Below are 288,358 nucleotides of genomic sequence, written 5' to 3'. Positions count from 1 at the left end.
TCTTGTAGATGTAAGTGAGTCCGATTTCGCTTGTGTCACTTACTTTCGCATTATAGATCACGGTCAGACACGATGCACTTAAGTAGCTTCAAAGGACAACATGGAAAGGCGATACTACTGTTACTGTTACATTAATGATGATATCAAAGCTTCAGAGCGCTTCATCTCAAATCTAGTTATGTTCACCGATGTGGGATATTAAGAAGTGCGGTCGAAGCATCAAATTAGCATTTGTGATAACACCAGTTTTGACGTGGTAGTTGTGCAATGCCAACTTCGGCGAGCCGAAAGTTCACGATGTTGCCGAAGATGACGTCATGTTAGGCAAGCAGCGAATAAATTTTTTGGCAGGCTTGTCGTCACCATCAGCTGGTAGTTTTATTTAAAACTTTTTCGTGACTAATACAAGCAAACACATACTAAGTACCGGACCTGTTCCATACGACATTGGGCTTTTACTAGTGAGAAAAGTCAAATACGAAAAGAGCTATGCGCACGCCTCTGGCTGCGATGTTTGTAACATAGCGAATTTGAATGGGTCGTTTAACGGGTGCTCGATGGAAATGCTACTTCTGTTTATCTGTGGCTCTAGTTTGGCTTGTCGTTCTGGGCGAATGGACGTGTCGTTCGTTTTCGGATTTTGCTAACTGCACTCTCGGGCTTGCGGGTGAGTAATACAACATTGAAACAACACAAGGTCTCAACAGGCCGCCGTCCACCCTGGTGCTGTTGGATGGGTTTACAGCCCCGCCCCGATCAGCCGATAGTCAAATGTGCATTGGGGACATATTTCCTCGTTTTTAATTAAAGAGCCTTGTCCGTCAGGCTTGGCACGCAGACAGGCTTCATTGAGGAGGATCCCAGTGCACCGATAGGAACAGAAACGATTTGTTTTACTGCAGTATCTAACCACCTCCGCTCCGGTTGATGATGCGGCCGAGGGAGCTGTCGCAGACTCTCCGCAGCACGTGTTGTTGGTTGAGGTTAGGGTTGCCATTTGTATTTGGTCTTTTAAATGTTCATTACAGAGTGGGAATTTGACTTTTCTAGGTAGAATCATTCAAGAAACTGAATGATTTGTGTGCTGTCGTCATGAAATTTCAGAACCGTTCTGAACCGTTCAAGCTTTTCATGATTTTTCTTATATGTTTTTCAACGATTGATCAGGTTTATATACCGTTTGTCTCAAATTCCGAACAGTTAGTTAGCTCGTAAATTAAAAACGATTGCATTGCAGCACGCATGCACGAGACTTGGCACGTGAATTTGCCATTTGATATTTGCTGAAAGTAGCAAAAACTGGGATATAAGTTCCTTTTACGAAACTTGGGCTGTACCATTTTGAATGAGTATTTTCTTTGTTGCTGAAGATTGGGCTGAGCTATCCTTACCGCGGTCACTACCCATACTAGGAAAGATTTGGTTTTTTTGGATCTCAGCACGAAAAATCCCGAGAACGAAAAACCAGGTCGGTTGCTTCTAAAAGTCACCACAGGTGAAAAGAACAGAGTACACTTCAACGCATATTGGTGATTATTAAAATTAAATGTCAACATATTCATAATATCACCCTCATTCAGCCTCAGACTTGAGACTGGAGAAGGACAGCCGATTATCTTGGCAGTCCGTAGTGTTAATTCTTAGCCAATTGGAATAAACCTCTACAGGTACTGTGTGGCCATTTAGGCTGATCGGGCAAATATTTATTTATATTAATGATTAACTTCTTACTAGCGGCCAGCAGCTGCCCGCTATCATAATGACTGCCTTTGCAGCTTGATCACAGACAAAATCTACGTGGGCGTTGAAGTTCATACGATCATCGACCATCACTTCTAGATGCTTTAGTGTATGGAGAAATCGCATGTCCTCCGACCACAGTTATCAGAAATCGCATAATCCTTTTTAGTATTACATTCATTGTACTAACAAAATTCTGGAAATATTTGGTAACCCTATTTATGGTGCCAGTTTGTGTGGGCCTTCACACTTGGTTCCTGATAGGCTACGATACCGTGTGATTGAACTCGACATAACCCTGGGGAGAGATTATAAATGTGATGTGTCACACGTAGTATTTTCCAATCTGGTTTACAGGTTGGATGATTTGATACCGACAGGCTCGACAAACAACGATATTTCAATTACGGTTATCCGAATTGGTGTGTAAAGTTTCTATCGAAGAAGTAGTCTATCATCCGTTCTCAGCGCAATTGGCAATTAATTTCGGTTTGACCCATGTTACACTGTGTTGTGTGGCAACCCCTTGTAGGGTATGAAAAAAGATCAATGTTTATCTGAGCAAAATATTGAATTAACAACAACTTTCTTTTTTGAGTATTTCTAATGGAAATACCTAAGGAAATTCCTGTCGCCGGTAATTTCAATTTCTCCCCTTCATATTTTTTCGGACGGGTAACCATTTGTATTGTTTCCATTCAAATGGAATTACCTACGTTTATGCCGCCGCAGGTAACTACTATTCCGCCTTTTCATCTCACTTCTAGTAACATGTCTCCTTCTGATTTTGAAAAGTTGAATCATGGTTGATGCAATGTTCAAAACCACTACTTTGGCTGAAGCAGTCTAAAAGGTGTAAAACTTACTAATAAAATTGTTATTAGATTACGTTTCTCTAATGAGTCCACACATTTTTTTAACATTTTTAATTGGAATGCTCGTTCTATAAACGATAAAAAGGATAAGGTGTTTAATTATCTAGCAGCTTATAACATACATATAGCAGTTATTACTGAAACTGATTTAATACCTGAATCCAATCTCAAAATTAATACCTTTTTTTCTTGTGTATACCAATTATTGTGATGATCCACTAGATCGCAACTCTATCGCGATCATCATTCATAGGCTTAGCAAACATCACCTGTTTTCGTCATTTTACACCACAGTTTTTGAAACTTTATGTGTATCTGTTGAAACAGCTTGGTAAATATGCTTTCATAGCTGCATATTTGCCTTTTCAATGCATTGGGCAGCAAGTTCATTTGCTTCGAACTGATTTGTGGAAATTGATTCGTGTTTGGAGAGAATTTCGCGATGGATAAACATAAAGATATACCTCTTTTCAGCAACGGTAATCGCAGCTTTAAGTTGAAATTTATTTTTGATTGTAATAATTTTTGTTTTGAATTCTTAGATTATTAACAATAGTTTTTACATTATGGTGTACCTCGCTGTCTATCTCCTTCTAATCAGAATTATCAATTTCGCCCGGCAACCTTATTTCTGTTAGACCAGATAAAATTTGGTGTAGTTCATTGTTATTATTTCAACTAGTTTACCTCTCGTTACGCTATGTAATCCAAATAATTCACAACTTATTTTAGTTGTACGCTACTTTCTGGACACCTGGCTTTTCACCTACTTTTACCTTTAAGTTTTTTGGTTTTATTTATTTTTCCAGCTGTTGACAATGTCTCGTTGATATTGCAAAGGGCGAAACCGGGACGCACCTAGTCTGTGAGGATTCTTGAATATCTTCCTTCCCGTGTAGTTTCGGTTCGCTTGAAGTTTCATGTTCTGGAGCCTCGATAGTACCTCGAACATCTAGGATTGCTAGCTTGGTCGCTGGCCTGCTGAGTATTCCCCTCGACGTCTTCACTACAGCTCTATAGACGACCGTCCTTCCCTTTCACAACTTCCATGAATCGTCCTCGCAACCAACCATTGCGAGTCGCTTCCTCAACTTCCACAAATCACCAGATACTGGGCTTATTTCCAGCTGTCGCTTAATGTTGATTGATTTCCTGGAAACATAGGGTAGAAAATGGGTCGGTGAAAGTGCTTCCTAGTCCGCACTATCCAGGGGAATGTAGGTTAGCGGTCTTGAGTTGACAATTGATTCAGTCTCAACAATTATGGTTTCGTGAACCTCGTCACTTGGATGTCTTGGATGATCTGCGATTGCGGCCATCGCAACCTTCACCGAACGGACCACGCGCTCCTTCTATGTGTGGCGACAAGCGTGGGTTAAACAGCCATTTCGATTGTGCATTCGTGAAGCTCTGACAACAGTTCTTGGAGATCATCTGGAGTCGCTCTTTCAACAGATTGTTCAACAAAATTGATTCAATTGTCTGAGCAAAACATTATTGGTGAACCTCTTCGAGCCACAAAGCGTCGTATGGCCATGACACATGACTGTGTTGACAAACAATGTACAATAGGGCGGTCCAGAATTCAAAAATTGTTGAGAATTAAAATCTTTCTCTTCATCCTTACCATAAAAATAGTGTTCTATGAAATTTTCAGTTTATTCGGTGGTGATTTAAAGGTAACCTAACGACAAAGTAGGTTTATACGGAACTTACTATGGAGAAATTTAAAAAAATGTTCGAAACTCGTTAGTACAGTAATGTAAGTACGAACTTATCATCCCATAGTGAAAACTCGTTATTCAAACATTAATGAAGGATGTACACTATCCCAGTGCGCGTAAGTAAATGGTCATACAAATCCGGTTAGACGAAATTCAGGAGGTGCTGCTATGATGGGGACCTGTTGTACTTGGAGAAGCGGCTGAGGTCAATCAGCGGTGCTGGTAAAGTCCGATGGCGTAGGAATACGTTTCGCAAATCTTTCGACATCTCAAACATATGATTGGTCTGCTTCAGTCAACTGTCATTGGATCCCTTAGAAACGTTAGTCCTGCGTACCACCAGTCTTTGGGGTCGAAACTGGGTCCGTCTCTCCATTTGGTAGGTTAGTCGGCTACATTTATATTGTAAGGAACTTTGCGCCATTCGATAATAGTAGTTATGCTTAAAAATTTTCCTACTCTAAAGCCGACAAGTTGATGGTACCGTCGAGTTTCGGATCCGAGCTAAGCAAGTACGGTCGTCGAATCTGAAGAAAGGTTTCAAGCGACGCTAGGTATTATCAGCGCTAGAATATGGGCACCAACCACACGAAAAAAAATTTGTTCTTGAAATCATGAATATCCCATATTCATGGTCCAATTTTGTACGAAAAAGAGTACCATGAATATGGGTATTCATGATTTCATGAATAATTTTCGTGGTTTCAGGAACACATTTTTACCCGTGTAGAGCTGCTGGTAACTCTAGCCGTGGTATTGCGAGCTTTTTTGTCGCTATCAACGTGCAGAAATCAAGTAATATAATTTAAAATATTATTGAAGAAGAATAATCTCATGTTTTAGGTGTTGTCGATGGTTGCTTGTATTAAACAAGCATTTTCTTCAGTGAAATCAACATGAACTTACGCTATTTACACGCCGGTGCAAAAGCTTTAGTGGTTTATACATATCCCTGTGATTACACATCTGATTTAATTTATCCATGGCTAATTTCAAAGGCAATGAGTTAATGTTGTTTCGTGATTTATTGATCCAATCACTATTTGTTTTTTGTTTATTAAATTTCCACTGTAATTTATGATGTTTTCTCAAATTTGTACTAAAAACATAGATAATTTTCTCAACATTTAATTGACCAAAATTTTCAGTACTTAAATTTAGAAGAAACACAATGAGCTCAAAATGATACATTATCAGTCTGTTTTCTCAAATTTGTACTAATAAAACATATATAATTTTCTCAACATTTAATTGACCAAAATTTTCAGTACTTCAATTAAGTAGAATCACAATGAGCTCAAAATGATACATTATCAGTCTGAATGTACAACTTCGCAACTTTTTAAACATACATGGAACAAGCTTTACAAATTCAATATAGAAATCATGTTGCTTCAGTAAGATAGTAGTCCATACATCACCGACATCCATTAGGATTGATGTTGCTGCCGGCTGATATTTATGTACAGTGATTAACGCTCATCATCGAGGCAGATGTACCTACTCGATGCTTGACCAGGACGTCTGAAGAACGACAGAACTGAGGGACTATGGGCGATTTACGATTCACTTGCTTATTTGTATGTTCACTAGGGCGGTTCAAATATCAAAAATTCAACCTTTTATTTAATATTTATCTGTATGATAAAAATGGAGAGATTATTCGGTGATGATTTGTAGGTGGCCCAAAGACTTGTAGACTTTTATGCAAGCTGCTATGGAGAACGTACTAATGTGAGTCTAAATTTATCCTCTGTAATAAAAAAAAGTTATTCTTCAATTCGTAAAAAAGGAAAATTTCTGAAGTGAGCAATCTAATCTGGTGGATATGAGAGAAGCTGTCCGTGTTTTAATTTTAGCTTCATGTGGGAGTACCGTTTTGAGTCATGTTTCGAACACTTAAGGCCAACAGCGATTTCAAATGTATCTGAAAGTCATAAATTAGCTGATATTGGTGGAAATTTAAATTTCTTCGCAAATGTCAACTGTTAGCTTTTGGGTGTGTCGATAAAAATGTTTATTTAAACTTGTTTAGTATTGTTTTTACTTTAAAATATGAAACAACATTTCGATTCAAACTCCGAACAACACAAATAAACTGTGTTCATATCAAAAATTTCGCAATTGAGTTTATCTAAGCTGTAAAACTAGCGAACTAGAGAGTCATGACAACTCCCAAGATGTAAAATAGGTTTAAACGCATTAAAATGGAATTGCAACTACCATTTCCTGGCAATTTGGTGACATATTTCAGTGAATCATTTCAACCAAATCGTCATACAAAAAACCGTGTGTTCGGAATATGACTCTGTTCGGAAATTGAGACAAAACTTTATAGCATAGTAAACTTCTGCAAGTTCCCAAACAAAATTGTTTTAAAATTGATTGCTATTGGGCGGAATGCTTTATAAAAGCTATAATGATAAGGTTTTCATATAAACCACCAACGCTTTTGAATCCCGTCACATCTACCCCAAAAAAAAAACTCACAAATCTCTTTTTTTTTTCACAAAACTCTTTTTATTTCATCAGAATCTTATAAAAGAGATGGAATTTCGGAACCTTTTTTTATTTTGAACTACCCTAATTTTCACAAATAAGGAAGCATTTGAGAGACGATCCGATAGAAACCAATATTGCCTTCAACTTGATTTGGTTCAGATTGTGTTGTGTGGTGATATCCGATTAGGAACAGATTAGTGGGCCGATGAATTACGATAGAGTGAAAACATGATGTACGATGTCCATTGCAATCAGCATTAATGGTATAATATATTACTGGAATAATCTGAACTAGTTACTATAGAGTTTGCCTGCAATTTGAATTTAAAATTATATTTTTACTAAACTATTTTGTGAAAAGTCCCATAATGTTGATATGTGAAAACCAGGCACCTTCGCCATGATTTTTTTTTCATAGTCGTGGACGTTACCAGGGGCCTTCCTTAGCCGAGTGATTAGAGTCCGCGGCTACAAAGCAAAGCCATGCTGAAGGTGTCTGGGTTCGATTCCCGGTCGGTCCAGGATATTTTTTGTAAAGGAAATTTCCTTGACTTACCTGGACATAGAGTATCATCGTACCTGCCCACGATATACGAATGTGAAAATGGTAACTTTGGTAAAAAAGCTCTCAATTAATAACTATGGCAGTGTTCATTAGAACACTAAGCTGAGAAGCAGGCTTTGTCCCAGTGTGAACGGAAACGAAGGCAGGAAGGATGTTACCACAAGCCTAAGATGGCCAACAGAAAAAAATACATTGTAATATTGCATTTATTTTAATACGGCATTACATTGTTGTCGCTGCAGATCATTTGCGTCTTGAATATTGCGTTAAATGACATGCAATGTGTTGTAATAATTTGTATAAAACGATGTAATTGGTCAAAAACAACGTTTCATATATTTTTATTACAATGATGTCTGTAAAATTTTATGCAATTATCAAGACGTGAAGGATGTGCAGCGAAAACGACGTGATATTACAATTTATTGCTGTGCCTCAACACGGCACAAGTAATGCACCAAAGTGTAAATCTTCTTAGAGCATCAACTGTTTTCATTTCAACTGTCTCAGATCTCACTGACTGTCAGATGTGTTGAACAATTACCTCTCCCTGCTGCGGTCGTCTTCTGTACCTCCTCCCCACCGATAGAACAACAAGACGGGTAACTACTAACGGATGCCATAATTTTCAGCAAGTATTTGCATAGAGATTTAGATCATAAGACACAGTAACAGTAGCTTTTACACTTCAGGCTAGAACAGATTATACGCCAGGGAAGTGACATGCAGAGAGAAAGTGAGAAAACAAATGTAGCTTTCCTGCTAAGTCCATCAATCTCAAGATTTGCATCTTCGCTTTATTTATCCGAAGAATTACACAAGTTTTCTCTATCCCAGTTAGTCACTGTATGGTTTAACGTTTGCTATCAGAAGAACACACATACTTCATGGAAATGAAGCTGCTCGGTGATGTGGGCGACGTAAGAAAGGAAACATGCAATCGTTATCTACGGTCATAAACAAACCGACACCAGCTTGGGACAAGTGCGTGTCCGGATATGATGCTAATGACATGCATGAAATACTTCACATCTAATATACCAGAAATTGTCAAAAATGCTTAAAAACTAACAAAATAACAAAAATAACGGCTTCTGCTACTTTAAGTCCCTATCAATAGGATATTTTGGGTTCTGTGTCTCTTTTATGATTCTGTACATTTTTCTGCAACATAATCAATAGAGAATTTCTAATGCTAAACAATTGTCAATGAAATCTTTTTCTCCACGGCTGCTAGGACTTCAAAATGTAAAAGGATCAAATTTAAAAACTTCCTCGTAAATTAAATATCTTTTAGATCACCGGTGGCATAGTAAACGGCTGGGCTTGGCGTACCATTGATACCTCGCATACTTGCAGGAATACAATAGACCCCGTTGTGTGGTCTTTAGCCTCCTTGCCAGACTCCTATCCCTACCTCCTCGCGGTACCGGCCAGCGTACGAGCAACCTTAGGGAAGATCGGATAACCAACCCCGGTGGGAACTCGTAACAGTCGAGCCAAATCACCACGCCACCTCGAATACCTCCGTTTTTGCATCCTGCCATCTTCGTCGTCCTGGTCCTGTTTACGGCGGTTTAGAAGAAATCTCCTAGCCTGCATTTTCATGCAAGTAGGGGTTCCTGGGGTAATATGCACCACTTAAGGAAAATGTGCCGAAATGAACACTAAACAACATGTATGTAGTGTTTTAATACACGAATCTAGTTGGTTTGGGTTCACCCTATATGGTGTTGAGCGAATTTTCATCATAATTACATTGCATTGTTGGAAAATTTAACTTTTTTCAGATACTAATTTTGCATGAATTGAGATTGATGCAAGGTACGATGCAACGCTTTTTGAGGCAGAACGCACCACAACATTGAGGCAAGACGCACCTAAACAAAGGGGCATGATGCACCACAACAATGAGGCAAGATGCACCATCGTGATTCAAACGTAATTTTATTTATCGTAAAAATACGAGATTTGGATGATTTTCGTCTACAAGATGATTCAATTGTGCATAAATACGTTAGTAAAGACTTCAAATAACCTAACTTTTATGATTGTAGTTTATTTTGGAATGGATCATTCTTCCCCGACCAATTCAGTGCATGTTGCAACAACCGTGCGCTTATCAGAAAATGTGGTGGAAAACAGAAATCGTTATGTTATTTCGCTAAATCATGTCATCAACAACTTACCCAGTCTCTAATAATCTGTTTTATGGTGGAAGGTTGTAAAAACTCTCAATTAATCGCCTCAAAACAACAATTGAAATGATCGGGAAAGTTACATCAGAATCGTGCTTTTCGAATTTATTGTTCTATCTTCAAAATGTATGAAATTCTCAGGGTGTCAACAATTTGCAACGTTTCATCAATCCGCGTAATGTTTTTCTCTCAAAACTCGTTTATTTCAGAGAAATTGACAAAGCGCGTTTTGCGTCCCGGTCCATCGTCTGAGCTGGGAGACGGGGTCTTCCGAACCTCCACCTCCGGCAAGTACGATTTACATCCGATATTTCCTGAGCCTGAAAGTATTTCCAATTCCAATGCATCAAATTTGTTACTGCCACCAGAAGCAACTTCTCGAAATAGTACATCAGCACCAGCTTTGTCCGATATCCTGTTGTACTATCAAAACATTGGCAGCGGGATTAATATTTCCCTCGCTGAATACCAAGCGGCCATGAGTGATGGTTGCTATGACGTTTACGCCGTTACCAAAACCTGGCTCAACGGTAATACTTTGACATGTCAACAGTTTGAGGCCTCATATTCCGTTTATCGACAAGACCGATCATCTTTAAGCAGTAACAAAGTACCGGGGGTGGTGTTCTGCTAGCTGTCCGCTCTAATTTTAAATCGCGTTCGCTTAGTCCTCCGAACAATACTTTGGTGGAGCAATTATGGGTCGCCATTTCCACTGTCGATGGAACATTATTCATCTGTGTTGTCTATATCCCTCCAGACCGGGTTAACGATGCAGCACTAATTGACAACAGGTTGAGTCGCTTAGCTGGTTAATTTCTCAATTTAGAGCTAGGGACAAAGTGATCATCCTGGGCGACAATAACATGGGCTCAATCTCTTGGCGGCGTCATTCTCTTGGTTTCCACTACCCGATTGCCTCAAGATCTTTGATTAGCCAGACGTCTCATGATCTGTTTGATGCATACAGCACTGCTGGACTCAACCAAGCGATTGGGATTGAAAATGAACACAATCGGATGCTCGATTTGTGTTTTGTTAGCGACCAGTTACACAGCGTAACAAAAATGACATGTTTGCGTGTCTCAGGAACCAAATTATGTGTCTCTAGTAGATTTCGGGCTGCTGAATCTGAGGCCGTTCTCAGAAATGTTCCAGCACGTCACAATTTTTAGCTACAGGTCGCCAAAGTTGTACAAAACACTGCTTTTATTAATGTTTACATGAAATTTAATGTACAATTTATCATACTTTTTTGTAATCTAATTCACCAAACATGCAAAATAGAACTTGAACTTTCATTTCAGACATAATTTGATTGAAATTGCGCGATTAAATTTCGATTAAACCGATTTTTTCAACATGCTTGCAGTCTCCATACAAAATTCTTCGTTTCTTCTATATGGCAAAATACAACAATTCTCTAAACCATCAAAAAATAACTTTTCCGTATCGAAAATAATACAAACTTTGATGACAAGTATTGTTATACACATAAAGTTTAAATGCAGTGGCAAATTAAGCCAATATATTACTTTACAAGCTGGGAAACTTGCATGCAAGTTGGCTGAAATAGTCATTTTTTGCATTTCAACAGTCAATATCTCAAAAACTGGACGTGCTATGATATTTCTGAAAACGGCAATGGATTCAGCAACCCTTAATTAAGTGAATAGCGGTATTTTGGTGCTGGAGACAAAAACGTGTTCCGCAGTGTTATTGGAGAGCTGCACGATTATACAAGCTTCATCGCCTCTCGTCAAACTCTGCAGACATCATCCCCCCATTCTGATGAACTTCCAAATATATCCGATTTGTCACTTCCACAACACTGCCGAAAGCATCTCTAACGATTTCAACAAGGCTAATTTCGACGGTATGAATGCGTTTCTTGCGCACGTTGATTGGGTCGAGATTCTTCGGGACTACGATGCCAACCTCGCAGCGTCGACAGTGTCTGGTATTTTACTGTACGCTATCGACCAGTTCGTTCCCGTAAAATCCAGTTTTGGCGGTACGTCAATGGTCATCGGAAAGAATCTGGATTACTTTCAACAATGAACGACGGTTCATCGGTCACCGATTCCATTGGCTGAATTGCCAACATGTTTCGTTCACAATTTAGTCGTGTTTCATCATCGAACATCGGTTCACATGATGTTGCCCTTACTATCAGGAACGTTCTACGTCTTCCAGGTTCGGCTGTGCATACCCACACATACCTACACCTACATCGCAAACGATGATATGGTTATTGCAGTAAGGAGATTAAATCGTCTACGAGGTATGGACCGGATGGTATACCATCACTTGTTATAAAACGGTGTGTTAACACGCTTGCAACCATTAACTGCAGTATTCAATCTTTCCTTGTCAACCGGTGTCTTCCCAAACTGCTGGAAACATTCATACGTATTCCCAGTTTTCAAAAAGGCTGCAAAAGTTCGGTTCCAAATTACCGAGTTATTGCCGCTTTGAGCTTAATATCTAAGCTATTTGAGGTGATTGTGCTATGTCAGTTAGTTCAGAGCTATGCCCACTACATATCAGAAGGCCAGCACAGGTTCATTCCCAAACGTTCGACGACTACCAATCTGACATGTTTCATTTATTTCGTGACTCGCCAAATTGAAAGTGGCCAACAAGTTGACGCCATTTATACGGACCTTTCCGCGGTATTTGATAAAATGAATCACCAAATCGCCTTAGCTAATTTCGACAAACTTGTCATGAATAATACTTTACTCACTTGGCTTCGATCTTATCTAACTGGTCGAAGCATGGCGGTAAAAATTGCTGATCATGTTTCGTTGCCCTTTCCTGCTTGGTCCGGCGTTCCACAAGGCAGTCACTTTACTACACGATAAAGCAATCACAAGATACTGTATTCCTGCAACGACAGCTCGAAACATTTGCTGAATAGTGCCGCTTAAATTGAACGTTGCTGAATACTTCAAAATGTACGGTCATTTCTTTGGGGCGCAAACGATCTATGATCCAGTTTGCCTACGCCTTGGCAGGTGAACAACTGCAAAGCGAATCGACTATCAAGGATTTGGGAATTAGGATAGATTCCAAGCTGACTTTCAAGGACCATGTTTCATACATTGTGTCGAAGGTTTCTGCACAGCTAGGTGTTGTGTTTCGATTCACCAAAAAAATCAAGGATATCTACTGTCTGAAATCATTATATTGCTCAATAGTACACCCTTCTTCGGTTGTCTGGTCACCGTATTATCAAAACAAAATTCAGCGCATCGAAGCTGTTCAACGAATGTTCATACGTTTCGCTCTACGTCATCTCAGATGGAGGGACCCATTGAACCTGCCTAGTTCTAGAAGCCGCTGTCAATTGATCAATCTCGACTCTCTCGAAGCAAGGCGCAACGTCGCCAAGGCCTGTATTATTTTACCATTTTACCTGTTGACTAATAATAAATAAAGAAATAAAGAACTCTGGTCGTTTGCTGACAGGGAAGGGGTGGGGATAGGAGTGGGGGATTTTGCTTCTGCAAACTGCAGAGGGGGAGCGGCTCACAACAGCGTCTGTTATGTGCACTATGGCACTCTGTAAATCTAGGGGGTTGGTGTCAGGCCCTGCAAGTCAGCCGTAAAAAAGCATCAGCACATGAGCATCAACAAGAGAATACGGACCAGAGCAATCGGCAAAGACCACAGCGACGAAAATGGACTAGCGATTGGAAACTCGGTACGTGGAATTGCAAATTTCTCAACCTCATCGGAAGCACACGCGTACTCTCCAATGTCCTGAAGATCCGCGGGTTCGGCATCGTAGCGCTATTGGAGGTGTGCTGGACGGTGGTAGGTCATTTGGCATAAAGTCGTTTGGCATAAAGCCGTTTGGTATAAGGTCGTTTGGCATAAAGTCGTTTGGCATAATGGTCGTTTGGCATAATGGCCGTTTGGCATAAAAGTCGTTTGGTATAAGGTCATTTGGCATAAAGTCGTTTGGCATAATGGTCGTTTGGCATAATGGCCGTTTGGCATAAAAGTCGTTTGGCATTATGAGTCTGAAACCAAGAATTTCTTAATTTTTCGTTTTTACGTTTCTATTCAATCTTTCTTAAGACGTCAGGCTTGTTTTGGAGTCAATTGATACAAAATGACACTTAATTCAACAATCATTCGCTCTTGATATATTTATTAAGTATTTTTTTGTTTCCAACTGACAAAAGGGCGGCAATCGACAACATTAATTTGCTCAAATTATCAGCGAAAAGAGAAATCGATTACTGCAGTTCCTTCGATGGGTTGTGCTACTTTTCCCCGAATGTCGGTTCCCCGAAATTCGTTTCTCCAAACGCCAGTTCCTCGAATGCCAGTTCCCCGAATATCCCGTTTCCCCGACAAGCCCACATCCCCGAAAAGTTTTTAGCACTCATAATTGTCGTAACTTTATACATTTCAGGGTGGTGAACGAACTGATCATCTAATATGCACCCTTCTTTATTTAATTGGCGGTTCTTTCGAGTTTTACCGTCCTCAGCATTTTTGCCAACATGTGTATAGCCGAGAATGACAGAACACTTCCTTCTTTTGACTATTTATCGTTCTTTCTCGTCACCACTTTTCGAGGTAACCAGTCATTCGGGAAAACGTATTCGGGGAAAAATAGCACAATCACTTCGATGATTCGGAACGCACTTTTTATATCTTTTCGTTTTATTATGCCGCAATAATTTTTCTTCTATTGTTTTAATTATAAATTTTGCCTTCTTTAAAAATAGGCTGTTCTTCATGTATATACTGTCTTAAACTTTATTATTTATTAAAGCCAAATGTTAACCATTTATATATTTTGCTGTTTTATCAATTCTTGCCAGATGTGTTGTTAGAATGATAATTACTTTAGAACCTGTCAATATTCAACATATACTTTTTTGGGGCAAACTCGTGATCTCCTTCCGAGATATGCTGGAAAAAATATTATTTTAATCACAACTTTTCCCTTCTCTCGAAAATAGACGATGTTTTTGATGTACACTTCCAAAATTATAATTTATATTGAACCGTTGAAAAGTTTTGCCACAAATATTTTCTTTTAAAGCTGTGTTGTTCGTTTGAGCTATGCTGTGAAAAGATTTTTTGGATTAGAGCCTTAAACATTTCAAACGAAAAATAATCTGCTCTCGTATATAGGCTATTTTTGCATTAGGTCGCATTGATAGACCTTTGGATTAGAGCTTGTGATATTTTGCAAAATAAATTCCATTCTTTTATCAAGTAATTTCCATCGAGTGTTACGTCCAAACTGGGACAGAGCTTGATCTGCAGCGAAATATTCTATGAGCGTTACCTTGATGGATAACTGCGAACTTTTTTTTGCCAATTTACTGTTTTCAAATATGTATATCGCAACAAGCTCAAAGATACTCTATGTTCTAAGATGTAGAGATCCGTCACGAGGTTTATTTAGTAATGCTCTCTAATGTCAAAACATTTTATGAAATTCTTAGCTTGGAAAATCTCTGAACGAACACCACGCTTGTTTCGAACCTACCAAATTCGGTGGTGTTGATCTCAATAAAAGCTTAAAAAATGTCGATATTTATTTTAAGTCAATCATTATGCCAAACGGCCATTATGCCAAATGACCATTGTGCCAAACGGCCATTATGCCAAACGACCATTATGCCAAACGACTTTATGCCAAACGGCTTTATGCCAAACGACCTTATGCCAAACGACTTTATGCCAAACGGGGTACAATCGTGCTGGACAGGTTCGTTGGTGCGAACGTTTAGAGGTAACCATACCATCTACCAGAGCTGCGGCAACACACGTGAGCTAGGAACAGCTTTTATAGTAATGGGTGATATGCAGAGGCGCGTGATTGGGTGGATGCCGATCAACGAAATAATGTGCAAGTTGAGGATGAAAGGCCGGTTCTTCAACTTTAGCATCATAAACGTGAATAGCCCTCACTCCGGAAGCACTGATGATGAGTAGGACGTATTTTACGAACAGCTCGAACGAGAGTACGACAGCTGCCCAAGCCACGACGTCAAGATCATCAAGGGAGATTTGAACGCTCAGGTTGGCCAGAAGGAGGAATTCAAACCGATGATGGGAAAGTTCAGCGCCCACCAGCTGACGAACGAGAACGGCTTACGACTGATAGATTTTACTGCCTCCAAGAATATGGCCATTTGTAGCACCTATTTGCAGTATAGCCTCCCATATCGCAGACAGAATCGCAAATCGACCACGTTTTGATCGATGAACGGCACTACTCCGACATTACCGACGTCGCAACCTATCGTGGAGTCAACATTGACTCCGACAACTACCTGGTGATGGTGAAACAGCGCCCAAAACTATCCGTCATCATCGATGTACGGTACAGATGTTTGCCTCGGTACAATCTAGCGGGACTGAAACAACCGGATGTAGCTTGTGTATACGCGCAGTATCTTGAGACAGCGTTGCCAGATGAGGACGAGCTCGATAGGGCCCTTTTTGAGGACTGCTGGAGGACAGTCAAAGCAGCCATTAACGACGTTGCCGAAAGCGTTGTCGGATATGTGGAACGGAGATTAAGAAACGATTGGTTCGACGAGGAGTGCCCGGAGGTTTTGGAGGAGAATAATGCAGCGCGGGCTGCAATGCTGCAGCATGGTACGCGGCAAAACGTGGAATGATGAAGACTGAAGCGGATACAGCAAATTCGCCGGATCGGAACAAAAAGCGCCGCCTGGAAGAGGTGGAATGCCAAGAGATGGAGTTGCTATACCATTCTCAAGAAACGCGGAAGTTCTATTAGAAACACCACATATCCCGCAAAGGCTTTGTGCCGTGAGCTAAAATGTACCGGTATAAGGAGCATCTTAACGGATGGACGCCAGTTGATCAAAAGGTGGAAGCAGCACTACAATGAACATCTGAATGGCGCAGAGAACACAGGCACAGAAGGTCAGGACAACGAAACCAATGGCTCCGTCAGCACAGCGGACAGTGGAAATCAATTAGCTCCCACGATGGGGGAAGTTAAGGATGCAATTCAACAGCTCAAAAACAACAAGGCCGCTAGCAAAGATGATATCGGAGCCTTACTAATCACAATGGGTCCGGACAGGTTAGCAGCTTGTCTGCATCGGCTGATAATCAGAATCTGGGGAACGGAACAGCTACCGGAGGAGTGGAAGCAAGGCTAGCAACAAAAACGCGACAAACTGGAGTGTGAATATTATCGTGCAATCAATCATTATCCTAAATGCCGCCTACGAAGTGCTATCCCAGATTCTCTTCTATCGTCTGTCACCAATAGCAAACGAGTTAGTGGGAAGTTAACAAGCCGGTTTCATCGACGGCCGTCCGACAACGGACCAGATCTTTTCTGTGCGGCAAATCCTCCAGAAATGTCGTATTTACCGTTTAGACATATGGAAGATCATGGACGAGAACATTTTTCCCGGTAAGCTCACAAGATTGATTAGAAAAACGATGGGCGGTGTGCAAAATTGCGTGAAGATCTCGGGTGAACACACCAGTTCGCTCGAGTCTCAGCAGGGACTACGGCAGGGCTATGGACTTTCGTGCCTGTTGTTCAATATTGCGCTTGAAGATGTCATGTGGAGAGTCGGACTTAACAGTCGAGGCACAATTTTCACGAGATCCGGACCATTTGTTTGCTTCACGTACGACATGGATATTATTGGGAGAAAATTTGAAACGGTGGCACATTTGTTCACCCGCCTGAAACGCGAAGCAACAAAAGTCGGGCTAATGGTGAATGCGTTGAAAACAAAGTACATGATGGTTGGTGGAACTGAGCGCGACAGGGCCCGCCTAGGAAGCAGTAGTGTCACGATAGACGGTGATACCTTCGAGGTGGGAGACGAGTTCGTCTACCTCGGATCCTTGCTGACGGCTGACAACAATGTTAGTCGGGAAATACGAAGACGCATCATCAGTGGAAGTCGTGCCTATTATGGGCTCCAGAAGCTGCGATCGAGAAAGATTCATCCCAGCACCAAATGCACCATGTACAAAACACTCATGACCTCTAAGGGCATGAGACGTGGACGATGCTCGAAGAGGACTTGCAAGCTCTTAAGGTTTTCCAACGCCGCGTGCTATGGACGATATTTGGAGGCGTGCAGGAGAACGTCGAACCCAGTAACCTGAAGGTGGCTAAAGCTGAAAGGATACTCCGGGCAGGGCACGTTGCAAGAATGTCGGACAACAGGCTTGTAAAGATGGAGGTGCCACGAATCCGGTCGAAAGCGTGGGGTGCAGCGAGCTAGGTGCATTGACTAACTGCACCAGTACCTGCAGAGTCGCAGTCGAGGATGGAGAGAAGCGGCTATGAACCGAGTGAATTTGTTAATTAAGTTAACAGGACCCTAAAACTCTGTCCCAATTTTAGTGCCAAACGCTTAAGTTTAGGCTAGAAACAAATGTCTACTAAATTTTTAAATATACTTTTATTGGTTTAAGCTTGAGCTTGATTGGCCGCCCGTGATTGCTACTCCAGTATCGCCAGATCAGCTGCACTTATACAAGGAACCAACCAGATGACTGCTTGGGACTAACAGGCACTCTCAGTGTATAAGTGCTGGTGATCTTCCACTTTTACGCAACAATGGCGCCTGCCACGTCAGAATGCAGAACAATGAGGGAAAGGGCAAGGAATTGATGATGCATTAAACTGGCTTCCGCAATAGACCAGATATATCACTGCATCCACGCCAGTTTATGCGGTAAGGTAGAGGGGTGGTAAATTTATGGCAGAGAGGCTTGCTGTTTGGTTAGCAAACTGCCTATGTATCAGGCGTAAGGAAAGGCGTGCTCTAATGATGGACGAATGGAAGCGTAGGGAAACGGTTTGTTTTGTCCGTCTTGGGTTCTAGCAAATTTTATGAACTTTGATAGTTCAACTGTGATATATTAAAAGTGGAAGATATAAACAAGTGAAAGATACAACTACAAAGTACGAGGAAAGGGACGGGCCTGGGATTGAACCCATGATCTTCTGCTTATGAAGCAGAAACGGTAGCCATTGGACCATTTACTCCGTCTTAAATATTTTTTGTTGGTTCGTGTGCAACAAACAATTTTACGGTTTTTGAGATTTTGTCACACCCCTTGGTTTAAACTCAAATTTTAAGTATATTTAGTTTTCCGTATCCCTTCCAAAATGTCAGATAGGAACAACCCCAGTGTTAAAACTAAAACCTCTGTGGTATTTTTGTCGACAAAGTGAACGTCAAACATGATCATAAGGTTTGAAGTTCATATTTAAAAATAATTTTTAAAATAAAGTTTATGTTTAAGTTTATGTTATAGCCGTTATTTGAGCTTGGAAAATTACTAAAGTTGTTGCAAGAACATGCTCTTTCGTATTAAGAGCCAGTTCGCAAGAGCCGCAACCCCTTCATGTATCGATGTTCTCCGATCAGGCTGAAATTTTCAGGGATTGTTCTTCTATATAAATGAAAATGTTTTGCAAAATTTTAGATTTTTATATTAGGGGGAAGTGGGACAAAATGACCCCCAATGATTTCATGCCACTAAACATGCAAAATCACAAAAACTGATATAACTATAGTAAAAGTGCACGGATTGTGTTGAAATTTGGCATGATTACTCTACGTTATATAAACTTTTAGATTGGCATGGTATTTGGATTTTAAAAGTACTTCAAATCGAAAAAATGAGTTTTTCGTAAAAATGTTAGTGATTTTCAAATCGATTTTTTTCTTACCAACCGAACTAGGTCAAAAATCTAAATATGACGTTTTGTAGGGCAACTCATGGGCTTACATTTGAGGTGTAATCCAGATATGCCGTTCCAAAAATTTTCGAAAAAATATTTTTTTTCGGGGTAGTGTTTTAACTTGAGCCATTTTGTGAGTACCGCAACCCCCTTGCCTAGAGAAGTTGTATTGATGTTCTTCGATCGAGCTGAAATTTACAGGAGTTGTTTTCCTACATAAAAGAAGTTATTTCGCAAAATTTCAGATTTTTATATTTGGGGGAAGTGGTACAAATTAACCACTAATGATTTAATATGAAAACAAATATACAAAATGAATTAAACTGCTATAGCTATAGTAAAAATGCACGAATTTGTATGAAATCTGGCATGTTTACTTTGCGTTACATGAACTTTAAAATAAATATGATACTTGGATTAAAAAAAAAACATCGAAAAAAACCTGTTATTTTAATGATTTTTTTTAATAAATCGACTTATATTTTGTCAACCGAACTAGGTCAAAAAACTAAATATGTAAAGTTTTGTAGGGTAACTCAAGGGTTCATTGGCGGTGTACCGTGGTGAATCAAAATCCGGACGGTACCAATATCCGGACATTCTGATAATATTTACCAAAAAAATGCTAAATTGAAGGTTAATATGTTTATTTTAATTCTTTACTTGTTATAAACATGATTACTTATTTTACGCACATTTATAATTCAGTAAACATCGATAAACAATTAATAAAAATGGAAAAGTTACTCCAGACGTGGTGTATTCTCCGTGGTGAACTTGTATTAGTGATAGTGCCAACGAATACACCCACAACGTTTATACAACTATATTTCTTGTAGCTTTCTATATAGTGATTGTAACATAATAATATACAAAGTTATAGTTTAAAAGTTTAGTGACACCACTTTGAAAAAATATGATGTAAATACAGTTCAAAATAGTAAAAAGAAGCTGTCCGGAATGGATTTTTTTTTTTTAATTTCTTTATTAGTATCATTCCAAACATTACATTCATTTCTTATATCTAGGTGTTCTGTGTTATTTGACAACACTATCATCCTAATTTGGTAAAACAAATTTAAGATTTTATTAACATTTTGTTAACAACATATTACATTTCATTTGCAGTAGCAGTTCAGTTTACAGGTGAGTTGATTTCACCTGCTTATAAGAGAAAAAAAACGTTTTTAATATACTTAACCTAACTTAACCTAAACATATAACGCATTAATCGTGGCAATAGAAGATTGTAACGATTTTTGCCTGAAATTATTAATGATTGTATTTGACATTTGTTCCAATGTTTCAACATTGGATATTCTATGTAACTCATTGGTACTATACCAGGGAGGAAGCCTCAGAATCATTTTCAAAATTTTATTTTGAATTCTCTGCAGAGCTTTCTTCCTGGTATTACAACAACTAGTCAATATTGGTACAGCATACAACATGGCTGGCCTGAAAATTTGTTTGAATATCAAAAGCTTGTTCTTAAGACAAAGTTTTGATTTTCTATTAATTAGGGGATAGAGACATTTTACGTATTTGTTACATTTGGCTTGAATGCCCTCAATGTGATTTTTGAAAGTTAAATTCTTATCTAGCATGAGCCCTAGATACTTAACTTCATCTGACCAATTTATTGGAACCCCTCTCATCGTGACAACATGTCTACTTGAAGGTTTCAAATAAAGAGCTTTTGGTTTATGTGGGAATATTATTAGTTGAGTTTTGGAAGCATTAGGAGAAATCTTCCATTTTTGTAAGTATGAAGAAAAAATATCCAAACTTTTTTGCAATCGACTACAGATGACATGCAGGCTTCGTCCTTTGGCGGAGAGGCCTGTGTCATCCGCAAACAAAGATTTTTGACATCCCTGAGGTAGCTCAGGTAAGTCAGATGTGAAAATATTGTATAATATTGGTCCCAAAATGCTGCCTTGAGGAACACCAGCTCTTACAGGAAGTCTTTCAGATCTGGAGTTCTGATAATTAACCTGAAGTGTACGATTTGATAGATAACTTTGAATTATTCTAACAATGTATCTTGGAAAATTAAAGTTTTTTAATTTTACAATCAAACCTTCATGCCAAACACTGTCGAATGCTTTTTCTATGTCTAGAAGAGCAAGACCAGTAGAATAGCCTTCAGATTTGTTGGAACGGATCAAATTTGTTACACGTAAAAGTTGATGAGTGGTCGAATGTCCATGGCGGAATCCGAACTGTTCATTGGCAAAAATTGAATTTTCGTTGATGTGGGCCATCATTCTGTTCAAAATAACCTTTTTAAAAAGTTTACTGATGGAGGAAAGCAAACTGACTGGACGATAGCTAGAAGCTTCTGCAGGATTTTTGTCTGGTTTTAAAATTGGAATAACCTTAGCATTTTTCCATTTGTCAGGAAAATATGCTAATTGAAAACATTTGTTAAATATATCAACTAAAAATGATAAGCTACTCTCTGGAAGTTTTTTGATGAGGATGTAGAAAATTCCATCATCGCTTGGAGCTTTCATGTTTTTGAATTTTTTAATAATAGTTCTCACTTCTTCCAAATCAGTCTCCCAGGCATTTTCGAAAACGTGCTCTTGATTGAGAATATTTTCGAACTCCTGAGTAACTTCATTTTCAATTGGACTAGTAAGTCCTAAATTAAAATTGTGCGCACTTTCAAACTGCGTAGCAAGTTTTTGAGCTTTTTCGCAATTAGTTAGTAATAATTTGTTTTCCTCTTTCAATGCCGGTATTGGCTTCTGAGGTTTTTTCAAGATTTTCGATAATTTCCAAAAGGGCTTAGAGCCAGGGTCCAATTGAGAAATTTTATTTTCAAAATTTTTGTTTCTTAATTGAACAAAACGTTTCTTGATTTCTTTCTGCAAATCCTGCCATATAATTTTCATAGCAGGATCGCGAGTGCGTTGAAATTGCCTTCTCCTCACGTTTTTAAGACGGATCAAGAGTTTAAGATCATCGTCTATAATCACGGATTCAAATTTTACTTCACATTTTGGAATTGCAATGCTCCGGGCTTCAACAATGGAATTTGTTAAAGTTTCAAGAGCATTGTCAATATCAAGTTTAGTTTCTAAAGAAATGTTAACATCAAGATTAGAGTCAACATACGTTTTATATATATTCCAGTCGGCTCGTAAATAATTGAAAGTGGAGCTGATAGGATTGAGAATCGCTTCATGCGATATTTGAAATGTAACAGGGACATGATCAGAATCAAAATCAGCATGAGTAATCAGTTGGCTACAAAGATGACTAGAGTCGGTTAAGACCAAATCAATCGTAGATGGATTTCTAGAAGAGGAAAAACATGTGGGGCTATCAGGGTATTGAATTGAGAAATATCCTGAAGAGCACTCATCAAATAAAATTCTGCCGTTGGAATTACTTTGAGAATTATTCCATGACCGATGTTTGGCATTAAAGTCACCAATGGCAAAAAATTTTGACTTATTGCGAGTCAATTTACGCAAGTCAGTTTGGAGCAAATTAACTTGCTGCCCAGAGCATTGAAAAGGCAAATAGGCAGCTATGAAAGTATATTTACCAAACTGTGTTTCAACAGAAACACCTAAAGTTTCAAAAACTTTAGTTTCAAATGATGAAAACAGTTGATGTTTTATACGCCTGTGAATGATGATTGCAACTCCCCCACATGCCCCATCAAGTCGATCATTACGATAAACAAAAAAGTTAGGATCTCTTTTGAGTTTAGATCCAGGTTTTAAATACGTTTCGGTAATAACTGCTATATGCACGTTATTAACCGTAAGAAAATTAAACAGCTCGTCCTCTTTACCATTCAGAGAACGAGCATTCAAATTTAAAATATTTAAATTATTATTTGGATCCATTAGAAAAACGTAATCCAATAACAATTTGATTTGTAAATTTTACACCTACTTGGACTGCTTCAGTCATAGTGGTGGCTTTGAACATTGCATCAATCATTAGATTCAATTGTTCAGTTAGAAAATTAAAATCAGAGGCAGACATGTCATGTGATTTCCCATTGGAATTTCCGGTAGACGAAGAAGCGGAGTTACCTGTGGCGGTAGGGTTTTTTCCATTTGATTTGAAACAAGTAGAATGGGTACCCATGGATCGAACAGGGGAGAAGTTCGAATTTCCCGCTACGATATCGGCATAGGATTTACCGTGGGTAGATACATTCGAAATAGAAAGATTCGAACGGCTACCCGACGGATTAAAATTTGTTTGTGAATGAGCATGATTATGATCTTCCTGATGGGTATGATTCCTAATCAAGCGATCGTTAACTGAAAAATGAGCATTGTTCGATACTCTACCAGGCAAATTCCGGAAACGACCGTTATCGTAACGGATATTATCTTTCATCTGCCTGGCACGAGCCTCAATGACCTTTTTGCGTGAAGGACAATTCCAAAAATTGGACTTATGGTTAGCCCCGCAATTACAACATATGAATTTGGTGGTATCTTCCTTCACTGGACAGACGTCTTTGGCGTGAGAAGAACCTCCGCAAATCATGCATTTAGCATCCAGGCGACAATTTTTTGTACCATGACCCCACTTTTGGCACCGACGGCACTGAGTGGGGTTCTGGTAATTTCCTCCAGGTTTCTGGAAATGTTCCCATGTCACACGGACATCAAACAAAAGTTTTGCTTTTTCTAAAGCTTTAATATTATTTAGTTCTTTTTTGTTAAAGTGAACTAAATTATATTCTTGAGAAAGCCCTTTCCGAACAATGCCAGATTGGGTTCTCTTTTTCATAATGATAACTTGGACTGGGGAAAATCCAAGCAAATCATTTATTCCATTTTTGATCTCTTCAGGTGACTTATAGTCACTTGAGAGACCTTTCAAGACAACTTTGAACAAACGTTCAGTTTTGTCGTCATAAGTAAAAAATTTGTGCTTCTTCTCTTCAAGATGTCTGAGAAGAAGCTCACGATCTTTAAGAGTTTCCGGCAAAACGCGACAGTCTCCTTTCTTTGCGATTTGGAAGGAAACCTTGATTCCCCTAATGGAGTTCAAGATCTCCTGCCTAAATCCCCCAAATTCGGAACAACTGACCACGATAGGCGGCACTCTTTGATTCCTCACTTGAATCAAAGAGCCTGGGCTAGAGGCTGCTTCGATTTGGTGTTCGGAAAATTTGTCTAGAGCATCGAACTGATTGCTCATTTCGATACAATTATTCATTTCACCCTTGGAAGAAAGTTCGCATTCCGGGGAAGCGTCCTTTCTTCCATTCTTGCCACGTGTAGTGACAGTTTTAAAACCCACTTTTTTGGAAGGAAGTAGTGAATTCAGAGATTCACCCTTCCTTTTGTTTGTTGTTGATACCATGTTTAATTAATAAACGAAAGAAGACGTGACCTTCGAAAGGTTTTTTCCCAAGACGGTGTCCAAGAAGGATTACCACCGCTAGCTTTCGCCAACGGGTCCAACGAAAAATCGAAGGCACGGGTCCAAACAAGGATCGTAAAGGGATCAATAGTAGAAAAATAGTACTGAAAAGTACTGTTTTAGTAGCACTGAAAAGTACCGTTTTTAATTTTAGCACTGAAAAGTACTGTTTATGTAGCACTGAAAAGTACTGTTTTATTGCTTTAGGTAGTTTTTAAGAAAACTTCCAAGAGCAGAGAGAATTCGTGTACGCACAGCACGAAGGTACGATGCGCACTGTCCGGAATGGATTTGATCATTATCAACACATGAGTAATATGTAATAAGAACAATACTGTGCGTCGTTCAATGCGGATTCATTGAACCAATCAGTGTTGATTGCAGTTTAAACCACAAACATGTATGCCCAAACAACTAAATCACAAACATTGCTTACCTTTGTATTTTTAAACGAATACAGAACACATGCATTCTACATGTTATTAAAGTTGATTTTGAAAAGCTTTGCATGGTTCAATTTTACAATTTTATGTTGAAACAAAGTTGATCGGATTTTGATTTGAAAGTGTTCGGATTTATAGCTATTATTTGCTGCATTTTTCGTTGTAGTGTTTGAACTTAAACAGGTGACCAAGTTACAATAAGCACAATTTAAAGCTTGTCAACTTTCTCATAATAATCTATAGTTTTTCAATATGTTTTCATTACTATTCAAAATGGAACTCATTTGGCAGAACTACACTTTTCATAAGTTAAAATTGAATCAATTAGCCCGTATATATTAGTGTCGGAAAATACACAAAATCATAAGAATTACTGAAACGTTTTTTTTGTAAAAATACCTAATTTTCGTGAGAAAATGCAATTTTACTCTTTCGTGAAATTTGTAAACATCAAGGCCAGTAAAAGTCAAAATTCTATTCAAGATATAAACTGTACAATGTCTCATAACAGCCATATGTGCAGTCAGTCTAAACTAAGCTCAACTCAATTATTTACAAAATGATCTCTAGCAAACATACCATCATATAAAGTACACACATATGTGGCCCTCCCAATCAAACCCGTCATATTAAATCATTAGTGGTTATTTTGTACCACTTCCCCCTAATATAAAAATCTGATTTTTGCGAAATAACTTCTTTCATATAGGAAAACAACTCCTGTAAATTTCAGCTCGATCGAAGAACATCAATACAACCTTTCTATGCAAGGGGATTGCGGTACTCGCAAAAATAGCTCAAGTTAAAACACTACCCCGAAAAATTTTTTTTTTTCGAAAATTTTTGAAACGGCATATCTGGATTACACCTCAAATGAAAGCCCATGAGTTGCCCTACAAAACGTCATATTTAGATTTTTGACCTAGTTCGGTTGGTAAGAAAAAAATCGATTTGAAAATCACTAAAATTTTTACGAAAAACTCATTTTTTTCGACTTGAAGTACTTTTAAAATCCAAATACCATGCCAATCTAAAAGTTTATGCAACGTAGAGTAATCATGCCAAATTTCAACACAATCCGTGCACTTTTACTATAGTTATATCAGTTTTTGTGATTTTGCATGTTTAGTGACATGAAATCATTGGGGGTCATTTTGTCCCACTTCTCCCTAATATAAAAATCTAAAATTTTGCAAAACATCTTCATTTATATAGAAAAACAATCCCTGAAAATTTCAGCCTGATCGGAGAACATCAATGCAACTTCCCTTGGAAAGGGGGTTGCGGTTCTCGCGAACTGGCTCTTAACAAATTAAAGCAAGACCCAATTGTTGTAAAATCAAATCAACAATAAATGTCTGAAAGCTGGAATTATACATGTATTTTTCAAGAATATTTATCATAAATTCTTCTGAAATTACGTTATGAGCTACATTTTTATTTTATCTTTTATGAAGCAAGCTAGACATTGTATATGATGCAAAGCTGAGAAGAATATAAAGAAGAAATATTTAAAAAAAAGATTATTAGTAATCAGAAGCATGAAAAAGGAGAAGAAGAAATAGCAAACTAGTTTTTAACTTTCAAGGTCTATCAAGTATTTAATGAAAAGCTCAAACGAACAATAGTCATTTCTGATCAGCATCAGTTCAATATGTCGTTTCGCATTCACATACACCATACCACGCAATTAGAATCGTTAAAAGGAAAATAATAAAAACGAACCATTCGGACCATTCAATCCTTGGCAATGAAAATAGCAACCAGTTGATATGGATAAGTCCATCACATCGCTGCCATTGACCAGCTCTAGCGGACTAGGGATATGGGCACATGAACGGAACAGACATAGATCGAATAATCCCGGCGCGCGATGAACCCGTGAAATGGTGATGTTCGATGATAACGCGTCGTTGGGTCGGTTTATGAATAGATTATGGAGATGTATAAGTGGGAAAATAATTTCCCGGCAGCTTTTTGCGGCCACTGTCGCACGCTACGTGCTTGAGGGTCACATTCGCTACTCGTATATGTATAGGTGGGCTGGGAAAGAGTGTGTGATTGGCGATTGTTTAGGGTGTTCAGGGTAAAACCGACACCCTTTAAATTTTATTTGAGCAGATTTTCATGTAGTTTTGCCACACCCTTCTTCTTCTTATTGCCATTACGTCCTCACTGGAAAAGAGCCATCTCCTCAGCTTAGTGTTCTTATGAATACTTTCACAGTTATTAACTGAGAGCTTTCTTTGCCAAAAAATGCCATTTTTGCATTCGTTTGACGTGTGACAGGTTCGATGATACTATATGCCCAGGGAAGTCAAGGAAATTTTTATTACGAAAAGATCCTGGACCGATTGGGAATCGAACCCAGACTTTGCTTGGTAGCCGCAGACTCTTACCACTCGGCCACACAGGAAGGCCACACATTGTCTCTGAAATTACGGGTGTCCAATAAAAATATGAGATTTTTTTCAGTCATACAGTTAAAAATATATTTTTCAATGGATTCAGTATTTTGATAAGAAACATAATGTTGATTTTTCAAAAATAAAATCGTCGATGAATATTTTAAAAGGATCCCTGATCAGAATGATTAAATGCCTTTTTAATGTTAATCACCATTTAATCTTAATATATTATCGAGCGATCTCAAGCATTGATTATAATCAATATGAGATTCTGGTTGATTTAATAAACGAAAGTTCACACATTTTATCAATTAGCTTGGGTTGTCGGTTTTACCCTCATTTCCCCCATCTGTGTGTGCGGTCGAGTGCCAAATCAAGCCATTTCATGGGAAGTGTTATAATTTATCATGGCCGGATTGACCGGACCGGGTCATATGAAAGGAGCCTAAGAATGATTTTTCGTGTGTGTGATTTATGGGGTACTTTGGGGTGCGATTTGATGCGGAAAAACACAATAGAATTTGCGGGAAGAATATGTCCCTCAAACGATGGCGATGAAAGCTTTGAGTCGTTTTGATATGACATATTTCGTGATAGATTGGGAACGTAAGTCGCTACGGTTGTAAATGTGAAGATAAATTATCTAATGATTTTTACAGGGAAAAGTACTCTTAAAAGCATTTCATGCTTAATGTTGTAGTAAGTAGTAAAACTTCTAGGATTCACATACGATTACTTTCTGGTACCGTAATCCGGGGTATCATTGATCAGCGGGGTAACATTGATCGGAGTGACTCATCATGTAAAAAGCTCGTATCATTATCTATTGATGGAACATTTCCAAATCATGAATGGTGTTTCTCTTTCCCATATTCATAAGCTAATGAAAGAAAAGATTTTTGCAAAAATTGCGTTTGCCTTATGCGTAAATTTGTCAACTTTTCGAAACAATGATTTCAATGGTTATACAATGGTTACCATATCATGGATGACACTATCGAAGATTCATGTCTCACTTAGGTTCTGAAAACGATATGTACAAGAAAAATGCAGTTCACACTGAAAATGACATCGCCAAAAACAATTCCGTTGTCAAAACTTTCACAAGTATGCTCAATTAGGCAAAATTACGAATTACTGTTAAAAATGTAGAATTCCCTTAGGCAATTGCATATATCAAGGCATTTAACGTAGTTTAGGTGTTTTTAATTTTAAAATAACTCAAAAAGTAAATGACTTGTAAGCGTTTGGCCTTCATATTCGGCTTCAGGGGCCATAATTTAAGTATGTAACGACATTTTCAATATTACCGAACGTTGTTTACATAGGTGATCAATGTTAGCCCATATCAGCTAAATCAAAAAGTCGCTCAAAATATTTTTTAAACATGCTTACATCTTTCAAAAAACTAAATGCAGTATATAGTCACGAGCTATGGTTGGTAGTACTCGTTTTAAAAATATAAAAGTGGTAACATTTGCATTTTCAAACGAAATATTTAAGAAATATTAAAAAAAAAAATGATCAATATTACCCCGGATTACAGTATCACATCCATCCTACAGTGTAAAAACGTAGCAAACCACCGAAGATTTTTTTTTATCTTGTGAATGCAACGCGCACACTTTGAGTAAATAACTGAATCTAATGTAAAATCGTTTGAAGATACGAATGAAAATGGTTCTGATGGCAGCGCGTATAGTTATCATGCCCATTATATTTAATTCGGGTGGAGTAAGGATTTCTCGAGTTATTCGCAGATAAACTTATTATGAACTATTGGAGTAACCTCTGCTTAGCGATAACAGTCAAAGAATGTGACTGAAGGATTCGAAGCTATTGGCATTTATCGGTTCAAATGCTCATTCCATCCAAATTCCCCATTTTATCAAGTTATAGAGCCCCAACCGACTGAATCACAAATCGTCACGCTTCTTGAATATAATCGGCGTCAGAACATGGATTCGGACCGATACCTTGCGATTGTCTCAATATGTAGCGACCTTAAGGTGAAACAGTATGGAATTAACTTCTAAGATTGCACTGAAACTTCAAAGGCACAAATCTCGCGAAGAAAGCATCCAACAACAGTGATTTTTTTATGTTGGCTTTGTAGGCAGACTCCTTATCCAAATTTTGCCCGAAAGAATCTCCTCGATAACTGAATCCACACAAACATAACCAAATGATTCCGCCAAACAACTGAACTCCCAGAATTCGACCTAACCCTATTTATCATCATTGGCACAGATATTACCCCTAGTCAAGCCCATTCCAATTTTATAAGTCGGATCATTCAACATACAACGAAACTAACCAGGACCAACGAGACTTGAAACGGATTTTGAACTTTCTAAATCATCACTAGCTAACACGCGATTTCCATTAACACAAGGACTTTTCATTAACCGTATATTTGAACAATTTGATAACCTAGGTTCCCATGTCGGTTACGCCGACGGTCTTACTTCTATTATCCCCTTAAAACTTCGGGCCCTAACTTGTTGCGGTTTTCTAATTGAGCTGCTGTGTGTCCGTGCTAATACGCTTGCATGCAAGGTTTGGTGGAACCTACTCACGGTTTGTAGCTTACTACGTAGACAATGACTTCGACTGATTGCCGATGGTCGTTCGAGTGTTTTTGAAGCTTTCCTGACGTTCAGTTTGCTTAATAGGTTCACAGGTACTTATCGGACTCGTGATCCAACTTCCGAAGCTTGGTGGACGGAAATGTGCTTGGAGTGCGCTGATGCGTGGTGCGGAGCAAGCTTCTCGGTCTGAGTTTTGTGCGGTGTACGTGAGGTTTTTTCTTTTTGGGGCGAGAAAGCTGTACCTTATGTTTGGATTTGAACTCTATGACTAGAGTTTACACGCACAATTTCTCACCTCACAACTAGCTATCTTAAACAAAGTAATTACAACACCACGTAAGCTACACTACTTCGTGATCCTTCTTCTACCACAATTTGGGACAAGTGCGCCAAATACTTTCCGTTGTGAACAATACCGGTACCGACGCCCGCCACGGTACAATCTGGAACGACTCAAGCTACCCTAAGTCGCAACTGATTACCCGTAAAGCCTTGATGCGTTGATGAATGAAGGAATGCTCACCAAAGCCCCTAATAAGGACTTCTAGAGATTATAGAGCAGCCTAACAACTCAGCAGAAGGTGCCATTGGGTTTGTGAAGGGAAATCGACTGAACGGTTGGTTCGACGAGAAGTGTCAGACGAATTTGGAGGAGAAAAATGCAGCGCGGGCGAAGATGCTGCTGCAAGATAACGCGTAAGCTCTACAAGAAACTCAATGCATCCCGCAAAGGCTATGTGCCACGGAGCAGATTATATATGGTGGGATAAGAATGGAGGTATCTTGACGGTGAACGTGTGGTAATTGAGAGATGAAAGCAGCCCTACGATGAATACCTGGATGACTTGATCGGTACGGCGGATGAGGGAGACGTGCCAACACCTACAGTAAGTGATGATACCATCGACCGCGAAAAGTGATTCAATATTACGCTAGAAGGTGTTATGAAACGGGCGGGTTTCAACATGCCAAGCACGCTCTTCAATAAATCCAGCCTGTTCGTCTGTTTCGCTGACGACGTGAACATAGCCGTTAGAACGTGCCAGGAGGTTGCTGAGCAGTATACCAGGCTGAAACGTGGATTGAAGGCAAATACTTCGAAGACTAAATACCTGCTGGCTGAAGGAACCGAGCGTGATAGATCTTGCATTGGCAGACATGTTATGATCGACCGAGATGAGGTGGTGGATGAATTAATTTTCCTCGGATCTTTGGTAACGTCGAATATCAACTGCAGTAGAGAAAATCGATGGCATATCATTGTCGGAAGTCATGCTTACTACGAGCTCCACAAGACCTTGCGGTCTGATAAACTTCACCTCCGTACTAAGCGTACCATGTACAAGATGCTAATAAAATCGGTAGTTCTCAACGGACATGAAACATGGACAACACGAAAGAAGTTTTTCAACGACGTTTGCTTAGAACGATCTTTGGCGGAGTGCTTGAGAACGGCGTATGGTGGAGAAGTATGGTGAACCCAGTATCCAGGAACTCGCCAAAGCTGAAAGGGTACGATGAACAGGGCGCGTTGTGAGAATGCCGGATAACAATACCGAAAAAATTCGTTCATCTCGGTACAAGGTCGGTACAAGACGAAGGGGGACGCAACGAGCTAGATGTTTTGACCAAGTGGAGCATGATCTTGGAAGTGGCGCTTCAAATTGTCATAGTGAGTAATTTCATGAAGATTCATACATATTTACAACAATTATTGAAGTTGGAACGAGAAAGACGTGAGAGAATTTTGCACAATTTCGTTGAAAACCCAACATAATCAGGTGAAATAATTGCGAAATTTGTTCTAACTCAAACATCAAACTCCATACCGACAATTTTACTATGCAGACTAGAGTGATGCAAATTTTTAAATTTTGGCTCCCCTATGCTTAAACGATTTTTATTATGGTTAATAACATCCTCACAAAGTTTAGAGTGATTCGGATGAAACTTGACTGTGCACACGTCATTTGAAGTTTATGTAGAGATTACTATGGAAAGCGCCAACCTTTTGTGTTCAGCCCTCTATCTCTTCGTAATATTATTTTATGGAAAGTGAATAAACACTTCTCATGTGACATCCTTCCAGCTACAACTTTGCCGAAGACCACATTTTTATTGGACGTCAGGATAAATTGTTATTCATCATCATAAAGTGGGCTTGCATGTAGCATGCTTCACCAACTGTTCGGCAGGCAACAGTGGTGCTCCTGGCGAGAAGAATAGATCAAAGTAATCCAGGCTAATATGTTCTACAACAAAAAGTAGTGTTGCTCTGAAAGTAGTTGAATGATCATCTCAGTATGATTTGGACTTTGTTATCAATAATAACAAATTATCCTTCCCTTCCATCAAAATGTGGTCTTCGGCAATGTTGTTGTTGGGAAGATTTGACATGAGAAGAGTTTTTTTTTTCACATTTTCATAGATAATTATGACAAGCAGTTGGAGGACTGAACACAAAAGGTTTGTCTTTTGCATAACAATTTCCATATAAACTTCAAATGGCGTGTGCACAACCAAATTTATTCTAAATCACTTCAAATTTTGGGAGAATGATGTTCATACGAATTGACAGCGTTTAAGCATAGGGGAGCAAAAACTTCGAAATTTGCATCAGCCTAATGCAGACCCTAAGGTTGTACCGATTAAGTTCTAAGTTTTTACTGATAAATTCAATTGCTTGTTGATAATTTGGCAAGCTATCTGAGGTTATATAAGAAATATATCACTGTTTTTTTTCGCAGGAATAACACAATTAACAAATTTACAAAAAAGCGTCTTTAGAATAGATTTTTTCCATTTATTCCGTCGAAATAAGGTCCGCGAGGTTTTAACCCGAATCAGCCAGCTATCATTACAGATCTGGCGTCATAGAATGCCATGGTATGGTATGTCTATGGTATTAGTACAATAATGTCAGACCGAAAGGTTTTGGGCAATAACCAAGTGTAAATCCAAGAAATAATTCAAAATACAGTGGGATTCCGTTTTGGCAACACAGTCTAAATTTTCAGTTGCCAAAAACGGAACCGTGCTAAATTCTGACCCCGTTTTTTGGAACTACATGATGGCCAGAATGCTGAACGGTCCATTTCGAAGCAGATTTCCCTAGGATAAGACTATAGTGTAAATCTGTAGACCCGTCGTATGAATTGTGACAGCCGTTCCACACATTTTTCATAGCTGAAATGATGTTTTATAAGCTCTATATATGGTCGGTCTTTAGACAGACCGGACTAGATGTTATTTTAGCGTTCTGAAGAGAGTTGTGGATTCCATCATTTTTGATTTTGCCGATGCCATTTTGATACAGATGTATCATCAAATAGATAAGTTCCATTATTACAGCAAATAATGCATATACCTTGACGTTTTGAAGGCCTGCCGTACGTTTTCCTGAAACCATTAAAAAGCAATGGTCCAGTTTGTCTGAACACCGACCATATACTATGCAGAAGGCCATGCAGAAACAATAATCGCATAAGTGACCTTTATCAAAGAACTGGACAATTCCTCAATTCAGTGTAAGAATGCAATACATTTCATTTGAAATTTATTGACAAAACAAGTTATAGATGCTACAAAACTGAATATTTTTTTTGGTTCATTGAACATAACAAATAAATTTATCTTTTGAGCCCAAGCATCTAATTTGACAGTATGAAAATGACTTAAAATTATATTTCTTGCATGGTTCTCATATAAAATATTCTTGAGAATAAAAAACGGATAAGGTAACACAATAGTACTGTGCAAGAATTTCTTTGTAGAATTCGGTAAAAAGCTCGAAAACTTAACTGAAAAGCTGAGAAATATATTTTCTTACATTTTTTCCTTGAAGCCTAATGCTACAATTTTGCTAAATTCTTTTGTGCGTTTTTTCTCTAGGAGAAATTACTCGCCTTGTCGACCAAATTCTAAGTGGAACAAACATTAGATCCAAAGCTCTTTTCTATTTCCAGTATTCTAAACTTTCATCACGTGGTTTTTCGACCACCATTCAAGGAAAATAAAACGAGTCATTTTTTGAAGTCTTTCATCGAGTGCACGTTTCTGCTATCGACCAATCCCTCATCCACTATAACGGCATCCAAGTAGCCATTCCGTTCCGATTTATCCACAATGCATCCCATCCATCGCATCCACATCCACTGTCCACTACTATTGGCTGGAATGCTGCGCTTTTTTCTCCTTACGTCGACGACGGACGGATGGATGGACGGGATCCGATCGTAAAACAAGCGTGAAATGGTCCTTGTTGAAAGCGCATCAGCGTGCCGCTGCTGCTTTTTCCGCTCATTCTTTTACTGGCCACAAATCCAGCAGATTCTTCAGTTGTTCCCTTCATGGAACAGTGAGTGGTCCGGCAGGGCGACGGAACGGATCCGTACGAGAAATGAACCAGATTTATGACGCTCATTAGTGTTCCGAAGAATGGGCTCTGGAATTTACGGGGAGAGGCAAGGCTAGGCGGCGGTAGACAGCTTGTTGTAGAGCTGTGCTTGGCATTGTTCTTCTTTCGGTTGAACACACGGCTTTCTGCTCGTCCTGAAACCGTAATGCGGGGCTAAATCGATCAGCTCGATACTATTGGATATTCTTTGTAAATCATTAGTACTATTTCAGGGATGGAGCTCTAGAACCATTTTCAAAATTCTATTTTGAATCCTCTGAAGAGCTTTCTTACTGGTATTACAACAGCTGATCCATATTGGTACAGCATACACATACAATCTGGCTTGCCTCAAAAATTTGTTTGAAGGTCAAAAAATTGTTCTTAAGACAAAGTTTGGGACTCGAATGCCCTCAATGTGATATTTGATACATAATACCTAATTTTTTGGAGCCCCTCTAATCGTGTCGTCTTGCCTACTTGATGGTTTCAAATAAAGAGTTTCTGGTTTATGTAGGCATATTAAGTAGAGTTTCGGAAGTATTACGAGAAATCATCGATTTTTGCAAGTATGAAGGAATGATATCCAATCTTTTTTGCAATGTACTACAGATGACACGCAGACTTTGTCCTTTGGAAATCCTCCGAAAAAAATCATGTGATTTTATGTCTTCTGGATGCAAATAAAAGAAGCGAGCTAAATGACGTGAATTTGTGTCACATTTCAAATACGATGGTATCTGATTCGGGAAGTGTCAATCATAGTGGCATCGTTTTCATGTCCCTCATCATGTAAAATTCCTTTTTTCAGGACACATTTTTACGTCATTACATCACTTACATCATGTGTCATTCAGTCATAAAGTGAATTACATCCGCTGCGATTTTCATTATTTTTAAGAGTGCATGCCATCCGCAAACAAAGATTTGTGCCTTCCCTGAGGTAACTCAGGTAAGTCAGATGTGAAAATATTGTATAATATTGGCCCCAAAATGCTAGCTCGAGGCTCTTACAGGAAGTCTTTCAGACCTGGAGTTCGAGTGATCAATATGCCCCCGGTTTACGGTATCAAAGGATTACATGCTTTAGCTGGGAGAATGGTTTATTCCTGCTGAAACGACCGCATGCTCTCTTGACCACGGTTATATCCTTCATCCTGGCTGTAATTTCTGAGGGCATGCAGTAACGTGACGAGTGAGAGTATGATAAGGGTGAATCGTCTGATGGATGGAGGGGCTTATCTCGCTTGGATGGATGCAGTTTTCGATATTTTTGTTTGGGTTTGCAGTCGTTTTACGACTGTGAAAGAGTAATACATATGCATGGGTGCGGAAGGGTTCATGATGACTTTTGGATTGAAGAGTATTTTTCAAAATGCAGCCAGCACGTGATCAACAATTAGTACTAAAAAGTATGTACTTTCGACAAGAATTTCAGGGGTAGAGCGTGATGAAAGTTTGTCCAATTTAAGAGGGGAATAGAGTGTACATATATTAGACCAAAACCGTTGAGGTCATAATGTCATTGTACCTTTATATAAATGTTTCAATGCCTGGTATTACTCTCTGGAAGTTTAATCTCTTTATATGATTTACGGGCAGTGATCCCATCAAACTATTAAAACTTGAACGTGCACAACTTTCTTGAAAATTGATGAAATTAGCTACGTCTGGAAGCTTTCCGCGATACAATTCACTATCCTTGACACATCCCAGAAAAGAAACGGTAAGCCATAAGGAGGAAGAAACTTTGCAACAGTACTGATGACTGCTTTTCATTCTACTCTTTGTCCCAAACTGTGAACTGTTTATAGCAACCACGGTTCCACCCCTTCATAGTAGCTAACGACACTCCATTGAAACGAATGCGGCTATACCTCATTCCGTCAACCGCTCTGGCAGTTGGCCGGTCAGAGCAAAAGCGAAGAGAAAACCTCGTAATGAATGAAGGAGCATTATGAATAATAACTTTAGAATGACATTTTGATGAATTAATTATATATAATTGAAAAATTTCTTTTAATTGATAATAATGAGCATCCGACAGCGGGTGGCCGCATTCATGGCAGACATCAGCACCAACACCATCAAGAGCAACGATTGCGGAAGAACTGCGGTTGGTCCTCCGTCGTCATCCGTTGGTTTGCGTCCGGAGTAATGAGATGATTAACTCTTTCAGTTTTGAAACCTTAGGTGCCTTTCAGTGAGAAGGATTATTCATAGAGGTTTTTTCCTTTTTGGCATTACGTCCTCATTGGAACAGAGCCTTATTTTCAGCTTAGTGTTCTATTAACCCTTCTACCTTTATTGACTGAGAACTTTCTTTGCCAAAGTTGCCATTCTCGCATTTGTATATCGTGTGGTAGGTACAATGGTATTCTATGCCCAGAGAAGTCAAGGAAATTTTCATTACTAAAAGATCCTGGACCGACCAGGAATCGATCCCAGACACCTTCAGCATGGCTTAGCTTTGTAGCCACGGACTCTAACCTTTCGGCTAAAGATGGCCCATTCATAGACGTCTTGGAGGAAAAAAATATACTTGAAAAGCTTGCTCTTACAACAAGATCGATTGAACACTCGTTTCGAATATTGCAATGTCCCCGAAAAGCTTAGAATCATAACATTTATGTTTATTATTCCAATATAACAGGTAATGGGTGTAGCCAAACTCGATTATGCGATTCCATACTTTTGGTGGGTAGTGTAATTACATAGTTATGACGACAGAATTATCATGGGAATGAACATTAGACTGATGCGAATTTAGAAATTTTTGCTCCCCTATGCTTAAACGCTGTCAATTATGATAAAAACCATTCTCCCAAAATTTGAAGTGATTTGGAAGAAATTGGGTTGTGCACACGCCATTTGAAGTTTATATGGAAATTACTATGGAAAAGGCACAACTTTTGTGTTCAGTCCTCTAACTTCTCATAATATTAATCTATGGGAAAATGAACATACTCTTCTCATGTAAAAATTTCCCAGCTACAACTTTGCCGAAGACCTTATTTTGATGAGACGTAAGGATAATTTGTTATCATTGATAACAAAGTCTAAATCATGCTGAGATATAATCAATTAATATAAAATTGACTACAAAAAATATTTGTTTGACAAAGTTTATGTGAAGCTTTGTCAGCTGTATGCTAACTGGTAGTGGTATTTTTCTGAACTCCGTGGGAGCCAAGCCTCCCGATCTACAAGCATAACAGGGCATAACTTGTGATCTTTCGATAGTTTTTGAACAACATTTACACCCATGACGGATCTCACGCCAACTCGACACGTGATTGGCAGCACCTCTTTAGAATTCAATGAAACTTTCTGGATGTCAAAAGTATGAGAAACTAAGATACTTTGCATATTTTGTTTTTTTCAAAATCGATGTAGACTAGCATTTGGAAAGGGTCAAAGTTTTTTTTATGTTATTCTTATAAACCCGTATAACTCGAAAACGGTAAGAGCTACAAAAAAGTGTTGATGGAGAACTGTCGTGAAATTTCCTGAAGTTTTAGAAAAAAATATCAGTCAAATATAAAAGTCAATTTAAAAAAACGGACATTTCAGATTTTGATCATCCTTCAGCAAAAAGTTTCGTATTTAATTTTAGTAAAATTGAGAATATTTTAGGGACACTAGTTTTTCTAACATCGAATTTGTTAAGTCCAAAATGAATTGTTTATTTTATTTTTATTTCGCTTTAAATAATCTAGTATGATCATATATTCAAGTGATGAATGAGTGTTAATCACAAAATAGATTACATTTGTTTTATTGGGATTAGTCAAAAGAAATAAAACGGAATTATACAGAGTTTTTTTTTATTAAATAAAATTGATCTCACACCGAACCGCTAATGAGAAAATCAACTCCGTCTAACAATCCGATGGGTTTTTTTTATGGTTGGAAAGATATCACAATAATATTTCATTTCTTATTTGGTCAAAGCCAATCTTAACAGTCATCTGGAAAGGGTCAATATTATGCTTATGAAAAAAGTCGTGGTTTGTTTATATCATGCATTATTATTTTTATTCTTGCTATATATCCTAAAACGTAGTATCTGCACATGAATATTTACATTATTTTTGGGCTTTACTGAATAAATTGAATATTTTTGGTTCATCCTCTGAATTGGTATACCGTTTGGCTGCAATTTGTGTATCGCTAATAGGCATAAAACAATGATATTTTTGGGTACCAGGGACAGTTTTAACCTTATCAAGCAATTCCACCAATTCTTCTGACATTTTAACATATTGTTCGTTAGATATATAACAGAAATTTAATTTGGTGATACATGTATCAGTTTGTTTTACTGTCCAGTCGAATAGTTCTCGCGGAGAGTGCCACCAATAGCGTCACAGGGGCGTTTGCCGTGGGTGTGGCAAAAAAGTTCCACTCCGCTTCCAATCCATGTATTTTCTTGAAAATACATAAGCTGGCATTTTTTTTATTTTTATTATGAACTGTAGGTCCATCTGACATAAAAATAAATCTTGAGAAGTTTATTTTTTGTTTATCAAAATTTATCAATTTTGAAATAAATAGCTGAACTGCTACTGTGTCATGGGTCAACACTTCCGATATTATAAAAAACTAACGTTTTCCAATTTATTATCTTTTTATGGTAAATCTAGAATGGGTGTATCGTTGCTTGGGAATTATTCCAGTGATATCCTTGAGTAGCGTTTTGTATGATGAAACTATAATTTTCAGAAATGTCGTTAATTACCAGTATTTCACCTTGTTTTAAGGAGTTTTTTTTTTGTTTCGTAGAAAAGAAGACTGTTCTTTGCAAATAAAATCATGAGTTATTAGCTTATCAATTTTCTTCACGAAGTACGTAACAAATTCTTCAACAGGCTTTATTATAGTTTCTAAGTAACAGCGATCGGTGGTGAGCCATTGCTGAAAAACTACATCTTCTTTGTCGCTTTCCTCTAAAAGCGAGATTAGTTCTCCTGTAATATTTTCTTTGGAATTACAATTTTTACATTCTCGAAAAAACAATCAGTCGTTTTTACTAAAACATCGCATAACAGTTTTTCACTAAATTCTGCCTGAGAGACAATTCTAAAACTGTTAAGCAATAATGTCATATTTTCGTGGTATGTGCACACACATACATTGTGAATTTCTGAGCTATCGAGAAGCCTACAATGTTTAGGCCTCAACAAAGTAAACAAAGTAAAACCAATTTCTACATTTTGGCATCTTTCTTCAAAAATCATGTACGCCTCTTTAAGAGACATCATCAATAGACGCTTTTGAAATTGTTCTTTACTACCATTTCGGTACTCAGAAACGAAGTCATTGACTCCTGGCATAGGCCTACTAATATCATCACTATCAAAGAAATCAATAACAACCTGTTTATCTGTTTCACTAATTCCATGCCCACTTCGAGCTCTTGTGGTGCATAGAATGCCCTGTTCATTCACAAGTTTGTTCACTTGTCTTACCAAGTAAATTGGTGCCTCGAACTCCTCGACAATTTTGTTGATCGACCACGACTTAGGAAGAACCGATAATATTTTCAACTGGTCATTTCTGTCAATACCAGGTGAGTTGAATTTTTCTTTCAACTGATTGATGATTTCCTCGAACGCCTCCACCTTGACGACGTCCATTGCATCCATGTCAAGTATATCATGACGTGCATCTTTGGTGATCTCCACTGACATTTTAATTCGATAGTCCAGGCTCCTCATGTTTCTCAACGTTGCATTTTTCCACGTTGTAGGGGACTAGTAATCAGTGCTGGGAATGGTAATAGTAGTAGGCTTGAATTTTCGCGAAAATCACGTGACTCTTCAGTACAGTAATTCAAAAACGTGAATCTCATCAAGTAGCCTATGTTGGGTGCACGAATTTTCTAAATCATGAGCGTCATTGAAGGCTTAAAATGCGGGAAATGCAGCGGGAAATAGAACATTTTTCTACAGTAATTGCGGGTTGCCCTTAGCAACGGGTGTTTTGCAATTTTCAAGGCTCTTTGCCTACAGCAGCGATAGGCGTGAGTTTCACTGTCTTCGCTGACTGCGATTGGTTTTGTTTGGCTACTGTAGAATGAATTTCAGATTTTTTCCCAACCCTGCTAGTAATTCATCCGCTGATGGGACGCATGGCAAAGAGTTCTGTTTGATCTTTCGACCTTGACACTTGCTTTTCCCGGGGCGAGCGACGAGGGCGGGATCAAACATGTCGCGCGTCGGTCTCGTAAGTGAAAAAGTGGCGTGATCGGTGAGTTCGGTTGAAGAAAGTGAAAAAGTGCCGCGATCGGTTAGTTCTGTTTGATCCTTCGACCTTGACGCTTGCTCCTGGGCAGTGCGTCAAGAATGCCCGAACAGTTTTTTTGTTCTTTTTGGGTCGCGCGCTTATTTTTTTTTTCCTGAGTGCTTTTTTATAGCCGAGCAAACGAGTGAAGTCGAAAGTGGATTGTGGCTGCTCAGTCAAGGATAACGGATCAATTGGTGAGCTCGTTTCATGCTACTATTTCTAATCTATAAAATATGTATGACTGCACATTCAATCGTTACAATGGTGGGATGTAAATATGATTTTTCAACAAACTATGGATGGTTCGTCACTGTGAGTGTCGACACAAACTCTGATTCATGATTTATTTATGTTTAACATTTTTGTTTTCAGAACACCTCCTTTGGTTTTGTAATTAAAAAAACTTTGAATGGTTCGACACTACAAGTGTAGACTTGCGAAAGGTTCACTTTATTCAACAAACTTTGGATGGTTCGCCACTGTAAGTGTCAGCATAAGAATAAGAGTGTTCTATGATGTCCCAACCAATCGAGTTTTTTGTTTCTTTTCAAATGAGTAAAATATAATAACACATGCTTTCGTCCTGACAGCTGTAGGAATGTTACATTTAGGTATTTATTCAACAAACTTTGAATGGTTCGTCACCTCAAGTGTCGGCATAATTTTCCTCTGCATAGGAAATTGTTCATATCAAATGAAAATATTATATTTACGTATAAGCATGTATATATCTCACAAATCATTGTTTATCATGGTCTAATCGCTTATCAAAGTGAATCCTATGACCCAACGATCCTCCCCATTAACAAACATCCCTCCCAGTAACCTTTGTGGAGATGCAGAGGCAAACACGGTCTCCAAAAAGCAAAGGTTACACACTAACATTCCTTCCCCCAATCCCACCTGACTGCAAGGACGTGGCCGGCGCCGTTATTGACCCTGTATAAATAGAGGCACTGAATTATGCACACTGAAGAAGATTATGGCCAATCCCAGCCGAACTTCTAGTTGATTCTTTGTGCATTTTCACTGACTTCGGTCAATCACGGAATAGCAACCATTGATATGTGTAGTCAGTCTAAGCTAAGCTAAGCTAAGCGCTGATGGGACGCATGGCAAAGATAAACCGGACGGGACTGCTTCTGAAACATAAAATAATGTCGAATTAATATATTGATATGGGTTCTATGTAAACAACCTATGTCGTTTGATGTGCTGCAAAGTTAATTTTTCTTACCTAGCATTTCATTGGAGGCCTGACCGCTTGTTGGTGGTTGTGGATCTTGATTCACTTTGCCTCCACCTGAACGTCGTTTTTTCTTAGGCGGACTTCTGTGAAGCTGATGATTGGAATGTGGAACGACAATTGTGAGTTAAATACCTATCTTTCTATACACTCACGTTGGTAGTTTCACAAAAAAATTTCTGGAAGAGAATTTAATGGGGTATGGATAAGGTTGTTACTTTTCAATGTTTGCAATACTGCTGTGACATCTTTCAAACCATAAAATCCGTCGGATTGTTAGACGGAGTTTATTTTCTCATAGGCAGAGGCGAAGTTCATTGATTGCCTTCATTAACAAAAAACATAATCACTGTATAACTCCATTTTTAAACAATTCTTCATAAAAAATACAATCTAATTTCTGATTCAAACTCATTTATCACTTGAAAACACGATCATATTTGACGGTTTAGAACAAAATCTTTAAAAAAAAAATCAGTTTTGATTTTGAAAAATTCGTTGTTAGAAAAACTTTTTTCTCTTAAATATGCCCAATTTGCAATGTATGGACAACTAATTGTTCTACTTTTCCCCGAATGTCGGTTCCCCGAACGCCAGTTCCCCGAATGCCATTTCCCCGAATGACCCGTTTCCCTGAAAAATGTAGCAGTTTACATAGGTGCTATAATAGTTTTCAATAACAGGATGGTTAATTAGAAATAACGGTAAGCAATCAAAAGTAAAACTAGTAAGAACCGCCAATCAAATAAAAAAGGGTGCATATAACATGACCAGTACTTTCATCCCCCTGAAATGTATAAAGTTATGACAAATATTAGTGCCAAAAACTTTTCGGGGAAGTGGGCTATTCGGGGAAACGGGATATTCGGGGAACTGGCATTCGGGGAACCGACATTCGAGGAACCGACATTCGGGGAAAAGTAGCACAACCTGGACGACTTTTAGTAAACTTAATTGCGAAACTTTTTGCCTAAGAACGATCAAAATCTGAAATGACCGTTTTTATCGATTTTATAATTTTAAATAATTGTTTTTTCAGAGTTGATTTTTTTTCATTTTTTTTTCTAAAACTTCAGGAAATTTACGACAGTCCCCATACAACACTTTTTTGTAGGTCTTACCGTTTCGAGTTATACGAGTTTATAAAAAAAGTAAAAAAAAACTTTGACCCTTTCCAAATGTTAGTCTAGATCGATTTAAAAAAAAAACAAAGTATGGAAAGTATATTAGTTTCCCATAGTCTTCTTGATGGCATGAATGCTAAAGATTTTTACATATCAAGAAAAATATAAAATTTAACAAAAATTGGTTTCTTACATAAAAGAAATCAATAATTTCCGTTTTTTCGTGTTTTGAAGGACCAAAGGGGCTATTGCTATTCGCATTTTTTTTTCTTGAAAGTTCAATAAATTTTAAGTTTACTGTCAAATTTTCAGCGATGTTTTTTTTTATTTTTTTTGAGTGTGAGGTCACAGGTCTCAGAGAATATTTTTTTATTAAAAAAAACCTAACTTTTTAACAGCTCAACTGATCTTTTTTTATGGAATGAAAGCTTAAGATTTCAACTTTTCAGAAAAATATAAAACTCAAAAAAAAAAAAATTAACAAGAAACAATAAAAAAAAATAGTTTTTTTTAGGAATCTTTTATGTTTCAATCAAAATAAGAAAGTAAATATAAAATTCCGAGAAAATGAGCTACATAAGGTATTTCCAAATCAGACATTCCCTACCACGTTATGCATCGACACATAGTGGTTACACTATTACTGGAACTGTCGTTACAAATGCTTTATGCTTCTTCATTTTAACTCCCGCTGCTGTCGAGGGGGTGGATATGGATTGTTGGGTTGGGTGGCATTGTGGATACAGAATTGCATCATCATCGTCACCCTAATCCTCGCCCCCAACGTCACACTTGTCTTGCGTCCCGCTGTAGGCGCTACATGGAGAGGAAAGATGAGCAAAGTTTTACATCCATACCATGTACCGGTTGCCGAGTCGCAGCCTGCAAAAGCGGTTTGGATAAAGTTAATCAAAGCTTTTAACTTATTGAAAATAGTTTAGGATTTCGAAGCGAGCGCTTCGCTCTCCTGAATAGGATTAAAGTGGATTCCCGGGCAAAAGTTCCAGGACCGTCGCCGTCGCCGCCATAGAGTGCAACCCAACCCTTCATTTAGCCGAGCTTACGTTGGCGGCTGCGGCTGGGATGAGCATTCTATCTATGATGGGCTCGAGTTTGTCCAATTCGAAAAGTTTGTAATAGCAAGAAGGATCAGTATGGTGCGAATTATGAAACGATGGAAAGTTATCTACCTGGGGTGCATTGTTTCAGCGGTGTTTCGAGTGATGCTAAGTGGCATAGCTGGAATGCTTCATTACAGTTTGCACAGCTTGTCAGTGAACGTTTGATATACATTGTTCAAACTATTGAATTTTGAATCGAGAAATAGTTTTCAATTACTCATGGTAATATACTGAACCTCCATTTACGTAAATTCATTTTTGCAATTTCTCATCATGATAGGCTGTTTTTCATCATGCCAATCTCTCATGGAACGGCCTACTTTCCTGCAATAAAGTATGCAGTGCGGGAATAGTAGTTTACGGAACAAGTTGCAGAATGATGATTTTTACAGCACGATAACGAGTTACGTACAACATTTTTTGCAATTTCGTAGAAGACCACTTGAGTGTATCAGAAATTATATCACCATCATTTTACAATTTCTGGAAAATCGTTGTGTAATGATTCATTACACAACTCAAAACAGTTGCGTAATGATAAAGCTTTGCGTAATAATGATTCATTACGCATTAGTTTTTAGTTGCATAATGACTATTCTCGCACTGCATACTTCAGTGCAGGAAAGTAGGCCGTTTCATGACAAATTGGCATGATGAAAAACAGCCTATTACGATGAGAAATTGCAAAATAGTAGTTTACGAAACAAGTTGAAGAATGATGGTTTTTACAACATGAGTCGTACATTTATCTTACGAGGCTTGCCGAGTAGGATAATTACGATGAGTGCTGTAAAAATCGAGTTCTGCAACGAGTTACGTTCAACATTTTTTGCAATTTCGTAGAAGACCACTTGCAGGTATCAGAAATTATATCAGAATGCATTCATCATTATTTTACAATTTCTGAAAAATTGTTGTGTAATGATTCATTACACAACTCAAAACAGTTGCGTAATGAGAAAGGGTTGCGTAATGAATCATTACAATTTCCGGAAAATGGCAATATGAATTCTCACTTCCCGGGAAGTTAAACCCCAGGTTAATTGGAAATCCTAAATTCAGCAGTCATTTTTTAGTAAAACTAATCGGAAACTGCATCATAGATTCAACCAGTATTTTCACCAGGGCTTCCTGTTCCATGGGCAAACTTATTGTATTATTTCTTTCTCCAAGGAACCAACTTTTACAACACCATACCAACTATCGTCAAACCATTTAAGTTGAAGAAAAAAAAATTCTTAACTTTTTACTGACGTCAAACAATCAGAAAAGTGGTTCTAAAATAAATCCACTATTCTCAACACCATAACCAATGGTTCATTCCTAGCCTTTTCAGCCATCAATTTCAATTTTATTGTTATTTCGGAGCATTAAGTGGATTACGTGTACCTGGGCGTGAGTGCTACACTACTAAATGGCACAACGGCGATATGCCCGACAAAAGCGAAAGATAGAAATTAGGGTGTTTGAAACCAAAGGAGTTCAAGCCAAGTTTTGAGCTTTTGGTGCGAAAAAAATACCTCACTCAATTAAAAAATGTTACATCGAGTTTCGTGTAAAAAAATGACCACCATCACATTCTTAATTTTTTTCCATTCGATTTAAAATTTGGAAGCTAACTTCTGTATGGTACTTGCGAACAATGTTGCATGCAAAGCATTCTTCTACGTAAAGTTAAACAAAATGTTATGTAAATCCCGTATCCCGTGTATCCGTGTTTATTTTACATCAATCATTGTGTGAATGGGGCAAACAGCCTCTAGTTATGAAAATTCCAACAATTGGGTTATGTTGCTCTATTATCTTCAAAAATGTACATACATCTTTAAGCTTTTGTCACTTATACCACTCTGTTTCCAAACTCTTAATTGGCTTCGCTGTATCAGAGGGTGATGACAAGAGGACACCAGTAGAGCCACCACCTCTACTGTTAATGCACTTTATCTAGTTTACTCGACTCCTTGTGCTTTTGCGTTCCGAACGTTGGGCGGAAAATGCATTTTTACACTCAGACAGGTCCATCCTGGCTTGGAATAGCACCCAGGAGAGTGAGTTGGAGCTGTTACGCTTTGTAAGGATCGTTGCTTCGTCCAATGCCCGCGTCGCGCAATCGGTGCGGGATCATTTGGTTTTCGTGCTGTTTATGGGGATTTTTCCGATAAGTGCAATTCTCTTTTTATGGCGTACGTCAAATCGAGTTGCCGAAATGTGTTCTTGCCTCTGGAGATTTTGCTGCAAGTTTCTCTAGGTTGAAGTTCAAGAACAGGTTTCACGACCTGAAAACCATTATCCGAGTAATTTAATTTCTTCCGAAGCTTCCGCACATTGGCCACGAGATTTATGTTCCTTGGGGCAAGCGTATCTGATTATGAAATATTTATTGGATTAGCTTTCGCTTCCGAGGCAGCCAGAACGGCGACATACGTAGGAGTAACAAGAACGAATCCGTCACCATAATTTAATATTTAAGAATAATCATAACATGGAATAATTACAGTTTCCAGTGAAATCTGCAGTTAAAATTTGGAAAATGACCTCTAAACTGATGCAAATTTTGAAGTTTTTGCTCCCGAATGCTTAAACGATCATTCCTTGTTGAGCTACCGTGCGAGACAGTCGATAGTTCTCGTATGTCCGGGTTCACCCCTGTTTTTCCTAAATATTTGGTTGTTCGAGCTTAGTGCAAAGTGTGTTTATTGCAGTGAAGAGCCTTAGTTCGGCTTGGAAGCGGAACACTTACGGCGAGGCCATTGTATTGCCGTTAAATCGAGTTTTGCGCAATGCGTGGATTTTTCCGATCACGTGCATCGTCGAAAGCAGCCCGCACCCCGTCCCGTGTGCTACCTGTGTACAGTGCAGTGTGATCATCGGCTATAGTGTGTGTATAGCGTAAGAGCAGAGAGAGTGAGAGACCAACCACACATCCACAAGTACCAGCGAGCGGTCTGGTTCTTTTCGGATCACGTGTACCGTCGATGACAGCCCGTACCTCGTCCCGTGTGCTACCTGAGTGCAACGCAGTGATCATCGTCTGTAGTGTGCTACAGCGGAGAGGCGCCAGCAGCTACCTCTCCCCAAGCGTGGACGCCCATCGATTACAGCATCATCGACGACGCCTGCGTGGATAGAGTAAAAGTTAAGTACCTCTCGTTGTTCTTCTCCTCTTCACGTCTCTTTTGATTAGTTTTTACTGCGTATGAAAGTTTTCCCTCTTCCAATTCCCCGTTGTGTGTGTGTTTTTTCAGTTTGATTCAATTTCCATTTCTGTGACTAGTGTTAGTTTAAGTTATTCGTGCGCCCTTTGCAGTGTTAAGCTACCGCAATGGGTGTAGATGATGATGGCGGGGGAACGTCGTATTCCCTCACTGAGTCTTCGAATGTGTTGAACCAACAAAACACAAACACCTCTATGCCCAATCCATGTGTGTCCCCTCAATCTGATGTGTCTCAAATGGACACCAATAATTTATCATCTCCGACGTCCCCCCCGCCTCAAGGCCTACCCGCCCGGCTCTGGTGGGCCTTTTGTTGTTTTCTTTCGATCCAAAGGCAAACGTTATAGGTTGAACACTATTCAGATCAGTAAGGATCTGACTAAGCAATTCTCTTCCGTTGTTGCCATTGACACTGTGGGTTCTGGTAAGTTGTGCGTCACCGTCAGTGACCGTAAACAGGCCAATGAGATTGTGGCCTGTGAGCTCTTTACTCGGGAGTATCAAACTTATCTGCCAAGCCATCGGGTTGAGATTGCGGGAGTGGTCACCGAAGGCACTATGACCTGCGAAGAATTGATGCAGGGTTGTGGTCGCTTCAAAAACCCTTCTCTCCCATCTGTCCCCATACTGGAATGCAAGCAATTGCATTCCGTATCCCTGGTGGGAGAAAAGAAGATCTATTCACATTCAGACTCCTTCTGTGTGACCTTTTCCGGATCTGCTTTGCTGAATTTCCTTGCAATCGGCAAACTTCGTTTACCTGTGCGGCTGTACGTACCGAAGGTAATGAATTGCACCAATTGCAAGCAGCTGGGCCATACTGCCCAGTATTGCTGCAATATGAAACTAATGTTCTACCCGACAACAACTCAGCAGCGCGAGACTCGGACACAGTCACAGGGTCGGCGCACTACCGGGCAACCGGAGGGGCTTCGCGGATTCAAAGGGCACTCAACTATTCAAATAATCACACACACGAGCGGTTCAAATTTTAACGATGTATTTGGCCAAACTGTTCTGGTGGGTCACACTGGATTTTCGGGCACGTACCTGGTGTTCTGCAGTCCAGCGAGCGCTCGCGACGATTTACCGGATTCACTCCGGCGTTGACGGTCTCTCCTACAGACGCTGCGACGATCGGCAAGATGGCACCGATACCGGTGGACAAAGCTTGGGGCAATGGCGGATATGAATGGGCTGGAATGACGGTCTTCAGCGATGTGGAGTTGGTTCGGATGCACAGGCGCTTCCTTCGGACGAAACCGGTCGACGACGGCAAGGCCGCCCTCTGTCGAACCGTGAAGGGAATACTCCTTGATATTTAGGGCCGTTGCCCGAGTAATGTCCTCCTTTGCGTTGATGGCCCTCGGCCAGAGGAACAATGGTCCTTGACTATTAGGTCTCGTGACTACAAAAGTCACTTCGACCGTAACGTGCAATGGCGGTCTAAGGACGCGCCAACCAGAATGCTTTAAAGCAAGAACAAAAAAGGTCCTGGCGGGCAGGTAATTAGGATTATGTCTCCCTTTATGCCATTGAGCAAATGGTTTACCTGAATTGCGGTGAACGGTCTCTCCAAAGTAACTCGATTCACTACCTCGCACTATGTTATAAAAATGATAACTCCACAGAGCACTTCTGGTCTACACGCTCGCCTGATTGAAAGTGGGCGATGGCCGCCCAGCAAGCATCCTTTGAACCCTTCAGCCCATTCGTGAAACCGTGTCCCCATTTTGCTGTAACTTCTTCACGCCATGATTTTACGACCGTTACATTAAGTTATGTCGAACTGCCCAGTGGTTTTGACTGCTTATGCTTTTTGAATATTTGAATAATCGATCACATGGTGCAATTTAAAAAAAGGATTGAAATTCTTGTAACAACGGTTACACTATCCCCCCACCGAGGTTAAATAATTACTCTAACTAAAGATCAGGGAGGGTAATTATTTAATCCCACACAGAGGTGAAAACATCTTAATCGAAGCTTGAAAAGGAGTTGCCAAAAATTTAACAAACATATACTAATCGCTACGCGAAGCAGTTAAAATTCAATTAACATCATTAGACATCATAAACACATTAAAATCCTCGGCAAACTAAAAGCATGAATTTCACTAAGAAACTTGCTATAATTGAGCACGTGAGATAATTTTGTTGTGAGTGGGCATGTCAATGAACACCTAAAGTGAATTCGTTCTACTACTTCCTTCTCTCAGTGTCTATCTACGAATCATCCTACACACAGTAGGGATCGAGATGACCAATCAGTCTCTTCTCACACGCGTTCGCGATTACACACGTAGTTGACCGGACAATTACATATTGTATTAACAGTGGACAATGGATAGTACGAATTAAAATGTGCTACGGAACAAAACGGACAAGATGGTATCGAGTGGTGATGCTATGGATTGTATAAGATAAGTATTTCATATGTATCTACTATGCGTTAAGCTGGACGAAACTGTTTATTTCCAGGTTGATTCGACCAGGTGGCCTTCCTGGTCACAACAGGCTAGATCTACTTTAGAAGACCCTGTTCTGTTGGTCAAGCTTTCGGCGCGCGTTGAAAGCATCCTATCTAGGGTTTTTCCTGCGGAACGAACCTGAAAACGAGCATCTCATCTATGGAATTAACAAATTAAAATTTCAAAAATATCACGGGTAAGTATTTGGACAGTTCAACGACAACTTTCTATACAATTCTTTCACAATTATTCTTTAAATTCTACATAAAATCTATCTCTATCCTAAAGCTATCATTATCTATTATCTACTCTACTATATTAAAAATCCCCAGTTCCTTCACCCCTTTTGTACATGGCTTCACCAACAAAAGAGTTAATTTTAATCTTCTTCACTTTTCTACTTGATCTCGCTGCGCAGCTTCCTAAATGATGACGTCATTAATCTTTAATTCACAGGTTGTACACTCATTGCACTCATCCTCTCAACCCTGAGCAAGAGAACATTCTCTCTCTGCTCTATTAGACGGACGATATCAACTCACCAAATGGACGAACTAAGCTATAATAAGTCCTGAGTTCCCACGATATAACTACCATATTAGATGGCTCATTCGACTGAGGGAGTATGATGACCAGCTTTACGACTTCTAATGGTGTTCAGCGAATGCAATATTGTATCACCTGCTTCAATGTAAGTTATATTGATGATCTACTTTTATCATACAGATTTTAATACTCCGTGTCTCTTTTAGGGAACGTTCAACCTAATCACTAAGCCACGGAGTCATCTGGGCGTAAATCAGCGGCTGAAAAAACCCCTAGATTTTTGCCTTCCTCGTCGGCAACCTCGTAGGCACTGGTCCCTCGCCTGGCGACAACAACACACGGTGTATAGACTGGCCCGTATTTGGCGTTAAACTTATCCACCGCCGACGATAGCTTAAAATTTCGTTTAAACACTCGCTGTCCTATGTGGTAAGTCGGTGCAAACTTCTTATGACGTAGATTATAGTTTTTCAAGTTTTTATCATGACTTTTCTTCAGATTACCTTCGACTATTTTGAACACTTTTTCATTCATTTGTGCTTGAAATTGATCCCTTTCTTCTACTGCAACTTCCTTATCTTCCCTTTCAAGTCGATGGTGTTCCCCTTTCTCAACTTTTTCGTGACCATACAAGATCCGGTAAGGCGAAAATCCTGTGGATGCATGCACAGTTGTGTTGATCATCTCCTCTACTTCAAAAATCTTTGACTCCCAGTTACGCTGATCTTCACGCATATATGTCCTCAAGCACGCGTTTATCGTTCTGTTCACCCTTTCGACCGGATTAGCCTGGCTGTGATGCCTTGCGTTCGGCCAGTGCTGGACTCCCCGACGGTTTAGCAATGCTTGAAACTCCTTCCCAACAAAAGTCGTCGCATTATCCGTGATAATTACTTCCGGTGTTCCAAACCTCCTCATCCAACTATCTTCCACAATCCTACACACTTCTCTCGCTTCAATTTTCCTAAGCGGAGCAAGCAAGATCCATTTTGAAAACAGGTCCATCATGACCAATAAATGGCATTTACCCTGCTTGCTTCTCGGCAAACTTTGAATAAAGTCTAGTGCTAAGATTTGGAAAGGCTTATTGGTCAGCTTTTGCTTACCCATTGCTGGTGCAGTTGCAACTGTTGAAGGCTTGCATTCCTTACAGGTAATACAGCTCCTAATATGCTTCTTGCAATCTACTGCCATTCCAGGCCAGTAGTATTTACATTTCAATCTTTGAATGTTCTTTTCATATCCGGGATGCATAGCAGCGTCGTGTTCTTCATCCAGAATCGATTTTCTCAGATTCTCAGGGACACAAATTTTCCACTCGAATCTGTAATCGAGTGCATCGGTTGGAGAGGACACAAATTTGTACAGTTTGGAGTCCTCTACCTTAAAATCTGCATAATCCTCTGGACATTCGGCAATTTTACGAAGTAGGTTTGCATACCAGTCGTCATGCTCAACAATCTCCAAAGCCTCCATCGACCTGGAAAGCGCATCAGGAACCACGTTATGCTTCCCTTTCCGGTGGCGCACAACCATGTCATATTGTTGTAATTGCATGCTCCACCGGCTAAGCTTAGAAGAAGACTTCCATTTTGTGTTCATTATGAACGACAAAGCTGAGGAATCCGTGATCAACGTAAATCTAGTCCCCTCGATATATGGTCTAAATTTCTCTATCGCCTCCATGGCAGCCAAACCCTCTTTTTCAGCGGCTTTCCATGCCCTCTGTGTGGTGGTCAGCTTCCTCGAGAAATAGGAGATCACATGTTCTTCTCCTTCAATTTCTTGGGTCAGGACTCCTGCGATGGCGCTATCGCTAGCATCAGTCTGCACCGTAAACGGACACGTGAAATTTGGGTTTGTCAGAATGGGCGCCGAGATTAATCGCTCTTTCAAACTGATAAAGGCCGCTTCTGCTTGCTCATTCCATTTGACCACCTTCGGTTTTCCTTTCAGAAGGTCAGTTAATGGAGCCGTTATTTCGCTGTATCCTTCTATAAACCGCCTATAGTAGTTTATCATGCCCAGAAACCGTCGTAAAGACCGAATCGAGGTTGGTCGTTCAAAATTCACAATCGCCTCAACTTTGTCCGAATTTGGTCTTACGCCATTACGGGACAAAATAAACCCTAAGTACGGCAATTCAGGAACGCAGAATTTTGATTTTTCTAAATTTATGGACAGGTTTGCTTCCTTTAACCTTCGAGCAACTTCCTTCAAACAGTTGATGTGGTCCTCAAATGTGTCGTTTGCGATGACAATATCATCCAAATACACAAAAACTTTTGGTTCCAATTCACCGTAGCCAAGCACTTGGTCCATCAGCCTTGATAATGTGGCTGGACTATTAACCAAGCCAAATGGAAGCCTGGTGAATTGGAACAGACCTCTTCCAAATACCCGAAACGCTGTATATTTACGGGACTCAGGGTGTAAAGGAATCTGCCAAAACGCTTTAGACAGATCTATCGTAGATAAAAACTTTGCAGACCCCAATCGCCCCAAAATCCGATCCTGATGAGGTAACGGGTAGGCATCTCTACGCGTCCTCTCGTTGAGTTTTCTGGCGTCTAAACACATGCGAACTTTCAGACTGGTTTCCCCTTCAGACGTCTCCCCTTTCTTCAACACAGGCACAACCAATAGAGCCCAATCGCTTGTTGATCGTTCAACGACTCCCGCTTCGATCCATTCATCCAGTTCCAGGTTAACCTGCTTCTGGACCTCTGGGGACCACGGATATGGGTTCAAACGCACTGGTGTGGCTGTTCGAAATTCTTCGTCAAACTCGATTTTGTGAGTAATAAGCGGAGTGGTGCCAAGTGTCTGACCCTCCTCAAACGCTTTAAACTCCTTTTTAATGGCTTCTAACTGCTCTCGTTGTTCCACGGTTAGCGGTATCTCCTCCTCCTCATGCTCAACCTCAACTTCTTCTACTAGCACTTCCGGCGAATCTCTAATGGTGGGTTCTATACCAAAAAGGCGCCAAAAATTCATCCCCAAAATAAATCTTCTTTTCAGCGAGGGAGCAATTAGTGTGGTTACTAGCCTCGTCCTGCCATTAAATGTGATTGGGAGATGCACTGCTCCTCGAACTTCTAAAACTTCGCCTCCAGCAGCAAATAATTTCGTCCTAGTCTGGGATTTCTTCATCTTTAGCTTCTGAAGCAATTTTTCCCCTCCAATACCTAGGATTGAAACCTGGGCGCCACTGTCTAGAAGGCCTACCATAGGCATCCCCATCACCTCAAATTTGACGAACGGACGGTTGTCTCCTTCCACACGAACAGTTAACTCCTCCACTTCTGGGTTGGACGGTACGAAGACAGTTAGAGGCTTTTGGTTACGCACTCGACGACCTCCTACGCCGATTTGCGTCCGTTTTTTTGACAAAATAGACAATTTTCAGCGGTAACATCATGCATGCCACATTTCGTACAAAACTTTTCCCGCTTTCGCAGACAAGATTTGTAGTGGTGATTTTTCTCCTTACAGTTGAAACACACATCGCTATCTGGGATTCGATACATTGCAGCTTGTCTTTCCAACGTGCCGCTAGAACTACCCTGTTGCGGTGAAGGTTCTCTTCTGGGATTTGTGGGTTTTTGATTATCAATTGGTTTCTTTGGATATTGCGGTGCCTGACTCTTACGTTCATTGGTATTGTTTACGAAGGATTTAGGTTTCCAGTCTTTCCCACTGAAGGTCATAGGTTTCTGAAACGGTTTTCTAGAAACTTCATGCACCTGCGCGGATTTGGTAGCAGACTCGTTTTCTCTACTTCGGTACAGATACCAATTTGCGGAGTCCAACTTCCTTCCCCATACCTTTAACGCTTTCAAACTTCGAATGTTTTTCACGACCAAGGCATTTTTATAATCGGACCTTAAATTTCTGAATACGATATCAAACTTTCTTTCCTCTGTGGGTGGTACTGACATGTATCCAAAAATCTCCTTCATCGCATTGTAGTACTCCGTGAACTTTTCTGATCTCCTCTGTCGTCTTTGAGTAGCCTGCTGTTCATAGTGGAAATCCAGGTCTGGCGATTGGTATTCCAGCTTCAGCTCGGTGACCAATTCCTTCCAGTTTCTGAAGTCCTTATTTTTCTTCCCCTCCATGTACCACGTCCGTACTTCTCCTGCGAACAAGTGGATTGCTTCGTTGAACAACGCCTTCTTGCTAATGTTCTCAGCTTCGGCCATAAACTCAACCTCGGCAATGAACTTATTCAGCAGTTTTCCATCGTCCTTTCCGTCATACTTCAGCTTCCAATCCGCTACCGGTCGTGGTCTGCGTGACGCTCCTTTTCTGCGACTACGGCGTGCTGCATCCGAACTGTTGGAATCCTCCTCATCACTCGAATCTGCCGAACTCTCCGAATTATCTTCACTGCATTCCTCGCTAAATTTCGCTTTGCTCTTCTTCTCTCTCCTCTTTTCTGCAAGACTATCAGCTGGCGTTTTACGAGCCTGTCCATTCTTCTCATTCTTTCCGACACCTCTTTTCCCTGACTTTTCGGTACTAGCCTGCGGTTGAACCCCCTCACTTGTCGATTCGGTGAACTCGACCCTATCTAATGCTCTTCTCTCCTGATTCCCGCTCAATTCCGTATTCAAACTCAGGTTCAAACTACTTAGCTTCTGCTCGAGATATCTATCAATCCGACTCATAACCGTTTTCATGATCGCATCTGGGCTTTTCATTTTTGTCCTCCTAGTTCTCCTCGGTGTGCTCGTTGATCTATTTCTCCTATTCTTATTTCGCGTTACGACCCTGTCATCTGTCGAAGACGACTCGGTTTTTTCATCTTCACCCTCGTCACCCTCTTTCTCATTTTGAACACTAAGCCTACTCAAATCTTCCTGAAATCTCTCCTGCGTTTCTAGCACTGCATCTGGGTCAGTCGAAAGAAACGAGAAGTAATTGTTCAGCAATTGAACAGCCACTTTTTCGAGCCCTTGCGTATCAAAATTCATTCCGTCTTTCAACCGATTCAACCGAAACAGTAAATGAACTAACCGAGTTTTCAATGGTGGCATGTCGACTTTCTTGACTAATTTGTTTTTTAACGCCTCGCGAATCTTTGCTAACTTCTCATCTATTTCGTGAAATTCTACCTCTAGTTGCTCTTCTTTCAAAGGAATGAAAGTAAATTCGTTTTTATCTCTTTGCAGCTTCATTATTCTTCGCAATTTACGCCTTTTGACGTCCCTCGAATCACCACTAGAAAACTTCTCTCGCCGAATGACAAGTTCATGTTCGACTTCATCGTCTAGTAAGTGCATAACGTTCATCGATTGATAGATCATCAGGTGTTCGACACTCATCATGCCAAAATTAGGAATTCAGTAAGGGAAAATTTAATAGTAGATAATTCAGTTCAGCAAAGTTCAAAGGAATTCAATAAAAAGTAGCACAATATATACAAATAAAAATTCAATCAACTTAAGCTAGAGAATAAAACTAAAAAGAATCAAAATAAGGAAATACGAATTCAATAAATGGTGTTAATTTTGGTGTATTTATGTATTAGTGTTTAAGTGCTAGTGCTCATTCAGGACCTTTTTTTTACTTTTAGCCGCCTATCGACTCAATTGATAATCAGTCTCTGATCTAATTCAATTTTAACGACTGTTAATGTGCTTGCAATTCTCAATCTTTTTAGCACTTCCGAAACCGATTCAACAAGCCACTACCTTTCAACTTCTCAAAATCAGTCTACGGTACTGTGTTGGCAAAAGGATAATACACGGATCCTACACAATCAGTGACAAACTGAATGTGTACTCTCCTCCCGCTCGTGTTAAAAAATTCAAACAATTTTTTATTCTACTCGATCCTCCGTTTGCCTTTCGCGATTTTGGCTGGGAGCCAATTGAAACTAATGTTCTACCCGACAACAACTCAGCAGCGCGAGACTCGGACACAGTCACAGGGTCGGCGCACTACCGGGCAACCGGAGGGGCTTCGCGGATTCAAAGGGCACTCAACTATTCAAATAATCACACACACGAGCGGTTCAAATTTTAACGATGTATTTGGCCAAACTGTTCTGGTGGGTCACACTGGATTTTCGGGCACGTACCTGGTGTTCTGCAGTCCAGCGAGCGCTCGCGACGATTTACCGGATTCACTCCGGCGTTGACGGTCTCTCCTACAGACGCTGCGACGATCGGCAAGATGGCACCGATACCGGTGGACAAAGCTTGGGGCAATGGCGGATATGAATGGGCTGGAATGACGGTCTTCAGCGATGTGGAGTTGGTTCGGATGCACAGGCGCTTCCTTCGGACGAAACCGGTCGACGACGGCAAGGCCGCCCTCTGTCGAACCGTGAAGGGAATACTCCTTGATATTTAGGGCCGTTGCCCGAGTAATGTCCTCCTTTGCGTTGATGGCCCTCGGCCAGAGGAACAATGGTCCTTGACTATTAGGTCTCGTGACTACAAAAGTCACTTCGACCGTAACGTGCAATGGCGGTCTAAGGACGCGCCAACCAGAATGCTTTAAAGCAAGAACAAAAAAGGTCCTGGTGGGCAGGTAATTAGGATTATGTCTCCCTTTATGCCATTGAGCAAATGGTTTACCTGAATTGCGGTGAACGGTCTCTCCAAAGTAACTCGATTCACTACCTCGCACTATGTTATAAAAATGATAACTCCACAGAGCACTTCTGGTCTACACGCTCGCCTGATTGAAAGTGGGCGATGGCCGCCCAGCAAGCATCCTTTGAACCCTTCAGCCCATTCGTGAAACCGTGTCCCCATTTTGCTGTAACTTCTTCACGCCATGATTTTACGACCGTTACATTAAGTTATGTCGAACTGCCCAGTGGTTTTGACTGCTTATGCTTTTTGAATATTTGAATAATCGATCACATGGTGCAATTTAAAAAAAGGATTGAAATTCTTGTAACAACGGTTACAAATATAACTCGCTGTGCTTCTTGCGGCGAGAGACATGTGGATGGTGCATGTAGTATATCGCCAAAATGCGTTTATTGCAACGAAAGTCCACCACATGCCCTCGAAAACTGCCCGAGGTACGTACGCCGGCAGCAACAGCAGCGACGATCTTTAGAGCAGCGCTTTCGGCGTAGCTTTGCCGAGATGTTGAAAATAGCTGCTCCGTTTGCTGAATCATACAATATTTACTCTTCTCTGTCTCTTGATGATCAGGGCTCCGACGCTGAGGTTGGTGAAGGAATTTTCTTCGTTTTCAAGGTTTCAACGAGGAAGCGTGTGAGACTCCAGAGACCCACAAAAAAGCCTCGGAATCTGCCTAGCAGTGATGACCCACCAACCATGAAAAATACTAAGCCTGTCGCGAAAGTCTCAAAGCTTTCACCTCCTGGATTCAAACTCCAATAGGAAAGAGACTTTCCGCCACTAGCGGGAAAATCTAAAATCCCAAATATCCCAAAATTTCAGACTGCTCAGCCAAAAGAAAGTTCGCATTCGGAGCTCCTAGGGCAACCTCAGGGCGTTCCAATGTTTACGCTTTCTGGCATTGTGGATATCATCCTTAATTTCTTCAATGCTTCAGACCCAGTGAAGAACATTGTAAAAGGATTGCTTCCATGTGTGACTCCTCTTTTGAAGCAGCTGGCTTCTAGAATGCCCTTCTTTGCAACAATCATATCTTTTGATGGATAAATTATCCACAGAGGTCGAAGATATGATTTCTGTTCTACACTGGAACAGTCGTAGCATTATGCCTAAATTAGATAGTTTTAAATTTTTAGTTAGTAATTTACAGTGCGTTGTTTTTGCGTTATCAGAAACATGGTTAACACCTGATGTGACCCTTCCTTTCCATGATTTTAATATTATTCGCCTGGATCGATCCGACTCATATGGAGGAGTGCTTTTGGCGATCAAAAAGCATCACTCGTTCTACAGAGTCGATCTGCCGCCGATGATAGGCATTGAAGTCGTTGCATGTCAGGTGACTATCCGAGGCAAAAGCCTCAGTGTCGCCTCCATATATCTTCCTCCGAGATCGACGATATCCCGCAGAGATCTCTCTCATATCTGCTCAGTTATACCAGAGCCACGGTTGTTCATTGGGGATTTCAACTCCCACGGAAACGGCTGGGGGGAACCGTATGACGACCATCGATCAACGTTGATATATGACCTCTGCGACGACTTCAATATGACAATTCTCAACACTGGGGAAGTTACACGAGTGGCACCTCCAGCTCAAGATGGAAGTCCTAGGGATAGCCGACTAGACCTCTCAATATGTTCAAGCTCGTTATCGCTGGATTGTTCATGGAGGGTAATCTAGGATCCCCATGGTAGCGATCACTTACCGATCGTAGTTTCAATTTCCAATGGAACACAACAGTCTTCATCCATCGATCTTGCCTACGACCTCACAAAGCACATAGACTGGGGTAAGTACGAGGATGCGATCATTGAGAGAGCAAGCGGTTGAAGTACTTCCTCCGTTGGAAGAGTATCGCTTTTTATCCGAGTTGATTCTCAACAGCGCTCTCCAAACACAACGCCGTCCTGTGCCTGGTCCGTCGGTTCGTAAGAAGCTTCCCAATCCGTGGTGGGATGACGAGTGTAAGGCACTCTATCGCGAGAAATCCGCCGCGTTTAAAGACTTTCGGAAACGTGGTTCAATTGACAACTATGAGCGCTATTCTTCCCTTGAACGCAAGTTTAAAAGCTTGGTCAAAGCGAAGAAAAGCGGTTATTGGCGTCATTTTGTGGAAGGATTATCACGCGAGACCTCGTTTAGAACGCTTTGGACCATCGGAAGAAGAATGCGTAATACATCGTCGGTTAATGAAGATCGAGAGAGCTCTCCTCGGTGGATTATCGATTTCGCTAAGAAAGTTTGTCCGGATTCCGTTCCTGTTGATCGCGTGCGACGAGATATTCCGGTGGATAGGGACGCCATGGATAGACCATTTTCGATGTTTGAATTCTCATTTGCTCTCCTTTCATGTAACAATTCCGCTCCAGGAATGGATCGAATCAAGTTCAATTTGCTTAAGTGCCTACCTGACGTCGCAAAGAGGCGCCTATTGAACTTGTTTAATCACTTTCTGGAGTGTAACATTGTTCCGGATGACTGGAGGCAAGTGAGAGTAATCCGAAAACCCGGGAAACCCGCGTCGAACTATATTTCGTACCGTCCAATTGCGATGTTGTCGTGTATTCGCAAGTTGTTAGAGAAGATGATTCTCTTTCGACTGGATAAATGGGTTGAATCGAGTGGCTTGCTGTCAGATACGCAGTTTGGTTTTCGCAGAGCCAAAGGAACGAACGACTGTCTTGCGCTGCTTTTTTCAGAAATTCAGCTTGCCTCTGCTCAAAAAGAGCAGATGGGTTCAGTATTTTTGGGTATTAAGGGTGCTTTTGACTCAGTTTGTGTTGATGTCCTTTCAGACAAACTCCAAGCAAGTGGCGTTTCATCAATTTTGAACAATTTTTTGTACAATTTGTTGTCCGAGAAGCATATGAGTTTTACTCATGGCAACTTGTCAGTTTCACGAATAAGCTACATGGGTCTCCCCCAGGGGTCATGTCTAAGTCCCCTTCTTTATAATTTTTATGTGAGAGACATTGATGACTGTCTCATGGAAAATTGCTCGTTAAGACAGCTTGCAGACGACTGTGTTGTTTCTGTCACAGGACCAACAGCTGCCGAACTACAAGGACCTTTACAAGATACTCTGGACAATTTGTCTACTTGGGCCTTAACGCTGGGTATCGAATTCTCTGCGGAGAAAACTGAGATGGTTGTCTTTTCAAAGAAACACAAACCTGCCAAGTTTCCGCTTACACTCATGGGTAAGACAATCACTCATAGCTTGTCTTCTAAATATCTCGGGGTCTGGTTCGACGCCAAATGCACCTGGGGGAAACACATTGTGTATCTGACACAGAAATGCCAAAAACGAATCAACTTCATGCGAACTATAACCGGAACATGGTGGGGAGCCCATCCGGAAGATCTGATCAAGCTGTACCAAACAACCATCTTGTCGGTCTTAGAGTACGGTAGCTTTTGTTTTCAATCCGCGGCGAATCACATATGCTGAAGATACAGCGGATTCAGTACCGTTGTCTTCGCATCGCGCTAGGTTGCATGAACTCGACTCACACAATGAGTTTAGAGGTACTTGCAGTTGTACAGCCCCTGATAGATCGTTTCGCGGAGTTAACACTCAGGTTCCTTATCCGTTGTGAGGTTCTCAATCCATTGGTTATTGAAAACTACGAAAAGCTGCTTGAACATAACCCTCAAACTCGTTTCATGAGTGTGTACTACTGGTACATGACGCTGGAGGTTAGCCCATCTTCGGTTAACACCAATCGTGATAGCTTCCTAGACTTCGACTGTTCCTCTGTAGTATTTGATTTGTCCATGAAGCAAGATATCCATGGTATACCAGATCACTTTCGTTTAAAGTTTATCCCTCCCATGTTTGCAAGTAAATTCGGGCATGTCAGCGAGAACCGGCAATTCTTCACTGATGGGTCAAAAATGGATGATATCACTGATTTCGGTGTTTACAACGTTTTTCATGTTCTGTATATGTTGCTGAGCTAGCAGCTATACATTACGCCTTAGAGTACATCAGTTCTCTCCCACCCGAGCACTTCTTCATTTTTTCCGACAGTCTAAGCTCTCTGGAGGCTGTTCGGTCAATGAAGCCGGTGAAGCACTCAGCGTACTTCCTGAATAAAATACGCCAAGCATTGAGTGCTTTGTCAAATCGCTCTTACACTATTACCCTAGCTTGGGTCCCTTCCCATTGCTCCATTCCGGGCAATGAGAAAGCGGACTCTCTGGCTAAGGTACGCGCTAAAGAAGGCGATGTTTACGAGCGTCAAATCGCCTTCGATGAATTTTTTGCATTGGCCCGTCGGGAGACCTTGATCAGCTGGCAACAGAAATGGAGAGACGGAGAAATGGGTAGATGGCTGCATTCCATATTTCCACAGGTGTCGAAAAAACCGTGGTTTAAGGGGTTGGGCATGAGCCGTGATTTCATTCGTGTCATGTGTCGGCTTATGTCCAATCACTATTCGTTAAGCGCGCATGCCCACCGTATTGGGCTCTCAGAAAGCAATATCTGTGTTTGCGGCGTGGCTTACCAGGATATCGAACATGTTGTGTGGGGATGCAGTGAGCATCGTGGTATCAAATCCGAACTGACTGAAACTCTCCGGATCCAAGGAAAACAGCAGAAACCTGTCAGGGAAGTGTTGGCGGGCCTTGATATAGAATATATGAATTTAAGGTGAAGTTGAATCGAAGCCAAAGTTCAAATTTTCAAGAGCACGGATCTGGATAAACAAACATCCGAATGAGCTGAAAACTTAATCGATTGGTCACCAGCTGGTGACGACCAATCGATTAGTTTTTCAGCTCAAACGGATGTTTGGTTCTCCAGATCCGTGCTCTTGAAAATTTGAACTTTGGCTTCGATTCATCTTCACCTTAATCTATCTGTTTTTGAAGCATATAAATATCCAAGTTTGATTGTGTTCGTTCCCTGTCTTTCTTTTTCCCCTTCAAATTGTCCTCTTCTCGTCGTGTCTCCCACAAACCGTTTCTGTTTAGTTTCATTACAGATCTGGACATCCTGTCCCTTCAAGCTTCATCAGCTTAGTAGTCTAAGTAGCTTAAGAAATCCCGATAAATCCTTTCCTTCCCTGTTACAAATGTATTAACATACCTTAAAACTTCCGCAAACTAACATAATTTTTAAAATAAGTTCAAATTTCAAAATGTAAATAATGTAAAAAAGAAAAGAGTTCGGCTCTGTTATGCCCTGCGGCGCCTGAGCCTGCCAAATAAACGAGATAAGTAAAAAATGCTTAAACGATATCAATTATGATGAAAATGATGCTCCCAAAATTTGAAGTGATTCGGAAGAAATTTGGTTGTGCACACGCTATTTGAAGTTTCTATGGAAATTACTATGGAAAACGCAAACATTTTGTGTTTAGTCCTCTAACAGCTCGCCATAATAATCTATAGAAAAGTGAACACACTCATCTAATGTGAAAAATTCCCAGCTACAAATTTGCCGAAGACCACATTTTGATGGGAGGTAAGGATAATTTGTTATTATTGATAACAAAGTCTATATCATGCTGAGATGATCATTCAATTACTTTCAGAGCAACACTGGTTTTTCGCTGTAGAACATAGTAGCCTGGATTACCGTTTTGATTCATATTACGGACACTTAAGGCCTCAATGAAGTATAACCCTTCAGGAAGCATATAAAATAAATCAATCTATATGATTCCTCGGCGCTATCGAGCCTTCAAAACACTTAACTTTCGAATGGTGGGTGAAAATTTTGTTTCTGGTACATGAATGATTTTAAATAAATAGAAATGTGTGGACTTTTCACGATTCTTATTCCGGACGCTTCCTTACTTTTGCCCCATATTCCGGACACTTTGATTCAAATTCCGGACAGCTCATGAAAATCATAAAAAGACAAGTCAAATCATTATTTGAAATTGGCAAGCCTCTAAAGAGGCGTCAAAGGCAGATGAGTATTATAAATTTTCATAGATATCTATAGAAAATTTTGGTTAAAATGAACTCCGAAAGTGTGAACTTTTGAACAGCAAAAATTGAAACATTTCATGTGAAATGTTTCCCATACAAAGTAGAGTGTCCGGAATAAGAAGCTGTCCGTAATATGAATCAAAACGGTACTTTGATCTATTCTTCCCCCCAGGAGCACCAATGTTGCCTGTCAAACAGTTGGTGAAGCATGCAACATGCAAACCAACTTTATGATGATGAATAGCAATTTATCCTGACGTTCAATCAAAAAGTGGTCTTCGGCAAAGTTGTAGCTGCGAGGATTACACATTAAAAGAATTTGTTCACTTTTCCATAAAATATTATGACGAAGAGATAGAGGGCTGAACACAAAAGGTAGGCGTTTTCCATAGTAATCTCCATATAAACTTCAAACGGCGTGTGCACAGTCAAATTTCTTCCGAATCACTTCAATCTTTGGGACGATGCTATCAACCATGATAAAAATCGTTTAAGCATAGAGGAGCTAAAATTTCAAAATTTGCATCACTCTAATGACCTCCCTAACAAAAAGTTACAAATTGTGACTTAGGGTCGCAAAAATCAGTTTGTTTTCCGTGAACTTAGTTCTGTTGTGAAATTCGGGAGTCCCGGAAGGTGGCCAATCTGGACAATTCGATGAAATTACTTGGATTTATGCCCCAAAACCAAATGAATTATGTCCAATTCTTTACGATGTTATGTTTGCATGCATTTTTCCAAAAAGATGAATGGATGGTTATTTTGGTCTTTTCGGATTTTCATCAAAACGATGAAGTTGGAAATTTAATGAAATGCACACTACATACAATATAGAATTATATGATACATTTTTCACATATGCTTATGTAGAAGTACTTGAGATTTGCTTCTTCAAATGCATTATGTAATTATAATGTGGTCCCGTGTGGCCTTAAGGCATAAGAAAACCATAAGAGAAAGAAAACAATTTTAGCCATGATTGTCCCATGTTACTCCTGTGTGCGGTGAGCTTTACACAATCTGTATGCTCGGCCATTCGCGGTGCCGTGAGCCATTAGTTTCGCGCTCTATTTAGCGTGCTGCTACAATTAATCAATTACCCAATCAGATGTAAATTAATAGCGGCGGCGGCGGCGACGAAGAAAGATGCGTTGATACATTACTTCTAGCGGAAATTGAGCCACACTTGACCGCTAATTTGTGCATCGTCATCGTTCGATCTGAACCTTGGCGGCTGTTGGCCAATTGTGGTGTGCAAGTTATGCAAATGCGTTTGTAAGGATAATGAATTTGCATAAACAACTTCGACCGACAACTATCCTGTCTTGACGGCAATCCCTGTTGGGATCAGTGTGCTAATGTTGTTTAATTAAATCGATTTCCATTCGGATGCAGATGAGGAAATTAATCACACGTCTTCCCAGGGTGAAAGCGTGTGTTCAGGGACTTCCGGTGGAATTAAATTTTCTCAAGTAGGTGTTTTGGGGATTTTGAATTTATTGACTTGATTAACTGGCGCGCTTCATTAAGCACATTAGTTGGTAACACGAAAACAGAAACTCTGTAAGGCTGATACAAATATTAATTTTCTTTTATGTCACCCCCCCCCTCCAAAAATCCGAAAAAATTAAAGGGGAGAAAAAAAAGATTCATCATTTTTTTTGACATCAGTTAGGTTTTTTTTTTTAATTTTTAGAGTAAAAACTGGTAAAATAATGATCCAGATGACGATTGGAAAAAGTTTAATAACTATCGTTAAAAATAATAATTTGAAAGAAATACCTATTTTTTCGTTTTTATTTTTTTGTTCCTTATTTATTTTTATCCCCCCCCTCGTACCTTCCAAGTGGTCTCGGACATAAAAGAAAATTAATATTTGTATCAGCCTAATAGACCATCACAATAGATTTTTTGTTTTTAGCAAAAGAGGATTCAGACCTAAAGTGTCCAACACAGTGTGTAATGCTTGGGTTTATAAATAAAAAATGTCTGGGTTATGTACACTGCTGCTAAATAGCTTATACTAGATGGGTAAACACACGATAGAATAATCGTAAGAACTACCACTCGTCAGTCCTCTCCGTACTGAATGAAGTACATAATATTTGGATCTACCTATTTGAAAAATATGCAAGACACAGTTCTCCACTCTTCTCATTCATTCCTAACTAAAAGTAGCAAAGTAAAATTACCCTAGAAAGCCTTCAACATTAGTTAGCTAATAAGGTGTCATGGGCAAGCCGATTAGCCCTTCTTGAACTTGAGCAACAATATACTGATGGTCAGGAATATCACAATCCAGATTCCGGTCGAAGCAAATCCGATCCACACGTTCGGATTCCCGATGAGCCAGCCTCGCTGTAGGATTGAGCGCAACGATTCGGTGGACTTGGTGAGTGGCAGGAATACGGAGAAGATCTTCACCACCGGGTGCATTCCCTCGATGGGCCAAATGATACCGCACAGCATCACGATCGGCAGGAAGCTTCCCATGGCCATGTAGGTAGCGGACCGTTCGTTGTCGCACGAGCAGGACACGACGAAACCTGTTGGGGGGAATGCAATGAGAGCGTTAGTTTATATTTTATGACAAACACAATATCTCCAGCTGTCCCGTTGAACCAGAAACTCTTACTGTCCCATGGGACAAGAAGCTCCCATGGGACAGAAGCTGTCCAGTGGGACAAGCTTCAGCTGTCCAAAGGGAATAGCTTCAGCTGTGCAGTGGGATGAGCTTCAGCTGTCCAGTTCTACAAGCATCAGCTGTCAAGTGGGACAAGTTTCAGCTGTCCAGTGGAAAAAGCTTCAGCTGTCCAGTTGGACAATCATTAGCTGTCCAGTGGGACAATCATCAGCTGTCCAGTTGGACAAGCTTCAGCTGGTCAGTAGGACAAGCTTCAGCTGTCCAGTGGGACAAGCTTCAGCTGTCTAGTGGGACAAGCTTCAGCTGTCTAGTGGGACAAGCTTCAGCTGTCCAAAGGACAAGCTTCAGCTGTCCAAAGGACAAGCTTGAGCTGTTCAGTAGGACAAGTTTCAGCTGTCCAGTGGGACAAGTTTCAGCTGTCCAGTGGGACAAGTTTCAGCTGTCCAGTGGGACAAGCTTCAGCTGTCCAGTGGGACAAGCTACACCTGTCCAGTGGACAAGCTTCAGCTGTTCAGTAGGACAAGCTTGAGCTGTTCAGTAGGACAAGCTTCAGCTGTCAAGTGGGACAAGTTTCAGCTGTCCAGTGGGACAAGTTTCAGCTGTCCAGTGGGACAAGCTTCAGCTGTCCAGTGGGACAAGCTACACCTGTCCAGTGGACAAGCTTCAGCTGTTCAGTAGGACAAGCTTCAGCTGTTCAGTAGGACAAGCTTCAGCTGTCCGGTGGGACAAGCTTCAGCTGTCCAAAGGGACAAGTTTCAGCAGTCAAGTCGGAAAAGCTTCAGCTGTCCTAAGGGAATAGCTTCAGCTGTCAAGTGAGACAAGCTTCAGCTCTCAAGTTAGACAAACTTTAGCTGTCAAGTGAGATAAGCTTCAGCTGTCTAGTGAGACAAGCTTCAGCTGTCCAGTGAGACAAGCTTCAGCTGTTCAGTGAGACGTGCTTCAGCTGTCAAGTGAGACAAGCGTCAGCTGTCCAGTAGGATTAACTTAAGCTGTCCAGTGGGACAAGCTTCAGCGGTTCAGTGAGACATGCTTCAGCTGTCCATTGGGACAAACTTCAGCTGTCCAGAAGGACAAACTTTAGCTGTCAAGTGAGACAAGCTTCAGCTCTCAAGTGAGACAAACTTTAGCTATCCAGTGGGACAATCTTGAGCTGTTCGGTGAAACAAGCTTCAGCTTTCCCGTGAGACAAGCTTCAGCTGTCCAGTTAGACAAGCTTCAGCTGTCCAGTGGGACAAGCTCAAGCTGTTTAGTGGGACAAGTTTCAGCTGTCCAGTGCACAGTGCTTCCAAGGGCCTAAATTCGTGATCGAAAATGTTCTGCACCAGAAAAGTTGGTTTTAGAGGTATGGTGTCTTCAGAGAAGTTGTTCGGGATGTTGAAGCCCTTCTTAAGAAAGAATTATTTTTGTGATGAATCCACCTAGCAGTGAGATAGATTTTCACTTTTTTGCAAAAGTGGAGATACAGCAATGGTGTTTTCGGCAAAGTTGTACATAATTTCACTACATGAACATTTGCTGAAGACACTTTAGCTCTATCTATTGAATTTTAAGAGATATGGGACATTTTTTGTGAACGACCCCTTAAAACTAGTTTTTTTGTTATATCCTTTTCTGGGTATTTTTGAGATTTTTCACATGTTCTACAAAGTTGTTTTAATTGATAAAATATGCATTTCTTCAGAAGACACAAAAAATTTATCTCTTATATTTTCGGAGTTACATGATATTTTATGTTGAAAAATTGACTATTTCACCTTCCTCTAACATTTACATGGGCAAATTGGGGCAACATTTTTAGCTTGCAAATAAAAGAGTAACTTAATAACTATCAAATCCATGGTAACTGACACTTGGCACTGCTTTCTTTGACTACAAAATATGTTCCGTAAAATGTTGAAAACTTAAAAGTATGCAGCTTCTAATACCGTGTATTTTTTAAATACGCCATCTTTCATGGGTCTGGGTCATTTGGTATAAAGCCATTTGGCATAAGTTCATCTGGCATCAAGCCGTTTGTTATAAAAGACATTTGGCATAACGGTCATTTGGCACAATGGTCATTTAACATAAACACATTTATAAAGAACAGGTATATTTTGAAAGAAAGAATTATATTCTAATTATGCGAAATGACCGTTATGATAAATAGCCATTATTTCAATTGGGATTATGCCAAATGACCATATGCTAAATGGCTTTAAGCCAGATGAACCGTTCCCATTTTTCATGGCTGAGTGGAAAATTATCAGGTCTTCTAGGATATGATATATTCGGTTATGACTGTAAAAACGTGATCTCTGAAATACTAAATATTTTTGGATATTGTTAACGTGGAATAGTTAGTTATATTAAGTAAATATTGCACTAAAACTTTTAAGACACAAGTCTGGCGAAGTAGGCATCGAATGACTGTGATTTTTATTTTAGCTTTGTGCATTAGTAGAAAGCATAAAATAAGAATATAATGCTTGTTAATTCAATATTTGTTCAGTTAAGTGCTTTTAGAATGCGGACAGAGATATAACATAAGTCGGCCATTAGGATGACCATCTCTAGATTCCGATATGTTTCACTTTAAGCACAGTGGATAATGTTAATAATCAATTCGCCTAAGACTACATATCATCATATGAACACTTTTGTAATAATAATAGTTAAAAGATAGTCTTTTTATGGAGAAATAAATTGTTGAGAGAGAGGATCAAAGAAATAATCTACATAGGCAAAAATATTGAGATGTGGATTGTCGACTGTATTATCGCACAGAAATATATAAGAAGGGTCTTATTTTAAATTTTCTTCTTCACATGCTCAAAAAGTAGTATCTAAAATCTTAAAAATACACATATCAGCAAAATTATAGCTTGTTTATGGTAACAAATGATAGTCTGTTTGAAAGCCATTCTGTTCATATGTCACGCCACTTTAGTTTTATTTATATGAAAAGACGGATAGATTTATAAAGATTATGTTCTCACAATAGAACAATACAAAAGAGCAAAATACCAAAACTAAAGAAAACATTCTTTCCTTTATTATTGTTATTATTATTATTATTACTATTATTTTAAGCTTAAATAGGATGACTTCCGTTTTAAGGCAAATAAATTACTAACATTATTCTATGTGCTTTATACTACGTTCAGTATTTTGTAGGCAAGGAACGCAGTGCCACGTGTCAGTTACCATGGATTTGATAGCTATTGAGTTACTCTTTTATATGCACGCTAAAAATGTTGCCCCAATTTGCCCCTGTAAATGTTAGAGGAAGGTAAAATAGCCGATTTTTCAACATAAAATATCATATAACTCCGAAAATATAAGAGATAAATTTTTTGTGTCTTCTGAAGAAATGCATATTTTATCAATTAAAACAACTTTGTAGAACATGTGAAAAATCTCAAAAATACCCAGAAAGAGATATAACGAAAAAACTAGTTTTAAGGGGTCGTTCACAAAAAATGTCCCATATCTCTTAAAATTCAATAGAAAAAATGTTCATGTAGTGAAATTATGTACAACTTTGCCGAAAACACCATTGCTGTATCTCCACTTTTGCAAAAAAGTGAAAATCTATCTCACTGCTAGGTGGATTCATCACAAAAATAATTCTTTCTTAAGAAGGGCTTCAACATCCCGAACAACTTCTCTGAAGACACCATACCTCTAAAACCAACTTTTCTGGTGCAAAACATTTTCGATCACGAATTTAGGCCCTTGGAAGCACTGTGAGTGGGAAAAGCTTTAGATGCCCAAAGGGAATAGCTGTCCTGTGGAACAAGCTTCAGCTGTTCAGTGGGACAAGCTTCAGCCATGGCTTCTGCTGTCCAGTTGGACAAGCTTCAGCTGCCCATTGGGACAAGCTTCAGCTTTTTAATGCGACCAGAATCACTAGCTCTCTCGTGGAACCAGAAGCTCCAGTTGTCTTGTGGGACGAGCTCCAGCCGTCCCGTTAGATAAGCTCCAGCGACTTTTCTTTATTTTGTTCTCCATTTCAACATATAAAATCACTTACCGAAGGTCATTCCGCACAGCCCAGTCAGTATCGTTAGCATAACGACCCAGAAAATTTCCCCATGGATGGTCAAATCAAACACGTAGAAGCTGAACAGGATCACCAACGCCGTTTGACCGCACATCACCAAAAATTGTGTCGTCACGTGCGAGAACAAAATCTCCACTCCGGTAATACCGGAAACCAAGCACCGCTCCAGAATTCCTTCGTTTCGCTCGATCAACATCGCACCGGAAGTCAATGCCACCGACAGGAAGAAGATGATACTGCGGAGCAAACAAAATTATGATTCGGTGTGCTGATCAGACTAACATGTGCTGAACTTACGTCAGAATTACACCAGGCGCAGCAAAATCCGTGAAGTTGGGACTCACATCTCCGTAGATAGGTTTATGCCATTGAATCGGCAACCGTCCGTTCGAAGGGTTCACATCGCAATCGCTCAAGATACTTTCGATGAATGAGAAGTACGCGTACTGGATGTCTCTGTACAGGAGATTTCCGATTTGCTGATCTGTTTGGATTGGGAAAAGTACAAATGAACTATACCGTTGATTGGAACATCATCAGAACTCACTTGACATGTCCATACTGACGGCAACGCTAGCCGCATCCAAGGTCCACTCCTCAACGCTTCGGATGTTCTCCGAACGTTCCACCAGAGCTTCCGAGTAGTTGTGCGAAAATATCATCGACGCCCATGCCTTGCCTCTGCTAACTTGGTTCAAAGCCTCTTGTTCAGTTTCGAACATTTGCTGCAAAGCGTTAATTCGGTTTATCAACGATTTCAATACTAGAATCAATCAAGTTCCACTTACCACATCGACGTTCCTATTCTTCAAATTTTCCAGATATCGACAACTGAGCAGTGTATAATTGCAACCCGTGTAAGTGGGACATTCAGCGTACGAAAGGTTAGCCATTTCCAGTTCATGATTCGTGACAGCCACTCGCAACCCGACGGGATCGTGTCCAATTGCCCAACAGAAGAGGATAATTTGTCCAACGGGAAGTCCTATGATGAACGCCATTACACTGAAACCGATTGAAGATCGTTAAGGAAGTTTGAAATTGCAAGAAACTTCACCGAAACTCACCCAACATTTCTCCACATCCACAAGAAGTTCTTCCAGATCAGGGCTCGCATGTGATTCGGCTTGACAAACTTAAAGTACTCTATGAAGGGTGCTTTGGTATCTTCTTCCGGAGGAAGCGGAGGAGCTTGTATTTCCGGTGTGATCGAATCGGGACCACGAGAGGACATTGAGATATTGTCGCCGAACTCGCCGGAGATTTCACCATGATCTTCCTCTGGGGACAAATCCAGAGCTGGATTAGATATTGCCGGCACTCTGATGTTTTCCACAACTTCCTGGGCAATCGATGACCGACGCCGTTTGCCCATGTTCTGCATGACGGACAGCTTCAGGAAGACATCCTCCAGCGATTCGGCATGGTACTGGGCTAGCAATTCGGCGGGTGACTCCTCGGCAAGGAACTTTCCACCTCGCATCAAGCCAATCACGTGGGCTTGTCGAGTTTCTTCGATGTAGTGAGTGGTGATGATCACTGTTGTGTTTCCGTTCTTAACTATTTCCACCAAGTGGTCCCATATGCTCTGTCGCAACACTGGATCTACTCCGACGGTGGGTTCATCCAGGATCAAAAGCTCCGGAGAGTGCAGCAAAGCAGCCGCCAGACTCATTCGCCGCATCTGTCCACCGGAAAGGTTCTTCACGAACCTTGAGGCGTTCGGTAGCTGAAGGAGTTTGAGCAAGAAATCGGTTTTCTCGTCCACCTGTTCGGCAGTCATGCCGCAGATCCAGCCGAAGTAGATCAACGTTTCCCGAATGGTAAACTCTCCGTACAGGGCCAATTCCTGGGGCATGTAGCCGATGCGAGGTCCGGGCACTCCCGAACCACGGGATCCAGGCCGACCACCGAGAACCCAAATTTCTCCGGAGTTCAACCGTCGTCGACCGACGATACAGGACAGGAGGGTGGTTTTGCCACATCCGGATGCTCCCAGCAGGCCATAACTGGAACGGGATGGAGAAAGGTAATTAACTTTGGCGAAATTGGAAAACAAGTAAAATTGAATTGGAAGTTAATTTAAATAAATGCAATTGCATGGCATAAAACTGTTCCGATCAGAGAGCGCTCTTACTCTATGGTATCAATTTGTTTGAAATAAAAATGCAAGTGTAGAGCGCAACATGCACTTTTTAATTCGTTTAAAATTTCATTATATCCTGGGACTTACGCTTATTCTCCCGTTTTTTTTTACAAGCAATACACAGCAGAGCTTGGCGCTACTGAATAAGCATGTAACAATAAGTTGCCTTAGTGGCTACATTAAACACATAGCTATCGTCGACTATTCACGCCGGATAAGTTTTCGAAAATTACGGATATTTGAATCTCTTCTTTTGACTTTTCCGCATTTTCCTGTCTAAGCACTTAGGAAATCCGAACATCACACTTTCATCTCACAGACAAACTGATGATAACGCTTGGGTGAATTCGCGATAAAAAAAATCTTCGTCATGAACACATTGTCTCCCTTCATAGCAAATACTGATTTTCATCAAGGAATCTCCAGATGGGGTTAGGGTGTTAATTAGGGTGGTTCAAACAACAAAAAGTTTGAACATTCCAGCTCCCATAGGTACATGGAGTTGAAAATGGAATCCTGTCAAATGTTCAGCCATTTTGGTGTGGATTTAAGGTTGTCCCAAAGACGTTAACGGTTTATATTAAATTTTTTTCTCCAAAACATAAATCATACATCAATCACTGGTTGAAATGTCATATTCACATTAATGCTCAAATACATCAATAAGCCCTATTACTCGGGCTTTTAAGTTGGAAGCAGCCGAATCAACAAATTAATTATCAAATCAATTTATAGGGGATTTTTGTAGATGTTCATTAAACTTTTCTAAATTTCTACATAAACTTTGAACAACCTTTAAATCACCACCAAATTCAAAAGAAAGCGTAAATTTGACAGAAATCTATTTTTATCATGAATCTTCATGATAAAGAAAGATACGGAAGATAAGGTTTTCAAACATTTTTGTAATTTGAACAGTCCTATTATAGATGTCAAAATCGCCACAGGCACTTATTAAATTTTTGAATTAATTGCTTAAAACATAGTGGTAAGTCTGTTGTTCTTTGCTTACCCATAATATCACTGTTCAGACGGATTAATAATACGACAGCTTTTCTCGGTGCACTCCCAAATGCTTCCGTCCAAAGCAAAGCTTTGATGTACACCTGAAGCCGCAATTTCGGTGGATAATATTTGCGGTCAGTTGGAATAATCTGATACACACACGTATTCGGACAGACGCACAGTGGCCACGTTCCATACAAATGTTGGTGAAAAGAACAAATCTCAATAAAATTGTTAAAAAATCGTTATTTAAAGCCTGTCCACGTTAAATTTCGAACACCCAAATAATGGCAGCAAAAAAAAGTTATTCATAATTCAACAAAAACAATTGTTTATTTCAGAATAAAAGAGTTATATCTTATATAGAGTTATAGTTCTTGCCTCTGCTTCACTTTTTGTATGTATGATTTTGACTTCCCAACTTTGCGAGCCACATTTCGCACAGAAAGATTGGGATTTTTCTCAATAATGGCTACCACCTTCTTATCCATTTGTCGGGAGCATACTTTTCGATTTGTTCCACTTCCAACCTTCCAATCCACAGTCAAGCGCTGGTCAAATGATTTGCAAACACTAAATACCGTACTTTTCGGTAGCTTTAGTTTTTTGGCAAGATCGCGTACCGATAAATTCGGATTTTGCTGCCGTTCAAACAAAATGCGTTTGCGCACTTCCACTTGATTGGACGCCATTTCAGTGAATGTTACGATAATGTAAACATGTTGTACCACGAAATAAAGTGGAGAGTTTCAGCTGTCATATAAGTGAAACGTTTCAGCAATCCGTGAAATAATTCAAAACCTACACCGAAAAAAAAGTGTCCGAAATTTATCGTGGACAGGCTTTATTGGAAATTTAACTTTTGAAGGCAGTTCGATGGAGATGATTGCTAGAAAAATATCGATATTTTCGGTACATATAGTAGAATCAATCTATCTTCTATCTTCTTCCTTCTATCTTCTATCTTCTTGCTCCTACCTACTATCTTCTAGCTTCTAGCTTCTAACTTCTAGTTTCTAGCGTCTAGCTTCTAGCTTCTTGCTTCAAGCTTTTAGCTTCTAGCTTCTAACTTCTAGCTTTTAGCTTCCAACTCCTAGCCTCTAGCTTCTTGCTTCAAACTTCTAGCTTCTAGCTTCTATCTTCTAGCTTCTAGCTTCTATCTTCTATCTTCTAATTTATATCTTCTAGCTTCTAGCTTGTAGCTTCTAGCTTCTAGCTTATAGTATCTAGCTTCTATCTTCTAGCTTCTAACTTCTAGCTTCTAGCTCATAGCTTCTATCTTCTAGCTTCTGGCTTCTGTCTTCTAGCTTCTATATAGCTTCCTAGTTTCTAGCTTCTAGCTTCTATCTTATAGCTTATATAGAGCCCCCTAGTTTCTATCTAGCTTCCTAGTTTCTATCTTCTATCTAGCTTTCTAGCTTCTATCTTCTATCTAGCTTTCTAGCTTCTATCTACTAGCTTCTAGCTTCTAGCTTCTAGCTTCTAGCTTCTATCTTCTATCTAGCTTTCTAGCTTCTATCTTCTAGCTTCTAGCTTCTAGCTTCTAATTTCTATCTTCTAGCTTCTAGCTTCTATCTTCTAGTTTCTATCTTCTAGCTTCTAGCTTGTAGCTTCTAGCTTCTAGCTTCTAACTTATAGTTTCTAGCTTCTATCTTCTAGCTTCTAACTTATAGTATCTAGCTTCTATCTTCTAGCTTCTTGCTTCTAGCTTCTAGCTTCCAGCTTCTAGCATCTAGCTTCTAACTTCTAGCTTCTAACTTCTAGCTTCTAGCTTCTAGCTTCTAGCTTCTAGCTTCTAGCTTCTCTATCTTCTAGCTTCTAGATTCTAGCTTCTAGCTTCTAGCTTCTAGCTTCTCTATCTTCTAGCTTCTAGCTTCTATCTTCTATCTTCTAGTTTATATCTTCTAGCTTCTAGCTTGTAGCTTCTAGCTTCTAACTTATAGTTTCTAGCTTCTATCTTCTAGCTTCTATATAGCTTCCTAGTTTCTAGCTTCTAGCTTCTATCTTATAGCTTATATAGAGCCCCCTAGTTTCTATCTAGCTTCCTAGTTTCTATCTTCTATCTAGCTTTCTAGCTTCTATCTTCTATCTAGCTTTCTAGCTTCTATCTACTAGCTTCTAGCTTCTAGCTTCTAGCTTCTAGCTTCTATCTTCTATCTAGCTTTCTAGCTTCTATCTTCTAGCTTCTAGCTTCTAGCTTCTAATTTCTATCTTCTAGCTTCTAGCTTCTATCTTCTAGTTTCTATCTTCTAGCTTCTAGCTTGTAGCTTCTAGCTTCTAGCTTCTAACTTATAGTTTCTAGCTTCTATCTTCTAGCTTCTAACTTATAGTATCTAGCTTCTATCTTCTAGCTTCTTGCTTCTAGCTTCTAGCTTCCAGCTTCTAGCATCTAGCTTCTAACTTCTAGCTTCTAACTTCTAGCTTCTAGCTTCTAGCTTCTAGCTTCGAGCTTCTAGCTTCTCTATCTTCTAGCTTCTAGATTCTAGCTTCTAGCTTCTAGCTTCTAGCTTCTCTATCTTCTAGCTTCTAGCTTCTATCTTCTATCTTCTAGTTTATATCTTCTAGCTTCTAGCTTGTAGCTTCTAGCTTCTAACTTATAGTTTCTAGCTTCTATCTTCTAGCTTCTAGCTTCTTGCTTCTAAGTTCTAGCTTCTAGCTTCTAGCTTCTTTATTCTAGCTTCTAGCTTCTAGTTTCTTTCTAGCTTCTATCCTAGCTTCTATCTAGCTTCTATCTTCTTGCTTCTAGCTTCTAACTTCTAGCTTCTAGCTTCTAGCTTCTATCTTCTAGCTTCTATATAGCTTCCTAGTTTCTAGCTTCTAGCTTCCATCTTATATCTTCTAGCTTCTATCTTCTAGTTTCTAGCTTCTAGCTTCTATCTAGCTTTCTAGTTTCTATCTTCTAGCTTCTAGCTTCTATCTTCTAGCTTCTATTTTCTAGCTTCTATCTTCTAGCTTCTAGCTTCTATCTTCTAGCATTTGGCTTCTAGTTTCTAGCTTCTATCGTCGTTTCTAGGTCGTTTCTGAATTTATTTGGCAACTGATGTTGACAAAAAATGCTTACTCTAAAACAATCTGATGGTCTTATGAACTGTTTTACAAAAAATGCAAATTTTCATATGTTGGCTCAAAAATTTGCATTCGGAATCAATTGGAACAAAAACAGCGAACTCAAAGGACAATATCCACAAATTTTGGAAATTAAGATATCTCAACAGTTCACATGACGTTAAAAATAGAATATTCACCAATCGATCTAAAACATTGTAGAATTGATATTCAATACTTAAGGTGAAGATTAATCAAAGCCAAACCTTCACAACACAAATCTGAAGAATCGAACACTCGTTTGAGCTGAAAACTTAATCGATTGGTCAGCACCAGCTAGTGACCAATCGATTAAGTTTTCAGCTCAAACGAGTGTTCGATTCTTCAGATTCGTGCTCTTGAAAATTTGAGGTTTGTCTTCGATTCATCTTCACCTTAAGAAGCTCAGAAAAATATCAGGAAAATAATTTACAAATTTCATAGTTTGGACCACGGTTCATAGCTTTGGGCCACGGTTGGTGGGTTCAAACTTCCGTCCCAAATTGAGCGATAGGAAATTTTCATTCTCTAAAAGACCGGAATGTGGATGCACGTTTCAATGCTATCGATTATACGTGCATGATCAAAGTTTGATGCACTGAGTCTATATGATAATCAAGTGGATAGATTAGAAAGTCTGGAAATTGGTGAGAGATATAACGCCAGTGCATTTTGATCAAAGTACCGGGAAATTTCGAATCGATGCTTTCACCATTATGGGTATATGGATGTTTATCTGGAAATGCTTACCGAAGTCGTGGACCAGATTGTTAAATATAATATGTAGGTAAGGGTGGAGAGTTTCTGAATCTTTCTATATGCTAAAATCCCGACTACCAGTGAATCATTTGTTACCAACACGCAACAACAATGACATTTCACGCATAACTTGTGATCTCGCCCTAAAAGCTATTGGTAACCGAGTGTGTAGCTCCTTGTTTCTAAGCAAATAAATAGCCCAGGATGAAAACTTTCACCACTAGGAGATAGAAGAGGATTTTTCTTCATCATAGCATTGTTGAAGAACGTGTACATATATTCCATTCGTTTGCTTGTCAACCACAAGCTACACACTCGGTTACCAATGGCTCTTAGGGCGAGATCACAGGTTATGCGAGATTTTCATCTCCTGTTCTTGTTGCAACAATCTTATTCCGCAATCACAGTTTATCACAACTTGAACAGAATATGACAATGATCGTTCACCATGTGCGTAGCGAATTTCTAGGCTTTGCATCGCAATTTCCGAGAACATTCTCCATGTTGGTAAATATTGCTACGTTATCGAATGACAACCATAAAACAAATTTGGTTTTGTGTTTAAAATAAGTGACACTAACCACGAGTTTACAAGGTTGCAACAATATTGCCCCCTGTGTTTGTCATGATATTTTTTCTTGGGATTGTATCCTAATCCACCAGAGTCGAGACGAACGATCTGTTTCGATGACAATTTGATTCACTGCTGAACAGTGAGCACTTTCTGAACAGTGGCTGAATTATTATAAACAAGGGTGAACACGGTGACAGCTGAACACTAACATGAAGAAGAGATTATTCAACACTCTTATTCAGAGAACCAAGCAACGCTCTGTGCTTAAAATTTTGTTCGTTTGATTATTAACAGAATTTTTCTTCATTAAATGGGTTGAGTGACAAAAAGTCGAAAGACAAAACGTAGAGTTCCAAAACGTCAAATGTCAAAACGTCGAAAGAACAAATAGTCAAATAGAGAGAAATGGAAGAAAACGAGATTTTATTGGAAGAATGAATAATTCACTATGCGCCAAACGCACATTTCATCGAACACGATGGGAAAAAATAAATCTGGAAAACCAATTGCGAATCGCTGTTGAAATTTTACTGTTTTCGAATTTTTGTCCTTTCAGCGTTTTGTGATTCGACGTTTTGTCTTTCGACATGTTCTTTCTGATCGACCAAATACCCCGAATGTCATTTCCCCGAATTCCAGTTTCACGTAATAATGTCATTCGAGGTATTTGTACATTCTGGAAAACGGCATTCGGGGTAATGGTACGTTCGGGGTAGTGGCATTCTGGACAATGGCATTCGGGGCGATGGTATAGAATCATCACCAGAATGCAACCAATTCATCAAATTTTCAAAGCGAACGGTTGTCAAATTCTCTAAATTTGTGAACTTGAAAATTCAAACTTTGGCTTCGTTTTATACTAACCTTAAAACACAATTTTGACAGAACACAGACTCTTGAATTGGGTATTTATTAGGTGTTTGAAAATTAAAACAACAACATGCGACAATTTAACAGCAATTTCGGAAATTATCTAAGATATTGTTCAGAAAATACAAATCACATGACTGCTGACTCAAGAGCTTACGCATAGCGTTGATATCGCTTTTCTAGCCACAATACAACCAATAATCAAAACTAATATAGCCGTTATTCAGACAAGTAGATAAATTATTCTCTTGGTTTGAGTATAGTTCATACAGTCTGAGGTGGAGCAGATGGTAAGATAAGTGGCTATAATTCAAATGGATCCCAATCTAGTTCTCAACCCAACAAACATTTTTGTTGAGTAAGAATTGAACAAATCGTTCTGAGGCAATCTCAGCTCAACAAACTGTTGTTCAATTACCTACTTATTTTTATTCATCTATAAATTTCAACGTACGGTCAACTTTCCCTCGATACTGATTTCAACAATATCCCTCACAAACCATTGTTTTTTTTATATTTTGAATTTCCAGCTACCCTACATACGTACAGAAGTGCATCGATCATTGATTTGAAAATCATAGTTATTCCGATTTTGTCACAGGGAGTACTGAGGAAACCCAACTTAATGAATCAGCAACCACTTTCATTTCAAGTTCATGGCTAAATTGCATCCTTCCAAAATTTGAAATGATTCGGAAGAAATTTGACTGTGAACAAGCCATTTGAAGTTTATAAGGAGATTACTATGAAAAACGCCAACTTTTTGTGTTCAGGCCTCTATCTCTTCGACGTAATATTTTATGGAAAAATTAGCAACCTCTGCTCATGTGAAATCCTTTCATCTACAATTGATAGGACCACATTTTGATAGAATAAATTGCTCTTCTTAATCATAAACTGGGTTTGCATTTGCATGCCCAACCAACTACTCGGCAGGCAACAATGATGCTCCTGGCGGGTGGTAGAATAGATCAAAGTAATCCAGGCTACTATGTTCTACAGCAAACAGCAGTGTTGCTCTGAAAGTAATTGAATGATCATCTCAGCATGCCGTTTTCATCTGCATAACAGTTCCACCTTGATTTTTTTTTTAGCGAAGTTTACTTTTTTACCATAATACAAACTCTTTATTCTATTGAACATGCTATACTCCATACTATTGCAACAATTTTATTTAGATTCATCACAATCCTGGCCAAATTGACACACGAATATGCTATATTCTTTTACGCGTTTTTCTTGGTTGCATATTTTGGGGCAAGGGGCAATTATGCATAACGGCAGTACACTTTAATAGCCATATGAAGTTTTATGGATAGGAATAAGAATGTTTCACGAGAATTGAGTGAGTATAGACTGTAGTAGGTTTGGTAGATCAAAAGGAACTGAACTTCAGGACAATTTGGATGGCTTCCAATATCCAATATCTTGGTAAAATTTGTGGAGACGTCTGATAAGGCTTAATGAGTGCTGTAACCCACTAAACGTAGACATCAATTACCTCACATAATTTATGAATCTGTGTAGGTTATAGTCGAAACTTCAGAATGTTCTGGGGGCCTAAACATTGTTCTAGGTTAATAGAACATTTCAAAACCCTCATCGTAACTCATTACAAGTAACTGATTAACACTTTTTGTATGAACACGTTTCGTTTCCAAACGATAAATGAGCTCGAAAAGGAAGTTTATGTGATTTTTACCCTACCTGACCCAGAAATGTTCTGGAATAGCTTTGTCAACAATACTCCGAATGTAAATTTTCTCATTACTCATGAAACTACAACTAATAGTGAAGCAAACCTCAAAATTTCATTGAAAAATATTGAGTTATGCTCAAATACGAGCAATTTGTATGTCAGCCTCGCAGCCTACGGGTTAAAAGTGTCCTAATGACAATGTAGATTTATGTAGGGATTGAATCCTGAGAAAATTGAGAGAATCTCTCACTTAGCGCGCTTTACAATAATCATGATAATGATCACAATAATCATCATGGGTTTTTCCTATACGGTTACAGCTCTGATTAGGTCAGGGGGTGGGGAGGGGTATAACAGTGCATGATAAAACCTCTCTTAACAAGCTCCAAACTTTGGGGACACCATTGCTACCGGAAGTTTGGGGATTGTTTATGGTGCCAGTAAAATAAAACACCTACCCCCAATGATAAACAAGCGAGAAAAATGGACTTAATCAATGCTCTCTCTTTGGAACACTTGGGGCTCTCGTTCGCTGCTCTTATTTATCAAGCTTGTTACAACTTGCGATATATTGCCGATCGTGGAACGCTACAGAACACAATTTTCTTCGTTTGCTTTGATCGTGCTTCTCAATCAAATAAGGACGAATCCTGCAATGTCCGGTTAGTACGAATGATTAATTTTAACTCATTTTTACACCACAATAAATAAAATTGTTGAAGAGAGCAACCCAATTCAACTGATGGTATTTATCAATTTGATTGTTACTATTAAATTCTTTGAGGGATTCCATTAAAGGTCTGGAAGACAAACAAACTTGCTCAAAAAGAAATTGTTCGTTTAGCAACTTTTTTCATCATAGCTCAGGGATGTGATACTTAGTTCTACTGGCATTGGAAGAATTGTTCTAGTTTATTCAAATAAATTTCCATGCCAATCTTCTACGTCTTTGGGTCATATTCAGTGAATCAAATTGTCATCAAAACAGATAAACAATAAACAACAAAGCAAGCTCGCTCATAACCGTTTATCCCAACTGTTGCGGATTGGGACAAAATCAAAAGCAAAATTGTCATGACAATCACAGGGCGTAACATTGTTGCAACCTTTTCAACTCGCAATCAATCAGTTATTTTGAACACAAAACCATTTTTTTACGGATGCTGTTCAATAATGTGCCAATGTTTGCCAACACGGAGAAAGTTCTGGATAATTGCAATGCGAAGCCCAGAAAATCGTTGAGCACGAGGTGATCGATCATTGTCACATTCTGTTCAAGTGGTGATAAACTGTTATTGCGGAATAATATTGTTGCGACAAGAATAGAGATGACAATGTCTTTGTTGCTGCGGATTGGGTGACAATTGATTCACTGGTCATGTTTATTCCACACTGAAACGATTAAAATGCTCATAGAATCCAATTTTTACCATACGAATTGTATGAAGCATATGCGAGGTGCCGTTTTCAAACATTTTTGATATTTGAACCACATTAATCCCTTAATATGCTTTAAAATATTAGAAAAGGTACTGTAAATCGTTTATTAATTCAAATTAATTAAGAAGAATTATAAAAATGTAAATTTGATCAAATTTAAAATTTAAATTCTAATTTCAATAAATAATTTCAGTATTCAAAACATGATGCATGTAGCTCAAATTTGTTCCATTCATGACAACGTGATCCATCTTACATATTCTTACACGCAGCGAACTGGACTATCGAAATTCATACATTTTGCCTTAACAAAGACACTACACGTTAATTGCTTCCAGTGGGTTGTTTGCCCTTTGAAAAAAGCACCACACTAGACAACGGACTAGCATGCAACGCCCAGTGGCACAGTCGGAAAACATTCCTCTCGAAAAGTTTTCGGCCTGAAGTGGGAATCGAACCCACACTCCTTAGCACGATGCGGCTAAATGCCTCGATGACACTAATCACACGGCTACGAAACCCCGGCCTTATGAGAGATGGAACGATCATCGCAATACGAACGCTTTATGTATCGTTTTAGCATCAATCCATATCAAGGCGTCGATAGGCGTGGGGTGTACGTACGAGCCTGTCGATCGCAAAGTCCTTTGTTTCGATTCCAGGTTGCCGCGAAAACTATTTTTGTTTTCAAATTTTGGTTTCATAAGGCAAATTTATGAATTTCAACCCGATTTTTTTTGGCGAATTTTCATAAGGGGTTTCTATGTTTATCGGTAGTCCATTTTCCTGAGTGTACAATACACAACCGAAACAGTTCAATACATCACTGAAGGACAAAGTGAACTTGAATGGTTTTATGGCTGGCACAGGCAATGTCAAAATCGTAATTCCGATACGTTAACAGATCTTTGCCATACATTAAAGAGCAGGCTTTCTGCCACATAAGTGGGTGTCAAACTCGTTTGTCGTTCTTGCTGATATTTTGATGTTCCAGCAGAAGTATTTACACTTAAGCAAGATAATCAGCAACCAAACAGCAATATCAGTGTGGTGTCCAGGATTGGTTTCATGGCCCTATTGGCAAGATAATGACTAGAAGATTTCTTTTTCATTCTAGTATTACGTCGCTACTGAAACAGAACCTGCTTTTCAGCTTCCCTTTCTTGTGAGCACTTTTATAGTTATTTACTGAAAGATTTTTATGCGTATCGATCGTTTTTGCATTTCTTATTCGTGCGGCAAGCTCGGAGATAATCTATACCCTAGGAAGTCGAGAAAATTTACAACACGAAACATAACCTTCAGAATGGTCTTGTTGAATATCTACGCGTTTACCGCTTTAGCGAATTAGGCCCCTAGGATTCGTAGCCAAAGCGACATAAATTATAAATTGCTGATAAATATGTTATTATATATAATGCGTAATCAAATGCAAACGATTTTCTTCGATGTGTATGATTGATGGAATTCAGACCTAGCACAAAATTAGTTGTAAGTCGTTAAACGGGATAACAACGATAAGTTTTCTCGATCAGATAAGAAATTTATGCACTTCCATAACTTGCTTTGCATGGATTTTTTTTTCTCGGCAGAACTGTTACAATATGGATCACATTAATACAATTCATAGTGACTCAGTAGCTTTGAAAAAACTCTCCTGCAGAAGTGAATTGAAAAAATGAGAAAAAGATACGATTCCCCTTTTTGTAGCCATTACCAGGCAAAGGAAGCCTAGTGATTAGTGAGTCCGTGGCTATAAAGCAATACCTGGGTTCGAATCCCGTTCAGTCCAGGAACTTTTCGTAATGGAAACTTCCTTGACTTTCCTGGGCATAGAGTATCACGCTCCTGCTGCACGATATACGAATGTGAATATTGAATTGAATAATTGAACTCAGATGTAAACCACATTCTTCCACTTACATCGATCCTTTCTGCACGGTCATGTTCAGCCCATCCAGGATGACGTTCGGGTTCTTTTTGGTGCCGTAGATTTTGTGTGCCCGCCGTACGCAGACTGCCTGCTGCCTCCGGATGGCCACCGTCGAGGGCTGTGACATGAACATCCGTCTTCGGGCGGCCAGTTCCTGATGTGTGTCGTCGGTGTCGATTGTGGTGATGGTGGCCGAGTGGCCGTTTCCGGTGCCACTCACCGGCTGGACGCCCTCCGATTCAACGTCCATGGTTCTGAAATGGGAAAGAGGGGGGAGCATTGGTTAGTTACGTTGAGCACGGGGAAAGTATTCAGATTACACAGCGCAACAAAAATAACATTTTTGCGTGTCTCAAGGATCCAACAATTTGCTTCTAATATAGATTTTTGATTCTTGAATCTGATGCTGCTTCCAGGAATTTACCAGAATGTCACGGTTTTGACCTGCAGACGAAGTTGTATAAAATTCCGGTTTTATTATTGTTCAAGTCAAATTAAAACCATGATTTATCAAAGTTTTAGTATAATCCTGAACCGAAAATATTGATAAGTATTCTTTACAAAATCAAAACTGGCTTTTGCATTAAATTAAGCAAATAAACTACCAAACAAGCTGGTAAGCTTGCATACAAGTTGGCTGAATTCGATATATAATGCATATTCAATAGTCAATATAAAACTTGATGTGCTATTAAATTTTTGAAAACGACATTAGATTCATTGAGTAACTATTTAGAAATACTTTGAGGCTTGTGAACAAACACTCGTTCCACAGTGTCACCGTTCGAATGGATTGTTTGTTTATCATTTGGAAATTGGGAGAAAACTTGGCAGCTGATTCGTTTATTGCCCATTTCTCTGCCGCTGCCGTCAATAGCGCAGAGACGGTGAACCTCCCTGTTATTGTTACGTTGCCGTTGCCGAGTGTACGCGGCAATCGTACTGAAATTTTCTCTCGTAAAACTATGGCAATAAAATGGGGGCAATAGTGACCATAAACGGTAGCGCACGGAGCGGTGTGGTATGTGTGAGAGCGTTTGTGTGCCCGAAAGCAATAAACAAAATTTAAATGTGCATGTTTAATATTCGTGGTGATTTTATTTTATTTTCAACCTGCATTTGAACGATGTGCTTGGGCCGTTGTTCGATGGTGGTGAGCACCTTCGGGAAATAGGTTTTCCGTAAAGTGGGAAATGAAATTGTTTATGAATCTGTTCCATACGAGTGCGTTTGCATGGTGTTATGCGTTTAAAGTGTTCGGCCTGTTCAATACGGTGCTTTACGCTTTAAAAAAAAAGTTAACTTACGTAATTTAAGATTGAGATAATATTCTGTTGTCCGCCTTTAATTACTTGCTCTATTTTTTCCAGGTTGTTTCCAGCTTTTGGCGATAATGTTAAAGAATGGCAATGGTCACAGTCAAGATTTTTTTCATTACTGCTTTTATGTTAATAATAGAGTTAAAACTAACAATGCTGGAGTCTTTAAAATTACGATTTTTTCCATCATTCAAATGTACATACAGTACAAGTAAGTAGGGATTCTCCATAATGGTCTTCGAAGAAGCCAAGGGTCAATGTGTCAGTTAGAAATACAGTCGGTGACAAAACTTAGTAATCAAATGCAAGTTTGGGGATCTGTATCTTATCTTTCGGTTGGCCAAATTGGCTGAAATTTGGATGACGAACTACAAACAACATGAAGTAGTAGACACCAGTGCTGTTAAATGTCAAAATTTTGGAAAAATCAAAATTCTTATAGCACCCTTGCATGCGAAATATCGCAACAGCAAATATTGGCAACCGATAGTAATTCGGAAAAGGTCACCGGGAAAAACATTTTCCGATGACTTTTTCCACTAGGAGCAATAATATTGGCAAAATTCAAATGTCAAAGTCACGTGTAATTCATGACATTTAACAGCCGTGGTAGACACAAATACTGACCTCATAGAATTTCCATAATTTTACAAAGAGTTTCAGAGGGTTGTTTATAGACAAAAGTAAGTAACAAAGATATTATGTAACTTAATTTAAAAACAGTAAGTTTTGGTTGGTTAGTTACTTCGGCAAAGTTGTTCACTTTCGGATTTAGCTTAGCTTAGCTTAGCTTAGACTGACTACACATATCAATGGTTGCTATTCCGTAATTGACCGAAGTCAGTGAAAATGCACAAAGAATCAACTAGAAGTTCGGCTGGGATTGGCCATAATCTTCTTCAATGTGCATAATTCAGTGCCTCTATTTATACAGGGTCAATAACGGCGCCGGCCACGTCCTTGCAGTCAGGTGGAAGTGGGGGAAGGAATGTTAGTGTGTGACCTTTGCTATTTGGAGACCGTGTTTGCCTCTGCATCTCCACAAAGGTTACTGGGAAGGATGTTTGTCAATGGGGAGGATCGTTGGGTCACAGGATTCTCTTTGATAAGCGATTAGACCATCATAAATAATGATTTGTGAGATATATACATGCTTATATGTAAATATAATATTTTCATTTGATATGAACGATTTCTATGCAGAGGAAAATTATGCCGACACTTGAGGTGACGAACCATTCAAAGTTTGTTGAACAAATACCTAAATGTAACAATCCTACAGCTGTCAGGACGAAAGCATGTGTTATTATATTTTACTCATTTGACATGAAACAAAAAACTCGATTGGTTGGGACATCATAGAACACTCTTATTCTTATGCCGACACTTACAGTGGCGAACCATCCAAAGTTTGTTAAATAAAGTGAACCTTTCACAAGTCTACACTTATAGTGTCGAACCATTCAAAGTTTTTTTTTCAATTACATAAATAAAGGTAAATTAGGGGTGTTCTAAAAAAATGTTAAACATAAATAATTCATGAATAAGAGTTTGTGTCGACACCTACAGTGACGAACCATCCATAGTTTGTTGAAAAATCATAGTTACGTCCCACCATTGTAACGATTAAATGTGCAGTCATACAAATTTTATAGATTAGAAATAGTAGCATGAAACGAGCTCACCAATTGATCCGTCATCCTTGACTGAGCAGCCACATTCCACTTTCAGCTTCACTCGTTTGCTCGGCTATATAAAAGCACTCAGAAAAAAAAATATAAAAAATAGGCGCGCGACCCGAAAAGGGAAAAAAACGAACTGGTGGTTGCTCGGGCTTTCTTGACGCATTGCCCAGGAGCAAGCAGGATCAAAAATAACTAACCGATCGTGGCACTTATTCACTTACTCTAACCAAACTTACCGATCACGGCACTTTTTCACTTACTAGGCCGACGCGCGACATGTTTGATCCTGCCCTCGTCGCTCGCCCGCGCAAGAGCAAGCATCAAGGTCGAAGAATCAAACAGAACTAACCGATCGCGGCACTTTTTTACTTACTAGACCCATTGGGGCAAATAAGAATTCTCCATTCTTCATAAACAGGATGTTCTTATTAGTTTTACAACGGTCTTATTTGTAAGAAAGCTCCTCTGTGCACCGTGGAAAATTGCGATCGGTCAGCATTGGTCGGTCGGGAAAAATAATTCCATAAATTTGGGAAAACAACCGTACCCTCCGATAAAAAAAAATGTAATCCCTCCAGCTTTGTGAGCGACATAAAACCCTCGGCAAAGTTGTTCACTTTCGGATGTTACACAAACTTGCAGAACACACAAACTACTTACAACTCATCGTTTTTAATTAAATCGAAAAAAAATTCTCGGTTACTCACTTTTGTCTTGGAACAACCCTCTGAAACTCTTTGTAAAATTATTGAAATTCAATGAGGTCAGTATACACAAAACTTCAAGTTGTTTGTAGTTTTCATCCAAATTTCAACCAATTTGGCCAACCAGAAGCTGAGATACAAATCCCCAAACTTGAGCACTTTGTATGGAAAAATGGCATTCAATTATTAACTAGTTCAATAAAGATCGGGAGCAGGATGGCATTTGTAGGATATTACAGTTTCATCAGCAATCAATCTGGGTTAACCTAGCATTTGCAGGTTTGCGACGTCATTTATATAGATAAATAACAACAAGGGATCGAGATTGTCGCCCTGTGCTACAGTTGATAGTACAATATTGACTACATATCCTGCATTTATAACTTGTTTTATCTATCAAGTAAGTAGCTACCAAGTAGGTCATTGGCAACATCCCGAAAACTATACGCGTCAAGCTTTTTCAACAGAGTTTTGTGATTAATTTGTGACAAAAGCTATTGATAGATCTAAAAACATAACTTCTGGAAGTCTCCAGTAATCATCTTCTGATCCACCGATTGTGTCAGGTCATCAACAAGTTCAGGGTCTATAGAAGAATACATTGATTTCCACAGAGATCTCTTCAGTGAACTCTGCAAGCGTCTCTTCCGATGTCTTTACAATGGTCCCCACAGAAGTCTACACAGAGGTCTACGCAGGGGTTCCATTAGAGGTCTTCACAGAATTGTTCATATAAGTCTCCATAGCGGTGTCCCCAGATGTCCCCACAAAGGTTTTGTAGAAGACACTGAAGTTTTCACCTAGATATTCATATAAGCCGCAAAAGCTTCAGAGGTTTACACATATATCTCCACAGAAGTCATAAGTTTGCATAAAATTCTCAACATAAGTCTTCACATGAGCTCCTTCGAGTAGTATACACAGAGCTTTTAACAAAGGTCTCCAAAGATTTCCACAGGTGTCTTCACAAAAAGATCCATAGATGAATTCCCCTCAAAGGTCTGTACAAAAGTGTTCACATAAATTTCTGTAACAGCAATATCAGACGCAATGACGAGGTAAAGTGGTTCTTCTTCTTCTTCTTGGCATGGACGTCCTCATTGGGACAGAGCATGCTTCTCAATTTAGTGCATTTATGAGCACTTCTACAGTTATTAATTGAGAGCTTTCTTTGCCAACGTTGCCATTTTTACATTCGTATATCGTGTGGCAGGTACGATGATACTATATAGTCAGGAAAGTTAAAAAATTTCCATTACGAAAAGATCCTGGACCGACCGGGAATCGAACCCAGACACTTTCAGCATGGCTATGCTTTGTATCCGCGGGCTCCAACCACTCAGCTAAGGAAATTCTCCTTCATCATGTAAGTCGTATAAGCTTCAGACACATTTATTCCCACAGAAGTCTTTACAAAGATCTGCACATAATTCTCCATATAAGTTTTCACAAAAGCTCTTCCGTGTAGTCTCCACAGAGGTAAACACAGGAGAACTCTACAAAGATCTCCATAGATGTCTCCGTAGAGAGCTCTAAAGATGTTCAAATAGTCTCCTCGAAAGTCTTTACAGAAGTGTCCACAGAAATTACTACAAAAAACATTTCAGACGCAGTAACGTGGTTAAAGCGGCTATAATTAAAAAAAAATACAGTAGTCTCCACAAAGCTCACTCTTTAAGTTACCACACAAGTCATCATAGAAGTCTCCACAAACGTCGTTATAGATGCCTCCATAGAAATTTTATATCATATCTCTGCAAAGCTCTCCATGGAAATCTTCATAAAGGATCTAACAGAATAAATCTTGGTTTCAAACAACGAGTTGTCTTTGATAATGTGATTCTTCGATAGTGTGGGACCCATAACATATTACAGTCAACTCTTCATAACTCGATAATGAAGGGACCATCGAGCTAGTAAGGTATCGAGTTACCACGGTGCTCCCCTGACCGTTATTATCAGAAAAAAATCTCCATCAAATCTGTGCTCACCAGTCGATTTCTATAGCTAAGTTGCATGTCTGGGCAAAATTTTAAAAAAATCGTAGGGCCCGTTTTGAAGTTACGCCCTTTTGAATGTGTAAGTCCACTAATTCTAAGCAAATCTGAGGTATTCAAACGAGTTTTCATTGGCCGAGATTATCAGGATAGATATAATATTAAAATTTGAACCAAAGTAGGTTTATATAGTTATTTGTAAGTTCTGGGAAGAGTTTTTAATGAGAAGAAAGACGAAATTCGGAGTTACGTCCTTTTGGAAGCGTAACCATTGAAAACCCTTATTTCCAATAGTTTAATTAGGCATTCTTACACTTTTGAGCATATTCAAATGTTTTCAATGGCACATTGCACTTATATGTCGCCAAAGTATTTCACAATTTACTGATTTTCCATAGGCTCAAGTGTTTGAAGGCATTACGGGGCTAATTTTATCATGTAACCAAATTAGTTCTTGTAGCACAATATTCTGGCTAGCTTGGTGAATACTTTACGAGGTAAGTTTTCGGTTATGGATAACAGTGTATGGAATAAAATAAAGTTAAAAACATAGAAAGCAGCGATACAAAATGAAAGAAAACAATGCAAAGTTTAGAACATCCGCTGTTATTTTGTTTAATGGAGTTCAAACTTGTAGTATTTACAGAGCTTAATTTTATATGTTTCTCTTTGTCAATTTGGAAAACTTTGTGAGGCTCCAAAAGCATGATTTTTTACTTCGCAAGCACAGTCTGTGCTCGAAAACAAATAAGTTTACATGGAAATCCTTCAGATTGTGTAGGATTGAAACCATATTCTGGTATGTCGTCCAAGAGGTTATCAACAGGGCCACAGAACAATTTACGATTTTCCGGTAATCAAAATTGGAATTTACGTAAAATCCATGAACAACTCTGTTTTAACCATATGTTATATATCTTTTCAAAATCATACCCCTTGACATTGAATTCCATTATCCCGAATACCCGAAGACCATCTCCGCAAGTTCCAGTTTCTAGAATGGCATTACTTCGAATTTCATTATCACGGGACAATGTCATACAAGGTAATTATATATTCGGAACAATAGCATTCAGTCTAATAGTGCGTTCAGGGTGATGACACTCGGGTTGATGAAATTCGGAGTTAAGGTATAGAATCTTCTCAAGAGAGTTTGATTTTGAGTTTAGGGAGACATATAGCATAAAGCTCTGAAAGTGTTATAATTTTAAATTCAATTAAACCAAATAATAACGAGTGTTTCTCATTATTCTTAAGCATATTTCAAGTACTGAGGCTTTCTCTTCACGAGTTACCATGAGAATGGACTGATTGATGTATTTAATTCTTTAATTATTGTATTTATACAGAGCTCTTACGTGTTCGTGAAAATGAACACAAAAGTATTGACAGTGGTCTAGAGTTCTATAGTTTGCCAATTGTGCATTACTCAGCAATTGAAGTTTATGTTCTGGGGCAGTACAAAATTAGCCGCAATTGCCGGTAGCTTCTGTTTCTTCTTATTGGCATTACGTTTCAACTGGGACAGAGCCTGTTTCTCTACTTAGTGTTCAATGAGCACTTCAAAAATTATTAACTGAGAGCTTTCTTTGCCAAAGTTGCCATTTTTGCATCGTATATCGTGTGACAGGTACAAACATACTCTATGCCAAAGGAAGTCAAGGAAATTTTTATTGCGAAAAGATCCTGGACCTGGAATTGAACCCAATCACCTCTAGCATGGCTTTGCTTGATAGCCACGGACTCTAACCAGTCGGTTAGGGAAGGCCCAAGGTAGCTAGTTGGGCCATTACAATATTTTATGAATAATAATAATGATACGAACATTGCTCCGTAATGCCTTACAGCGCTTGAGCCTTTGAAAAAATAATCAATTGTGAAAGACTTTGGCGACATATAAGAACAAAATGTGTCATTGAAAACATTTGAACATGCTTAACGGAATGCCTGCTTAAAAGAATGCCGAATTAATCTATTGGAAATTAGTATTTTCAATGGTTACACTTCCAAAAGGACGTAGCTCCAAATTTCGTCTATCCTCTCATTCAAAACTCCTCTCAGAAGTAACAAATAACTATATAAACCTACTTTGATTCAAACTTCAATATTATATTTGTTCTGATAATCACGGCTAATCAAAACTCGTTTAAGTATCTCAGATTTCCTTAGAACTAGTGGACTTTCACATTCAATAGGGCGTAACTTCAAAACGGGCCCTACGATTTTTTTAAAATTTTGCCCAGACATGCAGCATGGCTATAGAAGTCGACTGGTGAGAACAGATTTGATGGAGATTTTTTTCTGATAATAACGGTCAGGGGAGCACCGTGGTTACAGAACACAAAACCAGTGCAACTGCGATCCAAGGGACCATCATGGTAGCCATGAAAACCAACTTTTAGTATGGTTCTCGAACTCGATATTGAGACACGAAAAGTCGAGTAAGAGAGAGTTGACTGCAAATTAAACAACTGAATTTCTGTTGATCAGCAAAATTAGCAAAACGTCTGCCAAACTAAGAGGTATTAGTATGACACTTCATGCCAGAGATATTTTCGTAGGAATCTAAAACATTTGAGGCTTTATACCGTTTTGATTTAAATTCTGAACATTTTACTTTGTATGGGAAACATTTAGCACAAAATGTTTCAAAATCTGCATTTGAAAAGTGCTCTTTTTTAAAGCTTATTTGAATTTACTTTACAAAAAATTGTGGAGATTTTAGCATATTTGAAAAAATTACAATCAATCTGTTCGACAATCATTATTTTGTGAAGTTTTAAAGAGTTTGGCACTTGTCCTCGACTGACCAGTTATCGTAAAGGGTGTACGGAATCAAATTGCACCACTTCTTAATGACTGTAACTTTTTACCCGTTGGGTATTTTTTATTGCAATTTTGGGTGTCATTTGTTCAAAAATACGCTGTGTAAGTTTCCCTAGCAGATGTGCATTGAACAGCGTCGACGCAAAGAATTTTTGTGCAAGTACCTCGAGAATCCGGATCTATCTCATCGTACCATCAGCAGAAAGCTGGGAATGGTTCATTCTACGGTGTGTCGTGTTTTAAATAGGTACCATGAACGTTTGACCATTGATCGGAAAGAAAAAATGACATAAGTGGATCTCCGTATAGTGTCAAAAATCACAAACGGGAAGTTCAAGCTTTCAAGAGGAATCCCAACAGTTCAGTTCAAGTTGTGGCGGAGAAATTAAATCTATCCAAAACTTTCGTACAAGATGCGTAAAAACTAGAAGGACTACAAACGTACAATATTAAATATGTGCCTAATCGCGATAAACGGCAGAATACGGTAGGTAAAACACGTGCACGAAAGCTCTACACTCGGGCGATTCAAAATTTTTTTTTTTTTTTTGAAAATCCAACCTTTTATATCTTTCTTACCATAAAATTAGTGTTCTGTGAAGTTTTTAGTTTTTTCGGTGGTGATTTGATGGTGGCCCAAAGACGATGTAGGTTTATATGGAAAGTTCTATGAAGACATTTTGCAAAATATTCCAAACACGTTAATACTTTCATGTAAGTACAAACTTATCATCCCTTAGTAAAAACTCATTCTTCAAACCTTAATGAAGGATGTTGCTGATGAAACAAATCCCTCTTGAGTAAATTTTGTTTGGAATTTTTGTAGATGTTTACAGGGCTATAATCCCATTTGAAGCTAAATAATAGCAAACAAACTTATGAACATCTTTTCTCCTATCCGTCGGATTGAAATGCTCTCTTCAGCAAATTTCTTGATTATGGTTTGAAGAATTAGTTTTAACTATGGGATAATAAGTTTGTACTTAACGTGTTGGAACATTTTCCAAAATTTCTCCATAATAATTTTCCTGTAAACCTACATTGTCTTTGGGCGACCTGTAAATTACAACCTAGAAAGCTGATAATTCATAGACCACTATTTTTATGGTAAGGATGGCAAGAAAAATATGGGACATTGGATTTTCAAACATTTTCAAATTTTGAACCACCCTACTCTTTACCCAGATGTTGACGACACCACAGTTCCTCGTTATGGATGATGAGACGTATGTAAAAGCAGACTTCCGATAGCTCAAGTTTTTCACTAATCATCGTAATTCGAATGTCTCTGGGGAAGTTTAAAAGCAGAAGACGTCAAAGTTTGCAGAAAAATATATATGATTTGGCAAGTGACAAATGAAACGGTAGAGGGGCAGGTTTAAGGAATGCCTCAAGTGCCTACTTCTTAACTTCCTTCTTCTCCTAACTTCTGATATGATAACACATGCTTTCGTATTTGTCGAAATATGCGTATCAGTCAAAAGATAAGCAATTTGGGCGGAATTTGAAAGTATAAAATACATATTACTGCGAAGAGTTTAGTAGAATATGCCACAAACTTTGCCAGCACATACCATAAATGTATTAAAATCCTTATTCCCTTTGCTTTATATACTTGAGATAATCAGGGTATCATAAGTTGAGATCCAGATTTGAGATGAAACATGGGAAATGGTTAACAGTCAATGCGTTCTTTAGTTTGTCCTACATTGTTTTCAGTTTAGTATACAATATAATGAATGGCCTCTAACCAGGAAGTTGACAGAACAGAAGGGATTTCACTACGAAATGAATGCTAGCTGAAGGCTTAAGAAAATTTCCACATCCGCAATAAACTTTGTGTGATATTTCACCATTCTAAAACTATCATCCATTTAAAGTTCCCGAATCCCAATTTATCTTCCAGTGCTCCCCAACAGATAAAAAATGCAACGGAAAACTTCATTTCGATGATAGGTACATCAAATAAGATACCAAAACTTCAAGCCCCATTCGTCACCGACTCGGGTTGGGAAGATAGCTACTTCCGTTTCCCGCGCCGAGATAACAATGTTCCGCAAACATTGTGTTTCACACACTAACCTCATCCGAAGAGTGACTATGTCAGCCACCTTCCACTCCGGAACGAGTGAAGAGTTCAGAATATTCTTCAACGGAAAAGTTCTACTCCTAAACCACTTTGATTCCTGTTTTTCGTCCCCATTATCCCGCCGGTTGGTTTTGAGCCATGCATCATCGTCATCGTGGCCGAGTGCGACTAAGGTGGTCCGTTTTTTATGAGTGGAATTCGCAAGCTCTTGCAGTTTGTATGAAAAAAATCGAATAAATAAAACGCTTCCAAAATATATTGATTTAAAAATTCTTCATAGAGTTGACGGATTTCGCTCAAATTTTCACAGTAGTTTCTGGGGATCAAAATGAACAAATCTAGGTGGTTTAATTTTAGATTTTTGTAGTTCGAAAATTATGGTCCATCCTAATGCACACACGAAATAGACAATATAAAAAGAACGCTTCCCGATGCCACAATTTCTACACATGGGTCAACTTTTAGCTCGCTTGACAGTTGCAGCAGGACATGGAAAGATCCCACTCCAAGACGTAGAAACTAGCGGCTGCTAGTGGGAAGTTTTCTTTGAGGCACTCTGCTGGATGAACAAACTTCGTATCGAAGATTTATAGCGTTCATCTTGAGGGGTCCCACCCTCTCTCTCTCACTGACAAATGCAGCGCAGTCAAAACCGAAGCTGAAGTTCCCGTTGTTCCGAGCAGTGTGTTATTGCGGTCAAAAGTGCAAACTCATCATCAGTGTTTGGCTGGTTGGTACTAAAACCCGGATTCCATTCGGGGGAGCTGTCCGAAAGGTAGTGGAATCTACTGTGATGACCAGCGGGTTTTGAATCAGATCTTTTTGTACCCGTACCAAAATGCAGCTTGTACCCATGTTAAGTATTGGTGTCGTCCTGTTCGCGAATATGACGAAGCAACAGCATAGGGTAAGAATGTTCAAAATGCCAGATTACAGAAGGCCGGCTCCAGAGGAACGTTGCCCATCATTTGGGAGATTTATGCCATCGCCATGTTTGGACCTATTTCATCATTCAGGGAAGGAAAAGATGTGATGAAATACGGTTGGGGCACTGAAAATGCATGACAGCCCATAGTTTATTATCACAGCGGGTTGGGAATAACAATTAAATGAAGATTCAGGCTTCTGAAATCAGTTTCACTTCATGAGTGTCTACCAGATGTGCGAAAATTGGTTAGTAACATATAAGATGGTACGAAGTTCCATAAGGCGGCATCCATTTATTACGTAACGCTAAAATTTGAAATTTTCGACCCCCTCCCCCCCCCCCTCCGTAACGCTTTTTGTATGGAAATTTTTAAAATTTTGTATGAGTCGTAACGCTCGAGCCTACCCCCTCCCCCCTTCGAGCGTTACGTAATTTGTGGATGCCGCCTAATCGATATCACAGCTATCACACACAAATGTGTCGGTACGCTGAATATTTGACATGTCATTTTGAGTCGTTTTTCCAACAGTGGAAACAACGAAGTGTGTGTAGATATACAATTCACTCGATTTTTCTACGGTAGATCCAGTACCCATAAACGGTAAGAGCAAGAAAATGGTTCTTGTTTAAGATGTATGTGTAGTGGTGCAACCCATAAAGAGCCTCGTGTGCTGCCGATGAGTCGAAGAGAATGCACCAGACATCGCCATCAAGCATCCTTTGGAAATGACTCAATTTTGTTTGGATTGTTCTCACTTCGCCCTTTTCCCACCACACAAGACATCCAAATGCCAATAATAGTCGATCAACTGTTGTATAAATTCACTTTGCATCAGGTCAAACATTCTGACTATGAAAGCTATATAGTCGTTCCAAAAGTTGAAAAACCGCTGTTATATAGTTCCCTTAATAGCGTATCTGCTACGAGATTCCACAAAAGTGGTAACAAGACTCCCCTTTGAGAGCATCCGCAAACACGCGATTTCCGAGTCGCAGCTTGACGCAATGTCAAAAAGAGATGCTTCGAATGACACGTTATCAGAGGCACACTCAATATCCAAACACCCAAGCAGGATTGCTTCTGAGCGAATGCTTTCTCGATATCGTATAAAACTTTGTGTAAAAGAGTCACAGTGGATTTCCCAGATTGGTAAGCCTGTTGATTTACAAGAAGAGGCATGTTTGCCAAATAAACATCATGGATGTGATGATCAATAATGCGTTCCAGACATTTCAAAAAAATAGAGGTCAAACTGATTGGTCTAAAACTCTTCGCTTCTTCATACGACGCACGTCCTCCTTTCGGGATAAACTTTACAGTAATATCACGCCAGGATCTTGGAATATACCCGGTAGCAAAACTGCTTACAAGTAGCTTTCTCAAAATCCCATCCGCTCTTGGAGATTTGAAAGGAGCAAAACTATTAAGTGCCCATTGAATCGATTCAGTAGTTACGATACTGCGAGCCGAGGCCAGAGACTTGTAACTACATGAAAAGACATTTAATTCATCCGTAGATGCCATGTCCACACATCCGGGGAAGTGTGTATGGAATAAACATTCTAAAACTTCTTCATCAGAAGAAGTAAAGTCACCACTAGGTAAGCGAATTTCGTTCACTTGGAAATCCTTAGATTTTGCAAGGATTTTGTTCAGCCAACTGATTTCACTCAAACTGGAAACATTTGTACAAAGGTTTTTCCAGCCGGATCGTTCAGCAGAACGAAGAGCCTTCTTGTAAGCCTTGCGAGCCGACTTGAACAACTCTGATCCAGCTGATCGGCTTCTATTCCAACTCCTTCTACATTGTTTCCTGAGTCTAGTCAGATCGGAATTCCACCATGGGGTCCCTCTTGTAGTCTTTACAGACCGCAGAGGACATGCTTCTTCAAAAGCTTCCATAATGTAGAATGTTGTAGTATCAACGGCATCATCCAGATCACTTGGATTTTCAATGGACGGAGAATATCCATGAAATTTGGTCGCAACCAATTCAATATAAAGTTCCCAGTTTGTTGACCGGGGATTCCTAAAACGCAAAGTCTGCGCAGTTACATTTGAATGTTCAAAGAAGATGTAGCGATGATCAGATAATGATTCCTCATCTGATGCATGCCAATTCGTCAACTCGTGACTGATTCTATTCGAGCAGAGCGTTCAGATTAGAAACCATGAAGGTTGGGCGATTGCTTATGTTAAGTAATCCAAGGTCTGTACTACTTAAGTATTCCATCAGACTCTGGAGCCTCTTAAATTGATATCTGAGCTGCCCCAGATGATGTGATGAGCATTGGCAGCACTGCCCACAATCAGCGGAAGGCCTTTTGTTACGCAGTGTACGACAACTCGTTTGAAGTCATCCGTTGGGGATGGTTCATCATGTGGTAAATATACCGAACAATAGACATATTTCCTGTTGAGGTCATCAACAGCAACATCGATTGTGACAGCACATACATCTCTGGTAGTTAACTCAGAAATGAGTGTAGCAACGATTACTTTATTAACAAGCACGCATGCGCGGGGCATGGAACGCGAGTTTGCCATTTTAAGTTTACTGAAAGTAGCAAAAACTGGGTCCACAAGGTTACCTAGATAGAAGTTTCCTCTACGAAAGTAGGGCTCTTGAACTAGCGCCACTTGGGATGCACCATTTTGCATGAGTCTGCAAAGATTGATCGTTGCTGTTCTTTTATGCTGAAGATTGATTTGAGCTAACCTAACCGTAGACACTGCCCAAACTAGGCAGGATTAAGCTTTTTGCAATCTCAGCACGAAAAAGACCAGCAACGAAAAAACCAGATCGATATTTATTTAGAGTCACCAAAAGCGAAAGAGCACAGAATAAACTGTGTAAAACGCGTAATGCGAATCCATATAGGTGATAATTTAAATTAAATGTCAACATATTCATAATCTCACCCTTATTAAGCCTCAGAATAGAGACTGAAGACGGGCAGCCGATTATCTCGGAGAAACACAAGGTCCCCTGCACCACTGCTCCGGGTAGCACAGGAAAGGCTCAATACTGTGAAGGGTGCCCTGGTACCCCACAGGCTCCGTTAGCGGTTAGGTTTTATTTAGGGGGGTCCATTCATTCCTAGGCACGGTGTGCATCACACCATAAATTAGGGGTCACCTGTTAGGTGGACTTTTACCACCGGAACAAGAAGTCCGTAGTGTTGATTCTTAGCCAGTTGAAACAACCGCTACCGAGACTACGCGGTTATCTAGGCTGCTCGGGAAAAGGAGGTTAATATTGATGATTAACTCCTGACGTGCCCAAGCAGCCGTGAAACCAATAAACTCGCTTGAAGGGAAATGAAAAGGAAGGTTTATTATGAGGGAAGTTCATGATGGATTTTAAAGGAATCTAAAAATAGTTGACATTGTTATAGGAACAGTTAAATTATTTTCAGTATTTGCTATGCGGTAAGTACCGTAATCAGGGGTCAAATTGATCACTGGGCCGAATTTGATCGGGTCGGTAATAAAAAATATTTCTTTTCGAGGATGCTGAAAATTTCGTTGGCACCACAGACATTCTATGCTTCTAGATTATAGATGTCTAATGATGATTTTGAACTACAGTGGGATTCCGTTTTTGGCATGCTCCGTTTTTGGCACCCCCCGATTTTGGCAACAAAATGGATCCGTTTTTGGCAACATTTTTCAATACCATTAAAATTTGTATTTTTTTGTAAATATTATCGTGTCTGTTGCTTTAGTCATTTGAACAGCATGTCACCTCCACACCGATTACATTCCAAAGCTCCATTTTCGTCGATATTTCCCCAAATTTCACCAACTACTAAGGACTCGCGTACGCGCTTATTTGCTTCAGAATGGTCATTGGTCACACATTGACAACGTTTCACGAGGCCAATAATATCTCCACCAGTATCTCAAATAACGACTCTTTTCTTAGGCATTCATATTGAGTGTCCAGCCCACTTGAGTCTGCCAGTAGATGATACAATAAAAAACACTTCTCTTCAGATTTGGAACAGCTTGTTTGAACAAAGCACCAGCACCGACATAAGAGCATAATCTATGACTCACACAGAGTTACAATCATAAATCTTGACTCAACTTTTTGGCTCACTGTCTTTATAATTATGGATTTACAAACATAGCGCATGTAAAAACACACGGCAATAATATGTACAAATATGTACAGCAAAATGTCGTGCGTAATAACTTTCAATAAATTTCATTAAATAACATGACAAATGCGAATACAATCCAAACTACAATTTATTCTCAATAATTGTTAAGAGACGATCCAGAATTCTGTAATCAAGCATACGTGTCTTAACATCATCAAAATGTTCCTTACGAGCTGAGTCTATGAGATTCCTAACTGTACCTTGGAGAATCCTTAAGGGATCCTTGATTCTTGTGGGACTTTCCAGAAATTTTAACGAATTCATGAGGATATCTGCTTTTTCCAAGTGGACACTGAGGGCTTCTTGAGGGATCCTTAGAGTGTATAAATGGTTATGGAGAATTATGTCCAAAATCTGGTAATTCCTAATAAACACTAGGGCGTCCTGTAAATTTTAAGCGGGATAATGTGAATTTCTAGTGGTATTTTTAATATTTCCGGCGAAAGCTTGGGGGTTTTGAAAAGGTTCCCAGAGGAATTTGAGGTGTGCTAGTGGTAGCCTAATAATAATAAACTTAAAATGTTTTTTCATCAGAGACTTGAGAATTTTCAGCAACATCGCAGCGGAATTCCAAGATATTAACTCCTAGCAAAATCACTAGCAAGATCTTAAGAACTCTATGCAAGATCCTGCGGATGCTTGGCAAGATGCTTCAGAGCTCAAGAATTTTTCCGTATATTTCTTATGAGAACCTGAAGATTCCTATAAAGTTCTTGAGGTTTCAAAACAGGATCCTGTAAATTTCAGTTGATTTTATAAGGTAGGTGTTAAACATATATCAAGCTCAATGAAAAATTATTTCAAGTAAAAAATAAATTCTACAGAATTACAAGTCACATTTATGCAGCATTTCATCTTTATGTTTGCCCTTTTGATTGCAGTCAACCGTTCATTATAAAATGCTTTACTTTATCAGAAACATAAATTGAAAGAACAATTCTAAACTTACCGAATTTTTCAAATTTTACGTTTAAGTCCGAAAGTTAAACTGATTTTAAATGTTCATTCGATTAAAAAAAAACTAATGCCGTTTTGCAATACCCAGCGCTTTTGATTGGTAAATACGTCTTTACAAGAAAACAAAATATTTTTTTCGTGTTCTTTCATAGTTTGAAGAAAATGTCTAGTTCTTGAATAAAGGTCACTTATGCGATTATTGGTTTTACAAGGCCCTTTTATACAAAAATTAAATAAAGCTTCTAAATATAATTGAAGACGTTGAGGCGTAAAAACGCCACCAGAAAAACGTTTGCAAGATTTAACATTACGGGGCTATAGATTCATAGCATAGTATAATCCTTCGGAAAAATACTTCGAAGTGAACCTTTTCGAAGTCTCAAAGCCTTATGATTCCATAAAAATGATGTGTTAACATTGTACTGATGTTTTCAAAACCAATAATTGAAAAATAAATTTGAAATATGGGTTCCAATTTTGGCACGGTTCCGTTTTTGGCAACTGAAAATTTAAACTTTGTTGCCAAAAACGGAATCCCACTGTATTTCATTTTTAGTAGGGTCAGTTTTGCATAAAAATATTCACACTTTTTGAATGTGTAAGCAATACAGTGGGAAATGTTGGTGCCAAACAATCCACTGGTGCTATGCCTAGATGTCAATTTTGAGTGTTAAAAATGTTGTGTAAGCTTAAGTATGAACTACTGAACTTATTTTTGTATCATACAGCATAGCAAGTATAGTTTTTTTTTGCTGATAGAACCGTTTATTCTCAAATAGCGTGTTTATTTCAAGCGAATTAATTTTGCCAAAATAATATTAAATATTCGAGTTATAGGAATTTTGACATCATTTTCAGAATCAGGAGCCCCAAATTTAGTAGATAGGGATTTTTTTTTATTCCTAAACCTGCTTTGTTATATGGGGATCAATTTCGCCCCAATGTGTCATTTTAATTTTTGAATATTAAAACTATTTTTTTGATATGTTAATTATTATTTCATGAAAAGTCGATTACATAAACTGAAAAAGATCAATAAAATACTGATTATGTCGAAATTTGTTTGACAATATTTGAATTCCGAAGGGCAACATAGCCAAAATGGTGATCAATTTGCCCCCGGATGACGGTACTGCAAACATTTATAAAACTACTTGTGGGTTCACGAGTGCATTTCTAACCACTTTGCCCTACACGAAAGCGATGGACCTAATTGGGGCTCATTAAAGCATCGAGTCAAAGAACAAGAAGCAGTAACATATCGACATTGAAAGAAGAAGCTTTAGAAATCGACTCACCCCAAGCCATTGCGTGTCGGTTGTGGTAAAAAGATGCTCACAATTGTGTTGCCTTTTTGCCGTTGCGTTTGGTTTCTTGACCACAGCAAGTGTTCTTTGTGTGGTTGACGTCGTTGCAGAGTAATTATTGTCTGGTTCGTTGATTTTTCTGAACGTATCTCAAACTAGATTTTTTATAGTTTGATTTTCTGGCATAAGAATGTGATGGCTACCAAATTTGCACAAAACGAGTTTTAGCACCGCCAATAAATTTGCTAACGTTCGATGTTATCTTAGCTCGGTTGTATGGGAAACTTTATTCTCTTTTAGTGAAATATATTGGGATAAAATGAAGCGAATCGCATGTTATGAAATGGAAAATAACCCGATCGGAATAGTAGGGTAAGGCGGGGCAAACGTATGTTTTAAAGATGACTAGCTCAATTCAATTTAAAACTAATTGACAGAGTTGACCTATACTATCAAACAAAGTATGATTTTTGAACTACTTGTTTTGAAGATACAGTCAAGTCTCCTTCACTCGATATTTTGTATGTCGATATCAAGTTAGAGAACCATAGTAAAAGTTGGTTTTCATGGCTACCTCGATGGTCCCTTGGATTGCCGTTGCACTGGTTTTGGGTTCTGTAACTCGATTCCTCCTTAAGACGAAGTATTAAATTTGGAAATTTGTACGCAACATTGACGATTGCAGCTGATTCACCTCACATTACGACTTGAAAAAAATCTGTTGGTCTTGCACTGACATAACTGAAAAAATATCAGCATACCTTCTGCATGTAAGCGTATCGACCCATTCTTTTTCGAATCAATATTAACAATAGGCCCTGAGCTTTATCACTTTGAATTTATGACCTGCAAAGTCAACATGACTGCTGAAACGCATGACAGGCTACTTAGCCTTAACTCGATAGTTTATTTAATGTCGAGTTATGGAGAGTTGACAGTAGAATAAACCCCTCTGTTTAAAAATGTATGTGTATGATATTTTGGTTTTCAAAATTTGAACAGAGTTTGAACACCCATGAACAAAACCAAAGAATAAACATAATGAATGAACACCCAGCACACACAAAATCATATTCGATAGCGAATGAAGGTACATGGTATCTTATATAAGCGTGTGATAACTGGTCCGCAATTTCTAGCGAACCCCAACCTCTCCGTTCGAGATGTCGCATACAGGCTGGGTGTGGCATCCGAAATCGTGTAACGAGCTGGCTATCAAGATGGGGAGGTGGGTTCCCAAAACGTGACGATACACCGAACAAGTTTGCCAAAATACAGGACAATAAAACCCACGTCAAGACGACCTTGAACTTGCCTCAGAACATTTCATCAAGCACGAGGCCTTGTTTGAGAAATTGGAAGATTTGAACATTATTGACTATTTCCGTATTGGGGCATAGCCAGAAATTCCATCAGAAGGGGCGAACGACCTCGAAGTCATTCACCAATATACCGTAAAATGACAATATTCGACACTCTCCGCATACATTAACGCTTCTGAGAGGTTATTCGAAACATTTGTATGAAACGTAATCCACTTTCCACTATAATTCAGTTGGTAATTCCTCCAAATCTCTACAGTAGCGATATCTCAGGGAATTTGTTTAGTAAGAACTTTCGATCACTAGCGTACTTTAGAGCAATTTTTTTCCATTCCAATGCTCTAAGAATTTCTCTAGAGACACCACCATGGATTCCTTTAACTCCAGGAATTCTTTCTGAGGCACGTCCGGAGATTCATCTAGAATACTTTCTGCAAGGTTTCTTTCAGAGATTTCTACAGGTCTCCAGAAATTTGGCATTTTTTCCAAGGATTATTTTAGGAATTTCTCTAGGGATACCTGCACAGATGCCTCCGAGGATTTCTTCAACAATTCAAAGTTTCCTACAGATTTTTTTCCAGAGACTTCTTTAGGAAATCTCTACAAGGATCATCCAGAGGATTTCTCATCAGGGATTCCTTCAAAAATAATTCCAGATATTTTCTCAGGAATTACTAAAGAGATTTCCCCGGGTATTCTCTAAGAGGCTCGAGTTTTTCCCAGTGCTTCTTTCAAATATTCAACCAGAGATTCTCTCAGAAGTTCCTCTAAGGACTTTTCTAGGGATTCCTCTATGAAATCTGACAGAGATTTCTCGTTATTTTGTCTAGAGGTTCCTCTAGGCAGGAATTGGCCAAGAAATTTATCCAGGGGTAAATCTCTGGAGGAAAATCTGGAATCCTTGTAGTAATTCCTGTAGCGATTTTGCTGAAGCTATCTCTTTAAGAATTCATGGAGGAAATTCTAGAGGAATTCGTGATGTAATTACTTGTATAATCCTCAGAGAATTTCTGCAGAAATTCCTGGTAGAGTGCCTGGACCAATCACTACAGAATCTCCGGATTTATTCCTGGAGTAATTTCGAGAGTACTACCTGGAGAAAACTCAGCAAGTGCTGGAGGAATTCTTGGACAAATCTCATTAAAAATATTGCCAGAGCAATCTATGCAGGAATCACTGGAGACTACAGGAACACCTGCTCACCAGAGAAGAATCCTTGGCAAAATACTGGATGGACTCCTTGTAGAATTCCTAAATGAATAGCTAAATGTACTCCTGGAGCCCTATCTGAGCCGGTCCGAAAGAATCTGGTTGCGATTGAAAGTTCTTTTTGGAGATAAAATCCGTAGTGGAATCCCTGGAAAAATCGTTGGTAGAACCCTGGAGAAATTTCTGGTAGAATCTCTGGAGAAGTCTTCGAAACAAATCCTTTTCGACACCAATGTTTTTATTTTTCGATCTGACCAAGGCGAATTAATAATTTGGTTTATTTTGTACTAAACAACTTTCTGTGGTTGTGTTACAATTATAGTACGTTTACTCTATAATCCCAATAGTCCATTTAACGAGACGATTTTGAACAGCTGATCGATTATTTTATGAATGAAATTTTGACAGAAAGCGGTGTCGTAACGTGTGAAAGTAACAGCAATATCATCAGTGTCGTCGTTTCGTAAAATGGACTATCCAGAGCTAGTGAGCAATAAGGTAGATATGCCATACTAGAGTTCGGCTTGAATTTTCAGAACATTATGTGTTTAAAAGTTTACTTTTCGAATTGTATAATATAGGTAAGCCAATTAACCAACCGCCAAATTAAATGTTAAAAATTCTTGTTAGAACACTATGCATCACGGGATGACAGAAGGATAAGGTTGGAATGGATCAAAGAGAAGGGTGGTGGACAAGTGGGTGGCTCAGAAGAGGAGGGGAGGGGCTTAGAGGTTAGTTAAGAAGTCTTATAAATGAAATAGTTCTTCCCAACTTAAACCATCAGAGTGTACGAAACTATTCCTTAAAATTTCAAGTTTGCCTTAACCCTTTGGGGCCTGATTTTTTCCAAGCACTATTATACAGTTTTTTGAACGCATTTCAATAGTTTTGGTGCTTAAAATGCTAAACATAACTAGAAATGATGACAATATTTTTTGGGGAGGTGCTAGGTCTTCCAAACTGCTCTTAAGTTCATAACTTGAAGTCTATGCTTGTAATAACAACCTTGTTCATCATACAAGGTGATGAACTGTAATCTACCGTATATTCTGAACCTTCTGAGTGTTCAGCAAATATTATTAGATCATTTCAAATGTTTTAGATTATCTAACTTGTCGGGATGTTCAGTACATAAGATCTACAACGCGATGAGAGTCAGGATTTAGTGGTAATAAATTAATAACCAAGAAACGAAGCATTTCCGAAACATGGTGTATTCGACAAAGTTTCCAGTCATAATTAGCGACATCTATTGGGAAGCATCCATAAATTATGTCACGTAAAAATATACTATTTTCAACCCCCCTGCTTTTCACCTTTTGTTTGAGAACAATTTGTGAAAACGTCAGTAGAATCTAAATGCGTAAACGAGTAGAAACACGTTTTGAATATATGTATGTGTTTGTCGACGAATCTTCTTCTTTTTTCTTGGCATATCGTTCCCACTGGGAGGAAGCTGGCTTCTCAGCTTAGTGTTAGTTTAGCACTTCCACATTTATTACCTGAGATCTTTCTCAGCTAATGACCTTTTTGCATGGATATATCGTGTGGCAGGCATGCGCCCATACTCTGTGCCCAAGGAAGTCAAGACTCTTTCCTTTACGAAAAGATCCGGTAATCGTCATACAAATCTCGAGCTCTACTTCTTTTTTGCAATCGTGCAACATGACTGTCCGTGTAGAGGCGTCACTACTGTACTGTCACAGACAAACAGACATAACACTCTTGAGAAGCTCATGGTACAACCGACCGGGAATCGAACCCGGAACCCTCAGCATGATCATGATGAATACCCGCGTCTTTACAGCTTCGGCTATGGGGGCCCTATATAACCTGGTAGATTATATAACTGAACTCTATTTAGCGAAAAAAAAAAAACACTGCCACAAGGGCAGATTTGAAGTTCTGAGCTCCAGGATAGTTTGGAAAAGCTTTTGAGATTCTCAGAGGTCAATAGATTCCGTTTGAGTTGAAAATATTATTATTTGCAGCGTTGCCAGATCTACGGAATTGAGCACTTTCTACGGATCCCTAAGATAATTCTACGGAAAATGTACATTTTCTACAGAAAGCTACGGAAATTCTCATTATTCTACGGTAATTTACGGATTTTTCCAACGGACATCTACGGAATTGCAATGCCAGGGATCTCTCCCCCCGCTTATCACTTTTCGTCTACGGAATGATTTCCAAAGAAATCTGACATCGCTGATTATTTCTAGCGCAAGCAACTACTGCTGTAAATTTCGAGAATTGATCTTCGGGATAGTCTGAACGTCGTAGAATATCCCAGGACATGAAAAAGCATGTGAAGCAGCGTTTTTCTTGACATAATAGGTATGTATTACCACCCGAGCAGGTGAAAAAAGCTTAGTAATAGCAAATTTTGATATGGACATCTGAAAGTGATATTAACTTGATAGATATAAGAGATAAAAGATCTGAAAATGATATCTAAAATTTACTCTTGGAATAGCATTAGCATATCATATTTAGCTTTTGTAAGATCTAACCAATATCAGCGAGCTATTCATTTGATCTGCAAACATCAAATTTTGCTATGGATCAGAAGTTCCAGGAATAAAATTTTGATATTATCATCAGATCTTTTATCTCTTATGTCAATCAAAACAATATCCCGATTTGATGGTCAGAACTTTGCTTTTGCTCGGGCAAGTACGAACATCAATTGTATTTAAAGAAGGCGTTTTAAGCTACTTTTATACTAATTATTCTATTTGTCAGACTTCTGCATGGGAAAACTTTGATCATTTTAGCGAGTTACTGGAACAAGGGTTCTGAACTCCAGGATAAATTGGAGGGCCTGGAATATCACCAACGTTCCTTGAAATAGCCGATTGGTCTGTGAGAAAGTTCAGTGAACATGGTAGATTATATAACTTCACTCAGTTTAGAAGGAAATATTACCGAAAAAAAAAGTAGACCTGAAGTTCTGAAGTCCTGGGGAAATTTTGAAGAATCTGCAATACCTCAATCGTTCCTTGAAACAGCATATTGATCCATTAGAAGGTTCAGTCAACATAGTAGATTATATAACTTCACTCAGTTTAGAAAGAAAAATTATTGGAACAAGGGAAGACCTGTAGTTCTGAACTCCAAACGTTCCTTGAAATATCTTTTTCATTCGTGAGAAAGCTCAGTGAACATTAAATAACTTCATCGTTTAGTAAGAAAAATTACTAGAACAATTGTAGATCTGAATTTCTGAAATCCGGGGTAATCTGGGTGGCTCGGAATACTCCAAACGTTCCTTGAAACAGCTAATTGATCCGTGAGAAAATTCAGTGAACATGTTAGATTTTATAACTTCACTCAGTTTAGCGAGATAAATTACTTGAACAAGTGCAGACCTGAAGTTCTGAACTCCAGGGTAATTTGGAGGGCCTGGAATATCCCAAACGTTCCTTGAAAGAGCTTATCGATCCATGAGATGGTTTAGTGAGCATGTTAGATTATATAACTTCACTCAGTTTAGTGAAATAAATTACTGAAACAAATGTAAACCTGAAGTTACGAACACTAGGGTAATTTGGAGGGCCTAAAATACCCCAAACGTTCCTTGATTTAGCCTATTGATCCGTGACAAGGATCAGTAAACTTGGTAAGTTATATATCTTTACTCAGTTTAGCAAGAAAAAAATACTGGAATAAGTGTAGACCTGAAGTTCTGAACTCCAGGGTAATTTGGAGCACCTATAATATCCCAAACGTTCCTTGAAACAGCCTATTGATGCATGAGAAGGTTTAGTGAACAGGAAAGATTTTATAAATTCACTCAGTTTAGCGAGAATAACTACTGGAACAAGTGTAGACCTGAAGTTCTGAACTCCAGAGTAATTTGGAGGGCCTGGAATATCCCAAACGTTCACTGAAATAGCTCTTGAGATTCTCAGAGGTTGGTAGATTCTATTTGAATTTGTAATGTTATTGTTTTAACCCAAACAATTATTGTTACGGTTGTAGATTTCAAAGAGTGTGCTTCAGGACAGTTTGGACGTCCTAGAACATCCCAGGACATAGTAAAGCAAGTGAAATAGTGTTTTCGTTAAAAGAGTAATTCTGTATTATCTAGCCTGAACATCATTTATGTTCACAAACAGCATTTCACGCTTCGTATGTACTTTTAGTTCAATTTTCCAAACTTCAGGATGTTCTAGGTTGTCAATTAGGTCATAAAGGCATATACTTCATATTTTTCTCTGATAAAAGAGTATATTTGGGACAACTTTGCCGAAGACAGTATATACATTTGTTCATTGGTTCTTTTTTTGCAGCCTTTTTTGTACTGCGGTCATATATGACCGGGCCGGCCCCAAAGGGTTAAGTCACTGAAGCACTTTGTAGACAGTTCGTATAAATTATGTTGGATGATATTATATCATCAAGAAGTGATAGTGTTGGTATACACCACGGATGAAGTCAGGTAGGAACGATAACCAATCGTTCGTTGTAAGACCCAGCCCGAAGACCAAAATGAACTCATTTATGATTTTTATTTATTATTTGGCATCAATACTGTGACTTCTGGCACCAAACGGACTCATTTATGATTTTTATAAATTATTTGGCGCCAATAGTGTAGCTTCTGGCACCAAACGGTCTCATTTATGATTTTTGGCGCCAATAGTATAACTTCTGACATCCAACGGATTCATTTATGATTTTTATAAATTATTTGGCGCCAATTGTGTAACTACTGGCACCAAACGAACTTATTTATGATATTGATAATTTAATTGGCGCCAATAGACTTCTGGCACCAAACGGACTCATTTATGATTTTCATCAAATTTTTGACGCCAATAGTGTAACTTCTGGCATCAAACGGACTTATTTATGATTTTTATAAATTATTTGGCGCCAATAGTATAACTTATAACATCAAATGGACTCATTTATATTTTTTGTTAATTATTTGTCACCAAAAGTGTAACTTCTGGTACCAAACGAACTTATTAATGATTCTTATAAATTATTCGACGCCAATAATATAACTTCTGGCACCAAACAGACTCATTTATGATTTATAAATTATTTGGCGCCAATAATGTAACTTCTGCAACCAAAATGGACTCATTTATGATTTTTTTTTTAAATTATTTTGCGCCAAAAGTGCAACTTCTGGCACCAAACGGACTAATTTATGATTGTTTTTAATTATTTGGTGCCAATAATGTAACTTCTGGTACCAAAACGGACTTATCAATGTTTTTTGTGAATTATTTGGCGTCAATAATGTAACTTCTGGTACCAAAACGAACTTATTTATGATTTTTATAAATTATTTGACGCCAATAATATAACTTCTGGCACCAAACAGACGCATTTATGATTTTTATTAATTATTTGGCGCCAATAGTGTATTTTCTGGCACCAAATGGACTCATTTATAATTTTCATAAATTATTTGGCGCCAATAGTGTAACTTCTGGCACCATACGGACTCATTTATGGTTTTTATAATTTATTTGGCACCAATGACGTAACTTTTGGCACCAAATGAGCCAGTCATTTATGATTTTTGTGAATTATTTGGCGCCAATAGTGTAACTTCTGGCCGAATTGCCCTAGAATCAAGATTGTTTTATAACAGTTGCTATGCAAACCAACATGATTGGATGCATGTTTGTAATGAGAGATTTGTGTCAATGTTACAATGAGTTGTCTGATAAAGTAAAAAAATCGGTTTTCGGTGCGACTAGGGTCCTTTATAGTTTACATAACAAGCATATCTATCAAAACTTGCAAATGAAAACAAAACCTGGTGCCTCTCTACTGGCACGAAGTGTGATTTTTCGAAGTGCTAGACCGGATAGCTTTCGGTATCAGTGAAAAATTAATACATTTAAAGCTCTAGAGTGCATCAAAATCTGCCTAAATGATAAGTAAAGTTTGGCCACATAATCCTAAAACATTGATGCAGCTATAAACAGCCTTCCAAAGTGAAACCCGAATTTTGAACTATACCATTTAATTCCACTAGAGTTTGTATCCTCTGCAGATACGCGTATTCCGATCTCAACTGTAAGGCCGTCTTCATTGTCTTGTCTCCTAAAATGCGAAGTCAGTCTTTCTCAAATGGTTTCGGCTTGTGCGTCCAACACCTCTGGCCTGTAAATAAAATTATAAATTTTCACACGCACTTTCATCGCGTTCTAGGGCCATACCCTATCCAAACTACTCCATTGCCGGACGTATTCATTTTGCACCAGAACGGAAACCCCGAAAGCAACTACCATCCACTGCCCTCCCTCAAACCAAAACCGATTGTGTTCTTTTCAACTCGACGGAAATATAATTCAATTAAAAACTTTCTCCTTTTCAATCAGTCTCTGTAAACACGAACCTGGGCTGCCAAAGGGGAAATATTTTGTATTGAGCTTTAAAGTACACCGTGGGGGGAGAGTATCCTCTTCTGTAGCGCCACACAATGATCGATGAGTTCGAGTTGTTCGTTGCATTTAAATTGCACTTGTTGCACTTTGTGATTTTTCCGTACAGCACCCCATTATGGTCATTGCAAGCCGAAAAGGGGTGTTTTGTGGAAAATTTCCACGCAATTCAAACGAAAACCGAGCGCAGCTGTGCTTTCATTTCGTTGGGTACCGCTGTGTTCGATATAAATTTCATTATGCCAAATAAATAACGCTGAATGGTTCCAATAGCTCTGACAAACACGCAAATCGTAATATGAAGTCCCATACCTGGAAGCGTATGGTGGATCATTTTCGACAAAGTTGTTTCAGTTTGGTTTAAATACACAGCAAACAATAAATCCAAAATAGAACTAGAACAATTTGAAAATATGAACTGCAACTTAATGTCGACCTGTGTTCCGAACTTCAGAGTTTGATTTGCAAATATAAAATGTCAATACTGCCAATGTTTACTTGGTCGACGTAACCACCAGTACTATCATTGCTGTGAGAATTGGTGAGTTCGAAGCCCATCGGTCGAGGATCTTTTCGAGTTGAAAATTGATTCTTGAATCTTGATTTTTCAGGGCATCAAGTATCTTCGTACTTGTCACACAATATACACATGCGAAAAATGGTCAATCGGCAAAGAAATCTCTCAGTAAATAACTGTGGAAGTGCTCACAAGAACACTAAGCCGAGCAGCAGGATCGGTCCCAGTTGGGACGTAACGACAAAAAGAAGAAGAATTTTCTACATATACACAGAAAAAAATATTTAATTTTCAATGTGATGTAAACTGAGATCTACTGTAAAAATAATTCAAATTCGTGTGTTATTACAGCATCATGTAAATTTAAACGAATATACATTCAATTTTCAACTAAAAATGGTTGAAAATTATATGATCGTGTAAATTTAAAGTGAATTCAATTGAAAAATAATGGATTGGTCGTTGAAATTTACGTTTATTTTGATGCTCCAAACATGTGCATGAAAATAAACTTAAATTTACAACATATTTTTAGCTGTGTACATGACGTATAAACTAACAGTGACGATTCTGTTGGCTGCTTCAGATTTCAACCCACGAAACACTTTGAATTATTAAAAGTAGTAACCACTTTGTACACCAACTACCAAGCTTTCCATTAAAATGATAAACAATTCATTGCCATTTTCATCGATTATGACGCTTCACCAGAGAAAACGGAACCTCGCGGTGCAATTTCCCAACCAAAATAGCCCCATGTATGCAAGGGGCCAGGGAATGCACACATTTGCGCCATCAAAATAATTTGTTCCGACAACGACATCTAGAGGTCACACACATATTACATCCGCACTCGGCCAACCAACAAACCACCACAGTACAGGAAGTCGCGTGTAGGCAGTGGAAAATTACTCGACCTCTCCCTTCCGGTAACACCCGGCCTGTGTGCTTTGCAAATCACCCTAGTGGTCCCACCATCACAGCAAAAAAAAATAATAATATCGGTCGATGTATCAAAAAATCGGGCGTAAGTGGTTTCGATCACATCCATTTCAAAGCAATATTCCACTTATTATGTAATCGTATTCGATCGACGCCTCAGACAACCTGAAGTCACATAAGAATATACGTGAAAGATAGGGATACGAGATGATTAGTTGAGAAAATTAGGAAATTCCAAATACATTTTCATCGGATTTTTTAAACCATTTTAGCCGAAGTAAGCTGATAATCAGGCCATGTCTTGCTAAATCACGAATCATGGTGAAATATGTAAATATATTACAGCACAGGGGACGGACCTGGTGTAGTGGTTAGAACACTCGCCTCTCACGCCGAGGACCTGGGATCGAATCCCATCCCCGACATAGTCACTTATGACGTAAAAAGTTATAATGACGACTTCCTTCGGAAGGGAAGTAAAGCCGTTGGTCCCGAGATGAACTAGCCCAGGGCTAAAAATCTCGTTAATAAAGTCAAACCAACCAACTATTACACTACACTTTTTTATATTAAACTTTGGGAGGGATTATTAGAGTATGTTTAAAACTACAAATGAACTTTAACACTTCACTTTTTGCAAAAAAAAATAAAATACTAAAATCACTAAGGTGAGCAAATACCTTTAAACTCTAATATGTGTTGCTTATCTTGACAGATAGGCCTATTTCGTCTGCGACTTACAGACTTCTTCAGTGTACAGTGACTTCTTCAAGTCGAGCACTCGACACTGAAGAAGTCTGTAAGTCGCAGACGAAATAGGCCTATCTGTCAAGATAAGCAACACATATTAGAGTTTAAAGGTATTTGCTCACCTTAGTGATTTTAGTATTTTATTTTTTTTTGCAAAAAGTGAAGTGTTAAAGTTCATTTGTAGTTTTTTCAACTATTACAGCACATCCGCACAATACGGTGCATTAAATCGTTTGAAACGAATTTCCTTGCATAAAACGCTATGTTCTGAGTTCCTGAGCGCATTTTGTTTCGTTCCGTAAACGCGTAAAAATGAAATCGATCAATTCGTCGCAGCTAGGGGGGTCCGTAGCCTTGAGGTTACGCTTTCGCTTTATAAGCGGAAGGTCATGGATTCAATTCCCATCCCCTCCACAAAAAAAACCGTCCAGCCACCAGAAGACACCGCACGGAGGAGCGTGCTTTGGGGAGCACATCCATCCTCTGTCAGTATCAGATGATGACTGAGACAAACTGACCCTCTTCGCAGGCAGCTAGCCTCACTAATAGCAGAGCTCTCTCCTACCTGCTCGGTGTGAGAGTAAAAGAGTAGGAGAGAGTGAAAGTTGATGTAAATATAGATAAGTTAAAAATAGATCTGTATCGATAAAGAAGCTACAGATCAACTGATTCCGGCACAGTAGTGGCCACAAGCACAGAGTGCCTTAAAAAAAAAAAAAAAATCGTTGCAGCTGTCAAATCAAATTAGTTATTATATATGAAGTTGCATAAGATAACAGATAAGTTAATAATAAATACAATTCATACATTTGCAGTGTTCCTCATATAAAATATGCACATACATCGCCTCCACTTTTTACATATAAGCATCGCATACCGCAAAAGGTGATTTCGTCATACGTACATTCTGGTTGTCTGAGGCAAATGATAGGACACCCATTTCAAGTAGTTTTGCAAAACCTCTATCTAGTTGCTCATAAGGATTCAAATCCCGGTCAAACTTTTACGTCTTTTTGTTAACTTCTGAAACGAGTTCTTCGAATCTGATGTACAGTTCAATTGACGTTATATAACATTTTTTTTACTGTGTAAATATCGGCCCTAATGGATGTCGTGCATGCCAATTGATTGCCCAGCTAGCCCTCCTCGCAAGTACGCTGCCCTATCGTCGTCGTCGTCGTGCACTAATCAAAGAACATTACGGGATCACCACCGACCGCGGTGACACCGATCAGCGAAGGCGAAAATAAATTGTAATTAGCACCACATTGAAGCTGCATCGATGTCGTCGCCGATCCTTGAACAGGGGTGAAGTGCAAGGTGTGTCGTAAATCGTTACGACCCGGTGGTGCATTCATTCGCTAAACAGCGTTCTAACTCGAAAGAAATTCACTCGATCACTCATAAGGCCTCGACACATGGGAAATCCTATTAATCTGTTGATCCTCAGCTGTAGGGGTATGTGATATTGCGTATGATTCCGTCCAATTCCATTTGATACGTAATTCCGCGGAATTCCAAGGAATCCAGTGAAGCAACATCGTTGTTGCGATCAAGTTTCATCAAACTGAAACTCTGAAATTTTTCGGTTACAAATAAAATTTTGCGAAATAACAAGTTTGATTCCTGGCAAGAAAATTGAATTTTAAAAATAATAAACAATTGTTAACGCTATAATACCCACAAACGGGATAAGTCAACATACCACCCAAATATAGTTTTGCTGGTATGGGTGTGTACTTTAGGATCTGAGGACATAATTATTACGTAACGCTCGAAGGGTGGGGAGTAGGCTCATGCGTTACGACTCACACTGAATTTTGAAAATTTACATGCAAAAAGCGTTATGGAGGAGAGGGTGGGTCAAAAATTTCATATCTTATCGTTACGTAATAAATGGATGCTGTCAAATACGTGATTAGTTTTACAATGGTCCAGGTTAATCAAGAGTTTATCAGGGTCTCCTCGAGGGATTTCATAAACCGATATTCAAGTGATTCCCAAAGTGTTTTTGGGGTTTTCAAGGGTTCGTAGAAATTTCCAGCAATAACTTAGGAGTTTTTATAGTTTCTTGGTGCTTCTTTGAGCACTTCAGTATTCCAAAGGAGTTCTCCAGTGATTCCTAAGAGAATCTAGAGGTTACCAGTATCTAACCTACGGTGGGTTCCATGAGTACCTAAGAGTTTTTCAAGGCATACCAATAGTCAAGCCTGTGTTTCCTAAAGCGTCCATATAAGATCCCAGGGGTGTGAAAGACATTTTCTAAAGGTTCCAAGAGCTTCTCGCAGAGGGTTAATCCTAGTGATTTCCTTGGGATTTCGGTGAGTTTTACAGGAGTAAGCAAGAGACTGCTAGAAACCCTTGGGTTTCCAAACGGGGTTTTTAAGTTTCCAAGAAGTTGACAAAGTCTTGAAAGTGTTTCTAGAAAATCTCTCAGATGTTCCAAAAAGTATCCTTTTGGTTGCCAACCTTTCAAAGTGGTTTTCATTAGTTTTCCTGTACATCGAAAGAAGTTACCCAAGGTTTTTATTTCAAGGTTGATTTTAATTCTATAGGGAGAGGAGGAGTCCATGAGAACATCTGATAGCCTCTGATATAACCCAGGAAACCTACCTCTGTAAACTTTCTAAGAGTGCTTGAGAATAGTTTTAAGATCATAAGCAATACTTTGAAAGCCCCTGACAATCTTTTGGGTCTCTTTAGAAAGCTCTGAAACCTTAATAGACTCGAGAACTCCTAAAATCCCCTTCGAAATCCATTGGAAACCCTTGAAAATGCTTCGCAAAGGCATGAAAACATCAACTTTAAGAACTTCTGGTTTTTAGGAATAGGGTAAGTGATCCCTTAGTTGTGGGTGTTCCTATAGTTGCGGTAGTGCCGTTTTCACTGATTTTATCACATTAACCACAGAACCGACACTTCCAATCGATGTATTGGCTTGTTGATACACGGAATAGTTGAAAAGAGCGTCCGAATTGCTTTAAAACTGATGATATATCACTAAAACGGCTAAAACGTTCCTTACTTGTACCAATAGTTGCGGTAAAGTGTTCCTATAGTGGAGGGTCCCATAAGAAAACAACGGATACCGCAACTATAGGAACGCAAATTAAAAATATACCGCAACTAAAGGAACAGTGTACCAATAGTGGAGGTATTATTTTTCACTGACATGCCGTGGATTACTGCGATGAAATTATTTTTCCAATTAAGCCAATGGTCGTTACTTCCCGTCACAACATTAACATGTACAATAATTGCACTTCTTGAATTTAGGCGGTTAAATAAGATTCAGTCGTGCTTAGTACCTCCACTATTGGTACATCTACCCTACTATAATCAAAAACCTCGCTCAACGAACTAAATTTCCTTTTAACGAATTGATTCGATTCATAAACTTATTACTGAGACCAAGAAAAATGTGACCTTAAATGAGGCCGAAAAGAGACTTAATAGGGATCAAGAAAATAAAACGAATTTTAATAGAAGCCAGGAGATAAAAGTTTGATTCTCCATAGCATCAGAGCAGGCATTTGTTCAAGTCTAAGACTTTTTTTTAAGGATTCCTCGTGCCATTACGACAAGTATTAATGTATGTGTTTCAACATGGTTTTCTGCAGGAATTACATCAGAAATTAATTTAGGAATTTTCCCAAATGTTCAGATTTTACTCCGGAAATTTCTAAAGGAGTTTATTTAGTGAATAGTTTCTAAGGAATTTCTCCAAGAATTTTGTTTAGAATACTTCAAGAATTCAAACTTTTTTTTTTTTTCTATATTTACGAGATTTTTAGCCCTGGGCTAGTTCATCTCGGGACCAACGGCTTTACTTCCCTTCCGAAGGAAGTCGTCACTGATTTTTTTTCAGTGACTATCTCGGGGATGGGATTCGATCCCAGGTCCTCGGCGTGAGAGGCGTGTGTTCTAACCACTACACCAGGTCCGTCCCTAATTCAAACTTGATTTTTCCAAGGAGACCACAAAAATAGAATTTCTCCAAAGATTATTTCAAAAGTATTTCTGGAGAGATCGCTGTAGGAGACCCTGAAAGTATTCTAAATAAAATCACTATGATAATTCCTTCGGGGAATCTAAGATGAAATTCTTGAAGAGCCTATTGTCGTTTTAGTCTTCGAAGGTTTCTTTTACAATTTTGCATCGGGATTCAATGCAAGTGAAATAAAGAAAAAGAGACTTTAGACACCATGTTGCGTAAAATACATACATTAGAGACCTACCATTAAGAAATATATTTTTTAGAGACTAGAATAGAGACCGGCAGGAAAGTAATACCAGTTCTGCATTTGTAATTATCCACTGGATCAACTTTTGTCATCATGCATATTTAATAAAATATAAATATCATTTATATTTATATCCTTTTTAAATCAACTTTATTATACAAATTTGACAAAAATATGCCAAACTGCTTGCCTTTACTACCAGCGCGGTTGTTCTAATTTTCTCATCTATGCATGTATGAAATACCGAAATAGTTATTTAAGCAACAAGTTGCAAAATGAAGATTTTTTCAGCACGAGTCGTACATAAAATACGACGAGTGTTGAAAAAATCGAGTTTTGCAACGAGTTGCATACAACATTTTTTGCTATTACGAAAAATGCCGTGTTGGATTATTTCTATTAGCATAAACATATTTCAAGAGTATCCACGTGGCTATCTTTGCGTAGTATCGTCTCAAAAATTCTCGATCACGTAGGCTGTGAGGTGGAGGTGGTGGTATGACTGTCACAAATTTTCACACCTGCATCGATACCATACTGATTGAAATGCTATGCTCCCAGGCTGTTCCTATTCGAGGACAGACCAGGTAAGAAGCCAAAAGTTATTCTGAATAATATTGTACTGTTGCTTTTGATGTGCCAAAATGCTTACCGAATCGTCGCGTGAAACTTCAGACTAAAAAAAACTGACTGTACTGCCTTCACAATGTCCACTAAACGTTCCGATTTCATATCAGAAAGAACGTAGCAAGGTCCGGATCCCCCAGCAAATGTGTAGTTCAAAGCTAAATAGAAATCCATACATTTTTGACCCCCTCTCCCCCCGTAATGCTTTTTGTATGGAAAGTTTGAAAAAATTGTATTAGTTGTAACGCTAGAGCCTAACTCTCCCCCCTTCGAGCGTTACATAATTTGTGGACAGCGCCTCAGAGGAATCGCGTATGAAGAGACTCAGATAATGTTTAATCTGACATCACAATCAGAACTGAAAAGTGTTACTTTTCAGCACCACTAACAGTGCTGAAAAGTAGCACTTTTCGATACTGTTTCTTTTGTTTGGAAAAGTAGGCCGTTATGTTGATCAACTTCTTAATGAAAAGTTGATTGATTTGCAACGGAATTGCAAAAAATGTTTTATCGCGCAAAAACCCCATCAAAATACCTTATCGTGTCTTACGCATTTGATCGAAGTTCAATATATGTTTCAAGCTTTCTGCTGATCTTATTTTTTTAACATATTTTTGAATCTTGGCTAGGGCAATCCTTCAACTTTGGCTGTCTTACTCAGGTGTTTTTGTGCGTAGTACATGTCTTACCTATCCTACCAGAATCTATGACATTTGGTCTAATGACATTTAGTCGAAAGTACGTTTGTTCAAACGGACGTTTCGTTGAATGAACATTTGGTAGAAAAGCGTTTAATAGAAAGCATATGGCATTTGGTCGAATAGTCGTTTTGTTGCAAGGACATTTGATTGAATATACATTGGATAGAAACGTCAGAACCTATCGCAGCGCGAACATTGATTTGGACCACTACCTTGTGTTGCTGAGTGTGCGCCAAAGACTTTTTCGTTGTGAACAACATTCGGTACCGACGCCCGCCATGGTACGATCTGGAACGACTCAAGCTACCCAAAGTCGCAACTGATATCGCGTAAAGCTTTGAATTAGCGTTGCCGGATGAGGGAGAGCTCACCGACCCCCCATGAGGACTGCTAGAGTTATGTCAAAGTAGCCATTAACAGCACAGTGGAAGGTGCCATTGGGTTCTTGAAAGGAAATCGACGAAACGGTTGGTTCGACGAGGAGTGTCAGGCGGTTTTGGATAACAAGAATGCAGCGCTGGCGATTATGTTGCAGCATAGCACCCGTCAAAACGTGTAAACAGAAGCAAAGACAGCAAACTCATCTATTCTGGGATAAAAAGCGCCGCCTGGAATAGTTAGAATGCGAAGAAATGGAATGCTGTATCGTTCTCATGAAACGCGTAAGTTTTACAAGAAACTGAATGCATCCCGCAAGTCGAAATGTGCCGGGATAAGGATGGAGCTATCTTGATTGAAAGGTAGAAGCAGTACTACGAATGGTTCAGAGTAGGAAAACCAAGGCAGCAGGATCAATGGTTTCATCAGTATTGCGGTTGAGGGAGACGTGCCAACTCCCACAATAAGTGAAGTTAAGGTTGCTATCAAATATCTCAAGAACAACAAAGCAGCTGTAAAGGATGGTATTGGAGTGGAATTTATTAAAATGAGACCGCACACTTATTTTTTTTTTACGGATTTAATTACGACGAAGTTACGGTGTTTTATTTCACCGAACTGTTCAATTGTTATGATTACGGTGAATTTCACCGATTTCCAGTAAAATAAGTTTAGTGTGCGGATAGATTGGCTACTTGTCTGCACTGATTGATAGCCAGGATCTGGGATACAGAACAGCTACCGGTGGAGTAGAAGGAGGGAGTAATATACCAAATGTACAAAAGTTAGCAATGTGAGAACTATCGATCGATGGCCATTCTTAACGCAGCGTATGAAGTGCTTTCCCAGATCATCTTCCGCCGTTTATCTCCGATAGCAAACAGATTTGTGGGAAGTTATCAAACCGGTTTCGTGGACGGGCGATCGACAACAGACCAAATATTTATGTTGCAGCAGATCCTCCAAAAGTGTCGCGAATACCAAATCCCTACGCACCACCTATTCATCGATTTCAAAGCAGCCTATGCTACCATCAACCGCGAAGAGATTTGGAAAATTATGAACCAGAATGCCTTTCCCGGGAAATTGAGTAGACTGATCAAGGCAACGATGGATAGTGTACAGTGCTGGGTGAAGGTATCGGGTGCGTTTCCGAACCCGTTTGAACCACGCAAAGGACTTAGACAAGGCGATGGTCTTTCCTGCCTCCTGTTCAATACTGCGCTAGAGCTAGAAGGTGTTATGAAACGAGTGGGCTTCAACATACGGGGCACAATCTTCAATCAATTCAGCTGGTTCATTTGTTTCGCTGACGACGTGGACCTTGTCAGAAGAACGTCCCAGGTGGTTGCTGAACAGTATACCAGGCTGAAACTCGAAGTAGAACGGGTTGGATTGAAGGTAAATACGTCGCAAAAGAAATATCTGCTGGGTGGAGGAACCGAGCGTGATAGGGCTAGCATTGGCAGACGCATGATGATCGACGGAGATGAATTCGAGGTGGTAGACGAATTTGTCTACTTAGGATGATTGGTAACGTCGGATAAAAACTGCAGCAGAGAAATTTGAAGACGTATCATTGCCGGAAGTCGTGCTTACTATGAACTCCACAAGACCTTGCGGTCTGGTAAATTTCACATCCGTACTAAATGTACCATGAACAAGACGCTGAAAAGACCGGTAGTCTTCTGTTTACGAGCATGAGACGTGGACAATGCTGGAAGACGACCTGCAAGTACTAGGAGTCTTTGAACGACGTGTGCTTAGGACGATCTTTGGCGGAGTATGTGAGAACGGCGTATGGAGGTCGCAACATGTCAAGGAGTTCGATTCCCGCTTCAGTGCGATAACACTTTTTGTGAGGAAGATTTTTCGACTGTGCGACAAGGCATTGTATGATAGTCCGTTGTCTAGTATGATACTTTCTTCAAAGGACATAACCGTCCACTGATAGCATTAAGGAGTTGGTACCTTTTTTAAAGGTTTTTCCAATAATGATGGAATTTTGAAAGAACAATGCACTAACTAAATATTTTAGTCAATGTGCAAAAAACTTGTTATGTTCGCATCGATGAGCAATAACATACCTTGTTGGACAGCTTTTCTAGGGATGATGTTATTTTGAAAGAATAATAAACTCACTATAACTATTTTTTTTAGATTATTCGCAAACAGATGCTTTCAAAGACTACTGAACTTTACTAGAATTACCATTGAAATCCCAGATATTTACATAATTTCAAATCGCAAACAAATTGATGTATGAAGCTGTACAATAAGGGGTCGTCCATAAACCACGTGCTTATTGAGGGGGGAAGGAGGGCTGCGGCAAAATGATCACGAAAAACCACACTAGGGGGAGGGATTTGCAAGGTCAAACACGTGGTTACATCAGATTTGAAAAATGCTTTTTTGGATTGAGTAATTTGAACAACCCAGACAACCAAAATGTATGTATCACGAAATCACCTGGAGGCTGTATATGTGCAAAATTTAACTTGTAAGTGATGCGAAAAGGCCTTCTACGAACAAAAGTGGAGGCAGTTACGTGATTATATTATGTGATGAATAATAGCATACAATGCGATTGTATAAATTTTCTACCGAACTAACCTGTGAACCTATGCGACTTAACTTATGATAACAAATGTTGATTTGCCAACCGCTACGTATTTATTCGACTTTTTTTTGTACGAGTGTACGGAACGAAACAAAATGTATAAATGAACTCAGAAAAAAGCGTTTTATGCGAGGAATCTCATCAATCTGACGATTTTATCCACCGTGTTTTGTGGGTTTGATGTCATTTGTATGAGTAAACGAGTTATAACGTGAACTTTTATGTGACTTCTGGTTGTCTGGGTATGGTCCTTTGCTGTCCAGCGTAACGATAATTAAGCTGTTATCGAGCTTTTTTACCGAGGAAAGCCAAAACCAAAACTTATGAACGGAGAATTACAGAAGGAATTCTTGAGGGTATGCCTCCAGAATTACATCATTACATTTGTCATATTACTTCTAGAGAGATGTCTTTATATTCTCTACGTTAATCTTCGTTAATACCAATTTTGATAGCGAACTGTAAAATAGAGTGCTATTTTGCTTTAATTGAAAACTCTGTATTTATCGCAATTGAGCGTAGTTCTCAAAAAGTTTCTGAAAAAAGAGAGAGAATTTCGAAAAATCTCCACTAGGCTCATGGTGGATATTAGTGGATAAATCATTCAAAATTTGTGTGTACAACTGTGGTGAAAGTAGGTTATTTTTTGCATGCATTTCAGCAAAAATCCTATTGAGAGAATGCATCATTGACCTTTTATCAAAAATAATCACAACATTTGTGTAAGTTACTTCCTCAGCAACCTACAACTGTGAAAAATTATCCATAGATTTCTCATATCAGACAGATTTTTTTCTTGATACATACATATATTATAAACATGATTGACATTCACAATCAGGCTCGGATTTGAGGGAGGCAAATGCCCCGGGCCCCCTGAAAAAGCCCTCCCCCCCCCCCCAAACCAACCCCCCGAGAAGTGAAAAAAGTCAAACATAAATTAATGGATTACTTTTTACATTAATGATTTTAATTTTGAAGCAATTAAACAGAGCAATTATAACATGAGATTGAGTATTATGTTAGTAAATTTCATTCGATTTTTAATACGAATTTTCCAGTTTTAATGAAAATGAAACGCTAATGAAAATCATCAAGGTTATGCCAGAAACTTTAAAACTCTTAGGGCCAATTTCTTCACCTTCGCTTAAGCCGTAAACCACGTTTACCCATACGATTAAACCAGGTTTAAGGCCTAAGCGGTGGTGAAGAAACCGCTTATTACACATGTATCTGGAAAGATATTGTCAAAATTACAGTGCTCTATGTCTTGGATTGATCTTGAAAAGACAAATATACTCGATAACACAGCGTAACAAAAATGACATTTTTGCGTGTCTCAAGGATAAAATTATGTGTCTCAAAAAGATTTGGGATTGCTGAATCTGTTGCCGTTCTCAGAAATGTTACAGCACGTCACAATTTTTAGCTACAGGTCGCCAAAGTTGTATAAAACACTGATTTCATTGACGTTTACATAAAATGTTATATATGATTTATCAAACTTTTTTTGGGATCTAATCCACCAATCATGCAAAATAAGACTTTTACTTTCGTATCAGATATAATTTGAGTGTAATTTCAGGATTGAATTTGGATTAAATCGATTTTTTCAACATGCTTTCAGTCTCTATACAAGATTCTTCGTTTCTCTTATATGGAAAAATACAGTACTTCTCTAAAACATCAAAAAATAGTTTTTGAGCATCGACATTATTATAAACTTTGTTGACATGTATTGTTTTACACATGAAGTTTGAATTCTGTGACAAATTAAGCAAATAAATTGCCATACAAGATGAAAGAAATAGTCAAAATTTGCATTTTTAACAGCCAAAATCTCCAAAACTAGACGTGCTATGATGTTTCTGAAAACGGCAACGGATTCGGCAACCCTTGATTGAGTAAATAGTGGCATTTTGGTGCTCGAGATAGAATTGTGTTCCGCAGTATAATTCATTCATTTTCTTGATGTTACTATCAGAGTAGTTCATTCATTTTCTTGATGTTACTATTAGAGTACTAAATTACTGTTCCATCAAGCACATCAGAAATTCTACGAAAAATTAGATATTTTCATATTCTATACTTTTTTCTTTTTGTGCCAGATCTTTTTTATAATTTTGTATTCATTCTTTAATGACTTTGTTTGAATATTGCGATTTTCACTAAAAGATTAGAATTTACTATAATATTGATCCAAATCTACAGAATTTGTTCAGGTATTAAATTTTTTATTTTACCTAGCCACTCCAAATTCTGAAACAATTTCAGGATTTTTCTGAATCTCGTAAACGATTCCATTTTGTTTGATATTTAAACAATTAGGAAAAAATGCCCACGTGGTTTATGGACATTTATGGGCAGGTACGAAGATACTCTATGCCCTGGGAATCAAGAAAATTTCCTTTACGAAAAGATCATCGACCAGCGGGATTCGAACCCACGACCCTCAGTATGGTCATGCTGAATAGCTGCGCGTTTACCGCTACGGCTATCTGGGCCCTTCATCATACCGAAGTCGTAAAACGTAGCAAACAATTATCAATGTTTAGAACGATTAATTTTTGACATGCTTTCCTAAAATACATTTTGATTAAATGTCGTTAACTGCATACGATCCATTATATTGCGAGAAAATTGTTCAGCTTTATATATAATTAATCAAATGATCTTTCATTGACCATTTTATAATAAGTTTTTGGACATATTTCTGTTAGGTCGACCAAATAATATTCGACGAAATGCTCTATAGATTTGAGACCGGACATTTGATCAAATGTAATTTCGATCAAATGTCCTAAAGCCCATCCACTTGCCACTGCAAAATTTTCATATTTAGTTTCGTTTTATCATGAACAATTCTGGAAGTTCCGAGTATCGTTCCGTATCGACATGAAAAAATTAATATCACGTATCCTTACTCAACGACTGACAGGAAATTATTGGCACGTGGAACCTCCAAAGCATTGACGGTTCAGCTCGTAATGCAGGGTCAACACGGTCTCGCAAATCCATGCATTCACTTCGCACTTCATCGGTTGGGGTTGATTCATTACGTCGTCCCCATAGCCGCCCCAAGTCACTACTGTGTTGACTAATCGGTTCAAGATGGAACAAAGAAGGTCGACGCAAAATTTTCCGTCATTTTTCCGACTGTTTGTTGCCATCTGAAAGTACTTCCAGCTAACTATTTGCGTGATGCAGAAACGGCGCGGGGTACCGGAGGTGAAATTGATGATGATTAATTTAATTAAGCCAGAAGTATGATTAAGTGGGTAAACTTTACTTTTTTTCGCCGATGACGTCGGGCTGGGCGCTTATCCGGCAGCACGCAACCCGGTTGAACACGTTAGGCTTCCGCTAAACGCGATGTCGGCTGGCTGCTTAGAAAACGGATAAACTACGGGTGACAGATGGCGGCACTATATAGTGGAGAAGTCACGAAATTCAAACTTGAAGGGCTGCCTCTTAATCAATGTGAATGTGAAACGCTTAAATACGCGTGGATTGGAAGCAATTAGCATGAGTTATGATTCTTAAGTCGTAACATGAGTTAAAATTTTGGTGGTAGAAAAATCATTTATCGTATTTTTGATTTTTTTTTTAAAGATTATTTATGTTTTATGAACCGCTCAAAATATTAGCTACGCATAGTTCAAACCTCTAAAACACAAATGTTTAGATAAAGATCTGGGTCGTTCTGATGAAATGCAAATTAAACAAACATACTTCCGATTTTGCTTGTCTGTTGTCTCTGCCGAATATCTTGAATACGTATTTACCTGAAAAGAAACAAAAACAAAATGATTAGAATTCATTTCTCAATTATGTAACAATGATTGACGAAAGATAATAATAGGAGAATGTTGAATATTGAAACAGTATTGGAGAATATGGAAAAAGTAAGATGGTTCTCCAACATCGATTCCTCGGTCAAGATGTAAAATTTTTTACTCGTTTGAAGGATAGCTGAAACAGAAAACAGAAATGAAAAGCCTCACCAATAGAGTAGTTTTGGAGAATATTTTCGAATTCAAATCAGTACAAGAGAAATAAAACTTCTGCATAATTTTCGCAGATTATAAAAAAGTCATTTCGTTTGATTGAAAACCCCTTTTTTTAAAACCATTATAAATAATTTTGGTTGGTATTGAATTGCGATATTAATGTTTGTCTATTTTAACCCAAGAGAAACTGCTCTTCCTCATTAATTGACAGAAATCCTGTGTTTGAAAATTGTTATAATTAATGTTGCAAGTTGCAATTTTGCACGATATTCGTTCCGCAAAACATCCAGAGTCTGACTTCCAACAGAAAATCAACTTTGTTTGCTCTTTCTGTGGAATTTCGAAAACACTTCGGTGTGCATTTGAAACCAAATCAACTTCAGTTCTCGGAATTGATTCCAACAAACAGGATGAAGCCCTCGTTGATGAAGCCATTAGATGTGAGCGAGAGGGTGGGATTGGTTATTTCAGGAGTTGTATTTTGTTGAATCATGATAGGGCTGCTCATGAATATATAGTTATTCCGACGAATACAAGATCAGTTACAAACAATTCCTGCTTCTGCACCCGGAGCAAGGATATCAGCAACCGAGTTGGATCACAACCTATTTTGCTTCTGGAGTCTCGTTTTCGAGTCTATGCAGTGCTAGGTGGGATTGCCACTTACTGTCCGAGAGGATGACGGCGGGAGGTGGAAGTCCGAGAGCCACAATTTCAAACGCTTTCAAAGCTTCTCCCTTTGGGTGGTGGTAAAACAATGCATAAACATGCTACTGCATACAATAAGTGCACACCTTTTGATTTCATTTTCCAAAAACCCTTTGTTCGGTGCACCGGTGGCCGTCCGGCATGCATCGCATCATTAGGGTGGGTCATTTGATAGAAAACCACTCAAACTTTGAGTGTCTACGAATATGCACCACCTCCTATACCATTATAGTAAGATATTTTGTTTGAAAATTTAAAATAAATTGTATAGCGCGTTAAAAATCTCAAACCCCCTCTCCCCATAACCCCTAATGTAATAAAGATCTGCGTGAACTGTTGGGATTTGAATTCGAAACTTATAACCTTCTGTGTTAGAGGAAGCGGAACGATAGCTTTGTTGGTAGAGCCCTTGTCTAGCATACAAGAGTCGTGGCTTCAAATCCCACCTGAGCATGTGGATTTTTCAATACTTTCTCTCATAATTAATAAATTACCTATTGGATTATTAAACAACTCAATATAAGTAGATGAAAAAACCGAATTTAGTACTACCAGTTAATTCCACTAGAGTTTGTATCCTTTGACAGATACGCGTATTTCGACCTCAACTGTAAGGCCGTCTTCAGTGTCGTGTACTAGACTCGACTAGTACACGACACTGAAGACGGCTTTACAGTTGAGGTCGAAAAACGCGTATCTGTCAAAGGATACCAACTCTAGCGGAATTAAATGTTATAGTACTAAATTCGCTTTTTTCATTTACTTATATGTATTCTACTAAACAGCTCGAAGATTTAATATAATCAAACTCAATATACACAACATAAAATATGTCGTAAATTTCAGTTTATTTCCATGCACATGTTTGGAGCATCAAAATAAACTGAAATGTCCACGAACAATCTCTTATTATTCAATCGAATGCACTTTAAATATATACGATCATGTAACATTCAAGCATCTTTAGCTGAAAATTAAACGTGATGCTGTAACAATAGATGAAATTGGTTTATTTTTGCTATATTATCCAGTTTACGCTACATTGGAATTTAAATATTTTTATCTGTGTACGTATCAATATAATAGTTACATTACATTCAAATAAATCTCTATACACCAGATCTCCCCCAACAAACATTTTTGCGGAAGAAGAGTTGAATAAATCACTCTCACGCCTATTTCAGCTTAATATATTTTTATTCAGCTACTCATGTCAACTGGGCCAATAAGATACTACAATGAGATTTTAAATGACAAAAGAGTTGTTAAACTACTTTCATTGGTAGTATAAAGTAAGAAATCTTATGCGACAGCAACGCTGTTCACGAAAGTGTAAGTTAACCGCAGCTCGTTGTAATCCGCAGGTCGGGTTGCTAAAAATGCCAAATGAACGGTACAGAACGACCTAAAACATTGGGGTAAGACGAATCAAAATATTGGGGAAAGACGTACAAAAATATTGGGGCAGATAGATTATTATCGTGCGGTGGGGGCGCACTGATGCTAAGAATTTTTCGATATGTGAGATAGGAAGAAAAGCCGATTTATCCGATTATAATTGTAGGACTGCTGGCATGGAACATTAACTGAATTCTAAATTTAGCAATTAAAGATGGCGACCTCCAGTTTGGGAAAATCGTTCAAAACCCAAGCAACCCAAGTGTTTTTGAAACGGATACGACGAGAGAGTGACGAAAATCGATGTCCGATGCCATTTTAAAATCCAAGATAGCGACTTCCGATTCCGGAAAATCGTTGAAAGCCTATGAAATATAGGTATTTTCGGAGCGGGCGCGACGAGAGGATGATGAAAATCGATGTCTGACGCCATTTTGAAATCCAGGATGGCGACCTCCAGTTTGGGAAAATCGTTGATAACCCATGCAATATACATATTTTTGGAACGGGCACGATGAAGGGATGACTAGAATTGATGTCTGACGCCATTCTGAAATCCAAGGTGACAACCTCCGGTTTGGGAAAAGCATTGAAAACACATGAAATATAGGTATTTTCGGAACGGGCACGATAAAGTGATGACGAAAATCGATGTCCGACGCCATTGTGAAATCCAAGATGACGACCTTCGGTTTGGGAACAACGTTGAAAACCCATGCAATATACACTACCCACCATAAGTATGGAATCACGTATTGCAACACTCATACTGAATATTGCAGCACCTTGAAAAGTTTAGCATCACCTAAAATGAATATTATCTCATTATTCTGAAGAGCTAGATCAATGTATTTTTGAGGTCGTCCTAAAAAATACGTCTTTAAGCCCCGCGATTTTTTTATTTTTGTTGCAAAAACTTTTATCACTGGATTTTGGGTGATGCTAAACTTAGAAGTGCTGCAATACTCAGTATTGCAACGACCATACTTATGGTGGGTAGTGTAAGTATTTTCGGAACAACCAAGACGAAGGATGACAATAATCGAGGTCCAACGCCATTTTGAAATCCAAGATGGCGACAACCAGTTGAAGAATATCGTTGAAACCCCTTTCAATATGGGTATTTTCGGAACGTGTACGTCGAGGATATGATGAAAATCGATATTTGACGACATTTTGAAAACCAAGATGGCAACCCCCGGTTTGGGAATATCGATAACCCATGAAATATAGGTATTTTCAGAACGAGTCATATTGCATGGTTTTTTAATTATTTAACTAGGGGTCACCACCTTGGATTTCAAAGTGGCGTCGGATATCGATTTTCTTCATATCCCTGTCGTGCCCGTTTCCAAAATCACTTGGGTTGCATGGGTTTCTAATGATTTTCTTAAAACGGAAGTCGCCAAAATGGCATCGGACATCGATCTTCGTCATCCCTCATAGTGCTCGTTCCGAAAACCCATATTGCATGGGTTTTCAACGATTTTCCCCGATTTTTTTTTCGTCATCTTGGATTTCCAAAACGCTCCGGTTATCATGCTCGTTTCGAAAATACCCATATTGCATACATGGATTTCAACGATTTTCAGAAACCGAAAGTCGTCATCTTGGATTTCAAATTGAATTATAGAATGTGTGAATATCTGTATTGAAAAGAAATACAGATTTGCTAAGAACTGTATTTTTTTGGACAGCCAAGCAGCTCTAAATGCGCTGAAGGCATTCACTTGTCAGTCGAAGCTAGTGTGTGAATGCATTCTTTCTCTGAAACAATTGGCCAGTACGAACGAAGTTATTTTATACTGAGTGCCTGGCCATTGTGGAATTGATGGAAACGAAACGGCTGACAGTTTAGCAAGACAAGGTTCTACAATGAATTTTATTGGTCCCGAGCCATTTTGTGGAGTTTCAGAGTGCGCTCTGAGAGCAAAACTTAAATCTTGGGAGATGTCTATGGTAGAATCCAACTGGAATACCATGGATACATCAAGATAAGCAAAAAGATTTATAAGGCCCAGTGGTTCAAAAGCCCAGGCTATACTAAATTTAAAAAAGGGATCTTAGGATAATAACCGGTCTGTTGACTGGTCACTACCCTAGTAGGTATCATCTATATAAAATTGTAAAAATCCAATCTTCTGAATGTCGTTTTTATCAAATCGAAAACGTAACTGCTCATATACTCTGACGCTGTGGAGCTTTGTTCAATCAAAGGAGGTTTGGAAAAGGGTTATTAGAGCCCCTAGAAATCTGGCAAAGTAATCCCAACAGGGTTATAGACTTTATAAAACAAGTCGAGCCTAACTGGGATCGTACGCTATATCAATCAATGTCTCTCACACCTAAGTTGTGACAGGATATTTGATTAGCACCAAATCAAATATGGGTCATACCACAATATTCCTTAATAAGGTGGTGAAATAGGATCAACCGTAAAGAAAAAAAAATCCTACAAAAAAGTTGGGATATTTCACTCTTCTTGCCAACTTACCAAAATACGTCTTAAAAAGACACAAACATTACGTAATGATTCGGGCTCACTTCCATTTCGCTGTAAATACTGTGTGCTATGTTTTCGTGAATAAGGCATGTTAAGCTAATTCAATCCGTTTTACCAGTGCTGCCAGTGCCAAAAATGATTGTATTTTGCTTTCCCGAATGCAATAGACAGTGTAAAATGTATACTTCTTCTAAGTTGAAGATTTAACTTGAATACATTTTAGAAATGTTGATGTATTGAGCTTCATTGATTTTGTACGAGCAGTGATACGAGCTACTAAATAAATTGCTGCAATACATGAAATTTAATAAAACTGGAAATTCATTCCTATTTTGCTGAACAGTCTGATCTTATAGTTTACAGTAAGTTTGGGATTTTTGATTTATCCTTATTATTTTGTGGTAGGAACGATGATACTTTATGCCCTGGGAAGTTAAGGAAATTTCCATTACGAAAAGATCTTGGACCGACCGGCAATTGAACCCAGACACCTTCAGCATGGCTTTACTTTGCTTTGTAGTCGTGTTATTTAACCACTCGGCAAATGGATTCTCCATAATCAAACATCTAAAAACTCGATAAAATTATATGATTTGATTTTGTGCATCACCCTAACGGACCCATCACTAGGAAGGAACGATGCCGGTGCTGGTTGTTTGAATTTCCGGCAGGAAAATGTGTTGCATTCCGCAGGGCTGCTTCTGCTGCATGTGTGAAATCCGCCGCCCTTCATCCAGCCCGGTGGACTGTCGGATGGATCATTTTTCCTTCGCTGTCTTCCATCGTTTCGGGTTTGTTAGTTTTGATTTTATTATTTTAACTATGGTGATCGTACAGCGGAATTTCTAACTAGACGAATTCTTCGTTATTCGTTTACACTTACTTTGCTTAGATTGGAAGAGTTGTTTTAGTTTAGAATAGGTTACAGTTATGAATGGGTATTTTAATTCTTGAAAACTGTGTGTGTAACAGATCTGTAAAATGTCTTTTTTATATTCAAAATTAACTAATCCAATATGTAATATTATTGGAATGCCTAAAGCTTAATGATAGTCCACGGAAATTGTGTAGAAGGTGAATAAATTATCATTCAAAGTTTACAATGAACGCAATACGAAGATTTAACTAAAACTAACTCATATGTGCGTTAAGTGTTCGCAGTGTAACATAAGAAAGAATGCCATACTTTTTGGACCATTGCTGTATCCTTATAGTATATGTATTCCAAATTATGGCGCTACCGGAGCAGAGCTAATGCTGCCTTTCAGCTAGTCTTACTTCTGTAGTAGCTCCCTTTGTAGTATGGAAGTGCTGTTGTTGCATTATTCTGTCTATACAGTGATGGCCAAGACATTTTTTTCAGAAACGTTGAAATGTGTCAAATCACATTTGGAACAAAAAAAAAGCATCAATCCGATCATCGCTGAAGTTATAAACAGAAATAAAATGGATCAAAATTTGAAGGATTGGTTTATTTTATACCCAAAAAATAAACAAGAAAGTTTTAAGCTATTGGCAAAAGGTGTCTAATTTGACTGGGATCTAACAGCAGTCCAAATATTTGTTTGACTCTACCTGAATTACTCTAGTGACAAACAATTGTTTGGACAGGTGTCAGATCCTAGTCAAATATTTGACACCATATACAAACTTTAGAAAGATGAACTTCTGAACGTCACTGCATTTCTTCACTTCCTGCTGCAATATTGGAAGGCTGCATGAGTGCATCCACATTCATTCTCGACAAGAAAAAAAAAACCATGCATACAAATCTACCTTAGAAGCGCTCCAAAATACAGTCGAATGCTCAAATTGATAGTTGGTGGGAATGAAGGCAATTCTTGTAGGTTGCGGAAGCATTAAATAGTAAAGTCAGATTCCCGGTATAGTTTTCGGAAGAATAAATACTGTGCAATTTTTCAGTCGGGTGCCGATGAAATGCGATGAATTTGGTTTCGCCGCTTTTCGCTCACGGTGCAGTTTGGGTTCATACAGTTGAGATGTGCATCTGATTTTTATTTGAATTTCAATTCATTTATTAATTGCCGAACATTTTATCAGAACCATCCAACCATCATTTTTGTAGCTTTCTGCCCAGGATTTTATATGCAAAATGTCTAATAATTATTTAAGAATTATTAGAATGGTTCTTCCAGGAATATCTCGATAGAAACCTTCATGAATTGCACGAGGCATCATTCCAATTGCTGCTACTATTATACATAGGCGTATAAAACATCAACTTTTTTCGTCATTTGAAAATCAATGTTTTTGAAAAGTTTGTTAAATATCATTTCACAGCTGCCTATTTGCCTGTTCAATGAACTGGGCAGCAAGGAACTATTATTAAAAAATCAAAAATATGAAATCCCCTGGTGATGATGAAATTTTCAACATCCTTATAAAAAATCTTGCCAATGCATTTAAAGTTGAAGTATGATTCCTTATACGCTTCACAATAATAAAATGTTCACTGTGATTTTGTTCTTCCATTTCCAATTCTTTATTTACTTTGCACTATATGCTTATCACTCTGTAATCCATGATTTTTTCCCCTTGGATTTCCATATTAGCATGTCAAATTAGTAGTCTCTACATTTCACCATCCATAGCTGCATTTCCTAACTTGTTGCAACTCTAGTGCACCCGACCCAACATTAAAGTTTCACGGCATTGATATTGCAAAGCGCTACCAGCAGTATTAATATTAATGATCACATCAAAGCAAATATCCTCAGCATTTGCCTTAGCTCCCACAAGAGTGTTTACCCTTTTTTTGCATCCACTGCGTCCCGACGGATCAGATTCATATTGTCAGTTGTGCGTGTTTAGATGCGGCCCAATGGAGCCGTTTCGGCGATGGTACGCTTCAGTTCGCGACTTCTGGAAATACAACCCCAACGCAGCGTTTCTTCGGCTGCCGTATCTGATGATGGCTTTTGGGGCAGTGCACTTGGAAAGCACCCATCACCGCTGGAAGCGCTGGATGATGGTTTTAAATCGCTCCCTGGCAACGTACCAGTACTGCGTTAGCTTGGTGGCTATTTGTCTGGTAATGTGGGATGGGAAGGACGTTTTTGCGATGATTTGGTCCGTGGCAGTGGTGGTCAGCTTTACGGTTTGCAACGTCAAGGCCCGCATTCTGAAGCATTATTTGGGAGTGATTCGTGAAGTTGGTCACTTTATTGACGGACGGCCGGGGAAATCTGGCGATGCCGAGTTTGACGGGACCACTCGACATGATGTTTTTCGAAAAATGCGTGGAATGTCTGTGGCAGTGTACTTGAATTGTGTTTGCGTTCAGGTTATTATGGCGCTGCCTATCGAGCAGATTCAGCGACTGTTCGGAACTCCGAGAGAATTTGAGGAATTGGGACCAGTAATGGCTCAGGTGGCCAAAAGTGCTGCTCTGGTGTGGAAGCCGTTCCTTTGGATGAGCAGGTTATTTTGCGGTACACTTACTTTTACAGGGCTTTTGGTGGCACTCATTGCGGAAATCAAGATTGTACATCATGGATTTGCTTGTGCTATGGACGGTGTAAGGGCTGCAGTAAATGGCGATATGCATCAAGTGCATAAACAAGCACTGTTCTGGAAACTATTGAATCGGAATATAAAACATCTTGTTTATCAACATACTGAGATTGTAAGGTAATAAAGAAATGAGTAATTCTCGTTGTAACCAGGCACACAAATCTGGAGAATCGAACACACGTTCGAGCTAAAAACTCAATCGTTTGCTCACCATAAATATATGGTTGAGCATAAATCAGCAGACAAATAACGGTTTAAAAACTGAAAAAAAACATTGCCATGTCAAACATTTGTTTGTGTCTATAAGTCGTTGCAGAACTTAAATTTTACAGCATTCATCGTAATTATCCAACTCAGAAAAATTCGTTGGATAAATGTACAACTTGTGCCATTATCATTCTACAACTTGTGTAAACTACCGTTCTGATTCATATTACAGACAGCTTCAAATTCCAGACACTCTGCTTTGTATGGAAAACATTTCATACGAAATGTTCCAATTATTGCTTTTCAAAAGTTTTCACTTTCAAGGCTCGTTTGAATAAGCAAGCTTTGACAGCTCACGCTGCTTGATTGGCTCACACTTTTACATAAATGTCAGCTTCCGCGTATCTCTTTTATAAAGGCCCAGCAAACCAGAGATCATATAAGGATGTAAATTTCAAATTGTATAATTTTGCATTTTACGTTGGAGTTGGATATGTTGCAAAATTGAATTAATTGAAATTGTTTATGAAGTCAGTAATTTGATCTGATTTAAATTTGCATCTAAACAAATTCCAACTTCATATAACAAAATATGTAACTTCAAATTGTCATTCCCTTGCGATTTCTATTTCACTTGATATGATTCTATTATAATCTTGAATGAAAGATTAGATATGACTTCATCTGATGTAAATATAAAATCATACTGGGGAAGAGTGCACATCGCTGGATGCATCTCAATAACCATGCATAAACCGATCAAGCGGTACACATGAATAAATTGATACTGGATATTGAAATATCAATGTTTATCACAAACGCAATGACATCACTTCACATAAGATTTCTGCTTATTTTCTTCCATAATCACTTCACTATAAGGTGGATGTACTGGGTCAGCGTCTGAGGTCATAAATTGCTCCGCATTTACTCTCCTGACTCACGGTGCTATTACAGTTTCATACCTACGTTTACTTGATGAAAATCACAAATGAAAGATGCTTCAGCGATTTACTTATTAATTATTACAACTTTTAGTGTAAAACTTGAAAACCGATGGTCACAATTTTGCAGCATGTCTCACGATTTTACATTTATATTTCTTTGCTATGTTTGTAAAAATTAAGTCATACAAAGTGCAACACATTGTCATACGCGTTAGTCATACTAAACGCCAACTCAATTCGTTTCGTTCGAGTTGTATTGGCTATGATTAATTGCCTAAAATATATGTACGGTTAAAAAGTACAATACGCCCCCTAAGGAAAAAAGTGCTCTATCACTACTAGCAAATACATTACATCTAAAATCTGTTATGTTGGGTGTTGTTTATTTAGTTATTGCTTTGAACGCAATCGTGCCATGTAGCTACTGAAAAGGCTACAAGATGCTTTTTGTAAACGATACAAATCATGACGTTTCAAAACAAACCGTGCAGTATGCCCTCCCGTAGAAACAAGTTTCACAGCGTTGTAGAAATGTTCTCAAATAGAATTCCACCACCTGCTAAGCTTAAATGAATCCATAAGCAGTCGTCTTCCGGTAAAAGCTTGTTTAAAAATTACAATAATAAAGCATGGACGTCATTCACAAAAAGGCTTGCTTATCGGACGGATCATATTTACGTGTAAAAAGCCTCAATCCTGTGAGAATGACGTTAAGCGTATTGCCCCGTTCGGGCATATCACTCCGAATTACCCTATATGGCCTCCAAATTTGTGCGAATAAAGGGAATTCTCACATTTTCAACAATTTGGTGTTACCGAATTGCGAACTCTGTTACGTGAACAAAATTTTTGGCTGGGAAATAATAATAATTACTAATGTATCATTATTGTAGCAAACTGATGTATTTATGATATGTATCGATGAAAACTTCTCTTGAACATGGGTGGCAGTATAAAAGGGGTAGACGTACATACCTGCAGATGAGCTATATTATTAAATTTATATTTGCCAGATTTCCGTGTTATTCAACAGTGGCTGAACGGAACAGTGGTAGCCAATATGATTACCGATCTGAAGATCATTTCGTGAAGACTTGCATCTACTCGTTTTGCCTTTTTTTATTTTTTGTTTGTTTGTTAAAACCAAGTCATATAAAAATACTATTATATACGAAATTATAGAAAGCACCAAACGAACCCGTCTGAAGTTGTATTTCCCACACTGCATTTTCTGGAATGTACGTATATGGCCTCCACTTATGTCCACATAGAGGGAATCTGTGCATTTTAAACAATCTTTCATTTCCGAATAAGCGTTCACTTTACTGATTTGAATCTCAGTTATGCGAACAAATTTGTTGGCTGGGGGATCACTGGGTGTGATTGAAAACTCAGGTTATTTTCTTATGATTTTGCATAGAACATCGTTGAATTATTAAACATTGCGGATAATGCTTTTGGAATCTGTGAAATTTTTGAAATTTTCTGTACCAAATGAGATGTGAAAATGTTTTACCAGGGTTTGTGTTTTACGAACCATTGTGCCAAACCCATACATGACAAAAAGAAATTAAAGAAGCAAAAAAACAAGCCGGCTTTCAGTGATCTGTCTCGTCTCTCTCAGATTGTGTGCGGCGGAGCGAACACAGTTTACCTGAACGACATTCTAAAACATGTTCTACACACTCCTAAAAAATATACGATTTACGTCTTTTGAGCATGCTGCATTGTTTGCAAACAACATTTTACATACAATAAAGTAACAAGTTTGAATCGCTGCTTTCTTATCCGAGTCAAGTAGAGAATTTGGTTATCATTCGGAGTGAAAATTTTTGGCGGCCATCTTGAATGTTGACGCCATTTTGGTTTTAGGAAGAAGAAAAAGCGTTTCCCTTTGTCGGCACTCATGTTGAATTTTAAGGGTACTGCTGGAAACTGGTCACGCTTCTTCTTATTTATGTCGTTATATCCCTACTGGAACAGATCCTGCTCTTTAGCCTAAGTGAATATAATATAAGTTGTCCGATGGACATTTTTTTGCTACCAAAAATATTTTTCGGCATGCGTTTGAACTTAATGGAACAGCATTAATTTGTTTTCTTTCTATCTTCTATTTCTGTGCTGTTACGTCAATAGGGCCTAACTGACATGAGCGATTACTCTTCATCGATCCTCTCTTTCGTTGATAACTTCGCTAAATTAGATAAATCTCTAATGACGCAAGATATAGTGATTCTTCATCCTGCAACATAAAAATATGTTACGAAAAGAGAATCTTTTTTTTTTTTTGAATAACACAAAGGGAGAAACGATGAATGCAGATAAGCCCTTATGAAAAAGCAACACAGATTTGATCTTAGACCGCTGAATGCAATTAAATATCTATTGTTGATACCATCCACCATACACATTCACATTCAGTATCATTTTTTACAACAACAAAAATCACATCCCAATAATATTTTCAGTTTTCAATAGTTTTGCACCATATCTTCAGATGTTCTCAAAAATTCTTCTACTCTTAAAATTTGCTTCAATTTTAATCATTGGTCGCCTGGATCTGGAGATATTCCGAAAATCCCTGGTGAACAAACGCGATTTGTAGCGATTTGTATACCTTTTTTATGATAAAAAAGTGAAGCTGCTGGCAATAGAGAATAATTGATTTTACGTGACTACAAAATCATTGGAAAGGATACTGGCAGTATTATTTTTATCACGAGAACAAGTTTTGAATTGTGATAACTTTTTTGTTCTTCGATATGTATGCACTAGTTTTTCACTAGTTCTCAAAAAAAAAAAATTCTTCAAATTTCGAAATCTATGTCCATTGATCATTGCACAATGGTCTCAATCGACAATTTTGCAGAAAAACAGGCTGTCTTCAGAGAAGTTGTAAGGCGTAATAATTGAGTTTTGCATCATCTTAGAAAATAGGTGATTAGGGATGTCTTCATTTAAGTTATAATTTAAAACCAAATTTTTTTGTGCGATAAAAATGTTAATATGGACAAGTTTGCTGAAGATGCTTCCTAATCTTCATTTAAGCTTTGTAAATTAATTTTGAATGTTATAACTTTGGGTGGACCAGAAAAATCAGTTTTATTGGGATAGATTCAGTTTGACGCGAATGTGGTCTTCTGTTGAGTTGTAGAGAAAACTACTTACATATTTTTGCCGCACATTTCAAGTTTGTTATTCTTATCAGTTTGAAGTTATAAGCAAATTTAAGGGAAAACCATGAAATGCTTTTATATTTCCATGGAGTTGGTTTTCTTTAAGTGCCATTTGAAGGGCCATACAATTGACAACTTTTGCTGCAAAAACTGTAAGAACGTATTTATTTTAGAATTGATAAAAATCACTTCAAAAAATACGCTCGAAAACTCTCAATACATCTGTAACTCACAAGGTCTTCAAGTTTTTTTTCTTTCTTTATTATTGAGACTTCCAACCCTAGGCTGGTTCATCTCTTAAAAAGACTTTCAGTCCTAGGCTGATTTCTCTCTTTAAGTTATCGTTGCTGGTTTCAGAAAACTTGTAGGTTTCAACAAGGTCTACAACTTTACCATGTACAACTTTTTGGAGAAATGAGAATCAAAAAATGTTGAACCTATAACTCAAGTAACCACTAGCCCGTTAATTTTCCTTTTTAGCTTTAAAGGGCTATTATACGGCCAATTTACGGAACATCAGCTCCTGGGAGGGAGAAACCAATACGAAATTTATGTACGTCAAGGTGAGCCGAGATTCTGCTGTCACGAACTGTCACTGTGAGCCCAGATCTAAAACAATGGACAAACATGATAAAAGCGCGTAATTGATTAAAACGAATTTTTGCGTAGCACCTTTTATCCTGATTGAATATAAAGTGTTCAAATACGCATTATTTCACTTTTTCTAATAAAAACGAAAATTAAATGCACAGAAAACTTTGGCCCTTTTTCCATGTTTGTCCAGGACGATCGAAGGAACACAACAAAAGAAAATTAGCGATTTTCATCAAGTCTGCCTTGATTGTCGTTGGCAAGCTGGAGTTTTCTTGCAATTCGAAATAACTTTGTGTCATATTTCGTGTGTAATATCGGTGCCTTTTTTCCAGGTCGGCTCTATTACAGCACTATATTGGCACGCAGGGCGAATTAAAGTGCTATGTGGTTACTCCGGAATGCATTTTAGCTACTAGTTATTGTATGATTTCTTTAAGTAGAAGTAATATAATTTAACTTTTATTATCTCAATTGTTTCCTAAACTTGTACACCATTTGGATATTTTGCCTTTATATCAATGTTAGATTAACCTACCATTGCCAAAGTTGTGTACTCCATAACACTACTGTAAGTGGTAGAAATGATAGTAATTACAGTGATACAATTCCTAAAGTTCCTGAAATTGCAATGGAATAATTTTCTACCGCTTAACATTTCTTAAAAAAGTTGTTTTGGAAATCTTGTGAGTGTGATTTTTTTCAATTTAAGGAAAATTTTTATGGAACCTACTCTATATTTGTTCAAATTGACTTTTGTGTCTACGAACTTCATTTTTTTTCAAAACCCTATCGGCTGGTTTAACCCCTCTACTGGCAGCTTTATTTTTTACCGCAAAATTCAAATTCAAATCGTTATAACTTTTTTGTTTTTCAATATTTTTGCACCATTTTTTCACAAGTTCTCAAAAAACTCTTCTAGTTTTAGGATCTGTATCGATGAGTAAGCAATGAGCATTTAGGTTTCTGGAACCACGCTGGCCAAATAAAGATCATAAAAACATTCAAAAAACATCATATCGTAATTTTCAGATATCTCCAAGAATACTGAACCGATTTGTATGATTTTTTCAGAGTAGTACCTGGCGTTATATAGCCCACATTTTATTTTTTTGATAAATTGATCAAGAACAAAATGGCCGCCAAAGACATTTTATATGGAAAATGTCGGTCCCCCAAGGAACATCGAAATATCTTAAAAACCAGATCACCAATAATTAATATCGACAGGGATTCCTAAACTAGAAGAGTTGTTTGAAATTGTGCAAAAATATTGATAAACAAAAAAGTTATGACGATTTGAATATTTATTTTGCGGTAAAAAATGAAGCTGCCGGTAAAGGGGTTAAGCCATAATATACATGACAACTTCAGATGTGCAACTTTATTAGTGATGGGTAACTAAGTTTTACATAGTTTTTCACTTAAATTTGCTTATAACTTAAAAACTACAGAAATTACAAACTTGAAATGTGCAACAAAAATGCGATTCATTACTTCTTCTACAACTCTTTTGAAGAAAGAAAATTTATAGCAATGAATTGATTTTTTTTAGTTCACCCCAAGATAAAACTTTGAGAATTAGTTTTCTAAGCAGAAAAGTTAGATCCAAAGCGTCTTTAGTAAACTTGGTTGGTATTAACATTTTCTAAGAGTTTGCTGGAAAACGAAACAATGAATTTGCTCTAACAAAAAAGTTTGGCTCAAAAATAAAACCAAAAAATGGACCACAATAATCAACTTAGAACATGCCAAACTCAATTGCGAACAAATTCTTTGAAGACACCATACGTCTCAGATCATCGAAAACAGATAACACATTGTTTTCCTACTTAATCAGTGATTCGGACCATTGTGCATTGGTTACTTGATTTCGAAGATATTCTAAAATTTCTTGGGGACCGATATTCCTCATATAAAAATGGCGAACTCACCAAGGGCGAAAAGTCACTTAAATAAAGATAAATAATAATAATTACCCATATAAAATTCATTTGGCCGCCATTTTATTTTAAGGTAGATTGGATTAAAAGATGCATTTGGTACCTGTAAATTCTTCATTTCAATCAACGGTCTCAAAGAGACATTATAAAAGAAAAATATCTATTTCGTATACTTGATTAGCCTTTGTTTAAGTAGGAATGTAGTGACAGAAAAAATAATGATGGTAATCTTATTCTTCTCTCGACTTGATGGAAGAACCAGCGATCGAAAACTTGTTACTTTGATGTACATACTCAGTCTTTTTTCAGCTTTCTGATGATGACCTCATAATTCAAACAGAGCATTGCATTAATTCGCTCCCAATACGACAATTCGTCCGGTGGGGAGTGCTGCTGTCGTCATGATGATGGTTGACGAGAGCAATGTCAAACTCATTAATGGTTTCAAAAAATTCGGAACAAAATATTTATTATCACCGCTTACTTCACTTATGTATGAAATTGAATGAGATCCAATGGTAGAGAATTCATTTATCTACCCAATGGTATTTTTAGGGGCAGCGGAGAATGTCCCGAAGCGTGTTTTATTCAAGCGCGAAAATCGCTCAGGCGAAAGTTCCAATGAAACTAACCTCACATACCCTGGTTTTCCAATCTCAAACTAGTGCTTCTACAAGCCGGATCTCAATTTTTATGAAAGTAGTGCAATAATATAAAAAAACAAACGTATGTAGAACATAGAGAATGGATATTCCTACCTTTTCCGCCTAACTGTTTCAACGTGAACCGTCTTATATCAGGAAAATAAAACATTTTTCCCCACAGCGGCATGTGATGGATGCGTGAAAAATCAAATCTCTCATCATCTGACTAGTTGCGCTACCAAAGTATAGATGGCTAACAGTATGTTGCGTTTTGCGATTGGAAGCGTATAGTAAAAAACGTATTTTCTAATCAAATTCTTGCAGATTCAAAATGACCGCAATTTTTTAAAACTTCTAATAAAAGCTACATATTTTTCTTTACGATGGTACTAAGTTTTCTTTGTGTTTATTGGGAAAAATGAGGCATATCACGTGATGAAATGCCGAAGGTTCATAAAAAATGACACTTCCGCAAACTGTTAATCTTGCTGGCTAATGAGGGGTCCATCAATATGAACATTCCAAAACAGTTCATATCTTGTTTCAGCGAACAGTGACAAAAACTGAATGCTAACTATACATGTGTAGATGGCGGCCTATTTTCAGCGAGAATTACTAATATACTACTTTTCAAATAGGAAACATTGACACTAAAATATAATTTTCATCTTACAGAAACGTGAATCTGTTGAAATCGGCCGTCGGAAATTTCTACTTCGTCATCCATTACTATTCGTTGGCCTGTGTATCGGCAATTATCGCGGTAAGCTTATTCGAAGGATTTTCGTTCGGCTCGGTAGCAATTGCCGGAACTGCATGTGGCTATTTCGCCCAGTGCTACTGGTGGTGCTACGTAATCGATTCTTTCGAGGATTTGGTAGGATCGCAGCGTGAATTCGGTATCCACGAATAACGTTTAATTAATTTTGGATAATATTTCTTCCGCAGAATTTCCAAATCGCTGAACAGGTGTACTATTTGAGCATGGAAGTTCGCTTTTTGGAGAAGCTTCCACGCGAGTATGAAGCAATGATAAAAAGTTTGATGCTCGTACAGGTCAATGCTGCCAGGAGTGACCTGTTCACCTGTGGAGGAGTGTCCCCGATATCGATAACAGGTTTTGGGGGTTTGTGTAACCTGACGTATAATGCAATCAAATTTGTGTTGAGAGTTTCGTAGGTATAATGATAGGCTATTAAGACAGAAAAAAAATGAATTGTGCTATTGTGTAATATTCAAAATAATAATGAAAAAAATGTTAGAAATCATGAATGAACAATAATTCTCCTTCTATTTAAAATTGCTGAGAAATTACGTTAGAATCGTCTTACAAGATACCTGACTGTAAACGAACACTGAAATTTCGAAAATTCACCGGATTTGGTTGGACGCCTATGGTAGTAACTGTACTTATGCAAGAAACCAACCAAATGACTATTTACGACTACTATCAGTGTATGACTGCTGAGGTTTTTATATTTGTAAAAGCTATTGCGCCTGCTACCTCATCAGATTGCAGACCAAATAGAAGCTTTGAATTGTTGCTTTCAGCTCGCCCGCTGTAGTCAGTATATACCACTGCATCCACGCGAAATCATACAGGAGTTTGAAGGTATGCCCCAAAAGTGTATTTCTCATGTATATATTTTTCAAAATTTGAATTGCTCAGTACTGTTAAAAATATTAAACTTCATATCATGCTCAATTCTCAGAACACTAGAAGTTATACCCGCTAAAACAGCATCATGCGCCAAGGACCTAAAATCACCTCTCCAGCGATATAACTTGAAATGTCCAATGTGTGTATGCCGACTTCACTGCATCAGCATCATCCATTCATAAAATCAGTCGGTTGGAAAAAGTTCCCATGAATTCGCACTGCAGTGCACCGGTCACATACAGGAGCCACCATAATTATTCCCATATCCAACTTTTGCAGTAGAAGCAAACATCATCATCCTGGCCAACTCTTGTGTAGAAGAACATGCTGCATGGCTATGCAGCAACCCGTCACTTGAGACTCTGTTCCTAGAACTGCAGCCGTACCAATTCCTGGAGAGGACATATAGTCCGTTAGTTTTCATCACCTGCCCGGACTCACGCCCAACTCGGTGTAAAATGTGCGGTCAGTGTCTCTCTATCTCGCTCTTGTTCCCTATAAAGACGACGTATGAGCACAGTTCCGGATTCATTCATGTGAACAGTGCACATTATGTCTCATTATTGTTATTCTGAAACTGGAAATGTAATTTGGGAAGCATTTTTCATAGGTGGTGAACAGTTGAGCAGGATTGTTCAATTACGTAGGTGGCACCTTATTTCGGGCTAATGAGAAAGGATGGTTTTGCATTGGCTGGTAAAAGCAAATTTGCTAATTTTATCTAGTACCAAGGGTCTTTTCTTAGCCCGCGGCTACAAAGCAAAGCCATGCTGAAGGTGTCCGGGTTCGATTCCCAGTCGTTCCAGAATCTTTTGTAATGGGAATTTTCTTGACTTCTCTGGGCATATAGTGTCATCGTACCTGCCTTACGATATTCGAATGCGAAAAAGGCAACTTTGGCAAAGGAAGCTCTCAGTTAATAACTGTGTAAGTGCACACTGAACACTAAGCTGAGAAGCAGGCTCTGTCCCAGTGTGGACGTAAATAAAAAAAGAAGATCTAGGAGGAGATCTTCCATCGAAAGTCGACTCTCAATACCGAACAGTGTATAAACAGAGAGAAGAAAGCTTATTCAGAAAGTAATATTTACGAGGAATAACATATCCTATAAATATTCACGTATTTGTGAAGTTTGTGAGACGATTGAAACAGGCGTATCACCTTAAATAAGAGCTAAATTAATAATACTTTTGAATCTGAGTGTTAACTTCAGATCACACTGTGCATATACAAATTCTGATAATGCACAAATTTCATCCATACACGCTGTGAACTAGACAATCGAAATTCATACATTTTGCCTGGTGGAACGATTATTGCAATATGAACGCTTTATATATCGTTTTAGTATCACCTCACATCAAGGCATACACCACGTGTCTAACTATCCCAAGGACCTTGGTTCGATTCCCGGTTGTCACGAAAACATTTTTTGTCTCCAAATTTTGAATTCATAAGGCTTAGCTATGAATTTCAACCCGATTTATCGTGGCAGATTTTCATAAGCGGTTCCTATGTATTTAGATAATCCATTTGTCTTCTCGTTCCTAGTTTTTGATTATGATTAATTGTTGGGTGCCTTTGATTTGACATAAATCTGTAAGTATTTTAGCACACAGCAAAAACAGGAAGAAGCAACCAAATCATGAGTATATTTGTTGTTTATAAAAGTTGTGTTAACCCCTCTACCGGCAGCTTCATTTTTTCACCAGAAAAAATATTCAAACAGCGATAACTTTTTTGTTTTTCGATATGTTTACAAATTCCTTCTATTTTGAGAGTCTGTGTCAATATTGATCATTGGTCATATGGTTTTGAAGATATTCAGAAGTTACTTGGGAGATCGACATTTCCTTTACAAAAATTCTTTGGGCGTCATTTTGTTTTAAGGCTAAGTAGCCCGTCAATCGTTTTGGCAACAATGATGACTTTTCAGCTTGCATTTTAAAGTGATAGAACTCAGTCTTGATAGCTTATATTGACTTGAAAAAGTATCACTGTACGCGCTTACATGCATAAAGTATACTGATACTTTTTCAGCTGTGTCAGTTCAAAACCAACTGATTTTCTTTGATTCGAAATCGTGAGATGAATTAGGAACAATCATCAACGACACGTACAAATTTCAATGACGGCCTACTTCGCCTTAAGTCAATTTATCAAAAAACTAAAATGTGGGCTATACAATGTCAGGTTATGAGGAGCTTCACTGAATAAATCATACAAATCGATTGAGTAGTCTTCAAGAAATCTGACTAAATGATGTTTTTTGAAGTTTTTAAAATCTTCATACGGCCAGATTGGTACCAGACACATAAATGTTCATTACTCCAAAACGGTTGCACCAATTTGCTTCATTTTTTCACAATAAACTTCCATTGAAGTATTGTTTTGAACAGCGAATGACCGAACATGACAAAAAAGACTGTAGCCTGAGATATTTGCGTAGATTAAAAAAAAGTCGGCCCCCAAGGAATTTCGGATCTAGATGACTTATGATCAATATCGACACAGATTCTCAAAATAGAAGAGTTTTTTGAGGGCTTTAGAAAAAATGATGCAAAAGCATCGAAAAACGAAAAAGTTATCGCTGTTTGAATATTGCTTCGTGGTCAAAAATGAAGTTGCCGGTAGAGGGGTTAATACTTTTTTTTCTATTTTTTGTGATTTTGGAGCTAAAAATCATTACCCATGACTTTCAATCCATTTTCTGGCTTTGGTCAAATTTTATTCTATCTTCTGTAAGCATAAACAAGGCTCATTATGAAAATTGGCTTTTGGATTCGAAGATAATTATTCAGAATCATTTTGAAAAATGTGCAAAGTTGTATTGGAATGATTTTAATATATTTTAACTGGACCATACAATCATCGCCAACAACTTATGCGCAGTTCTTGCACCATGTTCTTAATTCTGATCAAAAATCAAACCCGATAGCTACACTTCGGAAAATTAGGCCTCTTTTGTAACCGCTAATGAATCCGTTTCAAGGAGACCACAATCAAGCGATTGATTCAACAACGTATCAATGTGTACAACAAGGAAACAAATCTTGATAGGCCCATCCATAAGCCTAAGCCATCAAGCACTCAAAGTTCTAGCCTTACAAACGATTCAAAATTAGAAACGAGCTCTTCAGCTATCAAAGCAAACGAACCACAAAGTTCTTGACTTAGCCAGCCAGCGCACACATCCTATTAGTAAGATAGGCAGATAGGTACGAAGTGAAATCGTTCAACTCGACCGATGACGAAGCCTTCCTTCTAGAGTAATTATCAGCATCACTTACGATGCGATGGTCGCCGACCGATCGCTGGTTAAACCCAGATCCTAGCGCAATGTGCACTGTAAGGGTATACGGTCCGGGTTGTCTTATTCGGGCGATTCAAAATTCAAATTAGTTCGAAAATCCAGTCTCCCATATCTTCTTTACAATCCTTTCACATTGAAATACTATTCTGTGAAATTTTTCACCTTTTTCGGTGATGGTTCAAAGGTGGCCCAAAAACAACCCAGACAACCAGAAGTCGCATAAAAGTTCACGTAATAACTCGTTTATTCATACAAATTACATCAAACCCGCAAATCACGGTGGATTAAATCGTCAGATTGATGAGTTTCCTCGCAAAAAACGCTTATTTTTCTGAGTTCATTTGTTCATTTTGTTTCGTCCTGTACAATGTAAGTCGAATCAATCCATAGCAGCTGTCAAATCAAAATTTGATATCATAACTCGCATAAGATCGCTGGTTAGTTCGGTAGAAAATCTATACACTCGCATTGATTGCTATTATTCACCAAATATTATATGCTCGTATATCGCTTCCACTTTTGTACGTAGAAGGCTTTTACGCGACATCTTATAAGTAAAATTTTGCACATACAAAGCCACCAGGTGATTTCGTTATATATACAAAATTGTCACCTCATAGTGGAAACTCATTCTTCAAACCTTAATAAAGCAAGTTGTTGGTTATATCTTTATAGTTTACGAAACATTTTCATATTTCGTTTCCTCTTGTCATTTCAATGCTATATCGTTTCGTATCGACAAGAAAAAAAAATGCATATCGCATACCCTAAGTGCACAAGTTGGCCGGCATTCTGCTTGCAGCGGGGTTCCTCGCTTCTTCCATTCGAAATCAAATTTTTCGCGCTTCACGTTCGCTGACTTTGCTTGGCTTGAGCGCGCGCCGCTTCGGATTCGCAATGGCGAGTGACCTTGGTAGAGCATCCACAGCCACTACCGCTCTACGGTGTTGTGCCGCAACTATCGCTGTACCGTTTTGCGTTCAAGTTCATGACTCGCCACTACAACAACAAAGCTTGGCACTGCGCTGCTGGCGACGGCTGAAGTGATTCGGTTGAGAGCGAGAAACCCATCTCCCATCTGGAGCTGGAAAATTTATACTTTGCTTTGAGATGCGGCGTGAAACTGAGACAGCCGCAGTCGTCGATAGTCGATACGTAGGGGAAGATGGTTCAAAATGGAATATTTAGTGGAATACCTATAAGTAGATGAAAACCCGAATTTAGTACTATAACAAAAAATGGTTCAATGGTTGGTTCAAAATGCCAACTTAAGCTAGATAGGATATCATTATAATTCAATTATAGATGAATTTGACTGTGATGTTTCGGATTTGAACTACGATTATTTGGCTTTCTCAGTCGTTATGACGTTTTCAAATAGAATTTGAATTGTTTAACATTAAAAAGAAATACAATACTGGAAAATTAGTTTGTCCATCCCTATCTCCTTACAGGGATCTAGTAAGCCTTCTTGGCAAAACGCTTCGAACAACAATGAAACAGAATTTTGTTCCCCTCCTACTAATAAACTCGTTCGCAAGAAAAGACCAATATGAACAAAATTAGTCTCAAATGAGAGCTTGGTAGTATATTTGTCTAATCCATGCCGGAAATTCAAAATGTATATCAACCTTTTTGCTACCGATGCAATTAAGTCCAAAAAATGATCCGGCCCGTGGACTGATTATTACCTTTGCTTGCATCGCACAAAGGTTGTTTCTGATACATTTGCACCTGGTGAATGTGAATGTAGTGATTTGCAGAGTTTTTTCCACATTTTGATGAGTTGTGAACACATCAGTTTTTGCCGAAATGTCAGTGCATCAGTAAAAAACAATCTAGCTTGGAACCCGTGAACAGTGTGGACCTGTGTGTTTTTGCGTAGCAAAAAAACAGTGTGAATTTAACTAACCCGGCCTGATGGCCGGTCGAAGTGCACCTTCGGGTAAGCCTCCTGACGGTAAAAGATGCCCAGGATGGATGCTGAGTGAAGATGAACTGGGACAGACAATTGCACTACAGATGAAAGTTCGCACAACTGAAGGCTGCACAACCGCTACTGGATCAGAAACTGAACGGCATCTACCTGTAGACCCGTTTGTTATAGGTAATGCTGTTTTATTAGCTTTGGGTACTAACGACGCCAGAAAAGTACACGCCTCTAAGGAAGCCCGAGGTACCCGGTACGTACTGCGCACAAATTCCAGATCAATTTGTGAAAAATTGAAGCAAACTCGTGAGCTCCCGGATCACACGCCAGTGGAAATTATTGAGCACCCTTCCCTAAATGTCGTCCAAGGAGTACTCTACGATGTTGACACAGTCAACAAATCTTAGGAGTACATTTTTCAAAATCTGGAAAACCAAGGAGTGTGCGGTGTTCGCCGTATCAAAAAGCGAAGTGGAAATGGTTTAGTCAACACGCCACTGTTAGTACTAACAATCCGCGGTTCCGTTCTGCCTCAGTTCATTTATTTTGGGTTGTCACGCATCAAAATTCGCCAATACTACCCGACACCGATGCTCTGCTATCGATGTGCAAATTATGATCACTCGAAAAAGTACTGCGACGAGAAAAAATATCAGCTTATCTGCATGAACTGCTCTGGAGTTCATGACATTATCTAAGGAATTCCTTGACAATCACCTGTCTTTTGTAAAAACTGCAAAAATGACCATTCCCCAAGGTCCAAGGATTGCCCAGTTTATCGCGAAGAAGAGGCCATAATCCGCCTTAAAACGGACCGTGGATTGACATACGCTGAAGCAAGATCAGAATATCGAGATACTCACCGAGGTCCATCTTACTCTAACGTCACAAAATCCAGACTACACACAGAGGCCGATGAGAAAGACCGTACGATTGAGCTTCTCCGGAAAGAAATTGATGCGTTGAAGGAAATAGTTTCAGCACTAAAATCCCAACTAGCTAATAATATCCAACCACCTTCACAAATGTTAAGATCTTGCTCTGCATCAGACAACGAATCTATGGAAAGTGTTTCAATATCAAGCGAAGAACAAATGACAAACCGAGCAGCTGACAAAGTTGCTCGTGCAAAAGCTCCGAAGGCATTTCACATCGGTGTAGACAAAATTAACACCAGAAGTATGTCCAAATCCAACTACACCGCAATTGAAAACGAATCTGAAACAAACGACTCGGATCTGACCAGATCAAACAAAAGGAAGGGCAACGAAAGCAAAAAAGGTAGCCCACCCGACTCACCCGAAAGAAAGAAAGGGAACATTCCATTGGATTCGGACAAACTACGCAAACCAAAGAAAAGATAATGGAGCAGCAAACCAAAAATTCTGACCCAGCAATGAACTCGGACACGACTTTCGGCTACCTACAGAACGACAGAACCTACGACGACCGTAGCACGCAAACTGACCCTGAATATGGAACCCGAACTAACACCGTCGACAGCAGACAAAATTGTCACTCCAATTCACCATCGCTACAAAAATACCTGTACGAAAATCCGTTCTTCACTCGGATCAATCAACAATCTCCAAAACAGCAGACTTTGAATCCAAAAGGAACTATGATAACAGCGCCTGCCGCAGGCACATGGTGTGGTTGGGAGAGAAGAAAGTAACCTCCCCCCTCTCCGTAGTGGGAGTGAACACCTGGGGGGAAAAACAATCCTCCTGGGGTCAAGATGCAATTTAGAAATCTACCCCCGAATGTAACAAGCAACTCAGACTTGTACGATCAACTTTATCGCCAAATTCAAAGACCCAGTGTGAGCAGCAAAGTTAATGTAACAACAACAACTCAACTAGAACCCGAATCGCCATGCGCGAGGCCTACCACGTCAGCCCTGACCAGGGATGTTCCGGGTTTATCCGAAGAGCCTCTGGTGGCAGCTGGCGTGGGCAGCCTATTCTCACAGGCAAGTACCGCAAATTACTTTCGATCAAGTTCAGTTGCACTTCCGTCATACCCTCCTCCACCTCTCACAGTTCGCACTCGAGCACATCTCAGACGAATTTCAAATCAGCCTCACTTTACGGTAACACTAACCTCGCCAAGAACATCAACGACCATTGCGGAAAAATGGTACCAATCATCACACAAGCCGAACATCGAGACCTCGTACAACACAAGATTATCAGCAAAACAAAGCACCTAGGAAAGTAGCATCCAACCATATCATCATTTCGATTCGCCAAGTGCGAGGCCTTCCACGTCAGCCCTGACCAGGGATGTTCCGGGTCCTCCCGAAGAGCCTCTGGCGGCAGCTGACTTGGATTCCCGATCAAAAGCAGTCATTCCCGCACCGCTTTCTTCTTCGTTTTCAGTACATCAGCAAACACCACTATGCGAACCACCAAAACCTTCCGAGAATTCAATCAATTCCTCTGATGCATCTAGTGTTGCTTCGCTTACCGATGGGACACCGGTTATTAACAATGTATTCGCCATGCAATGAAACTTGAATGAATTACGTTCACACCGAGATGATTTGCAAATTCTTCTCACAAATTATCAACCATCAATCATATGCCTCCAGGAAACAAATGTAGAAGGATATCAAATCCCTACCAGTTACCTCCGAAGAAATTATCATCTTCTGCTTAGCTCATGCTCAAGTCATGGAAGGCAGGATGCAGGGATGGCAGTTGAAGATGGCATACCCTTTGAAAGGCTTCGATTTGATAGAAGTATTCAAGCAGTGGTAGTCAGAATATTCAAGCCCATGGAAATGACAGTAGCATCGGTATATCTATCGCCAAATGATAAAGATAGCAAATAATTCCAGCCTGGCATGTAAAAGAGGTAACAAAATCCTGGAGCTCGTGGTCAATCACGACATGGTTGTTCTGAACAACGGATCGCATACGTTGATTCAAGATCAGGAAAGACTCAGGCGTTGGACGCTTCAATATGCTCAGCATCTATCGCTCATAAGTTCACCTGGAAAACTATCCCAGATTGCCGGGGCAGCGACCACTTTCCAATTTTGATTGATGTTCCAACTAAATCCATTGATATAGAAGTTCAAATAAGATGGATATACGCTAAAGCAGATTGGCAACGGTATGAAGAATTAACAAGTAACTCTTTGTATCCAGGACAATCACTCACGGCAGAAGAATTTACTAATCGTATATTAGATGCTGCTAAAGTAAGTATACCAACGACGAGTGGTAAACTTGGAGCCAAATCTGTACCTTGGTGGAACACCTAAACCTTTCGTCAGAAATGTTTCTAGGCTGTGTCACTGGTGCATGCTTGTCCGTTGTCTAGTGTTAAGTTACAGTCTGTGCAGCTAAATGGCTGAAGACGGTGTCCGTGTCTCTTTTTAAAGAAAAAAATGTCTGCGAGCTTTACGCCGGCTCAGTAATGATGATCCCCGAAAAGCTGATGCCCTACTACAATTTCAAGCAGCACGCTCAATATGCCGCGATTTGATTAGGGAAGCGAAACAGATAAGTTGGGAAAACTTTGTACAATCAATAAACTCCAGCAGTTCTGGTAGTGAGATTTGGGCTAAAGTCAACCAGTTAAGGGGTAAACGGAAAAACAACTTAATTACTCTCAATCTACCCGATGGAATTACTAATGATCCAGATAAAGTAGCGGAGGCTTTCGCCGATGAGTACCAGAAAAAATCGTCTGATTCAAACTACACAGAGAAATTTCGCAAGGCTAAATTGGCTGAAAAAGCTGCTATCCCCAAATCTCAGCGTCCTCAAGATCATAAGCATTATAATCAAACATTTTCGATAGAGGAGCTATTATGGTCACTAGATCGGCGAGCGGGATCCTCAATTGGACAGGATAACGTTGTTTATCCACTGTTACAACGATTACCGTATGTGGCAAAGTTATCTCTACTCGAGCTCTATAATCAAGTGTGGGACAGTGGCTCTTTTCCAGAGGCATGGATAGAAGGCATCGTCATACCGATTCCCAAGTCCGATGGGGATCGAGGCAAAACCGGTGGTTACAGACCCATTTCATTACTTAGCTGCGTAGGAAAGGTCTTCGAGCGTATGATAAACCGGCGACTAATCACGGAAGTCGAAGAAACCGGAAGACTCGACTCGCGTCAGTACACCTTTCGACCATGGAAAGGAGCTGACTCGCATCTTGCGCAGTTGGAAGAATTGCTTCACATGGGGGAAAACGAACATGTTGAACTGGTATCACTCGACATCGCTAAAGCAGACGATACGACATGGCGGCTCGGAATTTTAAACACTCGGAAAAAAATGGAAAATAGGCGGTCGCATGCTAAATATCATCATTAGCTATCTCAGTAATAGGACATTTCGCGTAGCAGCAAACAGACGGACATCTAGTATTCGTGTAGCAGAGAATGGAGTACCGCAAGGATCCATCCTTTCAGTAACTCTGTTCTTAGTCGCGATGCAACCGATTTTCGCGAACATACCACAAGGTGTTCAAATTTTAGTCTGTGCTGATGATGTGATTCTGATGGCAAAGAGGCAAAATTTTGGTATACTGCGCCGAATGATTAGGAGTGCTGTGACTGCACTGATCAGCTGGACCACAAGTGTAGGTTTCTCCATAGAACCTTCAAAACTTCAACATCGAGGCTTTAGAACGCATATTATCTCCCACATATAACGAAATTATCCGTCAAGCTTCGGGGGCCTTCCGTACTAGCCCTGTTGTCTCTGTCGTTGCGGAAGCAAGCTGCCTACCGTTTCGTTTAATAATAATTCAGCGTCTAACCACCTTAGCCATCCGTCTTAGCTTAGCTTAGCTTAGACTGACTACACATATCAATGGTTGCTATTCCGTGATTGACCGAAGTCAGTGAAAATGCACAAAGAATCAACTAGAAGTTCGGCTGGGATTGGCCATAATCTTCTTCAGTGTGCATAATTCAGTGCCTCTATTTATACAGGGTCAATAACGGCGCTGGCCACGTCCTTGCAGTCAGGTGGGATTGGGGGAAGGAATGTTAGTGTGTAACCTTTGCTATTTGGAGACCATGTTTGCCTCTGCATCTCCACAAAGGTTACTGGGAAGGATGTTTGTTAATGGGGAGGATCGTTGGGTCAAAGGATTCACTTTGATAAGTGATTAGACCATGATAAATAGTTTTTTGTCAAATATAAATATGCTTTTATGAAAATATAATATTTTCATTTGATATGAACAATTTCTATGTAAAGGAAAATTATGCCGACACTTGAGGTGACGAACCATTCAAAGTTTGTTGAACAAATATCTAAATGTAACATTCCTACAGCTGTCAGGACGAAAGCATGTGTTATTATATTTTACTTATTTGAAAAGAAATAAAAACTCGATTGGCTGGAACATCATAGAACACTCTTATTCTTATGCCGACACTTACAGTGGCGAACCATCCAAAGCTTGTTGAATAAAGTGAACCTTTCGCAAGTCTACACTTGTAGTGTCGAACCATTCAAAGTTTTTTTTTATAATTACAAAAATAAAGATAAAAAGAAAGGGGTGTTTTGAAAACAAAAAAATGTTAAACATAAATAATTCATGCATTAGAGTTTATGTCGACACTCACAGTGACGAACCATTCATAGTTTGTTGAAAAATCATATTTACGTCCTACCGTTGTATCGATTAAATGTGCAGTCATACATATTTTATAGATTAGAAATAGTAGCATGAAACGAGCTCACCAATTGATCCGTCATCCTTGACTGAGCAGCAACAATCCACATTCAGCTTAACTCGTTTGCTCGGCTATATAAAAGCACTCAGAGAAAATAGGCGCACGACCCGAGAGGGAAAACAACTGACGACTGCTCGGGCTTTCTTGACGCACTGCCAAGGAGCAATCGTCAAGGTCGAAGATCAAACAGAACTAACCGATCGCGGAACTTTTTCACTTCACTCGACCGACGCTCGACATGTTTGATCCTGCCCTCGTCACCCGCTCCCGCAGGAGCAAGCGTCAAGGTCGGAAGATCAAACAGAACTCTCTCACCACCTTAGCCATTCGTCTTATGGAGAAAAACGACTTGTCGGAACGTCTTCCTGTTGTAAAACGTGCCTCTGAGTTATTTCTTGAAGCTACTGGCTTAACTATTCCCAAAATTAAACCCGTTATTAGACTGACGCTCACGATGAACCCACGATAATCTTAACAGATTCGGCCAGTTGTCTTGATGCCATTCGTGGAGGGAAATCAACTCATCCATGGATCCAGGTTGTGGAACATAATGCTCACAACAAGAGAATAACCTTCAGCTGGATTCCTGGACACGCAATTCCTGGGAATGTGGAAGCAGATAAATTAGCAAATGAAGGACGAAGCAAAATACCAATTGAAACAGCAATTCCGGCTCAAGATGTTATACGACACACGAAAAACCTCATTTGGTGTGCCTGGGAGAACGACTGGAGACGGTCATCAGCACATCTACGTCAAATAAAACCAAGTGTAGCCGAGTTTTTCGACAGAAATAATGCATCTGAACAGCGGATTCTAACAAGATTACGAATTGGGCATACTCGTTTGACACACTCGTATCTGTTAGAAAAGAAACGTGTCAACCGGTCTGTAGATTCTGTGGCACACATCTCACCGTTCATCATATCCTCGTTGACTGTATTGGATTCATCACAGCTAGAAGAAATTGTGGAATCGTCGGTACTTTTCCAGAAATTCTCGCCAACAATGACAAGAAGGAGAGGGCGGTGATCAAATTCATCAAAAAAAAATGATTTGTACAAAAGTATTTAGTTTTTAAGTTTCGCAAATCCCGACACGAATGCCAAAAGAATGGTAAAGTGTCGCTAATAAATAATAATAATTATAAAACTACAAAGCTTTCATTTGAGACTAATTTTGTTCATATTGGTCTATTCTTGCGAACGCACCAACCATTTATATCGAAAAAGAGCCAAAAAGGTTGGGCAGGCCTGATCTACGGCAATTCATGCTGGAAGGTATAGTGTAAGATATTTTAGGGCAGAGAGCTTGCTTTTGTTTAGCAAAATGCGTATGTATCAGGCATAAGAAATCGTTCAAATATTGCGTAACGCAATCAGGGGAGGGAACGGGGTTTTCCATAATGTTAAGGTTCATACAAATATTCAAAATTCTCCATACAAAAGCAGTTACGTAGGAGAGAGTATAAAAATGTCAAATTTTACGTTACGTAATAATTAAATGACCCCTAAGGGAAGGTTCCCTAAGTCGTGCAATAATGCTGGAAAAATGGAAGCGTAGGGAATCTGTTGTTTGTCCGTCTCTCGTTCTAGCGATGGCTTTGAACGAATACAGTTTATGTAAGGATGGTCAAGCCTGGGACACGGTTATATGAAAAATTTTGATTCTCGCTCCAGTCCACCTTTTGGATTGCAATTAGGCCCCAAAACAACTGTGTAAAATTTCAGCTCGATCGGAGAAACTATATTTTAGCGCCAGCCGTTCAAAGTTTGTATGGGATTTACTATGAGAAAACTTACTTTTGCAAAGAAAAATCGCCAGAGGTCGTCCATTGTCCTCTATAAAACTTCTGAGCACAGATCTCTATAGATATTTCTACGATGAACAACATTGCCTAAGACCGCAAAGCAATCCGATGCATGTGAAAAAAAAGTATTAAGCATAGACTATTCGATAATTTTGCCCGATTTTGTTATTATTGTTATTCCTTTACGTGTTAATCAACGTCGCCTTGCCAATAGGTTTTAATTGAATAACTTTTTTCACAAGTGTCGAATTGCTTCGCGGTCTTCGGCAATGTTATTTATCGTAGAAATACCTATCGAGGTCTGTGCTCAGATTTTTTATAGAGGACAATGGGCGACCTCTGGCGATTTTTCTTTGCAAAAGTAAGTTTTCCCATAGTAAATCCCATACAAATTTTGAACGGCTGGCGCTAAAATATAGTTTCTCCGATCGAGCTGAAATTTTGCACAGTTGTTATGGGGCCCAATTGCAATCCAAAAAGTGGACTGGAGCGAGAATCAAAATTTTGTCCAACACTAATGGCCAGTTAAGAGTGGAAGATAGGAACAAATGAGAGATACAATTGCGAAGTACGAAGAAAGGAACGGGCTCGGGATTGAACCCATGCATTGACAGTTGAATAGAAGCTTATTCATCTAAAATACTGCTTATACAGCCTCTATTCAGCTGAATAAGCTATTATTCAATTACCAATGTTACCTAATTCATCGTTCATAATTGTCAATCTGTACATTAATATCATTATTAACATCAGTCTAGCCTACAGCTTTATCACGTTTTTTTCGAATTGTAAGTGCCATTGGGTAATATGATATGAAGATATGATTACATTTACATAGTTTGGTGATATCGATTAAACAACGATTAATTAAATATGGGCGGTCTTTAAGCTTCGCATAGCTGCCCAAAAAGCTCTAAATAAGCTTCAGGCTGAATAAAATCACCCGAATAAGATGTTTAAAAGCTTAACAATCGAGTGTATTGGTCATGCACAGCTTTTATTCAAACAATGTCTGTTTAAAATTAGTTGTAGAAGCGTTTGAACAGAATCAAACTGTTAAATTATCACTTACACAACGTAACAAAAAACATTTTTGCATGTCTCATAGACCAAATTACGTGTCTATAGTACAATAGGAATTGCTGAGTCTATCACCGTGCTCAGAAATTTTCCAACACGTCACAATTTTGAGCTCTCCAAAGCTTCATAAAACACTGGTTTTATTGATGTTTACATGAAATTTAAACAATGATCTACCAAGCTTTTCAGTGATACAATCCACCCAGCATGCAAAATAGGACTCAACTTTCATTTCTAATGTAAAATGGTTTCAATTAATCTATCAAATTAAGATAAAATCATCTACTTGAGATTAAATTGCCTTTTTCAAGATGTTGCAGTCTAAGATTCAGTGTTTCTTTTATATGGCAAAATACAATACTTTTCTAAATCAACTTCTTTTGGGCATCGTAAGTATTCTGAACTTTTTTGATAAGTATTGTTTATCACATGAAGTTTTAACTTTGTGGCAAACTAAGCAAATAAATTGTCATTCAAGCAGGAAAACTTGCATACAAGTTGGCTAAAATCGTCAAATTGAGCATTTCCATTAGCCAATATCTCAAAAACTGGACGTGCTACGATATTTTTGAAAACGGCATTGGGAAAATAGTAACATTTAGTAAAAAGTGGTATTTTGGAGCTTGAGACAAGAAAGTGTACGTCAAGTGTTATTATTGCGTGCCATTTTGCACAATGTATGAAAATATTGAACACATTTGTCACATTCGACATATTTGTCAAATTTCAAGTACCGTGGATACTCATCATATACTAAACACTTTCGTTCAACCTACTGTAATCTGTGAGTTTGTTCTAGAAAAAAAAAATATAAACCTAGTTGTTTTGACCGCATAACAGTCACATTGAGATTACACATGAAAGACTATTCTAGTCAATTTAAATATTTCCTACACGATAAGTACTATAAATATTATTAATTTCAATAACATGTTAGCCCTTACCCGATGAGTGCATTTTTGACCAGTTTGCCCTATAAGTGTTTATGCAGTAGTTTTCCGGTTTTGCGCAACGTAAGCAGGGCTCAGACGCTAATGCTGTGTGGAGACAATCTCAATACTTCATCGAACGTATACGCCATACACTGTACGGGCATCTTATAGTTGTATACAGAACAAGGAAAGAATGAACCAGCCCACCTCTCGGGTCGATCACAAACAAGAGGGTTGCGAACTTGTTCTTGTCGTAAGTTCTGACAGAGAATATTTGTTTACGATCCGGAGAGGGAAAAAAAATTGCCCACCACCCGTCGAACAGCTGCCCAGTAATTGCAGAGATGATCTTGGGAATGAATTATTAACAATGGGCATGAGCGCCACAAGGTTGTAATTTCTTATCCATTAGGGCTTCGACCTTTCACCATTCGAATGATGCATGGTGGTAATCACCCTGGCAATTTCTCAGTTCAGCTCTATAAATAACTGAATCACTGTGCATTAATTCATCGCAAGCTCGTTCCATGAAAAAAAGCTCAGAAAATTTCCGCTAGTTTTTCCCCGTCTCACGACATCCTTGTAAGGCACAATCGCACATTAGCTGAAATTGATTATGTAAATCACCTGAAGGGCGCGCTTGCAGGCAAGTTGTTACACATTATTAAATTCCGAAAACCGACCGGCTCTAGTATGGAGCTGTAAGCTTCCTGAATGAGTCGTCGTACCTCTCGGGGCAGCAGTCAGTGTAGTGCACTGAAGGATGACCAGTCGGTGTCAGGCTTATGGCAGGCAGGTCTGTTTTCATGGAACGTAGAAAAGCCCAAGTGCGGAAACCAGCGTCACGTCGTGAGTCATTTAACTCTAATCGTGTGGCTCGGTGAAGTGTTCATCGGTGTGATTGATTCATTCTGAATGCTTGTTATTTTCGTTCTGGTCTGATTCGTTCTATTTTGCAACAAGCGGTTTGCACTGTGTGTACTTAGTGTAAACAACTGTAAGGTTAAATGTGAAAAGGACATTACTGCTTATAATTAGTTCTTACACAAATCACATGCTTCGGTTGGTGTTAAGATACTTGGTGGAATGGCATTTGATTGAAGGGTTATTTGTTGAATAGTTAGAAATAGTTGGATGAACTAGGAGATAAAGTGGCCCCAAAACAGGTAACTGCATTTCGTTCGATCATTTTTTGGATTCGAGTACCCAATCAACGGGGAATTTGTTATATGCAGTTGGACAAATACTGCCTAGCTTCTCTTCTTCTTCTGGGCATTATGTCTCAACTGGGAGCCTGCTTCTTAGCGTACTGTTCTTATGAGCACTTTCACAGTAATTAATTGAGATCTTTTTTCGCTAAAATGGATGATACTCTATGCCCAAGGAAGTCAAGAAAAATTCCATTACGAAAAGATCCTGGATCGACTGGAAATTGAAACCAGACACCTTCAACATGGCTTTTCATTGTAGTCGCGGACTCTAACCACTCGGCTAAAGAAGGCCCCAAATACTGTGGGTAAATGGTAAAACGAAAAACAGCTAATTTCTTGAAAAAAAAACTTTTTATGTGTTTGTAAAAAAATTGTATTCAGCTATATAAATAATTGATGACAACCGCAAGCATGTCAAAAAACTGATATCGAATCGAATCGAATCGAAAACTATATGAGAATTCATGTCTAATTTTGCATGTTTATGACGTGCTGGAAAATGTCTGAGAGCTGCGTTGATCAACAAGCCCATATTAACTGGAGACAAGTAATTTGACCTTTTGGACACGCCAATATGTTAATTTAGCTACAGTGTGAAATTGTTTTGGGAAGTGACTACACTAAACATTTATTTACGTTGTACAAAACTGATTGCAGAGTTTCTTCATGGTAATCTCCAGAGAAATCTCTATAAGAGTCGCTACTGAGGCATCCAAAGAAGTCATAAGAGATGTTTCAAAATAAGCATTAATACACGGATAAAAATCTGATCCCCACACCATGATTTACAAATCATGAAGTTCATAAATTGGTTAGGTCATAATATCAGTATCACAAATCATGGTTCCTGGAGTCATAATCATGATTCCTCATAAGCGTAACATCCAGTGTGAAAACACCATGCGGCACACTTTGCTTCATCTTATTCGTATCGATCATTCTTAATTCAAGATGACGAAGCGGTTGAGTCGTAGAGTACGTGGCTTACAATCGGAAGGTTCTTGGCTCGAATCTCAATGTATGCTATTTTTACCTTTTTTTATATTTTGTCGATCATAAACGGATGTGCGACTCAGCATTTTTGGTATTTGAATCATGATTCCGAGCAATCAGCTACAAAAACCTAACGTGTGTGTTGCGTTACGGCAATCTGACTCATGATATCATGAGTCCAAATCATGGTGTATTTTCATAAGACGAAAACACGCTGGAATCATGATATCATGAGCCATAATCTTGTTTTTGGATTCTGATTTCTACCCGTGTAGCTTTTCACATCACATAAGTCTTCACAGATGTCTCCAGATGAATTTTCACAACTGTCTTATAAATGTTTCCAGAGGTGTTTACAGATGTATTTACAAAAGTATTGGAAATTTTCATAATATTCTGCTTAATTATACATATAATCTCCCATAGAAATCTCTACAGAAGTCACAAAAACCTTCTATAATTTTCGCAATCAAGATGACTTTCGTTACTGGTAAGGGAATGGTGATGGGACTGGTGTAGTTGTTAGAATTTATTCCTCAGGACCTGAAATCGAATCGCATCCCCAAGATTGTCATGTAACAGTGACTAATTCCTTCGGGAAATGGGGGAAATGCAGCCTTAGGTCTCGAGATGAACTAGCTCAGGGTTAAAAATCTCAATTATAAAAATAAAACAGTGGTTAGAGAAATTTACAACAGCTCAAAATAAAACAAAAATAGATACTAAGGGACTGCCAATAAATCTTGTGGTCATTCATAGATGGATCTTTTTTCCTTCTCGTGTTGTTTCGTCCACATACACATTTTCAACCGTGGTCTTTAGCCAGATGCCCTTCTTCACCCTTAAATGCCCGACCAGAGGATTCAAGCAGTGTAGTAGGTTTTGCTACTCAGTAAACTCGTTTTTCAAACAAAATATGTTATAATTCTGGCTGATTAGTAGTTAAAATAACTAAAATTATAACACAATTTTCTCCACACTACTCAAAATTGAAACAAAGTATGTTATAAATGAAACAAAAATATCACTCATTATGATTCAAATCAAACAATAATATAACTTATTTTGTTATTTTCAATAGCAGAATAATCATTTTATTAAGTTTGGGGGCCTTCCTTAGCCGAGTGGTTAGAGTCCGCGGCTGCAAAGCAATGTCATGCTGAAGGTGTCTGGGTTCGATTCCCTGTCGGCCCAGGAACTTTTCATAATGGAAATTTCCTTGACTTCCCTGGGCATAGAGTATCATCGTACCTGCCACACGATATACGAATGCGAAGACGGTAACTTTGGCAAAGAAAGCTCTCAGTTAATAACTGTGGAAGTGCTCATAAGAACACTAAGCTGGGAAGCCGGCTCTTCCAAGTGAGGACGTTAATACCAAGAAGAAGAAGAAATTTGTTATTATCCTTTCATGCATAAAAACACACATGTAAAAGCTATTACTTTTAGATTTTTTATAACGTATTGTATTATTTTTTCAAATGAAACAAATTTGAAACAGCCATTGTTATTATAATCGATTTTGTTATAATTTCCTCCATCAACTGAAAGTGCTTCTAATAAAAATGAAACAAAATTTGTTATTTGTAACAAATATTGATATAATTGTGATACAGTTTTGTTATAATCCACTGGTCGGGTCACCACGTCGCGCAGTTATCCAGTTTTGAGAAACCATTTTTAGCTATTATAATTGTTTTGAAACATGGTTTTAGGTTGAAGACTCTATTTTGAGCATAGTCACAATTTTTCGGGTCTCATAAAGCATACATATTTTGGCTCTCAACTGTTTCAAAAAACTGTCGTTTAGGTTAACTTGGGCAAGCAAAATCTTGTTCAGTCAATTCCTTAATCTTAAAAGCGCCCTTGAGCAATATATCTCCGCGGGGAGTGGCGGGGAGCGATTTGTAGGATGTATAGCTCTTCTTTAATTGCCGACCTGAAAACATGTTCTGAAACCCAAATTCACACAGGTTTTAGTAAAAACTAAATAGTTGAGGTTTGAAGCAATTTAAAATTTTTAGACACGCGTCTGAACATGTAGAAAAATATTTTTCTTTTACATTTTCGTATGTATTTTTAACTATCTGATATAGTATGAGAAATTTGACTTTGTTTTTCAACTTCAAGTTTGTAAAATGGGTTCTTGCCAGATGTTTGAAAATGTTGACCATTGTGCATCGTTTATGGACAACCAATAATTGTTAAATGTTTGCAGATTTGCATCAAAAGGTTCTCAACAGAACCACTAGGAATTACCAAATCACCATAAGTTGATGACATCCATTGTCGATGTGAATAATTTTCATTACTCTCAAAAGTACAACACATTACATTCAAAATCTGTACAGAATAAAAATATTTCATAATACCTACATCAATTATGCGCCTAATCAGTCGTTTCTATGTATTACCTGTAAGAAGTAAAATAATTAGGTATTAATATTATGTAACAGCAAAACAAGTTTCAAGATCATATCTCTAATCATTTAAGGTAGCTCTGGTATTACTTTTTCAATACAGTTTGAGGAGTCAAAGCTTATATCTAGAATTAGAGGTTATTGAGAAAAATGGTCAAATTCTTCAACTATAATCTGATCGACAAACGATAAACCAGAAGACACGAAGGAAGCGGTTTATAATTGTCTTGGCAAGACCTACGGAGAGTGGAGAAATTTTTTATAGTGCATGTCAATGCTCAGGTCGGAAGAGAGGACTTTTTAATTGATGACAACGGCATAAGATTAGTAACTTTCACCGCAACACCTACATTGCACGGCAAGACATCCAAAAGCACACTTGTATGCACCAAAATGGCGTGCTCCGCAACCAAATTGTCCACGTTTTAGTGGACGGCCGGCATTTTAAAGATTGCATTGACTTGAGGACCTTCAGAGGTTCAAACATCGACTCTCATCACTATCTCGTTATCAGCGAGATTCGCGCACGGTTGTCTACCGCGGCGACCACAAGAACACAGCGACCATTGCGTTTCAATATCCAACGCTTATCAACTGAAGGCAAGCCTGACGAGAATCGCCGCAATCTTGATGAGAGGATAAGTGGAACCAATGTAGACGACAACCTCAACAATCTGTGGGACTCAATTCAGTATCCACTGAGCGGCGATCGAAGCAGCGCGAGAGGTGTTAGATACTACTCAGAGACGACATAGGAACTGATGGTTTGATGAGAAGTTGCCAGAAGTCGGATATTAGTGTCTGGTACCCGACAGAATAGAACGCGATACAAGGGAGCGACAGCAGCCGAGAAAAGAATTCACCGCAGAAAGAAAAAGCAGTATTTTGAGAAAATGAAAACATGAAACAAAATGATATGCGAAGATTCTACGAAAATGTCAATGGCTTGCGAAGAAAAACAGCGCCGTTTCCCGTCATGTGCAATGGTCGTAAAGGTGACTAGATGACAGCAAAACCATAGTGGGTGCCTGGTGGAAAGAGCACTTTGAGTATTTGTTGAACGTAAAGAACAACAACGCGTCTGAGAACAGATTAACCATCAACTAGGATGAGCAAGCTGTGGAGCCCCGATGCTAAATGAGGTTAAAATGACAATCAAAGGGTTGAAGAACAGTAAGGCTGCTGGAAAAGACGAGCTCTCGGCCAAACTTTTCAAGCAAGGTAGCGAGCAGCTGCTTAGCTTAGCTTAGCTTAGCTTAGCTTAGACTGACTACACATATCAATGGTTGCTATTCCGTGATTGACCGAGGTCAGTGAAAATGCACAAAGAATCAACTAGAAGATCGGCTGGGATTGGCCAAAATCTTCTTCAGTGTGCATAATTCAGTGCCTCTATTTATACATGGTCAATAACGGCGCTGGCCACGTCCTTGCAGTCAGGTGGGATTGGGGGAAGGAATGTTAGTGTGTAACCTTTGCTATTTGGAGACCGTGTTTGCCTCTGCATCTCCACAAAGGTTACTGGGAGGGATGTTTGTTAATGGGGAGGATCGTTGGGTCACAGGATTCACTTTGATAAGCGATTAGACCATGATAAATAATTATTTGTGAGCTATAAATATGCTTATATGTAAATATAAAATTTTCTATTTGGTGTGAACAATGTCTATGTAGAGAAAAATTATGCCGACACTTGAGGTGACGAACTTATCAAAGTTTGTTGAATAAAGTGAACCTTTCGCAAGTCTACACTCGTAGTGTCGAACCATTCAAAGTTTTTTTTTAATTACAAAAATAAAAGTAAAAGGAAAAAGGAGTTTTGAGTAAAAAAAAATTGACGTAAATAATTTATGAATCAGAGTTTATGTCGACACTCACAGTGACGAACATTTCATAGTTTGTTGAAAAATTATTAAAGGTGCAATCATACATATTTTATAGATTAGATATAGTAGCATGAAACGAGCTCACCAATTGATCCGTCATCCTTGAGCAGCATCAATCCATTTTCAGCTTCACTCGTTTGCTCGGCTATATAAAAACACACAGACCCGAGAGGGAAAACAACTGACGACTGCTCGGGCTTTCTTGACGCACTGCCAAGGAGCAAGCGTCAACGTCGAAAGATCAAAAAGAACTTATCGAACGCGGCACTTTTTCACTTTACTCGACCGATGCGCGACATGTTTGATCCTGCCCTCATCGCCGGCCCCCGCAGGAGCAAGCATCAAGGTCGAAGGATCAAACACAACTAAGCGATCACGCCACTTTTTCACTTTCACTCGACCGACGCGCGACATGTTTGATCCTGTCCTCATCGCCGGCCCCCGCAGGAGCAAGCGTCAAGGTCGAAGGATCAAACACAACTAAGCGATCACGCCACTTTTTCACTTTCACTCGACCGACGCGCGACATGTTTGATCCTGCCCTCATCGCCGGCCCCCGCAGGAGCAAGCGTCAAGGTCGAAGGATCAAACACAACTAAATGATCACGCCACTTTTTCACTTTCACTCGACCGACGCGCGACATGTTTGATCATGCCCTCATCGCCGGCCCCCGCAGGAGCAAGCGTCAAGGTCGAAGGATCAAACACAACTAAGCGATCACACCACTTTTTCACTTTCACTCGACCGACGCGCGACATGTTTGATCCTGCCCTCATCGCCGGCCCCTCAAGCAAGGTAGCGAGCAGCTGCATAGAATAATTCACCATATACTTCTAAGGATATGATGTAAGCGACAATCCGTTTTTGAGTTTTATTTAAGACTGAAAGCCATAACCTCAAACAGAAAGTCAATGATTTCAATGCATCATACGATTCAGTGAAGAGAAATGAGTAATGACAGATAATGATAGAACACGGGTTTCCGACGAATCTGATTAGACTGATTCGTGCAACGTTAGATGGATCGAAATAGAGAGTGCGTGTTGCGGATAAGATTTCGACCTCCTTCGAACATCCAATCTTAGATGGATTGAAGCAAGAAGGTGTGCTTTCGAAACTTTCATTCAATATTGCCCTCGAAGGAGCTATTAGGAGAGCAGGCTTGCAAATAAGCGGTACCATCGTCACACGGTCGCATATGCTCCTCGGTTTTGCGGACTACATCGATATAGTCGGAATCGATCGTCGAGTCATGGAAGAATATGATCGCCGGTGAACAGCGTGGTTACAATCGTAATGTTGCAAGTGAAGTGTTGCTGGGTGGTGAACGATTTGAAGTAGTGGAATATTTGTTTTTCCTTGGTACTCTAGTGACGTACGATAATGATGTTTACCCGCGAGGTAAAAAGGCGTCTTATAGCTGCGGATAGGGCTTTTAAGGGCTCTGAAACCAGCTGAGGTCCCGTAGTCTACAAACGAAGATAAAATTCGCGCCATAAAGGGCACTGATCCTTCCGGTTGCTCGAATCGTGGACGTTAAGGCCGCACGGGACGTCATTTTTTGAATTCATCCATTTGAAGATGTAAATCTCAAGTACCACTCCATATATCGATGTGAAAAATTTATCATATTATTCTATATATGTAGTGCACAACCCATAAAATTTTCATCTTCATCGGTTCACTAAAACTCGAGATTTGAGAGTGAGACAAAACGTAGCGAAAATAAAAGAGGTCGACCGGAAAGCTTTCGGGGATTTGAGTGTAAGGTGCAGCGAACAATACTCGGCATGAAACATAAATTGTACCGCAAAACGGGGTAACTTTGATAGTTTTTTCGAAGAAAACTTGAATATTTATGCATGCTGTTCCCAATAATTATAATTTATATTTTTAAAACAAGTACTGGCATCCTTGCTATCGATTGCAGTCGATAGATTGCCATAAGATTTATTTTGAATGGATATATAATTTTTCATATAATCGAAAGTTGGTTTTCTGTTTTGGGGTAACTTTGATAATGGAGCATAATTCAAACAAAATGGAATGAATAACGGACATTTGTAGGGCATTGCATACCTCTAGGCGTTTAACGTTATATGAAAATTTCTGACTTAGATTACAAAAATGGTCCCAGTTTGTGAAAATGCTTTTCGCTAAGAGATTTGAGACCGTATTCAAGTTCTATGATAACTAGGCTGTCAAAGATAAGTGGCCAACTATTCAAAACTACATCAAATAGTGATCGTAGAACAGATTGTTTGTAAGCGTTTCAAAAATGCTAAAATTGTGTCAATTTTCAATATTCGTATAAAAAGCCTCAAATGTTCTTGATTCAAATGAAAACCGCTTTTACATGAAGTGTCATACTAATATTCTTTAGTTTTGCATTCGTTTTGCTTAACTGATTAACAGAAGTTATGATATTTCGTTTAGCATGTGGTGGGTTACGCACTATCAAAGTTACCCGCATTATCAAAGATACCCCGTTTTACGGTACCTTAAATATAAAGAATGTGGGAATTATCAAGCTCATAAAACACGGTAGGCTGCGTGGGGCTAGTCACGTGGTACGAATGCCGAAAAACTGAAAACAAAAATAATATTCAGTAGAGAATCCGGACGAGGCCGTCGACTACGCGTCAAATCTGATAATTCGCCGATACCGATAATCTCTCACAGTGCACAGCCCTACAAACCTCTCTAATTGGAATAAATTCAGATTAAGGAATACACTGCATCATCAAATTGCTTTAAAATGTCTAAGTCTTTAGTTTGCACCAAAGAGTTCTTATGTAACAATATCGGCAATCTTTCGCGTTATAGTCAAATACTTTGTTATGTCAGCACAATATACAACTTTGATTCCAGTTCCATTTCGCCGTAGATGTTCAACACGTGTGTACCTGGCAAAAGATATGCAACATCTTAAAATTGATAAGCGTCGAGAGCTCTGAACTTGTTTTACGACAATTCATTTTCCAGAAATCATTCAGAGTTGCTTATGAATTCCTGAGCACGATTACCACATCGTCATATCCAGAAGTTGAAAGATTTTTGCTCTGAAAATCGTTACTCATGCTTAGTACCGATTCAAAAAATTGCATATGAATACATTATGGATTGCCAATAGACGAACCCGTAATTGAATATGTCTGCTAAAACAAATCGTCAGAAGAAACATACACCCATCAAAGTGCCCTGTCGAAAGTCATGTTTAGCCCACACCTATACCGTGCAATTTCAATATCATCCTCACTGCACTTAACTCACGGTCATCGGTGAACATGACCATCGCAAACCCGAAGCAAACGGCACAATGAGCACAGGTGCTGCTGTGTCTCGATGTAAAACTTTTCGGCTTGCATCAGCCAAAACGTGCCACTGTTCATGACGTTTGCTCAAAATAGTGATTTGCGACCGAGATCCGAAGCCGGAGTGCTGATTACCGCAAATCCGAATGATGACGGTGAACGCTCTCGAGTGATTAACTAAACTTACGCGAAACGAGCAATCGAGGGCATAGAGATTGTTGTTGTTTGGTGTTTCCTACATAGAGGTGGCTGATACAGGACTGGTGGCGTCGAAGCGTCAAAAAAAAAACCCAAGAGACCTCATGGATGAAAAAAGAAACCGAACTGTAACCAAAACGAGAGAAGATACTAGGAAATACTTCCAGAGGCTATTTCTATGAATTTCTTTGAGAATGACTTTTCATCAAGTATTAATCTTTGTATGTTTTATGGTTTTCTGCAGAAATTTCAGTAGATTGTGATTCAGCTGTTTTTCCAAAGTTTTCTTAAGATTGTTTCAAAGATTTCTTCAGAAGTTGATCCAGTATTTTCTATGAGTGTCCTATGGAATGGTTTTATCATATTTAAAGAATCGTCCATTACCCACGTGATATTTTTTTCTGGATTTTTACGGCTTTAGGATCCTATTTGGTAAAAAGAGTTTTAAGAGACCTTCTATTGAAATACTCCTATTAAAATACTGACCAAGTTTGTAATAGAAACCTGCTACCAGCCCTGCTCATAGGAAGGCAGCCGGTCAATTTGTTTCAAATCACTCGTTAGGAGGGCGACTTGGGCTTTTCTCTCGGAAAAGGCAGAACGGGCGTGTTCTAATTGGTACGAATTTCGCTTTCCAATTGCTGTTAATTGACCAATGCACGTCACGAATGCACAATCTCAAGCCGACTTCGGGACTAGGTTGCTGTCAGCGGACGCCTTACTGCTAATTAGGCCTTTGTGTCATTTGGGGGATGCACGCGACCCCTTTGAATGTGGGTGGAAACGAGGAAGTTCGCGGGACGTAAGAATGAAACTGAAATTACTCAGCACTAATCGGAATCGGAATCGGACGTAATCGGGAGCGGCATTTGAGAAATTTTGCGCGCAATTCAAGCGGCGGAGGATGTCCGCATGTTTCCTAAGGTGGAATTCGGTTTAATTGCTGAGTAATTTTGGTGCGATAAACGTCAATTGAGGGTATAGATTCTTAGAATTTAAGGGAGAAATGTCGGAATCATTGACGGAAGCGGGAAATTGCTTGTTCAAGCTGTTCTATTTCATTGAGTGATTTGTACTGCCTGAGTAATTGCTCATGTAATTATGGTTCTCTTCTTCTTCTCCATCTTCTTCATATTTTTCTGCTTCTTCTTCTTCTTTTTCTTGTCATTACTTCCTCGCTGGCACAAAGCCTGCTTCTGAGCGTAGTTTTCAGTGGGCACTTCCACAGTTATTAACTGAGAGCTATTTTTGAGACTATTCATTTCGATGCCAAACACGAACAACAGATATGTCAGAAAATTGGGCCAACTACAAATCAATCATCGACTTCCCCTATCAGCCCCAAACAATGTGAACTCGTAGAGCCCTAGGTTGCTGCTACTTGCCTTTCGCTATTCTACACCTCGGCGGTTCGTATTTGCTGCCATTAACGGAAAGTTGAAGAAACGCATCGTCACTCTATAAATATTTAACAGCCAATCACAAACACAAACTGTGTACACTCTACCTGTGTGGTGGGTTTCAATGAATAGCGTGTCTAACTGTGCAAAACGTTGAACGGAGGCTGCGGTGATTGCATTGATCACCGTTCAGCAAAACACGCCAACTCATATAGCTAGATAGATGGATACTGCTCTATGGGCAGTCCGGGTAATCGTTCTCCCAAGTAACGAGGAAGTGTCTAGAATGGGCGGTTTTTTTGCAATGATCGTTATGCGCCTAGAGAGAAACAACAATTCAACCGGCTAGGTACAATTTCCCAATTGAATTATCTTCGTCATAAAAACGCGTCTCACATGTCTGCTTGAAGCCTGCGATTTTCGCAGGCAAACGTGTCGTTGTTCGTCATTCAAAATAAACACAATCCATCTCGGTGTTCCCCAGACCGTTTTTATCAAAGGAAAAAACCTCCATCAAATCTACACCTACAATTACACATTTTTGATGGTATAAATCCGCAAATTTAATGGAAATCGGAGTTATTTTAACGGTTTTTCATATACCATGATACACAGACAAAATATACCATTAAAACTTAGTCCTAAATATGCCTGTTTAGTTGCTGTGTGAAGTTTACAAAAAATATTTAGACAACAGTTTGAATTTTGATTCTTGGTTCGATTCCAGGTTCCCGCGATAACATTTGTTTGTTTTCAAATTTTAACTTCATAATGCAAATCTATTAATTTTAATCCGATTTCTTGTGGCGAATTTCCATAAAGGGTTCCTATATATTTCGATAGTCAATTTGCTTGAGTGTACTTATAAGAAGAAAACATCTGGTGAGAATTTTGTTTGATAATAACTGTATGGGAAGCACCGTGATCTACGGTACACAAACGGACGACAATCGGCGTCATTTGTATAAGTACGCGTGCTTAAGCAAACCGGGTGACTGTCACCGAAAAAAATGTACCCAGTTAGTGTAGTGAAGACGCCGGTTATGGAACCATTCCGGGGAACAGTCCCTGGGTGCTAATTACAACCGCCCATATAGCAACTGCTTGTACTTTTACCCGATCTCACGCCACCCGGTTCTATGGGCTGTGTATGGGGATGAGTGTACATGTTACTTCAAGATTCCTGAGGAGCAATTGACGTCAAAATCGCAAACAACCGCGAGGGGCAATCGCCGATACCAAAGATGATGATGATGATGATGACCATTAGCCGATATGATGAGACGTAATTGCGAACGCTCAGTACCTGCTCCTTCGTCTCTCCCGTCGCGAAACGCGTTTTTATTTCATCAGATTGATTTTTTTTTTCGGCAGTAGGAGGCATACAAGTAAGATTAATGTTTGACCAGCTTTGGTTTGGGAATGTTTTTGAACAAACAGCATTGTCAAACTCCGTGTGATTACGCGCAAGTGTTAAACAAAAAGCGATTGGAAGACCGGGTGGTTCAAGGTGAGAATGACCTCTTCACGGATCGTGATCATGATCTTGGATGAGTATTCAAGGTTTGTGGAATTTTTTGCTTTTTGGTCAATGAAGGCATTTTTAGCTTCCGCAAGGCGAATCCGGGAAAGTAACAACAATAAATGGTGTTAATTAGCAAACATGCATAAGCGGCTATCTTCTACCTTACTTCCCAACATCAGTAAACTTTTTGAAAAGGTATGGACATTCGACTACTCATCAACATTTACGTGCAACAAATTTGATTCGTTCCAACTAATCTGAAGGCTATTCTACTGGTCTTGCTCTTCTAAAAAAAGCATTCGACAGTGTTTGGCATGAATACTTGATTGTAAAATTTAAAAAAAATCCAACGTACATTGTTAGATCCAAAGTTATCTGTCAAATCGTACAATCCAGGTTAATTATCAAAACTCCAAGTCTGAAAGACTTCTTGTAAGAGCTGGTGTATTTCAAAGCAGCATTTTGCGACCAATATTATACAATATTTTCACATCTGACTTACCTAAGTTACCTCAGGGATGTCAAAAATCCTTGTTTGTTGATGACACCGGCCTCTCCGCCAAAGGACCAAGTCTGAGTGTCATCTTTAGTCGATTGAAAAAAAGTTTGGATATTTTATCTTTTTACTTGCAAAAATGGAAGATTTCTCCTAATGCTTCCAAAAATCAACTAATAATATTCCCACATAAACCAAAAGTTCTTTATTTGAAACCTGTCACGATGAGAGGGGTTCCAATAAATTGGTCAGATGAAGTTAAGTATCTAGGTCTCATGCTAGATAAGAATTTAACCTTTAAGAAATCACATTGAGGACATTTAAGTCAAATGTAACAAATATGTATATTTTTACATATCCCCTTAGTAATAGATAATCAAAACTTTGTCTTAAGAACAAGCTTTCGATATTCAAACAAATTTTCAGGACAGCCATGTTGTATGCTGTACCAATATGAGCTAGCTGTTGTAATACCAAGAAGGAAGCTCTGCAAAGAATTCAAAACAAAATTTTGAAAATGATTCTGAAGCTTCCCCTCTGGTATACTGCCCATAACTGCATATTTGTAACATTCGACAAAAGTAGACATTGAATAAATGGCATATAAAGTGTGCATTCTACGGCAGTATGGGAGGAAAATTAAATTTCTAAAAATTACCATGAACTCCAAAGTGCTTTTTTGAGGCTGGAATTTTGTACAACTCATATCACACACTGGGTGAATAGTCAGAAAAGAATTCTGATAGAAATTTCATTGCTACTACATAATGAGGCTCATGCATAATCTCAATGTGACTGTTATGCGGTTACAATTACCAATGTGACAAAACAACTTGGTATTTTTTTTTCAAAATTTCTAAAACAATCTCACAGATTTCAGTAAGTGGTTCGAAAGTATCTACTATTTGAAGACTCTCGCCGGTATTAACTTGAAATTGTCAAATGACAAATGAATGTGACAAATATGCAGTTATGAGCAGTATAGTACCAATGAGTTACATAGAATATCCAATGTTCAAGCATTGGAACAAATGTCAAATAAAATAATTAATAATTTCAGGCAAAAATCGTTGCATTCTTCGATTGCCACGATGAATGCCGTATATATTTAGGTTAAGTTAGGTTAAGTAAATTAAAATCTAAAATAATCCACCTAAATATAAGAAATGAATGTGATGTTTGGAAAGAAAAAGAACTTTGAAGCTGACTGGTTTATCAGTTTATACACTTCTCAGTATATGTTCAATGATGATAAATTACCAATTAAAACCGGATGCTCGACTAAATTTTGAAGGTTAAATTCGATAACTTCAAATAAATAAAATATATGAAGCCTTGAGACAATTGTACACCGTACAGATGTTCGCGGAATTTACAATCGATTCTAAATCACAATGTGTCACAAACGTTGTTTCATCCTCAAAACCAGTCACCAGTCAAGGATTTCTATCTATTGCCCATCCTCAAGAGTGCAACTTTCCCAACCGCAACACCATTGCCATCGACTTCCAAATTGTTCCACTCTAATGGCCCCTTGCACCTGACCAATAATAATTGCACCGAACAACGGCTTCAACCGACCTGAATAAGTTGTGCGCAATTTTAAACTTCACCTCCACGCGGGCGGCGAACGGTACCGGTACCAGGCTAGGGTGCCGGTACCAATGATTAGTACCTGGGGATTGGACTTTGCCATAAATCCTATTTTTTTTTATCAAATAGATAGCCTCTAGTTTAGTCGATTTGCCTAATTTTCGCTTTTTATCACACTGAAAAGTCATATAAATATTTAAATTTTCTCAAAAATTAACTCCCTTCCACCAGTAACCGCAGACGTAATCCAGTAGAGATCATACGACGGAAGTAATATTTTAAATTTACAAAAACTTTTGAAATGATGTGTACATATCATTGAAAAATTCAAAGATATTGAGGGAAGAACGCTACACTTATGTGAACATCAACAAACTAATGGTCGGAATTCCCTGCATCACTCAGGCTTGATAATACTCCTCAACATCACCAGAGTTCGGCAGAATGCTCTAGAGTAGCGAGAGTGTCTTTGCCTCTTTGTGAGAGAGCGAAAAAAATTAAAGCAGAGAGGCAACAAAAAATGAGCGCGGTAGAAGCGACACAAAACACAACGGAGTGAAATTTCATAAAAAAAGAGTGCAATCACAACTGAGCGAGGCCTGTTTTGTTCGAACGGGTCACTCAAGAGTTCTTCTAAAGTGTGAGTAAGGGTGAGCATAGAAGCTAGAAGTAGAAGTACCAGAAAAAAATCCTCGCATTTCAATGCATTCTCACTCAAATCGATTGAGGTTTCGTGTTGTGAATTTTGAGTTCAATTTTTGTTCCTCAGAAAAATCTCGAAATCGCCTCATTTTTGCATCGCAGAGGAGTATCTTTCAAGCCAGCGATTACTAAAATAAAAAAGTTTCATAATTTCATAATATTTTTTTTTTTAGTTTTTTCATGTAGAAGTAGAGGTTGAAATCTTCCGACTGGCGTAGATCAGTCATAGAGTTTTTCATTAATATGTTATGGCATTTTGTTTTTGGATAATCCACTACTGGTGCCGGCACCCTACTAGCCAAAAATGTTGCAGTTTTTCGTTTTTCATCCTGCTCGTGTCTGCTCAAAAATGCACATGAAAAACGTTTGCTTTGCGCTCTCGTGTGTTGTTGATTTGCCGCCACGGTGGTTCGCGAAAAATGAAGGTCTTTCCCAGCTCTTTGTGCAACGGACACCGTATACCTTCAAGTGCAACTTCATACGACGACAACAACAGCACTAGTAGTGCACAGTGGTGCATGGTTGGACAAAATCTCAAAAATTGAAGTTCTTTTAAATGTTAGCAATCACATTTTTAAAAACTGAATGATTTTTTGAAAATCTTTTCTGCTCTTTGGCTGGTCTAAAACCAACTCAACCCTATTATTCTTTTTTTTTCGTTGCGTCGTGGCGTCGTGTCCGGATCGTGTTGTGCGAATGTGAGATGATATTCGTGTTCAGTCGAGGATGGATTGCCAACTGGTGAGCTCGTTTCATGCTTACTTAGTACGATCGGGAAAAAATGTTTCTAGGTGCGTTCAAATTTCCCCTAGAGCAAATAAACCAATACAATATATGTACGCATTGTAATTATGCGCAGCTGATCAGAACAAACTCACCAAATTCATTTTTCGAAAATCCGCTGCAATCTGTCGCTCCTCTAATAATGAACAATAGCGTGAGCCGTAACTTAGCACTGCCCATCAAAATGCACGCACTGCAGTTCTTAATCCATCCCGATTCGAGTATCCACGAACCAATTTTTGAATCAACACGCACGGAAGATGAAAAAAAAACAAGTCACGCGGAACGAATTCAATTAATGGTGCCATTACAGAGCACTCTCGAGCAAAACGCAAGTAAATCGAATAAAAGTAAAAAACAAAACTTCACAAAACGTCTTCAGATATAATCTTCGATAAAAACCACTAGCCAAATAGTGCATGTTAAGCAAAAAAATATATTTAGATTATCCCTAACGAGGCATATTTGTGTAGATCGCGGATTTTTCATGCCAAAACATTAAGTGCTCTTATTGATATGCATGCTAGAGGTTTGTAATCTTCGACAAAGTATTTTGGAATAAGGTGCACGACATTTTGATCCCTTTGGATCCCTTTTATCTAGATAACTTATAACTCATATAGATCAGTTTTATCTCTTGAAAGTAACATTCTTGTAGAAAATTTCCTTCTTTCATATTGTTCAAAGAGACGTTTTTTGACATTTTCCGACACAATGTTGCTTGTAGAATTGCAGAGAACATGCTTGACCTGAAATATATTTTTTTGTTTACACTCAAAATATAAATAACTGAGAAGCACTGAGAAATACCCTTTCCTCTTAACTGTCTATGAACCGAAATTCAAAGCAGTATCAACTCAGTTTTTCGATAATAATTTGGTTGCAATAGTCTAGAAAACATTTTTGAGTAGTAATTAAAACCGGAGATTACACTCAAAATTTATTTTGAATCAAAGAAATTCTATCTATCTTATATACCTGTTTGTCTATAAACCGGATTAAGTGTTCGTTGGTTTTGAATAGTATTTGGTGTCATTGTTATAGGAAAAACGAAAATCGCTTACCTAAGCGCATAAATGCATTATCAAAATTAGAAATCGATTTTTTTTCTATCGAATAAACGCTTCAAATTTAACTTTACAGGTTAAAACAGCACTTTTCTTAGTCGTTTTTAGTTGATGAAATTTTGAGTGTTATCAAAAATTTCTATTGGATCCTGAACGAGTTTACTGGATTACTACTGAATGCTGAAAAAACAAGTACATTTCGTGGATTCCAGTTCTGATTTATAGGCAAACAGGTTCTAGAACTAGAGGTTTTTGTAATTTTTAAAGTAAGAGAAGTTTTAAATGTGATCCAAAGTTTCTCTCTCTGGTTGAATATAGGTAAGTACTGTTCGTGAACAATCAAATTTTTGTCGAAAAACTAGATGTCATCGCTTTGAAACTCGTTGAATGGCACACAATTGAAACAAATAATATTGTTCCAAAGTTTTCAGTAAAAACATGTGAGGAGGTTCAAAATAATATAATTTTAACTCAAATATATCCATCAAATTTCTACAAAATAATTCATGCCTCAAAAACTACATGTCATTGCTTTCAACATTGTTTCACATTGTAAATGTGGTGAAAATTTAGGGTTTCTCGTAGAATTTATTTTAATGAAATAAATTCTGAGTGTAATTTAAAAATTGATGTTTCTCCTCAAACATGATCACTGGACACGTACAATCAAGTTTATGACGAAAACATAGATGTAATCGCTTTGAAATTTGATTTATAGGCAAACATGTTCAAAAATAAGGAATTAAAATAAATTATGAGTGTAATTTCCAATTTCTTTCACTACTGAAAAATGCTCTCTGGACTACCGGAATACAATATGTGTCGAATAAAACCACACATCATTGCTTCGAATTTCGGTTCGTAGGAATTTCTAGTTAAGAAAAAGGTATCTCTAGCATTCAGAGGACTAGGGGATTACAGTCGAAATCAGCGACCTACACAAATTTGTCACGTTAGAAGTGCTCGAAATATTTGTTTTCAAATACATTTATGTAATGTTTCTTATTATTTACGATTATTCAAATCAGAGAAACTTAAATAATAACATTTTCGGTAAGATTTTAAACGGTTCTCATGCAATTTCTGTTAACAAAAATAATTTTAATTGGTTTATTTGCTGTAGGGGAAATTTTAACACCCTTAGGAACAATTTTTTCATTTGTACAAATGCGTGTGAATATGGACATAAGATACGTGAGATGTGCCGGGATAAGGATGGGAGCATCTTGACGGACGGACGCGAGGTGATCGAAAGGTGGAAGCAGCACTACGATGAACACCTGAATGGCGCAGAGAACACAAGCACAGAAGGTCAGGACAGCGAAGGCGATGGCTACGTCAGCACAGCGGACAGCGGAAATCAACCAGCTGCCACGATGGGGGAAGTTAAGGATGCCATTCAACAGCTCAAGAACAACAAAGCCGCTGGCAAGGATGGTATCGGAGCCGAACTCATTAAGATGGGCCCGGACAGGTTGGCCGCTTGTCTGCATCGGCTGATAGTCAGAATCTGGGAAACGGAACAGCTACCGGAGGAGTGGAAGCAAGGCGTTATATGCCCTATCTACAAAAAGGGCGACAAACTGGAGTGTGAAAATTATCGTGCAATCACCATCCTAAACGCCGCCTATAAAGTGCTATCCCAGATTCTCTTCCGTCGTCTATCACCTATAGCAAACGAGTTCGTGGGAAGTTATCAAGCAGGTTTCATCGACGGCCGCTCGACAACGGACCAGATCTTTTCCGTGCGGCAAATCCTCCAGAAATGCCGTGAGTACCAGGTCCCTACGCACCATTTGTTCATCGATTTCAAGGCGGCATACGATAGTATCGACCGCATAGAGGTATGGAAAATCATGGACGAGAACAGCTTTCCCGGGAAGCTCACAAGATTGATCAGAGCAACGATGGACGGTGTGCAAAACTGCGTGAAGATCTCGGGCGAACACTCCAGTTCGTTCAAGTCTCGGCGGGGACTACGACAGGGCGACGGACTTTCGTGCCTGTTGTTCAATATTGCGCTTGAAGGTGTCATGCGGAGAGCCGGACTTAACAGTCGAGGCACGATTTTCACGAGATCCGGACAATTTGTTTGCTTCGCGGACGACATGGATATTATTGGGAGAAAATTTGAAACGGTGGCAGATTTGTTCACCCGCCTGAAACGCGAAGCAACAAGAGTCGGGCTAATGGTGAATGCGTCGAAAACAAAGTACATGCTGGTTGGCGGAACTGAGCGCGACAGGGTCCGCCTAGGAAGCAGTGTTACGATAGACGGGGATACCTTCGAGGTGGTGGACGAGTTCGTCTACCTCGGATCCTTGTTGACGGCTGACAACAATATTAGTCGGGAAATACGAAGGCGCATCATTAGCGGAAGTCGTGCCTACTATGGGCTCCACAAGAAACTGCGGTCAAGAAAGATTCACCCCCGCACCAAATGCACGATGTACAAAACGCTCATAAGACCGGTAGTCCTCTATGGGCATGAGGCGTGGACTATGCTCGAGGAGGACTTGCAAGCTCTTGGGGTTTTCGAACGCCGAGTGCTAAGGACGATCTTCGGCGGCGTGCAGGAGAACGGCGTGTGGCGGCGAAGGATGAACCACGAGCTCGCTCAACTCTACGGCGAACCCAGTATCGTGAAGGTAGCTAAAGCTGGAAGGATACGCTGGGCAGGGCATGTTGCAAGAATGCCGGACAACAACCCTGTAAAGATGGTGTTCGCCACGAATCCGGTCGGAACAAGAAGGCGTGGGGCGCAGCGAGCTAGGTGGATTGACCAGGTACACCAGGACCTGGAGAGCGTGGGTCACAGTCGAGGATGGAGAGAAGCGGCCATGAACCGAGGGAATTGGCGAAATATTGTTGGCGAGGCTTTATCAAGATAATTGATGTAAAGCCAAATAAGTAAGTAAGTATACGTGAAAAAATTTCAAAACTCGGTTGAGCGGTCGATAAGATGTATCCATATCGATGTTTTTGATCCTGGAGCTCCCCGTTATATTTTTGATCGCGGGGCTCGTAGTGTTAATTAACACCCTTCCCGTGGTAATTGTGGAGATGCAGAGGTATTTTCGGTGTCTAGAAGCAACAATAATTACACACTAACATTGAATCCCCATCTCAACTGACTTTAAGGACTTGGCTGGTGCCATTATTATGCCTACTCAAATGCGCACTTCGAGAGTAAGCGGAATGTCCCATCTTTTACCGTTTTGATTCATATTACGGACAGCTTCAAATTCCGGACACGCTACTTTGTATGGGAAACATTTCACACGAAATGTTTCAATTTTTGCCGTTCAAAAGTTCTCTCTTTTGAGACTCGTTTTAATAAGCTTCTTCCATAAATATCTATGCAAATTTATAATGTCCAACTACCTTAGACGTCTCTTTAGTGGTTTGACGATATCAATTGATGATTTTACTGTTCTATTAATGATTATCATGAGCTGTCCGGAATTCAAATCAAAGTGTCCGGAGTATGAGGCAAAAGTGAGGAAGCGTCCGGAATAAGAATCATGAAAAGGCCACACATTTTGATTTATTTAATATTATTCAAGTTGCAGAAGCGTATTCTTTACCCACCATTCGAAAGTTAAAAGTTTCCGACGTTCGATAACGCTAAGGAATCATACAGAATGATTTATTTTGTATGCTCTATGCTGGGTTTTACTTCACTGAGGCCTTAAGTGTCCGTAATATGAATCAAAACGGTACTAATTTGGATCAAAGTGCCATTCTTACCAGTTCCGATCAGTTATGGAGTAGCAACCATTGACATGTACAGTCAGTCTATGTTTTTGCTAGACTAAAACCAACCTTACATACAGAATTTAATCTTGTTTTCAATTATATGAACATTTGAGTTAAACTTGCTTTAGAATGCTGAACTTGCATCTCTGCTTGCATTCTATGTTTTTTTTAATTGATTTCAAATGTAATGTTAATACAGCCTTTCTATGTTTTTTTTTAATTTTTTCCAGCTAAAATCGCACATCTGGACAAGATATGTAAAGAAAAATCTGGACATATTCGAAAAATCGAAATTTGTATTATTATTTACAGGATTTCCATGATTTCCATGAGAATTAAGTAAAGTTGATAAATTGTCGTTTACAAAAGATTTAGGGCACTTTCGACGTTTTGGCCGACTTTTGTATGAATTCACGCCACGGTGCAGCGGCTCAAGTGCACAGTATGAATGAATGGAGCATTTTTTTTTTCTACCGAAATTCGGAAACGCCCCAGCGAAACCTTCGCTGCTGAACCGAGTCCACTTCTGGTGCAATTGAAGTGCACTCTTGCATCGCATCAATCCAGTCGGTTGGATGGGCCGGTTGATCCTGTCGGTTTCGGCGTTTGCAAGGGAAAGGCATCAATCATCGCACCTCCGTTCTCGGACCTCGGACAAAGTGGTTTCTGCTTGGCTAATTGTGTGCTACGACGGCACTGACGGTGAGTGTCGAAATTGGAATATTACCGGTTTTTTGATGATTTCCTATAGTCGTAGAACTTTGGGTGGAAAGGGTAATGGTATCTGCACTCATGGAAGGTGCAAAAGTGTTGTGGATCATTAGTCAGTTACTTCTTCTCTAGTTTGCATGAGTTCTGATCATCATTACCAATTAATAATAAAACTATTTCTAAAACTTATTTGAATTATAGGTATGACACTTAACTCAAAAGAGATCCAAACTTTTTTGCTCATTGAAATGACCTCCTGAATGGAGTATGAAGGCGTATTAAACAACTTTTATCGTAATTTGAAACCAAATTTTTTGAAACTCTTGGGTGTTTCTATTTAAACACAGCTTGGGAAATATACTTTCATAGATGTCTATTTGACTTTTCAATGCACTGGGCAGCAAGTTAATTTGTTCCAAACTGACTTGCAAAAATTGACACGCAATAAGTCAAAAAAAAATTCCAACTGATTTTGTCTCTTCTGGAAACCCTTCTACGGTGGATTTGGTCTTAACCGAGTCCAGTCATACCATTGAACTGTTGAACTATTAAAAACGAACAGTATTTGAAAAATAACATTATATTTTTGAATAAATTGTTTAAAAAATAGCTAGGGCAGTTCAATAAATGCTGTAGTGCTTCAATGAACATATTAATTTTTTAAGGGATGTTTTTATTTGAAGAGATTTTTTTATACATCCCACTTCTCTGACGCCATTAATATTGTAACATACTTTAGCCATATCAGTGTGCCTCCCCCAAAAAGGATGGTCTTTTGAATCGATCCTGAAACCAGGGCAAAAGTGAAAGAAGCTTTACCGAGGTAACGCTCCAAGGAAAGTCAGTTGTTCGGCACCGTGTAAAATGACGCACAAAAGTGGAGATTCAACGCTTCATTGCAGAAATGTCGAGACTTGCGCAGGCAGAGATCAGTAGTGTAACTGACCTTACCTTCGAAAACTGGTTGGCCCGAGAATGGCTTTTCGGCAGGGGGTTTATGCTTTGTTGTTACCTGCCCGCGACCTGGACACAACGGCACGATATAGATTCGTACATGCTGGGTTAGGGCGGTCCAAAATGAAAAAAAAAAGTTGCAAATCCACTCTCCCATATTTGTCTTACCATCCTTATGATCAGAATAGTTTTCTGTTAAATTTTCAGAATTTGTTCGATGATTATTAGGCTAACGGAGAAATTTCGAAATAATAACGGAACAAGTTGCAGAACGATGATTTTTACAGCACGAGTCGTTATTTAACCTACGAGGCTTGCCGAGTAGGATATTTACGACGAGTTCTGTAAAAATCGAGTTCTGCAACATTTTTTGCAATTTCGAAAAAGACCACTTGAGGGGATCAGAAATTATATCGGAATGCATTCACCATGATTTTATAATTTCTGAAAAATTGTTGTGTTATAATTCATTACGCAACTCTAAACTGTTACATAAAGCGTTGTGTAATGAATCATTAAAGCACTAATTTCAGTTGCGTAATGACTATTCCCGCACTGCATATTCCAGTGCAGTAAAGTAGGCTATTTTATGACAGATTGGCGTGATGAAAAACAGCCTATTACAATGAGAAATTGCAAAAAATCTTATTTTCTCATTATGGAAACTTTTTCTTCAGATTTCAGTTAAGAATGTTGCTTAAGAAACAAATCTCATGAATAACTCTTCTGCCATTCGTCGGATTTAATAGTTCTCTTCAGTAACTTCCAGGCAGATATGGTAGTTCGAATTTTGAAACTTTTTTGACTTACGAATCACCCTAATGTTAGAGTATGCTGTGAAGGGTTATGACTGGAAGGCGTAAACCGAAATGAAGTGCGGCTCGCCGACGGTGTCCGAGTGATTGCACCGGTATAGAGGTATTTACTAACAATAAGTGTCAGTGTTTGTTTATGGCACAGAGAACACACATGCTGTTCTTAAGCGGGGCAGTCAAGGTTCAACCCGAGACGTTGGCCAATTTCAATAGTTTAACGGGCTCGTAAAATTTCACGGTTATTGTTGGAAGTTGCGGAAATTTTTCGTGATGAACGATTATGGACACGGAACAAGTCGGGTTCTGAAATGACATCACGCTTCTTCAAAAATGTTGCTTCAGTCCAATAGGATTGGAACCGCAAACATGATTGATCCTAAATTTCTTTGTTGGTATCATATCGAACCTTAAATTCGTTTCTTAAATCTAGGAGTTCTGTTTTAGACAACACTTTAATTCTTATCTCGTAAATCTAAGTAAAGTTATTATTAATATTTTGTTACCGACATATTACATTTCATTTGCCTAGGCAGCTCTTAGTTTGTACAGGTTGTTGGAAATCATCTGCTTATAAGATAAAAACATATTTTCAATATACTGAACCTAACTCAACCTAAGTTAATAAAACACTTATCTAGGGAATAGAAGATTGAAACGATTTGTGTATGTCAAATTTATTGATAGAGGAAAGAAAATTTATTGAGCGATAGTTAGAAGCTTTCAGTCTACTTATTATAGTCTAATCTTACATAACTGATATGACTTCATGGGAAAATTCGAAAGTTCCAGCATCAAAATCATTGTGAGTAACAAGTTGGCCAAAACTGACTAGAATTTATAGAATAAATCAGAAATGTTTCAGTAGGGTTATCAGGGTATTGAATTCGAATTATCCTGAAGAACACTCGTCAAATTAAATCCTGTCGTTGGAGTTGGTTTGAGAATTGTCCCACGAGAGGTTTTTGGCATTTAAGCCTCCCATTACGCAACTTACAGCCCAGTGCATTGGAGAATCAAATAAGAAACTTGGAAAGTATCATTAACCTTAGTTTCAAATAACGAAAAAGGTTTTTATTTTATATGACTATGCATAATGATAGCAACTCCACCACATGCTTCCATTTAGGTGAACAATAATTTTGGATTTTTTTTGAATTTCAATCCTGGTTTTAAATAAGTTACTGTTAGAAAATTATACAACTCGTCCTGTTCACCATTTAAACATAAAATTGTTCATGTAACCACTAACATCGAGTTGACACGAGAACCCTGACTCTATCTCGTACGATTTTTTTTTCTGGAAAAGTCAATATATTCCAAATTATACAAAAATGAATATCGGTTCCGTAAAGTGTTGAAGCATAGCATAGCATAGCATAGCATAGCATAGACTGACTGTACATGTCAATGGTTGCCACTCCGTGATTGATCGGAACTGGTAAGAATTACACTACGATTCAAATGAATAAGGGATGGGAGTTTCCGCTTACTCTCGAAGTGCAATTTTAGCAGATCTAGTATTATTGATCAATAACGGCGCCGGCTAAGTCCTTACAGTCAGTTAGGATTGGGAAGGAATGTTAGGGTGTAATGATTGTTGCTTCTAGAGACCGAGAATACCTCTGCATCTCCACAATCACCACGGTAATGTCGAATAATTCAAAAGACGTTTTTATTAATGTCGAAAACTGAAAATTACATGTATATATTTTAAATTATATGAAACAGGAATAATGACGAAACTTGTAGTGACGAACCATACATAGTTTGTTTGAAAATCACATATGAGTATTACTGTGCATTTTGTCTCGATATGGTAGAAGTTTTAAAAATACGTCAACATTCACAATGTCGAACAATTCAAAAGATAATTTTTAATAATGTCAAAAAGAGAAAAATGTATGTATATTGAAATTGAATAAGAAAAAAGTATAATGCCGACACTTATAGTGACGAATCATACAAAGTTTGTTTTAATATTATACAAAAGTTACGCTTTCTAGAGAAATGTGTTATCATGAGCATGAAATGAACTCACCAGTTGGTAATCCATTCTCGACTGAATACAAAACTGACACTGATTGCAAAACTTCTTGGCGTCCCGAAAACAAACTGTCTTGCTTGGGCCTTCCCAAATACCTAACAAGCAAGACGCTCCAAAACAGGAAAAAAAAAATCGGCGACGAAAACACGCACGAAACCGTGAGCAAAATCTATCGGACGACGCAAAACCGAACTGTCCTGCTTGACCTTCACTGAGCCAGAAATTGCGTACGAATTTCATAAGAGAACGCTTGTGAATTGATTTCTTGACTGGTTTTCTCTCTTTCATAAGAGTCTTATGAAATATAAAACGTCCGATATTCACAAGAAATTCTTGTCGTTATCATTAGAGATCTTATAAATATCTTTATTTTCCTAAGTTCAAAGAGCGATTCTCTAAATACATAATGGTCGAACAGAATTCCATAATTGATATCTATGATCCTTCATAAGAGTATCTTATGATATTATACCCATTTATATTATGAACGCAATGATCGATGGAAGTTCATAAGTTTTTCTTATGAGTCTCATTAGATGCTTCTTATGTCTTTATTCCATAAGAAATTCGTATGAAATTCTTACGTGTTTTTCGATAGGAAGTCGACTGTTTTTCACAAGTGTTAATAATAATTGTCATACGCGCGCGTATGAATCTCTATCGTGAATATTATGTTATTACCATCGCTCCACGTAATTCATAAGATTTTCGTATGAAATTGTTAAGAAAATCGTACTTCATTAGATTGTCTTATGAATGTCAATGATTAATGCGTATGATAACCAAGAAGAATTTCTTATGAAATTATATCTGTTAAGTCTGCAATGGAATTTTATAAGATTCTCGAATGAAAAACAAAATACTTCTTATGTCGTTATTCCATAAGAAAATCTTATGTACCTCATACGTTCCGTTTCCTCAGTGTTCACCAAGGCGAGTCCAATTCTCTAAGGTGTTATCATTTGGCGAGAGTGGCTAGGAGGCCATCTTTAACTTACTGGCCGTTTTGTTTGCAAATATTACTGCCTGGCCCGGATGATGCTGAGACTGAAACTAACTGTGCTGCCATCAGTGTGAATGAAATTGTCAAAATGAAAGAAAGGAGTAGAGCACACAAGGAGCAGGGGCGACCAGATTAGAAAAATTCCTGACAACACTGTTTCTCCAACCAACCAGGAGTCAATCTCTCGACTACCTGTCTCAGATGTTTGTAAACAAAACGGCCAGCCCTTCCTCACCTACCCGGTCTGGTTTTCTCCACAAAGTGAGCATAATGGGACACCTTAGCAAATTGGACTCGCCTTGGGCTTTACGAAGTACTCTGAATATCGGTTCCGTAAAGTGTTAAACGCGATTAAGCCTTAAATAAACCAATATATAAATAAAATTGTTCATACCTTTCTACTTACGAAAATAGCAAGTTCAAAGCAGCTTTTTGATCAGTTGCCTAAAAAAATAGATGGTTTACGTCTTATCACTAACTTTTAGTAGAGCCCCGCTGATTGGAGAAAGTATTATGAACGAAACACTTAAACCTCATCTGTTTCCCACAGTATTTTTTAATTCAAAAAATATTCATAAATCGAGCTCCCCTTTAAATACATCTAATGATACTCATCGATGCTCCACCTTTCACCAGTATAAACAATTTCACGGTTCATCATCAGCCGAACAACAAAGATGCAAATTGTGCATCTCAACTTCATAAAACAGCCACTTCAAACCAGCTGAATCCCTCTTCAACGGAAGCTCCTGTTCCAGTTCCGAACAGCTACACTACTGCTGCTGACTGACTCGCGTAGCAGCAGATGATATTGTCGGTCGAAAGCGTCGTAGTCTATGGATGATGAACTTTCGGGTCGAGAGCACTAGACACGGTGGATAAGGCCACTTCACAAGACACACATACCGGCTTCATATACATAGGGGAACTAGGCGGGAAATGCGCCGTCGTGGTGAAACGCGTCCACACAATATGTCTAAAATAAAAGTCTAATTCAGGCCTCGGATGGTAACGTCCACGATTACAAAGCAAAGCCATGATAAAGCCTGAGTTTGATTTCCGGTCGGTCAAGTATATTTGCGTAATGGTTTCCTTGACTTCCTTTAACATAGAGTATCATCGTAGTTGCCACACGATATAATAATACAAAAATGGTAACTTTATCAAAGAAAGCTCTTAGTAAACAACTGTAGAAGTGCATTAAGGGGACACGGGAGACCGTGTTATTTTCCCTATCTTTTGTCTCACTCTAACAATTATCATCAAAACTTTGCCGAAGCAAATCTCGAGTTTTAGTGAACCGATGAAGCTGAAAATTTAATCGATTGTGCACCACATATATACAATATAGTGATAAATTTTTCACATCCCTATATTGAGTGGTACTTGAGATCTGCTTCTTCAAATGGATAGGATGATTATAATGACGTCCCGTGCGACCTTAAGAACACTAAGCTGAGCAGCAGTATCTGTTCCAGTGAGGTCGAAATGCCAAGAAGAGGAAGAAGAAGAAGAAAAGACAATGGACTGCATAAAATTCGGTAGCACCTTATATGTTTCATTGAATAATGTTTTCGACGAAATTCACAGCTATAATTGAGCTTTCCTTAGATAATGCATATAACCCCGTCTTCCCTTGTACATGTGCTTCGAGATGCACTCACTGCAATATGAGCCATCACACAGACCCCTGGTTGCTAGCTAGTTCACGCAAATGAGCTCCTATGCAACAGCAACAAACTTGAGCATCGCGGAACCAATTCGACCCGACGACCGCCATGTAGATACGGAACCATCATCATCGGAGAGCCCGGGTACCCCTGCGGCCGAAGACTCGCGCTGCTATTTTAGTTGAGTTAGAGAAATCAACTGTTCCGAGCAATGGTAGAATGTTTTTGTGACTATAAAAATCTGCTTTGCTCAATAAATAATTGAAAAGCGCACACTTACAAATTGAGTACAAATAAATTAGAACATGAGTGTCATATATATGTGACAATGTTCTTTAAATTGCTGACATTGTATCGATAAAACAAAAATTTGTTTGATTACAAAGCGTAACAAAAATGACACTTTTGCGTGTCTCATGGATCAAATTATGTGTCGCCAGTAGATTTGGGGGTGCTGAATCTGATACCGATCTCAGAAATATTCCAGTACGTCAGAATTTTTAGCTACATGTCGCCAAAGTTGTATAAAAATACTGGTTTCATTGATGTTTACATGAAATTTAGAGTATGATTCATCAATTTTTTTGTGATCTAATCCACTAAGTATGCAAAACAGTACTATAATTTTCATTTCAGATAAAGTTTGGTTGGAATTTCACGATAAAATTTAGATTAAATAGATTTTTTCGACAATCTTGCAGTCTTTATACACAATTCTTCGTTTCTCTTCTATGAAGAAAACAATACTTGTCTAAATAAAAAAAAAAAACAATTTTTATGGGCGTCGAAAGCACATATGATGAACTAAGTTTATAAGTATTTGATATACATAAATTCAGCATTCTGTGGCAAATTAGGCAAACAAATTGCCATCGTAGCTGGTAAACTTGCATGCAAATTGGCTGCAATAGTCAAATTTTGCAACAGCCAATATCTCAAAAACTAGACGTGCTATGATGGGTCCTTCTTTATCCAAGTGGTTAGAGTCCGCGGCTACAAAGCAAAGCCATGCTGAAGGTGTCTGGGTTCGATTCCTGGTCAGTCCAGGATCATTTCGCAATGGAATGGTTCCTTGACTTCCTTCCCTCATTATTAATTATCCTTAATAAATATTGAATTATAGCACTTATGTTTCTGTGATATAATTCAATATTTATTAGGGATAATCAATTCATTTCAGAACTGGGGCACACGATTGTTGCACTTAAGACGGACAAATTGTTCATGCAGGATTGCTAAATGTTATGTTACTTAAAATGGTAAAACAAGCAAACAACCTTAACGAAAATTGGGCACAATAATCAATTTCGGCTTAGCTGTCCGTAGCCTTTGTGCTCATCTTGTTGCTACCGATCAGCAAGTACTTCTGGCGAATCCTATCCTGATGGAGGAATTGGTCGAAACACTCTCAGTCAACATCAAATTGGACTGGGTATTGTACAAGCAACGGGTCGCAAGTGTGGACTTGAACTATTCGACGTCATCGTTACGACGGCCAGCAGTGTCACACCAGTAGAAGCATTAACCTAAGAATGCTAATGTCGCTGCTGTTCGTGTTACAAACATCTAGTTTGCCACGAACTGACAGCGTGAGTACCTGGTTTCAAAGACTTTGACTTAGTGTCAGTTTAATTTTCAAAACCAAAACAACGACATTGTGTAGAATAAACAATGGAAATCCATAATTTAATAATTGAAATCAACAACGCCACAAGCGTTCTACTACTAATATTTCTTTTGTCACACCGGTGACAGACAAAGCAGAGAAGACAAAAGGGAAACCAGTGAACTCTCACTTGTCCGAGGTGCATACTGCGAAATTTCGAGAAGAAAGACCTTCTAAAACGACAATCATCCCAAATTTCAGCGCCCCTGCATGTTATGCAAAGCTGTTGGACTTAAGCCGAAGGACTGCTGCGTGTTCAGTCCCTGGTAGAAAAATGGATGGTGGTGCAAGATGAACATCTTTGTCGGCAATGCATGGAAAGTGGACCTTTAAGGCGTCAACTTGCGGCGTCGAAGGCTGTAAAAAGCGGCATCACCGATTGCTACACCCAGGTGAATCACAATCTGATCTTACCAGTGGTTCTTCACGCTAATGGACCTCAAAACCATCGCCTTTCTGGACGATGGCTCCGATTCGACGTTGATGGATAATCTTTGGCAGAACAGTTGGGCGTTCAAGGTCCGACATCTCCTCTGTGTATGCAGTGGTCCAATGGTGTCAAGCGCGTGGAGCAGGAATCTCAACAAGTTGAGCTGAATAGATCGGGTTCGTCCACAGGAAGGCAGTTCACGATGCGGAAAGTGCAAACCGTCGGTGGTCTAGAGCTGCCACAACAATCGATCTATTTTGAAGAACTGAGATCAAAGTACCCATACCTAAAAGGCCTACCAATCGAACGCTACAGGGATGCCATGTCGGACATATCGATTGGCTTGGATAACACGAGATTGAAAACTAGGTCGGTGTAGTTAATTAAGAAGCGTCTTCTCGAGCCAAGATTAGACTAATAACTGACAGTATGTTTGTTATTTCGTTTCCATATCACATTTTCTCTAGGCCTGCTTATTATACGTTGTTGATTGAATTGATCATTTGTATTCTACTATTCATTACTTCCTCACATTATTCCCTTTTTCTACTCTTTTTCGAGTGTGTTCAATTTCCCATGTTTTATAATTTACACATTATACATACTTAAATAATAACTTATTCTATATTTTTTAAAAGGTTCACTCAACTCGCGATTCGTTTTGCCAATGGACCTTTATTACTTTGATCGGTATAGGATACACACGTACATACAATATTCAACTCAAAGCTAAATTTTTTCATGGGTATACCTTTTGAGAAGCTTTCATAATTCATGTGGAGAAATTCGATTTGACTTAGAAATTGGAATCTATGCGATAATAGAACGCATTTTCGTACTCTCTGATGTACTCGCTACTGCGTTGATAAACTCTGACAAAAACTAAATACTACGAAGAATTGGATTCCAAGAAAAGGTACAAATATGACCATGCTGAGAAGATTGCAAAGTTTAACATCATAGTCTTCTGGGAATAACATTTTTATATCTTTGAACACAAAAAGACTTAATAATCTAAACTGTTTGTCATCGAACTCAAATCTTCACAATAGAGTACTTTTTTTTTAATTCTTCGTCTGTTTTTTTGGGATCTCTTTCCGATATATCTGCTTAGAGAATTATTATCTGCGTATCATTGGAATAGAGCAATAACATTTTCAATTATTATTTATCCTCTTTCTTATCCTCCTCCGACGCTAGTTGATGTAATGTAATCTATTGGTGGGCTGAAAAACAACAAGGCTGCGGTAAAGGACGAGTTCCGGTCCAAGCTTGTCAAACACGTTAATAAACACGAACTTCTTCACCGTATCGTTTCGAAGATATGGGAAGAACAACAAATGTTTTCTAGTTGGTAGGATGGTCTCATTTACGCTTTGTACAAGAAAGTGCAACGACTGAAGCGTGCAGCTACCGAATATACCACACATAATTCGGCGTACAAAATCATGTCTGGAATTCTGTTGAATAGATTGAGACTGCTTGAGGAGTCCTACGTCGGTGTATACCAAGTTGGTTTTTTTTAAAGAATCAATCAATCACCCTGTATCCAATACTATATAAATTATGGGATTACAACTTGCAGACTAATTATCTGTTTGTAGCTTTCAAAAGGTGCGTATGGATTAGTGAAGACAAACTATGGCCGAACATGGATTTCCGGCAAAGTTGATTGGACTGATTCGTGCAACGATTGTAGAATCCAAATCATATATACGATATTTCGTCATTGTTCGTAACTTTAGATGAATTTAAGCAGGCTTAAATATTAACAAAGCGCTCGATGGTGTCATTATTACACGTTCGCAAAAAACAGTACCATTATCCTTATATGCTCCTTGGCTTTGCGGACGATAAAGATTGAACGGGATTGGCCGTCGAGGAGTGGACGAAGTATTCCTGCCTTTCACGAGAGAAACAACGGACTCACTATCAACACCACAAAGACGAAGTACATGATAGCTGTTGGTCAGCGCTGGCCCGGTCGGACGGAGGTGGATATTGTCAAGCGTATAAAACACGGTAGGCTGCGATGGACTGGTCACATTGCCCGTATGCCGGAAGAACGTAAATCAAATAAAATATTCAACAGAGAAGCTGTACGAAACCACTGACTTCGTGGTAGGCTGCGTGAATGACGGATTTTTGCAGTTGAGGAGGACTTCAGGGCACTTAACGTTCAGGCTGATTGTAGGCAATTCACCCATGGTCGAGCCATGTGAAGAAAAATCATCCATTCGACGTAGATTCATCTAACGAATTGTGGCCCATCAAATAATGAAGTACTATAATACTGCCACCACATTGTAAGATTTTTCGTATCGTGAATCGGGACTACTTCAGAGTTCACACCATATTATAAAGCTGTATTGCAACGAAAAAGTTACTGGTTTTCACTCACTAACTCACTCACTCAGCTTTCCTGTGATTTTTGCAGTTACCAATATCTTGCAAAACAAAATCAACAGCAGGACAGGAGTCAGCGTTCCGATCATACAACTCAAAATGCTCTTATTTTCTTTCGGGATTGCAGTCATTTTATTACATTCGGGTCTATTTCAAATGTTCTTTTTCAACACATAGGTAAACTTTGCCTAATCTGAGACCAGTTTTATTATAGATATCTGCCCATTTCCGTCAGAATCTAGTTCTTGGTTCTCTGCCTTTGTCCATCAGAGACCTTTTTTACACGGATTTCTGCCTATTTCCATCAGAAACCGTCGACTGTAATCTCCGCCCATGTCCGTCGGAGACTACTATATTAATCATTTCATAGAATTACTGTTTTTGACCATCGAAAGCCACATCAGTTGCTAAACATTTTCTGGTATTCTCACCTTTATTCTACCGACTGCGCCATTGTAGTTAATTAAGAAGCGTCTTCTCGAGCCAAGATTAGACTAATAACTGACAGTATGTTTGTTATTTCGTTTCCATATCACATTTTCTCTAGGCCTGCTTATTATACGTTGTTGATTGAATTGATCATTTGTATTCTACTATTCATTACTTCCTCACAGTCGGGAGTATGAACCTGTGACAGCCAAAACAAGGCTTGAAAATAGCATGAATCGTGTAAATGTAGTAAATTCATCTAGCTTATAAATAAAGTTTTTGGATCTGAACAAGATTTTGTGCAAAGCAGGAGAACAATGTTAGCACGCCAAGTTTGAAGGACGCTATAAGGCAATTCATGAGACAGCTGCTATCAGCTGTTTTTTTTTGTTTACCATGTGCTTTTGACGTTTCGCGATCGGAGTGACTTTCGATTACAAAGGAAATTTTAAAGCTCCGATAACACTCGCATGATTTGTTTACTCTTTCATATCGGTTGCATTCACACTTTTAGCTATCAGTCCTATCACGAAAAGTCCTCATGGATAGCCTTATAGCAGACGAAGAAAACGCCACGAAGATTCTACTGAAGTTTCTACACGACACAAATATATACAATCAACTATGAAGTAACATGAGTTGTTAAATGAAATGTAAGTATGCAACAACCCCAGTTGATACAAATGCACCCTTCTGGTGAAAAGCGTCATTGATAGAATGATTCGTGGCAAAAGTGCGCTGTGGGTCTTTTTCAGCACCTGTCACATAACAATGTGGAAAGGCCTCTCGACATGGATGGAATGCACAAAACGAAGTCATAAAACATTATGACAGGGAATATCAACATAATTTTTGAAGGGGTCGATAAAACAGCCTGTGTCCCCAGCAGAGCTGCCAGATGATTTGATAGAAAATCTGTATCCACGAGGTTAAAAAATCTGTGTTCCATACAAAAAAATCTGTGTCCATACAAAAATTGTTGAAAGAAAATCTGTGTTCCATACAAATTGAATCTGTGTCAGAATAAAAATATCTGTGTAATACAGAGAAATCTGTACATCTGGCAGCCCTGGTCCCCAGACAACCAAAACGTACGTATAACGAAATCACCTTGAGGCTTTGCATGTGCAAAATTTAACTTATAAGATGTCGCGAAAAGGCCTTCTACGTACAAAAGTGGAGGCGATATACATTCATATATTATATGATGATTAATAGCATACAATACGAGTGTATAAATTTTCTACTAAACTAACTTGTGGTAAGTAGATGAAAAAACCGAATTTAGTACTATACCATTTAATTCCACTAGAGTTTGTATCCTTTGACAGATACGCGTATTTCGACCTCAACTGTAAGGCCGTCTTCAGTGTCGTGTACTAGACTCGAGTCGAGTCTAGTACACGACACTGAAGACGGCCTTACAGTTGAGGTCGAAATACGCGTATCTGTCAAAGGATACAAACTCTAGTGGAATTAAATGGTATAGTACTAAATTCGGTTTTTTCATCTACTTATAGGTATTCTACTAAACAGCTCGAAGATTTATTATTAACTTGTGGTCTTATGCGACTTAACTTATGATAACAAACGTTGATTTGACAGCTGCTACGGATTGATTCGACTTACTTTGTACAAGTGTATGGATTGAAACAAAATGTATAAATGAACTCAGAAAAAAGCGTTTTATGTTCATCAATCTGACGACTTTATCCATCGTGTTTTGCGGGTTTGATGTAATTTGTATGACTTAACGAATTCTTACGTGTAGTTTTATTCGACTTCTGGTTGTCTGGGTCCCTTTTGTGGTAGGGTAGATATACCAATAGTGGAGGTACTAAGCACTATTGAACTTCATTTAACCGCCTAAATTCCAGAAGCCCAATTAATGTACATGTTAATGTTGTAACGGGAAGTAACGACCATTGACTTAATGAGAATAAATATTTCATCGCACTAATCCACGGCTTCTTCTTCTTTCTGGCGTTACGTCCCCACTGGGATAGAGCCTGCTTCTCAGCTTAGTGTTCTTATGAGCACTTCCACAGTTATTAACTGAGAGCTTACTATGCCAATGACCATTTTTGCATGTGTATATCGTGTGGCAGGTACGAAGATACTCTATGCCCTGGGAAGTCGAGGAAATTTCCTACCCGAAAAGATCCTCGACCGGTGGGATTCGAACCCACGACCCTCAGCATCCACGGCATGTCAGTCAAAAATAATACCTCCACAATTGGTACACTGTTCCTTTAGTTGCGGTATATTTTTAATTTGTGTTCCTATAGTTGCGGTATCCGTGGTTTTCTTATGGGATCCTCCACTATAGGAACACTTTCCCGCAACTATTGGTACAAGCAAGAACAGTTTTAGCAATTTTAGTGATATTTCATCAGTTTTAAAGCAATTTGAACGCTCTTTTCAACTATTTCGTGTATCAACAAGCCAATACGTCGATTGACAGTGTCAGTTCTGTGGCTAATGTAATAAAATCAGTGAAAACGGCACTACCGCAACTATAGGAACACCCACAACTAAGGGAACACTTACCCTAATGCTAAGTATTTCTTCTATTTCACAAATAATTTGCGCGGCATAAGCTTGTCGCTTACTCAGTGCGAACTTTTGCTAACCCCCCCAACAACTCTATGGAAATGGTTCGTATGTGAGTAGTAATAGCATGTAATATTAAATTTCGTGAAACTCGAAAAATATAGTACCACGTTTTAAAGGTAATATGTTGAGGTATACCTTGTCTGGAATTAGTGGTCTAATGGCTACCGCTTCTGCTTTATAAGCAGAATTTCATGGGTTCAATCACAGACCTGCCCCTTTCCTCGCACTTTGCAGTTGTATTTTTCACTTGCTTACATCTTCCACTATTAATCTATCACAGTTCATAGCATTAGCTAGAACCAAACACGGCGTTGAACAACCGTTTCCCTACATATTCATTTTCTATAATTCACGCCTTACCTTACGCCTGATAAATTGGCAGACTGGTAACCAAACAGTAATCCTCTCTGCCATACAATTATACCAGACCTACACCAGAGTCTACACGGGTAAAAATCTGAATTCAAAAACAAGTTTATGACTCATGATCAATTTTAATGTTGTTGTGACTTTTTTAACAAACATTCAAGCTGAGAGTGCATTTGAGTGATGTCACTGGAAAGCGCACACAGTCAAATAGGTGGCCAGAATAATTAAATGATTTGTGTTTGGGGAACTTGTTGCCAGTTCTCTTTGCACAACTCTCTATTCATAGACTCTGATCTACACCTTCCCGCATGAACTGGCGTAGATGTAGGGGTATATCCGTTCTACTGTGGGAGCCAGTTTACTGCCCATAACTGCATAACAGTCACATTCAACATTTTTGACAAATTGGAGTTAATACCATGGAGAGTCATCAATGATAAATTTGATGGAATTTGAAGGGACCATTAGAATTATCGTTTGAGAAAAATTTGTCCCAATATAAGTTGCCGCTTCGACTGTATTTACAGATACGTGCTGCCTCATCCTCATTCGATTCACACTGACAGAGTTTGCAGAAAATTTTTAAAGCGTTGCAAACTTCAGATGTCGATTATTGTCATCAGCCTCATTTGGCAGCCTTTCCCTAAAGTACTGCGGGTGAATATGTTGTTCTACTGTCAACAAGTCGAAAAAAGCCTCGCCTTGAGCCATACTTATTTCAATTAATGACAAGTCTGGCGAAATCGTTTGTAAAGTCTCAAAAATCTTATCAGGGTGAAGCTGTAAGGTCAAAAAAAACCATCTGAATGGATTCGTCGAGATGTTTTGATTGTCGAAGCCGTAGCCCTACTTTAAGTTTGCTGAATCTCTTTCCGTTTTAAAAAAATGTTAAAGCACGTTCCGTTTTTTAGATATTGACTGTTGAAAGCAGTTTACCAGCATGTATGCAGGTTAGGGCGATTCATAGTACCTTTATTTGACGTTTTAGAAAAGCTTTGCATCTGGAAATGTAAGAGAAACAACGAATGTTGTATGGCGGTTGCTAAAATGTCTAAAAAACGATTGAAATAATGTTAAATTAAGCAATTTTAAAGGTCTATTTCATAAGTCGAGTCGATTGAAATGACTCGACTGGAGTCACTGGCGTCCGAAAAAATCGCTCGACTCAACACTGCCACTCGAGTTTTTCAACAGTTATCATCAGTTATCTCTATGTGGCTGGATTACTATGGACTTTTGCACGGGTTCACTATTTGATGTTTTAGCGGTGCCGTGTTATTTATGTGGTCATAGCAACCAGTGAATTCACCGCTCAAACGTCAAGTTAGTGAACACGTGCATCGGTGCATGGGAGTCGACGGATGACATCTGAAATATGCATGCTTGCTTTGATCGACAATGCATATAGACGAATCACATGAACCCGCTCGATTTACAAAATAGTCTCCTTAATCAAACAAATGCTTAAGCCTTATTTTAGCCTCGATGGTTTGAATTACCAAAAACTTAGTAAACCATAGAATCAACTTCATTCAAATATCAATCAAACCAGTTTTTTCACAACTTTTGTTATACCAGTTACTTTTACCGATCAAGTTAAGTGTGAATAATACATATTTCTTATTCTTAATCAAAACATTTCTTGTTTAACAATGCCAGCCATTTGTAGAATAATTTTGCTCTTTTATGGAGCATATTTTATATATCAATGGTTTGCTACTGGATTCGTTGTGGCGCACTTTTCGATCATTTATTGTGCATTTCACATATTTTATGGGTGCATTTATTGGTTCTGCCCCGAACAACGGACCCAACCATCCTCACTGGCTGAGAATGGCAGATGCGCTGCTCTCCATATCATATCAAACTGACGATAAAGCAATCAGCTTGCTTGGCGTAGCATCAGCAGCGGTTCGGTTTGTGAATGATATACATCCAACGTGAGATCTAAGAAAAGCAACCGATGATGGTGGAAAACAATGAAACAATGTGCGGATATAAATCGGCCGGTGATTATGAGCAGAGTGTTGGGTGGGCCTTGCGATGCATCCATGTGAGTTGTGACAAATTGTGGAGATGCTAAAATAAACATGTTGCGGCTTCTGCTGTAATTGGTGATGGGTAATTATAGTTTGTGAGCATGAACAGGTTCATTGTTGTTCTCAACACGATTACTTATTGCCATGGGCGATTATGGGCGATGATTCGTTGATAGCTTGAATACTTTTTTTTTCTTTTGACGTGACTAGTGTCGAGAGCTGTCATCTGTTTCACCACTCATCGCTGTAGCTGGCATAATATCATGAAAAAAAAAAACTACAATCGGTGACTTTAATGTGCATGGAAGATATTACCGAGCGCAATATAAGCGCAATGTGAGAGTTTTCCGTAGTATGGCTTCCAACGTACTGCTTTGAGAATTATATGGAAAAAATTGGATCACAAAGTAAAACATGAGGTTTTTTTTTTAATTGAGATACGAAAATTTTGAAAATAATATCGTCCAGTTTGATTGCAGATCTAAATCTTTTAGGAAATTCTAAAAAGCTTTTTTTCTTCAATGTGAGAAGAAAACAAAAACCCAAAAACTTGCCATTCAGTTTGAAAGCGTTCGAATTTTTAGTTTAGGTTCTATTATTATATACAAATGGTTTGAAAATTTTGTAGCCTCTGGCAATAGTGTAATTTCTTACTTATTTAAAAAATCTAATGAAAGTATCGTACCGTTTTAAGGTTTAAAAGTTAAACGCAATTCAAACGGGTTAACACCGTCATTCCAATTGGATAGTTTGACATCAAGACTCTGTCACACAAAGCTTTAAGTCCAAAAATACAATCAGCTCGGTTAACTCAATCCGATGACGACAATTTGTTAGCACTGTTTGCTATCATTTCAGTTCATTTCAATCGATGACTCGTTGCTGGTACTTGTGCGTCACGCGTATGATGTGACTTTCCAAATATCAAAGATTTTTTCTTCTATCATAACACAATCATCGTCAACTGACGCAAACCCAGGAAGAGACTCGTACCAGTTGATTCGTACATTTGTCGAGTCACCATGAGAAAAACTCAATTGATTCACGTACAATAAACTGTTCAAATAATTGTTCAAGACTGGAGAAAAGCAAAGTTGGTAGGGTACCGGATCAACATTGAGTCTTCGGTTCTTGTTAATATAGTTTAATGCAATTTATAACTGAACCAACTTATTCCAATTTGTTTCTATCAGAGCTGTGGAAGAGAACCTGACAATCGGTTTGCTTCTTTAATACTGAAGTGCAGAAAATTGATATGAATTCTGTTTTGAATATAGCTGGACCAATCTGTTAAAAACAATTCGAAAAGATTGCCTAACAAAGAATACTCAAACAATTTTCTGCTCATACCACAATTCGTCAAACAGGTATGAGTGCTTCGTTTTTCGTCCAAACACCTGTACCATCACGACCTTAGCCAGGAAGCACTGAAGCACTTCCAATCGTAGAAGATACTCGCTACTGCTGAACGCCTCCATGAGCACGTTTCATAAATTCTCTGTCGTTCGATAACGCACTCTGACCAGATACACGTTTTGTAAAAGCTACGTAATACTCATCACAGCTCGCGCTTTTTTTTCGCGTCTTTCGCCTCCTAAACACCTTGCGACTAAAAGACGACCACCACTGACTGGCTGCATATGGTAGGTATCTGTTTCGCTATTGTTGTTCTAGTGTCGCTTGTTGCAAACGGTGCACGCGATCGGTACGGTTCGATGAACGTGTTTGTCAACTTCTTTCATCAGACCGGTCGGTCGCCGCGTCAAATATTTTGTGGTCCTCCGTTTGAGGTGACGAGGCGTGGTGGACTTAGGGTTGCCATGATTGCTGGTTTAGAGCTCCAATATTTTTTCAGTTTGTTCAGAATTTGTTAGTTAGCTCATCAATTTTGTTGGTGTGGTCAGTTTGACATGTAGCATCGTTACTTTGAAACTATCCGGACCTTATTCCACTAACCTACTATCCTTCCCATGACAACTGTGGTGATGCAATAGAAATATTAGTAGTAGAACGCTAATAGTGCTGTTCTCACACAACTGAATTAGTTTATTATTACCTTTAACTGTATCTTTTCATTGTTTGTTCGATGCCATGTTGTTGTGTATGATTTTGAAATTTATTTGACACTTTGAGGACCGGTAGTCAAGCTCTCAGCGCGTGGCAAACTAGATGTTGGTAACACGAACAGTAGCGACATTAGCATTCTTAATTTAATGCTTCTACTGGTGATGCAGAAGATTCTTCGGTCGCTTGTGACAATTGTTGTCTAAGTAACATTTCTTCCCTTCCCTGATGACCGCAAGGACGTGAACGGTGCTGCTATTGATTTACATATTTTGAGCTCTCGATTTGTGCACATTGAGAACAATTCTAGCTAAGTTCCATTCATTGAATCTCTGAGCAACTTCGATTATTCTGATTAATCACATAGTGCAACAACTGGGCATTCATATTTATAAAAAACTAGTTGTCACGGCATGCGTTATATTTCCAGGTAACATTGGTAGCTAAATAACAGTTTATTCAGCTGAAAATAGACTGCATTAACAGCTTTTTTTTTTTGCTGAATTCAACAGTGGAAGAATTACGCAAATTTAGTGACCCGTTCTCGAGCCAACTCGTGACAAACAAATATTATTCCATTTTTATTTATATAGGTTGAAGTTTGGATCGCGTCATGATAAATTTCTTAGAGTTCATCTAGAAATCAGACTTCTGTACAGGGAATTATATTATCGGTCTCGACGATAATCATAAGCCTTTCGCTCAAACCGCTTTTTCAGAGACGTACGATAACATCAAACATCCAGCACTGCGAGAGTGGGGAGAGGAGTGGGCAACGTGTCGTAGTTGGCTAGACGTTTGCTCTATAAGCGAATGGTCATGGGTTTGATTCCCAGCCCTCTCAACAAAAAACATCATCAGTCCACTAAAGAACAACACGAGCCCATCCGTCCAACAATCACGGTCGTCTGAAATCGGACTGACATCTGAGCCTTCTCTGAGCGAACGCTCAACTGAATCCGGATTAACACACGGCAATCGACAAAAACGGCTATGAACAAATGGACCTCTCTTGGACTGAGAAGGCGTACACTGAAATGAATTACATTGTAGAAGCTACTGAATCCATGGTAAAATTAAGAACTGCACAAACGATTTTCAATCGACTACATTAATCTGTTATCTGTACCAAAACATAGTCAACATCACTACACAAGAAAATATCTTCGGCTTATTTAACCACAGTTGCATTTAGATTAGACCAGTTTGGCATTATACTTTTGAGCACACTGTGTTGTACGGTGGGTGTCATGGATTGAAATACAATGCTTTGTAGTGGATACTACTATGGACATGGTCACATTCACTGCACTGCTCAGTGATTTGTACAAGATTATAGTAAAGTTAACAAATTGTTGTAGTCGGTTCAAAATCGTTGGTGCAGTTCTTAATGCTACCATGGATCCGGTAAATTATACAACAAAATTTTGTTTGCTTGTAGCATCAGATCCAAAAATAGATTAGGTAATAAAGAAGAGTGAATTTAGATGTTGTGCTCTAGTACAACATTTCAATCGATCCTCGCTCAAGAGATGCCCAATGGCAAAATGAGCTACCAATTAGAATAAAGTAAATTGAGGATAAAAAATAACCACTGCGAGAGTGTGCTCTCACGTGATCTGAAGCAGCGAATTTATATTAGAGTCGGTGTTCCCTTAGTGGACAGTCCCCTATAGTCGCACTAGTGGCTTTTTACGGCTGTATTGCTATAAACCATTTCAAAACATTTTTTGACATGAAGGTCAGGAGCTATTTATCTAAGTACCAATGATACACAGCTTGATTTTGTTCAAAAAATGATCGAAATAATTAGTTTTGCTTCACATTTGAGCTCCCTAGCGCCTATAGTGAACCTATTGTTCCTATAGTAGCACTACTGAGAGAAACTATTTTTTATTTTACAAAATAATTGATGAATTAAGAACTTTTTGTACATCAAACTAAAGCTTTTGATCCACACTTTGTAGGAAAAATATAAAAGTTTTGTAAACAAACGGTTTTGATTAGTATTTTGCCAACGCCGTGATGCAAGTGCTACTATAGGAACAGAAATTAGAAATAGTGCTACTATAGGCACATGTATTCCTATAGTGGCACACGCGATAATAAATACAAACATTTGAGTTTTCGTAGTTTTCATATTTTTCCCACAAAATCAAGATAAAAATCTTTCAGAGATCATGCGTTTGCCCCAAAAAAAGTATATGTTGAATATTGGCAGGTTCTAAAGTAATTATCATTCGTACAACACATCTGGCAAGAATTGATAAAACAACAAAATATAAAAATGGTTAACATTTGGCTTTACTAAATAATAAAATTTAAAACAGTATAAATATAAAGAAAAGCCTATTTTTAAAAGAAGGCAAAATTTATAATTAAACCAATAGAATATTGGACGCCAAAAATTATTGCGGCATAATAAAACGAAAAGACATAAAAAAGTGCGTTCAGAATCATCGAAGTGATTGTGCTAGTTTCCCCTGAATGCCATTTCCTCGAATGACTGTTTTCCCCGAAAAGTGGTGACGAGAAAGAACAATGAACAGTCAGAAGAAGGAAATATTCTGTCATTCTCGGCTATAGGCATGTTGGCAAAATTGCGGAGAACGGAAAAACTCGAGAGAACCGCCAATTAAATTAAGAAGGGTATTCAGAGGTGAATGAACCGCGAGGTTTAAAACCTCTATAATTAACTCAAAAAAAAAAATTAAGAAGGGTGCATATCAGATGGTCAGTTCGTTCATCACCCTGAAATGTATAAAGTTACGACAATTATGAGTGCTAAAAACTTTTCGGGGAAGTGGGCTAATCGGGAAAACGAGATATTCGAGGAACTGGCGTTCGGGGAAACGACATTCGGGGAACCGACATTCGGGGAACCGACATTCGGGGAAAAGTAGCACAACCCATCGAAGTAACTGCAGTAATCGATTTCTCTTTTCGCTGATAATTTGAGCAGATCAATGTTATCGATTGTCACCCTTTTGTCAGTTGGAAACAAAAAAATACTTAAAAAATATAGCTCCAAAGAACAGCCTTTGCATAAAAGAAGGAGAAATTTATTGAAATTTGAATCAACAGTTTCCATACCTATAATTATGGTTACATCATATTTAAAAAAAAAAAAACAATTAAAAGAAGGGTAAATTTGTGCTAAATATATAAAAATCTTCAGTGCAAAAATTTGTTCCAATAGCGAAACACAAAAGAAGAATTAATATTTGAAAGACGGATCATTTCTGGATAATAATTAAAATACTTTTGGCAATAACTTTTGAAATATGCTTAAATTTATTCAAGGGCGAAGGATTGAAGAATAAAGTGTCATTTTGTATCAATTGACTCCAAAACAAGCCTGATGTCATCAGAAAGATTCAATAAAAACGTAAACACGAAAAATTGAGAAATTCTTGGTTTCAGACTCATTATGCCAAACGACTAGTATGCCAAACGACCATTATGCCAAACGACTTTATGCCAATTGACCATTATGCCAAACGAATTTATGCCAAACGGCTTTATGCCAAACGACTTTGTGGCAAATGACCTACCACCTTTTCTTAAAGAAGGATAATTTATCATTGATATACTGATAAAGTAATAATAAACTCTTCAGTATTGATTCAAGATACAGTCAGTGCTGAAAGATTTTTTTTTTCTATCTTTATTAACGAGATTTTTAGCCCTGGGCTAGTTCATCTCGGGACCAACGGCTTTACTTCCCTTCCGAAGGAAGTCGACACTGATTTTTTTTAAGTGACTATCTCGGGGATGGGATTCGATCCCAGGTCCTCGGCGTGAGTGCTGAAAAAAGAACATCCTAAATGTAAGTAATTATTCACATCTCTGCACATAGCTGCCAGGAGAAGTTTTCGCATTGCATTTATAGTCAGCTTTTGTTAGTAACTCCAAAGGTTTACGACTTATTTGTCTTTCTGCAAAATCAACTTACTTCAATCCCTCGAATCGTACTAAAAAAAATATTTCATAGTTCTAGCAACCACAAGTGTTCACTTCCAATAAATATTAAACATAGTTTTCTCGTGAAAAAATAGCCAATGATCAAAATAAGGAAAAATCTACTCTGAAAGTTTATGCAATTGTAATGCAAATAATCTTTGTATCAGTATAATTTTAAAGAACTGACGATGATTAAAAGAAGGTGAAATTTCCAATTAAAAAATAAGCTGAATTATTGCCGAAAGTAATGAAACCAGTATAACTTGAAAAACATAACGTTTTGGTAATCCAATCCACATGGTTATTGAATTAATTAACTCATTACGCGTGGTATAGATGGATAAATTGTGGGTGAAATTTCGAGAAAAAGTCCACGTGCTCGGCTGGGATTCGAACTCAGGACTCTTATATGCTAGACGAGCGCTTTACCAACTAGATGATTACAAGTTTCGAATTCAAATTCGCTTCTTTGCATGTCGTACGGATCTCGAGATATAGCAATGTGAATTTACCTGTTTTGAGGTGATGCTAAACTTTTTGGGGGTGTTTCAATATTCATCTGAGTGTTGCAATACTTAATTAAGTGAGTCCGTATTTATGACAAGTAGTTTATGCATTTGTTTAGGACTTCTAAAATGGAGGCCACTAACCGCACAGATCAGGAATAGCAAGAAAAGCCGAGGCTGTTATTTTGTGGGTTTGAAAACGTGACAAGAATCAAAATAGGCGTTTCTCCATAATACGTTCATATTCAAGGTTTAACTCGCTAACATGAAAAAATATATCCTAATAAGCAACCAGATCGAAACTGAAAACAAACTTTACAAGCAACACATCGCGTCAAGCCCAGGTTTTCCAAGCAATCATTCAAGTGAGAAAGCAAAGGATGCCAACAAATATGGTCAGTTTTTCCGGATACCCTGGATTTAGGCAGGAAACCTTGAGCACCATTATGGAAATGAAGACATTCTTCCAAATATCGAAAAATACAACTGACACGTTTTGCCAGAAACCATCAGAGATAACAAGCCACTTCTTAAATATTTTCGAAAATAAAAGGCACATGTCGACAAAACTGAATGATTTTTTTAATACCATTTGGGGAGGTCTTCCAAGTTATGTTCAATTTCTTGTACTGATCGAAAGTGCAATAACTGATATGCTTCGATTTTCCCCAGTCCAAATCAAAATGACAAAGATCTTTCAGAGTCGAATTTTTTCAGTTACATCACTCATGGTAACCCTATGAGTGCGTTGCGCGAAAGCCATTGGAACTCTTCCGACTGTCTTTGTGTCACCAAATTGGGCCAGAAACGACTCGGTGACCGTGACAACATATCAGTCTGCGATCAGCCTCCGGTCAATATTGAACTTCCTAGAGCCGGGTCGTTCCCCTTTCTCGATCGCGAGATCGCGCGGTTATGAGATAATTTGTGATTTTTGATCGACTGTCAATATTTGTTTGTAACCACTACTGAAACGCTGTGACTTATTTGACGATTGCCGCTGCCAAAATGTCAAGTTCAAGATTGCTGATTAGCATTCATAACTAGACTGGGCCTGAAACGTGTGGCCCTTCCTTGAACATCTGGCCCTAGGCATAGCTTTCGAACTTTGATTCAAGTGCTTTGTTTTGCTTGAATCGAATCATCGCTTGAATTCGTTGTTTACCAAATACTCAACGACTATATCGAATATAATCAGATTTACGCACTACTTAGCGCTGCTTTTGATCTCGTCCCTTGACTGAGTCACAAGAAAACAACACGTTTCAGATTGTTTTAGCTTCACATCATAAAGAATAGGAAAATTTAGAACTATAACCAGTTTATAATCTGAAATAGAACTGTTTGTCCTAGCAAAATGGGCCAAGATGCTATACATCTTCAGCTCTAGGGATGCTGTTGCATTGGGGCAAGGCACATAATTATAGGTTCATCGAGTTTCAACGAATTTACCGGCAAAGGGAGATGAGCTGGTTTCGTTGCCCAAATTGCTCGTTGCGGTTACCAAGGCGAATATCGGGACTCTCTCGGAAGGCGATCACCTGCGCGGAACCTGGAAAACCAGTTTTGCGAAAGCTTTATCGTTGCGTAGACTGAAATGGATCTCCGAAAACTTTTGCCGATCGTTATGAATGTTGATCGATACATTAGGAAACTTGTTTGATACGCCATGTAGCGTCGTCGCGTAGTCTCGGGAAGGTGGAATTTGTTAGAACGCAAGGGTGTGTTGATTTGATAAAAACTTCCTCTTTTTGAAACATTAATTCGCTTTTTCTGGAGCTCGGCTAGTCTAAAAATTTAATCTTTGAGCATTGCTCTATTGTGATTGTAATCAAAGGTGTAGTGGATACACACCTAGTTTGTTCATTGCTAACGTAAGGCATTTTCCATCGCTTGTTTTGAACATTCATTCCAATATTGTAGCGACTCAAGACAGCGAGTAGTTAATTTATTTCAACTTTGTATGCCACCAAGATATGCTTGGGTGCCCCCCGGCGTTGCATAACTAGGAATCAATTCATTAGAAATAATGTACAAAGTGTAAAACCACTTTTTGTTTCAAACCAATTACAACCGGAACCCTCCCCATCTTTCCATTTAATTACCCTTTATCAGCGCACTCACTACAACACCGCAAAAAAGTGAATCGCTTCGCACGTAAAAAAGACATGCCTCCAACAAGTGGATGGCAAGCGACGAACCTACCTGTTTTACAATGGAAAACGCTTCGCTACTCGCACACTGCTGCTGCTCCGCTTCTGCTTCTCCAATCAACGCTCGCTCGTTATCACCAGTTCACCTCTTATCGGCGTCGCACTTTACTGCTTTCTTCTGACACCACAACAACAACACTAACGGTAGCTCCCGAGGCTGAAATCGAAATCCAACAACAATGAATAAACAATTGGCGAAAGCACACAAACACTCGCGCACGCACGTGGTTTTTATCTTGATAGTACTTTATTAATAGTTTCCACCGATGCACACCACCATTTATGAGCTATTTTTGCGTTTTTTGAGCTGTCTAATTTTGAAACGATTTCAACTGCTTTCTACGGAATTGTTTTCAAGCGCGATGAAAATCATTAGTTGAGCGGTACGATCCGCAGAAACGCCCTATCACAAAGTATGAATGTCTTATATTGAATTTTACTCTAATAGATTTGTTCGATTCTGTATTTTAGTAACTTAACGTATTGCATGGATTATATTCGTAATACACATTTTGCATACATGCTTTACTGCTGTTATACGCATAATTGTCACATATAACGTATTGTCGATAAAGACTATTTTCCACAAATAGGGTCGGTGTACCAATAGTTACATAGCTGAGAACAAAAATTCATATAGAAAAGGGAAATCAAGCGAGCAGCATTATGTTTACGTCATCTGAAAGCTTCTCATCTTGGTTTTATGAAAAGAAAAAAAAAGAAAAGAGATGAAGCTATAAATTCATATTTTGTATATATTTTCGTTTGTGCCACTATTGGAGTCCATGTGCCTATTCACTGCATAGACAAAACATATAAATATCGCATTTTTGCAATACTTTTCTATTTTTTCTTAGTAAAATGGATCAAAAAATGTAAAAAGGATCTTAATTCTTCAATTATTTTGTTCAATAAAAAATAGTTTCTTCAAGTAGTGCTACTATAGGATTTTTTTTGAATTTGTGTGAATTTCAACTCATCCGGCTATTGTTCTTCGCTCAGCTACTATAGGCACATAAGGGTTGATATAGGTGCTAGGGAGTTTAAATTTTAAGCGAAACTATTCATTTCGATAAGTTTTTGACTAAAATCGAGCTGTGAATCAATAGTTCTTAAATAAGTAGCTTCAGCTCTTCATGTGAAAAAATGTTCTGTAACTATATATGAACGAAGATAGAAAACGGCAATTAAAAGCCATTAGTGCGACACCGACCCTTATTTTTTTTTATCGCATTCATTTGAAGAATATACAAAGTCAATCTGTTCCACGGTTGAAATTCTATGCATAACTTTCCAACTAATTTATTCTTGATGCAATACAGGATTTCCTTCGCGGTTTATAGGAACATATGTTGGAAATTGGATCACATTTGGAAAATATACCACAAACATACCAAGAAAGCCACATTTCTGCCTCCAGTAAATCTTGAATAAGTCTAAAAGGCATAGAATGAAGGATATGATGCCTTTGGCAAGGCTGTTTTTCTAACATTTCCTTCCTATAATTTCATAAGTAACGAATAATACAAGCGTTAAGTTTGATACTCACTTTCGATGACACAGAAACTGTAGAAAAAAAATCAATGGTTTCGAACATTCAAAATATCAATATGATTTTTTTTTTTTGTGCATAACATATAGTGTATGTTTCTCGGGTAGTCTGGGCACTGAGAAACCCCGAAAAATGGAATAATAATAGGTGTCACAGCGTTTTGCTTCACTATGAATACATTTTTGATATAAGTTATGAAAATCATATTCTTTTCCATTAGCGTAGGAACATGGGGCAACATTGAAAAGTGGCTTTAAACCATTTGCTAAAAATTTCTTGGAGATTAGTCAAATTATATTGTGAGCTTTATTCATATTTTCAACGTGGATTCCTCATGGAGGCCAATAATTTCACCTATATTCAATGTTTATCCACAAATTGTTTCCGGGATATGTTTCTCAATTTCCTTCCGAAATATTTTCAAAATGCTTCACAGATGGCGCAAGAAGTTCTCCTATGTTGTATTCTGAAAATTCTACCTCAAATCACTGAATAATACAGGAATTATCAACGAACAGTATTTTTGGAACGCCTTCGAATCTTCAAAGGAATTTGTTGAAAGACTCAAAGAATACTTTTGCTTCCAAATTTAACATATCAGTAAAAAAGTCAGTGAGAAAAACATTTTGCAAAATAACTGGAAAGGACATTCTAGGAGTTTTGAAAAGTTGCAGGATTCTTATAAGTATGTTTTCTAATTTCTGAAAGTCCATCAGGAATCCCTAATCAAACTTTCAATGTAGATTTGAATTCAATAAAATCTTTCAATACAATTTGTTTCATAAACCATTTTTGGTAATGTTCGTAAAAAATACCGCCAATTCTTCAACCGTTTCCTCCATTTTCTTAAATTTCTTCCAAAACTTTTTTGTATGTGTCACTTTACAAATTTGATATAAAATGAATACAGAGTGATTCGTAGAATAATTTATAAAGAATAACTCTAAAAAAATATTGGGGTATTCCTAGAGTAGTTTTTGAACAAAATAAGGAAAGTTGATAGATTTTTAGATGTTATTTTTGGAAGAACCCTTGAATTAACAATTGGAAAAGTTCATGGAGTAATTTTTAGAACTTAAAAGAATACCTGATGGAATTACTGGAGTTTTATATTTAAAATTTGAAGAATTTGTTGCATGATCCTATAGAAAATCTTTTGAATTTTTTTTTAAAACCCCCTAAAGAATCACTAATTGCATTGGAAATCTTTAAGTATTTTTGCTGAAGGGATTTTGTAAGATCAGTTGAACATGTTCCAATAGGAACTTAACAGAAATGTTTGATATTTTTATTTTTTTAGGTAGGCATTTATTTAAAAGAAATTTCAATATATTTTGTTTTCGAGAGAGATTTTCGAAGAAATGTGGGGAGCAATATCAAACTGATTTTAAGATAAATCAATTTGATACTCTTGAAAGAATTTCTCTGAGAAATTGCTAAGATCATTTTCTAAATTCTCTCTAAACTCTCGTCGATTTTAGACGTAGGTATGATGTCTTCAAAGAAGTTGTTCGTAGTTCAGTTATGTATCTTCTAAGAAAAAAGTTAATAGATTTGCCCTTGTATAGGATTTAATTTTGACTTAAACTTTTTTCTTTAAGGAAATTTGTGGTTACGCACTTCTGCGAATAGCTAGTACACGTTTTTGTGAACAACTTCGTCAAATACATTTTAGATCTAACTCTTAATTTGAGCTAAGTAAATTGATTCTGAAAGTCTTAACTTAGGGTGGACTCGTAAAAGCAATGTTTTTGGTCCAATTATTTTGTTTTCAGTTTTTCGTAAATGTGTGTTCCAGAGGAGTTTCAGAGGACACACATTTTGATACACATTTTTAGCTGAGCATTACAGGTTTGTAATGTTTGTGATTTTGAAGTTTTAAGGAAATTTAAATGAAGACTATCAAATCTTTAAATGCCCATAACTCGATTCGAAAGGCCATAAATTAGGAAACTAGGCTGTAAAAACAGTCAGAATGATTTTTTTTAATTGAGAAAAATCATTTCAAAGTGTAGTTTCATTTCAAAAACTCGAAATTCGCAACAAACAAAATTTTAAACTAGACCTAAAACTTTCACATACACAACTTTTTGGAGACCTGTTAAACAAAATAAGGAGAAATGATACGATTTAGACGTTAGTCACTTTATATTTATTACTATGAAACACTATGTTTTACAGTAATTCACTAGCCGCTTCCTTGTACTTATTGTAAACTTCGTATGATTTTGAAATTTTTTTTCATTATTTTATCAGTACCCAGAAATTTATCTATATAAATAAAAATGGAATGGTGTTTGTATGCCACGAAATAACTAGAGAACGAGACAACGGATTTACCTGATTACTTCGCAATTGCATTCCTCAAGGGTTGCGACGTGTTTGTGTGGAATAATATTTGCGAAAAACTCAACGAGAATGATGAAAATACGGGCACACAAATTTGACATTTTGTATAGGGATTTTCCATGGCCTACTCCAAAGCCTACTGGGCAGTACGAAGTATGCCGGGAAAACTAGTTTCACATTAAATTTAAATTAAAAAAAAAAATGGTGCTAATGTAACTTTAGAAATAATGGGTGTTTTGTCAAAGTGGCTGCTATTATTGTGTCCTGGTGTACAGAAGTGTGGAAGCGGTGGAATATTCTACCATTATTTAGGAAACCAATAGTGTCAAAATGTGTACAGATTAGGAAATTGAGTAAATAATAATAAAAGTAAAATTATGTTGCTACAGCTTGAAGAATTTTTTATTGACCTCTAATAAAATGTATTATAGGTGTTTACAATTATCCATAAAGGGCGTAAGGAAAAGTTGTAGATCTAGTTAAAACCTACAACTTTACTCAAAGTAGCACGCCGTTTATTTTAAAGTCTTGTGAGTTACAGTAGAATTCTTTTAGTTGATTGACGTGATTTTTTTAATTTGCAAAAATTACGTTCTCTCGTTGGCTTATAACTTCAAATTCACAAGAATTACAAACTTGCAATGTTCTGCAAAAAATTGGATCATTTTTTCGTTTTACAACTCTTTTGAAGACAACATTCACAGAAATCTGAAAACAAGAAGGTTTAACAAAAAAAACTGATGTTTCACCCTCAGTTAAAACTTTAAAATTCAGTTTACTTAGCTCAAATGAAGAGTTAGATCAAAAGTGTCTTCGACAAAGTTGTCCACAAAAACGTTTTCCAACAGTTCGCAGAAGATCCTTAAAATTTCTTTAAGCAAAAAAGTTTGAAACTAATATATATCCTAATTAAGGGCCACACTCACTTTTTTCTTAAAATATGCAAAGAGGAAACACATTTTTCCTACTAAAATGTCGATTCGAACCATTGTGCATTATCTTTAGTTATAAGGCTCTATTTGGTCAAATGTCACTTGAGATTTATTTTGGATACTAACATAATCCGTGGTACATACAGTATAATACTACTTATTTATTGAAAGTTCTCATATCAAAAAAATCGTTCGAATTAGAATAATGAAAAATAGAAACCTCAAGGTTTGATTCAAAAATATTAATATCATGATATGGCGCAAGCAGTTCAAAGATTAATTTTCAAGTTATTAAATATGATTTTCCGTGTAGTTTTTGTCAGTCAGTTCTGAATCTCTAAGAATCATTTTTCTTTTCTTTTTTTTCAAATTTATCAAAAATGTTAAAAACAACTTTTTTTTTCTGTAACTATAACTGGTATTAGTTATTAGTCGTTTAATTCAATTTTTCCTCATCATATTGCTGAAATTATTGCTGACAGAAAATTGAAAAAAAGTGGTAATATTTCAATAGTTAAACCTGGTGCTGTACTTTTTAACAAGTGCTTCGAAAAATTCAATATTTTGTGGAAATTAGCATATATTTAGTTCTTTTCCAAAATTTCATGCCGATTTCTCATTGGGAAACAATGCTACAGCGTGTCAAAGTTGCATGAAAATCTGCCTTCACTACAGTCAAACTTCAATGTCTCGATTTTCCACTACTCGATATCAACACATGGAACTATACTAAATCCAAATGAAATGGTTACTATGGTAACTGCAATTCCTCCCCTTATTTTCCTTCGAGTAACCGTTCAAACTGTTCCAAATCGAATGGAAATACCTTTTCTTTTTCCACAGCTGGTAAATTTTGTTTCAACTCTTCATCAATGGAAAATCATCAGAAAATGTACCTACATCTAGTAACATGTCTGCCCCTTATTTTGATTTTCTAGCTAAACAGTTGAATCAAATGATACCATATAAGAGCAATGAAGGATTTTGTATGGAGACTGCAAACTTATTGAAAAAATCGTATTAATCTAAATCTACAAAACCAGCGTTTTATACAATTTGGCAATCTGTAGCTAAAAATTGTGACGTGCTCGAGCATTTCTGAGAACCGTTTTCTGAGAAGCATCAGATTCAGCAACTTCAAATCTATCAAGGACACATAGGGTAGAAGCACCGGTTTTGGCCATACGCCAGTTGTAGCCATAGTGGATTATCCACCGTTTTATATAGCCAATCCGCATGAAACCTTTTGTGTTCAGTAGATCACATTCACATGATAGAGCTACATTCATTTACTTGTCCAAATTGATTCAAAACATAAGAAAAACAATTCATTTTCCTTATAATTTTAACTTCCATACATCTAATTTAGCCAGGGCACTCCTAATTTGGCCACTCCCATAGGAAATCAATGCGATTGGCCAATTTAGGAACCGAAGTTAAATCTCTGACCGAAACTGGTTCCGTTGGCCTATATTGACCAACGGGATTTTCAAAGCGAGAAAATAGTTTTAGCTCTGTTTTGATATTTACACACATCATATGTATTGAAAGCTTGCATTTGGCATGTTTGTAGTATAAATAAGGCTTCCCATTTAATTTTTATTGACATTTTCTCTTAGACTGGTCAAAACCAGTGCTTTTACCCTACTTTGATCCTTTAGACATGCAAACATATCATTTTTATTACGCTGTGTTACTTATCATAGATTAAGTCAAATACAATGTTCTGAAAACTTTTCTGAAATTGAACTTTGAAGAGAAGCATCATTCAAAATTCACAAGAGATTGAAATGAAACGAAGTTATGTAAATTTAATTTAAAGTCATATTTAATGACATGAAGTCGCTTCGGCCATAATCATATTTTTGGCTCAAGGTTTGTCTTTTTAATGTGATTTGAATTCAGAAGAGCTTCGATTTGTCTAGTATATTGTTATATTACTTCTGGTTTCGACACTGGATTCTTTTGAACTACCAAATACTATATTATAGCAGACTTTTTTCTTTGACAGGAACATATTTTGGAACACAACAAAATCACGCATACAAAGCAGCAAAAGTTTAAGGCTTTTCTTGTCCTAGGCTTCATTTCACACACTAGCAGAAGTAGATAAAGCCATAAATCGAACGTGCTGACGGGGTCCATATTCAAAATGTCCGCTCACTTCCATCCACTCACTCACTTGTTCACTCTTTCTTCAACAAACTTATTATTTTTTTTCTCACACACATCTCGAACATATGAGACCCTTTTTATGCTTCCCCATTTGTGGCTCCAATTGGCACATGTCATTGGAGCCTTCATTAGATCTTGACATAGTCCTGCGTGATAATAATAAACACCGTTTTTCTCATATTACAGTAAAGAGTTAGCCAATACAGAGCACAAATTTGTTGAAATCTTAGAACACGGTTTTCTCGGTTGTATGTTTTTAAATATGAGACTATTATGCGTAGAACAGCAGTTTAAGTGAAATATAAAAGTTGTTCTTTTGACATGAATTTACGATACCAACAATAACTGTATTAGTTGCTTAATTACTAATTTCAATTTACAGCAATTTCTCGTTTTGATAAAAGAACAGAGTCAACAAATTTGAATAAAATCACAATCTTCGGGTCTGGATAAACTAATGACAATACTCTTTTATGATAATGTCCCTTAGAGCTAAAGTTCAATTCCAGGTGGCGCTCACAAATGGTGTGGTAAAACAATGCTCGATGACCGCGATTGAACCTCGGATCGAGACAAAACCGGTAGTTTTGAAGCAGCGCGGACTGCCTCAAAGCAGCCTGCCCGATAGCGCGCCGATTGAGCAGACCTTGAATTTTACGCAATTTTCAACCGCGTTGCCACACGCACCCACGATCCGAGAATGCAGCTTTCCAAAGTGCGACTGCTTCAATTAGCGCTTGTGCTTCCTACTTTAGGTGTTCGAGCTGCAATTGTTCGCTACCGGCTGCCTATTACTCAACACTCAGAAACGGTTCTCGATTCGATGCGTCGGCAAGCGTTGTGTCCATCCGAGGGGATTTTTTCCCAGGCGTGGAAATTTTCCCGATCAATTATGCGACGTGCGTACCGCGATTTGTTCTTACAACTCCGTAGATCTGTTCTACACCGAGGGAACATCCGATTACTCACATGGAAATCACACACAAAACGCACTTGTGTTGCACTTGCACCCCGAAATGGGCCTTAGGATCAACACTCAACGAACCCTTTTCCGGTAGAACAACAAATCTTCCCGTTGAACACCCGCAGCAATTACGCCTTTGGATGGAAATTCAGCTATAAGGTGTGCGGAAATCAGCAACGGATCTATCACAAAGGCGATTCAGCACCTCAGAACTCTCAGAACAAAACTCGCGCGAACTCGCGACAGGTGGTGGGTGTTAAAAAATGGTAAACCGATCGAGCCAGAACCTCACAATGGACTGCCAATCCGAGTCGAGGTGTGATTGCGAAAAACCTGAATTGCAGCCCAAGCGCGATTCATCGCGGACGGACGACGACCGGGGCGACGCTCCTAGCCGACGCGCCGCGTCGGATGTAGATCGAGCGCGCCGCGACGCGCCCGTTCGGTTGAGGCGTGACGCTCGCTTTACGGGTGATGACGATCGTCGAGCAGAGAGCACCGATATTCACTGGACGTGTGCAGGTAGAGCGACGGGAGGAACGTGGAAGATGATCTCGTTTGAGTGGATGCTCGTTGAAACTAATTCACACATCGATGTGTGACTTCGATTAGAGGACTGTTTTGCTTATTTCATTCACTTCAAAATGTATACCTAACGTAGACAGGTTTTTGATCACTCGGTGGATGAATATTTTTCTATATTCGTTGCTCTACGCTCGGGATTACCGTATCTAATGTTCGTCACACAATCGGGAGCCCCCATTAGGTATGACGTACTTAAGGGACAAGTCCTTGACGTTAAACGATGTCGATCAACTTTGTATACCGTGCTGCTTCGAATTGTCGAACAGTGACGTCTTTCACGGTGTTTTCGGACTCAATTTGTCTAGAAACCATAATTCCGAAGACTTCTACATTCTTCATGCATAAGAAATGTCAAAACAAAATTTCTTGTGTAAATTTAGGTCGGAGTCCGGATGCGTCCGGGCAGTTCGAATCAACACGGTGTATTGAAATTGTATGGAAAGTAAATACTCGCTCACGTTCATAAGATAGGATGGAAGTACAATCATTCTACAGTAATGGATAACATTCGTATATAGAACAGTGCTGGATTAAACACAAATTTCTCATCAAATTCCTAGTAGCGTGAATTCATAACTGTGGAGCATTTTAAAGCATACCACAGTTGTGAATCAAAAACATTACGTTTGACATGTTTAGTACGACATTTCTCACTGTATTCCACCAAACATTTTTCACAAATCCTGCTAGAAATTCCTTCACAAATTACATCAATACATCCGTGGAATCTCCATCGAATGCCAAAACATCGAAAGGACAAAATGTCGAAAAATCAAAACGCCAAAAAGAAAAAAGTTGAAGGAAATGCAATTTTTCGAAAGAATGAGTCTTTCCGGAAGAATAAATAATTGATTATATCAAAAACGTTATTCATACCATATTTGATTGATCCCTATGTGAAAAAAGAAGTCTGGCAGACAATGTTAAAAATTAAAAAAAAATCGGCCCAAAATGGATTAGGGACAAAATGTTGAAAGACAAAACGTCGAAATCCAAAACGTCGAAAGGACAAAACGTCGAAAGCGCTGAAATTTTAACATTGTTTGCGAGACTTCTTTTTTTTCCCCAAGGCTGCTTGGTCGTTCATAGAAGTTAATATTCAATGTTATCTTCTTTTCCAAGCAGCCTAGATAGCCGTGTAGTGTCGGTAGTGGTTGTCTCAACTGGCTAAGAATAACACTACGGATTGCCTGATCCTGTAGTAAAAATCTACTAATCAGGTAACCCCAATCCCAAGGTGTGATGCGACCCGTGCTGATGGATGAATGGTTGAGGGGGTTTAAAATATGCTCAATCGCTAACGGAGCCTGGAGAGCACCAGGGCGAACTCTCCAGTATGTAGTTCTTACTGCATTAGGGCGGGGCAATGATGCAGCGGACCGTCTTTCCCCAGCGACTCGTGGGACCAAAAAATGAGTGCAAATAATCAAACCAAAATAAAAGGTATCGACTGCCTCCCTCAGTTCGAAAAAGGTGACGACTGCCTCTCCCAGTCGGACAAAACGGAAACAGAGAATGCTTTTGGTAAGCTTGGACTGACCGAAGATGAGCTTCTCAGTAGTTCGCATGAAAACATGGAAACCGACCCCCCTCTGAAACTCCCGAACGACCCAGGACTCCATCCTTCGGTTGAACCAATGGACGACGAAGAGGATGGAATTACAGTCACAATAAACTTGACAGGATCGCAGCCATCAATCACAGGATCGAACGTCACCTCGGGTCCTATTGATGGGAAGACCGATCAACATCCAACAGATGACGCGAACAAACAAAAACCTACTGGCACCAAAAAGATCACTCGGAGCCAAAGGAAGCAGCTAAAAGCACTCCGACAAAGTGGCTTAAGCCGCTCTGAGGCCCTATCCAGAATCACGGGGGTTGAGGCTATGGTATCAACTCCTTCGAAACGCACTCGGCAGGACCTTGACAAGTCTACAAATGCTGAAGAAGAACATAAGCAGAAACGTATGAAACAAAACCTGAATCCGAGAAAGCGCGTTGGGCAATAGGAAACCAACAGCTCAACAGCCTCGACGATCAACAAACCCCCACCAGAAGATAAAAACCAGACTAGTCTAAACTACGGTGAAATTACCAGTCGCAGGAGCGTCGGAATAATCTCAAAAGACTTCCCCACGACCCAACATTCAACGACTCAGCTGGACGTTCTCCAGGAGGCACTGCTGCTTCGGGTAGAACAACAACGGAACGCGACAATGAAGCCCAAGTTCTCTAACCTTATCTACAAGTCTGGCCATATGGTTCTTATTTGTAAGGAGCAGGAGACTGCGGAATGGGTAAAGGAGATAACACCTGCATTAAATCCCCTGGAAGGCGTTGAGTTGGTTGCAATGGATGAGGATAAGATTCAACGTCCAGAACTGATTCGAGCCTTCTTCGCTCAAAGCGCACAATACACCGATGATCGTATCAAAGCTCTCATCGAGAGTCAGAACGATCTGATAACCAACAACTGGCCTGTCATGCAACGGCTCACTCCTAACAACAAGCATGTGGTGTGGGTCTTTAATGTAGATGGACCGTCCATGGAAAAACTCATTCAATCCAAGTTCATCCTCAACTACCGCTTTGGAGAAATACAGTTGAGGAAAGTAAAGAGCACAACCCCAAACTCCAATGACAATCCAACTGGACAGCCGACCCAAGAGAAATCTGAGGAGGCCTCTAGTAGCATCCCACAACCAACTCCCACCATACAGGCTAGGTTGTCTTCCTCTGATGGAAAAGATGCATATTTGACCTCACTTCCTGGCCCAAGCGGTGTCACCTCAATGGCTCCCAATAAGGGCAGTGGAAATGTCAAAAGTGTAAAATTGACCACAGGGGATAAGCCAGCAGGCCTAGGTAAGGGAAAGGACAAAAACCAAAATCTAAGACATCCCCCAAAATCAAAAGGTGATGATCCGCAACATCCAAAGAAGGACGGCAAACGTCCGGAAAATGCGGAACGCCTCAGCAATGATTAAAATCCTCCAAATGAATCTCCATCATGCTCAGTGCGCAACAGATGTGCTTTGCAAGAGGTTCACAAAAGAACACCTTTCCGTGGCACTGATTCAAGAGCCATGGGTCCAAAAAACTCGAATACAAGGTATTCAACTAAACTCGTGTAGGTTGGTATATGATGACAGTCAGGTCTCTCCCAGAGCAGCTATTCTAATACGCAATGATACTAAATGTTTTCCAAGTACAGAATTCATCAAAAGGGACATCGTGGCGGTCAGGATGGAGGTTTCTACTGCTAGGGGCAGTACAGAGATCATTATGGTTTCGGCGTATTTCCCTGGCGACGCAGAAGACATTCCTCCTCCAGAGGTGGCTGCTCTTGTCTCTTACAGTGAAAAACACAACATCCCCTTCGTCATCGGTTGTGACGCCAATGCTCATCACCTTGTATGGGGAAGTACAAACACAAATATCAGAGGTGAGCATCTTTTGCAGTTTCTTTCCTCCAAAAATATTGACATATGCAATGTCGGTGATAAACCTACATTTGAAAACATCTTACGACAAGAAGTCCTTGATCTGACTTTATGCAGTCAATCCATCTCGGATAAAATAAAAAACTGGCATGTTTCAAATGAAATATATATGTCAGACCATAAACATATAGTCTTCGAGTGGGAAGGGGGTCTAATGTTTCAAAAGTCGTTTAAAGATCCCAAGAAAACTGATTGGGAAACCTACTCAGCTATTCTCCGTTCTGAAGACTATATAATAGAGCCGAATATTCAGACTATTATACAGTTAGAAGTAGCTTCGGATTCTATTAAAAACAAAATTCTAAATGCTTATCACGAGAGCTGTCCGATCAAAACAGTTAGTTCGAACAGAGATGTTCCATGGTGGAACTTTAACCTTGATAAACTCAGAAAAACTGCTCGGAAGGAATTCAACCGAGCCAAACGCACTTCTGATTGGAGTCTATACCGAAAGGCTCTGACAGAGTATAACAAAGAAATGAGACGAGCAAAACGGAAATCATGGGTTCTCATGTGTGAAAGCATTGAGAAAACTCCCGTAGCTGCTCGACTTCATAAAACTCTTTCGAAGGATCACTCCAATGGTTTGGGAAGTCTTCAAAGGACTGACGGTTCACTCACTGTGGAACCTCGTGAAACACTGAGTGAAATGCTAAGAGTTCACTTTCCTGATTCAATGCTGAAGGTGCCAGACTTGACGTCTCAGTTCCACACGGGTTCCTATCAGGGGACTCAGGAGCAAAAAGGGACGCAATAAAGGTTGCCAGAGAAGCTTTTACTCGCGATAGGGTTGTTAGGGCAGTGAGATCTTTCGAGCCATTCAAATCTGCTGGCATGGATGGAATCTTCTCAGCGCTTATCCAAAAAGAGGAAGAGACACTGATTCCACACATGGTAGAGATTTTTAAGGCAAGTTTAGTTCTGGGACACATTCCAAATGATTGGCGTCAAGTTCGAGTTGTCTTTATTCCAAAAGCAGGAAAAAAGGACAAAACCAACCCTAAAGCATTCCGACCGATAAGCCTATCCTCGGTAATGCTTAAAATCATGGAGAAGGTATTATGCGAGTATATAGATTCTAAATTTATGAAAACTATGCCTCTTTCTAAATCCCAATTTGCTTATCAAAGCGGAAAATCAACGGTCTCAGCACTGCACACGCTAGTGAACAAGATCGAGAAAACCTTTAATGCAAAAGAAATCGCTCTTATAGCATTTCTTGATATTGAGGGCGCGTTCGATAACGCTTCTTGTTCGTCTATAGGTTCGGCAATGTTGAGGAGAAACTTCGACCCATGCATTGCAACCTGGGTACATGCTATGCTAGCAAATCGACAGATCTCATCTGAGCTGAGTGATTCGCGCATTACTGTAATGGCTACAAGGGGATGCCCTCAAGGGGGAGTACTATCTCCCTTATTGTGGTCATTAGTGGTGGACGAACTGCTAGATAGCTTAGAAAGAAGGGGTTTTGAAGTTGTTGGATACGCAGATGACGTAGTCATTATTGTACGAGGCAAATTTGACAGCGTTATTTCATCAAGGATGCAAATTGCTCTCAATCACACACTCTCCTGGTGTCAAAAAGAGAAACTAGGAATAAACCCTTCAAAAACAACAATTGTACCTTTCAGAAAAGTGCTCTTAGGCTAAAACGATCAACAGTCTTACTGTCAGGGGACTTAACAGGTCACCTCAGTATATTAAACGAATTTTCGATAAATCCTATTGTTGAAAAATGTAGTGACTGGATGGAAAAAGTGGTAAACTATGACTCGCCATTCACGGTGGTCTTTCCTTATCGTGAGGAATGGGAAGGAGGTGGACCCACCATTTCACCAGGATCTATTAAGTTCAAAAATGAATAATCTGACAGGATCTGGAGTATACGGACCGAAAACCAAAATCTCTGTCTCTCTTGGACAGTGGCCTACAGTATTTCAAGCAGAAGTCTATGCAATCAAGGAATGTGCGCAGCTGTGTCTGAAAAGAAATTACAGACATGCCACCATCTGTATTTTCTCTGATAGTCAAGCAGCGCTTCAATCTTTGAAGGCTTTCACTTGCAACTCAAAACTTGTGTGGGAATGCATTCTTGCACTGAAATCCCTAGCTGAACGCAATCGAGTTAAACTATATTTAGAGACGTTCCGATACTTCCGATATATCGGAATATCGATATTTTGCATTCGATATTCGATATTTTGGTATCGATATTTCCTATTCAATATATCGGTGGTATCGATATTTCTTTCCGATATATCGTAAACCAATAATTGGATAACAATAGTAGGGTTTTCTCAAGAAACAATTTGATTTTTTAATATTTGAATGCATTTCGCATACCAATTGTTTATGATGTATTATAAAAGAAGATATTTTTGTCCATATCAATCAAAGTTCCGAAAATATTGAGGTTTCAAAGAATTGTTTGTGAATTGTAGGACACTCAACGTCAGGTTACTAATCGTTACAACAATTTTTCGCCCTTCAAATATATCAAATGATATTGCGATGTATCGATATTTTGATTCAATATATCGGTAGTATCGATATCTCGATTCGATAATCGTATCGAATCAAATATCGATACTTTGCAATATCGGAACGTCCCTAACTATATTGGATCCCAGGACATACGGGTCTAGAGGGTAACGAAATTGCCGATCAGCTAGCAAGGAATGGATCAACCAATATGTTCATTGGTCGAGAGCCATTCCTTTGCATTTCAAACTCTGCACTAAACACGGAATTGAACAACTGGTTGTTCGATCAAATTCAATCAAATTGGAATACAGTTTCCAATGCGAATCAGTCCAGAAGGTTCGTAACAATAAACACGACACAAACACAAAAACTTATAGGTCTCAACAAAAGGGATCTCAGAACATACATCGGTCTGATAACTGGTCACTGCCCAAGCAGATACCACTTATACAAGATCGGTGTCGTCCAAAACACAAATTGCCGTTTCTGTGACGAGACGGACGAAACCTCACAACACCTTCTCTGCTCTTGCAGTGCACACATCCATCGTAGGTTCAAAATATTTGGCAAGCACTACTTACAGCCAGCTGATATTTGGAACGCATCCCCCAGGGAGGTGGTTAGCTTTATTAGGCTGATCACGCCAGATTGGGGGAACTACAACACTGCAACCTAGGACTTCTGCCCATCAATGGCAGATGGTTCAAGGTTCAGTCAAATGCGCAAAGTATTCCGGAGGCACATTTGCTACTGGAAAACATTGTGTACATAGAGTAATAGGGTATATCACAATAGTCCTAAAAAATGGATGCAGCCCAGTAAATACACCATCGTATATGATGGGATACAAGAGTACACATGTGGAGGCGATATACGTACATGTTGCACGCATCCTTATGGCGCATGTACGTATATCGCCTCCACATTTGTACTCTTATGCGCTATCGTATACGAGTTTGTGTTTACTGGGAGTGATCCCACACCCGACAGAAGAAGAAGAAGAGACTTCTTTTTACCCTTTTTACAACCATAAGAAGGGTATAAAGATCGCTTGAAAAAGTGACTTCTGATCCGAGGCCCGAAGTGCCAAGTCTCATATACCAATCGATAGAGCTCGACGAACTGAGCACATGCCGTGTGTTTATATGTGTGTGTATGTATGTGTGAATGTGTGTGTGTATGTGCGTGTGTGTGTAACAAAAATGTAACTCAATTGTCTCAGCCGTTTGTCAACCGATTTAAACACTTTAAGCTCCAAATGATAGCTACAACATTCCCATAGAACGCTATTGAATTTTGCTGCGATCGGACTTTTCGTTACAGAGTTATGATTCAAAGAGTATCGTGAAGTACTAGAAAAATAATATTCTGATATTTTCAACTGTCTTCATTTTGATTATTTTTCTCAGCCATTTATGAACCGATTCAAGTTCTTTTATCGGCTTATGAAAGCTCTGACATACAATCATAACCTTTCAATTTTTTATTGAAATCGGATTACTAATTACAGAAATATCAATGTAAGAATTTTGTAAGGTTCTGGAAACAATAATAAGTTGATTTTAAAATATTATTTTGTTTCCATTTTGATCAATTTTTCAGCTATTTTTAATCCGATTTAGGCTTTTTTTCATCGATTGAATGCTCTGACATCGTTCATATCCATACTGCAATCGAACTATAAGTTTTTTTTAATTTGACATCACATAAATCTTAAAAAAATCGCTGGCAAGATCATTTTTTTTTTTTCATTTTTTGGTGTTAGTTTACAGATTACATCAGACTACATCAAACTATCGTTATAAAGTTTGATGTTTGCCTCTTGATGTGAAGTTTCCAGGAATTTTCGCAAACCATTAAACTATTAGAAAATGCCAGATAGAACATAGGCACAACGTATTGAAGTTTAGTTATTCTGCTACAAGGTTCCAAATGAATGATGAAAAATAATTGCTTGAAAGCTGTATGGAAATGTAAGAAGGGTTCAGTTATGTCAGGTTTTTCAAATAGCGATCAATTTAATATGGTATGAATAACGTTTGGGTAACAAAACGTCGAAAGGGACAAAACGATGAAAGGACAAAACGTCGAAAGCAGTCAATTTTCAACATCATTTGTCAGACGTTTTATTCACATCGGGATCAACTAAATAAGCTATGTATAAGGTTTGGCACATAATGAATTATTTATTCTTCAGAAAAAGAATCATTCTTTCAAGAAATTTCGTTTTGTTCAATTTGTTTCTTTTCGACGTTTTGTACTTTCGACCTTTTATCCTTTCGACGATTTGGCATTAGACGTCTTGGGATTCGACGTTTTGTCACCCAACCGTTTTCCAGACATTTTTTCATAATGAATATGCTTTGAATAACGTTTGGCATACAGTGTACCGTAATCCGGGGTAAAATTGATCATTTTTTTGAATGTTTCTTCAATATTTCGTTTGAAAATGCAAATGTTGCAGGTTTTATTTTCTTTAAACAAGTACTGCCACCCATAGCTCGTGACTATATAATGTATTTTGTTTATTGAATGATATGGGTAACATTGATCACCTTTATAAACAATAGTAATAATACTGAAAATGTCGTTACTTACTTAAATCATGGCCCCTGAAGTCGAATATGAAGGCCAAACGCTTATAAGTCATTTACTTTTTGAGTTAATTTAAAAATAAAACACCTCGAACCACGGAATACGCCAAAGGGTAGGCAATTTCCTAAGGGATTTTTACATTCCTAACAGTAATTCGGTAATGTTGCCTAATTGAGCATACTTATTAAACTTTAATTTTATTAAAAATAATTGTCACAGTGGCTCATTCAAACAGAAGTTGTTAAAAAACATCAAAAACTCAAGTTCCATCTGACAGTAACAACTACAAAGTGTATGTTCCTTCGATAGATCAAGTTGATCGTTGATTTCAATGCATTGTCTTCAATTTTTAAGCGTAGAAAATCTCTTGGAAACGCAAATCGAACTGACCATAGGCAAACCACCGAAAAACCAATCGCCGCAATCAAAACTAATTTGTAACCAATCATCCCATCACAAGACCCGACAGCAGCAGTTGTAGTTGTTGGTGGCATAATGAGCTTCAGGTTGCTGGTGGTCCGGCCGGCAGAGCCAATATACATACGTAATTTTTTTTTTCTCTTCCAATGCTCCACTCAATGGCCACGACCAGCCGGTCTGCTCTAGGTGAAGGTCATACAGACATCGCCACGGTGCGTCTTCTTGGTGCGAACAGCTGTTTGACGCACTTGAGAATATGCATCGGAGCTTAGGCGCTTAGTGGAGCGCGAAGTGCGGTGAAGAGATTGCTCCTTGAATTGGATTCGAGGTAGACTTTTTGCCGCCCGGATATGGTTGGTAATTCACACCGAGCGGTGTGTTAAAATAACCTTTAATGGGTCTAATGTAGTGCATTTTCTTCGAACAAGAACATTAATCTGATATGTAAGAACAATTTTGAGTGAATTGAACATAATTTTGGATGATAAGCTGTAAACGAGGAAATACTGCCTCGTTTACAGCTTAACATCCAAAATTATGTTCTATTCAGACAATCTAGATGGCTAAAAGTATTTTGAGGCGTTTTTCGCATTATTAATGTTTACTTTAAAGCATAACATGTTTTTTGAACGTTATTTGGATGTCTTAAGTAACATTGCAAGCTTAACATTGTTTGTTAACTCCTTTATTAATATAATTTCAAACATTACATAAATGTCTTATTTCTTCAGATGTTCTGGATTAAACAACACTATCATTCTAATTTGGTAAAAAGAAATTGGAAATTATTAGCATTTTTTACAAACATATTTGAATTCATTTGCCATTAAAAATTTATACAGGTAAGTTAATTTTACCTGCTTTATGCTTATCCTTAACGCATTCATCGTGGCAATAGTAGTGCAAACGATTTTTATCTAAAATTATTAATTATTTGGATTGTACGACATTTCCCAGAATGACGTTCCCCAGAACGACATTCCCCAGAACGCCATTCCCCAGAATCTGACATTCCCTAGAAAAAAAAATAACAAGTGATTCTTGGGGTGCTTAAATTTAGGTAAATGGTAAATACACAGAAAGAAAAATCCTTGTAAATTTCAGTGTAAAATAAAGCACATGAAGAGAATGCCAGAAAAGTCGCAAATTTACACGTCGCATCATATCAAATTACAATAACATCATGTAAGTTTCTACTATACATCGTGTGATCTAGCATGGACTCTAACCGTTTACGCGACAATTCACGTAAATTTACATGATATTGATGTAATTTTACATGATGTGTCATGCAAATTTGCGACAAATCTAGCATTCCCTTCATGTGCATGTTTTTACGCTGAAATTTACATGGAATTTTCTTTCTGTGTAGTAAATAGTGAACGCATTTAACTGGAATATTCAAGGAAAACCAAATTATAGTTTTCATAGGAAAAACATTTTCGTATTGTTTTTTTTTTAACGACAGGACCTCCGGTTTGTTGCAGTCTTTCATTTATTGACTGGAGAATCTTTAAATCAAAATTTCTAGAAACTAATCAAATACAGCGCCAGCTATGGCCGGAAATGTAATTCGAACCGTTTGGACGATTTCTATATATTTTGACGATTTTCTCCTTACAAACTTCAAGCTCGTTTAGCCCCTTCTTAGAGTTGATGGATTCTGTTCAAATGTCTACAGTATTTTATTGCAGTCTATTATGGGTCACCCTAGTGCACACAAACTACGATATTTTGTTTGCTATTTAGTTTTGCTGTAAAAGGAAATTTTCAAAGACAGAAGAATTCTAGTGTAATTGTGTTCCATTAATCTACATAATCACGAAGACAATAAACCTAGGAAGAACAGCATATGTTCAAAAGAAGGGAGAATATATTATGAAAGCAGAAAAACAAATTCCATCAATTTATTTTGTACATATAAGGAATACTACATGTAGCTACACTATACAAATCATCCTTTGAAAATACAATTAGAAAGAACAGCCAATTTTAAAAGAAGAAAGAATAACTATGAAAAAAAAATCCAATAGCTTGGGTCAAGTTTGATCATAATCGGTTCTCCAAAAGTCGTTTCTGCGAACGCCAGTTCCCAGAATGCCAGTGCCTTAAACAACCCGTTTCCCCAAAAAGCCTAGTTCTCGAAAAGTTCTAGCTCTTATAATTGTCATAACTTTTTGTGTTTCAAGTGGTGAACGAACTGGTCATCTGATATGCACCCTTTTTCACTTGATTGGCGGTGCTTTCGAGTTTCACCATCATCGACATTGTTGGCAAGATGTTATAATCTATATTATCTTCTTCTTTTAATTGCTTATCATTCATTCTTGTTCAGCACCCAGTCCTTAAAGACTATTTTTGCACCTGTTTGAACTGCATCACTTTTCGGGGAAATGTCTTTTGGGGAAACGGGTCATTCGTAGAGGTGGCATTCGGGTAAATGATATTCAGGGAAACGTCAGTAGCACAATCATGTTAAGTAGATGTAAAACTGTTGAACAGCATTTTCCCATTAAGATATTGGTTGGGTATGCCGGTGAATCACGTTGTCATTTATTTTGGATTTTCAAAACCACCTCCTCTCCCTTTCGTGTTCTTTTGTCTGTATAAACGTTTTGAAATTTGTGTGGGATGTGGTCTTTGACCAAACATGCCCTCTCATAGATAACCAATTTTTTTATGTACGGCCCCTTAGATGGTTTGCCTGAGACAAGGGAAGTACACATTCGTTGTTTAGAAGGTTTTGTTTAACTCAATTCCGATTTTATTCGTTTGAAATCCATAATAATGATATTGACAAAATAATATTTTGGCTGAATTGACCTCTGTGCCTGGAATTCGGAGCTTCTTGGAATTCGAACCACTTCAGAGGGTACATTTTTTAACGAGAAAAAAATCTAAATAACCAAATTTATTTTTTCCACTTTTTAAAAATGTATGAAAATGATTCTGGGAAATGTCCTATTCTGGGGAACGTCATTCTCAGAAAGTCAAACCCCAGAACGACATTCCCCAGAATGACGTTCCCCAGAAACTCATTCCCCAGAATGTGACATTTCCCAGAAATACATTCCCCAGAATGGGACATTCCTCAGAAAACCATTCCCCAGAATGGGACATTCCCTTGAATCGTTTTTATACGTTTTTAAAGAGTGGAAAAAATAAATTTGGTTGTATAGTTTTTTTTTTTGTTGTTAAAAAATGTACCTTCTGAATTGATTCAAATTCCTAGAAGCTTCGAATTCCGGACACAGACGTCATTTCAGCCAAAATATGATTTTGTCAAATTCATTACTATGGATCTCAAGCAAATAAAATAGGAATTGAGTAGAAAAAAAAAACCTTTTGAACGGCGAGGGTAGGCAAACCATGAAACGGGCCGTCCATGAACCACTTGGTCATCTGTAGGGGGATAAGGTTTAGCCAAAGACCACGGCCATTACATATTTCAAAACGTTTGTACGGTCAAATGTTATAAAGGGGGAAGGAGGTGGTTTTGAAAATCCAAAATAAATGACTACGTGGTTCATCGGCAGACCTAACCAAAATCTTAAGGGGAAAATGCTGTTGAACAATAATGATTGTGCTACTGTCGTTTCCTTGAATATCATTTCCCGGAATGCGACCTCTCCGAATGATCCGTTTCCCTAAAATACATTTCCCCGAATGACTTGTTTCCCCGAAAAGTGATGCAGTTCAAACAGGTGCAAGAATAGTCTTTAAGGACTGGGTGCTGAACTAGAATGAATGATAAGCAATTAAAAGAAGAAGATAATATAGATCCTCCGTCATCCTCGACTAAATACATCTTGCCAAAAATGCCGATTATAACAATTATAAGAGCTAATAACTTTTCGGGAACTAGGCTATTCGGGGAAACGGGTTGCTCGGGGTACTGGCATTCTGGGAACTGGCCTTCGGGAAAACGACATTTGGAGAACCGACATTCGAGGAAAATTAGCACAACCATTTAAGATAAGCTGCTCTTACATATGTCTTACTATGTTTTATGATCAAACTTGACCCAAGCTATTGGATTTCTTTTTGTTTTCATAGTTATTCTTCCTTCTTTAAAATTGGCTGTTCTTTCTAATGGTATTTTCAAAGGGTGATTTTTGTAGTGCAATATTCCTCATATGTACAATATAAATTGATGGAATTTGTTATTCTGCTTTCATAGCATATTATCCCTTCTTTTGAACATATGCTGTTCTTCCTAGGCTTATTGTCTTCGTAATTATGTAGATTAATGGATCACAATTACACTAGAAAATTTCTACAAAATATCGTAGTCTGTGTGCACTAGGGTGGCTCATATTAATCAGACTACAATAAAATACTGTAAACATTTGAACAGAATCCATCAACTCTAAGGAGGGTCTATACGAGCTTGAAGTTTGTAAGGAGAAAATCGTCAAAATATATAAAAATTGTCCAAACGGTTCGAATCACAGTTCCGACCTGTATTTGATTAGTTTCTAGAATTTCCGATTTGAAGATTCTCCAGTCAATTAATAAAAGACTGTAACAAACCGAAAGTCCAGTCGTCAAAAAAAAACAATACGAAAATGTTTTACCTATGAAAACTTTAATTAGGTTTTCCTTGAATTTTCCAGTTCAATGCGTTCACTATTAACTATTTAACTGGTTTTTAACACCCCAAAAATTTTCGTCTTATTTTTTTTTCTGGGGAATGTCCCATTCTAGGGAATGGTTTTCTGGGGAATCTTCCATTCTGAGGAATGACGTTCTGGGGAATGTTGTTCTGCGGACCGTCATTCTGGGAAATGTCTTACAATCCGTGAAACAGACAAAAAACAAAAACATTGAGTGAATTTAATACAATTTCGAATAAGCTGCAAAGGAGGCATAACCTAACTTTTCAACATGTAATGAATGATATGCAAAGCGCCTACCTTATCGCATCAATGTTTTCCGGTGCCACCCTCATTTCTGACCCGACACGTACTTATTCAGGAAGTGGCGTGCTAATTCATTTGAATAAACATCGTTTTGAGATAACTACACTGCTATTTCCAACCTAGAATGACACTCAATGGCTTTCACCTCCATCACATGTGACACTGGCATTGATCGTAATTACAGGCAACATTAGTGCACCCTTCACCGAATATGCACTTTACTGTTGCATCCTCCTCCTCCTCAACACTACACTAGTGCTTCACCTCTGACCTTGCATCGCCTTGACTGACTGTCTCCACCGAGCACTTCTATACTGCCTTAGCAGCTGAAAGTCTATTAAAATCTGCGGAGTTGTGCGGTGTGGGGATCAAAAAGTGCGAGAGCTTTTTTTCCTAGTTGATGCGACCGCCAAACATTTCGCGACCGGTCGATGTGAACCGAAGCTGGTGGTGCATGAGGGGATTTGATCTTGACTTCAAACCGCACTACACCGGTCGTACATTAACACGTGTGGAACAGAGATCGGTCGTAATTTCACTGGGACAGTTACCACGAAAGCTCAATGGCAGTTCAATTCGTGGGCTTTCGATGATGACCCGAGTGGAATTCGATATCAAATATCGCTGAGTTTTGGGAAATTTCATGCCAGCAAACGTAGCAGACATTAGAAATAATTAGTCTTGTGTTCAGAATTATCAGCATCTTTGGAAAAAAGTACTCCGTTGACTGTGGTTTTAATAACAGTTCGTTTTGAATACACTACTTTTAACTTTTTCAGTCATAAAAACTACTGTCTGCATTTGACGTTTCGTGACAACGGAATCTGGGCTGCATATGACGTTAATATTTTGCCTCTTCGCGTGTCTCTCTCAGGTATCGAGTTTAGAACACAGAACAAGTTCAACTGAGATCCAAGGGACCGTCATGGTAGCCATGAAACCCAACTTTTACTATAAATAGTTCTCTAACTCGATATTGAAGTACAAAATATCAAGATTGGAAAAATTGTCTGTAATTGAATTTTAATAAATCTGTGATAACTAGACATGAAACAGTCAAAACAAATGTTCAATCTGTCATCGATCAGTTTTCGGGGAACAAGTAATCAGTACAGTATCCCGTTGAAGGTATGTGTACCTGTATAGTGGATGTTCTCGCGCACAGGAGACCGGTTGCTTCACAATTTGCTTCATTATTCCGCATTGTGTGTCGAGTACATCGCTGAACCTAGGGACGGACAGCCTGCGCCGGGCTGGACAATGCTCGCAATGTTCAAGGCGAGCCACTGCACCACCTACTGTAACTGAATGAGAATGACTGATGCTGCTGCTACATCCAGTCAATAGTGAGATATCCATGTGATGTTGGAGTGCAAGGTTGACGAAACGCACTTGCTATCAGTATTGACTAGATTGCGTTCGAGAAACTGCCCATATAATCGGATACAGGTATTACTTCGATTTTGAATGACTCAATTGAATCTCCCGACTACGAGTGGTGATAGTGAATCATAACCGAACCTAATGTGAATCATTGTTTGATTGACGTATTGATATCGGACACGCGTGGACGATTGGAATTGTAGACAGCACATGACGTCAAATAGTTAGATGCCTGCAGGAATGGAAACTATTCCAAAATGTCTAACAATCAAGAGCACGCAACTATAAATGATTTGTCACCTTATGATGTTATGCGTGCATGATTACTCACTCCTGCATAATAATTTTATGAAAATAAGAATGAAATATGACAATCATTAGCTTAGTTCAACAGAAATTAGGGTATGGGTTCAATAACGTAAGTTCAAACACGGTAACTAAGAATAGAGAGGATTGATTGCCAAGGTGCTTTTATGGAACACGTTGAATTAATGAAGGGAATTAATCACCTAAAACAACTTGATTGTGCATGATTTCTATCCTGCCTTGCATTGGATGAATACGATTTTACGTACAATATAGGCGTGTTCTACAAACTTGTAATCTAATGAAAATCAAAAAAATAGGCTTGAGTTTAAGAAAGAATTCAATAGTAGTTTACGGAACAAGTTGCAGAATGATGATTTTTACAGCACGAGTCGTAAATTTATCCTACGAGGCTTGCCGAGTAGGATAATTACGACGAGTGCTGCAAAAATCGAGTTCTGCAACGAGTTACGTACAACATTTTTTGCAATTTCGTAGAAGACCACTTGAGGGTATCAGAAATTATATCAGAATGCATTCACCTTTATTTTACAATTTCTGAAAAAATGTTGGGTAATGATTCATTACGCAACTCAAAACAGTTGCGTAATGAGAAAGCGTTGCGTAATGAATCATTACAGCACTGGTTTCAGTTAGGTAATGACTATTCCCGCACTCCATACTTCAGTGCAGGAAAGTAGGCCGTTTCATGACAGATTGGCGTGATGAAAAACAGCCTATTACGATGAGAAATTGCAAAAAACAAGTTACCGTATCTTGAAGTGTTTATATTTCTGTAGTTGTGCAGTTGTGTTTAATACGGGCATTGCTGAATTTGTTTTGGTTTGATTTCGAAGAACGATCAAAACAATCGAAGAAAACATCCCATCCGTATCAGTCTATGATCGACAATGTTTCGCAAGCAACAGCGATCGAGATCCCCAAAGAGAGAGCGATGATAAAACCCATTTCTTTCGCTTATTTACCGTTGGGGTACCTTATCAAATTTGACGATTCTCACGAAAATTTCCAAAAGCTGAAGCAGGAATCGAACCCACATCCCATAACACAATGAGTTTATCAGCCTGACGACATAAACCGCACGGCCACGCATCTACTTGTTTGATACTTCTGGAGAAAATTGCGGCGATCGTTTAAAATTCCCGCACTAGCGCAAAATCTAAGAAACTATCGCCACTAACGAGCCCCTAATCACGCAATAATTTATCTAGCATAAACATCATCATCAGTGCCCAATTATCACCCATTCTGGAACTCAAACAGAGCAACAAAAACGTCATACGTGTCTAACAACGAAAATGATCACCCTCATCGATCACTTGCAAGGCGCCTAGTGGCTTAGTGTATAATAAAGCGTTGCTTCTACACAGAAAACTAGATGTTTCTCTCGAATTATTTGCGTTCTTCAAAAAGTAATTAGTAATTGATTTTAATGTTGGTTATAGTTATCAAACTATAATGATTTACTAGTGACTCTCGCATCGGTTGTATTTGAATATGACGTTTACAGGCTCACAATGTAACAATAGTATAGCATTACAAAAAGTAATTTGCGTGACACTGTTTCGAAACCATAAATGGTCCTAAGTCTTGCGTCTGTTTGTCTGTGACTGTTACGTATGCCTATTTCTGGCACTAGCTTGCTCGCTACTGATATTCACGATCGACTTAGCGTATACCGCATCTACCTACCAACCGCATTCGTCGTTCATTGATTAGCTGTTTTTATTTCATTCATCGGTCGAACACACTAAGCACGAGTGGTTTACGAAGATAGTAGTCGGCTGTAAGGTCTGTTCATGTGAAGACAAGTGTTTCGCTGCGGCAGGTAGGATTTATTGCCTCGTTATTTTAACAATATCATATTTTGAATCACACAAGCAATCTTTCATACAAAATAGTCAAGGTTTGGAATTCAGCTTCTAGTGCAACAATTTATACAAAATTGAGATCAAGCACCTTCTATATGATTCAACCTAAATATTTGTATACAAAATTCACTGCATCCAGGTTACATGTATTTTCAGTCTTAAAAAAATATGTTATTTATTAAGACTAAAAATACATATTATATGTTAAACTTGATATAGAAAAAAAAATACTTATCATTTTGCATGAGGACTTCTGGCTGCCAATATGCTGAATTCGTACATACTCTACAAAATACTAAAGATTTACGATAACTTAGAAGCTTGTGCCTGAAAAGCTGCCAATTTCCTACTACATTTAAAAAAATCTACCTTTACTGATCGATCTAGAGCATTGAAAGCCGACTAAACACGAGCGTTGTTGTTCATTTTGCGGTTCTTTTTCTCAAACGCGTTTCGCTCGACGCTTCACAATGTCGATGGCCTAAAACTGGCTGGCAGGCAAATTACTAGTTAGCGCGATATGCAAAGTGACTAGCGGAGTTGGGCACTGAGTGATTTTCCTCTAGCCACACAAACTGGGATAGCTATTGATCTGCAAGTGTGCCTACTTACACTGGCTCGGTGATAGCAAAATAGAGATGGTATTCCTTATTATTCAAATTACGAGCACATTTTGCTGAATATTTGGGTACAATATAATGTGGAAACGCAATTTATTGAAGTGGAGTACAACAAGTTTCATTCAACCATTACATCGCAATCAGATACGAATATGTAGTGCATGAACCAACCAGAAGTTACGCACCCAAACAAGTGATACGATTAACAATGTTACGATTCAATTTTACTAATCAAATAAAATGCATAGATTGGAAAACAAGCGCATCAATTCTTCTCAAATTTCAATACGACGGCAAAGCAATTGCAATTGCGTTGTCTAGCATTTCCTGTGCCAAGCCAAACCACTGAGCATCCCATCTTTGATTTATGGCTTACAATTTGTTTGCCTTCCCTGTGTAGCAATCGATGAAGTTTCATCGATTTAGGACGATTCACCTCTTCTTGTTACTGTTTCGATGACAAGATTTGCCATACTCTGTGTAAAGGTTCCTGGTAACTAAGCTACAGTCATCCATCCATAGAGGATGCTCCGCTGTTTGAAACTCAAATTCCATATACACTGAGCCAAAAATAAATAAGAATTCCATAATTCATGACTTATGCATCGGTAAAATTATGGTGTCATTGAACAATTTAATTTTTGGAGTTTGTTCAAGAAATTTTATTTATGAAATTTAGTAACAAAATGTTCCACTAAAATCATAAGTCAAAGTTACAAGTTCTAACAACAATCATTGTTAGACTGTCATGATGCTTCCGCATTGACTACACCACTACACTACAACCACAGGTATTTTATAATCGTGGTAACTTTCTCAGCGTTATCAATTAGCGTCCCACACGGAGCCATCACTGTACTTCAGGTGAGCGATATAACAACCGATCGATCCCACCGGATTTCTGCTTGCTTCTTTTGTGGTCTAAAGGTCGCCAGTTGTAGTCGTTCGTTTATCGTTAAGGTCGGTATTGCTGTGACTGTGGCTTCTTGCAAAATGAAATGATGCAATTGATTTGTTTACCAAACTAGAACCCTCCAGTTCCCACTCCTACGCCGAACGTGGTGGCATCGTTCTTCGGCATCGTTTCGAATTTTGTTACCATTTATAGGGTATGAAACAAATAAGCGGCATAGCAGTATGATCGAAGAACCCTAATTTTGTTAAAACGATTATATGTACATCTGACACAACACAATAGTTAAATGTACGTGATACTGTTAAGTAAGTTAAACTCACGAATATAAACAAATATAAATTAACATGAAATCATTCTAGTGATAGATGGTGAGAAAAAGTTGGTTACTTGTTGGTTGTAACATGATGACTACAGCGTAGCGCCACACCATTGCCGGGCGTATTGTAGACCTCCATCTTCCTCGGTCTTGGGTGATATTTCTTTAGTTGCCTCAAAAGTTGAGGGTCGCGTCTCCCTACTTTAATCCGTCTAACGCCACAAATTAAGCTGACACCGCATCTGCCATCCTGATGGAAACCCAGGCGCAGCGGACACGGTTACACTACCGCTCGACCGGATAATACCCGTCCCGGGGTTCGCGTGAAAGAGCAAAGAAAGTTTACACGGGATGTCAGTTTTCAAAACAATATTATTTTTTTACGGACTAATACGGACTACAATAATAATAAACATTAATTTAAACACATTTACAATTATGCTACTTCAGTCTTCTACATACACATACATATTCAGACACAATGTCATCGTTAACTGTCATCATCAACCAAGGTACTAACACATCTCAATGGTTGCTCTTCTTACCAGGGGACTGCTACTACTCTACTCCAACAAATCCGAGCACTTGATTGCAAACTATCCAGCGTAGCACGTATCAGCCCAATTAGTTTCGCGGAAAACCATGAAGAGACATTATCTGCCACAGCCACTCTAGGATCATTCGCAAGGTAAACATTTGGTCCGTTGTCGAGCCAACTCATCGCCAGACAAATCGTGCCATAGGGAGCTTCCTACTTTCTCCGGTGATCCTGTCACGTGGCCGTTGTTCCTGAGCTGCTCCAAAATACCACCGAGATGTGCGGTTACTCCGATGGGGAAAATCTAATGCGGCTGCAGCGGTGTTTGAAGGGAATTGAGTTGGAGGCAGTCGTACTGTTGATCATCGATACGTTGAGAACGTTGTATTTTCGGCCAGAACAAATCATCAACTCGCTTCTCGCCAAGGTACGGTCAACGTAAACTCCCAATCCGGAACATCTGGAAAGTCTAGTTGGATTTGGTTTGGCGTGCAAAACCTGCGCAAAGCTGCGGGTCTGCACGATCATCTTTCGAGCTCGTTGCTCCTTCAGGAGTTAGTAAGCAAGCTTCCAGCCACTCCCAAGCTCAACTGGCCTCTTTTCGAGCACCAGCATGTCAACGTCGGCCTTACCACGTTCGGCTGCTATATGGACCAAATCGTTTCAGCAGCTAGTGATGTGATCTTTGTCAACTATGCGGACGGACATGGTGGCAAGCAGGAGAAACCAAAGGCGAAGGAGAAAACGTACACAAACACGCACGCTGCAGAGGAGAAAAGGGAGGGGAACATTAACAGTGGCGATCGTAAGGACAAGTCCAAGCCCTGTGCAGTCTGCCGGAAGGATGGTCACAACATAAGAGCCTGCTACGCAAGATGACACTATTTGGGATCCTTATCATTCACAGTCATTGTATAGAGCGGGTAAAACGCGGCGGACTTGACTTAACTCGAAAACGATAGCCTTCCTGGCATTGGCCATTAGGGTCGTGTAAGGACTCTTCAATTAATGGTCGATAGCCAAGATTGGAAACATCCAATTGGGTCGAGCTATCGTTCTTGTTTATTGCAGTTCAAGGGTTGTTATACAATTTCAAGGTTTGTTACTGTGGTGCCCTCGGGCTATGTAAGTGGTTCTACCTCACTATCATATATACACCTTGGTGATTAGATGGAATACCTTAATAATAAAGGTAATTTAGAACGCATATCGAGTAGACTGTGTTAAGAGTGTACTGTGACACTTTGGTAGAGGAGGCGAGGAAGCACGAGCAGTGTTGCCACAAGTACAGATTTATCTGGAAAGGTACAGATTTTTTGATAATGTTCGGTACAGATTCTGTACGGTACAGATTACAGATTTTCACAAAAAAGTACAGATTGGTACAGATTTGTGGAATTTTTGTAGCCAGATGCGTGAAACTCTAAACTAATTTCCTCAAAACTATTATTGGATGACACTTTTTCCATAGAATTTTATAACAATTATTAGATAAAAGCAATCATTTGAATGGAAAATATGTAAACTTTCCTAATTATTTAGTATTTTAATGATTTTTTTAAATACATTATGTTGGGTGTGGTACAGATTTTGGGTACAGATTTTTAGAATCTCTGGTACAGATAAAAAAGATTTTCGAACCTTCGGTACAGATAGAAATGTGGCAACACTGAGCACGAGGGTAGACGATTAATGAGTTTTTTGGTGTAAGTTGTTCACGTGATTTCCGGGACTAGAGAAGAGTAGTAGACTCTCGAAGTTCCAGAACAGTGAGTTACCACAGTGGCGAAGGAGGATGGGATCTACAAAGTAGTGGATTGAGTGGTTTTCTGCTATTGTTGATGAAAAGTAGATGAAGTGCCGAAGAGTTATTTCTGCTGGATAAATGGAACAGGGGCTGTTTGGTTAAGTGATCTTTTCAGTTTTTGGAACATGGATATTGATTAGTTGTTTGGCTGAAGATGGAAATATGGGATATGAGAGATTTTCTGAGTGGCTGGTGGTAACAGCACTGCTCCCGGAAAGCGAAAAAAGAATGGTGGTCCCGGAGACCGAAACCAATCAAAGCGGCTGGTGCATGGCGCACAGCGCAGCTCCCGGAGAGCGTACTTTATTGATGCGGCTGGTGCAGAGCACAGCGCAGCTCTCGGAGAGCGAAAAACGAATGGTGGTCCCGGAGACCGAAACCAATTGAAGCGGCTGGTGCACTGCACAGCGCAGCTCCCGGAGAGCGTACTAAATATAACGAATGTTGTATACAACATACCTTGGGCGGTAAGCGAAATGTGAAGCTTTGTTGTTCTGACAATTTTGAAATATTTTTAAATGGATTGGGCAAGCATGTGCCCAAGTTGGCCTTCCTTAGCCGAGTGGTTAGAGTCCGCGGCTACAAAGAAAAGCCATGCTGAAGGCGTCTGGGTTCGATCCCCGATCGGCCCAGGATCTTTTCGTAATGGAAATTTCCTTCACTTCCCTGGGCATAAAGTATCATCGTACCTGCCTTACAATGTACGATGCGAAAATGACAACTTTGGCAAAGAAAGCTCTCAGTTAATAACTGTGGAAGTGCTCATAGGAACACTAAACAGGCTCTGTCCCAGTTAGTATGTAATGCCAAGAAGCAGAAGAACAAGAAGTGATCAAGTTGGCAGACATACACGTAAAAATATTGTAACTCTAAAAATGGGTTATAAAAACCTTAAGTTCAAGTAAATCGGTTTCAGTTTTTACCCACGGTAGGGTAGCTTGCCGCTTCTGCAAATACAATGTGATTATAACGTAGAGATGCGCCGATCTAGCCGACGAAGTCCGTGCGGGAATTCATATTGTTATTTTCAGTTAATCTAAATTTAAGTTGCTTTGATCCACTGAGAAGATTTCAAAGCCGATGCTGGATTAGCCAAATTTGGGTGGTGCGATTACCCATTTTAAATAGAAAGAAGCCAATTTAGGTAGATTTGTGATTCCGTGTAATTGAGTTACGAGAAAGCAATGCTGAAAGAACTGAAAGATGATGGATAGTTTGTTTCTGGATACACAAATATTGGATAACGATTAATAGACTCTGAAGTAAAAAAAAATATGATTAAAATTGTCATTGAATTGTTGGTTGGTTGGTTTGACTTTATTAACGAGATTTTATTGAATTGTACTACCGCAAATCAAACAACAAACTAAGTGCGCTCACATTGGATTGTCTCAACACTGTCGGATTGGGATACAATAACGAGAAAAATGATCATGACAAAAGCAAGGCCAACTCGTGAATAATGAGATGTTTTCAAAAAATCAAATGTGTTTAATAGGCGTTATTCTATTATGTAAAAATGTTTACCACCACGAAGAACGGTCTGGAAAATTATAATTTTAAGCCTAGAAAAAATCGTTACGCATGCAGTGGGCGATTGTTGTCATATTCTGTTCAAGATGGGAGAAAGTGTTGCTGCAGAATAATGTAGGAGGACAATGTATTTGTTGGTGCGTGGTGGTTGACATTAATGCACTGCACGAAATATATTGAAAAAAAAAAAAAATAATAAAAATAAAATAAAATTATAAGTCTAAATTATTGGAAACGTTGCTAGAATCTATCAAGCTAAGCATAAGCTGACGAACCTTTACTAGAAGTGGCATGTTTTTGAACGACATTGGTTAAACCGATATAAAATGGAAAGCTCAGTGAAGAGAATGATTATTCAAAAGATGAAGGGAGATTTAGCCAAGCAGGATATAAACATTGAGAGCTACAGCGCCAGTAATCAATGCCATGGGCTGGTGAGGAAGACAACACATAGGTATATGTATAGTTAGGCAGGTTACAAAGTTCAGTTGTAAGAAGAACACCCAACAGGTTGGATCAATATACCAGAATTCATGACTAGCTATACAATTGGAAAGAAATCCTCATCGAACGATCGCTCAAAGATAAGCTGGATCTAAGAAAGAACTATGCGTAATAGAGAATAAAATAAACTCTAGTAGAAGGCAACAGTATTGAGGATTTCTTCCAAGTCGTTCGAAGTTAAGAAACAAGTTGGTCGAAGAGTGTGATTCATTGAAAACAAAATCGAAGAGTTTTGAACAAAGATCAAGTATTTAAGGATAAGTAAAATGAAACACAATGAGAAGAGAAAGTTAGGACTGCAACCCCAAGTTTTATAATTTTTCAAAACCATTGGACTAGGTAGCATATTAACCTTACATTATCGTTTGGAGAAAATTTCAAATATTCCTCAGTATTTTAGTATCTGCAAGGTAAATTAATGATCTATGAGAAAAAACGAGATGTGGTGCCCTCGGGCTATGTAAGTGGTTCTACCTCACTATCATGTATACACCATGGTGATTAGATGGAATACCTTAATAATAAAGGTAATTTGGAACGCATATCGAGTAGACTGTGTTAAGAGTGTACTGTGACACTTTGGTAGAGGAGGCGAGGAAGCACGAGGGTAGACGATTAATGAGTTTTTTGGTGGAAGTTGTTCACGTGATTTCCGGGACTAGAGAAGAGTAGTAGACTCCCGAAGTTCCAGAACAGTGAGTTACCACAGTTACAACAAGCATGATGGAAAGAGTAAATCATAGAGTAAGTGAGACAACTGGAGTTACAAATGTGACAAAAATGCTCATCTTTGCGTGTTGAGCAATATCGGTTATTTGCCGCAATCACTTTGACTTGGCTTGTCATTTGAAACTTACTCACTGTATGCCATCGAATCCAGACCTCACACAGGGAGGTGGAGGAAGACGATAGAGTGATGCACCTCGGTGGTGAATAACTTCCATATGTGCCGTTTGTGATTGCGTAATTGCCTGGTAATAACTTTGGCGCTAGACTGGTTGGTGTGTTTTGGTTTACAGCTTGGAATCTGATTCCGGCTTATCTTTCCCAATGGTATACTACAACTAGGAGATAGCTGGAAACTCGTTCGAGAGCAGTACCTGTGTCCTCACTGACTGTCCACACACAGCTCAAGCGACCGATTCTCCGAAGATTACAAGCACGGTTACAGTTCAACGCCAATTCAACCAATCCGTTCTATTCAGGCTTCTTCCAGTGTCGATACATGGGAACGGCAAAACCATCTAGAGGTACGCGTTTTTTGGCGACGGTTCTTCCAGGACGCTGGTAGAGTCGAAGGTGGCAGAAGAGCCTGAAGCGGTTGGTGACGTCCATCCACTCTGCCTTCAGTGAACAAGTGGTATTGAATGGGTGGAAGATGAATCGCAGCTGATAATGTTGCAAATTTTAGGTGTCGCAAACGGCACACGACATGACTGGAAGGAAGTTCACACCGTCAACTGAACCTTTCAGTTCAATCGTTGGATTTCGGCGAGCTCTACAAACAGTTTCCGCATCTTCAAGGCCTTCCAGTACTAAGCTACACCAATGCTGTCCCCACGATCCTCATCGGGTTGGACAACTCGTTCGTGATGGCAACCCGGAAAAGCAGAGAAGAAACCAAGGGTAGCCCAATCGCTGTCTAAACTAGAATTGGATGGACGGTCTATGGAAGTTCCGTAGCGGAAACTTGGCAGCCAAGCAGTCATCAGCTATTCCACATCTCAGTTCGGTCTCCCGATCAAGAGCTGCACGACCTTGTGAAGGAATTTTTCGCGCTAGAGAGGGGGACCTGGACCTTCTACGATGGAAAGTGATAAAGATCTCCGTGCAAAGCAGATCCTCGAACGTACCACTGTGCGTACAGAGTCTGGCAGGTTCCAGACAGGATTACTGTGGAAATATGACAACATGAAGTTTCCGGACAGCAAACCCATGGCACGTCTAGCTACGAAACCCGAACTGTACGACAACGTAAGAAACATATCAATCAGTACCAGGTCAAAGGATACTCGCATGAGGCGAGCCCCGATGAGATAGCCGGTTTTAACCCAAGACGGACTTAGTGTCTAAGTCGGCACGAAGCCCAGGAAGCCGAACAAAGTACGACTGATGTGGGATGCGGCTGCCAAGGTTCAAGGTCAGTCGTTAAATTCCGTCCTTCTCGCCGGTCCAGATCTTCTCGCTCCGCTGCCGGCAGTATTAAGTTCGTTTCGGCAGTTCGAAATAGCCAACAGTGCGGATATATGCGAGATGTTCCACCAGATCGCGATAAGACCAGAGAACTGGTCGGCTCAGTTGTTCCTTTGGTAGGATGATCCTTCCAAACCTTTCGATGTCTTTGTGATGGACGTAGCCACGTTCGGCTCCATCTGTTCGCCATCTGCGGCCCAATATGTGAATGCCGAGGAGTTTGGCGATCAATTCCCACGAGCAGCAGAAGCGATCACAAAGCATAATTATGTTTCTATTTCTATCATTTGAAAAAAGCTTCTACAGACCCCCTTTAGCTTTGAGTCGCATGACCGATATAGCCATAACAAAAAAGAATATAGAACAATCACGGTCGATACCTTCTCTTATGTATGCACAGGTTCATCTACAATCTGCGATGCAATGTCAAGAAGCAACCATTAGGTAAACGGGAATGGCTGAGTCGGGATGAGCTGGTTAAGGCGGAAGCAACCATCGTCAAGCTGATCCAACACGATGCTTCCGGCGACCTCAAGATTAACCAAGACCTTCCAGTTGGAGAACAAAAGAGGATCGAGAAGACCATCAAGATAATTAAGCTTTCTCCCTGCCTGTACGAGCAAGGTGTTATCCGAATGAATGGAAGGATTGCAAGCGCGCATCAGGTCTCGTTCGACTTCAAGTTTCCAGTCATTCTTCCAAAAGGACACGAAGGGACGAAACTACTCGTAGATTGGTACCATCGGCTGCACAAGCATTGCAATGCTGAAACGGTGGTCAGCGAGATGCGTCAGAGGTTCCACGTGTCAGAGATGAGAGTCGCCTTAAAGTAAGCTGGAAAGCAGTGTCAGTGGTTCATGGTCTATAAGGCAGTTCCATCGATCCCGCGAATGGCTCCACTGCCTGAAGCAGGACTGCATCACACGTTCGGCCATTCACCTACGTTGGCTTGGACTACTTCGGGCCGATGCTGGTTAAGCAGGGACGCAACGAAGTGAAGCGTTGGGTCGCACTGTTCACATGTTTGACCATACGCGCAGTGCATCTCGAGGTGGTGCACAGCCTGACACAGAGTCCTGCAAGATGGCGGTTAGGCGGTTCATCGCACGGAGGGTGGCGTCGAAGGAAATATTCAGCTATCGGGGGACCAACTTCGTGGGGGCTGGCCGGGACCGGGCAACCAGTTACCACTGGTTATCGCTCAGCAAACCCCCTTCCCGATTATTGCTCTTGGCGGGCACTGGTACGAAATTGCACCGCGCACCATTCACCGTTGCATTAAATCTCCGCATATCATTCCAGTTCATGATATCCTGAGCTTCAGCTACCACACTTTCTTAGTGCTGCCTCTCCTTTCTGCGTTGGACTCGCTTTTCTTCTTCTCTCGCTGCCCTGTTGGTTTGACCACAATTAATCTGAACACTTATTAATTTGTACCCCGCTAATTTGCGTTCAGATTAAAAATGGTTCAAACGTCATTTAGCTCATGGAACGGAGTAATGTGGAATGGAACGCTGCAGAACGGAACGCAGAATCAAAACAAAACAGTGGAAGAGGTTACCAGAAACACGTTTCTAGGGTGACTAGATGTTCAAATTAAAAATGAACTCCGATGGTTTGCATGAGGTACCGTTTAAATTAACGGGGGTGTACGGTACCGCTCTCTATTCTGTCGGGTACCGGCCAAAAGCATACGGCTTCTGGCGACATTCTTCACGTCTGTCACTCTCTGGCACTCTTTCAATCATCATTGATATACAGTGCTTTAGTATTCAAGAAACAGTCAATGCTGAAAGAAGAACATCCCAAATATAAGCAATTACTCACTTTACTGATAGCCGTTATAGCTGTCAGCAGAGGTTTTTGCATTGCGTTTGTAGTCAGCTTTTGATAGTAACTAAAACGGCTTACGACTTATTCATCCTTCTGTAGCATCGGTTTGCTTCAATGCTTCGAATCGTACTAAGTAAATGAATACTTCGACTTTAATCTTTTTTTTCACAACCCAGACACAGTAAGCCTATTTGACGTAAGTTTTCATCGAGTCTTTCGGTTTACTACTATATACGCAAGCAACGGTGCAGAGTTGATCTCGGAGGAGAATGACATCTCACACAAGTTAACTCTTGTGCTAAATTATATGTTTTAATAAAGCATTATGAACATATCATAAGCCATATTTCGAATAAACCATGAATAATATATAGGGGGGTCCGTAGCCTAGAGGTTACGCTTCCGCTTCATAAGCGGAAGGTCATGGGTTCAATTCCCAGCCCCTCCACAAAAAAAAACCGTCCAGCCACCAGAAGACGCCGCACTGAGGACCGTGCTTTGGGGAACACATCCATCATCCGTCAGTATCAGATGGTGACTGAGACAAACTGACCCTCTTCGCAGGCAGCTAGCCTCAAACGACTTAGGAACACGGCAAAATGAACCCCACCGCGCAAGAGCAAAGGACTATGGCATATGGAAATCGATTGGACTGAACAGCAGAGCTCTCTCCTACCTGCTCGGTGTGAGAGTAAAAAAGAGTAGAAGAGAGTGAAAGCAGATGTAAATATAGATTAGTTAAAAATAGATCTGTATCGGTATAGTGGATACAGATGAACTGATTCCGGCACAGTAGTGGCCATAAGCACGGAGTGCCTTAAAAAAAAAAAAAAAAAAAAAAAAAAAAAAAAAAAAAAAAAAAAAAAAAAAAAAAAAAAAAATGAATAATATACAAATTCTAAAGAAATTGGCCTACAGAAATTGATTTGGTTTTGAATGCGTATCGTAATTTCGTTTTATAATATTGTGGTCATAAATAACGGAATTTTTTTATGAGATGAGATTTCGACCTTAAACTTACGCTAAATAAACAATATTGTGTGATGAAAAGACTACTTCTCAACCCTATAAAAATGTCGTCGAAGAGATGTGTGATAACACATTTTGTTATCTACCTGTTATTGAACATGTCTGTCGGGGATACAATGAAAACAACTTTAATTATCATTCGGTTATCATTGATTAAAGGATATCAAAATGATAACAGCGATAATAAGGTTGTTATAATTTTGATATCATCCAGTTATCCGACTTTGCTCAGATATGCCTTCAGATCTTTAAGCGCAGATAATCAGTGATTTTTAGATGGAATATAAACAAGGTTGACCTCCGTATGTACTCACTTAATCATATTCTAGCAAAATTTTAATAGAACGACAGTTAAAGGTTATCCAAAGACTACTTGAAATACAGGTCTTCAGATCTACAAGCGTAACGAATAACGTTTCAGATAATTGCGAACAAGAATAATATCCATACAGGCTAATAAAGCTAAGTTCTATCAAGCATTAAGTTCAATGACTGTTTATGGTTATCCAATAACTCCTTAGAGTACAGGTCTTCAATTCTAAAAGCGATAACAATGATTTCCTGTTGGTTTATGATCATGTGTACCTCTATTGACCCTGCACGATTATATATTTTTCCGAGAAATGTTTGGTCATGTCTAATTTACATTAGTTTTCGGATAAGCATAACAATCTTTGAACGTCAAAACTTAGTAGAGTATATATTATTGAGCCTGTTTGGTTGTAAACCTCATTCATTAACGTCAGATATTTAACTGTTCAGATGAGTTCTTGGATAAGCTTCTACATCAATTTATATCAAAATATGTAAAATTATGTCAAAACATGTTAAATTATGTTTTGCTTGAGTATGAAACTTAAGAAGTAGAAGATTTGTAGTTACTTGCTTGCATCATACTTCAACCCATCGGCATTGAGCGCTTTGCCCTATACTGGAGCGACTTACCTTACCTTTTATTCCATCAAAGTTGCTTATGTACTGTTGAGATCCCCCCAAGCCATTTTCCATGGCACGAAAAGGAACCCGTTCGTTTCCCTATAGCACCAGGGCTTCGTCTTCCGAGTCGCAGAATGAAAGGATTCGTAGGTTTCTGTTCGTTACGAATCTCTGAACAATTGGTGTGATTTATGAAGATGAATACCCACCGCCGCCAGTCGATGTGAAGGGGTGGGAGGACTGGCAAACAAGAGAGAGTGGGACGCTTTGCGTCCGCACACTCCGTTTAGCTTTTTAGCTTTAGTTGAGTTCGGTGCGCCAGTTCACTATACTGTCTGCACTACACCACTTGAAGCTCTCTGTACCTACTCTATAGGGAACGGTCGTCATCATCGTCTTCGTCAGCTTGAGCTTGATGTTGGTTCGGTTCGGTCCCCTGGTTGGTTGTGGGCTCTGCTGAGTGTGAAACTTGTTGCTCTCGAGATAAACGCCCTCGAGGGGACCGGTTGCTGGTTGGTGGGTTGCTATTCACATTGATGGTCATTCAAGTCAATCTGTCTTATAAGTTGCACGTTTGTGTGTTTGTGTGCACCTAGAAGTCAAAGCATAAGCCGAGCTGTGCATAGCTGCCAGGCGAAACTGTTTGTAAAAGGAAAATAAATAATTTGCACAAATTGAAACGAATGGAAAACGATCCGACTCGGTTTGAAGCCGATTTGAATTGTGGTACTGAGGGGGAAAGAGAGAAGTTGTGCTTAGCGTAGTTCAATTATCTGTTACAGAACTATTGACAAATAGAGTAGGATTATGGTGAACGGTAGATGTATATAACCTTTGCCAACTTTCCCAAATTAAATTTTATATTTGCTTGATTGCAATCTTCTATTGCCACAATCATAAGTTATATATCCATGTAAAGTTAATTGAAAGCTTTTTTTTCTTTTATGAACGGGTAAAATCAACTCACCTGTAAACAATCTGAACTTCTACGTCCAATGAGATGTTATATGCTGTTAACAAAATGATATTAAATATATAATTTGGTTGTACAAAATTAGGATAAAAGTGTTTTTTAACACAAAACACTTAGAAATAAATTTAATGTTTGGAATGATACTAAGACGATGCCCACCGCAGCGTGAATAAACACAAATTGCTAACGACCATCATAACCCGACATCGCACACGTATGGGAAACAGCAACCTTCCCTGTCGGTTAACAGTGCGTTTGTATATTTGGCAACGCTATCTAACCGATCCAACCGTTGCTATTCTTCAAAACCAAGTGACGTTCGTTTTGCAAGATGCGCATGTTTTGGTTTGAGGATAATTTTTTAATATATTCAAACCTGTTAATATTTAATATTGTGTATCCGGTAGAAATCAAGACTAACATTAAATTAAACTCTGCAGGATATCTAGGGGAATTCTCGGAATAACTCCAGAAGGATTCCTAATGGAGCTTCGGAGGATTTCCTAGGAATTACTGGAGCATTCCTGGAGAAACTCCGATTAAATTATTGGAGGAACTATCTCGAAAATCCAAATAAAATCCCAAAGAAATTTTCGGAGGAATTCCCAGTGTAGCTCGAAATGAATTGCTGGTAGAGCCGCTCAGAAATTACATCGGGACATTCTTTTCAAGAATTTCCCCGAAGATTTCTCCAAAAAACTCCTCCGGTATTTTCTTCAGGAATTTCTCATGGGATCTCCAATATCATTTCCCATTCCTCTTTATCCAGGATTTTTTCTGAGGATTTCGTACAGAAATTCATAAAGAAATTCTTATTTGGATTTTCTCCAGAAATTATTTCGGGGATTTTTTCAGAGAATTTAAACCAGCTGTGGATTTGCAGCAGGAATTTTTCCAGAAATGTCCTCCAGGAATTCCTCCGGGGATTTCAAGGAATCATTTTCAATTTCAAGGGATTCGTCCAGAAATTCCTCTTGGGATTTTCTTAAGAAATTTCTTTGATGATTTGAGACACGATTTTTTCCGGGGGTTCCGTCCAGGAATTCCGCCGGGGATTTTCTCCAGATATACCTCCGGAGATTTTTCCAAGAGCTCGGTGATTTGGTTCAGGATTTACTCTAGGATGATTTTCTTCAGAAATACTTTCGGGGATTTTTTCAGAGAATTTTTCCGGAGATTTCCTCCGAGAATTTCTCTTGGGATTTAAACCAGGAATTCATTAGAGAATTCTCAGGGGATTTTCAATAGCTATTACTCTGTGGATTTCGTCCAGCAATTTTTCGGGGAATTTAGTCTAGAAATTCTTTCGGAGATTTTCAGCAGGAATTGCTCCGGATATTTCCACAAGAACCTTCGAGAATTTCCTCCAGAAATTCTTCTGGGGATTTCGTCCAGGAATTCCTACGGCGATTTTCTCCAGAAATTCCTTCGAAGATTTTTTCAAAGAATTTCTCTGGAGATTTCCCCCAAGAATTCCTCAGGGAATTTACTCTAGGAATTTCTCCGAGATTTTCTAGGATTCTCTCTGGGGGTATTCTTAGACCTCCTTGGAGATTTTTTCCAGGAATTCAACAGGGGATTTCTATAGCAATTCCTCCAAGGATTTCGTCCAGGATTTTCTTCAAAAAATCTGTTGGGGATTTTTTTTCGGAGAAGTTTTCGGGATATTGCTGAAGGAATTCCTCTTGTGATTTGAATTGGGAATTTCTCTTGGGATTTCAACCACGAATCTCTCCGGGGATTTTCTCCAGGAATACCTCCGGGGATTTCAAGGATTACTCTGGCAATATCCCCAAGAACTCCTCTGAGATTTTCAAAAATTCTTCAGAAGATCTCCAATAGCAATTCCTTCGGGGATTTGCAACAAGAAAGTTCTCCGGGGATTTCATCAAGGAAGTTCTCCGGGGATTTTCTTAAAAAAATCCACCGGAGATTTCCCAAGAACTCCTCCGGGGATTTTAATAAATTGTTGAGAAGATCTCCAATAGCAATTCCTTCGGGGATTTGCAACAAGAAATTTCTCCGGGGATTTCATCAAGGAAGTTCTCCGGGGTTTTTCTTAAAAAAATCCTCCGGAGATTGTTTTATAGAATTCCTCTGGGGATTTACTTCAGGAATTTGACCGAGAATATCAAATAGCAATTCTTTCGGGGATGTTCGTCAAGACCTCTATTGAGAATTTTATCCAGGAATTCCCCAAGGGACTTCTAATAACAATTCCTACGGGGATTTCATCCAAAAATTCTTTTGTGCTTTCCTCCAGGAATTGCTTCGAGAATTACCTCCAGAAGCACCTCCGGAGATTGGTCCAGGAATTCCCCTGAGCATTTCATCCAGAAACTTCCCTGGCAATTTGCTCAAGGAATTACCAAGGGGATTTCCAATAGCAATCCCTCAGGGGATTTCGTCCAGAACTTCCTCTGGGTTTTTCACCCAAATAAATCATAGAGAAATTTCTCTGGGGATTTTCTTCAGAAAATCTTTCTGTGATTTTTTTCAGAGAATTTTTCTGGAAATTTTCTCCAGGTAGTTCGTAGGAAATTTGCAACAGGATTTTTTCCGAAAATTTGTTCCAGGAATTTCTTAGAGGATTTTCTTCAGACATGCCCCCGAGGATTTCTTCCAAGAACTTTTCCGAGAATTCCCTCCAAGAAATAATCCGGGGATTTCCTTCGCAGTTATTCTTCAAGAATTCCTCCGGGAATTCTTTTGGAGCTCCACCAGGAATTCCTTCGAATTTCCTTCTTAGTTTCTTCTGGAATATCTCTTGAGTTCGTCAAGCAATTACCCCGGAGTTTCTCTAGAAACGCCTCCAGAGTTCCTCCAGAAACACATCCGGAGTTCCTCCATAGTTTTTCTACGATTTTCTTTTGGAGATTCTGTAGAATTTTGTCCAGAGTTCCTACAGGAATTCCTTTAAAGTTCTCTGGGTATTCTTTCGGTGCTTCACCGTTCATTCCTCCTGAGCTACTTTGGAGTACTCTGGATTTCCTTTTTAGCTCCTTTGGAATTGTTGCGTAGTTCTTTCTGGTATTCCTCAAGAAATTTTCCGGGTTTTCCCCATGAATTCCTCTGTAGGTGCTCTAACAATTCATCCGGCGTTTCTTCAGAAATTTCTCCGGAGTTCTTCCTGAAGCTTTGAAGAAACTTCGAAGCATATGCTGGATAAAATCCAAAAGAATTGCTGAAAGAACTCCAGAGGAATTTCTGGAGCAACTCAGGAGGAATCACCGGTGAAGCTCCGAACGAACTCTAAAGAAATTCCTGTAGGAATTTTGGACATAGCCCTAGAAAATCTCCAAAGGAAATCCTGGAGTAACTACGAAGCAATTCCTGGAGAAACTCCGGATGTGAAAGCAGTAATTGCTTGACGAACTCCGAAGAAATTCCTGGAGAAACCTCGCTTAATCTGAGATAACGCCCTAAAAGCCATTGGTAACCGAGTGTGTAGCTCGGTGTTTCTGAGCAAATGAATGAATGAGCATCCAAACCAACAGCACTGGCAGGTAAATAATGATCCTTTCTTCACCATAGCGTTGTTAAACTGCGTGTAAATCCATTCAAATGCTCAAAAACAACGAACTACACACATGGTTACCATTGGCTTTTAGGGCGAGATCACAAATTATTCGAGAAGCTAAGAAGAAAATTCAAATTCCCACAGTTAGAAGGAAACTCCGGAAGAACTTTCTAGAAATCCAAATGAATCGTTTGATGAATTTTTGGAAGAAATCTAGGATAACTGCCGGTGGATTCCGGAGGATGTTCCGAGGAATTGCTGGATGATATCCAGAAGAATTGCCGATGGAAATCCGGAATAATTTTTAAAGGAATTCTCAGAAGAAGTCTAGAAAAATTCCTGGAGAAACTTTTGAGAAATTTTCTGAGGAACTCTGGACAAACTCCCGGAGGGAATGTAGTGAATTATTCGAAGTTACTTCAGAAGAATTCCATTTCATGTTTACTACGATGGTCCTCTCAATCAACTTTCCAAAGCATTTCTGTTCTATGAGTTGATGGGAACTTCAATAATCGATTCATGGAGGTTTGCCTGTACTTGAGGATTTCTGGAAAATTCTGGAGATATTTCTAAAAAAAATCAGGACGAATTATGGAGAAAATCCGAAGCAACTCCTGGTGGAGCTCCAAAAAAATTCCCGGAAGAGTTCTTGAAAAACAAATCTCGGAGGATTTTTTGGTGGAACTCTATGGAGGAAATCCTCGGCTCCGGAGGGGAAACTTTAAGAGGAGTTCTTGGGACATCCCTGAAGAATTTTTTTGAAAAAATCGTCGGATGAATTTCTGAAGAAAATTCCGGTGGAATTCCTGGTGAAGCCAGATCCTATTCTTGGCACATTTGATTCATTTCGGCAGAGAGGTTTTTGTAAGCTACATAGCTTATATTTGGTCAAAATATGCATCGTACTAAGGCGCTTCTAATTGCAAAGTTTCAGACGATTCGGTCGAGAAGAACCCCCCATGCCAAAGTTGTTCTGCACAATACTTTTTGTCTAAATGTCCAAACAATACGGAACAAACACTTCACGTTATGTCGTGCAAACACTGTACCTGTCAATAATGATAAACAATAAGCAAGAATAGCAACTACCGGTGCGGAAACAGGGTCGTACTCTACCAACCTTGATATCAACGATCGGTGCAGAAATGAAAGAATAGCTAAAATAGAACCGCTTTGCGTATTCATTTTATGCACGCATCTGTGAGCAATGGGCATCGTCTAATGAAGAAAAAAGGTTAACGCGCAACTATTCAGAAAGAACAATCTGAGAATCGTGGGTTCGATTCCCACCAGTTGAGTATCTTCTCGTAAAGGGAATTGTCTCGACTTCCCAGGGCATAGAGTATATTCGTACCTGCCACACGGATATACACATGCAAAAATGGTCAATTGGCGAAAAAAGCTCCCAGTTAATAAATGTGGAGGTGCTCATAAGAACTCCCAGCTAAGAAGCAGGCTCTGCCCTAGTTGGGACGTACCGCCAGATAGAAGTTCATTTTGTCACTAGCATTTTTTTTCCATTTTTATTCATTTAGAAGGAGTTGAACCCGAAGGTCATTTGTCCCCAACGTCCCAAACCTCTCTACTCCCAAAGGATTCTTATCACAAAATCCAATCGTCGAGCCATATTCATGCTCAGCAGGAATTAAACAAGTAACCGAAAGCAATATCGGCAACAATAAATTTGTCCACCAGCACAAATCATCACGGGCATGCCACAGGAATGGCAAGAATAAAAAGCATGCTCACAATCTTGGCACTCAATCTGACACTCTTGATTACAGATTTATTACCGAGAAAACATGAGCTCACATAAAACTCGAACCGAATCCAGCTTCTAGCTTACATTAGCTCCCACGGACACACACACCCACAGAAACGGACCACTCGATTTCAGATTTAAGGGGTAGTAAGGAAAACTGAGATCTCATATCCGAACAAAAACTTCCGATCAGATCGATTTTAATTGGATTTTGCATTGCTGGAGTGGCCGGGTCTGCGTTGCTATGGGGGGGGCGAAACGAGGAAGTAAGGATTGTCCCCAATAGTTTGGATTTGTGTTTTTTTTTTTTCGTTTCAAGTGTGTTGTAGGTTAAATCCATTTATGATGCTTATAAAGTTGGAAAAGCAGATTGGGAGCATTTTGGGGTTGGGGTTGGTTTATATTTTTCTATCCAATATGGAATTATTCTAATGGAGGATTAGAAGAATAATGTTTGGGATAAACTGTGACATAAATTTCCTAGAAATATGTTCCATAAATTGAATCAGTTTATCATGGAGAATTAGGTTTGAATGCAGAGATAAAGCATGGATTCATTTGAACCTCTAAAAGTGTTATTTTACGAGCTTCTCTCTATTCGTTCTTCTCAGCGTCTTGAACTCTGATTAGAAACATTTAAAATTATTAGTAAATATATTGATAAGATAAAAAAATATTATGTTTCGCAAACTTGAGAGAACAATTGGAGCTCTTCCCATGCAGCTAAGGGGTCATGCACTAATTACGTCACGGCCCAAGGAGGGGGAGGGGGTTAAGCCAAGCGTGACGAGCCTTACAACATTTTCTAAGGACTCATACAAAAAACGTGACGAAGGGGGGGGAGGTGGTCGAAAATGTCAATATTTAGTGTGACATAATTTGTGTACCATCCCTAATGATGATCATATCTCTGCAAGGGATTCTAAGAGGATTCTTTTCTGTTGTCTCTTATAAAACGATAGGGGAGCTCACCCATACGATTGAGCGCGTCAACAAAGTAGCTGGTGCGAATATGGGGAAATGAACCACGGCACACAAATTCAACGCTTTCTTTGCGTTTCATTCTGAAGAAATTAATTCACACTTCCTTTTTTGTCTGTTATCTCTGGTTTGATTTTCTGAAGAAACATTTGCTTTTCTGCAGCTCATTACCATCATCAGCTTAAGCAGATTTCGCTGCGTTTCATGCGTTTTGTACTGTTTTCTCTCGTAGGAAAAGGTAAACATCAGAAAAATATAGGTGTGTGAGTGAGAACGTCCACGCTTCAATATCCAACGCTTGTCAAATGATGAGGTATCTATTCTGCGTCCGACAGTCACTCTGATCGAAAGTGTTAGTTGCGCGATTTAAATCAAGCCATTTCGCGTGCATGCGATCTGTCCCCCTCGCTTGTCCACCTCATCGGTGTGGCAAATCGTCGAGCGTTGCTGTACCAACCGACATTAGCAACCAGCATCAGAAGTCGCCGTCTGTCTTCAACCAACATGGCCGCCCTTCCACCGACAACCAGCAACCGAGTGGCTCCAAAAGGCCGTGAAAGGACGATGTGGATTTAACTGATCCATATGCCAGACTGTTGGCTAGAAGCAAGTTTGCTGCGCTACCAGTAGACCCGACCCCTCCTCGAGCCCACGCTGCGAATGTTCAGCCGACATTTTGGGGAAGGATGTGGCCGTGCTTTGGAGCGAGACTATGTTTACCACCAGCGCCTACTATCAGGAGGTGGGTTATCTCCTATAGGAAAGGCGTTGCGAGTGTTACACCCACGATGCTCCCGGCAGCAAATCTTTCAAGGTGCTCCTTCGCGGCTTGCCGCAAAACTCCTTGGAAGAAATCATCAGCGAGCTGAGGCTGGCCAAGCTGAAGCTTCAGAAGGTGTTCCCCATCAGGATGGAACTAGAAAGCATCTGGTGCATCTCGAAAAGGGCTCCGCTACAATGGCGAATGTTGCGAAGGTCCTGCACCTCTTCCAGATGGTGGTCACGTGGGAGAAATACCGGCCAAAGAAGAAGGATGTTACGCAATGTGGCAAGTGCCTTGTGTTCGGCCATGGGGCGAAGAACTGCCACATGCTTCCACGATGCGGCAAGTGCGCTGCTGGTGCGCACCTCACAGTAACATGCCCCGATGGACGTGAGAGTGAGGCCGAAGTGCATCAATTGCGGAGCACAGCCCTTCGGCAACCACCAAAGCTGGGTGTGAAAGGCGTCCCCTTCTTCCCCCGCTCACCGAGGAAATTTCCCGCGGCTCCGGTACCAAGTACAGAACCTACCGCCGCTACAACCCTACCATCGCCAGCAAGCCCCCCAGTCGACATCCACCGGCCAGAAGCCATCCGTCTAGCAACGTTTCGCGGTAGCCGCCTCAGCCCCATCCGTGCCAAAAACCCCACCTCACAGCTGGTCCAACCAGGGACGTTCCCCAACCGTCGACCCGTTAGACTATGGATCCCTCTACTCCCCGGCGGTAGTCACTAAGCTCACCATGGCTTGTTCGAGCGGCTGGGAGCATGTCGCTCTAAAGTTTAGAGTCTAAATGAGAACAAATATGTGCCGTGACCATCACGGTGCAAACCTTCCTCGCGGGATATGGACCATGAGGGAATCACCAGAGTACCCAACTAGAACGCTTGCTCCTTAAAGAGCAATAACCGAGAACCAGGAAGTTATCGATGTAGCATTAATTACGGAGACGTACCTCAAGCTGGAAATTAACATCTTCATCCCCGACTTCCGCCTCGTAAGGCTTGACCGGTGTGGCTCCGAACGAGGAGGCGTTGTGATTGCCTTGCGGAACAATAATGCTTGCCTTGCTGCCGAGCTTCCAGCTGCAAGTCATCGAGGCCGTTGGTGTTCTGGTGGAAACCTCCATCGGCTCAATCAAATTAATCGTGGCATACTGCCCGGAGCAAACAACCATCAACGAAACGGGACATCGGCGGCCTTACAACAAGACCTTATCATCCTGACTCGACGGCAGGGGAAGTTCATCCTGGCTGACGAACTGACCGCAAGGCACGAGGTATGGGTGAACTCCCGGCGGAACAGAAATGGTCTCATCCTACAACAGGACCTGGAAGAAGCCCACTACATTATCCTGAGCCCGGATACCCCCACCCGCCTGAGCCGGTCCGGGGCCTACTCTACCATTGATGCCTTCCTGACCAATATGGACGGCAACATCTCCCAGCCGGTCATTCATCAGGACGTTAGCTTGAACCACTACCCGGTGGTGGCCGAAGTTGATTTCCTGGTCAACCGGCATCGAGTTACCCGGCACAACTACCACCGTGTCGACTGGGATCGATTGCAGCGGTGTGTCGTCGCCAATATCGTTGAGGCTCCCCTGCCGTCCATTGAAGACTCCGATCGACAGCTGCAAAGCATCGAAGAGGCCATCTCCGTGGCGCGAGAGCAGCACGTACCAAAAACTGGTCAGCATTGGCGTAGGAACAGGGGGGGTGCAGGGGGGCTTGCCCCCCCACAATCAAGAGGCCCCCCCCCCAGAATTTTGGATGATAATAAAAAAAATAACATAAAACAAAATTTTTTGAAATTTTGTTGAAATTTTCAACAAATGTGTCGCAAAATTTATCAAAAAAATCTTTTCGATACTCTCCTTAGAATTTTGTATAATCAAATTTTCCAAAAAATATTGAAGAGTGACTTCAGAACTATTTTAAATCTATTGGAAATTAGTCAAATAATGATGTACCTAAAAAATATTTACTTAATCTTTGAAAAGTTCAGTTTTCCTCACAATTCCTCCAAAAAATCATTGATTCTGTCAAATCTAATACTGAGATATTTTGCTGAAAGTTCTACAAGAAATTATTCTGTAAATTTCTTCAGATAGTTTTCCCAAAAATTATATGCCAAATTCTTCCGCGAAGTTTATTAAAAGTCCTTAAGAAATATTTCCAAAATACATCATGAATTGGAATCTATGACATTTGGTCGAATGACATTTAGTCGAACGACGTTTGGTCGAATGACATTTAGTCGAAAGTACATTTGGTCGAATGGACATTTCGTCGAATGGACATTTGGTCGAAAAGAATTTTATTGCTCATAGAAGCATATGATATTTTGTAAAAAGGATTTTTAGTCGAAAATTTTGTCGAATAGCGATTTTTCAGTTTATTTTACAGAGTGTAGTTTTGACGATAAAACTCAGCGATAGAATCATTGGAAAAGGTGACGGTCTGTATAGTCCTATTACTAGAGGTTGCATATGCTGGTACAACATGATAGACTGCAAGAAACCTGCATTGGTATACCAATACACCAATGCAGGTTAGACAAACTGGCTTTAAGACATTTGGTCGAAAGACATTTGGTCGAATTACGTTTGGTCGAATGACATTTAGTCGAAAGTACATTTGGTCGATTGGACATTTGGTCGAATGGACGTTTGGTCGAATGACTTTAGAAAATTTCGTCGAAACTTTATTTAGTAATGGTTGATTGAAAAATCGATTAATTCAGCGGAACCAAAATCAAGCTAGAATTTTTGCTCAATGGATGATCTTAAGTTTATTTTGGGCAAACATATTTTTCATCTGAAGTCAAACACGAATATTTATACATGATAAATATTACCTACGCTTTGCAACATCTAACCTGCATTGGTGTATTGGTATACCAATGCAGGTTTCTTGCAGTCTATCATGTTGTACCAGCATATGCAACCTCTAGTAATAGGACTATACAGACCGTCACCTTTTCCAATGATTCTATCGCTGAGTTTTATCGTCAAAACTACACTCTGTAAAATAAACTGAAAAATCGCTATTCGACAAAATTTTCGACTAAAAATCCTTTTTACAAAATATCATATGCTTCTATGAGCAATAAAATTCTTTTCGACCAAATGTCCATTCGACGAAATGTCCATTCGACCAAATGTACTTTCGACTAAATGTCATTCGACCAAACGTCGTTCGACTAAATGTCATTCGACCAAATGTCATAGATTCAGACAAACTTCAATGCTTCAATATGCGACATACATGGGCATAACTTGATGTCATTTTTCTCATTCAAGCTTATTCTGTGGGTCGGATAAATCACGACAAGCTGATATCAAATGAAGGCAAATCAACTTGTTACATAGGTCAACTCGTCTTACCTCACACAATACACAGGATTAGCACAATTCTCTTGTTTGATTATTTTCGATTGAACCAATTATCAACTTATTATCAATTGAATCCATCGACACCGTTTTCAAATCCACGTGTTTACCCAAGAAATGTAATGTAGCTTGAAGTCACAATCATAACAATTAGTAGGAAAACGAATTATATAGGTAATACTTTTAGTTCAATTCGTCAAAATCGTTGGAAATATAATTGTTATAAAAGTGCATTATATGCAGACAATTCAAGATGACGCAATTTTTCAATGTACATCTGTATCAGTCCTGGTTCCCAAATTTCAAATTCTTATCCTAAGTCACATTGCCATTAGATAAATATCAGCAGTTTTATGTAAAGAACGATGACATTTTGATGGAATAATAAATTCAACAATGTTTAATATTTCAATAACTGCACGACACAAACATTTAGGAGGTTTTTTTTTGACAAAGAATCATGATATTTTGAAAGAATAATAAACTCAACATAATGATTCAAAGTTGAGCATAAATATTTTTGAACTTCTACAAAATTGGATGAAACAAAACGTCCCGTTTTCAAATTCAAAAAGGCTGCAGAATAATAACATTATCAAGAATAATTTATCATATATAGACGCTAGTAGTATATGTTCTAGCGTCTATATATGAAATTTTTGTCTGGAAAATGTAATTATGCTATAGCCTTTAAGCATTCACGATGTTGCAAAGCGTAGGTAATATTTATCATGTATAAATATTCGTGTTTGACTTCAGATGAAAAATATGTTTGCCCAAAATAAACTTAAGATCATCCATTGAGCAAAAATTCTAGCTTGATTTTGGTTCCGCTGAATTAATCGATTTTTCAATCAACCATTACTAAATAAAGTTTCGACGAAATTTTCTAAAGTCATTCGACCAAACGTCCATTCGACCAAATGTCCAATCGACCAAATGTACTTTCGACTAAATGTCATTCGACCAAACGTAATTCGACCAAATGTCTTTCGACCAAATGTCTTAAAGCCCATGAATTGCGTCGAATCGGCTTTAGGACATTTCGTCGAATGACATTTGGTCGAATGACGTTTGGTCGAATGACGTTTGGTCGAAAGTACATTTGGTCGAAGGGACGTTTGGTCGAATGGACATTTGGTTGAATTGCTTTGGAACACTTATTTTGGTTGAATGATGTTTAGTTGAACGAAAATTTGATGGAAAGCTAATTTTCAAATGGTTTATTGAAAGATCATGTGGTAAAATTATTATTGTTCCAAAATTTACAAAGTCTGTAAGATAACGTAGTGTTTTCAATAATCTGAATCATTAAGTGTTGTTGAATTAAAAATAAGACATTTTATGTACTCTGGGTTTTGAATTTCATTCATCTTTTTATTTGTAATTTGAAGTTATGCCAAAATCAAGGATATCGATGATAATTCAAAAGAACTTTTTCAAAGTTGTTTTTTTCTTTGTAATTTGACTGAAATATTTAGTTCAAGTGAAGAATTCAAGAATTTATTATTCTTTGCAAATATCATCATTCTTTAAGTTTAAGTTATTTTATTACTCAACGATTTGAACATAATATTTTTGTTATTTATTATTCTTTTAAAATGTCATCGTTTTCGTGATGAACTGCTGATCTTCATCTAATGAAAGCGTTCGGAGAGAGTGTTCGGGATCTTTCTTTGGATTGCGGGTCTTGCAGTTAACGAACGTGGGTAAGATTTTTGAATGCGGAAATCAGAATAAAGATGGCAGCAAAAATATGCTTTAAGGAAAACTTTTATGGCGAAGTGAATGTTAGGTGTCGGTAACTGTAGTTATGGCCAATTGTCTTATTGTGACTTCCAGCTTAATAACATTCTTCAAGCAAGCATATGACTTTGCTAACAGTGTTGATGACCTCGGGTGAATAACAGAGTTTGCAGCAGAAGCTTTGAGTTATTAAAAATGAAAACTATGTATCAGGTAAGAGAAGAGGAGTTGACAGATATTTAAATTCATATATAAATTCGGACACTATTGTTTCCACGAAATATCGGTTGTACCAAATATTATATGCTTTCTGTTGCAACTCAACCTTTTCGACCAAATGTCCATTCGACGAAATGTCCGTTCGACCAAATGTACTTTCGCCCAAACGTCATTCGACTAAATGTCATTCGACCAAATGTCTTTCGACCAAATGTCTTAGATTCCGTCGTTTTTGCATTGTAACATTGTTGCAGTTTCATTACATTTACGGCTGATAACATTCGTTCGTACATATGTAGAAGTTAATATTTGCGTTCTCAATTTGCCCTGTGAGCAAAATGAATAAAATTGGAAGATGGCGGGTTCGTATCTCATTGGAATTTGAAATTATACTTTACAACTGCCAAGATTTTTGAAAATATTAGGGCAAATGTTCCGTAATTTAAGCTTTCCAATGGAAACTATTTGAAAACAATTATTCTGTGTTTTGTAGAAGGTGAAACAAAGAGAACATAACAAAGAGAGATATGAAACAAAGTAATTGATACTCTAATTAGTAGAATAGTAGACTCTCTCCCAATTGGGATGTAATGACATCATGGCAAAAGAGGAAAAGGATGAAATCGTTATTGATATTTGTTCTATGGACATGGATTCTGTGGCGTTATCACTTTGTGCATATAATAAAATTTAAATTTAAATTGGCTGCAAGGAATTGATCCGAGCAGTAATAGTAGTCATCATGCTGAAAGGAACTCTTCTGAAATTGTTCCTACTAGGTTTGACCGGCAAGATCCTGAAGGTTTTTTGTCATCTTCCAGAAAAGTACCACGTGGTACCCCATTCGGTAAGTAATTTTTGATACCAAATCTTCACTGGCTTGATTTCTCTTTCCAATTTTGTTGGCATTCATCGTAACAGGACACTTGGTTCGGCGCCTATGCGTACTGTAAAACCATCGGCATGAACCTGGCGACAATCAACTCGACTGAGGAGCAAAAGCAGATCGTTAAAACCATAAAAGATTCCTCAGTTTACAGCCCGAAACATGATGCCAATTTGATGGTCTGGATCGATGCCACCCGGGTTTCCAAACAGTCCAAAGTGCAATGGTTCCGAGAAGCCAAACCACTGGTGTACAGCAATTGGGGTGGACCGGAACCGGACGATACCATGGATTGCGTTCACATGTGGAACAATCCTAGTTTTGGATTGGCGTTCGTGTGGAAAATCGGTACCTGTTCCTACAAAATGCCTTTTGTGTGCGAAACTAGCACAAGTGATACGGATTGCATTCAAACATTTTAGGTTTCTAATATATTTGGAGAATATTCAAATCGATGGCAACATTATGATCTACTCATGAAAAAAAACTCTGAAAACATATGTGTTCTTATAAATAATAACGAATTAAAAATAATGCAAATCAATAAAAAAAGTGTATTATTTAACAATGAACATCGGTCATTTCAGTACTGAATCAGTATAAAACCTGAATCCAAACTCAAAAGAGATCCAAACTTTTTTGTTTATCGTAATGATCGACTGGAGCAATGAAAACCAAACCAAAAGCTCGCTTGGTGATAGGATGTGACAGAATGAGGCTGTTTGACCTCCAAAAGACACCAGGTGCAATAAGTTTGCATGTTCCTATTTATTTTGCCCCCCGGAACAAGAGCAAGCAATAACCCTTAACCACTTGCACACGACCGGAAACACAATCATTTCAATAAAATGAAATTGTAAACTTTCCGAATCATCATTACCGGAACGTGTGTGTGAAAGTTCTTATCTCAAACAGTCGGTTGTCTGTTTGTTGGCAGATATCTACCTCCTCGGGCTTCTCATGCTGATTATGTTGGTTCTTTCAGTGGACATCACAGACGGCGGAGACAGATAAAAAAGACCTCGCAGAAAAATCGTAGGTAGTTACCAGTACAGTATGGTCCACTAAAAATGAGAAAACTTTTTGAAAAGTAAACTTCTTGTTAGGTAGGTAACTTTATTGAACACCGGCTCATGGTTTTTGAGAAAAACAAAGCCGCATGAATTTATGATTCCAAATCCTCTCTCGTCAAGGGAATGAAAAATAGCTGAAAGGAAAAGAATGAGCGATTCTCCATTTTGTCATACGGCCATCATGAGCGAGAAATGTTTGAATATCAATTTATTTATTTTCTAATTCGTTTTCTCGTATATAGCAAAATACAATACTTTTGTAAGCCATCAAAAAATTACTTTTGTGCATCGATTTATGAACTTTGTCGATAAGTATTATGTAACACATGAATTTTGGGTTTTGTGGCATATTTACCAAATACATTACCATACAATATAGTAAACTTGCATGCAAGTTGGCTGAAATAGACAAAATTTGCGTTTTCAACTGCCAATATCTTAAAATTTTGACGTGCTATGATAATTTTTGAAAACGACTATGGATTCAGCAACCCTTTATTAAGTAAAAAGTGGTATTCCGGAGCTTGCGACAATAAGGCGGGCCGCAGTGTTATACAATAAATTCAATTTGTAATTTGTTTCTATTTTCCATATAATACTACCGTACAACAAGGTATGATGATTCTCGCATTTTCTACGCTTCACACTGTAGACACGGCGAACAAGTGACTAATAACAGTAAAATAAAAGCAAATCTTTTCCAAACGAGCACGGAATTATTAGCCGCAAGGCAAATTACCCCGTTTTCGGTGATCGTTTCACTCTCGCACGACCATTAGATGTGTTGTGTGCGGTAGCCTACCATCATCATGGAAACGATGCTCCAGCTATGAGGGCATCCTCCGGTGGATCCTTCACCTCCCACCTCCGAATTCCTTCGGAGCCTGAGGGAAAGCGAACATGGTGAAAATTAGCAAACACCCATATTCACTTGGCACCCCCGCCCACGTAGATGCTGCGAGGACGATCCGGAAGCCACCACAAAAGAGTGTGTTGGTGTTTTAAAATGTAATGGGAAATACACGCGAACGGGTTGTAGAATCGTAGTCTAACACTCGGATATTGGAAGTGGAGTGCTGTCATGGTACTGTTTACATAGCAGAATAGTACTCGATACATGAGGGATTATAGACTGGTTGGTGATGGGGAACATTTTGAAATTGGTGTGTGTTGATATTGAATCAATGAAATGTGTAATTTGATTGAAATTTGCACTTTGTGATCGGTTTTCTTTTCATCGGTTTTCTTTTCCCAACCTTGACATTCATGGAAGTAACATTGTCACTTAGTAATATCAAATTTTGATATGGACATCTAAAAGTGATATTAAAAGTGATTGATACATGGATTGATGTAAGAGATAAAAGATCTGAACATGATATATACAATTTAGTCCAGGAATACCATAAGCATATCAAATTTAGCTTTTGTAAGATCTGAACAATATCCGTGAGCTATTCTGCTAACATCAAATTTTGCTATGGCTCAGAAGTTTCAGGAATGAAGCCTTTTGTTTTGTTTGTTGTGAATTGAAAAATGAAAATTGTGCGGAAACAAGAATCGTTATTCTAGCACTTTAAAGCTTCTTTCCGTTGTTTGGAGGGTAACATCCGAATCCCAAGTGGCCTGTTCTACACCCGGAATTCATTGGTGAGTAAAATATATTGTATTATTGAGTTGAAACTAAACTCTAACGGGACAACATTTCGTTCCTTCCAGAGTGAGTTGTTGCAGTAATCCAAAAATGGAACCATCAAACCTGGATGTCCCCGCACTGAGACAGCAAGAAATTAGAACGGCAAAAGCGGTAATGGATAAACCGAAAAAGGAATTACGTGTACGGCAACATATCGAAAATATCGAAACTTTCCAGTTTATTATGGTAATAATGTAAATAAATATGCATAAAAATTATTTAACTCATCTTTCATTGTTCAATCACAAGAGGGGTAAATCTTGGGTTAAATACTATATCGCACAGTAAAATGACAATTACATATACAGTATTAATTTCAATTCGAATTATATGGGTCAAACCATTCTCTACCTGTTTGGTGTACAGTAGATTGATCAAAAAATGGATGGTATTTGAACCGTTCGACAAATTGTAATGTAAAAATTTTGTTCGACAAAATCGGCGTTTTTAAATGGTAACATAACTTAACCGCCTATTCCCCACATGGTAGTTTGCTCAATTACAATTTGTCAAACTGTAAAAACCGTTCACGGTACGGTTGGTTTATTGTTATTTTAAATGTTATACAGAATTATTTTGATACTGTCGTAAATTGTTGTGGATTGAATGGGAAGCAGTAGAAGTATTGTTTATAATTATGCGGGTTATGCCAAACAAAACAATGTCTCGATTTGATGGTCGCTCTGCTCGGGGGCAATAATTCCACGTCATATAATTTGGTTCTTAGATGCTTCTCTCCATCCTATGCTGCGTCTAATTAGTAGGTATTAGACAAATTTTGCAGTATCTGGTCTGGCCATTACACCTACTACGCTTCACATCTTCTTGTATCTGCAGGATCGGAAGTGAACACCATCATCGCAGGGCGTCAGTACCGTACGTTGTTAACGACGTAGAGTTTTGAACCAAGTTGTGACATTACCGGGTACTGGTCAGAGTCAATGTTAGCTTCTTGATTGGTCCTGACGTCGATAATGTCGAAAAAGTGTCATTCAACAATTTAAATTGCTCTAGGTGTACCGGTATCGGTGTTAGAAGTACGTGTTACAAATGGACATATTCTTGGGGATGGAAAGGAAGTAGTCCGTTTCCGTTCCTCAACTATTGGGCGCTAAACTATCCAATCGTTCCAATCTCCTATGGCTATCTTGACGTTCTGGCTAAGGCAGCGATTGTATTCACGTTCCAACTGTGCATCAAATGCATCCGGCATTTAGCTTAAATTTGTTTTTCCAGTGTCAATAATTCTAGAATTAGCATAAAAATGCGATTTAATATCCAAAGATTGTATCTGTACGTTTTCCCGCTCTGTGATCTTGCACTCTGCGCAGTCTGCCAGTGGTTTGCTCTTGCAAGTTGAGTCTGCTTGTTCATCTTCCTCCGCATCTCTGTCTCCTTCCGTTATTCATTCTCTTCTTCCCTTTTCGCTTCCTTCTCCCGGCGTCGGAGGTTGTCACCAATACTAGTTGGGGAGACGTCCAAACTGATGGTGTCCCGACTACCGGTGGCTATCGCAGGGGAGATCTTCGTCTTCTTTCTTCGTCAGGCTGACTCGACTGCCAAGGTCGGTCAAACGATTCCGGTTGGGGTTGACTTCCGGTTCATTGGCGTCCGACGACCCGATGTCAGGCACTGCACTCTGCCTCTCATTTTGCTTGTTTTCCCGCCAAGTTCTCTGCAAAAAAGAAGTTATCTAAACTACCATATTGTTCCCAGGGTGATGCAAATCGAAATCATCCCGGTGTTCACACATACTGCCTCCGACGATATTGTTCTGTATGCGCTTGCTACTCTCATCGCCATGAGTCGGAACGTGCTGTTGAGCTTGTCTCGATTACACTTGGTTTGCAGTGCTCCACCCCATACCGGAACACCGTACCGATGATGATACGCTAGCCAGAAGACGCCTCCTACTGCTTTTTGGGCCACGAGCGTTCGGCATGATTCTTGTAAGGTAGCATTTGCCGCCTTCTCACATGCATAGTCGACGTGACTATTGAAGTTTAGCCGATCGTCTATCATCACGCCCAGATGTCTGAGCGACCCCCGACGGTAATCTCAGCGTGTTGAACCGCTTTGTGATTGATGACTAGTAGCACCTTTTTTGGTGGGCTATCTTCATCTTGATGCCATTCCTCTAGTTCTCGACCGTGCCCATTGCCTCCGTGGCTAGCATTTCCGCTTCCTCCAGCGTTTCGCCTATTACTATTAAGACAACGTCTCCAGCAGAGCCGACTATCTCCACTCCCATGGGTTACTCCAATGATAGGACCCCGACGTACATCCCATTCCACAGCGTCGGACCCAGTATGGACCCTTGCGGAAATCCCGCCGTTACTCTTAACTCTTTTCGGCCAGCGTCGGTTGCATCAACATCCGATTCTCGAAGCAGCTCTGTAGAATCCGACACAAGTACCTCAAGAACCCGTATATCATGCAGCACTGTGGCGATAGCCTCCCAACTGCTAGCTATTGAACGCGTTCTTAACGTCAATCGCAACTACGGCACAGTAACGAATTCCTCTACGTTTTTGCTTCGATGCCTTCTCGGCACTCTTCAGGAAGGTCCGAATTGCATCTACCATCGGCTTTTTCCTTCCAGAATCTAAACTGCCTTTCTGATAGTCCATGCTCGTTTCCGGACATTTAGGCACCCTGTTTAGGATGACCCGTTCCAAGAGTTTGCCTAGTATATCCGGCAAGCATATAGGCCTGTATGATGATGGATCACCGGGTGGTTTTCCTGGCTTCAGTAGCAGAACCAGATCTTTCATATATCTGGGAAGTGGCTTTCATCCAGGAAGTTCTGCATCATCTTCCGGAACATATCTGGTAAGGCTAGGAACGCCGCTTTAAGTGCCACATTCGGTTTTCCATCTGGTACGGAAGCCTTTCTCACCTTCAATGCTTTCGCCGCTGCTACAATCTCGTCATTAGAGACCTGACGATCTTCGGCATTTGTTCCTTCCTCGTCGACATACGGTGTGGGTGGCCACGGTGTCAGATCATGCGTTGGGAAGAGACCCTCGACAATAACCCTCAGCTTTTCAGCACACGTTTCAACCGGCATTAATGGACCGTTGACTTTCGCCATGAGCTCTTGATACTCGTCTCCGAAGGGTTAGCGTCAGTTGCTCGGCACTGCTCCTTGTAGAACTCGTACTTGCTCAGCGTTATCTCGCTTTTGAAAGCAGCTCTGGCTGCTTGGAATACGACCTTTCGCTCTTCTCAGATTTCTACGCTCCTTGCTCTCTGCCAACGTCTCCTGGCTTTAAGATAAGTAGCGCGGAGGGCGTTGAGTGCCTCCTTCCACCAGTACGTGGGACGTCGATCGTTGCGGGGCTCCCTGTTTTCGTGGCATCGTTGAATCACATGCCATTGTCATCGCTGTTGTCAGCTCTACCGCATCCAAGTTGAGGGCATCGCTGTCAGTACGAAGTGCCTCAACTAAAAGATCTCTGTCAAAAGCTTTTATCTTCCACTGCCAGTTGTAAATTGTGTTCCTCTTCTCTGCCGCAGTGTTCCGCTGGCCAATCCTCTATTGTAACGCCTGGTGATCGCTATGGGTGCACTCTTCGCTTACCCTCCATTTCATGTTGCTCGCCAGTGATGGGCTTGAAAACGTTAGGTCGCTGATCGACTCCAGTCCGTTTTTCCGAAATTTGCTAACGGTGCTTTCGTTTTACATTCGTATGTCTAGCTTTGCTAGAGCCTCCAGTAGGTTGTTACCTCTGGCATTGGTTGTCCTGCTACCCCACTCCACGGCCCATGCATTGAAGTCACCTCCAATCAGCACTAGTTTTCGACCAACCAGCTCGTCGGTCAACTCCTCGAACATCCGACTAAATTCTTCGAGCGTCCATCTTGGAGGCGCTTAGCCGCTGCGCCTGTGTTATCCGCCACCCAATTGGCGTTATTGAGTGGTACTCGATACGGTTCAGTTATTCAGCTTCAACAGTTGATGTGCGGTATCGCAGTGATTCAGGTTGATCTGCGTTACCTCCGTTACTGTTATGCTGTGGTTCACACAGCAGTTGGCCTTTTGGTTCACACAGCAGTTAAAGCTGCCCGTCGAATAGGTGTTTCCTTCTTTCAGTGAGCAGAACAAGCACCTTGATCGATTATTGCAGTCTTTCTTAAAGTGACTTCTTTCTTCAGATTTTCTGCACATTTCGGTTCCGTCCGGACCTTTACAACTCGCCGCCGGATATCCGAAGTCCATGCACTTGAAGCAACGAATTCTCCACCAGTTTGTTCGCCGTGTCAACTGCTAGACGAATCGTTGCTGACAGTGTGCCGTCGTACGACTTCCTCAGACGGATTGCCAAGGTCTCCTCTCCAAGGCTGCATTGCTTATGCAGCTCCTCACTCACCTCGTTCACGGTTGTTATCTCGTCCGCATACCTGCACTCAACAACTACTTCCTAAGTAAGTGCTCTTACGTCCGCCTCGTTCGCCAAAGATTTCGTTACTAAGTAGCTCTTGATATGGCAAGCTCTTGATCGCTGGGTCGCTCTTCAGCTTAAACAGCATCTCCCCTTCCTGGGTGCGTCGCGTTCTAACCATGTTTTCTCCTAGGTCCTAAAGGTTTTGATCATTCTTAACTTTTCGAAGGATATCTGCGTACGTTGTTTGGCCGTTTGTCTTAACAAGCATGGCATCCCCTTAAGACCACTCACGCTGTGGGCGTCTCTTCGCTTTCTTCTTCTCGTCATTTTTATTCTGCACCTTCTCTTTTCGTTTCTTTTTTTATCTTTGGCGTTGACGACGGTTTGCCATCCGTCATCATTTCCGTACTTTTCCAGCACACCTTTTCCTTGCTCGTTGCGCTGCTTTTTTGGAATTGTCTCACTTCTTCGTAGGTTTCTCCCCTGGTACCTTTGGAGTCCTAAGCTTGTCAGCCGCTGCTCGCTCGGTAACCTTTTTCTGTGCCTGTTCGACAAGCTCAGCTCTCATCCTCAGCGCTTTCTGCTCATTCATGGCAGCGTTGGCAGAGGATTTGATGCTCGTCAGCTTTTTTTTTTTTTACTTAATCATTTATTTGTTAGGCTCATGCGCCATTAGGCATTACGGAGCCGAGTTCTTTTGATTTTGAATACAAATTCATGGTGTTTTCTTAATTTTCTATGTTAGTTTTGGGGAACCGAAAAACTCGCGGTTTGGTCGAGGTTAGGGGTAACAATAATTTCAAGGAAGGGATAGGACAATGGGATCGTTCCGTTGACATTCAGTAGCTTTAAGTTGTGACGTGTTTGCTCTGCTGCTGGTCGAACGTTGAGTGGACAATGACAACCTGTAACGATACAAAAAAACGGGTTTCGAGGGGACACAAGGTGGACAAGTGGACCGACAAGAAAGGGGAGTTAAACAATGATGTTAGCTTGTTTCAAAAAATTGTACAAAATCTTCATGTACACAAGGTCAAGTTTACCCAACACATCCCTAATGTCTTCCTTTTCTGGTTTCCCTTGGGCCCTGAGGGTTGCACAAAAATCAGATCTGGCAAAACCGTATTCGGGGCATTCCCAAACTACGTGGTTGATATCTTGGTAACCTGCACCGCAGCTGCAGTGATTGCTATCTGTGAGCCCTATTCGATAGAAGTGAGAGCCTAGAGAGTAGTGATTGGACATAAGACGACACATTACCTTAATAAAGTCTCGGCTTAAGTCCAACCCCTTGAACCACGGCTTCTTCGATACCCGCGGGAGAATGGAATGTAACCACCTGCCCAATTCTCCGGCATCCCACTTTTGTTGCCAGCTGACCAATGCATGTTGACGAGCCATTGAAAAAAATTCATTGAAGGCGATTTGTCGATCATAAATATCGCCTTCCATAGCGCCCACCTTGGCAAGCGAGTCCGCTTTCTCATTGCCCGGAATCGAGCAATGCGAAGGGACCCAGGCCAAGGTGATAGTATATGATTCATTCGATAGAGCACTCAATGTAGATCGTATTTCACCGAGGAAATACGGAGAGTGCTTTACCGGCCTCATTGAACGAATAGCCTCTATGGAGCTAAGGCTATCCGTAAAAATGAAATATTGATCAGAGGGAAGAGAGGCAATTCGCTCTAATGCGTAATGTATAGCAGTTAATTCTGCGACATACACGGAACAAGGGTTCTGAAGTTTATATGCGGCGCTATGAAACTCGTTATATACACCAAATCCAGTGGAATCATTTGTTTTTGACCCGTCTGTGTAAAACCTTTTATCGCAGCTGGCGTGACCGAACTTGCTTGCAAAAATTTTTGGTATTTGCTCCGAACGAAGCAGATCTGGTATTCCACGGATATCTTGCTTCATGGTCAGATCAAAAACTACAGCGGAACTTGAGAAGTCAGGGAAGCAACCGTGATTGGGAAGATTCAAAGAAGGGTTAACCTCCAGAGTCATGTACACGTAGTACAATGTCATAAATCTTGTTTGAGGATTTCGTTCGATTAGCTTCTCAAAATTTTCAATTACCAACGGGTTTAACACTTCACAGCGGATGAGGAACCTTAACGACAATTCCACGAACCGATCTGATAAAGGCAGTATTCCTGCTAATAACTCTAAGCTCATGGTATGAGTCGAGTTCATACAGCCTAAAGCGATCCGAAGACAGCGATACTGAATACGCTGGAGCTTCAGAATGTGTGTTTTCGCGGCGGATTGGAAGCAAAAACTACCGTATTCAAGAACCGACAAAATCGTGGTGCGATATAGCTTTATCAGATCATCCGGGTGGGCTCCCCACCATGTTCCTGTGAGTGTACGCATGAAGTTGATTCGTTGTTGACACTTCTGATACAGATATCTTATTTGTTTTCCCCAGGTGCATTTAGAATCAAACCAGACCCCTAAATACATATGTGATAAACCTTGAGAGAGTTCCTTACCCATGAATTGAAGCTCTAGATCCGCAGGATTACGCTTCCTAGAAAAGACAACTAACTCAGTTTTCTCCGGAGAGAATTCGATACCCAGCTTTACAGCCCATGCGGACAAATTGTCCAGAGTATCTTGCAACGGTCCTTGCAAATCGTCCGCCTCTGGTCCTGTGACAGAAACAACGGCGTCATCCGCAAGCTGTCTTAACGAGCAATTTCTCATGAGACAATCATCAATATCTCTTACGTAAAAATTGTAAAGAAGAGGACTTAAACACGAGCCCTGGGGGAGACCCATGTAACTTATTCGCAAAGTTGTCGAGTTTCCATGTGAGAAAAACATATGCTTCTCAGACAACAAATTATACAAGTAGTTGTTCAAAATCGAGGAAAGTCCACACTCGTGGAGTTTGTCTGAAAGGACATCTACGCAAACTGCATCAAAAGCCCCCTTAATATCCAAAAAGACTGAGCCCATTTGTTCTTTTTGAGCATAGGCCAGTTGAATTTCAGTAGAAAGCAACGCAAGACAATCGCTCGTTCCTTTGCCTCTGCGGAATCCAAATTGAGTATCTGAGAGAAGGCCATTCGATTCAACCCATTTGTCCAGCCGAAAGAGAATCATCTTCTCTAACAACTTTCGAAGACACGACAACATCGCAATAGGACGGTACGAGTTGTAGTCCGAAGCAGGCTTTCCTGGTTTTTGGATGGCAATAACTCTCACTTGTCTCCAATCATCCGGAACAATGTTGCTCTCCAAGAATGCATTGAATAAGTTCAACAAGCGCCTCTTTGCGACGTCTGGGAGGTTTTTGAGCAAGTTGAACTTAATCCTGTCCATACCTGGGGCAGAATTGTTACATGAAAGGAGAGCGAGTGAGAATTCTGCCATCGAAAAAGTTGAGTCCATTTCATTCCTTTCGTCTGGATAATCTCGTGTGATCGTTTGCACTTGGACAGAATCCGGGCAAACTTTCTTCGCGAAGTCGAATATCCATCGAGAAGAGCTTTCACGATCCTCATTTACCGATACCGCATTGCGCATTCTTCTTCCGACCGTCCAAAGAGTTCGCATCGACGTTTCCCGTGATAGACCATTAACAAAATTCCTCCAGTAACCGCGTTTCTTTGCTTTCACGAGGCTCTTGAACTTGCGGTCAAGAGAACAATACCGATCGTAGTTATCGCGCGTGCCACGTTTCCGATATTCTTTAAACGCATCTGATCTTTCGCGATAGACTCCGGTACATTCGCCATCCCACCACGGGGTGGGCGGCCGACGTCGTACTGAAGATCCTGGAACCGGTTTACGCTGAGCTTGAAGAGCACTGTTTATAATCAACGCGGATAAGAATTGATATTCTTCCAGCGGAGGAAGTATCTCGACCGATTGCTCACCTACGGAGATCGCTTCAGCATATTTTCCCCAGTCGATATGCTTCGTGAGGTCATACGCTACGTCGATCAGGTGTGTTCGACACGAATTATTGGTAACTGAAATTTTGATAGGCAGGTGATCACTACCGTGGGGATCCTGAATTACTTTCCACATGCAATCCAATGATAATGAATTCGAACAGATTGAGAGGTCTAACATACTAGGGGGATCTGGAGGTTTTATTCGTGTTGCTTCCCCAGTGTTCAAAATGGTCAGATTGAAGTAGTCGCAAAGATCATATATTAAGGTTGCGCGATTGTCGTCCCTCGGTGACCCCCAGGCTGTACCGTGAGAATTAAAATCTCCTAGGACCAACCATGGCGCAGGCATAGCTTCGCATATTGCCGCTAAATCTCTGCGAGACATTGTAGCGTTTGGCGGTATGTACACACTGGCTATGCTGAGGCTTTTACCTCGGGCTGTAATATGACATGCAACTACTTCAATGCCTGTCATCAAGGGGAAATCGATTCTATAAAAGGAGTGATGCTTGCTAATCCCTAAGAGCACCCCTCCATATCCATCCCCTCGATCCAGACGAATAATATTAAAATCGTGGAAAGAGATATTTTTATCAGAAGTGAGCCATGTTTCACAGAGAGCAAATATGTCGCAGCGAGTGCTGTGTACTAAAAATTTGAACGCCTCCATATTTTTTAAAAGACTTCTACAATTCCACTGTAGTACTTCGATCATATCTCCGACCTCATTGACCATATTAGCCATCGAAAGATACAAACGAGTCAAGAATCGGCCACTTTGAAGCTATTTGCTTCAGAAAAGGTTTCACCAAGGAAAGTGCCATGTTGAGCAGGTTCCTCGTTTCGGGTGAGAATTGAAACATTTCGAAAATGAAATCCACTATCCCAGAAAGAGTCAGTTTTCCGGAAGCATTATTTTGCTCCTGCTGACGAATTGGTTGTTCTTCTGGGCAAAAAACTGGGACAACTGGGGTTTTAGAAGTTCCCGGAAGTGACGGAAATTCTCCAGCTGAAAACTTGAAGCCTGGAGGTGACCCCTTTTTGGTGATTCCGCCATTTCTTGATTTTGTCAAAGGCTTTGAAGAAGCGTTTTGATCAACAGGGACGTTCTGAGAAGCCTGTTGCTTCAAGCGCCGTTTTGTAACAGCACGCTTCCTTTTCGTCCCTGTCTCAATTATTGTATACTCTTTTCCATCCTCAGAGTCAGAGCATTGATCGTTATCCGGCAGGGATGCGAAGATATTGTTGCTTTGAAAGGTATGGGCCGATGGAGCAACAGTCGGAGCGATCTTTTTCAGCATGTCTGCATAAGAACGCCTGGACCGCTGTTTCAGAGAGTTTATGGTATGTTTCTCCCGCTCTATGTACTTCGGGCATGCACTGAGTTCGTGAGGAGCTTGGCCGCAAGAGGTACATTTTGGCTCCATATTGCAGGAACCTTCGGCATGTTGTTCGCCACACTTACTACAACGTGGTTTGTTGCTGCAGTAAGGTGCAGTGTGGCCCAACTGCCGGCACTTTTCACAGTGCATAACCGTCGGTACATAGAGACGAACAGGTAACCGTAGACGCCCAATCACGAGGACGCTTGGTAAGGCCGACCCGGAGAAGATTACACGGAACGAATTTGACGGCTGTTTTGAGCCATCAGGCAACACTTTGTTCATTTGATTGGCATCAAGAACAGGAGCCAGCGGAACGGCACGATTTTTAAACCCACCAGCTCCCGACATGATGTCTGCGCGAGTCAAATTGTGCTCCGTGACCACTCCATAACATTCGACATCGCGACTGGGAATGTAGACTCTGTACTCCATCAAAAAGAGCTCAAAGGCAGCAATTTTGTTCGCTTGGTCGCGATCACTGACTGTGACACGCAACTTATCACGGCTGGGTGAATCTATCTCGAGGATACCTCGAAACGATTTTGCCAGATCCCTTTCAATTTGGAGTTTGTTCAACGGTTTTCCATTCGCTTTGGGCCGAAAGAAAACCAGAAAGGGACCCTTAGATCCGGGTGGGTAAGCTTTATGGCGGGGGGGTGCCGGGTTCGATGAGGAACCAGAGGGGGAAAACGCATGGGATTGGCTTGAACTGCCAAGCAGACCAGAATGTGTAACCGTTTGCTTTTGAGACGAATGCGGTGAGTCTCCTGACAATGCAGTACCTGAGTGTACTGAAGGCACAGCTGAAGGAGATAAAGGAGGAGAAGGAGTATCATCATCGATGGTCTCCATGGCCTCACTATGTTGGGTTTTTAGAATTTTATTCATCTGACCCAAAACTAACTCATCGTCAGAAGAGACTAAATATTCCGGCGTGCCCCCGCCAGTATCATTTGGTTCCATTGCGGAGCAATTTTTGCTCTACCGCAAAGGAAGATCAACACAGCGCTAATGAGCGAATTAACTTCACTTAATTTAATCACACTATTGTCAAAGGAATTAAATAATAACCAACTCACATACTACAACTAGTTTGGCGAGAAATTCCTAATAGTGTAAAAAAATAAAAAACGAAAAAAAAATATTTACAAAAAAAAAAAATATTTACAAAAAAAAAATATTAACGAGAAAAAAGAAAAAAAAAATAACGAAAAAATATTAACAAAAAATATATTTTCAAATAAAAAACATATATTCACAAAAAAAAAAATGAGGCGGAAAAAAATAATTGAGCAATAAAGCACTCCGAGACCACTGTGTCACACGGTGTGTGAATATTACTCCAAAAAAATGTTTTGAAAAAAATATCAAAAATTTGCCAATTAATTGAGCGGAAGAGCACTTCGAGACCACTGTGAGAATATCACTCTAACAACGGGGACTAACAGCGACCAAGTAATGCGGATGGTATGAAACTGGGGAGGAACAATACCTACAATCTCCTTTCTGCTGCTCTAGCTACGAGGACAGATGTACCGGCGTGGTCCAATCTATTTCTGCAGCTTGTTTTGATGCGATGAAACGATGACGCCGATCGCTTTTGTTCTGCCACGTGGTGCGAATTAGATGATGCCTTTTGTGGTATTATCACCACCGATTGATGCTGGTGGTGATCGTCAAGTTAAAGATGTTCAGTCTACCAATCTGGGCTCGGCCAATGGTAGCTGCTCCTTGTGCGGGTGCACTATCGGCGGTATGCTTTCCGATCGTAGCCAGGAAAAAACCCATATACTTGGGAAAAACACTGGTGAACTTCGGTTTCGGTATATCACTGCGCGATAGTCGACTGACTCGGGCGAGCACTCAACAAGGAATGATGCTCGTCAGCTTGCTCTTGATCGCGGAATACATATTGTGCCGGTCCTTGACGAACTGGCCCTTCTTGAGTAGAGTTGTTGCTCGATTTCGGTGTGTACACTGGACTTTGAATCGCTAATCCTCCTTGTTGCCATTGTGTCTCACATTCCTTCGCGCTACTGCTATACATCGGTAGAATCTCCGTGGTATGCACTGGCAATCGTGACACCTTACCGCTTTTCTGGAACGCACTCGACTCGTGTTGTGTTGAACTTCATTGCATCGGCATTGTTTTGGAAATTCTCCATTCTAGTGGGTACCGTAATCCGGTGTAACATTGATCAGCGGGGCAACATTGATCGGTATGCCCTTCTCGTAAAAAATCCTTTACGTTACTGAGCTCCGACATGGCTGTCGTAACCGGCAGAACTCGCCGACGTGCCGGCCGAATTTCCGCTGTCGTCGGCCATACTGCGTCCTTCATGGCCAGCCAAACTCACATAAGCACCGGCCGAAACTTCCTCAGCCGAACTTTCGTCTCCGTGCGACATTTTGCGTCCGTCGCTGTCAGCTACATCCAAAAGACTACCACGAGTAATTTGTCTACAGTTCCTATGAACCCTGGATTCTCTCAATTTCTCTTCTTACACACTGACTGAGAGAGAGAGTGAAGCGGAGCTTTTCGTTTTCCAGAGTATGTCTACACATAATGACAAATTTCTTCTTCCACAGTGAGAACCTGTCAGACCGTTTTCAAGATCAAGTTTTGAAAAGGGACTATGAACATTTAATTGGAATGTCATGACATATTTTAATTTAATTGAAGTAATTTAAAGAACTAATGTTATCTCTTAATGCACTTCTCCTTACTACAATCACTCCCTCCTCTACTCTTGATGAAAATTCGTACATAGCATAAACGTAACAAAAAATAAACAATAATTTTGAAAATCTTTAAACTTATTCGAAATGTTGTGAATCTATTGAACAGACTCTAAATATAGATCGACACTGTCCAAAATTTAATTCTAATTCCTCTAATGAATACGCTATTCATAAGCGTAGTACGATGCTATTCATAAGTACTGTGCCAAGGATAGGTTAAAAAAAATGCTCAAGGAGTGATTTTGCTACCTTTCGGTATTTTCATCCTCGGAAAAAAATCAGACTACACAAAAAAATTAGTTCTTTAAACTCTAATTTGAAAATCATTGTTGTTTAACGAAAATTACTTACTGAGAGCTATGTGCCAGACAAGCCAAATTTGAGCTATCCAACGGAAGATCCGATTTGAGTCAAAAGAAGTTAAACTTGGGTTGATTTGTGACTTCGTGTACTTGAGACAAAGACGTCTGTGTCTCTGCTTGAGCTGTACGCAGCGTACGCAGCTGATATGTAGAGCCGATTTCGTAACGTAAATCATATGGAGCTATCACTTTATCTAAAATCTAAAATGTTCCGTTCAGTCATTCCGCAAGTAAATCCGCTCCTACTGGATTAGCTATTAAAATTGCTTTGAAGAAAAGTCATTTAAACGCTTTTCTTTACAAGTCCGTGCTTCGCTTATGGCTGGTACGCTGATCATAAGTACTGTGCAAAATTATAGGACATGAAACGATCAGGGAACGATTCCGCTACCGAAATTACTTAAGCTGTACGCTGCTGAGAAGTAAAGCTGATTTCATAACATCGGTAACGCCTGCCGCACAAATCAAATGGAGCTGTCACTTTTCCGTACAGAAAAATGTGCCGCTTAATTATTCCGTAAGTAAAAGTGACACTTCGCTCATACTGGATCAGCTGTAAAAATTACTTTGGTAAAAAAGATAAATTTTACTTGAGCGCTTTACGTTTCAGGTGCATACCACGCATTAAACTAGATTTCCATATAAATCAATTATCGTGTAATATTGAATTTTCCGTGCATTTGTTGGCCCATAGTGTACTCTGAGCTGAATGTGCATAACGCTTCATAACGTCTTATTCCCTGATCACCATCAAAGTGTCAAACACGATGTGCAAAACCAAAACAAACATTACCGATCACCGACCGTACGGATTATTCTACACTAGGTTTCCTTCCCGTTAGTTTGCAATTAAATAATAATTGCAACGGCCAGCGATGAAGACAACAAAACCAGTAAAGGATGTAATTAAGCGGATCTACCACAGTTCGAACATTCCTGCAGCAGAACTTCGAGGAAGAACACAAAATAGAAGGACAGCTTCTGCAGTTGGTCACAACGAATGCGAATCAAGAAGGGCCCAAGCATCGAAAGGTGGACACTATTCCAAAGATAGATGTAAACCACAGACAAACTATGTTTCTCGATTTCCTTCAGATAATTAAGTAAGTATCACATCGATTAGCTAAATACATCTTGTATTGTTCGTTTTTTTCATTTGCATTTGAAAACCAGCATTTGTACAAATTTTTATTCATACACATTGTACAACAGCATATCCTTGAACTTGCTCGGCAATTTAGTTTCTCGTTTGGATCTCGGTTTTGTATTTTGTGCCAGTGATTGCTGTACACATTCTGCACCTGAGTCATCTGATTTTCCTGCGAAAAAAAATAATGCAAACCCAAGTTTTGCCTTCATAATTTCATAAGAAAAGTAAATATACTTACTACACCTAACATCAGAGGTTTTGTTCTTCAGAAAATCCTCATTTTCCGCGTCGTCATCCATTTCTTCTGAAGAGTGTTCATCAGTTGTCGTAGGAATATTCTCGAAGCTATCAAAAACCTTCTTTGCATCTCCAATGTTCCTTGAATACATTACGCCTTGGTCGCTGCGGACAACGATCTTCGCACCGTCCCTAGCCGTAATAGTAAACTTTTCAGTGTCAAACCTAGGATCTGATTTGAATCGTTTGGTTTGAATCAAGACAACTCTATCGCCGACCTGTAAATCTGATTCCTTAGCTCCTCTTTTCATATCGGCGTACAGTTTGCTCTCATATTTTGTCAACGCATCTCTCTCTCTTATATCCTCCCGATCCAGCTGGATACTTGATTTTCTGTCCCACAAGCATGGGAATGTGCCTCGGTGCTTCCACCCGACTAACAGTTCGAAAGGTGTAACCCCAAACCGCGAAAGAGGTCGCACCTTATTGTGGGTATGGACATATTTTTCAAGCTCCAATCTCCAGTTCTTGTTATCCAATTTGGAGGCGGCTAAGATTTTCTTGATTCCCTGGTTTTGCCGCTCAATGGATCCATTACTTTGGGGACTCAATGGGATGGACTTCCTGATTGTTATTCCCCTATTCTCCCAAGTTCTAATAAACTTGTCGCTTTGAAATGGGGGCCCGTTGTCACTTTGTATGACTAACGGATACCCCCAAATCTTAAACACCTTGTTCAGTGCATCATTTGTAGATTCGGCATTGATGTTGCTTATCTCTACTACGTGTAGATACCGGGAATATATATCTACTATGACTAAGAACTCTCCGTTGCCGAATTCTTTATCGGTGTAGAAGTCTATTTGCAAAATTTCCCATGGGTTACGAGGAAGTTCTCTGCTCGTAAGTGGAACCGGTGGGTTCTTATTGGACAGCAACAGGCACGTTTCACATGCTTTCACATATGACTCAATTTCGGCGCTCATCCCTGGCCACCAAAAGTATTCGCGCATTATGTGCTTTGTTGAAGATATCCCCATATGTCCTTGATGAGCTGATTGGATTGCCTTTCGTCGCAGTGCTTCAGGAAGAACAATTTTCTCACTTCTGAAAACAATACTGCCACACATTCTGAGATCCTTCGCTTGAAGCTCATACCTACGAAGATATGGTGCCCATTGTCCAGTTTCTAGGGATTTTCTAACTTCCGATATTTCCTTATCGTCTTCGGATAGGATTTCTATGTCGTTCCATGATATTTCCATCGCTCCTGTATCAAGGAAGTACAGAAGATGTCTGTCATCTGCAGTCTCATCAAAAGACTTGTCAGGAACGTTTTGTTTGACCAACCTGGAAAGGGCATCGGCAAGGTTTGATTTACCAGGAACTCTTTTTACATTGAACGAATATGGCTGCAGTCTTAACGCCCAGGACTCTGCTCTTGAAACTGCTCGACGACCAATTCGATGTGACCCATTGAAAATAAATTCATTCGCCTCAGCATCGGTCCTGATGGTAAAGCTCACACTCATCAAGTAAATCGAAAATTTTTCAACGCCCCAGACCATCGCCAGAGCTTCTTTCTGGGTTTGGGGGTACTTATGTTCTGTAGGAGTCAGAGCTTTGGAAGCACAGGCTATTACTCGGGGATTTCGTTCCTTATCATACTGGACTAGTACTGCTCCTAGTCCATATGGGGAAGCGTCCACGTACAACTCCGTTTCATCGCACCTGCTGTAGTAACCCAGTGTTGTGATCGTCTTCCACGCGTCTTTTTTTAGATACTCGAACTCTTCCTCCAAATCTGCATTCCAGTAAAACTGTTCCGACTTAGCTAATTCTCGTAACTTCCATGTTCTTTGTGCTCGATTCGGGATAAACTTTTCGATGAAATTAATGAGCCCTAAAAAGCTCTTAACTTCAGTAATGGTATCTGGACTTCTGAAATTTTGAAGTGCAGCTATCTTTTCGTCCTCTAGTTTCCAACCTTCAGATGATACCGAAAATCCTAAGAACGGAACCGCCTGCTGACTAAACATACATTTCTCCTTGTTGATGTACACATTGTGATTTTCCAAGCAAGCCAACACGTTTTCCAAGTTTTTGTCATGCTCTGCCTTCGTTTTTCCAAAGATCATTATGTCATCCAAGTAATTTACTTGACCTTCGCAACCAGCAAGAACTATTGTCTGTAGAACTTCCTGAAAAATGTCAGGAGCATTGCAGAGTCCGAAAGGGAGTCTTTTGTATCGGTATACTCCATCACCCGAAAAAAAATTCGTTAGGTGGCGAGAATTTTCATCCAGCTCGATATGAAAAAACGCGTTTTTCAGATCTATGGTCGAGAACCATTGCGCGCCATGGAGTTCCATCAAAATGGATTCAAATGTAGGCATTTTGAATGGAGTTCGGTGGATACTGCGATTGGGACCTCTCAGATCTATTACTAGTCGGATGTCATCCTTGCCCTTAGGTACTACGAGCAAGGACGAGCAAAAAGATCTGTCCATATCAGGAGTCACTTCCTCTATAATCCCTGATGTTAGCAACTCGTTGAGTTTCTGTTTTAACAATTCTTTGAATGCTACTGGAACATAGGTGTATACATTTCGCGAGGGTGGTTTGCTAGTGTCGTATTTCAATGTTACTGGGGGAATATTGAATTTGGGGAATTCTTCACAATGTGTCGCTTGCTCAATCTTTGCTATGTATGAGTCACTCTGGATCGAATGCAATTGATCATATCGTACGGGTACATTCAATCCAATGTTGAGAATGCTGTACCTTATAGCAGTGTTGAAACCCAGTAACGATCGCATTTCGTCGACAACGTAAAACTTTTCAATCATAATCGGTCGCTCTTCTGATATAAATAGCTCGGCCGAAAATGTGGCCACTACCTCTATGTGACCGCTAGAAGCATAAGCTTTTAAGGGCTTGTCGGTAGAATAGCTCAGAGTCAAAATTTTTGATGAAGCTTTCTGGTCGACCATAATTTTGTCAAAAGACTCGCGCGTGATTGTGTTCACCTGAGCACCTGTATTGAATGCCAAAAATACACTCTTAAAAAAAATGAAATTTACATGCGACTTAATCCAACCTGCACTGATTTAATTTGTGACGTAAATGCATTTACAACACAATTTTATGTTTCTTATGATTTAAAGTTCAAAACCGTAAAACAAAATAAGATTTCCAATAAAACTAGATTGAAAATCACGTTCACTAATTTAACTTTCCAAGCACATGTAACGTTTGCGTCAATTTTCTAATCGCACATGTTGCATGCCGTAGAATATAATTATGAGACTGGAATTTCAGTTTTAAAAAACCTAAATTTACATGATCTTTGACTTTGCGCCGGCAGCATATCAGTCATTGAGTTTGTTTTCAACATGGCCGGTGTCGTGACTTTTCTCTGGAGTGTTTATGTGCGAATTAATTGAAAATTTAATATTTAGAACTCGATATATGCAAATATTATTTTGCAGTGAAACTGTTAATAGTTATCTTCAATAGGGAAAGTGTGGTTGAGCGATACTTAGTGCATTATTAAGCGTGACGCTCCGCAGGTGTGAAAATTTGGCTCGCGACGGCTGATTGCGACCGATAATTTGGAAGAAGAGATTTACACCGGTTCCGGTAGTGTTCCGTTAGATTATCAGAGCAATGTAATCTGATGAAAACATCATTACTTGTTATACGTTGAAGATTGTTCGTCCCATAATAAAGTGTGTGTATGTCGAAAAAGAAGCAATAAAAAGTGTTTTCTAATTCTCACTCCCGCGAGAATGAAGGAGTCTACGAAAACGTGTGCAGCAGACAACGCGTTGCAACGACCATTAGCTCTTCCAAGTTTTTACCAGTCCTATGTGTATTCATAGCAAAAGGTAAGAGTTTTGAAGTTTTTTCAAAATGTTCCCGACTTAGCGCATGAGAATTGGTCATCGTATTCTTGAGGAACGACAACAAGATAAGCACAGAATTACACGTCGTGATGTAAAAGTCAGTTGTTATGGCTTTTACGTCCCGGCGTGTAATTTTTTTTTTTGGTTTTTTGTTTTCATGTAATTTTAAGAACAGATGTAAATTTATGTCGAATGGTTCGCTTCTTTTATGTGCATCAAAGAAGTCGTAAATTTACTTGATTTTTTATAAGAGTGTACATAAGCAATTTGTTCACTACCATCAACAATTAACAAACCTGAGTCGATCATAAACAGTATTTCAATCCCTGCAACACGACCGGTTACAATAGCATCTGCGAACGAACCTGGAAAAAGCGATTGTACGCTGTCTACTTGCTGGTTGATTTTCTCAGAAACTCCACAACGTACTAGCTTTTGTTCATTGAATGATTTCTGAAAATAATTTGAATTATTTTTCTATATTCCAGATATACCTTCTTAGTGGTTACTTCACGTGTAACATTGGAGCCAAATGACTGGAAATCTACAACATGCACGACGATTGGCCATTTCAACAACTAAAGGATATTGTTGGAATTAATTTATCCTGATGAAAATATAGTAGGGAACCGGATTCTATTCTTGGCACTTTTGGTTCACTTCGGCAGTGGATTTTTTTTTTTTTTTTTTAACTTCAGACCACAATATGCATTGTACTGAAGCGCTTCTTATTGCAAGGTATCAGACAATTCTGCCGAGAGAAAAAAAAACCCATGCCAAAGTGAATCATGGACGTGCCCAAGTAGTTCTGCACCCTATTTGTACCTCCACATCTATCAGAGAGAAATAATGTTTTAACATGTGTGTATACACATCACAGTTAGGGTAGAAGCATCGGTTTAAGCAAGTTTAAGAGCATTTTTTTTATTATGTATTGGAACATTATATGTACCGCAAATATCTCGCAATATATCAATCACGATTATTTATTTTTTTACGAGAATAGCCAATTAGGAATACCCTGCTGTATTGGAGTTCAATTTTTAATGACAATTATGTTTTCTTATTTTGGACGAGTAAATGAATATAGTTTTATCATGTGATCCCAAAATGTTTGCTTCTGATTTGTTATGTAAAAAACGGAGTATAATCCACTATGGGCCTATTCACAAATGTAAGAAGTTACAGTCCATACAAAATTCGAAAAACATTCATACTAAATGCGTTACAAGGAGGTGGGTGCCAAATACGTGTTTTTTTTCTTTTTGCGTTAGCAAATTTGTGAATGAACCCAATGGCTACGATCAGCAATATGGCTAAAAACCGGTACCACTACCCTATTTCAAATTTATCGTGTCGTTTAGAAACTGTAGATTACGTTTGTCATCAAGGGAAAGAGTGGTTTAGCTTACAAGCGAATCATTTGGCTCCAATCGTATCAGTAACGCGTACGATAACGATTCTCATCAATGTAAAACTATGAGTCGATTTGAAATTGCTTTTTTTATTTTTTTCGATAAATGGTTGCAGAGATAGCTATCTGGTTGACTGCCAACGAATTCAATTTCAGTCAATGAAGAAAAAAAACAATCATAAGGGAACTAAAAACAATGCCAGTTCATCAATGAGAATGTATCAGTACTAACACTAGAATCTACTCTGGATTATCGTCAGCTTCTTGTACCTTGCAGACTACGTCTGGTTGTTCGGGCATGTTCTCGATCGCTGCAATTTTCCTCGGTACCTCACGTTCTTCAGAATCAGAAGGCCGCTTCCATGACCGGGCTCGAATTTGTTGATTCGATGACGTGCATACACGGGCAATGTGACCTACACGACCACAAGTGTGACACACCTTGTCAGCCACTGGACAAGCGAATGAACGGTGGGAGAAACTACCACATCTCCAGCAATTAGATCCGCTCTGATTTCGCAACATTCCTTGGTTGTATCCTCTTGTTCCCCGTCTGAAGCCACGGCCACCACGTACTGCTCCTTTTCCTCTCCAGTTCATACGGAATCTTTCTTGTCGCTCTAGCTCCTGTGGACGTCTGGAAACTGTAGCAATGACTGCTGGCTCGTTACGTTGGTGAGCTTTCTGAAATTCTTCCTCGTTTGCCTTTTCTAGTTCGTGCTCACGAACCAGATCAATTAGGTCTTTCATCGACCCTTGCTTCACCCAGTTTCTGCGAGCAAGTATTCGGACTCTACTATCGTTTGCACCCGTAGTGATTACACGGACGACAGCTTCCATCTCTTCATCTGCTCCATAGTTACAAAGCTTCGCGGTGGATGCCACTCGTCTAACGAACTCCACACTACTTTCTGTTGACGCCTGGCATAAATTCATCATCTTACCGCGTTGAGATAGCATGTACGTCCTTGACCCGAAATAATCGTCCAGCCGAGCCAATGCGTTCGAAAATGGGTGTGTTTTCTCGTTAGGCATCTCAGACGAGGATACTGTAGTATTAAATATTTCTCGCAGTTTCACACCGGCTTTGATTTTAAACACTCCATACTTCGCTTGCTCATCAGCCGAGTGCACAAGTTGCAACGAAGCCGTTAGAGTTTCTTTCCAATACGCATATGCTCTTTTATCTATTTCCGACTCTCCTTCACTTGGCACGCATTCAGGAATGTTGAGAGTTCCCAAAGTCCAACTGCTCATTGTGGATAGAATTACAGAATCGTTTCTGGAGACGTGCGATTCTTGGCTCATAGTGCTAGCACAAACATGAGCTAGTTCGCTGGTCCTCTGATCCACCGATAATCGTGTCACCTGTTCTCGAAGAACATTGTTTCTGTCAACTGCCTCTTTCAATTCCCTTAACAATCTTTTCTTTGATATTTTCCTGCAAGAGGGAAACAAAAAAAAAGCCCATTTTTTTTTTTATCATTTTTTTTGCGCAATTAAGTCTAGAAATATCATACGCCGTCCTATATTTCTGTTAACTTGATCAACTGCTTTTGCTTTTAAATTTCTGCTGGGCTTCTCACGTTTCTTGATCGTTAATTTTTTTTTTTTTTTTTGGCATTTATTTTTTTCATATTGTCTCATTTGTTTCAATGATTCTCATCAACACATATTTTTTAGAGCATTTTCCAAATCAAACGAATTTTCCTTCTCAATCTCAGCATTTATTTTTTTTCTCTTTCTTTTCGAGCATTTATTTTTTTTTATTCTTAATTCGTTTTACTGCAATACATTTATTTTTTCCATCCAATTTTAATCCAGATGTATATTCTGATTCCATTTATTTTTTCTTTGCAATTATACTTTTTTTTCTGGCAAATCAATTATTTTTTCATTTGCGAATATTTTGTCTTGAACATTTATTTTTTTTTTCTCATCCATGGCAATAATCAATCATTTTCCATCACTGCATCTGTTATTCTTCGTCAATTCTTTATCATTTTCCGCTCAACTGTATTATACTTACACCTTCGATGATCCCACAGCGCTACCGGCTGCGCCAATGTCGTAACCGGCAGAACTCGCCGACGTGCCGGCCGAATTTCCGCTGTCGTCGGCCATACTGCGTCCTTCATGGCCAGCCAAACTCACATAAGCACCGGCCGAAACTTCCTCAGCCGAACTTTCGTCTCCGTGCGACATTTTGCGTCCGTCGCTGTCAGCTACTTCCAAAAGACTACCACGAGTAATTTGTCTACAGTTCCTATGAACCCTGGATTCTCTCAATTTCTCTTCTTACACACTGACTGAGAGAGAGAGTGAAGCGGAGCTTTTCGTTTTCCAGAGTATGTCTACACATAATGACAAATTTCTTCTTCCACAGTGAGAACCTGTCAGACCGTTTTCAAGATCAAGTTTTGAAAAGGGACTATGAACATTTAATTGGAATGTCATGACATATTTTAATTTAATTGAAGTAATTTAAAGAACTAATGTTATCTCTTAATGCACTTCTCCTTACTACAATGGCCTTTTCAAATAGCTGCCATTTCGTCAATTTCCATTCGATTTTTTGAAATCACCTTCAGCTGACATTAAAAAGCTACTTATTATTTGTTATGAATGGACAATGATGAATTCGGAACCATACCGGAGATATTCCGGGTTGTTCTAGGGCCATGAAAGTGCCAAATATTGGAAATGTGATTATTTTTTTATGTGTTGCAGTTACAACACCGAAGTGTTTATGTAAAATGTAAGACAATGATAGGTTGTTATCATTTAAACATAATTTGAATAAGTGGACCGTTCCGGAATGCCGTAGCCTTTCCGACAGGGCTTCTTTGCGGACATTTCGGGAGAACATGTCAGTAAAAGATAATATCTGCAAGGGTCTTTCCTACAAATAATCCATGCATTTTTTTTCTTTTTTATTTATGGAGCTTTAATCTTAATTAGCCAGTTGATTCGGATCAATTTAGATGTTTTACAATTCTTTCAATAATCCAGTTTACTGTAAATATTTTATCATTTTGATATCTGCTCTTTGTTATTGCTAAATAATATTGACATGTTCATTCGAATGCTTATAAACGACACACGGTATATTTTGATCGTTAAATGGAAGATCTCCATGCAAGCCCTAGCGAAGTCTAATAAACCGAGCGAACGGAAAAAAAAGAGTGGATCACTCCCTGCTGCGCGGCATGCGTCGTATCTTTCGCTCTCTCATTTTTCGTACATTCTGCATCAGAAACTCATGACATACTCGGCCCATTGAGCTTATCCGTTCAAATGGGCGCTTTTTCTCTCTTTCCTCTGCCTTTATGCAAGTGAGCGGGCAAATAAGTTGTTTGGCTGTATATGCTGTGAGTGCGGAGCTGCAGCAAAATTGTTAGCATGTGTGCGTGGCGCGCAAAGCAAGGCACGCGTCAAGCGTTACAATAAAGCCGAGAAACGAACGAAGTAAAATAGGGGATATAATCGGTTTGTTCGTTCCCGGGTCACTTTCTGTCTGATCCGTGCTGACCAAATGAACCGACTTTCGCCAAAAAAGAGCCACGGATACCTCGTTCTTTTGAGTGATCCGATTTTTATGAACGGCTCTGAATCTTTTTGCCCATCTCTTATCCTCTCTTATGCGAATAAGGATGTCAAGATCGGACATGGGAACTGTGACCTCATTTTACCACAGTTCATCGATTCTGCTAGTCTACTAAAACAAAAAGCAGCGGCAGTATCAATACCATCAGACGCTACGCTGCCAACAGTTCACACACTGCTTGAATGTTTTTGTCTCTCCACTATGATCGTTTTCGGACAGCTATTCCAAATGATTGAAAGAGTGTTAATCATTCAGTTGTCAATATTTTGCTTGTGTTTTCAATTAATTGAAATCAATTATCGTTAACAGCAAAAGCAAGATTTCAATTTGATGATGTTATTATCGAGCAAAATGCAAAGCCCCGAAAACCGGGCAGATCGTGCAACCAATATAGGTTCTGATTTCCAGAACAATAAGATTCTGGGGTCTACAACTTTAGAGGTGGTCGCGGCTTCAAAAAGGTTGGGAACCACTGCTCTATGGGGAAGTTGAGAACATATCCATTACGGAATGATTATCTTCCTGGCGAGATTAAATCCCACGACCTGGACAGTTACGCGTGAAGATATCCTCAAAAAGCGTAAAATACACGGCAGGCCATGTTGGGCTGGACACGTTGCCCGTGCATCGAAAAAAAAAAACGACAAGTTATTTTTTTTTTGTATGAGGACTTCAAAAATTGTATATTGACGGACACATGTCATATTTATTGCTGTTTGCATTTGAGGTGCAAATCTTCACTAAATGTCCTTCAAATGCGGTAAGGCAAAAGAATCCAAGGACACCTAGCAACGATTACGCACATCACCGCCAACCTAGCATAGAAAACCTTATTTTGACATCGGATTGCCTGTGGGAAATCTTACCGCGTGTGGTGTTCCCGCATTTGATATTTGCGTTTCAAACGCACACAGCAATGTTATCTATGGACCGATGCACGCGTTCACTATTTGACGTTTCAGCGGTGCCGTGTTATTTACGTGACCATGGCAACAAGTGAATTCGGCAACGCTCAAACGTCAAATTAATGAACTCGTGCATCGGTCCATATGATGATGCGTTCACTATGGTTTTATTGTCAATCTCCAGAAGTTTTTTTTTGTTTTTAAATCCATCCGCTATTGTTTTCATCGAAAAAAAACATTCCTTTCATCAAGTTGCCAATGTGTATGTATGCGAAACAATGGACCAGCTTAAATCACTGATTACGCCACACAAGCCGGGAGAAGGCGGGAAGCTCGCGGGAAATTGAGTGCGATGTAAAGTTTAATCGGTACCGCCCTTGTGCCGGTACAATAAATATCCATTAACTGGCACCACCTCACTTTCGTACCACCCGCCAATCTGAAAATCGAGGGTTAAGGGTTAAAAGCGGTGAGCGCGATTCAGCGGTTGTTGGGAGCTTGTACAGTAAGGTGGCCCATTTTTATATGAGACAAATTAATCTGTTGAAAGTTTTAAGTTACACTTCCCAAAATCGTTCATTTGAACCCCCAGAAAATTTGTATGGAGCAAAAATCAACCAAATATATACACAAATAAAAAGTCTTAAATTTTCACCTAACGTAAATATTATCGTGTGTAAATTTGTATAACATTTTATTCAAATTTACACACGATAATATTTGCATGAAATATTGTACGCAAGTTCCATACTGAAGCCAACCTGTAATTTTGAAATCAGATGGGAAATCGTGGTAAATACGATGGAGGCCATTTTGTTACATGCAGCTCGATGTAACATTTTCAACTGTGTAGGGTAAAAGGTTCCATTTACATTTTCGACCATAAAGGAAGATTCTTCAATCAATATAGAAGTAATAAATAGCATTTTATTTAGAAACTTGGGATTTTTGTGGCTTGATAATTCTGGGCCACCCTACTGCAAAGCAGCGCACCAGCTTTCGATGGTGATTATATCTGCATGGTGTTGATGGTTGATATAATAATGGATCCCCGGATTGAGGATGTTTATTGACGAGTGTGGGTTTTTGCTTGTTTGGATCATTGCAACAATTAGGCCGTGATGAAAATGATTGGGAAGGATGATGTACGTATGGCGGCGAGCATAGGGAGAAATTAATTTGGGGTTGCTCTACTGTTGAACGGATTTTGAATGTGGTAGATTTTGTAAACTTACGGTTTGAATTACAGTCTAGATGATGCTTCGAAGATGGCGTCATGATACAACTAGTCATGATATGATCGAAGAGCAATTGATTGTCAGTATGCTTGCACAATACGCATCATAATATGGAAGCAGCCGCCTAATAATAATGAAACTCATCATGATATTAATGATGATGGCAAGGGATGGAATGTGTCTTGTGTTCTCGCTGGTGGCTATTTGAATGATCAGGTGTGGACAACACATCAATCTAAGAATCTAACACATGTTTGGGTGGGTATATTGATGCGACTTTGATTGTTTCGATTATTGCTGACCAGAACAAGTTTGATGGTAATTATTAGAAACGCGATGAAGAAAACATGCTACTTTAATAACATTCATGGTAGTTTATGTATCTGTCACATGTGCTCGAAATTGAAACATTTGTATCTAGCCATTTGAAGCCATTTAATACCATTGAAAGCCATTTTAATACATTTAAAACCATTTGAAGCTATTTCAAGCCATTTTAAACCATTTTGAGCCAGTTTAAGGCATTTCAAGCTTTTAAGCCATTTTAAGCCTTTTTTGGCCATTTTAATCTTTTTAGGCGGTTTTAAGCTAGGGTGACTTGTTGTATTTTCGGCAGCTTTGTTCTCTTCGTCTTGGGTGGTTTTCTAAAACATATTGGGCTCAAATTATGCACCAATACTTTCACCATATAAGTGCATCTTACTGCCGAATTTCAGAAGTTTTGGTCGATAAAAACCCCCCATGACGAAGAGAACAAATCGGCCGATAATACGTAAGTTCCCCTATTTCAAGCAATTTCAAGCCATTTCAAGACTTTTTGTCAAGCCTTATTCAAGCCATTTTAAGCCTTTTACGCCATTTCAAGCCGTTTCAAGCCATAGTTTAAGCCTTTTCAACAATTTTAAGCCATATTAAGCCATTTCAAAGCTATTTAAAGCTATTGCAAGCAATTTAAAGCCATATTAAGCCTTTTTAAGCCATCTTAAGTCATTTTTAGCCATTTTAAGCAATTTTAAGCCATATTAAGCCATTTTAAGCCATTTCAATCCTTTTTAAGCCTCTTTAAGTCATTTTATGCCATTTTAAATTTTGGATTTTGGATTTTGAATTTTAAATTTTGGATTTTGGATTTTGGATTTTGTTTTGGATTTTGGATTTTGGATTTTGGATTTTGGATTTTGGATTTTGGATTTTGGATTTTGGATTTTGGATTTTGGATTTTGGATTTTGGATTTTGGATTTTGGATTTTGGATTTTGGATTTTGGATTTTGGATTTTGGATTTTGGATTTTGGATTTTGGATTTTGGATTTTGGATTTTGGATTTTGGATTTTGGATTTGGATTTTGGATTTGGATTTGGATTTTGGATTTTGGATTTTGGATTTTGGATTTTGGATTTTGGATTTTGGATTTTGGATTTTGGATTTTGGATTTTGGATTTTGGATTTTGGATTTTGGATTTTGGATTTTGGATTTTGGATTTTGGATTTGGATTTTGGATTTTGGATTTTGGATTTTGGATTTTGGATTTTGGATTTTGGATTTTGGATTTTGGATTTTGGATTTTGGATTTTGGATTTTGGATTTTGGATTTTGGATTTTGGATTTTGGATTTTGGATTTTGGATTTTGGATTTTGGATTTTGGATTTTGGATTTTGGATTTTGGATTTTGGATTTTGGATTTTGGATTTTGGATTTTGGATTTTGGATTTTGGATTTTGGATTTTGGATTTTGGATTTTGGATTTTTGGATTTTGGATTTTGGATTTTGGATTTTGGATTTTGGATTTTGGATTTTGGATTTTGGATTTTGGATTTTGGATTTTGGATTTTGGATTTTGGATTTTGGATTTTGGATTTTGGATTTTGGATTTTGGATTTTGGATTTTGGATTTTGGATTTTGGATTTTGGATTTTGGATTTTGGATTTTGGATTTTGGATTTTGGATTTTGGATTTTGGATTTTTGGATTTTGGATTTTGGATTTTGGATTTTGGATTTTGGATTTTGGATTTTGGATTTTGGATTTTGGATTTTGGATTTTGGATTTTGGATTTTGGATTTTGGATTTTGGATTTTGGATTTTGGATTTTGGATTTTGGATTTTGGATTTTGGATTTTGGATTTTGGATTTTGGATTTGGATTTTGGATTTTGGATTTTGGATTTTGGATTTTGGATTTTGGATTTTGGATTTTGGATTTTGGATTTGGATTTTGGATTTTGGATTTTGGATTTTGGATTTTGGATTTTGGATTTTGGATTTTGGATTTTGGATTTTGGATTTTGGATTTTGGATTTTGGATTTTGGATTTTGGATTTTGGATTTTGGATTTTGGATTTTGGATTTTGGATTTTGGATTTTGGATTTTGGATTTTGGATTTTGGATTTGGATTTTGGATTTTGGATTTTGGATTTTGGATTTTGGATTTTGGATTTGGATTTTGGATTTTGGATTTGGATTTTGGATTTTGGATTTTGGATTTTGGATTTTGGATTTTGGATTTTGGATTTTGGATTTGATTTGATGCAGAGATTACGAAGGATTATTTGCTGGATAGAGGACTCAAATGTTATTCAAACAGCTGGTGGAGAATCGACTGTATGTAATCAATTATGCTTTTTGGCTACGCAGTCTTTATTTTTACAACGGCTTATTTGTTTGCCCGACGTTTCGACACGGGAATTGTGTCTTTACCCCCTGAGGAAGACACAATTCCCGTGTCGAAACGTCGGGCAAATAAATAAGTCGTTGTAAAAATTAAGACTGCGTGACCGCAAAAGCATACAGTCGATTCTCCACAACTCGATGTTCTATAACTCGATAACTCGATTGATTTTTCGGTCCCTTCAAATTGTCATACATCGTGCTCTCCATAAGTCGATATTTCTATAACTAGATATCTCCACTAGTCGATGTCACGTGAGAGGGAAATTTCTCTCCATAACTCGATATATATTTTAAAACCTTTCTTATTTGAGGAAACGTGATCTAATTATTGTTTGGGGATGAAAAAATACTTGCGAGTTGTAATAAAATTTGAAAAACATGAAAATAAAAAAATATTGTCAGTCAAATTAATGTGATTTTTTGAGCATTTCGAAAAAAGTTTTCAAATAATAGTTTATAAAGTATAATCAACAAAATAATATTACGTATATTACTAGACATACAGAAATATGTTCCTTCGATTTTGTGATTTTTTGTTTCGGTACATTTTAAAACTAGATAATTTTATAAGTCGATGGTCCCTTGGATTTTATGTATCATGATCATTCAATAGCCAACAATTTTTTGAAACAGTAAATTCATATAAATATTGAATCATTTTCGTTCGGGATTTGTAAACAGATGATATCATGCAGATGAAAATCGTTTCAAAAT

The 288,358-nt window shown here is 39.1% G+C and overlaps 3 protein-coding genes and 1 long non-coding RNA gene across 8 annotated transcripts; 2 read left to right on the top strand and 2 right to left on the bottom strand.

Annotated features, from left to right (window-relative positions):
• Window positions 1-65,087: 65,087 nt before the first annotated feature.
• LOC5566573 (ABC transporter G family member 20) lies at window positions 65,088-226,947 on the bottom strand. 5 transcript variants are annotated; one of them, XM_021848661.1, is made up of 9 exons: window positions 212,394-212,704; window positions 204,409-204,573; window positions 83,354-83,617; window positions 70,921-71,862; window positions 70,642-70,858; window positions 70,401-70,578; window positions 70,151-70,337; window positions 69,824-70,089; window positions 65,088-65,710 (listed from the first exon to the last, which is right to left on the bottom strand). In XM_021848661.1, exons 3-9 carry the CDS (start codon window positions 83,611-83,613, stop codon window positions 65,409-65,411), a joined length of 2,352 nt encoding a protein of 783 aa, XP_021704353.1. In that variant the 5' UTR covers window positions 83,614-83,617; window positions 204,409-204,573; window positions 212,394-212,704; the 3' UTR covers window positions 65,088-65,408. The 5 variants fall into 5 exon arrangements, with proteins under 5 accessions (XP_021704353.1, XP_021704354.1, XP_021704355.1 ...); XM_021848662.1 differs by lacking the exon at window positions 212,394-212,704 and adding an exon at window positions 212,071-212,132; XM_021848663.1 differs by lacking the exon at window positions 212,394-212,704 and adding an exon at window positions 204,641-204,932.
• On the top strand, window positions 132,516-141,995 carry LOC23687621. Its single transcript, XM_011494976.2, has 3 exons — window positions 132,516-133,341; window positions 141,408-141,609; window positions 141,681-141,995. The coding sequence occupies exons 1-3, from the start codon at window positions 132,533-132,535 to the stop codon at window positions 141,909-141,911; spliced, it is 1,242 nt and encodes a 413-aa protein (XP_011493278.1). The 5' UTR covers window positions 132,516-132,532; the 3' UTR covers window positions 141,912-141,995.
• A 29,810-nt stretch (window positions 226,948-256,757) lies between the features above and the next one.
• On the top strand, window positions 256,758-257,503 carry LOC5566558 (macrophage mannose receptor 1). The gene is made up of 2 exons (XM_001650901.3): window positions 256,758-256,913; window positions 256,988-257,503. Exons 1-2 carry the CDS (start codon window positions 256,809-256,811, stop codon window positions 257,372-257,374), a joined length of 492 nt encoding a protein of 163 aa, XP_001650951.1. The 5' UTR covers window positions 256,758-256,808; the 3' UTR covers window positions 257,375-257,503.
• A 16,124-nt stretch (window positions 257,504-273,627) lies between these two features.
• Window positions 273,628-274,095, bottom strand: LOC110678526. Its single transcript, XR_002501680.1, has 2 exons — window positions 273,901-274,095; window positions 273,628-273,831 (listed from the first exon to the last, which is right to left on the bottom strand). It is a non-coding gene; the product is annotated as an uncharacterized LOC110678526 (long non-coding RNA).
• Window positions 274,096-288,358: the final 14,263 nt, after the last annotated feature.

Source organism: Aedes aegypti, chromosome 3, assembly GCF_002204515.2.
Source record: "Aedes aegypti strain LVP_AGWG chromosome 3, AaegL5.0 Primary Assembly, whole genome shotgun sequence".
In the NCBI taxonomy this organism is placed as follows: domain Eukaryota; kingdom Metazoa; phylum Arthropoda; class Insecta; order Diptera; family Culicidae; genus Aedes; species Aedes aegypti.
This window is presented reverse-complemented; position numbering and strand designations above follow the sequence as displayed.

Excerpts from the sequence above, each read along its gene's own strand:
- LOC5566573 (XM_001650902.2), bottom strand. The coding sequence starts at position 124,892 with ATGAATTCTAATCATTTTGTTTTTGTTTCTTTTCAGGTAAATACGTAT. Across the intron at positions 70,859-70,920 it reads TGGATGTGGAGAAATGTTGG|TGTAATGGCGTTCATCATAG; the intron begins GTGAGTTTCGGT and ends AATCGGTTTCAG. Across the intron at positions 70,090-70,150 it reads GCGCCTGGTGTAATTCTGAC|TATCATCTTCTTCCTGTCGG; the intron begins GTAAGTTCAGCA and ends TTTGCTCCGCAG.
- LOC23687621 (XM_011494976.2), top strand. The coding sequence starts at position 132,533 with ATGGAGCCGTTTCGGCGATGGTACGCTTCAGTTCGCGACTTCTGGAAA. Across the intron at positions 133,342-141,407 it reads CAACATACTGAGATTGTAAG|AAACGTGAATCTGTTGAAAT; the intron begins GTAATAAAGAAA and ends TTCATCTTACAG. Across the intron at positions 141,610-141,680 it reads TCGATTCTTTCGAGGATTTG|AATTTCCAAATCGCTGAACA; the intron begins GTAGGATCGCAG and ends TTTCTTCCGCAG.
- LOC5566558 (XM_001650901.3), top strand. The coding sequence starts at position 256,809 with ATGCTGAAAGGAACTCTTCTGAAATTGTTCCTACTAGGTTTGACCGGC. Across the intron at positions 256,914-256,987 it reads ACCACGTGGTACCCCATTCG|GACACTTGGTTCGGCGCCTA; the intron begins GTAAGTAATTTT and ends TCATCGTAACAG.